The sequence below is a fragment of the Nothobranchius furzeri genome, chromosome 6 (assembly GCF_043380555.1).
Source record: "Nothobranchius furzeri strain GRZ-AD chromosome 6, NfurGRZ-RIMD1, whole genome shotgun sequence".
Lineage (NCBI taxonomy): Eukaryota > Metazoa > Chordata > Actinopteri > Cyprinodontiformes > Nothobranchiidae > Nothobranchius > Nothobranchius furzeri.
Genome location: NC_091746.1, coordinates 49,228,234 through 49,431,401, shown reverse-complemented (window position 1 = coordinate 49,431,401; position 203,168 = coordinate 49,228,234). Strand labels below are relative to the sequence as shown.

General features: G+C 41.5%; 6 protein-coding genes across 10 annotated transcripts; 5 read left to right on the top strand and 1 right to left on the bottom strand.

Moving 5' to 3' along the window:
- The first annotated feature begins 11,290 nt into the window (after positions 1-11,290).
- On the top strand, positions 11,291-27,196 carry cercam (cerebral endothelial cell adhesion molecule). The gene is made up of 12 exons (XM_015940662.3): positions 11,291-11,647; positions 12,834-12,944; positions 15,157-15,274; positions 15,374-15,508; positions 15,619-15,823; positions 21,103-21,222; positions 21,296-21,372; positions 21,478-21,584; positions 22,404-22,536; positions 23,799-23,926; positions 24,309-24,512; positions 26,774-27,196. Exons 1-12 carry the CDS (start codon positions 11,445-11,447, stop codon positions 27,000-27,002), a joined length of 1,770 nt encoding a protein of 589 aa, XP_015796148.3. The 5' UTR covers positions 11,291-11,444; the 3' UTR covers positions 27,003-27,196.
- A 13,927-nt stretch (positions 27,197-41,123) lies between these two features.
- On the top strand, positions 41,124-93,502 carry sardh (sarcosine dehydrogenase). The gene is made up of 22 exons (XM_015940649.3): positions 41,124-41,355; positions 45,380-45,569; positions 48,590-48,726; positions 48,795-48,973; positions 49,928-50,107; positions 51,239-51,362; positions 51,507-51,607; positions 59,280-59,384; positions 62,514-62,643; positions 64,366-64,452; positions 70,061-70,151; positions 70,236-70,377; positions 73,908-73,991; positions 74,083-74,196; positions 76,428-76,566; positions 80,933-81,046; positions 84,023-84,170; positions 87,080-87,173; positions 91,925-92,087; positions 92,262-92,430; positions 92,546-92,681; positions 93,120-93,502. Exons 2-22 carry the CDS (start codon positions 45,385-45,387, stop codon positions 93,246-93,248), a joined length of 2,751 nt encoding a protein of 916 aa, XP_015796135.3. The 5' UTR covers positions 41,124-41,355; positions 45,380-45,384; the 3' UTR covers positions 93,249-93,502.
- Positions 93,503-95,400: 1,898 nt separating this feature from the next.
- On the bottom strand, positions 95,401-125,568 carry dbh (dopamine beta-hydroxylase (dopamine beta-monooxygenase)). 3 transcript variants are annotated; one of them, XM_015940638.3, is made up of 12 exons: positions 125,117-125,568; positions 122,384-122,530; positions 119,354-119,611; positions 119,093-119,269; positions 106,567-106,669; positions 105,741-105,907; positions 105,476-105,619; positions 103,104-103,142; positions 100,715-100,774; positions 99,805-99,932; positions 99,524-99,683; positions 95,401-95,861 (listed from the first exon to the last, which is right to left on the bottom strand). In XM_015940638.3, the coding sequence occupies exons 1-12, from the start codon at positions 125,483-125,485 to the stop codon at positions 95,769-95,771; spliced, it is 1,845 nt and encodes a 614-aa protein (XP_015796124.1). In that variant the 5' UTR covers positions 125,486-125,568; the 3' UTR covers positions 95,401-95,768. The 3 variants fall into 3 exon arrangements, with proteins under 3 accessions (XP_015796124.1, XP_070408374.1, XP_070408375.1); XM_070552273.1 differs by having other exon boundaries at positions 119,093-119,611; XM_070552274.1 differs by lacking the exons at positions 95,401-95,861; positions 99,524-99,683 and having other exon boundaries at positions 99,798-99,932; positions 100,704-100,774; positions 119,093-119,611.
- A 9,509-nt stretch (positions 125,569-135,077) lies between these two features.
- Positions 135,078-161,660, top strand: fam163ba (family with sequence similarity 163 member B, genome duplicate a). Its single transcript, XM_015940618.3, has 3 exons — positions 135,078-135,216; positions 154,778-154,893; positions 161,085-161,660. Exons 2-3 carry the CDS (start codon positions 154,801-154,803, stop codon positions 161,520-161,522), a joined length of 531 nt encoding a protein of 176 aa, XP_015796104.1. The 5' UTR covers positions 135,078-135,216; positions 154,778-154,800; the 3' UTR covers positions 161,523-161,660.
- Positions 161,661-174,319: 12,659 nt separating this feature from the next.
- swi5 (SWI5 homologous recombination repair protein) lies at positions 174,320-182,430 on the top strand. Of its 2 annotated transcripts, none has more exons than XM_015940608.3 (5): positions 174,320-174,538; positions 175,051-175,099; positions 175,202-175,305; positions 175,552-175,637; positions 181,930-182,430. In XM_015940608.3, the coding sequence occupies exons 1-5, from the start codon at positions 174,426-174,428 to the stop codon at positions 181,992-181,994; spliced, it is 417 nt and encodes a 138-aa protein (XP_015796094.1). In that variant the 5' UTR covers positions 174,320-174,425; the 3' UTR covers positions 181,995-182,430. The 2 variants fall into 2 exon arrangements, with proteins under 2 accessions (XP_015796094.1, XP_015796085.1); XM_015940599.3 differs by having other exon boundaries at positions 175,543-175,637; positions 181,930-182,028.
- Positions 182,431-183,808: 1,378 nt separating this feature from the next.
- slc27a4 (solute carrier family 27 member 4) lies at positions 183,809-197,805 on the top strand. 2 transcript variants are annotated; one of them, XM_015940586.3, is made up of 14 exons: positions 183,809-184,010; positions 185,085-185,246; positions 188,459-188,669; positions 188,755-188,938; positions 191,191-191,349; positions 194,286-194,355; positions 194,493-194,584; positions 194,907-195,016; positions 195,313-195,522; positions 195,610-195,736; positions 195,886-196,023; positions 196,103-196,267; positions 196,871-197,017; positions 197,409-197,805. In XM_015940586.3, exons 2-14 carry the CDS (start codon positions 185,086-185,088, stop codon positions 197,564-197,566), a joined length of 1,932 nt encoding a protein of 643 aa, XP_015796072.1. In that variant the 5' UTR covers positions 183,809-184,010; position 185,085; the 3' UTR covers positions 197,567-197,805. The 2 variants fall into 2 exon arrangements, with proteins under 2 accessions (XP_015796072.1, XP_054600229.1); XM_054744254.2 differs by having other exon boundaries at positions 183,897-184,014.
- Positions 197,806-203,168: the final 5,363 nt, after the last annotated feature.

Genomic DNA, 203,168 nt, shown 5'->3' with positions numbered 1-203,168 from the left:
CCAATGTATGATGGTGTAACGTCCAGAAAGGGTCAATTTTCACTTACATATTGACCTACACAATGTCCGGTCATCCACAGACATAATTCCACTATCTGAGTGGAGTTTCTATTCTGTCTTCTAAATCCCAGAAGATTCTGCAGTGCGTGTTGACATTTCAGGGGGACAAGATGTCAGCCTATGTTCCCAAACAATGCTTTCTTTTGATAAGACTGCAGGATTGCACACTCTCATGAAAGGATGAACTTTCATAATTAAATCATATAGTGAAATGGACAACATGGTTAAATGAAATGTTTTGATTAATCTGTGCTTAGAATTAATAAGGATGAAATGAAATATATGACCCATATATTTAATCAGCGTACTGACTGGACAAGCACACACTCACCATATCTCCATGATGCAAGTTAAAGTAATTGCATGCACCTAGATATTTTCTTATCCACAAATCAGAGCATCTTTTGAATCTGGAAAAGGCGTGTGTTCTGAGGTTTGTTTGTTAACACCTCTTAATCTCTTTTGTCCTGATTGGCCATGTAATCATAATATGGGAGTATTAAAACAGAATCACTTGCTGAGTGATTCAGTTAGTTTTTGAGCAGAACTCCGGACTGGCCACCGGAGGAAACTCTAACCACCACATCTCTTGACAAGCTGTCAAAACCTGTTGAACGCTGAAGCTGACACAGCAAACGGTTCCTGCAGAACAAAGCTGACACAGTTCCGACTCTTTAAGAGTCCTTTATAGATGCAAACAACTACCTGTTGTGACCTGGAGACAACTCGAAGACTGGTCTAGTGGTGCTGCAGTTTCTCCTACGACCCTCGGTGCCTTGGAGTCCACGGACTTCGACACATTCCGGATCTACCCCGGGGGCCTTCGAAAGGGTACGTAGGCACGACAGACTGCGTCTGATGCCATTTTCTAAACCATCACTTATAGTTTAATGTAGACCAAATTCTTTTCACACCCAGAACTCAGTTTCTTCTAGATACGAGGTTCTGATAAACACACACTATCCAATATTCTTACATCACATTCCATCCACTTATATTCATCCATCACATTGGTCTCATTTAACCTGTCTTGTTTTTAATTTGGTTAGAAAATAAATGTCTTACTTTTTATAAACCTGACTTTGTCTGAATTAATACAAATGTGGCAAGGTGGATAAACGAGGGCCCGGGCGGGATTCGATCTCCAGACTCCCAGGTGAGAGTCATACGCTCTAACCAGTCAGCCAAAGGGACATCCCCTTGGCAAAGTAGCCAGGGCGCATCATCAATCGGGACATTGTGACAGGACGCTCACACTGTCACACAAAGTGTGTTATGATCACTGAAAAAGCAAAGAATCCTAATTCTTCTGATTAAACATTCAAAGATCAATCAGAGTGATGCTCTATATTTATATAGAATATCATATCTTATTGGTCATAAGTAAAGGTAATATATTAAGCTTAAAAGCAACAATATTTACCCCTTCTACAATGGTGCATGGTCCATGTAAGGCCCTAAAAACCAGGGGCCTCATTTGTCAAGCTTGCTTACATACAAAACGGGGTTGAAAAACTGCATAAACAACTTTCCACGCAAACTTTGGGGTTTATGAAAGAAAACATAGTGGAAAAATGTGCACAACTTTAAGTTGACTAAGGATCTTGCTTACGCACATTTTGGACATGGAGAGCACCTGCAGTGCTGCTACTGAGAAGGATAAAATGATGAAATCCTGCAGCATTATCACTTGTACTGCTTCGTTTTCTCACAGAACAAGACCCCCCCCCACACACACACACACAAACACACATGCGTGCCTGCACACACAGCCTGAAGCGCAGAATATGGAATGCAGAATATCAGCTGGGGGACAGATTGAGACAGAATGTCATGCGTCTGTGACAGTGTGTGTGTCCTGTCCCTGTGACCCGATTGATCATGCGCCCTGGCTACTTGGACAGGGGAGACAACGGAGCGCTGCAACAGCCAGCTAATGTATATGCATGAGATCCCAGGGGTCGCACACTCACACACACACAGCCTGAAACGCAGGCTGTGACCCCAGGGGTCTCATTTTTCAAACATTGTGTAGAATCCTTACTAAAACCGTACTTAAGCTCAACAAAAAAATATGTACTTACGCCAAGTAGGTTTGTGATCTATCAAACATGGAGTACGCATAGCTGCACGCAATCTCCGCTTCATAAATCGGAGACTAACGAGAATGTTTCTCAGCTGCATTTTAGTCACATCCCGCCCTCACCACGCCCACTTACTGCCATAAATAGTCAATGCAAAGTGTCTTGTGGATCTCATGCACATACAAAAGCCAGCTGTTGCAGCGCTCCGCCAATGACATGGCGACCGTAGATCAAGGCAGATCAAGGAAGCTCTATTTCAAAGAAGCAGAACTTCAGGTACTTGTGGGTGAAGTGGAGAAATGAAAGGAAGTGCTTTTGCAAAACAAATAAGATAAAATCCACGGAGTGGCACAGCGTTGCTGAAGCCGTCAATGTTGTGAATTCTTCAGAGAGATCTGTGGCGGATATTAAAAAAAAATGGTCCAATTGGGATTCAACTCCCAGACTCCCGGGTGAAAGTCACGCGCGCTAACCCATCACCCAAACAGAGATCTCCCTTGTCCAAGTAGCCAGGGTGCATGATCAATCGGGTCACAGTGACAGGACACACACTGTCACAGACGCATGACATTTTGTCTCAATCTGTCCCCCTGCTGATATTCTGCATTCCATATTCTGCGCTTCAGGCTGTGTGCGTGTGTGTGTGTGTGTGTGTGTGTGTGTGTGTGTGTGTGTGCGTGCGTGCGCGCGCGCGCGCGCTCGTGTGCGCATGTGGGGGGTCTTGTTCTGTGTGAAAACAAAGCAGTACAAGTGATAATGCTGCAGGATTTCATCATTTTATCCTTCTCAGCAGCAGCACTGCAGGTGCTCTCCATGTCCAAAATGTGTGTAAGCAAGATCCTTAGTCAACTAAAAGTTGCGCACATTTTTCCGCTAAGTTTTCTTTCATAAATCCCAAAGTTTAAACAGAAAGTTGCTTACGCAGTTTTCCGACCCCGTTTTGTGCGTAAGCAAGCTTGATAAATGAGGCCCCAGAACCAGGATCTTAAAATTAACCCTGAAGTTAACTGGCAGCCAGTGAAGCTAGAGGAGAAGCGGGGTGATGTGGGTGTGTTCGGAGGACTTGATCAGAAGCTGAGCACAGGCATTCTGAACCACCTGTGATTTTGAAGCATAAAACCTGAGTCAAAAGATATCCCAAGGTCTCTAACAGTAGATTTTTCTAAAATGCCCACAGACGGAAGGATCTCTTTTATTTTTACAGTTATCTCTTTCTGCACAAACATAGTGATTTCAGTATTTGTTTGTTCTTTAAAGAAAACTACCAGTCATCCAACACTTAATTGAAGCCAGGTGATTTAGTCAAATTTGCAATCTTGAAAGGTGATTTGGAAGAAAAGAAACATAGCATTGGACATTATCTGCATAACAAAGTTAGATGTCCTCAAAAGATGGCCTTATTGGGCCAAGAGGGAGCTGATGGAGCAAAAACAGCAAAGGCCCCAAAATAAAACATTGAGGAACACCCAACTGGATGGGAAGGGGATCTGAAAAATAATGAAACCAAGAAGACAGATCTATCTGACAGAAGAGCGGATAACCACTGCAAAACAGAACATTTTTGGCACCAGCCCATTTTAAAAGTGGTTGGATGGCAGGCATTCTGGTCAGGTACCTGAACAGAAGCTACTGAAGCATTAACTATGGCCAGTCTGGACCTAACACAGCATACCTAAAGGGATGAGCCAGGAAGTTCCGATCCGATTTAATTTAAACTTTATTTTTAATGTGAGGCGCTTTGAGAGGCTGGTACGACTAGAAAAGCTCTATATAAATGTGATCCAATTACCATTTACCATTGGATTTTTTTTATGAGAGCATAAAAAGTATAACTCTCAGTTATCTCAGAGGTACACATTCTTCTACACACCCAATGTGGTAAAAATGTTCCAAAAGTCCTTAAATTGTAGGGAAAAAAAACTAAAACTGGAAAGATGATTGCAGCATGGCATGGAAGACGATGAGCAGGCTGCTGTAGCTGCTGAGTAAGAGGGTGTGTGCCACCACTCAGACCCTGATTGACAGGCATTGACCTGCCCAGCCAAGAGACATCTCTGTGGGAACGCTATTGATTATTGCCACAGCAATAAAGGTCCCCGAAGCCTGTGAGAATGTCACAACTGGATGCTGCACATGAGCCCCTTCTCATCACATAGGCACACAAAAACAGCATCCAGACCAACAACCAATTACCCCCTCTCACTAACGAAAAGATTCTGATTGAATAAACATGAAGAATAGATTGGTTCTGATCGCTGATGGTGGCTGTTTTCTCAACAAACCACCTCAAATATGAAGTCATCTGGACAAAAGTTGTATTATTTAGCTAAACGGCTTTTTGATCTGATTCAGATGATGCTGTCTTTAGCTCTGCAGTCTGCTCACAATGCAGATTTTCTTTTGTCTTGCTATGCCTCTTCTTGTCCCTCTCTCCTTTGTTCACACCCCCCTTTCACACAAATGTCGTCTCCACCCTTGACCTCACAGTGAAAAGTTAGTGCACCCAAGGTTGAACTCTCCCAGCTGCAGCCACAAACGCTGGGAAAGTTGCCCCGGACATATATGTGTGCATCTATGTGTGTGTGTTAGTGTGGAAACACTGGGGGTGTCATGAATAGGAGGGATTTGACCCCCAACCCTTTTGACCTGTTCAAACAAACGACCCCTTTAACCCCAAGTCTGCTTTTGTCACCCTTCACTGACTTTGTTTATGCACAGAAGAAAACTCAAAATTCATTATTGGTCCTTTTGTTTATTGTTGTCCACTCATAATTTTGCAACGCTTTTTTTTTCTTGCACATTTTGCCCTGTTCCCAACCCTCCTCCTAAACGTAGGATGCAGTTGTGTGCTGGGAAGAACTTCCCACATGACCTCAACACAAGTTCTCCTCGTGGTTTAAGTGAATGCAGGTGATACTAGAGCATGCATGTCAGCAGCAGGATGACACTTCCTGTTTTCCTAAACTCATTGCACCTGTTTGCTTCTGCATCTTCCTCCCATCCCATGGCCTTAAAACTCACTATTGTTTGTATTCCATTCATTTTCCCTGAACAATGAGGTGAATAAGACTCCAGTTCCAGCTGAATACAGAAGAAATTGGCATGAAAACATTCAAGTTGACTCCATTGGCATATGAGCTACACTTGATGGAAATGTTTCATTTAATAGATAAAACCAATAGAATGAAGATGCTTGAGCTGCTCCTTCACTTGGATCAAAGTCTCCCCCTGCTGGCAGATCTTTGAACCCCCCCCCCCCCCCAACACTAACCTCTTACCTTACAAATGAAGAAGGGTTTTCATTGATTCTGCTTAAGCATGCATGTTTGTCTGTCAAGTCTACATCTATGGCCTAAAACACATCCCATACTTGTATTCTTATAACTGAGGAACTATTTTACCCATAAGCTTAGTTTCAAAATACACTTTAACCTCCAACTCTCTCAGAAGTTATTTTTTATTTGTTTGTGTTGTAAATAACTGTTTGTGTTTTTGACAATAATTGTTATTAACTGGTACATAATGTGTTGGCTATTATTTAATTCTATGAATTAGACAGTCAGGGAGGGACAAAAGGAACTATTTTACTCTTTTTTAAACGTAATAAAAAACTTGTCAGTGTGTTGATTTGTTGGTCATAAAAATTAGCATTGACACAAACCAGTCATTACTTTTACATCATATAAAGTATTTCACCTTGACCCACATCCAACACACCCCATTCAAAATGAATGTACAAATAAATATTAAGTTGAAAAACAAATAAATGCAAATTTAAAGTTGCAAGGAGAGCAAAACTTGTAAGTAAATAAAACCAAGCAAAGTGTACAGGCTGGTACGATATACATACAAAGTACTTAAAGAGGTACATCACTACCACTGATTACATACATACTCTTCCTACCTCCTTAAGTACATAGTACTTACAATTAATACTCTGCAGTTACCCCTTTAATTACCTAAGTATCCTGTTTTCAACCTCATTATTAAACTTTATTTACCCTGTACACACCACTGTAAGTGCCCTGTACATACCCACATTATTCAGCACATACCCCGGTCCTATCCCCATAAGTATTCAGTACTTTACATCAAAATTGAAAACTTTTATGTTGTTGTTAGCCTTTGAGTGATTGTTTCTTATGCTGCACCTACTGCATTGTAACTGCTCAGTTTGTAACGTTGTTTCTTCTTTTTGCAAATTTAAGTTTATTTGTGCATTTCACATTTAAGTTTAAAATTTACTGTTTTAAGTTGTCACAGTGATTTTGAAATGTGATTACTGTTTTATGATTATACTGTTTTCTTGGTAAATGGCCGTTGTTTGTATTGGTATAGGTGCTATAGGCACTTCACAACACAATCAGTCCCATTCACACACACACACACACATCCACATGTGGGTGGGTATGAGCTATGATGTAGCCACAGCTGCCCTGGCGCACACTGACAGAGGCAAAGCGGGTCCACCGACCACCGGTCCCTCTGATCACCATCAGCAGGCAAGGTGGGTTAAGTGTTTTGCCCAAGGACACAACAGCAGCATTCTCTGGTTGGAGCCGGAATCAAATCTGCAACCTTATGATTACTGGACATCCTGCTCTACCTCCTGAGCTGCTTCTGCTATGGTCGTCGTCTTCCTCCGCTTATCCGGGTCCGGGTCGCGGGGGCAGCATCTCATCTAGGGAGCTCCAGACCGTCCTCTCCCCGGCCACCACCACCAGCTCCTCCGGCAGGACCCCAAGGCGTTCCCAGACCAGATTGGAGATGTAACCTCTCCAACATGTCCTGGGTCGACCCGGGGGCCTCCTGCCGGCAGGACATGCCTGAAACACCTCCCCAGGGAGGCGTCCAGGAGGCATCCTGACCAGATGCCCAAACCACCTCAACTGACTCCTTTCGATCCGGAGGAGCAGCGGTTCTACTCCGAGTCCCTCCCGAATGTCCGAGCTCCTCACCCTATCTCTAACCCCCAAATTCCACTACCTCCGCTCCGCTCCGACACGAACGCCGGAGCACAATCGGTCCCGTTGTAGTCAATCAGAGCAATTCCACTACTGCGGCCGTGCTCCGGCAGTGCGGCGCCGTGCGCCGCCCTCTGTTCCGGCGTCCGGCAAAAATAGAATCGATCCTATTTTCGCCGGACGCCGGAGCACCTCCGCAGTAAATGGACAGAAATCACAACGGCCCAACAGGAAACGGAGCAAGCACAACTTCCGTTTTTCACAATAAATCGATAAACAAAAGGCGTTTTTTGTTTCATATGCACAGGTTTAACAACTTTTAACAACTATCAATGGCGGCTGAACTTTAAATGCACAAAAGTAAGCCATAAATACAGTTTCCACTATCAAAGTAGTCACACTTTGTTGATCCAAACACTGCTGATCTCTCAACACAAATGATGGGCAGATTAAACAGTTCATGCCGATGCTTCTCCACACAACGGGTGTTTGGATCTAACTTCCGCGTTTATTGCTCGGACTGTATCGCAAGATCTCAAAAATCCAGCGCATGCTTGTTTGCCCACCTCAGGTCTCCGCACCGGAGCGGAGCCGTTGTAGAGCGGGTATAATATAATTTGAGTTCGGAAGCGAGAGGCTGCGGAAGGCGGGGGCGGGTCGGAGCAGAGCGGAGCGGAGGTAGTGGAATTTGGGGGTAAGGCTGCGCCCGGCCACCCTACGGAGGAAACTCATTTCGGCCGCTTGTATCCGCAATCTCGTTATTTCGGTCATTACCCAAAGCTCATAACCAGAGGTGAGGATTGGGACGTAGATCGACCAGTAAATCGAGAGCCTGACTTTCTGGCTCAGCTCCCTCTTCACCACGACAGATCGGCTCAGCGTCCGCATCACTGCAGACGCCGAACCAATCCGCCTGTCGATCTCCCGATCCCTCCTACCCTCACTCGTGAACAAGATCCCGAGATGCTTAAACTCCTCCACTTGAGGTAGGACCTCTCTCCCGACCCGGAGTTGGCAAGCCACCCTTTTCCGGTCCAGAACCATGGTCTCAGATTTGGAGGTGCTGATCCTCATCCCAGCTGCTTCACACTCGGCCGCGAACCTACCCAGCAAGAGCTGAAGGTCAGAGCTGGATGAAGCTAGGAGGACCACATCATCCACAAAAAGCAGAGACGAGATTCTCCTGCCACCAAAATCGACACACTCCACACCACGGCTGGGCGTAGAAATTCTGTCCATAAAGGTAATGAACAGAACCGGTGACAAAGGGCAGCCCTGGCAGAGTCCAACCCTCACCGGGAACAGGTTCGACTTACTACCGGCTATGTGGACCAAACTCACGTTCCTCTGGTAAAGGGACTGAATGGCCCTTAACAGAAAGCCACCCATCCCATACTCCTGGAGCGTCCCCCACAGGGTGCCCCTGGGAACACGGTCATAAGCCTTCTCCAAATCCACAAAACACATGTGGATTGGTTGGGCAAACTCCCATGCCCCCTCCATCACCCTTGCAAGGGTATAGAGCTGGTCCACAGTTCCACGGCCAGGACGAAAACCACATTGCTCCTCCTCAATCTGAGATTCAACTATCGATCGGACCTTCCTCTCCAGTTCCTTGGAGTAAACCTTTCCAGGGAGGTTGAGGAGTGTGATCCCCTATAGTTGGAACACACCCTCAGGTCATCCTTCTTAAAGATAGGGACCACCACCCCAGTCTGCTTCTCCACAGCAACTGCCCCAATGACCACACAATGTTGCAGAGACGTGTCATCCATGACAGCCCTACAACATCCATAGCCTTGAGATACCCAGGATGAACCTCATCCACCCCCGGGGCTCCGCTGCTGTGTAGTTGTTTGACTACCTCAGCAACTTCTGCCCCAGAGATTGGACAGTCCATCCCAGGTCTCCCGGCTCTGGTTCCTCCTCGGAATGCGCATTGGTGGGATTGAGGAGCTCCTCAAAGTATTCCTTCCACCGTCCGACCATAGCCTCAGTTGACGTCAGCAGCTCCCCATCCCCACTGTAAACAGTGTGAGCGGTTCACAATGTCATGTTCTGTGGTATTCTTTTGACCCACGACATGCAGAATCAGAGACGGGAAGAGGGAGGTAAGAAAATAAATAATTTATTTTAGACTGGAGAACTCAAAGCGCTGCTCAAACTGATGCAGGATGTGCCAGGATGTTCTAAAAGAGAGACAAAGGTTAATATCCATGAGAGATGATGGGATGGATAACTGAAGGTTTAGGCTTATTGTCAGGAGGTGGCTAGAGGGCATGCGAAGGAGCACTGGTTGGTCTATGAAGATGGGTTGCAAAGGGGTCCTGATGAAGACGAGGTTCAGGGTTCCTGTGTGGTGAGCTTGAAAGGGTAGGCGGTAGGGGCGTAGTGGAGAGCTTACAGCCAGGGGTTGGAGCTGAATGAAGTGGAGCTGATGAAAAGTTCTTGGAAATGGCTGGAGGAGATGGTTCCTTGAAGGGATGAGAGGAAGGATTAATCTTGGTCCTAGTCTGGTAGAAATCTGCTTCACAAAAACATTTCTTAGTCTAAGTTTTAATCTTTAGCTTAACAATAGATTTTTATTCTGGCTCGAACTACCCAGGTTGAGTAGTCATCCGGCAAGAGTGTTGAGGAAGTCAGCTCCTTAAATACACCCTGGAGGATGATTGGAGATGAGCTGCAGCTGGCTGTTGCTCCTGCTCTCCAGACTTGCCCACCTGCAGACGCTTAGACCTAAAAACATGGTGAGAATAAAAACAGCCCGTGACATGCTGCCTTCCTCTCCTGAGGCGCCAGACAGTTTGCCAGAACCTCTTTGGAGCCAATCGATAGTCTTTCTCCATGGCCTCACCAAACTCCTCCCACGCCTGATATTTTGCCTCGGCAACTGCCACTGCTGCACCCCGCTTGGCTATCCAGTCTGCTGCCTCCGGAGACCCACAGACCAGCCACGCCCTGGAGGCCTCCTTCTTCAGCCTGACGGCTCCCCGAACGTCTGGTGTCCACCAGCGGGTACGGGGGTGGCCACCACGACTGGCACCGGCCACCTTGCGACCACAGCTAGCAACAGCCACCTCAACAATCGCAGAGTGGAACAAGGCCCACTTGGAGTCAATGTCCCCAACTGCTCTCGGGACGCGGACAAAGCTCTGCCGGAGGTGGGAGTTGAAGACCGTCTTGACAGGTTCTTCTGCCAGGCATTCCAACCAGACCCTCACTATGCGTTTGGGTCTGCCAGGTCTACGCGGCATCTTCCCCTGCCATCTGATCCAACTCACCACCAGGTGGTGATCAGTTGACAGCTCTGCTCCTCTCTTCACTCAGGTGTCCAAAACATACGGCCACAGGTCAGATGATACAACTACAAAGTCTATCATCGACCTGCTTCTGCTATTGTATACAGATATATGTATGTGTGTGTGTGTGTGTATGCGTATGTATGTATGTATGTATGTATGTGTGTGTGTGCGTGTGCATGTATGTGTGTGTGTGTGCGTGCGCGTGCATACGTGTGTCTGTTTGTGTGTGTGTGTGTGTGTGTGTGTGTGTGTGTGTGTGTGTGTGTGTGTGTGTGTGTGTGTGTGTGTGTGTGTGTGTATGTATGTATGTATGTATGTATGTATATATGTAAATAAAACTGTTGCTTTGTCTAATTATCTCCAAAATCACTATAACTGGACTTTCTCTGTCAGACTAATCAGACCTTATCCTCTCCGCAATGCCCCCTCTGTATATGGCTAATCCTCCCTCTTTACAAGTAAACAAATTAACATCACTCCAAGTTAGCAACCCTGATATGTACTCAGTATTTACCCTGTAGTAACAGTCTGCATTAGTAGGCATCGTGACCAAAACGTCTAATGGATTGCTTTGATTCTTTGAATCCCAAAGATTCCAGCTCATCACCACAATAACTCGGGTTCATTGTCACCATGTGTTATTTTTTCATGTATTATCCAAACTTCTCTTTTTAATTCATTCTACAGAGACATGTTCATTTGTGAGAGTGGTAAAGCCAAATGAAGCCAGCAGCAGGTTTCATCTCACTTTTTAGGACGGGGTCATCTCCAGTAGGGGGCACTCTTTTGGAATGAGGATCAAGTTTGACAGCCTCTGTACAAATATACCCTCATTTCCTCAAGTAGGTGTAGTGGCTGCCGTGCATGAAAGGGTTAAAGCTGAGCTCTAGGAGCTCTGGGGAGAAGTAGGAGGTGAAACATTTGGGAAAGCCCTCTTTCTTCCTCCTCTTTTTTTTCCCTGGGACTGCTGACGCGTCCAGCGTCTACGTGCAGCTCAGAGGCGCCGTGGATTACTTTAAACTACAGCCACCATCATGATACTTCCTCTTCTAGTTTTAGCAGCACTGCTTTTCCGGGCTGAATGTTACTTTTCGGAGGAGAAGTATCCGGAGGAGTCTAAAATGCAGCCTCCCACCGTGGTAATCGCGCTCCTGGCCAGGAACGCTGCGCACTCGCTGCCCTACTACCTCGGAGCTCTGGAGAGACTCAACTATCCCAAAGAGCGCATCTCAGTCTGGTGGGTCCTTTAGCAGGATAGAACAGGCTTCTTCTCTGGTTCATCTGAAAGGTCCACGGTATCTACATGACCTGAAGCTGTCCCTGCTCGCTGTCCCCGTTTCTGTCCAGACTGGACTTAAATGTTCGGTTCTGGTTAACAGTTTTCTAGTTTCTTTGGATTCAAACAAGATGTATTTTTTTAAACTGATCGGAGGCTGAAGTCAGCTTCCGATTTGTTAAAGGAAAATTCCACAAAAAATTCAGCATCTGGGCAATTTATTGTAGTTTTAAAACTATGAAATACATTATACTTGTTAACTTTGGTTTTAAATTTCCCCTTATGAAGTTTATTAATGCAATCAAAAGATCAAGGTTGGTTCTAATGTTGTCTAGCTCTAGAGAAAAACACCAAAACTCCTCTTAACTGCTTAGACATCAGTAGGGTCACAGTGAGCTGGTACCTGTCTCCAGTGGCCATTGGGGCGAGAGGCAGGGGACATCCTGGATAGGTATTCAGTCCATGATAGGCAGCCATAACATCGACATAAATATATGAGCCACACACACACACACACACACACACACACACACACACACACACACACACACACACACAAACACACCACCTGGACAATTCAGAGTCACAGATTAACCTAGCATACATGTTTTTGGTCTGTGGGATGAAACCAGAGCAAATGGAGAAATCCCATCCATGCATGGGATGAAAATACCAGCTCTACATATAAAAGCTGCAGGAACTGGGATTAAAACCTGCAACCTTTTTGCTGAAAGGGAAAAATGCCACCATGCAGCTCTGATTGAGGGTTTCACAACATACACACTGATTTAAAGATTCTTCTTTCATTATTGAATAACAATTATGTAGTTTTTGAGCTGGGGTTGCATTCATTAAGTTCTTATTTGAAGAGTTTAAATATTGTAGTCTTTTCTATTAGAGGTGTTAAAAACTCATCCTGATGGCAGAGCTTCTGTTGGAACTAGCTAAGAAATGTTCCTCTCTGAATTGAGACTTTGGTTTTTGATCATCGCTTCTTCCCTGGTTTAAATATTCTTGAATTTTTCCTGCTGAGGATGAAACAGGAACAACTTTAGTGCTTATATCCTCTCCTCTGCTCAATGGTTGGCTCTTAGATTTGTGTTTATCTGATCTGGAGATCTTCAGCTGATTTCTCTGTTCTTCTCAGGGCAGCCACAGATCACAACTCTGACAACACCACAGCCATCCTGAAGGAGTGGCTGACTGTCATGCAGAAATATTACCATTATGTTGAGTGGAGACCGATGGACAAGCCCACGTAAGTCCACTTCTGCAACCCGAGTTTGTTGATATTTACCCGATTCTGTCAGTTAGCCTTCATAGGATGAAAAGGCAGAAGCACCTATGATGGTGTTGCTTCTCAAAAAGCAACTTCAGATTGGGTTTTGGCAAAAATCTGAATTGTTTGCTCTTTGCATGAATTTAAAATATGACACGTTTCTGCTTGTTGATGAATCTACAACACTATACAGATGTCTGCAGGCGCGGCCCATTTATTTCTAAAATGAGTCTGTTTTCTCAAAGTATTTAACATGTTTTTTAGCAGATTAATATTAAAAAGCAGGTTCACTGAGAAACAGTTTTATAATTATTATTCTTGATTATAATCACCCTGAGTTTTTCATGCAGGTCTACACCTATCTCCCACATTAGCTTCTGATGGGAAATAGATGGTGAGACTTTAGGATCTGAAAAGCTTGACAGATGTATGTCACACTGTCACTTAGCGTTCATGGACTCTCCCATCTTGAATCACAACAAGGAAGGCTGTTGTTGGATTAGTTTCCAGGAATCAGCAGAGAACGTCTCAACTAGTAGAAGCTAACCATTAGCTTTAGCAATTCCACAACACAGCAGAACTCCATCAGGCTTGTGTTATTTGTGGATATAAAACATCAACGTTGCAAAGCAAACTGAGTCAATTGAGTCACGTTGCTGTTAGCCAATCAGAGGCGAGATGTCCAAATGTCAGGAAACGAGACCAAATCCTGTTGTCTTAAGCTACTCCCTCATCCTCAAACAGGCGCACTGGAGTATTTTTTCGTCTGAGAACAACTTACAAGGTATTCGTTTCTACTAGAGACTGCTGAAAATGTATTACAATATGAGTAAAGTTGACCTTTAAACAGATGTTAATCTCTGGCATCAGCCTTCAAAGGGTTGTTAAAATGAATTGAATAATGCCTAGTTGTTGAAAAATATTGGCAGCTTTGTAACATATAACCATAAAAATTGGGTGTAAAATACATGGGGCTGGGTCCAACGGGTGTTTCTCATTGTCAAAGTCCTTGATTACGAGCACACTGTCCTTCTTTGGTCAAAGAAAACGGTTAAATGGAACAGTCTTGCATCACGTGACATGGGAGGTAACATTATATTTTATATGTATAAGTTTCAATATAAATGTATAACAAGTCTTTTACTTTTTAATTGTGTATATATTGGTTAAATTAAATATGAAAGTGAGTTACTACCTGCTAGCCACCGAAGCTACAACTACTAAGCAACTAACCAAACAAAGCTAACTGCTTTGGATATTAAAAAAAAAAAAACATTTTAGATATCAGCTACATTTAGTTGACTTACATTTAATCTTTAAAATTTGCCCCCGAAGTAGCTGCCGGCTTCTGATCCGCCATCTTTTTGAGAAAACCGCAGTGTATTCTGGGAAATTTTTGACCAAGGCCAGGCTACAAGGCACCTCCAATGTATCCTTGCTCAGCTAGCTAAACGGCTAACAAACAGAGAACACACACCTCGGTAGAACATGAACATTGGAACATTCCTTGGTGGCTCCTGATGACGTATCTCCTAGGCAACCGGGGCGGGACCAAGACATCAAGGCAAGGTTCCATGGCATTGAGAAACTCCCTGCATCTCTGGGCGACGCCATATTAGACACCATGTTTCCTTCTATGGGAACCCATGAGGACAAAATGCATTTACTGATTTGTTAGAAATGGTTACAAAACGTTCACCATTCATAAATGTTGTTTTACCGCTTCACTAGTTGCCAGTGATGAAAGGGAGTCTGATGTACTTGTCATTTTGCTGGAGGTTGTGCTCCCGGGTATTTTTGACCCTAATGGGCATCAGTCAGGTCTTGCTCGAGCACAAATATTCTGCCTGCTTGCAATGATTTAGGTATGTACTGCCCCTTATAGCCAGGGAAAACACACATCGTCAATTTAAGATGATATTTGTTTTAAAAGCCTGTCAAACGTAAGGCTTTAAGGAACATATAATTTAAAATATGGCTGAAAAAGGTTATTTCTTCCTTTTTTCCCCCTTCTGTTTGTAATTGTTGCATTTAGAATCAGAATCTAACTTGTTTATTTTGATTTTCCAGATGTGTCTGCTCTTCTAATTTGAAGGATTAATGAGATCTTACTTGTGCATCACCACATTTAAGGAATTAAAGGAAATAACTGATGAAACTAATGCAACTGTGATCATGACTTTTTCCACAGGTCTTACGCAGGAGAACTGGGGCCTAAACACTGGCCCAACAGCAGATATGAGTATGTGATGAAGCTAAAACAAGCGGCGCTCAATTTTGCTAGAAAACGCTGGGCTGACTACATCCTGGTACGTTCTAAAGTCATCTTTTAATGAACTCTAGTCAGTTTTTCTGCACTAAGCTGGATTTGTTCTTTCAGCACCTGTAGTCCTGTCTCTCTGTTCCAGTATGCAGACACAGACAACATCCTGACCAACCCGGACACCCTCAACCTGCTGATAGCAGAGAACAAGTCGGTGGTCGCCCCCATGCTGGACTCCCAGGGAGCATACTCCAACTTCTGGTGTGGGATCACGCCACAGGTGATCAGCTGATCTCCAAAACATCTGATAGTTTCTTTGTTACTCATCAGTGCTTTTAATTAACACTTGTCTCGCACTTCTTTTTTTTTTTACATTTTATTACATTTTAGGGTTATTATCGTCGAACAGCAGAGTACTTCCCCACACGTTACCGCCACAGAGTGGGCTGCTTCCCGGTACCGATGGTCCACAGCACGTTGCTGCTGGATCTGAGGAAGGAGGGCATGAAGAAGCTGGCGTTCTACCCGCCTCATGAGGACTACTCATGGCCCTACGATGACATCATCGTGTTTGCCTTCTCCTGCCGCGCCGCAGGTTTGTCATCTTTATTTATTAGGTTTTACAGAAAAGGCTTGTTGAGATTTTTCCACCTGTTTACAGAAACAAAGGTGGATTCTGTGTGCTAAAGACAGAAGATGTTGCACACGCTCCTCTAAATTGAAAGCAGGGTTTTGAAATTAGAAATTAAATATTAATCAAGCAGGAGTCTAATGAAAGAGAAATTTTGAATTATTTGTCACTGGAAGCTGTTGCAAGTCTGTGGGATCTCTTAGTGAAACTGAGGCAGCATGGAATAAAACCATGAGAGCTAACCTGGGAAGAATATTAACAGATTACTGGATAAACAAGATGGTATTAATGAGTTTGGTGATGTAAAAAGCTCAGAAGACCCACTAAACTGTTGGTTAGACCTTTGATTAATTTCACTTAAAACGGCCACCTATGTGAGGAACAACCTGCACAAGTTCTGCAGTCATGATTCAAATTTCCATTCAAGATGAACCATAAAAACAAGATTTTTCTAGAGTATCCCTGTGATCTTATAGAATAAACTGGCCTCCATTTGCTGAGGGCGATTAGAAATTGTTAGCGAATCAAATTTGCATTAAAAAAACTAATAAAAAGGCATTTATGATGGTCTAATACTTCTAATCCGAGTCTTGAGTCGGAAAAGAGTGAAATGCTTTCTCCGGGTTCTTCTTTCTGCCTTAAATGGAGGAGTTTAAGTATCTCAGGGTCTTGTACGCGAGTGAGGGAAAGATGGAGCAGGAGATCGATAAGAGGATTGATGCTGCGTCTGCAGTGATGCTGGCGTTGTACCGGCCTGTCATGGTGAAGAGAGAGCTGAGCCAGAAGGCGATAACCAATCTACGTTCCTACCCTCAGCACTGGTAAGGAGCTTTGGGTAGTGTCCAAAAGAACATGATCATGTATACAAGCGGCTGAAATAACTTATAGCTAAACATGTAACGGTGGCATTACTATTACGTACTGGTTGGCAATAGGGCTGCAACAACGAATCGATAAATTCGATGAAAATCGATTACTAAAAGCGTTGGCAACGAATTGCGTCATCGATTCGTTGTGTCGCACAACTCTTCCAAAAGCGCCCCCCCTTCCCGCCCGCCATTGCGCGCAGACCAGAGCAAGTCAGATCAGCGCGAGGGAGAGCCGCAGATCAGCGCGAGGGAGAGCCGGCAGATCAGCGCGAGGGAGAGCCGCAGATCAGCGCGAGGGAGAGCCGCAGGTCAGCGCGAGGGAGAGCCTGCAGACTTGCGCTGCTGCGAACCGGTTCCGCATTGTTGCACAGCGATCCAGGCAGCTGCTTCCAGCGCACGGTCCATTCTCAAAGTGGCGCAACCAAAAAACTATAATTAGCACACGATCGTTCATGTCCGCACATGTTCTCTATTTTCTGTCTTATTTGTGCCTGAAGCTCGCTACTGCGGAGCTCATCACCTGTGCTGTGGTGATGTCACCTCACGCAGCATCGAAAACGCGCTCTGCGCTTTTCGGTCAGGAGATCCCTTTGACCTGCTCAAAAGTAACTGATGAGGTGAAAAGGTAAGAATCCAGGCAACAGATTTTCTGGAGAATTAAGAGGAGATGCAGGAAGATGAGAGACAGACAGGACAGGAAAATAGTTCAATAAAAACAAGAAAACAAGACAAAGTGTTGAAAAGTAAAATGTAGGTAGATTTATCTCCACGACACGTTTTTACCAGTAAAAAACAATAAGTTATACACATGTTATATTTATACATCTGATACAATTCAGATCACCTTCAAAACTCAGTCACACACCCAGGGCCGTTTCAAGACATTTTGGGGGCCAAGGCAAAATGCCCCCCCCCCCCCCCCCCCCCCATTACTGACATGTTCTAATATTATCAGATGAAAAACTAAATTATCAGAAGCGCTGTCTCATCTGCTTCTTTTTTAAACTTGCAAAAAGTAACAAAACCATTTGAAAGCTACTATTTGTGGATTCTCTGAAAGTTTCCATGGAGTGTGTGACAACTTATTTTTTCATTGATCCTATCGTCTAATCTCCCAGCTGAAACAAGCATCCTTAATAATCTGTGCACAGGAAGCTTACCGATGCTGTAGTAAAACAAAAGGTATAATAATTTATTATTAATAAAACCTTGTTGCAGCACTAAAGCAGAAAAATTAGATTTTGCATTAAATATGCAAAATATTTACATATGAATTGTTTTAGAGCCCTTTAATTGGCAGAATCTGATATTAATTTAGTTCTTACAAAAAATGGGTCCCAACATGGTTTGTGTGGCGTTGCCATAGTGTGACGTCATAGGCACAGATCCCCTGTCCTCTTGTTTGGAAATGGAAATATGATCACCCTACATTAAACAAACTGTTCACCCGGGCTTTTGCACTGCACAGAGACGCTTCGCTGCCTATGACTGAACGTCAGTTGAGAGTCAGTCTCATGCAGACTGACCAATGAAGAGAGGGCCTCAAGTTAAGACCCTCTCCTCATTGGTCAGTCCACACGAGGTGGGTCAAAGGTTACTCTGGGCGGGTTACGTGTTGTCAGGCATTCAAGTATTGAGTATATTTACTGCATATTACAGTAAAATATTCTGTATGTGACCACAATATGGTGATCCTCGGGTCGTGATGATGGAGCCCTTGAATATTGTTGCCCAGGGTACAACAAAGTGTTAATCTGGCCCTGGTTCCGCCGTCACATTCCCGCAGAAACTGGTTGATCACACCGGGGCCAGACTACTAGCATGTGGTTTTACAACCACAATGTCCTCAGAAGCAAAAACGCTTTTCAAAGGGAGGGAGGAGTCCTAACTGTTGCTGCAGGCGTGTTGTGTGAGAGTGCAGTTATATACTGGTTAATATATTTTTGGGTTCAGTTGCTTTCATGTGGCCTAATGTGAGTCTATTTTGGATCATTGGAATGATCAGCAGCATTTCTTGATGTGACTTTATGGCAGTTGCCCAGGGCATCATCGCAAGGAGGATGGCATTCATTTACTTTTGTTTTATTTGGTATTTTTTCAGTCATTTTTGGAAATAGTGATCAATTTTGATTAATTCACAGCCTATGTTTAATTACATTTAAAATAAATGTCAACAGATGAGATCAAACAAAACAGATGAGAATTGCCCTTAAGCTGTTTAACTTGGACCAAGCATTTTAGGTCACAGATAGATGTAGCTTAGGGTCTCTGTCTATACACCTTATAAGACAATTTAGGTGATGGCATGTTGTTTTTCTGCTATTGAACTGTTTTCTAATAATGTTGTGTTAAATAAAGTGAAGGAAGGAGAGAAATAACGTTTCCCTAGCAGTTTTAAAAAATTTCCCCATGTAATCCGATTAATCGATTAATCGTGTCGAGACCCCATCCGATTAATCGATTATCCAAATAATCGTTTGTTGCAGCCCTAGTTGGCAATAATCCAGTTTAAATTATGTTCACAGATCGACTGTTTGGGAATTACATGCTACAGCGGCTTGCCATACTCCTGCAGCGTTGTTGACCAGAGCAGACTCGAAGCAGCAAACTGACTGCTGCGGTTCTGCTCCATAGTGCTGCAAACAGCTAATAGACGGGATGATAGGGACTTTCCTTCCACTTTCAAGTTTAGATATTCTTAGTTTCACAACCATCGTGTTTATTCGGAACCCACTTGATCATGTGCCTGCTACCCGCTAGCATTAGCTAATCTGCCCATAGTTACACTGTTGATCCCAAACTTTAAAGTTGAAGTAAAAGTTCCATTAGTTGTCACACTTACACTAATGTGTGTGCGAAATTTGTTTTCTGCATTTGACCCATCCCCTGGGGCAGCAGTGAGCTGCAGACACAGCCGCGCTCGGGAACCATTTGGTGGTTTAACCACTTAATGCTGAGTGTCAAGCAGGGATGCATTGCGTCCCATTTTTTCAAAGTCTTTGGTATGATACGACCAGGAATTGAACCCTGATCTCCCAGTCTCAGGGCGGACACTCTCCCACTAGGCCACTGAGCTGGAACTTTGGACTTTTTCTGCCTTTGCGTCCTTTCTGGTTTCTGTGTTTTCCTCCGCAGCACCTAGATTAGCACATTGTGCGCCAGTAAAAAGCAACTCACCTTTGTTCAATAAAGTTCTGGGGGGAAAAAAATACTTGAAAATATGTCACACTAGTGCTGCATCTTTTAAACAATTTATTGCACACATGAGTTTTTTTTTTTCCATCGCCAGTCTGGCAACTTATGTCTCTCTTCGTTCTGACCTGCCTCGGTCTGCTCTGCTGCCGCATACAGATGAGCTGCGTGCATTGACTGTTACATGAAGGTTGCACGACACAAAAAAGTTGTACAACACAATGAGTCAATGACGAAATGCATTACCAACGCATTTCCTCATCGATTTGTATCGATTTATCGATTTGTTGTTTCAGCCCTACTATCCACAACAGCTGAGATTAATAGTGCATAACTTCCCATGTTTATATTAAAGTCTCTCCTTTAAACTCATTATTGAGATTTTAGTTCAAGTTTTGGTAAAATTACCTAAATTGTCATGTTTGGGTGTAGCTTTTTGACCCACGACATGTAGAATCACCACGGGAACTGAAAGTAAGTAAAAAAAAAATGTTATTTATTATTCTTGGTTGAGGTGAATGTGGCGATCCGACGTCTGGAGGCTCCAATAGATTCTGAAGTGGAAACAGGAATGAGTATCTTGAAGTTAACGTGTAAACAAAACCAAGTGAGAGGGGGCTTATGGTTTCCTGGATGTTTTAAGACCTCAAGAGGAGGGCAAGTCAGGTCTGGCTGAGCGGGATGGTTGAGAGACAGAGACAATGGCTGGGAGCTGAGCACTGGAGAACAGGAGTCCAAATGTGTCCAGACGGGCAGGTGAGCGGTGGAGAGCAGGCGGTCAGAGGTGAGCGACGTGGCTGGCAGGCAGTGTTGATCCAAAGGAGTACTGAAGAAGAGTGAGGTTTGGTTAGGAAGCAAACAAGTCTTTAAACAGGCAAGAGCACAGGCTAGACACTACCCAATACAGAGTAATCATCCTGCACCGGTGAGTTATCACGCTGCTCCTTAAATCCCCTGACCACTGATGGGACGATCTGCAGCAGCTGCTCTCCGGGACACGCCCACCTGCAACAGAAAGACTCAGATCCCAGACAGAGGTGAACTCAGCACAGGCCATGACAGTAATGATGGAATCATTCTGATCATGGAGGTGTTTACCAAAGAAGAAAAATAAATAATAAAATAAAATAAATCCCAGCATGTTTATTCATCAGCTTGACTGATATTTTTCTTGCTGCTCAGCGATCCAGATGTACGTGTGCAATAAGGAGCGCTATGGTTACCTGAACGTTCCAGCCAAACCTCACTTCAGCCTGGAGGACGATCGCCTCAACTTCGTCCATGTCCATCTGGAGTCCATGAGTGAGAAAACAGTTTCACTAGTGTCGAAGGGACAAAATCAGCTTCTAAATCATGTCTCCTCTTTCTTTTGCAGTCGATGGTCCACCCATGTATCCATCTCGATTCGTTCACATGTTCCCAAAACAGAGGGACTTGATGGGATTTGACGAGGTGAGATTGGTCACTGTAGATGTAAGACATGTCTAAAACTAACCATCACAGAACCAAGCTCTGGGTATCGGGAATCAGTTGTACCCATTGTCCTTTCATCTTCAGATCTATCTGATTAATCTGCGGCGCCGGACCGACCGAAGGGACAGGATGCTGTTCTCCTTAAACGAGCTGGAGATTGATGTCAAGGTGGTGGACGCAGTGGATGGAAAGTGAGCAACTCTCAGACGTGCATGGAAGAAGTTCTTCTAGAGAACTAAATGAAGCAGACACTAAAATGTTGATAATTGGTACACACATCCTCGCTTATTTGTTCCTAAGTTTCAGAAAGCAGAAAAATCTGCAGCTGTTGTGATTTAGCATTGTTGTTTTGGTCCCATGCCACTGAGTGATTTATAAACTAGTAGGAGCACTTTGAAATATATTCAGTAGTTTACTGGTAACCAGTGTAGAGATCTAAGAACAGGAGTGATGTGCTCCGTTCTCTTAGTTCTTGTTAAGACTCTAGAAGCAGCATTCTGAACAAGCTGCAGTTGCTTCACAGCTTTTATAGAAAGACCAGTTAGGAGACCATTGCAGTAGTCCAGCCAACTAGAAATAAAACCATGAATACGTTTCTCTAAGTCTGGTCTGGAGATGAGACCTCGGACTCTTTATATTTGGTGAAGGTGATTAAATGCTGATTTAGTTGTAGCCTTATAGCCTCATAGTGTTTTTTTCTCAAGAGATTCAGCAGTTCATCATATAAGACTGTTTTTCTGTTTGTCAAAACATGATTTATAATAACTTAGATCAAAGTACGAATGGAAGCACCAAAGCTGAAGAAAAAAAACATCCATATTATTAAAATATAATAGCACCCACAAGAAATGCTCTTAAAATAAGAGGATGATAAAAACTGAAGCAACATTCATTGCAGGAACAAAAATACACAACTCTCCTGCAGTAAGAAAGTAAAGCACTTTTTTAAAGTGTGTGTGTGTGTGTGTGTGTGTGTGTGTGTGTGTGTGTGTGTGTGTGTGTGTGTGTAGTGCTCTCAACAGCAGTGACATTAAAATCTTGGGTGTGGACTTGCTGCCGGGCTACTACGACCCATTCTCCGGGCGCACCCTGACTAAAGGGGAGGTGGGCTGCTTCCTCAGTCACTACCACATCTGGAAGGAGGTGAGAGAAAACCGTCCCAATCATCCAATCCGAACTGATAATTGTTGCCCTACAGGAAGGTTTCTCTCCCTCAGATTATAAAATAGGCAAGGCAGGCCTCTTGAATGTTATTGTTTACCTCCAGGTAACTGCGCGCGCGCGCGCACACACACGCGCACACACACACACAGGCAGGAGGGCAAGATCCCCATCTCCAATCATCCAGAGCTGTATCTCCGTGATTTAAGCTGACTAAATAATACTACTTTAGATCATCTAAGACATCTTTGTGCAGATTAATAAAAAATAGATACATCTCAAAGCTAACATTGTTTAGCTCAAAGCTTCCAGATCTGTTTGAAATAGCTAACGAGCTGTGGACGTCACACAGTTTTGCAGATCAATGCTGAAGAATCGCCGTGACACGTTCATCTTTGGAGATTGACGAATACTCCGTTTATTCTGAGGAGCAGCGTAAACAGAAACGTGAAACCAACGACATTAGCACAATTTGTGTCATTGTTATAACAAGACCGTTACCATGGTCACACACACCACACCGGCGCTCTGATTTTCACACAGGTTTATTTCTCAGGACTGATCAGCAGCACAGCTCCTTCCGTGCTGCTGCTTTTGTAAAAGGGTGCATTTGTTTGTTCTTCTTTGACAGTGAATGGTGGACTGCCTCATTGATTGATTTCAATAGCAGTGAATACATCACATTGTTCATGGCTCTGATTGGTCCTAGCGCTGTCCAATTACAGAGACTATTTGAGAGACAACCGTAGATTTCGCTCCACGACTGGGTGGTTTCAAAGCCCATCTCAAGAGAGCTTTGATCAGCTGTCCTGATGTGTTTCTGCAGCAGTTTTCAAAATGCTGTTAGCTTAGCGGCATGCTACAATGGTGCTGGATTGATGGTATAGGAGTACTTTTACTAATACGAGTACACAAGCATAGTGTTGGACTTTCTACATACAACTTTATTTTGCATCAATTACCCAGCTGTTCATGTGTTCAAACACATTTTCTCAGAACCAGTGAAGTCATGCATCTGTTTTTTATTTATTTAGTCTTGTATTAAATCTAAGTAACTATAAGAATTCTTAGTGTCATTACTCCAAAAACGTACGTTTCATTATTCATGAAAACATGTATGCAACACTATGTGACGAGCCATTTTGTGTTTAAACAGTTTTAAGCAAATCTAAAACTTTATGAGAGAATCTAGATCTTGGTGTCCAGCCTGATGGATGGTCTTCCATATTTATATTCATATTTAGATTGTGGACACACAAATGGACAAAGCGCTGATCTTCGAGGACGACGTTCGCTTTGAGGCCAACTTCAAGCGGCGAGTGCTCATGCTGATGGAGGAAGTAGAGCTGGTGGAGCTGGATTGGGACATCATGTGAGGAGTTCCTCAGTTCTTTGGTTTCTTGAGATGTCAATCTCAAATTAAAGCAGCTTGGCTTATAAATTATTGTCTTGAAGAATCAGTTTAGTACCAGTTTTAAAACAAGTCGAATGTCCTCAAGATGTAAATTCCTTCCTGTTTTTCTGTGTCCAGTGAGTTATTTATTTATTTATTTTTGTCTTTATGGAACAAAAACCACATGTTTCTATTCAAAACAAACCACAAGATCAAAGTTTGGACACAAACTCAAAATATCCTTTTTGCCAAAAGGTTTCGTTTTCCTGGATTTAGACACATTCTAAAAATGAAAAGAACCAAACAAAACAGCAACAGATGTTAGAAATCACGTCCTGGCTGGTTTCTCCACTCTCCACAGATACTTGGGCAGGAAGCAGGTGAATCCTGGAAAGGAGGCGGCGGTGGAGAACGTTCAGAACCTGGTGGTGGCCGACTACTCCTACTGGACCCTGTCGTACATCATCTCCCAGCAGGGAGCCCAGAAACTGCTCAACGCCGAGCCGCTTTCCAAGATGCTGCCCGTCGATGAGTTCCTCCCCATCATGTACAACAAACACCCCAAGTAAGAACACTTTAGGGTTTATTACGATTCATTATTAATCAACATTTTGGTCAAAGAAAACAACTGTTCCATACAATCTCTTAAATAAGAAAGCCGTTTGGGTTAATCCTTCTCTGTTCTGGCTCTTAATCTAAAAGCAGACGTTTAACATTCTTTACTATAGTCGTCTGAACTTTATATTTAACTGGGCTCGAGATTAAAGAGTGAATGCTGTGGCTTTTCTGAAAATAACTGGCTATAATACGTGGTGGTTGTCGAGCTAAAATTGAAAATGTCAAAATAAAAAAGAGATTTTCTTTTTCCTGCTGCACACACGTCTTTGCAGCAAGTGTTAACTTAGACTGACCTGGCTGTTTTTGGTCAATACAGACTGTTGATGACCTAAAACGTGGGAGGGATTTAGATCCTTTGGTCCAGTTTGGTTAGACAGCAAATGCAACGTTTCTGGTTGGTTTCTGAAATGTTCTGAAAATGATCTGATGATTTAAGCTAGGTACATTTATCAGTTACTTTCAGCTCAAGGTTTGTTTGTGCTACTGGCAAAGTAAACATTTGACCTTATTGAGGCTGATCTTTACAGAAGCATGTTGCTGCAAAGCTCTCAAAATAAAATCCAGCCATATCAGTTTATAACGAAAAAAGTACGGTTTAATATCTTCACTCCATCAACAAATAATGCATCCTAAATGGTGAGTATAGTGAGTATTTAAATTGTAATACCATAAAAACATTTTGTACATAAATGAAAATATAAATATGTAAAAACCACATTTTGGTCTGAAAAAGACAACAAGTTGTTTAATCTATGAATATTTCACATAAATGGATTTTATTTTGAAATGGTTGCTACTAGCCTAGCAAGGCATCCTATAAATGTGAATATAAAATCTGGCATTGACCCACAGAGAGAGAACTCAGTCGTGGGTCAGAATCTACGGTTGTGAACTGTCTCTGTATGCTATTGGACAACACTCACTGCTGCGGATGTCGGTCAGCGGGGGAGTCCGCATTACACTGATGAAGAAGACTCAAATACATCCTTTGTAGAAATAAAGAACTTGAGTACATCTATCTGCATTTGACTCAAAGAAAAACCCAAGTTTAACTAGTCCAAAGTTAATGCCAAAGTCTTTTCAAATGAGCCGTCACCATCTTTGTTGTTCCACTTCGTTGCAGCAACATCCCGCCCACCAAAGTGCTGTGATTGGTCCACCAAACCAACAGAATGCTGTGATTGGCAAGGCACAAGACTATTTGGGCCTGCTGAGGTGCTAATGGAGCATGGCTGTCTGGCTTGATTTCTAGGCTAAAGGGTTGCAGCCATGCTGTTTTCATGCATTATGCTAATTGCTAGCATGTTAGCATCATTTTTGTGAACAATTTTGCATTTCCAATCCAATTTTATTTATAAAGCGCATTCACAAGGCATTACAACCAAACAAGGCGCTGTACACTAAACCAACTTTGTTGGATGCATTTAGCTGTAAAGTATGCTACAGAGCTGGTAGCTTTGCAAGACAAAGAAAAATCTATGCTTTTTTTTTAAAACTACATCAACTTCCTTATTTCCTGAAAGGTTTTTTCAGGGGTGGCTGAGATGGCTAAATATACTACTACTACTACTACTACTACTACTACTACTACTACTACTACTACTAATCTGTATCATTATAGTTGTTGCTAATAAGTAAGAAAATTGCAAACATCACCACTTTGTTTTATCAGACTCACAGGATCGAGAAGAGAGAGCAGACACACACACACACACACACACACACACCTCCACACATATAGACAGACCCCCCTCCCTTTCACCACCACCCCCCACCACCACCACACACACACACACACACACACTGTAATTGAATCTTGTTGTATTCCCCACCCTTACTTTGTCAGATGTGTCTTGATTTACAGGAACTGTTACTAATTTTCTAAATGTTTTAGCTTCATCCATCTGGCTGAATTTCACTCAAATACCTTTTCCATCTGTGTTTGACTATAAAAATCAAAATGCATTTTTTCCCTTAAAGTTCTGTAAACCAGAGCTTTTAGAAGAGTGTGGGAACCAGCTCAGGGCCAGCTCACGTTCTCTGCTTTTCATCTCTGACTTCTGCGATTTGCTTCAGCCCCACTCTTTCCATCTCCTGTTGAGCCAGATCTATTTAAAATAAATCACAACAAAATCCCTTTAGCAAAAAACGGCTTAAAAGACTAAAATATTTAGATTTGTGATCTCTAATTCTGGTATCCTTCTCTAGTGAGGACTACATGTCCCACTTCCTCAACAGAAACCTGCAAGCCTTCAGTACACGCCCCCTGCTGGTGCAGCCGTGTCACTACGCCGGTGATGCTCAGTGGGTGAGCGACACAGAGACGTCCACTCTGTGGGACAACGACTCGGTCAGGACCGATTGGAGGGGTTCCCACAAGATGCTGAAAGGATCTGCGCCCGAGTTTCTGTCTGCTGCCTACAGGGACGAGCTTTAGCACGGAGCAGACAAAGGGGTCAAAAGGTCAGGGAGAGACAGATGCCGAAAGGAGAGAACGACATGTTCTGAGCCTTTATTTTTGTCTCAGATGTGCTCAGTGCCTTATAAACTGGACTTTGAGTTTTTCAGAGCATATCAGGAGGTTTCTGGTTTGGCAGAAAAACAATGTACAGGGCAGTTATTTATCAAAACAGTCTGTAAAGATGGTGTTTTAGCATTTATGCATAAACTTGCACAAAAATCATCCTGAATCCAATCTTTCAAATGTGTTTTTATGAGGGGTTTTTTAGCTTTTTGGGGGTGTTTGAAGCCTCTTTGCGGCTTATGTGTAGATAATCTTAGGTAGCTTGTATGTATGTGATGATTGCATCATGTTTAATGCTGATTAAAAATGTTCTGTTAATTAACTGCTAATCAGCTGATCAGACTGTGAGTCCCATGTCAAGTTTGAGTTTGTAACTGAATTATTTTTTATATATTTACATTTTCATAATGACTAAGTCTGTCTTCTACTGAGATGTTGTGAGATTCATTTGTATTTGAACCAAGCCAGTGGTCCGATATTACAATCAAGTGTTGAGTGAATGATTCTAACAGATCGAACATTTACAGGCGAACAATTGAAGCACCTTTTATTTGATCTTGTTTTCAGTTATTGATTTTTAAATTTTGAAACCTTAAAATGTTTATTTCTTAAAATCATCTAACTTTCTTCCATAAGAAGAGAACCGTGCAGGTAAATAGTAGAATACAAATGCAGTTCTATTTATTATTTCCAAAAGTAGATCATTTACATATTTTATGTTTTATTATATTAATTTTACATCAAACAAAAGGGTTATGTGTAATTTCAGGCTGCCTTACATATCAGTAAGTTATGTTGTTAAAAGGATGCATAAGGTTCATGAATCTATTCAAAAATGTACTTTATTCATTGTTTTGTTACCAGTTTGGTTACTGGGATTTATGTCATTTAATAATCATCACCGATCATATCATTTATGTTAAGTTTTTGATGTTTTACTATTTTCTATCTTTTGCATGTGCTTTTATTTATTCAGTCTTATGAGGAAACTTCCTAACAAAATAAGGTTCAACGTGCCTTTAAGGTGCAATGGCCTCCCTGACCTGAGTAATTATGTTTTAAGCTGAAATTTAAAAGATGTTGTTTTTTCATGTATTTTTTATTTTTATTATTTTTTTGATAAAATTTCATTGAGATGTTAGTAGATTGTTCTAAACTATCTGGAAACAGATTTTCTGTTATTACAATGACGGAAACACACCACAAGAGGGCGAACTTTCAGCAAAACCAGACAACATGAATTCCCTGGAACCGAAGGAAAACTTTTCTTTTTTATTTTAATATAACATGATACATATAAAATCAGAGTTTATTGTTTTAAATGTATCTGCATCTGTTGCTAGTGATAAACTAAACGTTCTTACCTTATGCCCAGTTTGTTTCTCTATACAACCTCTAATCCAGTGACTTATTGAACAGGGTAAACTTCACTTTGAGACTAAACTCTGTTTGCACAAGCTGTCTGTTCTGGGTCAATATCTTGTTGCAGAATAAAGATTTAGCCTGTAAAATAAGATCAATCTAGTCTGTCTGCTGCCGTCGTGAAAAAAAAGGGCGACTGAGTCCATGCACGCCACCCTTCTGGTTTGTCTAGGTAGATTCCCAGTTTCTCACATTCAGTTGCTGATTGGTTTGCATATGCCTGAATTGTCTAATTACATCAGCATGATTGGACTCCTCCACAGCTTCAAGGTGAAAATAAAAAAGTAGAAATGGTGCGAAAGTTCATTAAAGTCAGTAATTCTACTTAAAAGGATGAAACTAATATATAAGGTAGACTCGTTACATGCTAAGCCGGATATTTCAAGCCTTCATTTGTTATAATTGTGATGATTATGGTTTACAGCTTATGAAAACCCCACATTCAAAATATCAGACAATTAGAATATTGGGAAAAGGTTTAATATTAAAGTGTCACACTCCAATCAGCTAATGAATCCAGAACACCTGAGCCTTTACATCAGGAGTCTTCAACGGAATTTGTTCAAGGGCCGGAGTTTTTCTCCTGCATAAACTGTGAGGGCCAGATACTCTTCTGAAATAAAGTTCAAGTATTATTATATCTTAATTTATTAATATTTAAAATAGCTTTGTTTTCCATCTAAACTGTTGATTTGTAGTTTTAGTTGTGCTTGGAGAATGTAAACAATATTTGATATTTGGGACCTGAATTTTGCTGCTAAGCTTCAAAGTTCCCCTGTTGGGGGGCATTAGGGCTCAAAGAATTAGAGGGCCAGGTGGAAAGGTCTAGCGGGCTAGATGTGGCCTGTTGAGGTCCACTGCTTTAGATGGTCTCTCAGTATAAGGTGGATTACTGAAATAAATGATTGCAGAATATTCCAATTTTTCCTGTTTCACCTGTACCACACACACACACACACACACACACACACACACACACACACACACACACACGCACAGTTACATCCTGTTCTGAAAGGTCACAAGCAAACCCCCACAATGCGGCTTAGAAATTGGTCTCAACCCGGACGTACCAAAAATTGCAGTTCCACCCACATCACTCTTCTGTTTAAGTGTATTAAAAGCCTAAAATTCTGTATAATTAATGAGCATCCCACGTGACCACAGAGCTAGCTCCGTGGAAAGGCCTCAGTAGAGCCTCAGTCTGGCCTGGAAACTTTCGGGATTTTGGGTCTCTGTGCTTGTGTATTCTGTTTTGGATATTATTGGTGCAATTGTTGGACAAAATGACTTGCTGTGGTATTAATTGCACTAATAGAGCGTCCAAGGAGTTTCCACTTCATTTTTTTCGGTAAGTTAAATTATATTTATGTATTTTAGGTCACTGCCGCCTTTTTACTAGCTGAGTTTATCGAAGTAGCTAGCTAACTATCATTTTAACATGTACTGTTTAACCATGATATTTAGATGTAAAATACGGTAAAATTATTAAAAGGGCATATGTCGATGGGTAAAAGGGTAAAACCCAGTGCATTTAACATAAAAATGGGTTGAAATATGATGGAGCTCTTGGAGGGACACTTCTGTGTTCCATTCTTCCACCCGGTTCTCCCCAGCGGTCAGCCCGGTGCATGTCTGATCGATGCGGCGCCTACTAGCTGCTGCGCAGGCTGACCGCTCGTGGAGCTCTCGGACTCGGAGAGAGACCTGACCGCAGAAATACTGCAGCTCAATACCCTACCTAAATGCAAAGTTCGAGAGACGTGGTTCACTTCATTTAGCTAATATCAGTCTGCACTGCCTTCGGGCTGATTTGTCAAGTTCACAGAATGTGGAACGGGATGTAAGGTTAGAATCAGCGGCGAATCGGAACATATCTCGAAGCCCTGGCCGACGAAACGGTCCACATGACTATTACTGTACGGCTCGGAGAAAATTTGTGTTGTTTTTGTGTCAGTCGGTAATTCTGCTAACAGTGACTTTAACTAACGCAGCACTAGTAGACAGACAGCATTACAGCGTGAAATCCAGCTTTACACCACAGCGTGACCCGGTTCTGTGAGGAATTCTGTTCAGGAGGTTGCATTTCAGGCTCTCTCCACATCATATGTGTCTGACTTTTATGTTATAATAACGATCACACACTAGGAATGTTATAAAGCGCCTATATCTGACAGTTTCTTTTGTATATTATCTGACTTTATAAACTCCAACAACAATGTGCTTCTATTTTTTTTTTCAGGCTAAATCTACCCAAGACATTGGCTGTCAGACTGATTTAGTAGTCTGCAAGAATGCACTTGTCCAGCCTGACGTGGAGCCTTACCGGCGTAGCAAAGGTGAATTATTTTTAATAATCGTCTATGTAAACATTTTTATTATTACCTTCTAGTTTTAATTTGTTTTGCAGATTATTGTTACACGTGGTTTTATGCTCTTTTAAACTTTTATAAATGTGCTGTTTCTTTGTTTTTTATATAGCCACCCAGTTTAGAGCTCACAGCTGCTGTGTGTCTTGTGATACAGGGACCATGATGGAAATTCATCTTCCAGAAAGTCTGGCTCATCATTTAGCCAGATTTCTAAGGTATAGGCCAAAAATGTTTAGGTTAGTTTTAAAAAGGTCTGTGCATCTCTCATTTCATGACGTAACTTTTCATATTTTAGTTCCTGGGTGCCTTCAATGTGCAGGGACTGTCCAAGCAGACATTCTATCGACATCAGGCAAAGCTGTTAATTCCAACAGTGAGCTGGCAGTGGCAGCTAGAGCAAGCTGATTTCATCCAGGAGGCTACTGAATCTGGACCTGTGACACTTGGTGGTGACGTTCACCTGGTGAATACGTTTAAATTTATTAATTTTATTCCTTTGCTATCAAATGTAAATTAAGTAATAACTTGCATTTCTGAAGGACACTCAGCCAAACATGGCAGCCACACCATGATGGATCTCAAAAGAAACAAAGTTATTGAGATCCAACTCATACAGGTACAACATTACCCGATGATTCCAATACATTTCATGGTTAATTATTCACAGATCAATGGAGAATTATGTTTATTTTCAGAGCAATGAAGTTGGAAATAGTGTGCGAATGGAGAAGGAGGGATTTGTGCGAAGTCTGAGCACACTTTTGGAGAGGGGGGGTCGATGTGCAGCAAGTTGTGACTGACCTCCACACATGGGTGCAGAAGTATTTGCGGGAGGAATAAAAGGAAATCAGTCACTACTTTGACCCCTGGCACATGGGAAAAGGTAATCTTTGGGGATGTATATAGTGAATATTACAGGATTTTTTTTTCTATTTTAAATGTGGGTCTGTTTGGCTCTCCATGAATTGGTAAGAAAATCGAAGAGCTGGGGAAGAGAAAGACGACCCAGGATGTGAGACTGTGGAAGCAAAGTGTGGTGAACCACCTCTACTGGTCAGCATCCCTCTTTATTCCAGATTGGTTCAGCATTTACATGCTAATGTGGCGATACATAACCCAAACCAATATTACAGTAACATAAACTCACACAAAACGCTCCTCCTGATAGAGCAAATCTGTTCAGCACATTCTGACAGACAGACCACCTTTCTTCTGTCATGTTGCTGTACAGGACATTTTTAGAGTTTTTCTTTTTAAAGATAAATAATATTACATTTAAAGAGCAATACTTTCACATTATCAATTTTCCCACACTTTCTGTATACCTGTATTTTGTTGTTTTTCAATAAAGAATGACAAATTATTTAAGTTTGTTTTTTTAGCACACAAATATCTATCTGTAAAAAATATCTACAAAGCTAATATTTACATAACAAGTATGATTGGGTTTTGCAATACAGCACTCTGTTTATTTTAGTAAGATTTTTAAACCAAGTAAAGTTAGTAAAGAACACATTTCTATTGGCTGCTAAGCAGTGTTGGGAGTAACGTGGTACAAAAGTAATTAATTACTGTAATGCATTGTTTTTTGCTGTAATGTGGTAATGTAAGGCATTACAGGGAAAGAAAATGATAATATTTACTCGGTACAATTGTCAGTAACGCGGTTATTACAACGCATTTTTAAACCCAGAATCAAGATGTGGGTTTCTTAACAATTAAAATTGCGGAAAGCTCAAAATAAAGATCCGGTATATACATATATGACGTCATTTATGGACTCCGCTTTGCGGGCATTCTATGAGCAGAGAGGACGCAGCGGTGACGGCTCAAATACTCCAGCTGCGTCCTGCGCGCGGCCGCTGTTATATTCACAAAATCGCTCCACCAAAACAAAATAATTCACTTACGATCGTTTATATCAGCCCATATTCTCTGTACTTTCTGTACTTTTCTGACGTGCTTTGCCTCAGATGAGTTCATAATCTGTGCCCTCGCCCGCCGCCGGTGATTTCAACTCATTGCTGCTGGAGCGCAGCGCATATTAAGCTTTTTTTGCGTTCGGTAGATCCCTTTGGCTGATTGGTTAGAAAGTAGGACATCTAGGAAACAGTTTTTCTGGAAGACGGTGAAAACATGTGGCATGCAGGAAGGTTGGGGAGAGAAAGGGCAGGAAATTATTCACATAAAATCAAGAAAGCAAAACAAAGTGCTTGAAAAGAAAATATAAGTAGGTAGATTTATCCACAATACACATTTTTACCAGTGAAAAGCAATAATCTATAAGCATTTAATATTTATACATGTGATAGAATCAGATCACCCCAGAAGTCAGTCCCACATCCAGGGCCGTATCAAGGAATTTGGGGACCAAGGCAAAATAGGCTTGGAGCCCCCACCACCTCACATCCTTCTCAGTTAATATAAGATGGCAGCGTGCTGAGAGTACAGTTTGTTGTTGCTTTCATTTAATAAAGAACTGTTATTATATCTGACTGTTTTAAACAGCAATGCTCAGACACCACATCACCTTCCTCTGGATGTGTCATGAGTTCACTGAGCATCACATGACCTAATTCAAATTGAAATTGTTTTGGTAAAAGTAACTTAAAGTAATGCAAAAGTAGTGTAATGCCTTACATTTTAAAATCAGTAATATTATAATGTAATCAATTACATTAAAATGAGGGTAACAAGTAATAAATAATGCATGACAGTTTGGAAGTAACTTGCCCAACACTGCTGCTAAGAAACTGTTACAGGCCTGTTGTAGAAACAACTTGGCATAAATGATTCTTCCTTCCTTTTTTGTCTTAACCAAAGAAATTCCAGTAATTGAGCAAAAACATTTATTTTTTTTACATCACATTTTATAAAATAACAGGACACAAAGTGTCTGTACATTTAAAAAAATACTTAAAATAATAAAAGGGGCCCAGAGAGCTGCAGAGTGAGTGGAACATTGGGTTGTGAAGGAAGAACAGTTCTCAACAGTGTGATATGAGGGTGGAGAAGGTGAAGCCGGTGCAGGTCCTCCTCCATCATGTTCACCAGCTTCACACTGCTGACCACCCCCATGTCATTGCCGCCACAGTGGATGAGAAGGACATCAGGAGCTGCTATTCCATGCATGGAGTTGAAAAAGAAGGGGAGAAGGTCTTTCCACCTGAGGCGTAGTCCACACGTAACCGTTTTTTTTAAACGAACATCCGCCCCTCCAAAAGCTTGCATCCACACCACCTCGTTTTAAAAAAAAAACTCTGTCCACACGTACCTGGATAAATACGTTGTTAAGGACATGCCAGACCTGTAGGCGGCAGTACTTCCCCCGTTCTTAACCTCGTCCTTCGTCTGTGGTCTTCCGCAAGGAGCAGTAATTCCGCTTGCAAAAACAAACAAGCAAAAAGCGCTTGGGCAATTGATAAAGCGAGCGCAGCTCTGAGGGCATCCATGCTGTCGGCTAGTGTAAACACAGGTCGCACACGTGATGTAAGCATTTTTTGTCGTGGAAAGTGACGTTGCGGACGTTAAAACTCCGGTTTTATCTGTCCACACGCAGACACCCAAAACGGAGAAAACGCAGATCTTCACTTTGGCCGGAGTTTTTAAAAAGATCCGTTTTCGTGTGAAAAAACTTTGTTTTCGTGTGGATGACAGGCCAAAATGTAGAAAAATATCTACGTTTTGGCAGATCCCCGGCTACGTGTGGACAGGGCCTCAGTCTGCCCCAACCGAACCAGGAGACACAGACGTCAGGGAGGCCAAGGTTGTCTCAGAGGGACTCTGCAGCTCTCTGGGCACCACACCTCACTCAGCTGTCACCAATGATCCAAATGGCTATGGAGAAAAAAATAACAGGTTTGGTCTAGCTGTTTAAAGTACAAAACCATACATGAAGTGGTCAAGACAGGTATTTGGAACTTACACTTGCTGCGTTGTGTAGCTGATGTTGGAGACACAGGCTGCCATGGTCACCTTTTAACAGATCTCAGAAAAGAATGTAATAACTTAAAAACTCCCAGACCTCATTTCATGATTGCTAATCAGCTATGGCTAATTTATTGTTTGGATCACAGTGAGCTACACTAATTCTAATATATTTATGTTTCTATTATACATTCATACTTTTTAACTGTTATTTTCACATGACTGTTATCAGGCTCTCTTGTTCTGGTTCTCATGATAATAATTTTGTTTCTTCCAGTAAGTGATCTTGTGCTTACGTCATCTGTATAATGTCTCTTTACTTTTGGTTAATTGTACTGAGTCCAGAATAAAGGCTACTTGGCTGTACAAGATACAAACAAGCATTACGTTTTGGAAATATATGAAATGTATTTAACCTGCTAATTTATCTCAAATACTAATAACTACTGTATTTTCCAGACTACAAGTCGCACTTTTTTCATAGTCTGGCCGGTCCTGCTACTCCGGAGTGACTTGTATAACAAAATATGTAGGCTACACCGCGCTGCTGCGGGCCGATTCCGACCCAAGAATGAGTTCCCCTGTCCCGCTTGGAGGGTTTCAAACACCGCCTTCCTCTGCTGGAGACCGTGGCATGCTCCTGCAGCGCATTATTCGGTTATTGTTACCGGTACTTGTCTTGCAATGTGAAACGCTTGGTCTCAGATTGTATAAGAAAAATAAAATTTCCCCCCAAAATACGACTTATATATGTTTTTTTCTTATTCATTATACATTTAATGGCTGGTGCAACTCAGGAGCGACTTAATAGTCCTGAAAATACGGTACGTTAAAAATAGTGAAAACTTGCTCAAAGCAAAATATATTTTCAATCAATCAATCAATCAAAGCTTTATTTTTAAAGCGCCTTCCGCAACCCTGTCAGGAAGCCCAAGGCGCTGAACATGGTACAGTAGATTACAATTTTCATTACGGAAATAACTTATAAACTTACCGATTTAATATTTTTTATTCACAGAAAGGTACTTCTCATGAAAAAGCGCCGCAAACCTCCACCTGAACTCCATGCAGTCAATGGGTGATCCACAGAGTTAGCTCCGGTTGTAGCTAGGTGGCTACATCCGTTAGCGCGGCTCCCACCTCCGCGTTAGCTTTGGGTTAGCTTCAGGTTAGCTTGTAGCTAGTTCGACCGGTTGCCGTCAGTTGATCCCAGCCTTACAGCCCCACCCTCAGCTCCACCTCTCTTCCCTTTTATGGAATTGTCTGGGCTTGACGGAACCTGTGACACGGTCAAAATGGCGGTGGTGGCCACCTTTCATTTTAGTACAAAAACGTGGTATTGGAGCCTATGGAAAGGAGATGTCCAGTATATTTATGTTGATGGTCACAAACTTTAAACCAGGATTCTGGAGCGCAGAAACATGCACTCGTGTGCACACGGCACCTTGCTGTGCTTGAAAAAAGTCAACCACATGAAAGGTGCAACAAGGTTCAAAGGTCACTGAAATGCACCTTCTTAGATTTAGACACAAAACAGATTATGTCAGATAAAGTTAAGAACAACAGTTCCTACATTCAGCTAGTGCTGCTGGAAGCTGTATGAACTAGACAGAACCTCCCATCATAAGGAGAAACTTGAACTCAGCTGCTTATTGGCTGCTGGCTGGGAGGTGTGGACTCAGATGGGCAGGCAGAGCAGCTGCATTCAAGAGGTTTCATAATGTGGAATTATGTTTCTCCTCTTCTTACCCTGTGCTGCTCACCTCAAGATTACAGCTTTGGATTTAAAAGCACACAGAAATGTCACAGGCATAATTTGCTGCTCCTGCTGATCTACTTCTGCATGATTTGGTATCTGAACCTTAAGGGATTTCATCTGCAGCTGCTCCTCCTGCAAAAACACATTATGAATCAAACTGAGTGAAAACATTAGCCTGACTGTCATGTTTTTGTGCAGATCTTGTTAAATATTGATGTCTGTTTCAAAATGTAGCTTTACCTTTTTATATTTATATTCCATTTGAAATTTTTGTGTCTGATTGTCTCTGTTTAGATTTTTAACCTTTATTTATAAAATATAGAATTATCGCAAAGCATTCAAGTGTAGCATTGCATATTTATATTTGATTCTTCAGAAATGGGCTTTACTGTAAAACACTTAAAGGTCACCTCTACTCCTTCTTTCATTACATTTGCAGTGGTCTCTAGTAGGAATGGATGTCTTGTAAGTCGTACTTTGAGGAAAAAAGCTCTGGTGCACCTGTTTGAGGATGAAGAATTCAAGGAGAAAGTAGCTTCAGACAACAAGCTTTGAAGTATTATTTCCTGATCTTTGGACATCTCGCCACTGATTGGCTAACAGCAAAGTGACCTTTTCACTGACTCTGCTTTGCAACATTGATGTTTGATCTCCAGATATACCACAAGCCTGGAGGAGTTCTACCATGTGGTGGAGTTGGTAATTCTAACAATTAGCTTCTACTAGCCGAGACGTTCTCTACTGTTTGTGCACTAAGACAGCCTTCCTGGTCGAGAGTCAAGATGGATAAGTCCATAAATGTTAAGTGAAAGTGTGATGTAGATCTGTCAGGCTTTTCAAATCATAGAGTCTAATTCTATCAGAAGCTAATGCAGAGAGTAGAGGTGAAAGACTCCCGTTCCCGTTCAACTCTGAGTGACAGATTATAATTAGAAATAATAATTTAAAACTTTTTTTCTGTGAAGTTGAGCTTTAAACTCCATCCTGATAATGTAGGTTTAACTTTATTCTACAATGTCTTTTAAGTGTTTAGCTTCAATATCATGTAGAGCCCTGCACTGAAGCCCTAGGCCCTCGGGTCGGGCTTCGGGCCAACGACTGTGTAATTACCTTGGACACGGGCCGGACCGGGCCGGGCGCCTTTATTTTTAATCAAATTCATTAAAAAAAAATTTGAAACACTTAAACCAGAGGTCGGCAACCTGTTCCCATCAAAGAGCCATTATTACCCGTTTCCCACAGTAAAGAAAACACTGGGAGCCACAGCAGCTGCGGCGTTGTGGGCGGGGCCTACCCTCAGACAGCAGAGAGCTGCTCACAACAGGTGCCAGCAGCCAGTACCGGTCGCTCGTGTACGTCAAAGTTATCTTTCATGAGACGATAATCAATAAAACGATTTATATAAAGTGGATCCAGAAGTTGTAGCCCGTCTCTGCCTACAATATTTTGATATTTTTCACCCTGTTGGTGGTTTTACTGAGCAGGTGCCACTTTTGTCATACATTTCTTTTTAAAACATGTTTAGACTGTTCAGAATACAAATCCAGGCTCTGTCACGTTTGATTGTTGTAATTAAACTTTGTAGGTGGGGAAGGTCAGAAAAGGATCCGATCATTTTGTTTTTCCTTCATTTACAGTGATGGAGATAACGGTGCAGTGCGCCCGGCTCTGGTGTTAATCAAGTTTAATTTAATCTATTTTCACAAGAAAACAGAACAGTTAAAAGCAGGGCTTGTGTTGACCGGATAGTTCCCGTATTTGGCCGTTTATTTTGACGGAGAAAGAATAGAAAGAATTACCCCGGCACATGCAGACGAACTGACATTTTATTCTACACAAATCGCAGATGTAGCTAAATCGCTCAAGAAAAGATTCCCATCTGAACATCTGAGCTGGACACTGCTCAGCGCAGCTCGCTGTCAGCATGTACTACATAAGGTACACAGTGAGCTGAAGATGTGGAGAGGAGCTTGGAGCGCGTCGCAGAACCAGAGTGCATGCGGGAAGATTCCTCCGACTGAATTCAGTCTGATCTGAATCTGATGCGGCTCTCTGTGCTTGTAAAATAATGAATGGATATTTAAATTAAAAGCTTTATATTTTACTGCATTAATTTTACATCTGTATGCCAATTCTAAATGTAAAGATTGTCTGAGTAAACCTGAACAGTTCCAACCCAGTCTTACTGTGAGACCGGGTTGATGGGCCACGCTTGTGCGTAATCATATGCGCTTTCTGAGCTGAAGAGGATATGAGATTCTGGGATTCTCCTCAGACGGCTCCTGGATGTGTCGCCACATTGGAGACAGGAACATGCACTATTCAGCCAAAGTTTCATAATCAGGGAACATTTTCTAAGTGACAAGTCTCTCTGAGAGACAGGGTTTGGAAAACACTCGCTTCAGTGGGAGGAACCTTCCGCATGCGCTCCGGTTCTGCGACGCGCTCCAAGCCCCTCTCCACAACTTCAGCTCGCTGTGCACACATGCGCTGACAGCGAGCTGCGCTGAGCAGTGTCCAGCTCAGATGTTCAGATGGGAATCTTTTCTTTGGTGATTTAGCTACATCTGCGGTGTGCGTAGAATAAAATGTCAGTTCGTTTGCATGCATGGTAATTCTTTCTATTCTTTCTCCGTCAAAATAAACGGTCAAATACGGGAACTATCCGGTCAACACAACACAAGCCCTGCTTTTGACTGTTTTATTTTCTTGTGAAAATTGTTGGAAAGAGATAAAATTTAACTTGATTACCACCAGAGCCAGTGTGCCGTTATCTCCGTGACGGTAAATGAGGGGAAAACAAATTGATTGGATCCTGCACGTCGTTTGACACATTGGTCAGGATTGACGCACTTTGTTTTCATTTAGTTGGTAAAAAAAAAGTCGGGCTCGGGCCGGGCCGGGCCAGAGAATCCTGAAAACCTTTTCGGACCGGGTCGGGCTGCGGCTCCACCTCCTCAGGCCGGGCCGGAGACGGGCTCAGATTTTAGGCCCGTGCAGGGCTCTAATATAATGTATTTAGACTTCATTCAAAATACTTAAATTTAAATATTTGGCTTAACCTTTTTAATATTCATATTTTCTTTGAAACATTTAGGTCTATATTAATATGTTGAGCAGATGATAGAAGTGATACAAAAAGAGATGAAAAAAATTAAACAATGGTTTGATGGAAACAAACTATCATTAAACAGTGATAAATCCTGTTTTATGATATTTAGTAATACAAATTCAAATGATGAAATTTTATTAAATATAGATGAGATTAATATTAAAAGAGTTCAAGAAGTAAAGTATCTGGGAGTCATCATTGATGAAAAACTGTCATGGAAACTACATATAAACAGTGTCAAAACTAAAATATCTAAAACAATTGCACTGTTACATAGAGCAAAAGGGTTGCTTGATAATAATTCATTATATTTGTTATATAACTCACTGATCGTACAAATACCTGAACTACTGCATTGAAATCTGGGGAACAACATATAAAACTTACACAAATTCCATTTACATCTTACAGAAAAAAGCAATAAGAATAATCACAAGGAGCAACTACAGAGATCCGTCCAATCCATTATTTATTAAATTAAAAACACAAAAATTCTATGATCTGGTGGACTACAATATTTTAAAATTTATGTATAATGCAAACAAAAGGAACGTACCTGCAGGATTAATTAAACGATTTTCAAAAAGACATAGCAAATATGATTTAAAGGGACATGAATTATTTAACATACCTAGACATCGGATACTCGTAAAGGAATATTGTGTCTCCATATATGGAGTTAAATTGCGGAATAAATTGAATACTGAACTCAAGAATGCAAAAACAATATTGACTTTAAAAAAAGAGATAAAAATAAAACGATTAACTTATATAGATCTGTTACATAAATATGTGAGGGGAGGGAGGTGGGGGGGATTAAAGGAACAAAATATTAACCTAGTATGTGCTTGTATGTGTATATATGTATGTATATACAGTAAATCTATAACTTAATGCTTCTTTCTGTGTAAATTGTTTTCTTTTTCTATTTTTTTCTCAAATTCATGGGTTGAGATTTTGTCGGCCAACAAGTCCAGGAACTATATTGTTCAATTTCCTTAAGAATCATATGATTATTTCATTTGTATTAATGCTATTTTAGTTAAAAGGGGCAGACAACATAAGTTTTTCTTCTTTCTGTCCCCTTTTTCATTTTGGCTTGCAGCAATTTAGTTCTGATTGTATTTTTATTTTAATGTCAATAAATGGAAATAAAAGATTTAATATATATATATATATATATATATATATATATATATATATATATATATATATATATATATTTGGATAGCATTTGGAATTTTTGGCCTTTAATGTGTACATTTAGAAATATATATTCATATTTAGAAATTTAATTTCTATATTTATTTCTAAAAATATAGTTTCTACATTGTTATTTAAAGCTAAATGTGGTCAAATATGTCCTTTTAGTTCTATTTTTTTTATGTTTTCATTTATTTATAACGCATAGTTTTTCAATCGGAGCCCCATAGCTTTGAGCCGCAGAATTGGCTGACCTGAAGTCAGATCAGCGTGAGGAGGGCGAAAGGCTCGGGCCACAGCTGCTGATATCTGACAGCTGGATTTCTGGGCCTTGCTAGCAAATCCGGATCTTTTCTGCTCGGAACTGTTCGGTTGTTTTTCAGTCACCACCCTTCCTTCTCCGGGGTCCCGTCTCTCCGCTGACTTTCTCCTTTTCCGAGGAGTGTTTCCGGGGCTGTCCTTCCGAACCGAGTAAGTCTTTACACGTGGAAACCGAACTAACTCAGCAGTCAAACCGGCGCGTTTTACAGCTGATTTATAGATAAAAACAGCAGCAGGTTGTGCAACGTTGTTGACATTCTGGTGCCTTTCCCTCCTACACTTTGCTGTTTCGCGATGTGTTTAAAGATTAACCCAAGACCGAGGCGCACAGACCAAACACTAAAGTTGCACAAGTTTGATCTATTTTTTACATGTTTCCACTCTCTGCATGTTATTTTAAGTGTCTTTCCTTACCTGTCCGTACCAGATTATGTTTCTGTATATGTCATTCGAACCGATATTCTACAACCTGATCTAAAAAGTAACTAATCCTTATATTTAGCTATTATCTTGGTGTTACACTCTTGGTGACACATTGGTAGTATTTTGTTTTTACCATTTGGGGTCAAATGGTCATGATTTTCTGCTACAGAGCAGAACTTGTGGTTCCATCAGCTACAGTGAGTGTTCCAGGTCCTGAAGCAGCAAAGCGGCCCCAGACCATCACACTACCACCATGTTTGACTGTTGGTATGGTGTTTTGTTTGAAATGCAGTGTTTTAAACCAGATCTAATGAGAGAGAAAGAAAAGTTTAACTTTGGTCACAGACCACAGAATATTTTCACACAATTTTGAGGATACTATTTATGGTAAATGTGAGACAGATCTTTCTGTTGTTTTGGGTCAGCAGAGGTTTTGGTGTTGTTTCCTTTTTTTGCACCTTGTGTCTCTTTAATATTGTTGAATCATGACCTCTGACTTCATAATAGCCACATGAGACCTGCAGGGTTTTAAATGCTAATCTGGGTTACTTTGTTGTTGAATTTCTTTAGAACACGAATTGTTATGTTGCTTTTTGAGATATCTCAACCCACTTCATACTTCAGGACACATTCAACTGAAGTGATTTAGTAATTCTACAGGTCTGGTAGTTATCAGCTTCCTTAATAATGATATTATTAAAGAGCAAGTCACCCCCAAATCAACAATTTTTTTCTGATAAACTATATAAATGTGTGTCTAATTGTGCTGCAGACACGTGTAGTCAATAGTTTTGCACTTTAGTGCATTTTAGTTAAAATGTAAATGTTCTGCCTAAAACTGGCAGTGTTGTGCTGTTGTCAGGTAAAAACTCTTCACTGCATTTGAATTTAAATCTGCCACCGCTATTGGCTAAGAGGTATGCTATGATGTAAACTGGTACATTATGATGTCACAATGTCGTGAGTGTGTGTATTTGTTAGTGGCTCCACCCTCTCGGTCTGCTAGGCAACAGCATTTGTTGCATTTTTCAAACATGAAATGGGAGTGAAGTACGCTTCTTGTAAGGGGTGACTTGCTCTTTAATTATTGATCATTCATAGTTTAATGCGTGGTCAATTACAAGTTCTCATAGAACCAGGCTGGTTTGGATAGCTGTTGGTTCCTTAATAAATTGCCGTAATTTCCGGATTATAGAGCATACCTCAATATAAGCCGCACCAACAAAAAAAAAAGGTTTTCTACACACACACGCCGCACTCAAATACAAGCCGCGGCGCAATAGCCACATGCAGGTCTCCGGTGCACAGCGCATGTATGGTCATAACATACGATAATTAGACAGAAAGACGCTACGCGGAGGTTTTTCGTTGTTGTTTTAATTCAACAAAACGAATTTTAAACACGGGTGAATGTGCCTGCAAGTTTGGAAATGAAAACAGCACTGATAGCATTCATATTTCTGGATGGTTATAAAATAAAAACAGAACTGACACGTTATTACCGGTAATTTGCATGCATGTTTAGAAGAAAAGAACAGCGCTGACACAGCATTAATAAGCCCTGGATGATTAGAAAATAAAAACTGCACACAAAACATGCCTGGTTAGTAAATAAAACACACTTGCCTACCAGAAAGAGTCATTCGCTCTCATCTTCCTCTTGCGCACTAAAGCCATTAAAGTCCTCTTCTTCAGTGTCGGAGTTGAGCAGCCTCAGAAGAGCTTCGTCACATACCTTTTCTGTGGCGATGTCAGTGTCGCTGTCCGTATTGCTGTCATCATCCCGGGTGAAGCTGGCTTGAATGAGTTCTTCCCGCTGCCGTCTCCAGCGCCGAACCATGGATTCATTCATGCCAAGCTTACGTGCGGCAGCACTGTTTCCCTCCTTCACTGCCAAATCGATGGCCTTCAACTTAAATGCGGCAACGTATGAACTCATACATGTAGTTACTATGATAAGGGGGTATGGATTTGAAAAAAATGTTTCGTCGTGCCGGCTGCTTGCATGTGCTAAATTAAAATGAGCACTTTCTTCGATTTCCACTTTTTACTTCCACCTGTTTCACTTTCTGCTAAAGCGCCCCCTGGCAGGTGAAGGAAAATCTTCAGTAAAGCTGCACCTCATTATAAGCCGCATGGTTCAAAGCGTGGGAAAAAAAGTAGCAGCTTATAGTCCGGAAAATACTGTAAACGACATATCTGTGTCTGATATTGAAACCTATCTGAATTATTAGGGTAAGTCTAGATAAGTTACGCGAAAAACTAATCTACGTAAAAGCAAGTATTTTTTCATAGCACTGTAGAGTCTGACTGTTATGGTTTTTCAAGACCTATCTTGATACCAACTTTTGGAAATCAGCTCAGCCAGTGGCCGGTGTTTCATGCTGATTTGGTCTTTGTTTCTGCTTTCATGCTGAGTTCATTCTTGCTGAATCATAACAAACATAATGTAACATTGGTCGGTGTCATGTGGCATTTCATAGCAGTGGTGGCTGATGAAATTTTTTATGGCGAGGCACATTTTAACTGATGTCGAGTCGATAAGAACATGCCTGCTGAGAGGTTTGCATGCCCTATGCTCATTAATAACGAACCAACTTTTTAATATTAACACATTACCGGCTGCTATGCCTATGCGATAGGTGGAGCAAATTGCTAACAGCTACCACCCAGCAAGAGCAAGGGCACTGGAACTAGCAATTACAGTGAACTTCTTCACTAAATAACCGCACGGCACAGTGATCCCATTCCACGAGCTGGAACTGTTGTTACTCACGATGCAAAATTAACACCAACCAATAATATCACCATCAGAACATTAAACAAGAGACCAACAACAACCAACACATCCCTAGTAATACACTCCAACAAAACACTCGAAAACACACCAAAATAGAACAAAAAACTGAAAACAGACTACCCACAATGCACCTCGCCCACTGCCTGTTCCACAGTGGGCGGGGTCACTACACAACGGACTAAAAGTGACAAAGTTGTTCTAAAGACAGGCTTAATATTCATCAATATATGCAAAGTCAGAAGCAAAGTAAATAAAGTTAATTTTATTAATTTAAAAGTGTAAATTCAGTCTTGCCTTTGTAGGTTCATGGTCTTAATATAACATGTTATAGTACAAAAATCCACTTCTTCACTTGCTGGAGAGTGTTTATAGTCTCCGATGCCACATTCCTTCAGTTTTTGGTTCTTCCTAATAAAAAAACTCCATGAGGCGTACTCGGCTGCTCTACAACAACAAAAGATGGGGAGAATTCCAGTTCTGTCCTGACCTGAGCTCAGACCGCCCTGCCGATCTTCCGCACATGTTTTCGCAGTTGCAATACTTCTGCACCCTAAGGCTTTCCTTTAGCTTTGCTAAATACAGCATAGGTCTATGGTAAATATTGCTGCGCCCAAAAGGAACAGGAACTACATCACAGGTTGATTCATTCATGGCAAAAGAGTGAAATAACATTTTTAAACTACACTTAAATACTGATTATATGCAGCACTTATAGTATTCTTTCTGTGAGCTGGTGGAGCGGCTCCCTAAGGCCCCTATAGACGAGCCGCCACCGTTTCTTCGGCTGAACGAGCTGCTACACAAGCTCCACTCTTACTGGTTCTTTAATCATAACATAGCACAACTTTTGCAAATGAAACAGCATTATTAGATATATTTTACTTTTTTTGCCCCCTTTGTGGTAAGTTTTTCTTATCTATATTGCATTGGCCCGGCTCTGTGTGTCTGTAGCAATAATGGCTTTCCTTGGGAGTGTGGTTCGACGGGTGGCATCAGCGCTGCGGTCTCCTATTCCTCTGCTGTGTCGAACAAACCCTCGGACCTACAGCTCAGAGCACACCAAGGAAAAAAGTGTGCCCTATGAGAAGACACTCAGACAAGAGGATGGAGCCATCTTTGGACCCACCAAACCTTTACCAAGGTCAGATTTATGTGTGTTAATTTAAAGGGGACAAATTATGCAAAACACAACCTTGTGCGTCATTGTGTGCTGTCATGTGAGTCTACTGCCTCTGTAAACACTCCAAGCTTGAAAAAAAAAACATCCATCCATTTTCTGTCTGTTTGGTTTTTGGAATTATGTGCCTAAAACAGTCAATTTCAAAAAGTCCCCGTTTGTGATGTCATAATCAGGGAAACTAGAATATAACCATCTCTAAGAGAGAGCTGCAGCTTGACAAGTGGATATCAGAGCATCTCAGCTTATAACAGGTGGATTTAGAATAGTTCATCTGAATATTATTATTTACAAATATGAGCCAGGCACGTTCAAACAGTTTCATTCCCGGTAGGCTGCAGTGATCATAATTTATAATTAGAAGGATAACAAAGGTACCTAAATCAGGCCAAAGATTTATGGTGAAAAGGACCTTTAGAATTGTTTAAGAAAATGAATTTTTAGAGGACATGAAAAATGTGGATTAGAAAAGAGTAAATCAGGAGCGTGACCCAAATAGTGCTGTGGAGGTTTTCAATCAGTTAATAAAAAACGTGGGCGACGGTGGCACAGGAGTTAAGTGCTCGCCCCGTAATTGGAAGGTTGCAGGTTCGAGTCCCGCTCAGTCTGTCGTTGTCGTTGTGTCCTTGGGCAAGACAATTAACCCACGTTGCCTGCTGGTGGTGGTCGGAGGGACCGGTGGCGCCAGTGCTCGGCAGCCTCGCCTCTGTCAGTGTGCTCCAGGGCAGCTGTGGCTACATTGTAGCTCATCCCCACCAGTGTGTGAATGTGTGTGTGAATGGGTGAATGAACGATTGTGTTGTAAAGCACCTTGGGGGGTTCCAGGACTCTAGAAGGCGCTATATCAAATACAGGCCATTTACCAATAGAAAAGCTTTTAGATAAACATGCTCCAGTAAGGAAGCTAGCTGTAAGAAGTACCTCGACCCCCTGGCTAGACCAAGGGTTGAAGGAGTTTATGACTCAAAGAAACACAATTAAAGTGAACACAATTAAATATGATGATACAGCATTATGGAATAAATATCGCAAATTGAGAAATTATGTTACCAAACTAAATAAACGTAAGAAGATAATTTATTATCAAAATAAAATTAAAGAGGCAAAAATGGATAATGCATGTATATGGGGTACATTAAATTAACTATCGGGAAAGAAAGCTAAAACAATTCCACTTTTTTTTAGAAGTCAGTGGGGTCTTTGTTACAAAACCCAAACATATCGCCACACATTTAAGCAAAATCTTTAAGGACAAAATTCAAAACTGGAAATCTTCTATGAACCAACAACAAGATAATGACATTTCATGTAGAATAATAAAAAGAATGATGGGGAGTAAAGGATGTACATTTAAATTTGAAAATATTACTGATCAGACTGTTAAGAAAATTTTGCTAATAAGTAAAGATACACAATCAGGCATTGATAATATTGAGGTAAGGCTCTTGAAGTTAGCTGCAGACTTTATTGTTTCCCCGGTTTTGTATATAATTAATTTAAGTTTGGAGCAAAGTGTATTTCCTTCACAATAGAAAAAAGCAAAAATTATTCCGCTGATTAAAAACAATAAAGAGCCTTTTTCAGGTCAAAATAGTAGACCAATCAGTTTATTACCTGCCTTGCGTAAAATCATGGAGAAGGTAGTTTATGAACAAATACAGAATTATTTCTTGGTGAATGGGTTAAATACAAAATATCCACATGCATATTAAAGGGAGCACTCTACCACCACAGCATTAACTCAGATCACAGATGATTGGTTGCAAGAAATTGACAATAAAAACCTAGTTGGTAATGTGCTGCTTGATTTTAGTGCAGCTTTTGATGTTTTAGACCATAATATGCTTCTTAAAAAATTAAGGTGTTGTGGATTGGAATCTTCTTCTGTAAAATTGATTGACAGTTATCTCTGTGATTGAGAGTATACAGTTTATTTTAATGGCAGCTACTCTGAGGCAGAAAGGGTGTGTTGTGGAGTGCCCCAAGGTAGTTGTTTAGGACCTTTGTTGTTTTCCATTTTTTATGAATGGCTTGCCTGTGGTGTTGGACCATGCCACCATGGCAATTTATGCAGATCTAAGGTGTGTTCATGCTGTGTCGTGGTTCTAATTCCATGCTGTCGTTCTTTTTAAAACACAGAAACGGTTTCGTTACCTGTTTTGTCGCTACGTTTCGTCTGCGGCTGCAGACTTCCTCAGGCTGACGCTGATGGTGGCGTCACTTCCTTCTCCGTTTATTCGCGGGCAGCACAGGACGTTGTTGCCCTCTGCTGCCCGCTCTCCCCTCTCCGACAATGCAGTCCCATGTGCGGTTCAACGTGTAAACTCCATGTTCATGGTCCCACATCCACGTCTCCTTATCTCGATTGCTTCTTTAATCCATCTTTTGTATTTTTGTTGTTCGGTGTTTATGATCCGTGTGTTGTCCCAGTCCATTATATGGTTTTCTCTTATGCAGTGATCTGTTACGGCTGACTACTTTATTGTGCTTTCTGCTTCTTCTTTTGCTGTTCTTGTGTGTTTTCGACTTGTTTCTTTCTCGCACTCCTTTCTCTGTTCTATTGTTCGTGTGTTGAGTTGGCGTCCGGTTTCTCCTATGTATGTTTTATTGCAAAGTTTGCATGGGATTTCGTAAATGACTCCGTATTTAAGTCCAGCTGATATTTTGTCTTTTGGGTGCACTAGTCTGTTTCTAACTGTTGTGTATGGTTTCGTTGGTGTGTTTATGTTGTGTTTTTTCATTGTTGCTCTTATTTTTTCTGTTATGCCTTTGATGTATGGTAGGGTTATCACTGGTTTTGGTTCTTGTCTTTCTGGGTTTCTGGTTCTTTGCTTAGGTTGTTCTTTTCTTTCTGTTTTTGTTTGCCGTTTTCCTTTGTTTATTGCCCATGTCGGGTATCCGCAGGTCTTTAAAGCGTGTTGTATGTGTTTGTCCTCTTGTTTACGGTCTCTTTCTTCTGTTATTATGTTTGTTCGGTGATATAGGTCAGCTGATGTGGTTGTGATCGGAGGAGGCAGTCTTGGCTGTCAGACCATCTACCACCTGGCTAAAATGGGGATTTCCAACGCCGTTCTGCTGGAGAGAGACCGGCTGACTGCTGGCACCACCTGGCACACTGCAGGTTACCAACCGTTACCTGACAGGAGAAGTCAGCCATCCCAAACAAACCCTGCTTCCTCATTCTCCCAGGTCTGCTGTGGCAGCTCCGTCCAAGTGATGTCGAGGTGGAGCTCCTGGCGCACACCAGGAATGTGATCAGCAAAGATCTGGAGGAGGAGACAGGTCTCCACACTGGCTGGATCCAGAATGGAGGACTCTTCATTGCGTCCAACAAGCAGAGACTGGATGAGTACAAGCGCCTCATGTCGGTGAGAGGACGGATAACAATCCCATTTGTTTAAATGTCAGTGAAAACGTCAGAAAACTTGTGAGCCATGCATTTAACAGGCCCAACGTCAGAGCTTTGTGGCCCCTAAAGCCGTTTCCATAGTAATAGGTGTCAGCCAATAAAATTAGGTGTCAGTTTGAGATTTCTTCCTGAACAACAAAAAGAGATTTCAGCGTTAGGAAGCTGTGAGGCTCGATGAATGGAAAGGTTTTTATTTTAGTTTTAAATATAGTTTAGGATCTAAATCAACCATAGATGCTATTTTTATTAGTCACAATGTAAAATATTATTAAATTACTTTAGTGTGTGACGTGTGCCCCCGTGTAAACAACAGCAATTCAGTGTTTTAGAGATAAAACCTATGAAACCATAAACTAAGACATGTCAAGTTTTGTTTGTTGCTTTTTTGAAGATTCTTTTTTTAATAGTGTAATGCTTTTAAGGAGCATTTCCCAATCAAAATGTATTTAAAACTGTACTAAATCTTTCAAGTAATTGTTATGCTGTGTTATAATTAATTTGGATGGCTAGCAAACACCTGAGTTAGCTTCGTTCTGCTCAGGTTCCACTGATTGCCTTTTCCTGTTCATTTTCTTTTTCCCTGTCCTCACATCTTTTGATCACAATTTTTGCTTTTCCTATTTTTTATGATATTTTTAGTATTTTTTTGTTCTTAGGTAAGGATTTGTTTATTTATTCGCCATCACAATATTAGTCTCTGTTATCGTGCATCGCGGGTTTTCCTACTATTGTGCAGCCTTAATACAAATACAATATATTTATTTATTTATTTATTTTTACTTGATGACAAAGCCTAAAATACTATGTAGAATTTCATCATTAGAACTGGTCTCTCACAAAGAGAAAGACATCCAGATACTCACTAATGAAATAACCTTCTCAAAACTTGTCTCAACTTCTCTTTCTGTTTTAGTTGGGTAAAGTTTATGGGATCGAGTCTCACGTCCTTTCACCAGCCGAGACAAAGGACCTGTATCCCCTGATGAATGTTGATGATCTGTATGGAACGCTTTATGTTCCTAAAGATGGCACCATGGACCCTGCAGGCACCTGTACCACCCTCAGCAGAGCTGCCACCACCAGGGGTGCCATGGTACTGAGCACTGATCCACTAAGCTTGTTTTACTTACTGAACCAGCCTGCCTCGTTCTGGCTGCAGACATGTTGTAATTGAAACAAACAATGCTTGTACACAGTATGTTCTTGTAATCCTGATAGTTCAGATGTTGGAACCCCTCTTATTTGAACACATCAAATTGCTTTGATTGTCTTCTCTTTGCTGCTGTCTGATTTAGTGCTGAACAGTAATTCAGTAACATATCGCTATCGATAGATGTGACTGGTGAGATAGAAAAACGGGGTAATAAAAACTTCAATATTATTTCATTATAGCCTATCAGAGAGCTTAATGCTGGAGTCATTACTTACTCCCAACCAATCAAAAACACAGAGCCAGGCACGCTCCGTCACCAAGCCCTCTCATCCCAAACCATAACAGAAAGCATGTGACTTGAACGAGATATGTCACAGCAAGAAGAGGCAGAGAAAAATATGTCCCATAGAAAGGTTACAGTAGTTCACCATCATGGCATATTTTGATTTTTACAAATCTGATTAAAAAATAAAATAAAAAACATGTTTGTTTCAGAAATTTTGAAGCAATAAAAACCAAGTCTGGTAACTCAACCAACTTGTTTCATCATAAAGTAATGACATATACAGTTTCTACATTTTTTAAAATAGTTATCGCTAATTATTTTTAGTGATAAATATTTGTTATTTTTTAATGATGTACTTTATTCTATATCGTCCAGCCCTAGTCTGGTTAATGTTTGTGAATGAGGGATGATGGTAGAAATAGCCCTTTATCTGAATAAGATTACACAGAGCAGAGCGCCACAGAGTAAACCACAGCAAAACAGAATAATAAACCAGCAGCTGCTTCGTAACTGGTCTTTTATTCTAGAAATTAAAGGAACTTAGAACACATTTCTTTTTATTCTGTACCTATAATGCGAACTATGCTTCGGTAAAATGACCATGGTAACCATACTTTACAGCTGCTAGAGTGAGAACACTTAGAGAATTTATAAAACATTCTCAAATAGAAATAAGGAAAGGGAAGTACCAATGTGAGTTCTTTATGCACTAATGTGACAAGCCCAATATTAACAAGCTGATTTTCTTGTGTCTTTGTGATTATTTCCCCTCTGGATGGAATCAGGTGATTGAGAACTGCCCTGTGACCGGTATTCAAGTGAAAACAGATGACTTTGGGGTCAAGAGGGTTAAGGCAGTAGAGACTCCCCATGGGACCATTGAGACTCCTTGTGTGGTGAACTGTGCAGGTGAGATTCAGGTGAAACTCTTTTTGGTCAAAAGCATCTTGTTGCTTCAGGGGTAATAATATTCCAATCAGGGGACATATTTTCTCACTTTTTTAAAGAAAGATGACAATATTTTGTATAATAGCTGTCTCTTGTTACATGTAGGCGTGTGGGCCACTAAGCTGGGGGAAATGGCTGGAGTCAAAGTTCCTCTTATAGCAATGCATCACGCCTACGTAGTGACAGAGAGGATAGAAGGCATCCAGGTAGGACCGTCTTCCATGTGGGATCTCAAGGCACTTCACAAAGTAAACATTCCAGTACAGTTCAGTTCATTATTACAATCAGTAAAATGTTCACTATATAAGTCACGTGACTGACAGGTGTCAGTGACTTTACAGCAATCCTCATACTAAGCAAAGCATTTTGCGACATTGAAGAGGAAAACTCCCTTTTAACAGGAAGAAACCTCCAGAGGATACTGGCTCAGTATAAGCAGCCATTCTCCACGACTCGCTGGGGATCGAGAAGAGAGAGCAGACACACACACACACACACGCACACACGCACGCACACACACACACACACACACACACACACACACACACACACACACACACACAGACCCCCCTCCCTTACACACACACAGACAGACAGACCCCCCTCCCTTCCGTACACACACACACACACTTACCAAGTACTGTTTCTATGGCTCCATTGTGATTTCTTAGTAAATATTCCATTTACTAAGAAATAAATTGTCTTTATCTTAGTGAGTCTATAATTAATTCAACAGGTAAACTAGTATTGGCACATTCCATGTCAGTGAGAGTAAAGTGTTATTATCAAGAGAGGAAGAATGTTTAAGTGGTTAGCAGCAGTGTCAGCTGATGGCTCCCTCCATGAGGCCACCACAGCTCAGCACAACACCACTGTAGCTTCTTATGGGGAGAAAAACACTTGGAGAGAAAATAAACATATCCGAAAATACTTTGAGAGCTGCTACTCCGCTTGGTTGACAGCTTCTGTACATCTCCACTTTCTGTCTCCATCAAAGGTTATTTGATAAAAAGACAAGCAGGGTTTGTTAGTGCAGCCCCTATTCCACATGGTTTAGTTTTTTCCCTGCTCCATCACACCTGATTCTACCATTGAACAGCTCGTGAAGCTCAGCAGAAGAATCTTAATCACCTGCTGGTGTGTCGAGCAGAGAAACCTCTATATTTTAGAAGCACGGGTATACGTGTTCGAATGAAAGGATCTTTGTTGAGCCCTAGGCTATTTATTTATTTTTTATTTTTATTTTTTTAATTTATTTATCTTTTGAGAAATCTGCTCAAAAATGACATGCCCACAGATGAGTATCTTTCTGTAACCACAAGGCCTGTTTGATTGCTTTTGGTCATTTTAAAGTAAAATCTTGTGGGATTTGTTCAGATGTGTAATTATTAGTAAAAGTGTCACTGAATGAATGAAAAATAGTGCATGAAAAATATTTGATTTCAGGAGGAAAACATCTTTAGAAAAATGCAGCAGTAGCTTCAAACTTCAACAACTTCATAGCCCTACATCTTGACATCAGCTGTACAAAGTTTGAGTTTGATAAAGTGAAGAGCAACAATTTAACAGAGGTTTATATACAAACTCTTCAGCGCTCTCTCAAATGGCACATCTGTGCCAAATGTATTTGGAATTCAATAACATTTCTTCCATGGACTTGTTTCGGTTATCGGACCTTCTAGACTTCTTCGTTAACATTTTAAAGTCATTCAGTGGCAAAGTTTTTTGAATGTTTTTGTCACCGGCATTGGCTGAAGCTCCATTATGCGCGTGAATTTCTCAGGAACTCATTGGATTATTTTGGTGGCTCCACCTTCGAGTGAAACCTTTGAGCCAGTAGAATCCCATGCTGTTTAGTTTTTTTTCCGGCTGGCTTTTGTAAACCAATCACAGGAGGAGAATCAATGTAAACCAGGAAATGATGGAACTTGGCGTCGGAGAGTTGTAAAGTTTCTCCAGCTGGTGAAAACAGCTCAAAACTGTCAGAAACAGCTCAGTTTGACGATTGAGACAAAGAATTACACAAAATGAGTGGATTTTTAAAATTATAACACAGATTATGACTGTAAACCAGCAAAGGTAAGACTGAATTTATGCTTTTGACGTCATGCAATTGGCTTTGTTTGGATTCTGTGTTAGCAGTTAGCTTTATAGGCTTTGCATGTAGAGTAATGGTATTTTTATTGTTGGAAAGAGAGTCTGGGCTTTATTTAACCCTCCCACTGTCTTCATGGGTGGCCCCGCCAGGAAAGTTGACCATTGAGCAGGGTTTATCCTTTGAGGTCCACGTGGCAGGGGTGAGGTGGTGCTCACTCCTCATTCCTGCCACATGGACCTCAAGGGATAAACCATCAATCCTACTCAATGGTCAACTTTCCTGGCGGGGTCACGCATGAAGACAGTGGGAGGGTTAAACAACTGCTGCTATGGATAGGATCATATTGCATTGTTGCTATTGTGTGTCTTTCTTGATCGGTGTAGTTAGCGATTTTTTTTATGGGCTTTTCAATTAGTGGCTTATTGTTTGCATTTTGTGTTGTTGAGATAGAAAACGTGGATTGTATTGTTTAGATTAGCCTCTTCCAGTTATGCGCGTGTGCAGTTTGCATATATTGGTGAACATTAAGCATGTTTTTAGTATGATTTTGTTACAACTTTGTTACCGGAACAGCGCTTGGACCCGGTACCAGGATCCGTTGGGTTCAAGTTCCATTCCACCAAACATGTATGTCTGTGTCCAGATGCAGATGGAAAAAGTGTGTTAAAGAAGAGAAATCTCGAAATGAGACATTCACTAGAGCAAATGCAGAACTAAGGACATAACATTAGACCCTACCCATCCAGCCCATTAAACGTTCACTCTCCTTTCCTCAGGATTGAAATGGAGCAGCCTCACAGCCTGGAGAACAATGCCTTGGTTATTTATTTACTGCGGCTGAGCTGAGAAACACGTTTTGCTCTCCCTTATCTCAAATATGAATGACAATAAATGAATCTAAAAATCTAATCTCTCAGAAAGACCACAAGCAACATGAAGTTGATTAATTATTCTCTGTGTCATGTCACTTCTGATTATTGGCAGAATTTGCACAAACAAAATCACATCCAGAATTAAGTCATACATTAAGCTGAAGTGGCCAACAGGGGGCACTGTGACCCAACATGTCATCTTTTATTTGTTTAGACCGCCGTTGATGTTTGTGTGGGTGAAGAAAATGGAGATTAATTTGTCCCTATTAATACCTTTGCTTGCACTGGACGACCCTCTGACAGCTAAACAACATGTACCAGAGATGTGTTGGAACACAGTTTTATTGTGTTTCTCTGCACTTGTCAGTTTTGTGTTTGTCTCACGGCCGACTGTCCTCATTCCCCTGAGGCTGGTGGTGTTAGGATGGGATGTCAGAGCTTTGCTGTAGTTTAGGAGAAGCTTAAGCAGCATTACAGCTACAGCATGTACACAGACATCAGCACACACACAAAACCACACACTCCAACTCTCGGATGTCATCGGGAAATCTGTTCCCAGCTGAGTGTGCAACTTGTCAGGTCAAACACTTCTAGCTGACCGTGTGTTTGCGTGTGACGAGCAGCATTTATATTCCAGCACACGAGGAATGCACTGCTCAGTATTGATCACATGGAGCTGCTGCTCGGTGGAGAGGAGGACCACGGAGGAGCAGTTTAGCTTTTAGCATTTAACTGCTTGGTTTTTTGTTTTTGTTTTAAATGTCAGCATGTTCACTGGTATTTTACAGGTGCTGGCCAGTAAATTAGAATATCATCAAAAGGTTGAAAATATTTCAGTAATTCCATTCAAAACGTGAAACTTGTACATTATATTCATGCAATGCACACAGACCAATGTATTTCCGATGTTTATTACGTTTAATTTTGATATTTATAGGTGACAACCAATGAAAACATCAAATCTGGTATCTCAGAAAATTAGAATATTCTAAAGGCCAATGAAAAAATGTTTGTTTCTCTAATGTTGGCCAACTGAAAAGAATGAACATGAAAAGAATGTGCATGTATAGCACTCAATACTTAGTCGGGGCTCCTTTTGCCTCAATAACTGCAGTAATGCGGCGTGGCATGGACTCGATCAGTCTGTGGCACTGCTCAGGTGTTATGAGAGCCCAGGTTGCTCTGATAGTCGTCTTCAGCTCCTCTGCATTGTTGGGTCTAGCGTATTGCATCCTCCGCTTCACAATACCCCATAGATTTTCTATGGGGTTAAGGTCAGGCGAGTTTGCTGGCCAATCAAGGACAGGGATACCATGGTCCTTGAACCAGGTGCTGGTGGTTTTGGCACTGTGTGCAGGTGCCAAGTCCTGTTGAAAGGTGAAGTCTGCATCCCCATAAAGTTGGTCAGCAGCAGGAAGCATGAAGTGCTCTAAAACTTCCTGGTAGACGGCTGCATTGACCCTGGACCTCAGGAAACAGAGTGGGCCAACACCGGCAGATGACATGGCACCCCACACCATCACTGACGGTGGAAACTTTACACTGGACCTCATGCAACGTGGATTCTGTGCTTCTCCGCTCTTCCTCCAGACTCTGGGTCCTTGATTTCCAAAGGAAATGCAGAACTTGCTTTCATCAGAAAACATAACTTTGGACCACTCAGCATCAGTCCAGTCCTTTTTGTCCTTGGCCCAGGCGAGACGCTTCTTGCGCTGTTTCATGTTCAAGAGTGGCTTGACACACGGAATGCGACACCTGAATCCCATGTCTTTCATGAGTCTCCTCGTGGTGGTTCTTGAAGCGCTGACTCCAGCTGCAGTCCACTCTTTGTGGATCTCCCCCACATTTTTGAATGGGTTTGTCGTCACAATTCTCTGCAGGGTGCGGTTATCCCTAGAGCTTGTACACTTTTTTCTACCACATTTTTTCCGTCCCTTCGCCTGTCTGTTAATGTGCTTGGACACAGAGCTCTGCGAACAGCCAGCTTCTTTAGCAATCACCTTTTGTGTCTTGCCCTCCTTGTGCAAGGTGTCAATGATTGTCTTTTGGACAGCTGTTAAGTCAGAAGTCTTCCCCATGATTGTGGTGCCTTCAAAACAAGACTGAGGGACCTTTTAAAGGCCTTTGCAGGTGTTTTGAGTAAATCAGCTGATTAGAGTGGCAGCAGGTGTCTTCTATATTCAGCCTTTTCAGAATATTCTAATTTTTTGAGATACCAAATTTGGAGTTTTCATTAGTTGTCACTTATGAATATCAAATTTAAATGTAATGAACATTGGAAATACATTGGTCTGTGTGCATTGCATGAATATAATGTACAAGTTTCACGTTTTGAATGGAATTACTGAAATATTTTCAACCTTTTGATGATATTCTAATTTACTGGCCAGCACCTGTAGTTTTGTAGCCAGAAACCCCCCAAAACTCCAAAATCCTGTGACAGAAAGCATAAAGAACAGACAACACAGTCAGTCTTTCCTTCTGTTTATACATGTCTATGTTTCCACATACAAGATAAATTATAGAACAAATCATTTTAAAAGTATAAATTAGTATTATTAGTATTAAAATATTTGTAAGTACAAAATATTTCTAATAGTTTTCATGGTAAGGTTCTTTTTCCAAACAACGCAACACTATTGTCAACAATATTGTAAATGAATAAAGATGAAGATGTATTAAATTAAATATAAGCTACATGTTATGAAAATGGTTTGAACTAAAGTGAAAAATGTAGAAAACACAAATAACATTTCTTTCTGCTTTTCTGATTCACTTTTATATATTTATGTTTATTCATTTAGCAGACGCTTTTATCCAAAGCGACTTACAATTCATAAACTACAGGGCATGTTGTGATCTGTGGGGGAAACCGGAGGACCCGGAGGAAACCCACGCATGCATGGGGAGAACATGCAACTCCACGCAGAAAGGCCGCAGCCGAGTTTCGAACCTGCGACCTTCGTGCTGCGAGGCAACAGTGCTAACCGCTGCGCCACCATGCAGCCCATATATTTGCTCATAGAAGTTAAGTTTTACATCAGGAGTGAATACCTGCAGGTAAAATGATGCTCTGCTGCATTTTTTGTTAATAAAATTACAAAAATGTTGGAGGTTCATCCAATTTCCTTCACTTTTGTTGAGCTGTGCTTAGATCAGCTGATCCGTGACGATCTGACCCACTGCTGCGCACACCAGCAGCACAGAGCTCGAGCTCGAGAGAGAGAGGGAAGGAGGAGCTGGTTTCAGACTAGATCTTCTTTTTCAACTGGAGAAACAGCTGAAACTGGGGAGGACTGTGAGGGAAAATTGTTCTAAATCACAGCAAATGTCCAAAAAGTCTGAGAGCCTTGTGTGTTAAAAAAAAGAACTGCATTTAAGGAATTTGGCATTTATGAGCTGTTAACACTTACAAGCATGTCTTTCTCCGCACACTTTGCTCAGCAGCAGCTGCTGCGTTTTGTCCAGAGCTGATGCAGATTGACAACATTCATGCAAAAGCAGGAGGAGTGTATGCTCAGCCATGTTGATGAATGAACTGACGATGACATCGTCAGCAAGCACAACCGTTTAGCTGATAGTAAATAATTCTATATAACAAAATCCTACCGATTATATCTTAAACCGTTTACTGTGCATTACTAGTTTACACCCTTGTCTGTTAGTGCAGCAAATTGTACAGCAAGCTATAACCATTATACGGTGAAAGCAACAACATAAAGGTGATATAAGGCTACAAATTAGCTTGTTTTGGACTGTAAATGAATGTAAATAGTTCCTTTCATGTCCTTCACGGCAAAATAGGGGTTCCCATGATCTCATGTGCAAAGGGTCAAAGTTCAAATATTCCACCTGATTAAACTGCATAAATCCAAGCCACATTAAAGGAGACTTAGAATGTAAACTAACATCTTCCTTGTTGTTGTTGAATAAAGACAGCTCGGGTGGTCAAAATTATCATGCCAAAAAATTCAAAGTTGTGCGTGACCTACTCTTTTTGTAAATTAGAAAGTTGAAAAAGGCTACAGGAAAAACTCCTTTTCTGAGCAAACATTCCTAGTCACGTCACAAGGTAACCACTCCTGCTACAGCTACATGTTCCAACCCACTTCAGCATCAGCATTATTAAAAGCTGGTCGCAGCAACGCTACCGCAAAGCCACAGTAAGCCGGGCCTCTGTTAGCACCAAGCTGTTAGCTTTAGCTAGCAACAGTCTCGGTGAAAGAAGAGTACAAGCACTCGTCGCTCAGGTTCCAGCATATACTGGTAAAATTCAGACTGTAAATTAATGTCCGATAGATCCACAGCTTGCGGTTTGGTCTGGTACTTTTCTTCATAGTTTGTCTACAACCCTCATACAGGCAACCTGTCTTTGCCACACGCTCATTCTTGACTCACCCCTTCAGTGGGGACTTTTTCTTTTCAGAACGTTATTCAACAAACATATACAAAAATCAAAAAATGTATACAAAATTGAACACAGAACATGTGCGGGGGTGCAAAAATATCAAATAATTTATATGTTGTGCAAATATAAGTTTTTTAAAGCCTTTTTGTTCAAATATTAATTAATCAATGTTATAGGCTTGAGTGGGAACTTACTGAGAAACCCTGACTGTAGTTTAGTTTCTGCTTTCACTTGTCTCTCTTCAAATCCTCCAACACACACACACACACACACACACACACACACACACACATGCGCGCACACACATTTGACGTTTCAATTTTTCTGTTATTTCAAGAATTATTCAGTATTAATTGTCAAAATCCTGATTTAAAGGCCAAACAAGTATGTGGGAAATGAAAAAAATGAAACACTTTGAATAAAGCTGACAGCAGACTATTATCTGACTAATCACTGCTCTTATCACTGAATGCTTTTATGTCACTGTTCACTTTTTGCAGAACATGCCAAATGTCAGGGACCACGATGCGTCGGTGTACCTGCGCCTCCAAGGTGACGCGCTGTCGGTGGGTGGCTATGAACAGAATCCCATCTTCTGGGAGGAGGTGAGGCTGAATATTTCTGGTTATTCATCACTCTCTGGAGTTTTGTATATCAGCCGTCTGTGTGGCTAAAAGCTGCAACTTGTGTCTTTTACCCCCCCCCCCCCCCCCCCCCCCCCAAAAGGACACTGAACTAACTTTTGCAGTCTTTTTTACACAATAGAGATCAAATTCATCCAGTATGGCTACTCTAAATTTCACAATAAAACATTAGTCAGTTTTAGGCGATTTATTCTTATCTTTACCTCAGGTGAACTTTAAGTGCTGATGGGAATTTGCTGCTGATAGAAATTCAGAAATGAAAAAGTCAAACTTGGGAACACTTGAGGAAGTTATGTTTATAAATGATGTGATTCTGAGTTCTGACATCCTGCTGTTGATGTACAACTAATGCAGTGGGATGTCAAGCTGTGGATGGAGATAAAGATGGAGAGGGGAGAATTTTAATCTGAGCAGTGGCTTTCACATCAGAGCCAGCTGTTGATGTGAGTGCTTTAATCAGAAATGTTAAAAAAAGACAGAAATCTTTATGTGTCTGAAAATATGCAGTCAAGCACAGGTTTTTTTTAATAGTTCCCTAAAGTAGTTGTTATTCAGAAGTTAGCTCACACAGCTAATTGTACATTTTCCTAAAAACATTGTTTATTTAAAAAGCTGTCCGTAGCATATAGGACATTAAATGTTCATATTTATTTTTTCACAGAAATACATCAGAAGTAACTGTTTCAGTCCTTTTATAATAAAAAATATATAACCTTATATCTTAGCCTTAATCAAACAGAAAAGCACTCAGAAGGGAAAACCATTAAAAAGTTTATTTATTTATACTTTTTACATGTTTCATTATTTCAGCTAAATATATTTTACAGGCATTTTGAAAAGCAACAACTCATTCCTAATATAATCAAATTCATTTGGTTTTAACATCCATGCAGCAAAGTCCATGTCAGACCTCGTCCTCTTGGCTTTTCTACTTGTAAAAGCTTTTTAGTCGATCATTATGAAGTTCTACCGAAGATTAAAACCGCAATCACTCAAATGAACTTTGGCATCAGTAAACATTAATTGTTTCTTGCAGAGATTTACTCCTGAGAGGAGGAATGGGGGATAATGCTCCTGTTTGAACTAACCAATGTTCCTTGTCTTAATGGATTTGTACTTTTCACATGGACGGTTTTTTGTAAGAGTAGTGCGAGTGGGTTGTCTGATTCTGCTGCTCTTCTTTTGTCTTGGTGCCACTTACTCCTGAAAGTCTTTAGTATTACAACAAAACTGCACCAGCCCCATTCACCAGGAAATTAAAGCCATTAGAATAACAATTCTTTTTCAGGACACTCATGATATCTTCCTTGCTTCTTTCCCTGACCTCATGAATTCCTGTTTTTTCACCCTGCCAGTCTACAGATTCCTCAGAGGATTCACGTTTTAGAGGATTTCTTTGTGCAGAGGCTGCTCCTTTTGTTCTCGCCCTGTAGCTGAGCGTTGCTTTGATGTTTTGAGGGGGATGGAGGAGAAGAAAGGTGATACAGAAAGGAGAATTAGTGGAGAATAGATGCAGGGTGAGCGATGATGAGCAGGGATGATAGCTTGGAAGGGATTGGGGTTTGTGGCAAAGAGGTGCTCCTCCTCAGATACTAAAGTACAGCGTGTGTGTCGGTCGGGTACTGGGTCCTGACATGACAGCAGATTGGGTCGACGTTCAAGTCCCAATAAAAGATGTAAATGTTGTCTTGAAGAGCAAAATCAGGCTTATTGGACTTCTTCTGAGCGCCCTGAGTCATCTGTGTGGGATGGAGCGCATGGCTGGGCATGATCTGTGGGGGCTAAAGGCTGCTGCTTTGGTTCAGCTGACAAAAGGGGAGTTATAGAAGTCCTCATGGAGAAAATTAGTTTGCATCCAGATCTGAGAGGGAAAGGTCAAATTGGACAGAAGATTTCTGGTGAGAAACATCTGTGCGCGTGCTGCTGGACTCCAGTCACATGACCAAAATCAATAAAGTGTTTCTAACAAGAATAAATACATTGAGTATTTTAGATTTTCATGATTTAAAATATTTATTTTTGTTTCTTTTTATGAAGTAAAAAGAAATAAAAACTGCAAAAATTGCATGTGTGAGATTTTATCATTTAAATTATTTAGGAAGCTTTAGAAATGCATGCCAGTTTGTATAGAAAATATCTAGGATGTATGTACAGTCTATGGGATCAAATCAAAATGAAAATCCTGACAGATCTACCCCACTGTGCAAAGATCCAGTTGGACGTCCTACAGACGTGGTCTGGACCAACAGACTCAATATAGACACGATCTGCATGTCCATGCCACGTTGACTGTTTGCAGGCACGTCGTCACACAGAACATTTATGGCTCTTGGCTCACGACGAGGAAGGCTGTTGTTGTTTTAGCGTCCAGGAAACCGCAGCGAATGTAACCACTAGCACTAGCAACTCCACCACACGGCAAAACTCCTTCAGGCTTGTGTTATTTACGGAGATAAAATATCCATTTTGCAGAGCAAACAAGTGGTAGCTGTGTTGCTGTTATCCAGTCAGAGGCGAGTTGGCCAAATGTCAGGAAATAAAGACTCCAAATCCTGTTGTCTGAAGCTACTTTCTTCTCTAGCTGAATTCTCCATGCTGATTCAGACATTTTTGCTTAATTGTCTTTATTAACTACATAACTCTGTTTTAAAGGTGTATTGTGCAGAAATGACGTAAATATGACATCCTGTGGTAAGATTTGGTTACTGCAATCACTTTAAGCAACTCTGGAGGTTTTTACCAGCCGTCCTCAAATTCCAGTTGTCGGTGCTGCAGTGTTAGCTTGCAGGAGACACGGAAACCCCACACTCGCTAATGGTAAACATGAAATATGTCTCGGTATAACCTTCCTTCCAACATTACTGAAACATTTAACTCTTTTGGGATTTTCTCACTGTAAAATTCTCACTATATTCTTACATACTGCACCTTTAAGGCTCATTTCTGGAGGTTTTCATATATCCATTTAGTTGGGAGTTCAGAAAACACATTTTGGTTTATGGCAGACGAACAGCTAAACCACTCAGAAATGCGCATTGATCCATATTTCTGTGTATACTTATTGTAATTCTTACACTTCCTTATTTCCAGGTGTCTGATAAGTTTGCCTTCAGCCTGTTTGATCTGGACTGGGATGTATTTATGCAGCATATAGAGGGCGCTATCAACAGAGTTCCTGTTCTGGAGCAGACTGGAATCAAGTCCACTGTGTGTGGTCCAGGTATGAACACACATTTTGTTAATGTATTCTCCAGGGAGATGTTGTGAGGATGATCATTAGCTATTTAACAGAAAACCATCAGGAATTTATTGCTGGATAATTAATCATAAGCAATCCGTCTCCTGCTCATTTCAAACTGCTCATTACTACTTTTTATCTAAGCATTAGCTATTAAACTAAATACAATCAGGAGCTCATCATTAGCTGTTGGTTCATCAGCAGTCAGGCACTGGTTTGTTTACCTTCTATGTGACCGAGCACATTTCAGGCCCTTATCAGTATTAGAAAGGATTCACTGATTCACCCTCGCTAGTGGGCAGGAGGTTCTGTGTAGCAAGGCAGTCTTTGTTTCCAGTCAAGAACGCAAACACTGTCCAGCTGGACACAGGTCAAACAGAAAATCTGATACATTCCACAAAGAATTGCTCTCAGATTAAAGGCACAATGTGTGACATTCTGACTTGTTTAACATATGTGTATTCATAATCTGTGGTCGACACTCTGTAGTCATGTGCCATCTTTAAATACTGTAGCTGTTTAGGGACATACAAGATATAATGCTCCACATTTGTTCTCTGCCCTTCTCCCTTGTGCGGGGATGGTGCCGGCTTTCTCCGTGGCAGCCTTGCTGGTTCCTTGCAGGAGTGCACCGATTGCAGATTTTGGCCATTCACCGATCTTGAGAAAAACATGACTTGCCAATACCGATTTTTGCCAATACCGATTTTGTCTTAACCAAAAGCAGATTACGTCAATGTTTCAGTTTTCTTTTGTCGAGAAAACCATGAAACAATACTGGTTTCAACTGGACATGAGGTAATGTTCTCAAATATAAATTAACATATTTAGCATTGCTGTTTGAACTACAAAATCAAATTTGGTCCTTTAAACTTTCATTTTTCTAATTTTGAAAACAAAACTTTTGTACCTGTTTTGACACACTTGTCTAAAAAAACTGTTCTATAGCATTGAATTGCTTTAACATTAACTAGGGGTGCACCAATTTATCAGTCCCGATCTCGGTGCACCCCTAGTTCCTTGCCCTTCTTTAATCACATGTGATCACTGGATTGAAAGCTAGAATTCATGATACCTTTTTAATCCATGTGGGCTACCGTAGATGCAGGACTGAACTGTGTGGCGCTAAAGAGTAGACATTTTTTACACACTTGGGCATCAAATATTACAAATTTAACAATGTTTAAAGGTGTGTTTGGTTCAGTTTTTAGATTTAGACTTCATGCCAAATTTTATGAAAGCATCACAAAACTTTGAAACATCTAATGTGAAAATACTCCATAATCCATATACTCCTCGCTGCTGTAGTGGATCGATCATCTGGAAACCAGCTTCTGTTCATGCTGTTGGTGTTGATGGAGTTGACACTTATTTTTTATATGCTTTATTTTCAATCAGCAGGATTTTCTTATAATATCTTGAAAGGATCTGGTTCAGTAGTTCTTAAGTTGTTTTTTTTTTCCTAAATTTGTCTTGTTTGCTTCTTTTTTCTGTCCAGTTATTAGCCACGCCAATCACTTCACCTGTAAAAAGGCTTCTTAAGCCAGTTTTGTGTCGACACATAACACTATACCAAAGAGCCTTTTAAATCAGGTGTATTGTTAGAAAACCAGGCTGCTACAAATGCTCAGTCAGAGAACAGACCTTCACTGATAAGTCAGCATCTTTCTTTTCACCTACAGATTTCTCTCTTCCTGTTTTCAGAGTCGTTCACTGCGGACCATAAGCCGTTAATGGGAGAAGCCCCAGAGGTCCGAGGGTTCTTCCTGGGCTGTGGCTTTAACAGCGCAGGTATGTATAGCAATAGATTAGAAGAATCTAGCAGAAAAAGGTGAGATAAAACACAAAAGATAAAAGACATTTCCAGTTCGAACAAAACAAGGAATTTATGCCAATAAATGTCACACAGTAGTGATGGGAATTACGGCTCTTTTTAGGCTCAGCTCACCAAAAACATCCGGCTCTTTCGGCTCCCAAGTGGCTCCTCAGATTTTCTGTTGCGTAAAGTATATTTATCACCAAAAATAATGCAAAACTATATGTAAAATGATTTACTAATGTAAAAATATGCTATTATATCAAATATTTATCATTTATATGGATTTATTTACTGAACACTTTAAGAAATCTCAACTTTCCTACTACTATCGCTCATTTTCTCACCACACTTTCCTCTCTCTCACTCACCTTTTTCCTCCTCATTCCCTCTCGTCTCCCTCCGCCCGCATGTGCTCTGCTGTGTGTCTGAGCATGATCCTCCCTCTTACCTGCCTCTACTGCTCTGTGTGTGGATCGTCTGGACACGCAGTTACACATGTTGACCAGTCGCCTGTGTTTTTCACCAAAGCAAGAGGGAGAGGGGAGGGAGGGTGACGGCTCCCAATGACGAGCCGGCTCCCGTCGTTAACTTCAATTAGAGCCGGTTCGTTCGCGACTGACACATCACTATCACACAGGTTCTAAACATTTAGGACAAACAACTTCCCGTTGAATTAAAGTAGTGAAACAAACAGAGATTCTCCAAGAAGAAACAGGAAGGAGGAATTTTGACCTAGACTTCACTCTGCATACATTTTTCTGAAAGCTGTGATGAATAATGGAGTTGGCTTCATTTTCCAGAGTCCTCAGAACACGTACACAAACAAGTTGGTGTACAAACAACACTCCAGAGCCTACCTTTGACACTAGAGAGAGAAAAACACTAGTTTCAAAGCACTCTAAGAGAGGGGGGGAGGCGTAAAGGCTAAAGCAATCAACATCAGCATTCATAGAGAACTGAGAGAGAGACTTTCTCTACCTAAGAGAAGAGGACCATCAGGTTTAGATAGAAACTTTGGTGAAGTGGAGTTCTGAGTTGTGCAGGAGTTGGATCTTTGAGTCGTGATGAAGCGTTAGCACAGGTTCCTATTCAAACTCTTCAGTTTCATCTCTGGGGGGTGGGATTATACGGGTGCACCATTTCTCTCACTTAAAAGTTGCCCACGTCACAGCAGAGTTTCAGGCAGCAGGTTCTGGAGTCTTATTTCCTCATATCTGGACATCTGGGCCCGGATTGGATTACAGTATGCAAAGTGGATGTTTCATCTCTACAAATAACTCAAGCCTGGAGTAGACATGAATGGCTCTCCCTTAGAGATAGGGTGAGAAGCTCGGTCATCCAGGAGGGGCTCGGAGTAGATTCGCTGCTCCTCCACATCGAGAGGAGCCAGTTGAGCTGGCTCGGGCAACTGGTCAGGATGCCTCCTGGGTGCCTCCCTGGTGAGGTTTTCCGGGCACGACCAACCAGGAGGAGGCCTAAAGTTAGACCCAGGACACGTTGGAGGGACTGTCTCTCACCTGGCCAGGGATAACCTTGGGATTTCCCTGGAGGAGCTGGCCCAAGTGGCTGGGGAGAGGGAAGTCTGGGCCTCTCGCCTTAGGCTACTGCCCCTGCGACCCGACTCCGGATAAGGGGATGAAAATGGATGGATTGATTATTTTGTTTATAGTTGTATTTTAACTACCACTTGTCTGATTTCGTGAAAAAGCATAATAAATGTGTATTTTTGTTGGGCAAGCACCTTTCTCACTAGAAATAAATCCACTGGGGCAAACGGAGACCTATCCAAGATGGCAGATGGCCACAGCTTCAGGTCCAATCAGCAACGCCGATCCAAGGGGCGTCTACGTAAATGTGTCTGTTGATAATGTTGCTAATGCTAACACTTAGCTTAAACTAGCACAGATGTTCTCTGCTGATTCTCGGACATCAAAGCAACAACAGTCTTCTTCACAGTGAGTGTTGTAATCAATGAAGAAGCAATGTATTTTACTTTGAAGCTGTCACTTGCAGCTTGCTTGGCTCCACCCTCTAAAGAAAAGGGGGATAAATTCAGAAATGACCTGCTAAAAGTTAATAGACTCAGTTTAAAAATAAAATATGTCTCTGAGTTCTTGGATCTAACTTTGTGAGTCTGCTCATTTAGTGGTGTTAATTTTAGTTTGTGAGTCATCAGTGACTGTGATTGCTTGGTAGACTGAAGGAAGTTGGATTTGTTGCTTGGCAACCACAATATTGCTCTCTCTCAGAGTCGAAGCCATCATGTTGAGCACTTACGAAATTTACCTGCAGTGCATTTGTTTTCTCTAGTGCATGTAATGGTAATTTCATAATTGAGTTTAAATGCTGCAGCTCTTTCAGGGGTGCTACACAATAAAGCTCAGATTTGAATTCATGGCATCTAATTTAGTTGTAAAACCTCAAATTAAAGTATGTTTTTTTAACAGTCTGAACAAGTGGAAACAAGTAGTGCAAACTGTGGATTTCTCAAGGTTTTATTTGATGGATTTCTATCTTTGACTTCAAGTCGACACACAGAATCCGCTGTGGCTGATAGACGACAGCTGTAGAAAGTCAACTGGTAGAAAAAGCTTTCAGATGGATCTGTTGAGGGTTTTGACAGTTTGTTAACCTTGCCTCACCTTCAGGGTTCAAAAGCAGGTCACAAATCTTAAAATGCTTTAAAGCCAATTTTCCTTTTCCTGACAGTTTTACCAGGATTAATTTATATTTGTATCACCCTTTTAAAAATGCATTAAGATCAAAAGTGACACTCATTCAAAGGCATGGTGACATTGTTCCTGTGATTTAGAGATCTGTTTCTCCAGGCCGATACTCATTTTTCTTTCTTGTACAACTCTGATCTGCTGATATCAATTTTGTCCAATTCTATCTTGAGTTAATACATTTTCCTTTTGTTTATTTCATATTTCTTCATAAGATTTCATAAGATTAGGATTTCTGATGCAAACCAAATCACATATATGTATGTGTGTGTGTGTGTGTGTATATATATATATATATATATATATATATATATATATATATATATATATATATATATTTCTTTTGTTTGTTTTTGTTTTATTATTATTATTATTTCATATTTCTTCATAAGATTAGGATTTCTGATGCAAATTGTTGACATTAAAAACCTGTAATAAGTAGCATGAATTATAAATGCAAGTCCTCAGACTGGAGAAAGTGTTACATGCTTTGTGTGGAAAAAAGATCAGATTCTTAAGGCTAAGTATAGCCTATATATATATATATATGTATATATATATATATATATATATATATATATATATATATATATATATACATAGTACACACAACATAATGGAACATCAGCAGAACAAGACTGAGACTACAGGCCTGCTGATGCTCACACATCAGTGTGGTTGTCTCAGGTGACATTTATCAGTGGCACCTTGTCTCGCAGGTTGTCTCTGCTTTGTCTTTGGAGAACTCCATCATCCTCCTTTCACCCACCTCCCTTTTACCTCTCAAACCATGCACCCATTTATCCATTCTCCCATCCAGCCAACCTGCCTGCCATTTAAATCAGAGTCGAAACTGACTGCAGCAGAGTGAAGAGATGGGAAATAAAGCTGCAGCACAAGGATGCAGAGTATACAGCTGATGCAGACACACACACACACATTACAGACAGAGGGTTGCTGAAAGGGCTCAGCTCATTAACCCAGCAGCTTTAAACTCGATGGATTACAGCATTTAGATGTTTGCTTGTTGGCTTGCTGGTTGGATGGAACAAACTGAAGGCTGCAGCTAGTGCAAGGGGACGATGAGGTCAGATTGCTCAGGGCTCCTTTAGACAAGGGTCAAATAATATAACAGAGGTCAACACAATCCTCTGAGGCTCATTCTTATGACGCATAGCAACTGTGGCAGAAGACAAAATGCCAACTTTCTTTTCTTCTTGTTTCAAAATTAATGAGACTTGATCGCCGTCCTCCCAAAGCCGCACTGTAGGAGTGAAGGGTTCCTTGTTCAGATGTTTCTCTAATTTGTTGTTTGCTTCATGGGCTGGAAAAGCTTTATTTGATTTATGATAAAATGTGTTTAAGGCTTCCTAAACTCATTGACGACTTAATTTTTTAGGTTTTTTGACAGAAATTTGTGATACTTTTTCTAATATTTTCAACTTTTAACTTTTTTTTTAATAAAATGCATGTTTAGTGAATGTTTCTTTTTCGTTTGTAAAGTTTGGCATACTATCCTTTGTGCTGCATAAATAAATCTTGAAATTAGTTTTGGACATTCTGATGAATCAAATCAGATTTAAATTGCTTTTTAGTCCAGATGAATTTCGCATAGAAACAGCGCAGCTCTGTAAACTAGTTGTAATATCTGTAATCACCGGATTGGTTTCAGTTCTAGATGGATTTTGGTCTAGAACCAGCTTTGCACCTATCAAATCACCTGGTGGTGATGCCATTTCTCCATGACTCCTGCAGATATGCAGAACGTGCATGTTGGTGTTCCACAGCAGATCACATACAGCAGCTAAATGAAATTTTATTGTAGTGTTTGAAAAAAATAACAAAAACAGGCCTTTCTCAAAAATTGCACATGCAGATGTCTAACATCTACAGCTGGGTTGTTGCATTTTTCTTCCACAGGACAGCGACGACTGCACATAATCACATGTATAACTGAATGCTGCAAAGGCAAAACACTTGTAAAACCAATCCCAGTACCACATGACTCACCGCCCAGCTGCTGTAGATGATGGTTTGATAATTGTTAAAAAATGTTTTTTTCTGATTATAATTAATCGCTCTGAGTTTTTCATTAAGGCTGAACATGAAAGCAGTCTCTTACACCTATCTCCTGCATTAGCTTCTGATAGAAAATAGACAGTGAAACGCCAGGATTTGAAATTCCTCACAGATCTACATCACGCTGAGAATTAGCATTCATAAACTCACCCATCATGACTCACGACGGAGAAGGCTGTTTTTGGTTTAACGTCCAGTAATCAGCAGGGGACGTCTCTGCTAGTTTTTGCTAACCGTTAGCAATAGCTACTTCACAACAGAAGTCCTTCGAGCTTGTTTTATTTTTGCAAGTCAGTGGTGGAGTCATGTTGCTGTTATCCGGTGCGGGACGAGATGTCCTAATATCAGGAAATAAGAGTCCAAATTCTGCCGTCTGAAGCTCAACTGTGATGTCGCAGACTTTGTCTGCTGAGCTAGGCGAATTGTGGGCTTGTCTGCGCCCTGAGTTGTGCCTGCAAGGCATTAATTCTGTCTAGACATCACTGCAAATGTATTGATTAAATGAGTAATCCACTCTTTTAAAGCTAGCCTAAAGCTACTTCGAAACATATCGAGTTAGACTTTACCACATTTCAAACTCTGGTTATTATCTTCGTGCTGCCTTTAGACTTACTATCATGTAATGTTTAAAAGGGGCATAAACACAAACATTGCTATTATTGCTATTATTCTACATCACTATGGTGTGGTTTTGTAGTTGTGATCCAAGGTTAATGGTCTCTGACAGAAACCATTATGACAGTGAATGTGGATTAAAGCTGTTTTTGTTTTTCAGGTATGATGCTGGGAGGTGGATGCGGTAGAGAGCTGGCTCACTGGATTATACACGGCCGCCCTGAAAAGGACATGTATGGATATGACATCAGGTACACCAGGAGGAAACATGCAAATCGACTTCTAATTGAAGTCTGTGTGACTTTTAATGAGCGCTCATCTCTCTGGTGTCTCAGACGTTTTCATAGTTCGCTGACGGACAACAAACGCTGGATCAGAGAGAGGAGCCATGAGTCATACGCTAAGAACTACTCTGTGGTGTTCCCCTTTGATGAGCCGCTGGCCAGCAGGAACATGAGGAAGGACCCGTTCCATCAGGTTCAGTGTCCACTACAGATACCTAATCACAGCATTTCATCAGGAGTTCTAGGAAATTGGTTGTCTTTCTGCTGGAAGCACCAATAAATGTGTTTTTTATTAGGAGGTTTTACCTGATGAACAGGATCAACCAGCTGATCTGTGGAATTGCTATAGAAAACACGGAGTTAGCTTTATGATTAAACATATGATTTTGAATTTGGAAACTTCCCAAGATGTTTTAGACATTGCCAGGCCATTTGGGGTTGATGACATAATCGTCAGCAAATTGTAATGTTTGCATGTCTGTTGGTCACAAAGTGTGTGAATTTATCTGCTATTTACTCTCCTTTTCTGCAGTTTGGTTCATTTCTATTGGCTCTACACTTTCACTCAACTCCTTAACTATTTTAGAAGGAAACTTTTTACATTTTGCATTTTGGAAATTGCTTCGTTTATTACCATCCATAGTCCATCCCCAACACTCTCAGCCTAATACGACACAAGTTTAACATCATGCATCATCTACTCTTAGCTAGAGAGATATAAATGTATTTAAAGGTATTTATTATTTTGTTTGCAAAATAAAAAAAAAGATGCAATAAAAAGTATAAAACCATTCAAATTACAGTGCTGTGGAGGAGGCAAAAGCCAATGATGCTTATCTGAAGCCTTCAACAAAAACATTGACAAAAATCATAGATTACTAATTATTAAGACAATAATCAAAGAGAGTTTAGAAATTTGCTAAATAATGAGTAATGTATGCCCTCTTTTAATCTAATTAAATCTATTTTTTCAAAGTATCAACTGTAGAACATTGGCTTGCCAAATAGGAAAACCGATTCCATACTATTGCACCCCTGAAACCGATAGAGAACTGTTATGGGAATTAGGGGTAATTTTAATTCTGTAAAGCACTTTGAGTCACACTTTGCTTGAAAAGTGCTTTATAAATTAAATCTGATTGATTGATTGATTGATTGATTGATTGAGGATTGAAGTTATCGCACTTCTCCTGCATAACCATTCCATTTTGGAAGGAATAGGATGTGAGAAGAGGTTGCAGACAGAGCAACAAGATGTGGATCAATTGAAAATGTATCGTTATTGAAATTTCCGACTCAGATCGATATAATTTTTCCCATGTCAATAAATTCGATATTAAAAAAAATGAAAAGATAAGTGAGGGTTAGCAACTGTACCACCTCAAGTCCCATTACAACTTGATTCAATGTAATACATGTGACAGCCCCATCCACTGGACAACTTTTGTTTCTGCGCATAGTTGTCGTCCATTTATTGTTATCGAGGTGAAATCCTCAATATATCGTGATATTGATTTTCGGCCATTGATTTTTGTGCCCCGCCCTCGTGGAAAGTCAGCGCTTTGTGCTGTCATCCTTCCTGTGATTGACATGAATTGATCAATGATTCATCTATTCACATGTCAAATGCCTAAAACTATCTGGTGTTCCAACTTAGAGATGGGAACCCGGTCAACATTTTAAGTCACTTGGGGGATCTTTGATTATTCTCAGTTCTTTATAGCTAGCATGACTCCTTTTTGTATCCTTTTTGCTTGTCAGTGTAGGGCTGTCCCTCTGTTACTCTCATACATGTTTCTGTCATTTCTGGTTTTGTCCCTCTGATGGAAACCTGGAGGGATGTCTGATTCAGGGAGACAGTGGGAAGCCATGTAGCTTTCTCTGACATCCCGTAGGACTATAAATGCCCGTTTTTGTAGCTCATTCTTGGATGTCTTTCAGCTTCGTTTTCATTCCTTAGCACCGTACAAACTCCTAATGGACCTCTCTGCCATGCTTTACACATTAATGATCCACTTATACCTCATTTCACTTTATCCATTGCGATTTTTTCCCCCTGGTCTCACACGTAGGCACATTTCAGAATGGATTAACATCACACAAACTGCATTAGCAGTGTTGTCATTGTATTTTGTACCTCACATGTTGTGCTTTCTTATAGCTTGTTTTATTTAGCATCGTTGACACTTTCCATGCGTATTTTGAAGTTCCCTGTAGGACATTTTGAAAATTGGCTTTTTATAACAGTAAAAAATACAATCAGTTGGTAAACTTTTAATTTAATCAAGCCTTTTTGTTAAAAACACAAGAAAGCAGCTTCATAGCAGCCCTAAATGTTTGACCAGCTGAGCAAGTTGCCTCTGAGCAAAGAAAAATGACACTTTCTACTTTTAGGAGACAATACAGATTCATCTCAGACCCCAAGCAAGTCATCTCTGACACTGCTGCTCACACGTTTTCTCCACCTTGGTAGCACAGGTGGTAAATATAGCTTGGTGTGGGACATTTTGGCAACAGACAGACAGCTTGATGCCTGCTTGGAGGAGAGCATAGCACAACATACCTACCAACTGTGGGCGACTGCCAATTTTAACAAGGAGGATGGAGAGCCTTGCAAAATCGTATCTAAACACTGCTCAAGGATTTAGCAGCAGACTGTTTCAGCAGCTGCTTGCACTAAACAAACTGTACTCAGTTATTTCTTGGCTGTCGGGTAAAGTTTTAGATGTTTATTTCAGGTCAATTATCCCCTTTTGTGTAATTTTCTTCAGGGTAAAAACTGTAAAAAGGATTTTTTTTTTCATGCCAGTAAAAATTTAAATGACGTAACTGTGATTGAAGGGTTTCACAGTGATTGCTTTACACGTTTTAAGCTTTTGAACTCATTTTTCTGCAGCAGCTTCTGTTAAACACAGTGTCTCAAGCCTCCTGGTAAACAATGTAATGGTGTAGTTCTGTTTGTATTTCAAGGCTTTGAATCTAGTTGAATTTGTCTATTAATGGTTACAATCTTCGTTTGGCTCATGCTAACAATAATTTAAATTATGATCAATTTCCATCTTTTCAAATTAAGGCTGATTTATGTGAGGTGCTGTGAATTTGGGAGATTATGCATGTAAGCAATGCAGGTCAACATCCAGGAGCGTCGTAAGACAGATGGGCGGGGGGGCTTTACACTTATGCACCTGCAAATGAGAAGAAACGACAACAGCTCTCACCTCTGATTAATCCAAATTACTTTTCTAACAGACAACTGGCCAAAATGTTCTCGAAAACAAACCTTGTTTCATGAAAGTTGCCCGTTTGACTAAAGGTGCACAATGGCATCAACGTCGGTAACAGCTGATAAGTCATACTGGGCAAATATAGACGATCACTATCTATTTACATCTAACTGCCATTTGTGCATCTGTTTCAGGAGGGGAGGGGGTAGACATGTGGTAATTGTTTGGTCATGTGATAGTGATAAACTCAGAAGCATTAGTGTGTGTGTGTGTGTGTGTGTGTGTGCGTGTGTGTGTGTGTGTGTGATTTTAATATTGGTAAAAGTTGGTTATTGCAATAACAGCAATACTAAAATCTGCTATCAATACCAGCCAGAATCTTCATATTGGTGCATCACTTCTGAGATTTAGACGTAAGTAAAGATTTAGATGTAAGTAAATATTTAACTTTACTAATGCACATGCACTGTCTGTATTTGTGTGTGTGTGAAAATTTCAGATTCTGACCGAGGAGGGCTGTGTGTTTCAAGAGCGCCATGGTTGGGAGCGACCCGGCTGGTTCAACAAAGATGGACCAGCTCCAGTGAGAAGAACACACACTAATATAACTATGAATAATAGACTATTCCTCTTGTGCTTTAGCCTTTAAAGGTTCATCTTTATGTTACATAAAGGTTAAAGACTACGATTATTATGGAGCTTATGGCATCAGAACAAACATAAACTACAAATACAACGAACTCCTGGGCAAAGAGTACACCTTCAACTTTCCTCCGCATCATGATGTGGTAAGATACACAAGAAACAGCTACATCATAAAAATGCATGGTATATATGGTATACCAGTATACGGTTAACATGTTATATATTTTGCCACTGGTAAAGACTTTGACTCTGCCGTCCAATGGCGACTGCACATGAATGTCATCAAGCTGCGTCTATGGACCAATCCTAATACTCGCCCTGCGGTCTTCAGCAAAGTGCACTTGGAGAAAGTGTAAGGCTTTGAGTTTGTAGTACACAAGTGTGGAAATAATTGTCGAATTGAGACGGGGAGCATTATGTCATCGATCGCAAAGCATGCCAGGATACTGGTCGCTGTGGTACTTTTTTCTAAAACATTTATTAACAACTTTCAAACAAACAACCAAACAGTTATTTAAAATAAAATTAAATTCATTGCTGCTTTGTCTAAAACATTCAGAGCATCAATTAATCATCCTAAAATGAAATGAATATTTTCAGAAAGGGAACTTGAGCCTTTTCTCTCGCAGCAATGGATTGTGGGTAATACACTCCACCCAAGTCTGCATCGATGCAGACTTGGGTGGAGTGCAGATTAAGAGTGAAAAGGGGGTTTGATCAACTCCCGCACTTGAGAATCGGGACACCCTACACACTCGCACCCCTGGTCAGGACCGCACAGATGAAGGGTGCAAGGGTGAAAGTGCGAGTATTGGGATTGGGCCAAAATCTGGATGAGAGCAGCTGCAGCGCAGTGGGCGCTGACGAAGGCGTGCCCATAAAGAAGACAGGGTAAGGTTGGATATATGAACCTGGTTTGGGTTTAAGGAGTCTGATGCTGAGCAGAAAATCATCTTCAGTAAAATATTCTGGGCGACAGTAAAGTCACATCTGCGTTAATGGCTTGTTAACGCGAATTCCCTTGAATGGCATTTTTGTTGTTTTTAACACAATCAACACAGGCTTTCAAACTTTTGGGTCATCACCTGTGATTTAGTTTGAATAAACTTCCCTCTGCAGTTTCAGTTTGTTTCCCATTTAGTAATAAAACACAAGTCTGAAAGTCTCTCTCTCGCTCTCTCGCTCTCTCTCTCTCTCTCTCTCTCTCTCTCTCTCTCGCTCTCTCGCTCTCTCTCTCTCTCTCTCTCTCTCTCGCTCTCTCGCTCTCTCGCTCTCTCTCTCTCTCTCTCTCTCTCTCTCTCGCTCTTTCGCTCTCTCGCTCTCTCTCTCTCTCTCTCTCTCTCTCTCTCGCTCTCTCGCTCTCTCTCTCTCTCGCTCTCTCTCTCTCTCGCTCTCGTTCCGTGCTGTGTACTGATCTGATCAGAGCATCTCTTAACAAAAGGGAGAGAAATTGGATAAATCTCCTACCTTGTCTCACTGTTGTCGACAAAACGCCGCAAAGCATCGTTTTACCTGCAGTTATTCACCACTGAAGCTAAATTTCTATGAGCAAAAGCAAAACCTGAAAAAAGATAAAAATGATCAGGAAAACAGGAAGAAATGTTATTTCTGGTTTTAATTTTTAACTCCAGTTCTAATAATTTAGAATTTTGTTTTTATCGCATTTAGCTTGTATTTTATTCAAATTGTCTTCATCTTTACTTATTTTATGAGGATTTTTGTGTCGGAGTAAGAATCACAACAACTTAAAAATTATTTTAGATGTTTTGTATTTTCTTAAGTACGTTTTGAACATTAAATGTTCTTTAAACGGCATTCTTTACTTTGTAGAAGTATTCTTTTGCTGCGATTCATCTGACGTGTGCAAATGTTTAATGTTATTTTGGCATGAATCAACAGAATATATTGCAAGATATAACTTTACTACATGTGCTTTAAAATATATTGTAATGTAGATTTTAGGCCCATATTGCCCATTCCTACTATTTTCTGTTTTGCCGTTGATTAAATAAACCGTGTGAAGTCTCCTTTCTGAAGGATCTCTAAAGGAAACAGAAATGTAATGTAGTGGGAACTTCAGTTATGAATGAGTGACAGTGACGAGTACAGGCTGTGAGTTTAATGGTGCATGAAGAGTTTGGAGGCACCAAACTAATTGTGCAGCTTGTCAGACATCGGGGAGACTGATGGCCTTGGTGTGAAAATCTGTTAGCCTGCCTTTTATTGTACTTCTGTGCCGAGTTCTGCCCTCGAGGATGTGGCTGTGATCCATGGGCTTAGAAAAGTTATGTTTTTTAATGATGAGGCAACATTCTTCTCCTTAAGGAGCCTGTTGAACACGTGTGTACTTTATTTATTTATTTTTTTAATGCAGATCAAGAGCGAGTGTCTTTCCTGCAGACATGGCGTGGTCGTGTTCAACATGTCCTACTTTGGGAAGTTCTATCTCACTGGACCAGATGCCAAGAAGGCTGCTGATTGGCTGTTCACAGCTGATGTCAACAAGAAGCCAGGCTTGTTGGGAGTGATGCTTGAACAAAATACACACACACACGCACGCACGCACGCACGCACGCACACACACACACACACACACACACACACACACACGGTGGAAAAGACTGACAATGAAGAGACCTGGGTAGAGGGACTAAAGGGATTACAGCCCACTCTAACTCATGTTAGCATGAGTCTGAGAGCTTTTGCCTGAAGTGCTGACAACATCAATATGTAAGGTTTCTGCAATGACAAGTGTGTAAAGCAGCAAGCCACCTCTCCATTTACCTTTTCTCTCTCAGCCTCTGGGTTGACAGCAATGTTTTTTCTGGAAATTAGATTGTTTTAACTTGTTTGCAGAAAATCAACCTTTACATGGAAAGTGGCAGGTTTGAGAACAACGGATCATAAGAGAAGAGAAAATGTTTCCTGAGGCCTCGTGTATAAAACTTTGTGTAGAATTATTACTAAAACTATTAAAGCTCAACAAAAATATTTACTCACACAAACTAGCTTTTCAACTTGCTTGCACACAGCCGCGTGCAATTCCTGCATTATAAATCGCACCTTACCTAAAAATGCACTCAGGTGTTTTTTGATCGTATCCTGCCTCCTACACGCCCCCTTTCTATCATAAATAGTCAATGCAAAGCACTTAATGAATACTCTGCACATAAATAAGCGGGCTGATTTGGGGCATTTCATGGGCAACCATGACAACTGAGACTGAAGTGAAGGTGATTTAGCATGACGTAGATATGGAAAAGTACAATGTTGTTGCAGCTGTGGGTTGTTGAGCCGTGAAGCAATCACGGCAGACATAAAACAATATAATTTACATAAAAACAAAGTGGTCTGTTGGAGGTAAAGAGGAAGATGGCAATAACCATTGATACCACCCAAAACGGCTGGATTGTGGTGCTCAGGAAATGCTGAGAGATTCCACATCGAAGTATTCCATCCATCCATCCATTTTCTTCTGCTCATCCGGAGTCGGGTCGCGGGGGCAGTAGCCTAAGTCGAGAGGCCCAGACTTCCCTCTCCCCAGCCACTTGGCCCAGCTCCTCGGGGGAAATCCCAATGTGTTCCCTGGCCAGGTAAGGGACATAGTCCCTCCAACATGTCCTGGTTCTCCCTTTAGGCCTCCTCCCGGTTGGACGTGCCTGGAAAACCTCACCAGGGAGGCGTCCAGGAGGCATCCTAATCAGATGCCTGAGCCACCTCAACTGACTTCTCTCGATGTGGAGGAGCAGCTAATCTACTCTGAGCCACTCCTGGATGACAGAGCTTCTCACCCTATCTCTAAGGGAGAGCCCAGCCACTCTGTGGAGAAAACTCATTTCAGCCGCTTATATCTGCAATCTCGTTCTTTTGGTCACTACCCAAAGCTCATGACCATAGGTGAGGGTAGGAACGTAGATCGACCGGTAAATCGAGAGCTTCACCTTCTGACTCAGCTCTCTCTTCACCACAACAGACCGGTTAAACGCCCGCATCACTGCAGATGCAGCACCAATCCGCCTATCGATCTCACGCTCCAGTTTTCCCTCACTCGTGAACAAGACCCCGAGATACTTCAACTCCTCCACTTGGGGCAGGACCTCATCCCTGACCTGGAGAAGGCATTCTACACTTTTCCGAATCAAGACCATGGTCTCAGGTTTAGAGGAGCTGATTCTCATCCCAGCTGCTTCACACTCGGCTGCGAACCGCTCCAGCGAAAGCTGAAGATCACGTTCTGATGAAGCCAACAGGACCACATCAACTGCAAAAAGCAGAGACCTGATCCTCAGGCCACCAAAACAGATCCCCTCCACACCTTGGCTGCACCTAGAAATCCTGTCCATAAAGGTGATGAACAGAATCGGTGACAAAGGGCAGCCTTGGCGGAGTCCAACTCTCTCTGGGAACGAGCCCGACTTACTGCCGGCAATGCGGACCAAGCTTTGACACCGGTCATACAGAGACCTTACAGCCCGTATCAGAGGGACTGGTACCCCATACTCCCGGAGTATCCCCCACAGGGCCCTCCGAGGGACGCGGTCAAACGCCTTCTCCAAATCCACAAAACACATGTAGACTGGTTGGGTAAATTCCCACGCACCCTCAAGGACCCTCCTAAGGGTATAGAGCTGGTCCAGTGTTCCATGGCCAGGACAAAAACCACATTGCTCCTCCTGAATCTGAGGTTTGACAATCCGACGGCTCCTCCTCTCCAGAACCCCTGAAAAGACCTTACCAGGAAGACTCAGGAGTGTGATCCCCCTGTAGTTGGAACACACCCTGCGGCCCCCCTTTTTAAATAAAGGAACCACCACCCCGGTCTGCCAGTCCAGTGGGACTGTCCCCGATGTCCACGCGATATTGCAGAGCCGTGTCAGTCAACACAGCCCCACGTGATCCAGAGCCTTAAGAAACTCCGGGTGGATCTCATCCACCCCTGGAGCTTTGCCACAGAGGAGATTTTTAACCACCTCAGTGACCTCAGCACCAGAGATTTGAGAGCCCAACTCAAAGTCCCCAGACTGCTTCTTCACTGGAAGATGTGTCTGTGGGATTGAGGAGGTCTTCGAAGTATTCTGCCCACCGATCCACAACATCCTGAGTAGAGGTCAGCAGCACACCGTCCCCACTATAAATAGTGTTGTTAATGCACTGCTTTCCCCCATGAGGCGCCGGATGGTGGACCAGAATCTCCTCGAGGCAGCTGATGGGTATCGGCAGTCCAAGCGGAATGCGGCTCGGGTGGTCGCCGAGGCAAAAACCCAGGCGTGGAAGGAGTTCGGTGAGACCATGGAGCAAGACTTCCATACGGCTTCAAGGAGATCGAAGTATTCCATAAAATGAAAACATTTAATTCAACCCAATTGGGCTTTTGGCAGAAAATTACGTTTTTTTTTAATCGTACCGAACAAATATCAGTCTGCTTGTTGGCAAATTCCTGCTGTAACAAGCTGATTAAAGGAAACATGACAGGTGCACCTCTGCCCATTTTCCTGGAGTGCAGAGTTTTAGTTTATAGTTTGATGTGCTGTCATGAGTCAGACTATTAAATGTACCTATAAGTAATGGCCTACATTTAACATAGTGTGGTATCTTAAAACCAGCATATCTTTATTTAGGTTCTTGTTTTTATTCTCAGTCTAGAGATGTGGGATGGGGTGTGTGTGTGCGTGTGTGTGTGTGTGTGTGTGTGTGTGTGTGTGTGTGTGTGTGTCTGCTCTGTCTTCTCGATCCTCAGTGAGTCGTAGTGAATGGCTGCTTACACTGAGCAAGGATCCTCTGGAGGTTTCTTCCTGTTAAAAGGGAGTTTTCCTCTCCACTGTCGCTAAATGCTTGCTTAGTATGAGGATTGCGGTAAAGTCACTGACACCAGTCAAGTGACTCGTTGCAATCTGCTGAGTTCCTTATATAGGAAACTTTATACTGATTGGCTTAATGAACTGAACTGTAATGGAATGTTTACTGTGTGAAGTGCCTTGAGACAACTCTTGTCGTGATTTGCCTCTGTATAAATAAACTTGAATTGATTTGAATTTAATTGAATGTGGTGGAACATGCGATTCACATCATGGATGTAACTGTTTGATGCCGTCACGTCAACATGGACCTGAAATGAAGACATGAGGAATTACAGCAGGTGGGAAGGGAACATTAGATTTAACCTGGTATAGGGAGATGTACCTAATAAAGTGGCATCATCAGAACAAGGTCTCCCTCAGATGATCTCATATTGGGATTAGCTCTTTCTAAAACAATTCTGATAACTGTAATGAAACTCTATCTTTCATCTCACCCCATTTATTTAGGCCGTGCAGCTAGAAATCGACCAGTAAATATAATTATTCTACTTTAATCATCCTCGCCTAACTTCATTCTAACTGCATTCATCTTTTAAACAGTTATGCTGAGAATATTCCTGCTCTTGCAGACTCTAACGTTGTAGATAAGCAAAGCTGTGACAGCCAGTGAATTACTTTTTAAATGAGAGATGATGGATATGCTGCTATATATTAGTGTCACTGCGGCTCTTTTGGCAAATGGTCAATGAACATATGAATTTGTGTCCTGTGTGATTAGGCAGATATGCAGTTCATTAGAAAGTCACTAAGATTTTCTTAATAATCATTGCACTTGTGCTGTGTCTCGTGCCAGGGTTAATTTCTTCCTGTCTGCCATGCTAAAGTACTCGAAATTAATTAGTCTTCGTGCATGGATTCAGAAAACACACTGCCCTGCATTTTAGTGGGCCTGATAGACAATAATCTATTAGAAAGGACTAACCTGAGTTAATGCTCACCTTTAGCAATTTTCCTCCTGTAAAGTCTCCGCACTAGTTCATGTGTAAACTGTGTTTGTGTGTGTGTGTTCTGGGTGTTTCAGGGTCCACTGTGTACACTTGTATGTTGAACAGAAGAGGGGGGGCTGAGGCTGATCTGACCGTGAGCAGATTGGAGCCTGGTGCTGCCAACCTGCCCCTGGCACCAGAGTCTGATGGTGAGACACACACTGGGATTCTTCATGTGAGAGGACTTTAACTACAGGAACAAAACAAACAAACGGAGGCCACACGGCGCAGGAATCCTTCCTTCTTATTACCCTCTTGAATAAATTAAGACATGATTAAAACCTTATGGTCTTGTGAAGGCATAGGACACTCGATGTTCAAATTATAAGTAATCCCATGCTGTTACACAATCTAGTGTAATCTGTAAGGATTGTGTGTGATGGTGGGGACTCGGCTGCTACTACAAACAACTGGGACTCAGTATCTGTGAAATAAAATGTAACAATGTTTGTGTTTGCCACTGTACATTAGCTGTTGTGGCCATCTTCTGTGGAGCCGAGTTCTGGAGCCAGTGATTCATTTGTTAGAGTTGCATGAAGCACAGACCACACTGCATCCAAACGAATCCCTCGTCGTGAACAGAATTATGACAACAAACTGAACATGAGGGTGATTTGCAAGTCGTCCAGTGTGACCGACTCTGCAACAGCGTATTGAGTACTCTCACAACCAAAGTCAGCCTCCAACAGTCTTCAAGGACTGTTTGAAAACCTACGACTCCCGTCTGCAACCCACCAGCGAAATTACGTCCAGGGATTAACGTGAACAACTAGTGACAGGAGTAAAACACAAGAGTAGAATTAGTGAAGCTACATGCAGAAACATGTGGACCACTTCTTTTGGAGTTCAGTTAGAAAAAATAGTTTTAACAGTGGTGCTTTTTTTCCCTATTTTCACCTTTGTTTTGGTTAGCTGTCTTCTATTAGTGACGTTTGCTTTTTTGGGTGGGGGGGTGGGGGGGTGGGGGGGGGGTCCTGCTAGAGCCAGACGTCGTGCATTTTGGCTCACTGAAGTCTTGCACCGTACAGTGTGCCACCTCTCTAGAGTGCTCACAGTGTGACATCATGACCAGTCCTGTGCGACAGCCGACAAACTTACAGTGTGGTACGGGCTTTAAGTAAGTTGCACATGACTCACTTTTTATCATCAGGCAAAAATCAAGTGGTTGATTGAAACCTGAGGTGATTTAAAGAGCGAGGAACACCTAAATAAGCTTTTCTTTGCTGATAGCCTGTATAGATGTCCGATAGTTCTGTTGCACGTGCAATCATTATTTTTGCAGTTTAGTACCTAAAATAGGCTCCACCTGTACTGGCTGCACCTCCACCTGGCTCAACCACTCACCTGCTGATATGACCCGTTGGCGCTCGGAGCCGCTCGCCTCCTTAAAAATACATCCTCCTCCCCTTTCTCCTAGTGGTTGCAGCGAAGAGGAAATCCTCCTTTCTTCAGACAGTTTCGGTCTCTGATCTTTTCCTGAGGGGTGAATTTGCTCTTTGTGTGTGCGAGTGTTTATGTGCATGTTAACGACTCATTTTTCCAACTGAGAAACTCATAGGGGGGCATGGGAGTTTACCCAACCAATCCACATGTGCTTTGTGGATTTGGAGAAGGCTTATGACCGTGTCCCCAGGGGCACCCTGTGGGGGACGCTCCAGGAGTATGGGGTGGGTGGCTTTCTGTTAAGGGCCATTCAGTCCCTTTACCAGAGGAGCGTGAGTTTGGTCCGCATAGCCGGTAGTAAGTCGGACCTGTTCCCAGTGAGGGTTGGACTCCGCCAGGGCTGCCCTTTGTCACCGGTTCTGTTCATCACTTTTATGGACAGAATTTCTAGACGCAGCCGTGGTGTTGAGTGTGTCGAGTTTGGTGGCAGGAGAATCTCGTCTCTGCTTTTTGCGGATGATGTGGTCCTCCTAGCTTCATCCAGCTCTGACCTTCAGCTCTTGCTGGGTAGGTTCGCGGCCGAATGTGAAGCGGCTGGGATGAGGATCAGCACCTCCAAATCTGAGACCATGGTTCTCGACCGGAAAAGGGTGGCTTGCCACCTCCGGGTCGGGGGAGAGGTCCTACCTCAAGTGGAGGAGTTTAAGTATCTCGGGGTCTTGTTCACGAGTGAGGGTAGGAGGGATCGGGAGATCGACAGGCGGATTGGTTCGGCGTCTGCAGTGATGCAGACGCTGAGCCGATCTGTCGTGGGGAAGAGGGAGCTGAGCCAGAAAGCCAGGCTCTCGATTTACCGGTCGATCTACGTCCCAATCCTCACCTATGGTCATGAGCTTTGGGTAATGACCGAAAGAACGAGATCGCGGATACAAGCGGCCGAAATGAGTTTCCTCCGTAGGGTGGCCGGGCTCAGCCTTAGAGATAGGGTGAGGAGCTCGGACATTCGGGAGGGACTCGGAGTAGAACCGTTGCTCCTCCGGATCGAAAGGAGCCAGTTGAGGTGGTTTGGGCATCTGGTCAGGATGCCTCCTGGACGCCTCCCCGGGGAGGTGTTTCGGGCATGTCCTGCCGGCAGAAGGCCCCCGGGTCGACCCAGGACACGTTGGAGAGGTTACATCTCCAATCTGGTCCGGGAACGCCTTGGGGTCCTGCCGGAGGAGCTGGTGGACAAGGCCGGGGAGAGGACGGCCTGGAGCTCCCTAATTGGGATGCTGCCCCCGCGACCCAGACCCGGATAAGCGGAGGAAGACGACGACGACGACGAGAAACTCATAGGTGGGGCTTGAGGTCAATCATTGCCTCAGTGCCATTCTCTCCGTCTTCCAGGCGACGCTTTTTCACAGGCATTTTTCTAACAGGAAGTCTGGTTGAAATAGGTCTCCACCCATGGTGTTACTCCCGCTTTAACCTCAACCTAACGCTGCCGTGTATTTATCTCCCGTATAATTTGAAGTTACAGTTTTTATTAAATTAGTTAAGTTTATATCTATAGCACATTTTTTACAGTGCACACTGCCCCAAAGTGCTGTAAAATAAAACACAAACAATAAAAACACCCACTAAAATAAATATAATGAATGTGTGTATCCAGTGACATGAGAATGGTGGATAAAGTGTGTTTTTTATGCTTTTGAAGTGTGTTATTTTTGTATTTGTATCATCACCGCCTGCCTGTCCTCCAGGTGATGCATACTACCTGGCTGTTGGAGGTGGTGTTGCAGAACACAACTGGAACCACATCAGATCCGTCATCCAGGACCGAGGCTTCCGATGCCAGCTGACTGACCACTCCGAGGACATGGGAATGATCAGCATCCAGGGACCCAAAAGGTGTGGAAAATGAGGAGAAAGTTAAATGGAATATTTAGATTTTGGGTGTTTTTATGTGATTTGTGTGCTATGTGGGTAAGGAAAGTAAAAAAAAAATGTTTTTTCAGGTATTTATTTATTATTAAGTAGAATGTATTCCAAGTTTGTGACTTTGTTCTTGCTTCCTACACCATTGCTTTGTTTTCCTAACCACAGAGCGAGCCAGGCCAACTTCACTTCTTCTTGATCTCATTCTCTGCTCACCTCCATCCCCCCACCCCACCCCACCCCTCCTCGATGCCATCCGTCTTTGTTCTTCTCTCTCAGAAGCAGCTGCAGGGTTTGTCCACCCCGTTCTCTGTGTGGGCTTCTGTCGATTTCTTTCCCCCGAGGCTTTTCTCATCTTCTGTTTTCCTAACTTTCTTTTTCTCTTCCTTGGTTGAGATCGTATCAATCTCCTTATCTGTCTTCTCCCCCTTTTGTTCCCTCCTCACTCCCTGTTCTCAGGGTTCTTTCTCCATTCCGCTCAGGTCCAACTAGGTGTAAATGTGTCACTTTGTGTGTGTGTGTGTGTGTGTGTGTGTGTGTGTGTGTGTGTGTGTGTGTGTGTGTGTTCGTTCATAGGTCTCTTACACAAAAGTTGGCATCTTGTGTTGTTTCTGGCGACGCACTTGTATAATTATGTAAAACATGTTTGAGGATCTACGGGAAATTACTCATGTAGTTTTGGGCTTTTATTTCCTCAAGGATCAAATCGATCCATGCAGAGCAGGAGTAGATTACGGGTGTTTACAGAAAACCTCTGGAGTTTTTCTCTCTAAGATGATTCAGTCAAATCTTCAGCTGACAGAAGTCTTAAAACTTGCAGATTTTCTTCCATGCTGCTCCAAAATATGCTTGTTATGGAAAAAAAATTCCGAGCCGATGAGACACAATAAAAGAGAGAACATTCTGTCTCTTGTATTATTTATGTCCATAGGCATAGAGTCTCACTCTGTGAGCAGATCACAGAAATGAGCCCAGAAAGCAAGAATACGTACAGCTATATAGTCCAGAGTCACACACACACACACACACACACACACACACACACACTGACAAAACAGCCCCCCCGCTCCTCTTTCTCCCAGGACCTGGCAGACATAATTCACGTCTCTAGCCAGGCATCAAGGCTATCTGAGAAGCAGGATGCATCTGTTCTGGACAGCTAAGTAAACAAAATCTAGTGTGGAAGGGTTCTGTCTGGACTACGGAGACATAAACTGCAAAAAGCACAACAAGTCACATGTATGACTTAAAAATTTCTATCAGATGCTGCATCAATCTGTTTTGTAACCAGATGTAAAACTGCATCCCAGAATCCACAGCTGATGAGTCTGAGAATGTGCACGCTCACTCATCGGCTGATTATAATAAAGCTACTTTGCTTTTGGGTTCAGTCAAGAATATGGATAAACTGAACAGCCTGTGCATCAGTGCTCACATGCTTACGCGCAAAATTTAAAAAGGGCTTCATAAAAATAAATATGTGCTTCCATTCCCACACATTTTCTACATTTATTACACATCGGTTGCTTTCTAGAAGAAAGGATTTGCAGAAAGATGCACACAACCCCAACCGTTCCACAAATATCTGCAGTCCTGGCTTCATGTCACACCATTTCAAAAATATCCCCTTTAAAAAAAATACTTCCCACTCACAAACACACCAGTCCACACGTAGAAATAAAATCTAAACTTTTTTTTTATACTTGACTCATCTTTATGTAACAGTGCGGTTTTGGGATAGGTTTGTACTTGTTCTTAGAATTACAGTCTTACCATTTGGGAGACATGTTGGTGAAATGGGAACAAAAACAAAACTGTTCAGTTGCATTTAGCTTATTTATATGGCGCAAAATCAAGACGAGTCATCTCAAGGCATTTCCCAAAGAAATGCATTCCATTGAGTTCAGCTCATTAAGCCAGTTAGCTAAGTGTACTTTGTAAGGAAACCCAGCAGATTGCATCAAGTCACTAGCTACGTTTACATGCTCCAAATGTCTCCTATCTGATTCTTGGAAATCCCAAATCTCTGTTTATATGGACACTAACTGAAATGATCTGATCATGCCGTGAGTACACACATACGAAGCATTTAGTCAGATTTAATAGGTTCAGTCGCCTTTCCCCGGAAAAAAAAATGTAAACAAAGGTCATCTTGGCCACACATCTTTCCCCTTGCTTTTTATTTTCTTATTCTCCAGCTTTGTCCATTGACTTACGTTTTTTCCCCTCATTCTGGACCTTCTTCGCATTTTTACCTGTATGCTTTTGTATTTACTGTTCGCTTTAACTAAGCTAACGTACGTGACGCTACTGCTCCTCCGCCACAGGACAGGAGAGCAGAATGCCGTACTAATGATCACCCGCTCACACCGTACTCCAGCTCCAGACTTGCCCTGAGCATCTGCAACAGTGGAAAGACGTCATGCTGAAGTTGTACACATGCACAGTGGACATTATTTTACTCTGAGAATACGAAGGAATGTGTACATAGATGTCAATAGGAATGATGATCGGCCAAAACCACCTCTCCGAATGGGAATGGAATTTCATTCCGACTGGGCCGTATCGGATCAGAATATTCCGATTGACGTGTTCACATAAAAAAAATTTTGATCTGATAGGGCATTCATTCCCATTACTTGTACCCATGTGAAGGTAGCTGTTTACCGGTGTGTCAGTCTTTACAGCAATCCTCATACTAAGCAAGCATGTAGCGACAGTGGAGAGGAAAACCCCCTTTTAACAGGAAGAAACCTCCAGAGGATCCTGGCTCAGTATAAGCAGCCATCCGCCATGACTCACTGGGGGCTTGAGAAGACGGAACGCGTGCGCACACACACACACACACTTTTCTGATACTTGTACTTGTTTTATTTTTACAGTCGAGAGGTATTGCAGGAGGTTTTGGACTCAGACCTCAGCAACAACGCTTTCCCCTTCTCCACACACAAGGTCGTCAGTGCTGCAGGACATCAGGTGATGACACCAACACACACACACACGCACGCACGCACGCACGCACACGCACACACACACACACACACACACACACACACACACAGTGTCTAAACTCAATAACCAGATGCAAATCTGTGCAGGGGAAGTTGTTCATTGTTTCAGATGTTTATCATAACAAACATGATATTGCGTGCGTGAGTGTTGAGGGAGGCTAGACGGCACGTCTCAAGGTGTCTTTGCGACTTGCTTACGATCGTTTCTCCCACTTACACCTTTCTGTCTAGTGACTTGAAAGAGTTCATAAATTATGCTAATGAAAACATAGAAGGTTGCATACTTTCATGATGTTTTCCAGTAATATTCTGTACAGTGATTTGACCTTGTGCTTGTGACCCATAAAAAAACAACATGTTGTACAGATTCATGCAGCGACACATATGTTCACTCTGCTTCAGTCTGTTATAGTTGCTCGTGTGTGAATTATGCAACGTCTCGGTGATTGCATTCTGCATCTTCACACCACTCTGCAGGCCTGTGTGTGTGTGTGTGTGTGTGTGTGTGTGTGTGTGTGTGTGTGTGTGTGTGTGTGTGTGTGTGTGTGTGTGTGTGTGTGAGGCTTTTGCTGCTTTCCAGCTGGTTGTTGTTGGCCTCGTCTGGGCGACGATTCGGTGGCTGCAGTGCTGCGTGTGTTCCGAGCAGAGCTCCTCCTGCCCCTCTGCACCCCTCACAGCTCATTACTCTGTTTCCGTTTTCCCAAACTTGTCATCTGAAGCGGGTGCGCTGCTGGTGTGCTGGTTTGTTCATATGAATCTATGTTAGTATGTCTGATTTAGGCTGGTGAGAGCATGAGTGTTGTTGTGTAAGGGGCATGTGTCTACTCCAGCACATGCCATGATGTACCATCCTTCTCAAAGCTTCATGACGTCCATATGGGGCCCAGCATGACCCCTGAACCATGACTTGCTTTCATTGCACAGAATCAGACCTTGTGTGCATGGCAACGAAGCTTTTTTCTTTTCCGTTTCTGAATTCATCTTTGTAAACATTGGGCAGTTTCTAGAAGTTTCTCCATCCACACAAAACCAAAACTCTGACTTGTTCTGAGCAGGAAGGGTAATTTTACACAGAGCCCCAATTTGTAGTGAAGCTTTTCTCCCATAGTGCTGACCCTTTACAGGTCCATCTGGTGATTCATGTCATAGTTCAGCAGAAACAGAGTAACAAGTGGGAAAACACAGAAATACAAACTAAGCTGAAATAAAATTAAAATGTAGTTCAGGGGAATTTCAGGCCAGCATTTTTTTTATGACTTGGAAGTTTGGTTCTTCATATAAATGGAAATGCTGGAGATTCAGAAACAAGCTACGTTTTTGGCAATATTTCCTTTAGGATGTAAACATTTCTATAGTAATTTAAATCAGCTGAAAACGAAAGTCTTTACGAAGTGTTTAGGATTTTAAAGGGGCCATATCATGGATGTAATGTAGCAAGTCCATTACACAGGCTTTGGCTATGGTTGTAGGATAAATGAAACCAGGCTCAATAACAATTGTTTTAATGTTCATTTAAAAAGGGTGAAGCGTTTGGACCTGTAAGAAGAAGAGTTGGTATGAATATTGAGGATTTAAAGTGGTAAATGATGAAGTGTTTTTGTGCTTCTGGAGGTGTTCCAGCTAAAAGAGTCCCAGGGGAGCTGGAGCACCTAAAGAAGGTTTCAGAACATTCCATTCAGGAGGAATGGGAGGGGTGACCTGTGAAATTGCTCTAAGAAAGCAGATTAGTTTCATTGGATGTTTTTAGGATTAATTAAAGATGATTCTATTTTTGTATTGTAATTATTCAAAGAGATCTTAGAGATGAGGATGTATGGATAATTTAAGAATATGGAAGGATTGGATTTGTATTTACCTGTGTCTGGTTTTAGGATTGGACAGTTAGTCACACCTGTTATAAATACAGCTCTGTGTTTGTTGGAAGGGTGATGGATGGAGCGGCAGGCATGGATTTGTGCAGCCTAGATTTTAATTTTGTAAAAGGTAAATAAAATACACTTGGGTCTGCACGGCCTCCTCGGTTTTCAGAATTACTTTTTCCTCCGGAGCGCATGAGGGTCTTCCTGACAAGTGCCCTTGGCGCCACAATGGAAAATCCACTTTTTGGAGCTTTTTACCGTTTTATTGTTATGTAAAGAAAAATTTGGCTGGCTCAGCCATATTGTAAGGAGAAACTGTCTTTACTTAGTTATATTGTTAAGAAGACTCAAAGGTTGTTTTCATCGATAAACTGACGATAATATCTGTGTGTCTGTGTTTCAGCTCAATGAGGAAACCAGTTTGACAATTAAAAGTTTTAATTCTACAAATTAAACTAATGATTTTGAAATTGACAAACAGGAAATAACAATCAACATTGGCAACTTTGTGGGACAATCTTTAACAGTTGATATGCTGTTCTTGCTCAAATAGACCTTCTGTCGGTGAATGAAGATTGAGAGTGATATGATGTGATTATGGATGCGTGTGTGTGCAAAGTGTAGTGAGAATTGAACATGAGGTGAGATGGATGCGTGTGTGTACCTGATTTTGCTTCAGGAAGAAACAGGTGTCTGAGTGAAGTGATGGTTTGGATAAACTTAGGTCTTATCAGAGAACTGCATCAAACGCTAAACACCGTGCTCTGTCTCACCGAACTCTTGTGGACCCTCTTTTGGATCCGGGCCGTGGAGGATGTTGTGGTTCATCCAGATGACACCGGCGGCTGACAGGGGAGACGTAGGTGTCGAACGGAACCGGTCCAAAGTTGCCCTCGGTACACGTGGATGGTAGAGTGTTTTGTCGATGCGCTTTCTTAAGTTAATTCACTCAGAAATCAAAAGACTCGGTAATGAGTCTGCGTTAGAAGTCGCGATTCAGCTATTCTGCCTGGCTTGGCAGGAACAGCGTGAGAGAGGGGGGGGGGGGAGAAACGAGCCAACCGGCTCCCCCCTTTCAGCGGTTGTTCACACGTCCTCTCTCTTTCGTTGTCAAGCACGAACTGAAATCATAAGACTGAAACTTACCAAAAACCTTTCTCCTCTCAAAGCAAACGTGTGCGTCATCAAATGTGTTTTGGAGTTTACTGTGAGAATCTGTGTGTGGGTGTGTGTGAGTGTTTGTGTGCTTGAGTGTGTGAAGGTCGATAACAAACATTATTTAAGTATGGATTCATTAAGCCATTATAATTACCCAAAGCATAAGAACCATTCATTTGATTAAACACATTTATAATGAGCAAAATGATAATGGTTACTTTAACATTAAAATCAAGAAACAAAGTTTTAAGACTTGTTATGTTATGACTACTTTTATGGGAACAACATCTTCTGTGGGAACAACATCTTCTGGCACGAAGCTGCAGGTGGCAGATGTTATGGTTTCCTCCCAGACTCGCTGGCGTTCAGGTCTTAATCTGTGGGTGAAAGTTCTCAACGACCCAGCTTTGACCCAGCTGAGTCCAACACCACCATTGTGACAGAAAACCCATATTTCCTCACGTTACAGTTATTTCCTCATGAAAAAAACCCACACTCATATTTTGCAGCATTTATGTCTTTTCCTGTTTCAGTTTGAGTTTTACTTTGAAAATCCTGTCTCGTCATCAGCCCTGCTCCTCTCCCAGAAGATAGTCTCTGGTTTGAAACCTATCTACTCTGGCTAATGCAGAATGGCTTAGGCGACTGGCTTTATGTAACAGACTTGGTAGTCCAGTGGTTAAAGTGCTAGACAGGACACCTTTACCACTGGACTACCATAGCCAATATAACAACTGACTCACCTAGCACGCTGTTGTAGACGTGTTTTGTAGGAGCGGAAATGGGCGGAGCTTCACTGAAACAGACCGTTTCCTTTCTAAGTATAAATTCAGGCTGACGAAAATAACTCGTATTTATAGTAAATGACATCTCGGTAGTGCCAACGTTAATATTTTATCATAAACTTTGCCTACCTTTGCTCTCAAATATTTAAAATGGCAGGATGTGGAACTTTTAATTCATCCTTTGCATTGTTTAATAGTGTTTTTGTCTTTTGAAACTTTTGAGAAAGTTGTTTGTTTTTCCAGATCTTCAGAGAGCAACATGAGTAAAGACTTATGCTTCGGTCATGGGATTAATACATGAATGGTCTTAGTTGGCGTTATTTCACTCACTCACCAGCAGGGCCGCTGCTGAGTGTTTGAAACCCGAAGAGGTGGACGACTTTCCCTTCAAAGCTTCAAAAAATTCTCCAAGCCCGAAACAAACTTTTCCCCTGTGGGTGGGGCCTCTTTTAAAAAAAAAAATCCTCATCTTTTCTTGACTTCCTCTTTCAGATTTGAATTAATTAATTTTATTTTAGAATTTCAAATCTTAACTGCCATTTTACTGTTGATTGTATTTGTGTAAATTATTCATGAATTGATTTTTTTTTGTATATATTTTTTATTTTGTAACCATAACTACACTAAAAAGTTAGTATTACCACTCCTGAAAGAGCAACATTTAAACTCGATTTTTCTTTCTGAATGAAAACATGGAGCCACTTCACCTCTCACTCTTCCCTATTACAGTTTGTTCTCATCTCATCCTTGCCTCTCCTTGATCCTCATTCCTTTATGCTGATTCTTGTTTTTGCTGTGTGCAATATTTTTCCTAAACTGCACACAAGCACTAGACGAAGTGTGTCAGCTCCGCTCTTCTCTACATCCATCTCTCCTCCTCTCTAAAGCTCCTCTCTGCTCTGGCTGTCATCCAGGTTCGAGCGATGCGTCTGTCATTTGTCGGGGAGCTCGGATGGGAGCTGCACATTCCCAGAGACGCTTGTATTCCCGTCTACAGAGCTGTCATGGCTGCTGGTGCAAAGCACGGCATCATCAATTCAGGCTACAGAGCCATAGACTCCCTCAGCATAGAGAAGGGTAATGTAGCCTGCACATCATCCATTACAGATATTTAGAAGGTCTGATTTTTTATGTGTACTCTTCTTCTGCTGCCGTTCTCTAGTTAGTTATCACCTGAAATTTGCAGCAACTTAACATAAGGCACGGTTCTCGGTATCTCCACATTCACTTTGTTGCTCTCATCCTCATCAGGCTACAGACACTGGCATGCTGACCTTCGCCCTGATGACACACCCTTGGAGGCGGGGCTCGGATTCACCTGCAAACTGAGGAGCTCCATCCCGTTTCAGGGGCGTGAGAGGCTGGAGAAGCAGAAGGAGGAGGGGCTGAAGAGGCACATCGTTTGCTTCACTATTGATGAGTCAGTAAACTCTGTAGGATGGCTGTGATTGGGTCATCACTGAAACATTAGCAAAATATGTCTAAATGGAGCTCAACTTTAATTCATTTTCTCTCCTTTCTTTCCTCTAAATCAGGAAAATACCAATGTTTGGTTTGGAGGCAGTTTTCCGCAACGGCGTTCCCGTTGGTCACCTTCGACGGGCTGATTATGGTTTTTTTATAGACAAAACAATCAGCTACGGATACATCCGCCACCCTGATGGAGGAGTGGTGAGAGCTTTACACACACACACACACACACACACACACACACACACACACACACACACACACACACACACACACACACACACACACACACACACACACACAAGATCACAACTTTTATTTATCTGTGACATTCATGTCTCGAAGGGTTTCTGCACTCTGCTGGTATTTTGTTCTTGTTTGTGTGAATGTGTTTTATATGACGATGTCTTTTAAAAATAACCTTGAAGCTATTTTTATTCTTTCTGCTTAAATTTATACGGTAAGTATTGGTAAGACAAATATAGCAGAGACTGAGTGGCAGATCAGTGGGAGAGCAAAAGGGAGAGAAAATGAGCTTCCTGTGTTTGTAACGTTCAACCTGTTCTGAGTCCAGCTGAGAGCACTTTGGAGCTTAGTCCTCCTAGTTTTACTTACAGCTTCTTTATTTCCCTCCATTAGGTGAGCTCTGATTTCATTAAAACTGGCGATTTCACCCTAGAGAGGATGGGAGTGACGTACAAGGCCACGGCCCACCTCAAGTCTCCGTTCGACCCTGAGAATAAACGTGTGAAAGGAATCTACAGCTGAACAAACTCGTGTAAAACACTCAGGTTAGGAAGTAATGTGAAAGGTAGAGATTTGCTGCTTTTTTCTCTACATTTGGTTTCATTTACACATCTCTGTCAGATACCAGGACTCTCTGATGTTTACTTTTCATAAAGGTGGATGTGGTAAAACAACTTGTTTTAAATCAAGTCTGATTAAAAGTTAACTGATTTTCTCATGAGATTATTAGCATTCAGATCAAAGGCAATAATAATAAATGAAACTGAAAAAAGCCATATAATGTTTCTTATTTTAGTGATAAACATAGTTTATGACCATCTGATTATAGATGTTTATTATTCTGACCAAATAACTCCTAAAAGGGTTTTTAAAAAGTGAATATCAGGCCACAGTTGCCCCAACGTTAAGATTTATTGCGTGTTTTAGCCAAGGAAAAGGCTCTCATAAAATAATTAAGCTTTTAATCATAAGTAAAGCTGTGTTCTGCCTTTACTTTGCCATTTATAATCAGATGATAAAAGTCCCATTAGTCGTCACAGACTAGTGAAATTTCAATCAATCAATCAAATTTATTTATGAAGTGCTTTTCATACAAGTGCAGCTCAAAGCACTTTACAATATTAAAAACAACCAGACAGCCCCTCCCACCCAGACTCACATACAAGATCCCCTGTGTATCTCCCTCCTCCCACCCTCACTCCCATCCCAAGTAGATGCAAACACACGCACACACACACACACACACACACACACACACACACGCACGCACGCACGCATGCACGCACACACACACACACACACACACTCACACACACACACACACACACACACACACACACACACACATACACAAGGACTATTTAGAGAGACCAGTCAACCCGACAGCCATATTTTAGAACTGTGGGAGGAAGCCGGAATACCCGGAGAGAACCCACTCATGCACAGGGAGAACATGCAAACTCCAAGCAGAAAAACGTCTGGCTGGGATTCTAACTTTCTTTCTTGCTGCAAGGCAACAGTGCTAAGTACTGCGCCACTGTGCAGCCTACCGTTCAGGTCTCATGAATAAATGTGATTTTAAATCATACTATAGTTATTTTCTGTCTTGCTAGAAATGCATTTATGCAGATGACAAACCAATGTTCATGTATTGTTTTTCTAACAGCTTTTCTCTTCTTTCTTTCTGATTAGCTTCAACTCAGTCAAAACAACAAGTAATGCAACAAAAGACTAAAATTTGCTCATTAGCATAAAGATTTTATACAATTCTTACTTACAGTATTAATAATACTAATAAAAACTTGCACTTTACAATAAGGGTTCCTTTATTAAGTTTACTTTAGCAACTGCTTAGCATTAATGAAGGAACCCTTATTGTAAAGTATTACATGCTTGTTTTATATGAAGTATTAACATCTAAATGACCTTTAAAAAGCAGCAATTGATAGATTTATAGATTATTATAGATTTTATTCTATTGTCCTCAATCAGCTTTAAGCATCAGTAAAAATATCAACAAAACACCTAAAGTGTCTTAATAGTTGAATCTGTGTAGACAGCTTTATAGAAGTCACATGATCAATGTAGAATAAAGACAACAGGTTTTTATTACAGGTGCTCAGATGTTCAGTTTTTCCTCTTGTTTACACGAGTATCAGCCATCAGTTATGTTCTCCATAACTGTTTACACTAATCTACACAAACACACCTAAAGACTAAAAGCAGAGCTCATTTTGCACTTAAATCCTACAGCTGTAAAATGTTGTTTTTCCAACACAAAGCGTTTGCTAATTTAGAAGGATTCATCGACTCTGCACAGAATCCACTAATCATTCAAACTGCGGCTCTCAGGAGTGATTTATCTAGATTTATGCAGGAAATGTGGAACGCGCTGATGGAACTCGGCGGCATAAATGCACCCAGAGGTTTGTGTGTTTTTACATGAACTGTGTTTGTATAATTACCAGATTTACATTGGGGGATTATTGCAAATGATTAAATAGTTTCTCTGATGGACAAATAAATAGAATTTCTTCATAATGGTTTTTTAAAAATATGTTTCTCAAAAGTGATTCAATAATAAATTAACAGCTAATTATTTTAATGAATTTCTTATTGACGCGGACTAGATGTTTCTGTCTGAAATGACTTGTGCTTGAATAAAAAGCTGTTATAACTTAGTTATTTGTTTTTATTGTTCAACAGAAAACAAAAGTTCAGTGTGACATTACTTTCTTTTATAACACAGCATATGTAATATAAACTTAGTTGCTTCATGTAGAGATACTTGTTAGTAATTTTGAATGAAAACAGACGATCTCCATTTTCATTTCTTTAAAATGTGACCTGAATAGGACTGTTATTAGCCTAATGGGTATGCACTAATAATAAACACAGAGAGTGGGTGTGTGTACAGCCATGTAATTACAGCAAGAAGTGATGGAGACACTAAGACAAGCTGACTGACTTCACAGAAACTTCTGTTAAAAAGGGTTGCCACTTGTTTTCTTGGCTGAAACGAGCTGAAGCAGCTGCACAGCTTCAGCTGGCCGGTGTGGCTCCTCCCTCACATGGGAAACGAGGCTTTGCAAGGGTGGAGGTCACCTCGGGTACAGGCTGCTTTTCCCATTCACCCTGGAGAAACATATTATTTTGTTACCTTTTTGTTGTTGTAGTCAAGTGCAGAAAAATGTTAATGAAGATGCAAAAGGTCAATGTTCCAACCCTCCACTACAGCCAGGAGCTGTAGCTACAGACCACAAAAATGAATACAAGCAGCTAAGTGGCTGGGGAAGGAGCTCGGGTGTCTTGGACGAGCCCAGAGTAGCAGAACTGCTTTTCCACATCGATAGATATTTGAGCACTGGACTGCAGTGGGAGGACTGGGAGTTCCCGGGGATGACCTTAGATTTACCACAGCAGCTCTCTTCTGTAAGAGGTAGTTGTATTCTAATTTCTCCATTTGTGATGTCACAAAAGGGAGCTTTGTGAATCTGCTTGTTATGAGGCATATAGTTCCTGAAACCAAACTCTGACAGAAAATGGATGAACTGTTTTTTATTTTAATTTAATTTTATTTTTTTTACTTTTGGAGTGTTTATACGAAGCCTAAAGGCTGAGGCACACTGGAGGCGGAGATTTTGAGAAGTCAAGTCGTCACACAGGATGTGCCGCTGAGCGCTTCTTCAAAAATGGCGCGCAATAGTCAGAACATCATGCAGCACTTGAGAACAGAAAGTGGGAAGAGATTCTTTTGCTTATACATGATCAGACTTGCCATCGTGTTTTGTGAGACTCTTAATTCATAAAAAATGGGCAAGTACGCTATTTATTTGAATATTTTAAGATTCATAGTACTTAAAAGTTATCAAAACTGCAGTTGAGTTTATGTCGTAAAGCCGTTCCGTGTCGTAATGTCTGTTGTAAAGTACTCCACAACGTCGTAAACAGCCGTCACGCCGCAACACTTGAGATAAAACTGGCGCCTATCTTCAGAGCCTAGGCGCGGCACTTCTAGAACGTGGTGCGGTGCCCCCGTGTGCCCACTCGTCAACTATAATTGCTTCCATTTAAAATGACGGCGTGTCCACCTCCGGTGTGCCCCAGGCTTACATCACACCCATCTACCATGGGTCTCCAGAAGAAAGATAAAATAAACAGTGGTCAATGGGCAATAAATGTTATTTTCCCGTCTGTCATGTGCCATGGATTTCACATATGATGTCTGTGAATTCTAAAGACACATTCTGATGCAAAGAAAGCGCTTATTTTTCAATGGGGGCAAAGGTTACTTTAGTTTTTGTGTGAAAATACGTCCAGGTCTACAAATGTGCATCACTAAGTTGACGTCATTGCATCAGAAACGGAGAAAAGCAGAGGAATGGCTGTAAGTTCAGCAAGCTTCGAGTCCTTCCATCTGGAGGAAAGGACCACCATAAATCTGGCCATTTGGTAAGTAGCAGCAATGCTAGATGAGAGGAGATCTTGTGGTGAAGTCATACATGCGACAGCAGCAATGCTAGATGAGAGGAGATCTTGTGGTGAAGTCATACATGCGACGTGCCGATGTCTGATTTGTAGTCATGCTGATTATGAATTTTTACAAGCTGATAAATCTCAGAGTACGTAACTGGCGTGGTCGAAACATCCATCGTTACTTTTCATTTAGATTACCATACCATACCATACCATTTTATTTATAAAGCGCATTCAACATGGCATTACAACCAGACAAGGCGCTGTACATTAAAAGATTACAGTTAATTAACACGTTCAGAATGACATTTAAAGCATAGTTTATAAGAAAAAATGAAAACAAGAAAATACTCGAACTAACAGTCGTAAAACACTAAAAACACAAAGGAATGTGAAACAACAGATAAAAACATATGAAAGAACCACAGTAATACAGATGTTAATTATTGTGCATTCTATTGTAGAAAGAATGCAGATGTCGAAAGTGGTCCATGATTATGTATTATATGCAAGGTTGAAGTAGTGAGTTTTCATGCGAGATTTAAAAATGCTAATTGTTGGTGCTTGCCTCACTAGTAGTGGTAATGCATTCCACAGCTTGGGAGCACAGACAGAGAAAGCCCTTTCTCCACGGCTTTTCAGACGTGCGTTAGGAAGAGCTAGGAGGAGCTTATCCTCAGACCTGAGAGCACGAGGCGGATTGTAGTAATGGACGAGTTGAGTAGATTGAAATATAACACGTGTGATTCAGGGCGTAAAGCTTAGTTTATGCTTCTGCGTCAGCTCCACAAGCGAGACACATGCACTGACAGAGTTGTTTTGCTCTTGGAACTTCTCCGTTTTCTGGGGAGTGTTGCAAAGCAATTCCCCACCAGAACAACAGAGGGCGTAGCGCTGTTCTGGGGTATCCTGTCATCTATCCATCCAAGATGGTGCATATAATTGTGCTTATATTGTGTTTTTTGTATTTCAGATGCTTGTGGACAGGGATAAATTTGTCCCTCGTTCTCCTCCACCTCTTCATGCTCCACTACCTCTAAACCCACATTTCCTGTCATTTCCATCCACGAATAAAACTCTTGCTGTGTATCTTTTTACTCTTCCGGTCACAGGTGAATAAAACATTCACATTTTTAGTTTATCCACAAGGTATTCTTCAAGCTGCTCCGTGTCTGCCACTAGATATTTTTGGCTTTCTTTATGTCTTTGAAGGTGCAATGGCGGCACTGTTGACAAAAGCACCGTCCTGACCAATCACAAGTTTGTGCTCTCCATTTCGTTTGACCGATTAGTGACCCCAAAAGTGGGCTCAACTCCGTCCGTCCTTGTGAGCCTCCTGGAGAGCCCTCACAAGAATGGCTAATGGTATAAACTAGGCTTTAGGCAAAGCGGATTAGAAAATAGCTCTTTTAGCCCCGTTGACTTGCATTCATTTTTTTTTTGTTCTTCCGTGAGCCAACCGGAAAGGGAGGAGACTTAAGGTTGGTTTATGCTTGACGCGTCTGCGAGGTCCGCACGGCTCCGCGCGGAAAAGTAGCGTCATTTTGCATCATTTTAACAACCACGCCCCTCCACCGCGCCTCCGCACGGCCCAGAATTTCCGCAACGCGCACCTCGGAAAATTTCTAACCACGCGGACGGACGGACGCGAAAAAACATGGCAGATCGGCAAGAACTAGTACGGCAGAGGTTCGTAATTACAGACATTTGTATGATTCAGCTCTCAGAGATCACCGTGATCAACATGTTGTTAATAATTCTTGGAGAGAAATCGCTCGCACTGTCGGAAACGACGAGAACGCTGTTAAAAATGCTGAAATGCCATGTTGTAAACAGTAATTTCTACTTCTACTATGGTGTAGTGTTGGATGCATGCCGTAGAGCTCCATGCTGCCCCCTACAGTTTGGGAGAATATTGGCTCACCGCAGAGACGAGCCGCACGAACCATAAACACTGCGAGTTGTGAAGCGCGTTCCATCCGCGAGCCGCATCACCGCGCGGAAAGTGAATGCGTCAAGCATAAACCAAGCTTAAGGCTCCCTATATATGCAGTAGAGGCACATGACAGCGCAAAAGGATGCAGATGGTGAGTTTTGCATAATAAGTTTCCTTTTAACTGTAACCAAAGAAACCGTTTTTCAAATAAGTGGCATAATATAGAAGTGTAAATGACTGAATGGACCGAATATGACATCTGGTTAGGTTTGAAACAGTGAACCCTGATCAAAGCCTTCATGTTTGTAAGTGGATAATTTTTTCGAGGGATTTATAAAAGTTTGCATCTGCTGTTGAAAGGGTAACTGGCTGAGTTTTGACTCACTGGGAAGAGGCGAGCGATCGACTGGTTGCAGTGCATGGAGATGGGAGCTGTATTGTAAAGAGAATCCAGCACTTCTACAGTAAATCCATCCCAGTGGAGCTGAGAGAACTGCTCAGTCACACCGACTTCCCCACACACACACTGATCGTTCCCATTGAACCTGATGAGAGGAAGGAAGGTCAATAGAAGATGGTGACCGTGTGAGGTGCAGAAAACTAAACCTGCTGAGTAATGTGACGTTCAGAGGAAGCTGCAAAATGGGGAAAAACAGAAACAGGGACCTGTTGATGAAGTTGAAGTATTTCTGCAGGAATCCGGGGTCAACGTGGCTCTTGCAGAGCTCCAGCTGAGTCCGAGGGTAATAGTGAATGTAGTTAACACACATCTCCTCCATAATGCCGAAACCTCCCTGAGAACACAATAGAGTTAAAGGAATATTCTACTCTTAAGTGAACTTTAGTCTGTTGCTATATTACCCAGAGTTCGATAAGTGGGAAAAAGCATTTTGCAACCAGCCTAGTCATTCTAATCTGGCAATATTCTGTTAGCTTTAGCTTAGCATAAACAATGTAAGTGAATGGTAACAACTAGCACCACTGTAAGTCACTGCTGCAAGGCACAAGGGCATGACACAGTAACAATTATTAAAAGTAACCACCTGTACATTGTTACAATGAAGTGGCTTGATGTCTGGCAGACATGGTCACTTCCAATTTTACAACATTTATCAGATTTTACCCTAATGGTGGTAAATGAGTTTTGGAGCTGCTGCGTCGCGTCCTTGTGCCTTGCAGCGACACCTTGCAGCGGTGCTTTGTCCTTGTGAAGTACCAAGTTATTTAAGCCTCCTGTAATTCCTCCTTGTTACTTATTATTTTAATTTGCAGTTCATATGATTATCAAGGTCACCAAGAAAATTTAGGATCATTATTTTGTCATTTATTTTGACTTTTTTATATGAGATGCTAGTTGTTACCATTCATTTACATTGTTTATGCTAAGCTAAAGCTAATGGAAAACTGCTCGATCAGGAGAATGCTATTTTCCTCACATATCTAAGTCTGGGGGAAATGGTAGTAACACACTGAATTTCATTCGGGTGGAATATCCCTTTGAGATAAAACAACGAGTATGCAGAAAATTAGATGCATGCCATTTAATTTGAAATGAAAAAACATACTATTGTCTCACCACTGTTGGCTTGCTCCTGTCCTCGGTGTTATAAGTACACTTGGTGATAAGGACGTCACCCTGCAGGTTCACACAGACACCCGCATCTATTTACTTTTAACAGGCATATTTTTTGATGATTCATGAAACATTTTTTCAGTAACACCACCGGTGCCCAGGTTGCTCTGGGAGGTGTTCAGCTGGGTTTTGCCTGTTTGTGGGGAATTCCCAATCTAGTTTCAGATTTTACTGCCTCCCCCTGTTTGTGCTCAAATTAGGCCCCTTAGAGCAGCAGCAAGGTATTTGTTACAGCGGTTGCTGTTTGTCCCAGAAATCTGAAGCTGCAGATGACAATAAGTGATTTTCCTCCTCCTCCTACCTGCACAGCTGCACTCACTTGGACTGATCACCTCCTGAGCAACATAATCCGGTTTTACAGGACCATAGCGTTTGCAAAACGGGATTTGCCGTGGCTCCCTGCGGAGGATTAAGGTCGTTTATAAGATCAAACCGTAGCGGTAATGTGGCGCAATCGTGGCAATTTTATAAAAGTTTAGGTGATGGCGGCATAAAGTGGGTATGGGGGCGGTCTCTGGGCTGCCGCAGACTTCCATTTATCTTGGACATAACTTGCTTTTTATTGCGATTGAAGGCGTGATCGTTAACTTTTTTTAACAAGCAGCTCCTAAAGGTGTCTGTCCTCGTCAGTCCCTGTGCAGTCTCTGGTGATCTGAGCTTCAGCTCTAACAGAGAGGCTCATGGAGCGCTGCGGCGCTCCAGTTTGCCATCTTAGCTGAGTTTGTTCAAAAAGCAAACCTTTTTGCCTGTGTTTACTTTCATTTTCAATACATTTGCCAGCCGGAGCTCAGCAATAACTCCCCACGCCATCATGACATCTGCCTCTGTTGCACCAGGGCACATACGACAGACCATTACCGCAATATTACTACCAAGCGAGGCGGAGCGAATGCCGCAAAATTCGAGCAACGGCATGCCGGCGTGGCGCGTTTATAGACATACCATTACGGTAATATTATGCCGATTTGCTGGCATGGTGTGTCTTATAAAAAAGGCTAAATGGAGAGCTGCCAGGAGGAAGGGAGAGAGGAGGGCTCCCGATGTGGGGTTGCGGTTGGAGGGGCAGGACTTGGAATGGGTGTCAGTGTATAGGTACTTCGGCATGTGGTTGGATGAGAGACTGATGTGGAAGGTGCATGCGCGGGGCTTGGTAACCAGGTGTTGCCACATTCTGAATGTTATGAGGTGTCTGGCCGGGTCAGACTGGGGGGTGGACAGAGCCACCTTGATGTTGGTTTATGAGGGTATGTTCAGGTCGGCCTTATATTATGGGGGTTTCCTGTATGGCTCGGCTGCGCCTTCGACCCTGAAGCAGCAGGATGTGTTGCAGGCAGCGGCTGTGAGGGTGTGTACTGGGGCGTTTCAGTCGTCCTTGGGGGAAGCCCTTCTTGTTGAAGCTGGGGACATCTCTTTGGAGTTTCGGGGGGGTTCGCGTGGGAGGGGGTTATTTCTGGTTGGTAGGTCACCCAAATGGTAGGTGTGAGTGTGGAGATCTGGAGACGGTTGGGCACATTCTTCTGAGCTGTGGCCGATACGCGGTGGAGTGGCAGACTTTGTTTGGGGTTTTGGGTGCGTTGGGGGAGACTGTGTTCAGTGTGAGGACTTTACTGAAAGTAGTGGAGAGGCGCAGAGTGGAGGAGTTGTTACGTTTTCTACAGGCAGTAGGAGTCGATGAAAGGCTGTAACCAGGTATGGCTGTAGGCTGTTGCTGCGGCAGCAATACGCCACAAGGCATCCAGCCCACCTTACCCAAAGAAGAAGAAAGAAGGGAGAGACTGGATCTGTGCCAGTTCTTTCACCTGCTCCATTTGTTTGTGTTTCAATGGCTTTTAAAAGGGTTTTAGTTGTTTGAGCTTGGTGACGCTTAAGGGCTTTTAGAGGGTTTTAACAGACGAGGGACCAGAGAGCTGGTTTCCTCTTTGGCTCCCAAACTTGGGAATAGCTAGTGGACTTTGTGAGTGTTTGGGAGCATTTCGATGTCGGTTTTAAACATAAACCCATGGCCGTTTTAACAATGTGATTTAAATACTGTTAGATTTGGAGCTTTGCATCTTTTTAAAATCATAAAATAAAAGCATTGTTTACAATTTTAACACCTGAAGCACATGCCTCTGTGTTACTCCCGGTCCTTCCTTTTTCCACCTTTTAGAGGACATAACATGTTCTAATGCAATACTCTAAATGCAAACAGGGAGGAGAATAAATCTGGGGCAGCACCGTCCAGAAGCCATCAGCTGAGTTTGCAAAGGTATAAAATTCCCATTCTTGTCAAGAAAATCTACACAGTGAAATGTTTCAATTGCAAACTCCCACATAAATGTTATATACTTACTTGTAAAGCATTCACCATTTTCCTTAGAACTCTGATTGGCTGTGAGAAAACAGAAAGAAAATCTGTAAAATAAAAAAACTACAGAAATCATCCAACTCATTAGAGATTCATGATTAGAATTTAGAATTCTGATCTATTTAATCCATCCATCTATGGATATTTAATATGAACAGAAAATATTCGTTCAATCATCAAAATCCATGTCTCCAAGTAGCATGTTCATTTTAACCCTTATTTAAAAAATGGCCATAAAACTGTATTCTTGAGACGTCTATGTGGATAAAACCATTTAGACATTTCTGTTAAAATAAAAACAACGGTCACTAAAGTTACTTGAAATTGACAACAGAATTTTTCTCTTGACTGCGTGAAACTCAGCTATTGAAAATCAGACAATACTTTTGAATTCTAGGTCAGAACAATAATACAATAAAAATGTGATTGGCAGTCCCCCTTCTAGGGTGTGTCGTGTAATTCTCAGGCATCTAATCAGTCAGTTTGCCTTTTTATTATTGGTGAATGGTAGTCACAGTGCTGTTTGGTGTGATGGTGTACCACACTAAACAAGGACAACCCCTGAGTTGTCTCAGGAGGTTAGAAAGACAATTACTGACAAAGGTGTCCAAGGTAAAGTTCAGAAGACCATTTGTTCTGACCCTGTAGGTCGTTTTGTGTCTGATCACGTTTAATCTGATGCGTCTGGTTGATAAGAAAAATATGGAACACCTTTCCCCACAGGCACTTCAGGGTTTCTCAGTAAATCAGATTTGATTAACTTTTGCATGTTTGTTAAAGCAGATAATAAAAAAGGACACATTCATTTGCTTAAATGCATTTAGACAAACAAAGTTTCAAGTGGGTAAATGGATCAGCTCTCCGTTTTTCAGACGCATCCATTTGGAAACGAGCCCTAGGACATGGAAGACCTTTGGTTATGTTCTGGGTCTGCTTCTGTGCAGGTTCAATGAAATCTCCAAGCATTCTGGAGTGAAATGTGCTGCCCAGTTTCAGAAAGTTCTTTTCTCAGGTAGCAGATAGAGGTCCAGCAACAATATAATGAACCAAAACATGAATAAAAGCAACCATGACAAATGTTTAGTGACCTATGAGCCCTAACCTGTTAAACCTTCATGGAAGGAGATGAAACAGTCTGGAAAAGTTTTCTCTTGTCAGTTTGTCAAAATATCTGCGGACAGGTGCAGAAGTCTCACAGGTTCAGCAATCAAGCTTTAAAATGTTATGGGTAGCATCTTTTTCATTCAGTTCAGTTTGATCAATTAGCTATTTTTATTATTATTATTATATAATAATAAAAATAATGAAATTATTCAGTCATTTTTTATTTATTCCTTTCTTCTGCTTCCTGTTACTTCTTTGACCATTGTGGGTTTTTCTTTCTTGGCAGTAACATCCACCTCTACAGATCTGACAAGGTAAAAGGTCTATTTGATCCGCAGAGGTCAGCCTGATAAATCCATCATTTGTCTGAAGAAGCTACAGACTTTGAATCATTGACTGCTGCTGGGGGTCCAGACAGATGACAGATCTCCTCTGAACCATCATGTACCTGCTTGCCTCTGATATTTGATATGAATAAAGCACAGCCGATGCCAGCTGTCGTCTGTCAAAAAAGTTGTTTGTTTGGACGAGGAGAAGACATACTTGTCTTTGCATTTGTGGCTCTGGAGATTGCAGAGCTGAGCCTGATGAGGTCTAAAAATTCAAATTCAATTCTAAAATACTTTATTAATCCCAGAGGGAAATTGATTGCTGTAATAGCTCAGAATAAAAAGAATAATCAAGTCATCAAAGAGTTATTGTATATTACAATGGCTGTTGGCAGGAAGGATCTCCAGTAGCGGTCAGTGTTGCAGCGAAACTGAAGAAGCCTCTGACTGAAGACACTCTTCCGTTGTCGGACAGTCTTGTGAAGAGAATGCTCAGGGTTGTCCATCATTTTCTTGATTCTCTGGAGAATCCTTCTTTGCATTATCTCCTCCAGTGGTTCCACAGTCGTCCCCAGAACAGATCCAGCCCTTTTTATTAGGCTGTTGAGCCTTTTCAGGTCTCTGCTTCTGATGCTACTACCCCAACAGACGATGGATGAAGAGATTACACTCTCAACAACAGACTTGTAGAAGATCTGCAGCATCTTTCTACAGACATTGAAGGACCTAAGCATCCTCAAGAAGTGCAGTCTGCTGTGTCCCTTCTTGTAAACTGCTTCGCTGTTCTTTCTCCAGTCCAGTCTGTTGTCCAGGTGAACACCAAGGTATTTGTATTCCTCAACCATCTCCACTTCTTCTCCCATGATGGATCAGTGTTTGACTCCACCCTGTTTCTTCTGAAGTCTAAAATCATGACTTACTCACCTGATATTCTGCACTGAAGTGCTGGTCATCCTGCACCACCTCCAGCTCAACCCCCTCTCTCACCAGGACTGTCCTCACTCCACGGCCTGCCAGGTGTGTGTGCAGCTGGGACGCAAATATATAGATCCCCCCTGGAGGCAACGCCTAACGACACAATCCAAGTGAGATTTTCTGTAATCTTGGACTAAGTAAAAAAACTTTTACATAATTTACCAAGAGCTTTTTGTGTTGTAATCATACATGTACAGATATTTTCTACACTTACGGCCTGGGTGCACTTGGATGTGCAGTACCCAGTGAGGTAGAAGATGGGTTGTTTTGGAGGGATGGCCATGATGGGGGTGTAAACGAGGCCCAGCTCCATGATTCCTGCGTCATATCGCCTCAGGCTGGGGGTGTAATGCAGCCGAATTCCAGATGAATCACGCCGGCCTGCATGAAAAACACCCAGATATGAACGTTTCACATGCAGCAACTTTAATGTGTGTTGAAAATGTAAAAAAAAAAAAAAAACAAAAGTTCAATTGCCAGAATAATCTAACATCTTTGAAAGGAATATAGACTTCAGAGGCTCTTTGCATCCCGCAGGAGCAGATTTCTGAAGTGGATTACTCAACTAGTCCTGCAGTAAATATGTTTGGAAATTTCTGTGATTTAGAACTAACTAAAAAACAAGTTAAAGGGGACAAAAAAGACCTAAGAACACAAAATGATGACTTTCCTGCGACAAATATTCTAACCAAAAGGGTTCTTGCTTGGCTGAATCATTTACTTTACATTAGAAGAAGCTAACTTTGACCAATTTCCTCAGTTTTGTTTTAGGTATAACTGTAGTTTCTCTTATGCTGCATAATAAACGCATCTAAGCATTCAGTGGTATTTAAAGAATAAAAATTACAGAAATGAAATGGTGATGCTAAGGTATTTTAATGCACCACAGGTAAAAAGGAAGAAGAGAACAAGACAAAACTGATGAAGCAGTGTCTCTGAGGAAAGTTGCTAACATAGCCTGCTACTGTTACAGCTGCTGTAAGAGAAAAGCCTTGCATGTGGTGCAGCAGGTTAAGTATTCATGTGTGTACTTTATGTACCAGATATGAGGAGAGGGTTGTGGTAATGGACTTCAAGACGAAGAAACCTTGAAGAACCAGGTCCGCCCATCGCCAGTCCTGCATCAGGGGGATAGTAAAAAGCCTACACACACACAGGAAAGTATGCATGAAAAATAAGACTACCATATGATTTATATAGGAGCATTCACATGGAATTTTTGTTTGTTTTAACGTGTTTTAGTAGCCGAAGGAGTACATTTCACAGTAAAGGAGTATTTTATGATAAATTAAACTACAATCTCTTCAGGCTGTTAAAGTTGTCTAAAATATTTCAATAATATAAATGTTTCTCTCTTTTTAATTTTTTGCTATAAAAGATTAATTTAACTTGTTAGAAGTTGATGCCTTCACAGATGACCCCAAGAGCCTTGCAAAATCTAAAGCTGCAACAGATTATGAAACATTTTCAATATTTATCACAGAAAACCACCTTCAATGAACGCTTCCAAGTGATTTAGGACAGAAACCTTTGCAGGCAACAAATTAAAGGTCCGACCAAAAAAAAATTTCTAATAAATTCTTCTCTCATTTATGAAATAATCACATTTTCAAATGATTCATACACTCGTTTTTAGTAAATGTGCAGTCTAATATAAATGAATGCCTGGTAAGTCATTTCCTTTGGATAAAAATCTGTGGCGCTCACGTTTCAGGAAGTGGAAATTAGGCCTGGAATACTTGCTTTTTAACGATGCGTACACAATTTTAAAATGGCTGCCTTGCGTAACTTGCCTTGATTTGAAGCCTTGATTTGAAGCGTTGTTTCTCCGCGATCCCCAAAATTAATGCCACGCATCTGCACGCTGCAATACGCAGGCTGAGTTGACAAAACAAGCGTGACACACTTACCATGCAGTTGTCTCAAATAAACCAGTTGCTGATCTCTAGTACTGCCGTTTGTTTTGGTTGCACCCACAAACCCGGTACTCTAGTCTGTGTACTGGGCCTCTAGTGGAACGTGCAGTGTAGCAGCAAGAATGTGAACAAAGCTGCTGTCTGCAAGCTTAGTCTGAGGTTGAGGAACATAAAACATCAGGAATTGGAGTCTTGTTTTCATGATATTTGGACATCTTGCCTCTGACAGCACAACTCTTCCACTGCCTCCTTTCATCCTGCAATGTTGATGCATTATTATGGTATAGATTTCATTTATGCTATCCATTTGTCACGGTCTGGGGTTTTTTCACACACTAATTGGTGTAGAGTCTCATCTCTCCTCTGCAGGTGGGCGTGCCTGGAAGTGGGGAGGCTGCAGGTAATCTGCTGATTAGCTGGCCAGGGATATTTAAGCTCCTGAGAGACGCCTTCACTTCGCTGGATGATTAACTCAACTTGGATATCACCTATCAGTTCACCTCGTTTGCTGCTACCAACCTGGTTTCTTCACTGTCCACTCGTCTCTCAGCGTCCTCCTCTGGTCTTCCCACTCCAGGCTGCCCACCCTCCCTCCTGGATCACCATTACCCTTCATGCTCAGCTCCCTCCTCATTTGGACTCCAAGCTCATCAGCCTCCAGTAAGCCTCCTGCCCTCCCCAGACCGGTCACTCCTCCCTCTCTCACGAGGTCTCACCTCCAACCTGTAAGTTCCATCAGATCCAACATTCAGATTTCCGAGTGCCAGACCTAACTCTCCCTGTTCCTCCAGGATCCTCCACACCCGAACCTCGCTTCTCTGCCGAATACTGCTAGACTTCCTAGCAGCTCCTTCTGTTCTCCTTTACTAATAAATTATTGTTTGCGATCTTCTTTGACTCTGTGGACTGATTCTGTATGTCGTGGGTTAGGCATCTACCACACAACATGACAGAATCATCCAGCCAGAATCCTAACCTCAGTACCGAATCTGTTCCACCTGTTATCACCGAAACCTTATCACAACACAGTTTAGCCCTTCATTCCCTCACCAAACAACTGTCAGACGCTAACCAGACTCTGTTTCAGTTGGGTGTGATGGTTAAACAATTAAGTGAACAGCTCACCAATCCGGAACCCTCTGCTCCTCCAGCTCCGAGTCCGCCCGGACCCGTTACCTCGGCACCATCCATCCCGCCCAACTTACGGGTTGCCTTGTCACCTCCCCCCGAGACGTTCGACGGGGATCGAAACGTTTGTAGAGGTTTCCTCCTCCAGTGTAACTTGGCTTTCCAACGCTCCCCGGAGTCTTTTGCAACCGACGCAGCCAAGATTTCCTACATTGTCGGATTACTGCGCGGCAAGGCCCTCAGGTGGGCAGAAGCCAAGAGCCGCTCTCCGAACTTCCTTGCGGGCCCATTTACTGAGTTTTTATCCGAGTTTAACTTGACATTTGACAAATCCGAGCCCGCCTCAGAGCTAGCTAAACGGCTCTGGAACCTCCGCCAAGGCAAGCAATCAGTGGCTGACTTCGCCGTCGAGTTTAGGACCCTGGCATCGGCTTCCACTCTCGACGAGGATTCATTAAAAGGGGCGTTTTCACAAGCCTTAAACGAGCGCCTCCAAGACCAGCTGGCTTTCTGCCAGGAACCCACAAACCTGGAGAACTTGATAATGCTCTGCAACCGGATCGAGAGGAGACTGAATGACCGTCATAAAGGTAACAATTCGTTTTTTCATCTTCAGACCCATACTCAGTCCAGGGCGGCCCAACCAGCACCATCCTCTCTCCCCAGCGAACCCATGCAGTTGGGCCGGGCTAGACTAAGCCAGGAGGAACGAGATAAAAGAATGAGATCTGGTCTTTGTTTGTACTGTGGCCTAGCTGGCCATTTCGTGTCTGACTGTCCCAAGACTTTAAACTCCAGAGCCCACCAGTAGAACCTAGGATACTGGTGGGCGGTTCATCTGCACTCATGAAGTCTCGGTGTGCTTTAGACTGTTCTTTAACCTTCAGTAAAACCTCAATATCCACCCGAGCCCTGATTGACTCTGGATGTGAACAGAACCTATTAGACCAACTACTAGTTGATCGGCTCGGCATAACCACTATTCCACTCGAGGCCCCAACGAGGGTTGTTTCTTTAGATGGCAGTTTCCTTACCTCTATAACCCATAAAACTGTTCCGGTTAACCTCTCGATCTCTGGCAATCATCATGAATCACTGACCTTTTTTGTTTTTCCATGTCACCAGTCAGAAATCGTCTTGGGGCATCCCTGGTTAAGTCTCCACAATCCCCGCATCAACTTGGTGTCTATCAGGGTGGAGGAAGGGAGCAATCAATGTCACGTTACCTGTCTGGGCACAGCTCGAATCCGCTCTGAGTGCAGAACCCCTGAACAACCACCTCCCGATCTCACTGGTGTCCCCAAGGAATATTTCGACCTACTGCAGGTATTTTCAAAGGATAAAGCTTCCTCCTTACCCCCCATAGGCCTTTTGATTGTGCTATAGACTTGTTTCCTGGAGCTCCTCTTCCATCTAGCCGTCTCTACAACATCTCAAGACCAGAACGTGAGTGTATGGAAAAATACATCTCAGAATCACTCTCAGCTGGCATAATCCGACCATCTACATCCCCTCTGGGAGCGGGGTTCTTCTTTGTTACAAAGAAGGATGGCACTCTCCGACCATGTATCGACTATCGAGGACTCAACCAGATAACAGTAAGAAACAAATATCCATTACCTTTGTTATCGTCAACCTTTGAGCCTGTACAAGATGCCTCCATCTTCACCAAACTCGACCTGAGGAACGCATACCACCTCGTCCGAATAAAGGAGGGTGATGAATGGAAGACGGCATTTAAGACACCAGTGGGACATTTCGGTGAGAAAATGGCGGACGTAGCAGGCAGCGAGGCATCAGCTCCTGGTCCAGTTCCTAAACTATCTCGACTAAAACCAGAGGTGTATAGGACGACAGATGGCAAGGTGATTGTGGAGGATGAACTTCTTAATTTCCTTGCTGTTAAAATTAAAACCTTGAGCCAGGATGAAATTGTGTTGTTGGCCACGAACACATTTGAATCTGAGGGGATTGAAGCTTCAAAAAAAGTTCTGTTTGAGCTCTGCCCGAGTACTTCACAGCGGTGCGTCGGATATAAAGGGCAGCACAAAGACGCCAATAATATCAAGCTCTGCCTTAAAGTGCTGAATGAGTGTGGGGAAAATATCCCTAGATTTGTATCCCATCACTTGGAGGATTTACCACCTGTTACATTCTCCAGCCTGGATGTATGCTGTTTGCTGCGGCGGATGGAGCAATTGTGTACGGAGGTTAGTGCTTTGAAACACGTAGCCAAACTTCAGGCAGATGTCTGTGAGCAAGTTCGGGCTGAAGCTGGAGAAATTAACCAGCGAGTGGCCGCACTGGAGCGTCAGTCAGGCGACCTGGCTGGTTCTGCTATTCTAAAAGGGCAGGGACCAAGGACGGGTCCTTTTCTGCATCCGAGTAATAACTCAGAGGAGCGGCTGGAGAGTAATGGCGGCCTGGCCGAGAGGCAGGGAGTTGGCGTTTTGGCTGACCAGAGGATCGGGATGGGCCCTGTGGAGGCATGCGCCTCTGTGACTTCACGGAGTGGTGAAGATCGGACTTTGTTAGCGGCCTCTGGTTCTGCGTTTACAATGAATATGGTGGAACCGGAGCCTCTCACACGCTCCCCACAGTGGAGTACAGTCGTGAAGAAGGGCAGGCCTCGTCAGAAGCCGGAGAAGGTTGCTGCAGGGATGCATGTTCCTTCCGCGACTAGACATAACAAGAGGCGTGGAGCCGGATCTATTATTGGCACTGGAACTGTGAGTACTATAAAAACTGTAAAGACAAAAGTAGTGACTGTGTTCGCCACTAAATTTGTCCCAGAAGTTGATGCAGAAACGCTCTCATTGTATCTTAAAGAGAAACTTAACAGATACGTCACCTGTCTGAAAATTGTTAATTTACGGAGCAGATTTGGCTCCTTTAAGGTTACGGCTGAGTGTGATGACATTGGTGAAATGTATAACCCTGAGCTTTGGCCTGAAGGGGCTCTGGTCAGACGGTATTATGAACCACGGAACCCCCGCTCTCTCCGCTCTGCTAATGTGTCTCCAGCAGGGGATGTTCCCCCTGGCCCAAGCACCTCAGCATAAGCATGTCTCTTCGGGTGCTATCCTATAATTGTCGTGGCCTGCGTCTGGGCCCTGATGCAGGGGATAGAGCTCGACGTATTGTTGTGGACAGCTTGCTTGAAGAATGTGAAATATTGTGTTTGCAAGAGACTTTTTTACCTAAACAAGATCTGGACAAACTTAACTGCCTTAACTCTAAATTTTTCGGAGTGGGGGAATCAACTACTGATCTCAGCACAGCTATAGTCAGGGGTAGAATATCAGGAGGAGTGGCTGTGCTTTGGAACAAAAGAATTGATGCTGTAATTAAGCCACTTAGACTGGATGTAGATTGGTGTATTGGCATACAATATATCCAGAATAACATTAGTTTTGTTATCCTTAATATTCATACTCCATACGAAATTGCTGGAAATGAAGGGGAATATATTAGTAGGTTGGCTTTTATTAATGCATTTATTCAAAGTCACAGTACTTATAGTATATATGTTGTGGGCGACTTTAATGCTGATCTTTCAGATAAAAAATCTCAGTTTGCTAAACACTTAATACAGTTGTGTGAAGACAATGATCTTGTTCTATCTAGCAAAGTGCTGTTGCCAAAAGACAGTTACACATATATTAGTGAGAGTTGGCATACTACATCATGGCTGGATCATTGTATTAGTACAGCTGATGGTCATGCAGCTTTGGATAGCATGTCTATAAAATATGGGGTAACTGTGTCAGACCATATACCTCTTGCTTTCTCTATAAATGTGGAACAACTGCCTAGTACAATGGGAGTTAATTATGTCAATAATTATGATAATATAAAATTAGAATGGGCAGCATTAAGTGACAAAGACATATCGGGTTATAGTTATAATACAGATCAATACCTGAACAATATCTCTGTGGCTAAAGAGGCTATCCTGTGTGAAGATGTCAACTGTAAGATTCTTAAACACAAAAGTGATCTATGCTCTATGTATGAGGATATAGTGGACGCTTTGTATGAAAGTGGTAGACCTTTTCATGTCAAAGGTAAGAATAAGCAGAAACCTCATATCAGGCCTGGCTGGAAAGAACATGTTGCCATGTATCAGGATGAAGCGCGGGTAGCTTTTAAATGTTGGGATATGGTTGGGAGACCTAGGCAGGGTGTGGAATTTGAACAGAAAAAACGTGCAAATGCCAGATATAAGTATGCTGTTCGTTTTATATCAAAAAATGAGCAGATCATGAGGGCAGATTCAATGGCCAGGAAATTTATGAGTCATGATGTCAAAGGTTTTTGGAAAGATGTGAAAATAGTTAATAATTGCAAATCATCTCTACCAGGTGCTGTTGAAGGTGTTTCTGGGGAAGATAATATTGCAGCATTATGGAGACATCATTATTATGCATTGTTTAATTGTTTGAAAGGTGACCAGCATGAGGATGGCTCTGTAATTAATGATGAATCTATATGTGTAACGACCCATGAGGTGCATGATGCTATTCACAAACTAGCTGATAATAAGGCTTCTGGTCTGGATCACATTAGTGCAGAACATTTGAAATATGCTAGCCAAAGACTAGCTCCCCTTTTAGCTCTATGTTTTACAGGGTTCATGATTCATGGCATACTACCAGACTCAATGATGGCAATTCTGCTTGTTCCAGTCATTAAGAACAAATCTGGGAAGGTGACCAGTATGGATAATTATAGGCCGATTGCACTAGCCAGTGTTTTATCTAAAGTTCTTGAAAGAATCATATTTGATAGAGTCACTGTGTACCTCAGTTCCTTGGATAATCAGTTTGGCTTTAAGCCAAAACATGGTACTGACATGTGTATATACGCACTTAAAGAAATGGTCAATTGGTACAGAAATAGAAATTCTTCTGTCCTTATGTGTTTTATTGATGCTTCTAAGGCTTTTGATCGTGTAAACCACAGAAAACTTTTTATTAAGTTAAAGCTACGGGGGGGTCCCTGGGTTTATTGTGAGAATCCTGTCTTACTGGTATGCTCATCAGAAGATACAGGTTAAATGGGGTGCCAGCATCTCTGCACCATTTGGCGTTAGTAATGGTGTTAGGCAGGGTGGAATTCTGTCTCCTATCTTATTTAATCTGTATGTTGACGATCTGTCTGTGCAGCTCAGAACCTGTAACACAGGATGTTTGATGGGTACAACTTTGATCAACCATCTGATGTATGCTGATGATCTGGTGGTCTTTAGTCCAAGTAGTGCTGGTTTACAGCAGCTCCTAAATATCTGCTCTGAATATGGTGTGCAGTACGATATTCAGTATAATGCTGTTAAAAGTGCTATCTTGATATGTAGAACCAAGCAGGATAAAAAGCTAAACTTTCCTGTGTTCAAACTGTCTAATAGTGATCTTAATGTGTGTGAGAAGGTGAAATACCCTGGTCACTTTATAACTGATCAAATGCATGATGACGCTGACATCCACAGACAGTGCTGTAAGCTGTATGCACAAGCTAACACTATAGCTCGTAAGTTTGGTTTTTGCTCACCTCCAGTTAAGGTGGCTTTATTTAAAGCATATTGTACTCCGCTTTACACAACCCAACTGTGGTCATCCTACAATCAAAGCAGCATGAACAAGCTGCAAGTTGCATACAACGATGCCTTAAGGATCATACTTAAAATACACAGAGGGGGCAGTGCCAGTCAGATGTTTGTAACAGCAGGTGTTTGTACTTTTAAAGCTCTTTTAAGAAAACTCATATTCACTTTTATAGGCCGACTGGATAGCTCTGCCAACAGTATAATTTTAGCAATCACTGATCCTACTGTGAGCAGTTGTCGCTATTTCTCCAGTATAAGGAAATACTGGTTGAAGTGTTTGTGTGGTTAACCTTGTGTGGAACAGTTTATAGTAAAGCTTTTAATTACATTTAAATTTTTATTCAATTTTATGCTGTTATCTTTTTATTCTATTTATCTATTTTGTTTCATTGATCTGTTGTTTTATATGTATTTTATCTGGACCTAAGAGTCTGTCAATAAAGATTATCTATCTATCTATTTCGAGTATTTGGTAATGCCGTTTGGGCTCACCAATGCCCCAGCTGTTTTTCAGTCTTTGGTGAACTCGGTTTTGGCTGATTTTGTGAACAAGTTTGTTACTGTGTATCTTGATGATATCTTGATTTTTTCGAGGACACCTGAAGAGCATTCCAAACATGTCCGTGCTGTTCTCCACCGCCTTTTGGAAAATCGCCTCTACGTGAAAGCGGAGAAGTGTGAATTCCATGTCCCGAGTGTGAAGTTCCTGGGTTTTGTTCTGGAGAGTGGGAGACTGGGACCAGATCCTGAGAAGGTCCAAGCGGTACAGAGCTGGCCAACACCCGCAACACGTAAGGAGCTGCAAAGATTTCTGGGTTTTGCAAATTTCTACAGATGTTTCATTAAGGGCTACAGCCAGATTGCCAGTCCGCTGACTCAGTTAACCTCCATCAAGAGACCTTTTGTTTGGGATTCCACAGCCGAGAGTGCCTTCTCTGCCCTCAAAGACAAGTTTACTCAAGCACCGGTATTTACCCGACCAGATCCCTCTCGGCAATTCACACTCGAGTTGGATGCATCGGATACAGGTGTGGGTGCCGTCCTATCCCAGGTTTCTCCCTCAGACCACCGTCTCCACCCCTGTGCTTTTTTTTCCCGGCGCCTCTCCCCAGCCGAGAGAAACTATGATGTGGGGGACCGGGAGCTCCTGGCCATGAAACTCGCCCTGGAGGAGTGGAGGCACTGGTTGGAGGGAGCTGAGCACCCCATCATCATATGGACAGACCACAAAAACCTCGCCTATTTGAAGGAGGCAAAGAGGTTGAATCCCAGACAGTCTAGGTGGTCCTTGTTCTTTTCACGGTTCCATTTTGTCCTCTCTTACAGACCAGGCACTAAGAACATCAAACCGGACGCCCTATCCCGACAGTTTTCGGCTGACTCCAATCCAGAACCAGCATCCATTCTCCCTCCTGACTGTGTCATTGGGTCCGTAACCTGGGAGGTCCGAGACCAAGTACTTGAGGCCCTCAAGACCACTCCGGGCCCAAGCAAGGTACCCCCAAACACATTATTTGTTCCCCCTTCGGTCAGAAGCAAGGTAATCCACTGGGGGCATACAGCTAGGTTTTCTGTCCATCCTGGGGTTAGTCGTACGGTAGCATTGATCAGACGGACCTTTTGGTGGCCAACTATGTTTAAGGACACTAAGGAGTACATTGCCGCCTGCCAGAACTGTGCCCGCAATAAGACCAGTAATCAATCACCCTCTGGCTTACTCAACCCATTACACGTTCCGTCTAGACCATGGTCCCACATCGCCATGGATTTTGTAACTGGCCTACCTCCTTCTCGTGGCTTCTCAGTAATCATGACAGTAGTTGACCGTTTTTCTAAGGCTTGCCATCTCATCCCCTTAAAGGCCCTCCCTTCAGCTGCAGAATCAGCTGCACTTTTGGTGAAACACGTTTTTAGGTTACATGGCATCCCGTTCGAAATACTCTCTGATCGAGGTCCCCAGTTCATTTCTCGAGTCTGGAGGGATTTTGCCACCTGTCTCGGGGCCAAGGTCGCCCTCACCTCCGGATTTCATCCTCAATCTAATGGCCAGTGTGAGAGGATGAATCAGGAACTAGGTGCCATGCTCCGTTGTTTATGTTCCTCCAACCCCTCCCGCTGGAGTTTAGAACTACCCTGGATCGAATACGCCCATAACTCACATGTCTCCTCTTCTACCGGGTTGTCTCCTTTCGAGGTCTCCCTTGGTTTTCAGCCCTGCCTGTTTCCTTCTGAGTTTCCCTCCTCAGTCATCTCCATTCCCCAGTTCCTCAGGAGTGCAAAGCGTGCCTGGTCAGCCACGCAGAAGGCCCTGCAAAGGACTGCTGACCGTAACCGGCGTTTAGCCGACCGTCACCGGAGGCCGGCTCCAGACTATGTGCCTGGTCAGCGCGTCTGGCTGTCGACCCGGGATATTGCGTTGAAGGGCCACTGCAAGAAACTGTCCCCCAAGTTCATCGGCCCCTTCACCATCTCCTCAATCATCAATCCCTCGTCTGTCCGTTTGGAGCTTCCCCCTCATATGAAGGTACATCAGGTTTTTCATGTTTCCCTCCTGAAGCCTGTCTCCTCCAGTCCCCTTTGCCCTCCTCCTGCTCCTCCTCCTCCGGTTCGGTTGGCTGATGGGGGTCTCGGTTTTCGGGTCTGGCGCCTCCTGGACGTTAGGCGTCATGGCCGAGGTCTCCAGTATCTGGTGGAATGGGAGGGCTATGGGCCCGAGCACAGGCAATGGGTCCCGGGGTCCTGGATTGACGACCCCTCCCTCATTAGGGATTTTGAGGCTGCCTGGTCTGCCTCCTCCTCCGCCTCCTCCTCCTCTGCCTGGACGCCCGGTGGCGTCCCTTGAGGGGGGGGTACTGTCACGGTCTGGGGTTTTTTCACACACTAATTGGTGTAGAGTCTCATCTCTCCTCTGCAGGTGGGCGTGCCTGGAAGTGGGGAGGCTGCAGGTAATCTGCTGATTAGCTGGCCAGGGATATTTAAGCTCCTGAGAGACGCCTTCACTTCGCTGGATGATTAACTCAACTTGGATATCACCTATCAGTTCACCTCGTTTGCTGCTACCAACCTGGTTTCTTCACTGTCCACTCGTCTCTAAGCGTCCTCCTCTGGTCTTCCCACTCCAGGCTGCCCACCCTCCCTCCTGGATCACCATTACCCTTCATGCTCAGCTCCCTCCTCATTTGGACTCCAAGCTCATCAGCCTCCAGTAAGCCTCCTGCCCTCCCCAGACCGGTCACTCCTCCCTCTCTCACGAGGTCTCACCTCCAACCTGTAAGTTCCATCAGATCCAACATTCAGATTTCCGAGTGCCAGACCTAACTCTCCCTGTTCCTTCAGGATCCTCCACACCCGAACCTCGCTTCTCTGCCGAATACTGCTAGACTTCCTAGCAGCTCCTTCTGTTCTCCTTTACTAATAAATTATTGTTTGCGATCTTCTTTGACTCTGTGGACTGATTCTGTATGTCGTGGGTTAGGCATCTACCACACAACATGACACCATTATATCCATTCCAGATAGAAAGTATGGATTTGTGGAAAAGAGGAGCTGCAAACCAATTACACACGAATGGGAATATATATATATATATATTAGTTTCTCTTGCTCTCCCTTTCAGCCTTGTGGCCGTGTCACAGAGGAATGTTTTATCTACTTTTATGCCTTTTAACAGGTTTTCTTTTCCTTCTGCAAGGCTTCAGCTCCCTTCTTGTGCAGCGCCACAGAGAATAAAACAACACTATTAGGAGGTGATGAAAGAGGCCTGAATATTTCCAACCTAATCTCGTCTTCACAGCTCACAGAAGGCATCCTGCTTGTTTTTGTTTAGCTGGCAGATAATCCGGTCGGAGACGAGCCAGGACTGCTTGTGATACAGCAGGAAGCGGAGCAGAGAGATGCTCTGACAGCCTCACCGTCCGCTGTTCTTTTGGTTTCACACGGCTCAGGCATCTTAACGGTTTGGTGAGCTCGTTTTCTGAAGTCTTGAGTTGGTCTTCGGGGTGTTTGAGAGGAATTTTATATTCAGGAAGACATGGAAAGAAAGGGAATGGTGGAAAACCACAACCGCTGGGTTCTGATTGTCACCACTCAAATGGTACAAATCTTCTAATTTTCTGAATTGTTTTAGAGTGTGAATGGGTGAATGATTGTTGTGTTGTAAAGTGCCTTGAGGGGTTCTAGGACTCTAGAAGGTGCTAAATGAATTGTGCATTAACATATTTATTTACTGAATGAATGGATTAAATCAAAATTTACCCCCATTGGTTAGTGTGATTGATTAAATAAAACCTAACAATAGAAATCAGATGTGCTCCTTTACAATGTTCATTATGTCCTCTTCTTAAATATTTAATGAGGTTTTTTTTTTTATTTGGGCATATAAGGTTGTGTTGTGAGTTTACCTCACAAAAAAATTAATAAAAGAACCTCATAAAATATTAGATGTGCTATTTTGTTAAAAGCAGCAGAATATCAGTAGAACTATTTAAAAAAAACACCTAACTTTGAGCGGCCATATTTAAACCTTTAAATTTGACTTACAAAACACAGCCTGACCTTTTCTAAACCTGCGCAGTGTTCCTTTTCATGTAAGCATGTTATAAATATTCACATGCATGAGTGTGCATCCCACACATAGACCATCTTTTAATAGATGGGCTGCGTGTGGGATCATCTTTACAAAATTTTAAAGCTTCCACTTCCAGACTTGGACGTTTCTTGTGTGGGAGCTTTTTTTTGTCTCCTATATTAAGAGCAAAGTCTGGATCAAAATCAAGCTTTTTCCCAGTGCTGTCCTTCAATTAAGTTCATGCTATTTTTTTATCTGAACACCATTTGATCTTCCAGCGTGGGAGCTCCTGTGTTTCTCCTACAGACGGTCAGAATGAGAAGCAGTGGAAGGTTTGTTTCCCATCGTACCTCAGCCCCCATAGCCCATGCAGCCAGCACATGGCGGCAGGAGTTGAGCTTTTTCGGCTTCATCTTGTCATCACAGGAGCCGCTGTACCGCGGCACGTCTCGCATTTCTGGTGAACATTCAAACACCTCGATGTGGTGCACGATGGCCTCATTACCTGGAGTTATTACAGACTCATACTGGCAGAAACAGAGAAAAAACCAACAGGTTATGCTCTTTTTATCCATGTAAGCTGCGTTAACATCAATACCTGGTCTTGTTACCATGATGATGTGGTTCTTGGGGATGTTTTCAGGCAGCTGGTGGATGAAGCACCAGTAGGTGGTTTCTTGTGTTGGTATGATGACATTTGGCGCCAAGACATCTAACGTCTGCACATCTGGAGGTAGCGTGGGCGACGGCGTGTCAGGACGGAGCATCAGCACTCTCTGTACTCCTGTTTGGATCTTGGAGAGATCTAGTTCTTCCAGAGAGGAGAGAGGTCGGTCCAACAACCCGTAGATGACGTGCACAGTTCCCTCCTGATGAATCAGAACCAAAAAAGGTTATTTATTGACAGCAACGTGCAAAAGCAGAATTATGGAGGACAGTTTATGCTCATATAAGGCTTCTGAGTAAACAGGCAACCTTGTGTAATGTTGTCATAGTAATAAGTGTTGATTTTAGTCTCTGCAACTTAGAAATGTAATGTGGTGCTGCCATGGAAACGGTGTTTATCATGATGAATGTTTCATTGAAAATTGAGATTATCATTTCATGTTTTTATTTCAGCATCAGAAACCAAAAGCTGCTTGTATAAATGTGCTTTTTGTTTTTTCACATGAATTCTTCTCAAAAGAGTATAACGTAAAAAAAATAGAAGTTATTTCTTTTACACAAAAACTATATGTTTTGGCTAATATTAGCAATGATTATGTAATTATATTTCATTGTGTAAATCCAAAACAATCATTTAAAAAGAAATTCAAACAGATAAAATTGGCACTTGCCATCTACAGTATTATCCGTTATGGGGCAGAGGACGTGCATGGGATTAGATGTAGATGGTTTTTGGGGAACATAATAACCCTGTGGAAATGGTAGAAGTTTTCATCAAATAATGTATGTCAAATGATTTATTGGTGTATGTCTGTTAAAGTTGTGCCTCAATAAATACCCATTTTTAATGATTGTTTCTGATTATAATCAGTCACTCTGAACTCAGAGTTTTGAACATAAAAATTATCTTCTACACCTATCTACCTTAGCTACTGATGGTGAAGCTATGGGATTTGGAAAGCCTGACAGATCTACGTCGCACCCACTCAGCATTCATGGACTCACCCATCTTGACTCACTACAGGGAGAACTGTTGTTGGTTTAGCATCCAGGAAACAAGGGAGGACATGTAAGCTAGCAGAAGCTAACTGTCAGCATTAGCAGCTACATAGCAGGAGATCCTCCAGGCTTGTGTTGCAAGTCAGTTGTGGAGTTGCGTGGCTGTTAACCAATCTGAGGTAAGATGTCCCAATATCAGGAAATAAGACTCCAAAAACTGCTGTCTGAAGCTCAGCTGATGTGGCTCACCTCTAGCTCCTAGAAATGGTGCACACCTTTTACCCACAGTAAAACATGGTGGTGGTTCCATCATGCTGTGGGGCTGTGTGGCCAGAAGGGACTGGGACTATTGTTATAGTTGGCAAAGCTGAAGCTGCACTGGGGCTGGACCTTTCAACAAGACAACACCCTAAACACTGCTCCACCTCTACTAAGGCCTTCATGCAGAGAAACAACTAGAACTTTCTGGAACAGCCACCTCAGTCCCTAGACCTGAATATTATTGAAAGTCTGGGGTGTGAGTTAAAGAGATCCATGCTCAGTAACCATCAAACCTGAATGAACTAGAGATGTTTTTTAGCACCTTGGGCTTCCGTAAAGGCAGTGGAAGGCGATATACAAATAAATGTTTATTGGTTGATGTTTTGTAAAGAATAATGGTCCAAAAACTTCAACCAGAATCCAGACTCTCATTGGAAGCTATAGGAAGCATTTAGATGCTGTTATTTCTGCAAAAGGAGGATCTACTAAATACTGAGTTAATTTCTTTTTTGTGGTGCCCACATTTGTGCAACTGCCTAATTTTGTTTAAACATTTGTTGCAAACTTTCTATAAATTCTATGAACTTCACTTCACTTCTCAAATATCACAGTGTGTGTCTCCTATATGATATATTTAGCTGAAATTCTTTATCGTAACAACCAACAATTTATAGAGGAAAAACATGTAGACTAACAAGGCTACCAAAGAATCCTTCAGCCTCACAGTGGGATGCAAAAGTTTGGGCAGATGTTTTGTTAATTGCTTTTCAGGCAACAGACAAAATTAGCTTTATTAGTGCTTTAGAGTGTGGTGGGGTGGAGGTGTGTGGGAGTCTGCTTAACTCCATCTTTAATCTATTTACTGTCAATAATTCTACCAGGAAAATTAAAGCTTCCAACTGAGGGTTTTTTACTCACAACACAACCATGACAGTTTAGTATTTTATGAGTATGGTTAAAATAAAATTAAATAAAACTGAACCAGATACAACTGACTGCCAAATGACAAAATTATTTCTACAGCACAATTGAACAAAAATGGTCAAATGCAACAAGAAAAAAGCCACAAAACTTAAAATAAACGGTTTGATACTGAGGTATTGCATCACAGAAATCTCGGTTCTTTTTCAAAGACTTCAAATGATGTAAGACGTAAATTTATTACATTAAATTAAATTAAAAAAAATATTTTTGTTGGGTCATGTCAGAGCCGAAACAACTAATGGATTTAATTGATTATTAAAATAGTTGACAACTTATTTTGACTCTGATTAGTTGTGCTATAATCACGTTTTACCATAAGTGGTCTAATTTTTACACTATCTGTTATATCCCTAATCTTTCTTTCCAGATTTCTCTTGCTGTAGGTTTTTTTGTAGATTATTAGCAAAAAACGATTAATCATAAAAATAATTGACAGATTAATCGATTATGAATCAGCCCAGAAATAAATCTTGGGTAAAGATTTAAAAGTGGCTCAGCTTCTTATGTATACGAAAAGCCAGTCTTTTGAATTGTTTTCTTTCATATTGATATTCTGATGAAACATTTTGCAGAACTACAATAACTAAGAATGTGGTTTGCTGTGCATCACAGACAGCTGATGGACAACCAACCTAAAGTATAAATAAACGAAGGTCTGGAGCTCATGGATCAGCCAGAAACTTTAAGCTACTGCATTTATTTTTTAATTCTGACCCAATAACCTGTCCCACCTGGATGAGGTAGTCTCTGGGATCACAGGTACTAAACGGTCTTTTGAAGGTCAGGTAAAATCCATCAGCTTTCTGTTTGGCTTCAATCAGCTCATAGTCTTGTTGGCGGTCCAGCGATATGCGGCCTTTTCCATCGCTCCACGCATCCTGAGGGAGAAGACAAGCATGGAGAAAACTTTACTCAGAAAAATAATCTTTTGTATCACTTAGAAGCATCAGATGCCATCATCAGTGGGGCTAGATCAGAACCCAACTCAAGGTGTCTGCAACAGAAACTTTCCACAAATTAAATTATGATGTTTGATTTATATTCCACCCAAAATTTAATTTTTGTCTTCTTTTGGTTAGGGTTAGGGTTGCACCTTTCAGCGGAGGCTTGCAGCTTTGCTTTGCCATAAAGTAGTCCCAAGTTTAAAATGGTGCCTGTGATTTCTTTACGTTACTAATTATTTTCACTTGCAGTCAGTCTGATTATTTAGTTCACCAAGCAGTATTTGGGATCACTTCTGAGTGATTTTAAAGACTTGTTTACTCTCAATTCTAGTTGGATCCATTCACTTACTTTGCTTTATGCTAAGCTAAGCTAAAGGAATACAGCCGGATCAGGAGAATGACCGGGCTGGTTAAAAATAGTTTCTTCCCACTTATCTAATGCTGGGAAACATGTCAACAGAAAACATTTCAATTTTGGGTGAAATATCTCTGAAAACTGAGATCACATCATATAAAATGCCTAAAGAACAATAAAAAAATTAAAAGAAAAACCTGGCTGGTTGTTCATTTTCAAACCCACGCAAAGGACATGTTTGACAGTGATATAGGATTCACAAGTTCAGTAAAAATTGTGGCAGCTGGTGTTGTGAAACCTTCCCAACCTGGTGAACAACATGTCCTTTATCTCTGCCAGAGTTTGCAGCAAACAGCTCAGCTTCTCCATCTTGGCTCTGTTTCTCACTATCATACCTTTTCCAGATACCATCAGAGATCCTTGTTTCCACCACTCCTACACAACTGTTCCACCAAGACCACACCGAGTTTTAGGAATTGTCCTTCCCAAGATTCATGCAGAACACACACATCAGATAATAATGGTTTATATTTGCATTTGACCTATAAAGCAATTTCTCTCTTTCTCTCTCTCTCTCTCTCTCTCTCTCTCTCTCTCTCTCTCTCTCTCTCTCTCTCTCTCTCTCTCTCTCTCTCTCTCTCTCTCTCTCTCTCTCTCTCTCTCTCTCTCTCTCTCTCTCTCTCTCTCTCTCTCTCTCTCTCTCTCTCTCTCTCTCTCTCTCTCTCTCTCTCTCTCTCTCTCTCTCTCTCTCTCTCTCTCTCTCTCTCTCTCTCTCTCTCTCTCTCTCTCTCTCTCTCTCTCTCTCTCTCTCTCTGTAATTTAACAAGAAATGACAGTAGTCTGACATGATGAGGCTGGATTTTTAGTTGAAAGGACATATTTTGAATCAAAATTCAAGAAAATACTCATTTAGTTACATGGATTGAGGAAAATCTTCATTTTAAATGCCAAATGATTCTCATGGAAACCCTTCTGAAATGCTGTGGCGTAGCATCACTGCATTTAATTAGCTAAAAAAACAATTTTATGCCAATTCAATGCAAAATGTAATGTAAGGTGGGTAAGTGTCTTTCCCAAGGACACAACAGCAGCATTTTCGGGTGGGAGCAGGGCTTGAACATGCAACCTTCTGTGGGATCTTTCACACATCAACTACATTTAGTCAAATCATCAAAATTGTTAGTGACTAATGGAGCAGGTAACGACGGATAGCATAACAATACTTAGGTTGTTGTTTATTTCCCCAACTTCCCCATAATTAGATATCATTGGGTGATGGCGGTAGGAGTTAAGCTCCTGCCCCGTAACCAGAGGGTTGCAGGTTTGAGCCCCCATCACTCTGACACAGTTGTGTCCTTGGGCAAGACATTTAACCCTCCATCCCTCCTGGTGGAGTTCAGAGGTGGTGCCTGCTTGCTGCAGCCTTGCCTCTGTCAGTGAGCCCCAGGGCAGCTGTAGTTACAATGTAGCTTATCACTATCAGTGTGTGATTGGGTAAATGGCTGATATGTTGTAAAGCACCTTGGGGGGGGGGGGGGTTATAGGACTCTGGAAGGCACTATAAAAACACACATCATTTACCAAACTGACCGAGATGCTGAAAATGACGTTCAGGAATAAAAAGTCCAACATGACTCACTTTCAGCTCTTGCTGATGTTTCCATACAAACACAAATAGAATGAATAACCACTGAACAGAGGTCAGTATAAAAAGGTATTGATTATTTTGCAGAGGGAAACTGGTGTTGGGTTTCTAAAACCAGCTTGTGTGTGGCTAAGTGAAAATGAATCATTTTACACATCTGAATTAGCGCACAGTTCAGCTTTGATAAGCAAATATCGGCTGATGAGTCCCAACAGAGCCTCAGCTATTAGTGCAATTTGACTGATTTCCAATTAGCAAGACCTGATAACATCTTTAGTGACTCTGTGATCACGGAGCAAAAAGCTCCCCCAGGCTGCTCGTGCAAAAATCCAACACCCCAACAAACGCAGACGGATGAAGAATTGTGACAACGCCCCGCTCCTTTGAGGTCTCTGTGAAATCCCTGCACTGATCTGGCTTTGAAAAGCTAACTTTGAAAGAACAGCTAGAATAAAGTGAATGATTTTCAAACATTTGATCTTATGTCTGGTGTCTTAAAAGTTAGAGAAGACTTTCTTACCCCAAAGTAGCTCCTTGATCCAGTATCCCACAGCACAACCAGATCAGCATTAGTCAGTTCTCCACGGTCAGACATCCCCAGGACCACGCCATGTTTGAGCTCCGCAACTCTCAGCTGCATGTAAACCTCCTGCTGGGCAAAGCTGACATTCCAGGCCAGCTGGAGCTCCCCGCGGGGGTCAAGGGGAACACGGAAAGGCATGGGGAGAGGTGGCAAGGGGCTGGAGGGGCTCGGTTTGAGGCCGGACACGCCGACAGCATTGGATGGAGCCTGATATGAAGCCACCAAGATGACCGTCAGAGCGGCCAGGGCAGTGAAATACAAGATGGTGATGTCCTGAAGGCGGAGGTCTTTCTTAAAGATCCTCATGATGGATCCGTTTTTTTTAGAGATCCCTTCAGATTTTCCTTTTTTCTTCTGGTTGTTGGTTCCTCTTTCCCTTCAGGCAAAGATGATTGAAAGTTCAAGCCAAAACTTTTCCTGCAGTGCTGCAGCTCCGAGCAAACTGTAACCTAAAACAATGGTTTCAACAGTGGTCCCAGCCTTTCCAGTGACCTGCTGTTAAGAACTTGTTGGTGTCACCCCTTTCCTCTGAACCGCTGCTGTAAATCTGTGGATGTCATCCACCTCTCTGGGATTTAAAAGACTCCTCCCTGTGAGTTGTCTGTTTTTATCCAGCCTAATGGCATTACATTTGTTGAGGAAAATTGGATTGTATTCTTTAAGCCCTGGGGGTCAGCCATGATTCTGCACATCTGCCAGACCCTAATTGATCCAAATTCAACCATGGACATTATCAACGGCAATCAGCTTTGACTAACGTAACTTTATTGCTCCCCGTCTCTCCTATGTTGTTTGTACAAATATCACACATGTTTAAAAATCCTTTAAATGTCTGCTAAAAATCTCATCCCAGAGCTTTGTTTAGGTTTGATTTGAACAAGCAGAGCAACAGGTACCGAGGAAGGTGTAAACAAGGCATTAAGACATTAAGGTCCTCCTTAAGCCAAGGCCTCGGGCAGCAGAAGACCTAATCAAAGTGTCAATTACAGGATTCAAAAGTTAAAGCAACCTGCTCTAAAAGGTTAGAAGAGTCCAGCTGGAAAAGAAAAGAAAGAGTAGATCAGAGTGTCACGCTGAGCAGGAGGAGGTAGGGCCCAAAACACAGAAGCCAGAATGACTCGAGGCAAGAGCAGTTGAAAAAGGTAAAATACTTTTATTAGGTGGCAACACAAAATAACTTAGAGATGCAGGAGTCAAATCCAGAAAACTGGAAATCAGGAAGACAAAAAACAAAAGCTAAATTATGAGCACAAAGACCAGAACATGACAAGGGAACACAACAACGCTGACTCACATCAATGGGCCGACAAACACTGAGGGACAAGACAGGGCTTTGAGGCCTAGTCCACACGTAGCTGGGTTTTTTAAAAACGAATATCCGCCCCTCCAAAAATTTGCATCCACACCACCTCGTTTTGAAAAAAAACTCTGTCCACACGTACCCGAATAAATACGTTGTTAAGGACATGCCAGAACTGTAGGCGGCAGTACTTCCCCCGTTCTTAACATCGTCCTTCATCTGTGGTCTTCCCCAAGGAGCAGTAATTCCGCTTGCAAAAACAAACAAGCAAAAAGCGCTTGGACAACTGATAAAGCGAGCGCAGCTCTGAGGGCACCCATGCTGTCGGCTAGTGTAAACACAGGTCGCACACGTGATGTCAGCATTGTTTTGTCGCGGAAAGTGACGTTGCGGATCTTAAAACTCCGGTTTTGTCCGTCCACACGCAGACACCCAAAACGGAGAAAATGCAGATCTTCACTTTGGCTGGAATTTTTAAAAAGATCCGTTTTTGCGTGAAAAAACTCCGTTTTCGTGTGGATGACAGGCCAAAACGTAGAAAAATATCTAGGTTTTGGCAGATCCCCGGCTACGTGTGGACAGGACCTCAAACACAGAGGGAGGTGATCAGAGGAACAGGTGACAGGTGTGAGTGATCTGGAAGGAAGGCAGGTGCATTCAATAAACTAAATGGGGAAAGAACTAAGCAGGAGAACCTGGAGGAGAACAGGAGGAGGCTGGGGACAGAGGGACACAGAACATGACACAGATAGTATCACAGATCTTTGGTGTGTTCTTACTGTGTTTAGTTTCTAATTCCATTTTTGGTTCTTTTTAAAACACAGGAAAAGTTTTTCTTTACCTTGCTGACGTTTCGTTTGCCAACTGCAAAACATCCTCAGAGCTGACGCTGATGGTGGCGTCACTTCCTACTCCGTTTATCCGCGGGCAGCAGAGGGCGACACATTGTCTTGACTGATAATGTCTGTAAAATTGTTATTTGTGAGGTCAGACAGCTGAGGAAGCTGTCTTGCACTTGGTTGACTCTAAAAGTGAATCAGCTGATGGACATTCAATAAAGATTTAATAAAACTTTCATTGAAACAGTGGTTGACAAGATATTTTACAAATAAATACACACGCAAAGGTCAAGGTTTTGCACATAAAACCAAAAAGCTATTAAAAAATAATATTTCTAAACCGTTGAAATAATCTCGTTGGAATGGTTTAAGTCAGTAGAAGTGTTCTTTTTGAATTAAATTAAATGAAATTACTTTTATTGTCATTGTAGCTTCTGTGAATTCGGTCAGTGTAATTTGGGTTTGTTCAAAAGGGACAACAAATTATTAAAAATATACAAAACATATAAAAATGTATATATATACAAAAATCACACACTGATGTGCACTTGAACAATTATTGCAGCAAGCTGAAGTGGTTTGCAGCGAATGTGAAGCAGCTGGGATGAGAATCAGCTTCTCTAAATCCGAGACCATGCTCTTGAGTTGGAAAAGGGTAGAGTGCCTTCTCTAGGTCAGGGACGAGGTGCTGCCTCAAGTGGAGGAGTTTTAGTATCTCAGGGTCTTGTTCACAAGTGAGGGAAAGCTGGAGCGTGAGATTGACAAGCAGATTGGTGCTGCGTCTGCGGTGATGCGGGCGTTGTACCGATCTGTCGTGGTGAAGAGAGAGCTGAGCCAGAAGAAAAAGCTGTCGATTTACCGGTAGATCTACGTTCCCACTCTCACCTATGATCACGAGCTTTGGGTAGTGACTGAAGGAATGAGATTGCGGATACAAGCGGCCGAAATGAGTTTCCTCCACAGGGTGTCTAGGTTCTCCCTTAGAGATAGGGTGAGAAGCTCGGTCATCCAGGAGGGGCTAAGAGTAGCTCTACATCGAGAGTAGCCAGTTGAGATGGCGTGGGCATCTGGTTAGGATGCCTCCTGGATGCCTCCCTGGTGAGGTTTTCCCAGGACACTCTGGAGGGACTATATCTCTCAGCTGGCCAGGGAACACCTTGGAATTTCCCTGGAAGAGCTGGCCCAAGTGAGGAGAGGGAAATCTTGGCCTCGTTGCTTAGGCTGCTGCCCCCGCAACCCGACCCCGGATAAGTGACTGAAAATGGATGGGTGTATGCTGTGGGATAAAAGCTGTTGTTCAGTTAAGTAGTCTTTGTTTTTAATGTTCTTTAACATCACTCTGCAGGAGCAGTTGGATGAGCGGGTGTCCAGCATGATGTGTCTTTTATGATGTTCAGTGCCTTTTTGAGGTACGTGCAGCTCATCCAGGGTGGACTTGTGGTAGAAGGTGTCACTACGGGCCAACAGCTCAAGCATCTTCTGTTCCATGACATGAAGTGCTCCAGAATGACTCAGTTTCCTTTAGTTTTTGGTTTATTTTGGTTCCTGTAGGAAACCCCACTTATCACAAAATTTCTGAAAAGAAAAAAAAATAAGTCCAGTAAAATTGAGAAATTCATATGATTTTATCATTCTGAAAACCTTTAATGTATTAAATAAATTTTTGCTGAGTAACATCTTGAGAAGATGTTGAGGTTCCTTTTATTCTAGGAAGAACTGAGCGTTACATCTGCTGCCAGCTCTAGATGTAATAGATCTAATTCTGTACAGGATCTCAAACCATTGAGTTTGTCTTCCAGGAGAGGATCATCCAGGGAACGCTCAGGATCAGAGCAGACAGCAGAGCGGCTGGTGTTGTGTGAGTTAATGTAATAAAAGCTGCTGGTCCCTGAGGCAAAAACAGAGATCGGTGAGTCCTGCTCTCACGTGGGCCTCACTAATTATCTCTGTTTTCTCTCTGTGTGTCTCACAATAAATGTTTTGTTTTTATCTTTTACACAACTTTTTGTCAGGCCTGCCCTGCTCACGCCCCTCTAGCGGGGAGGGGCCTCCTTCACTCGCTTCCTGCCTTCTCATCATCTCTTACATGCACACTTGTCTTTTCTGCTGCCACTACTGATGCGTCAGCAAACAGAGCTGAGATGCCGTGAACTCAGCTGGAGAGGAGGAGGACAGAGGGGGAGAGAGGGAAGCAACACACACACACACACACACACACACACACACACATATAAATGTATATATACATATATTTATATATATATATATATATATATATATATATATATATATATATATATATATATATATATATATACGTGTGTGTGTGTGTGTGTGTGTGTGTGTGTGTGTGTCACTGTATTTTCTAGTGATAAACTAGTATAAATTATCAGTAAATTCTTTACATCTTTACATTTTTAGCACGAATGTCAATTTAATCAGCATGTGGTGAGCTGAACAGCCACTCAGGCTCACATCAGCCTGAGTGTGCACACTACACACACTAAGTGAAAGGGTATGAAAAATAAAAGCATACGAACAGATTTCACCTCTTCATGACCAAATCCAGCCATCTCATTCTCTGTTAATATAAATATTTCAACACTGCAGACTCTCAAAGTGCACTAATCCCCACTTCTGTGAGTTTAAATAATGAATGCAAAAAGAAAGAAAGAAAGAAAGAAAATCACACACTTCTGCTCTTTATGTTGCCTCAAACTGCCCCTTGTCTGATCTGAAAATGAGAGCAGGGTGGTTGTAGGCTGGATTTAGATAATTAGAAGAGGTGACTTAAGGTTTTGGGAGAGAGAGAGAGAGAGAGAGAGAGAGAGAGAGAGAGAGAGAGAGAGAGAGAGAGAGAGAGGGAGGGAGGCGAGGTTCTGTCATTCAGAGATAAACTCTTTCTGCTGGAACATCCTGTAGTCTGAAGACCGAGAGGACATGTGACATCCTTCCAGGGACAGCAGCGTCCATCATTCAAATGGAGCTTGATGAAGGTTTAGTTCCAGACGAGCCACACGAAAGAGTCAAATTGTTCTTCCAACTTGGCTGAATCTTGTACAGAAGATAAGTGTAATGGCTCTTTTAAATTAGGAGCACAGATTTGTCTGTCCCAAACTCACACCCAGGATGAATGGCCCTGGTCACTCAGGGGGAAGCTAATGATGCATCAGCTTCTGGATTTATGATTTAGGAGGAAAACGTTTAGATTTGCGACACTGTTTAGATAGTGGTGAGAAACATAGTTGTGAATAGTTTTATCATCTAAAATATCCGACCTGTTGTAGAGATACCATTCTAAAGTTTTGAAAATGTTTGTTGAAATGCTTTTCATGCATACTCATAAAATAAGTCTAGACGGGAAATCAACGTGCAGACATTTCAGTTATTTCTAAATGATGAAAGCTTTCTTCATGCTTTGCTGTTACAAGAAAAAAAATCTTTTTACAGCTATTAAATCCTAACTGGATAGTGTTGCTATAAAATGTTCAAGGCAATCTGGTGACCCCATCTTTCCTGCAGCTTCTCCAGAGATTTGGCTGGCTGAACGTAATTTAAATATTACACACATTTTGGCAGTGTGTTATAGGTCAATGTCCTTCTATAGGTTGGTTTTGCACACATCCTTTACCTGCACACAACAGGGGAAAACCAGACAGGCTTCATTAGATTTGAGAGACTGGCAACTTGAGAAGGAAAAAGGACTATTCTGCACCTATGAAAACACAGAATAATGCTGCACTTTCTATATAGGCAAAACATGGTAATGAAAACTGTAATATTTGCCAGATATTTCCTGAAAGGGGAAACATTATGCTAAACTCGTCTTTTGCATACTTTGTGTTGCCATAAGGGTCTAAACACTCCAAACAGTAAAAAACAAAACATTCTTCTGTTTTATGTCAGTGTTTGGATTTAGAAATAATGTGCCTAAAACAAGCTGTGTTAAAAGTCTCCATTTGTGACATCACAAATTTGAATAAAACCACCTCTCATGTGCAAGAGAGAGATCAGGGGCTCTACTCTGAGCACCTCCCGGATATCGGAGCATGTCAGCATACAGCAGCCCAGCAGGGGTGGGCGTGAACAGCTCCAGCTTGTTTCCTTTAACTCCTTCACTGCCAATGACGACTAAAGTCGTCATTTGCATATTTTTACTGCGTGGGCGTCGGAACGAGCCCCCACCGTGAGAACAAACATCCCAGCTCTAAAGCTGATCTTCATCCGAGTACATCACACGTCACGTGCTCAGGAAACAGAGAATCCATTTGTTAGGACAGGGGTGTCAAACTCAAATTCACACGGGGCCGAAATGAAACTCTGGGACAGAGTCGAGGGCCAAACTTAATATTTTTTGAAAAAGTGACGGCAAATTTGCACATTTTCTTTATCAACATATATGCAATTTTGAACCTTTTAATTTGGAAACAAACTTATTTTTGCATTAACACTGAATGTGGAACAACCAGATTACACACGAGCAAGTCAATTTTAAATAAAACGCATCAGTGGTATTCATTACTTGTGGTATAATCAGCATTTTTAAAATCCATTCAGGATTTATGTTTTCTTGTTGATTATTCATTTTTCTTATTTTTTATTCTCCTTTTTTTCTCCTGTAATAAGTGTCATCGCTGCTTTGACATTTAGCTTTCCCCACTGAGGAACAATAAAGGGATTTTCTTTTCTATTCATCTATCTGCAGCCTTTCCACTTCCTGTTTACTGTAGGTTAAATCTTTTCTCACGGAACAACAACAAAATAAAAATATCATTTTATCTTAAATGAAAATGCAACATCTCACCTGTTAGCTTTCATGTTTTGGAGCAGAAAAAGAGCAGAAAACCAACATATTTAAAGCTCAGTTTGCTCCACTGGTTTACTGTGATGCTCACCTGTTCCAGCCAGATACCTGCATCATGGGGTTGATCTGAGCTGAGGAGGAGACTCCTGTTGTTTTGTTCATCTTCATCATAATAATGACAACATTAGATGACAACAGGTGCTAGATTTGTGCTGGTGAACATGGCAAGCGTCTGAGCAGCTTGACCACGTTGTTGTGTGTCGGGGAGGAAAAATAAAAACGACAGCAGCCACAGAGTCGTGCTGGTTTGAGCGTGTCGCTGCTCGCTGGAGTTATATCAGCTCTGTCTGGAAGTTAGTTGGAAAACTTTCTCTTTCAGTCGTGAACACATTACTGAGCAGTTAAAATCTCCGTTTCTGGGCTTCAACGTCGGCAAATACCTGAGTAAACTCCGCGCTGAGTGAGAGGAGTGTTTAGTTTGTCCGAGACAGCGGAGCTGCAGACACCGGCAGCAGACGCTGGAAAAAACACAAAGCAAGGGGCGCTTCGGCTCCGTGCTAACGTCGCTAAGCATCTTGGGAGTTGTAGTCTTTGCGGTAAAATAGGCCAGCGGGTCAGTTTTAATATATTTTTTATATTTATCTCGCGGGCCACATAAAAATGCTCCACGGGCCTTGTGTTTGACACGTGTGTTAGGAGATCTTTTTGGGCCGCTGCTGTGAAAAACGTGAGGCGCGAACCAGAAAAGCTTCTGCTGATCACAATTTAACAACAGAATATGAGAGAACTGATAATGCTTGAAACGTGTGGATTCTTCCTGATGTAAGAGAGGAGTCTAGTCTTTGTTTTGATTGTTTTGGCATCGACATCTTCCTAACGCACAATGTACTGTGATTCTTAAAAAACAGTAAAAACGCTGAAAACCCCTGGCAGCAAAGGGCTTTACTGATCAGGACTGCTTGACTGGCAGCGAATGATTTAAGAGCAAGTCTCCCCAAATCAACTTTTTTTTACTGATAAATTGTATAATTGAGTGGCTAAAGGTGATGTAGATGTGTGTAGTCATTATTTTGGTCTGTTTGTGCATCTTATTGGAAATAAAAAAATTCTAATTGCTACAATATTGAATTTGAATAAGCCAGAGTTGCTCAGTGGCATTGCTGATACCCCACGTGGCTGCACTGGACTGCAGCCCAGTCTCAGCCACACGTCCAGCTGCCTTGGCCACTCACAAAGTGACAGGAATTGATACTGCTCAGAGCCGCTCCCCTCTTTTAAAAAAAAAGTCACCCTCCTCCCTTTCATCTAGTGAATGAGGTGAAGAGAAAATCCTTAAGTGCGCTGCTGTTTTTCTGCTTGCTCTTATGACTGAGCAGTGTGTCGGTGTGTCAGTCACTGCCTCAATGCCAATCTCTGTCCACCAGGCGACACCTCCTTTAGGTGCATGTTTCAAGCAGGAAGTGTGGGAAAAGTACGAGTCCTGAAGTGGGGGGACTGACTCTTTAAAGTGACAGAGCCTTGAAATGGCTCATTCTGGAAGGTACTGAAAATGTCAAAAATAAAACTGGTGAAATTGCTTTATGTGAGAGGTTTGGAGTAAAGAACTTCATGAACATGTTTAGTAATGACAATAGAACTATTATAACTTAATAAGAAAGGTCATTACATGTCTCCTTTAAAGTCTCAATCAACTAGTAATTTGTAAAAACCCACACTGGAAATGGTGGCGTCTCCATCAGGGGAAGTGAAAATGACAGCCAGGCTGGCTTCTTCAAATGACCAAAAACAAAATGAAACAAATTTGTTCTAATGTGAAACTCATGGTAATCTAAAGACTCATGACAAAGCATCAACCACTCAGCATGTTTTTTCCCGAAGTTGTTTTAAGATACAGTCATTCAAGCTTGTCAGTCTGGCCAGAAAAAAAAGAATAAACAACTCCAAAATCTTCCAAACTGAGTTTGAGTGAAAAAAAGTATAACGTTGAAGATATTTTTTATCTCCAAAAATTGAAAAATGTAAAGCTTTAATCTAAACTTCGCAACACTTTCTTTCTACTAAAATGTTGTTCAAGGTCATATAGTCTCTAAACTGAGAAGCATCAGTATATTGTCCTCCACCTACACACGCGCGCGCGCGCACATACACACACGCACGTCTTGTTGAAGAATACCACCTCACTGTTTGTTTGACTTTCTGAACATCATTCAGACGAGATGTAACAGGGAATTCGGCATCTCTCTCTCTCTCTCTCTCTCTCTCTCTCTCTCTCTCTCTCTCTCTCTCTCTCACTCTCTCTCTCTCTCTCTCTCTGTCTCTCTCTCTCTCTCTCTCTTCACGACCGCTCCACTTGCTTTTCGACAAAACATCGAACAGCAAGCCAGCTCACATGTAGCGAGATGAGCTGAGCATGCGGGAGGAGGAGATGCTTCAATAACCGGACTGAGAAAGAAGAGAGGGAGAGAGGAGACCTGGAGATTCATCCCATCTAACACCTGACCTCCACCTTCCAGGACGCAGGTCGAGTTTTGGGGAAGAATTGGAAAGAAATGGCGAGGTTTTGCCCTCCAGCACACATGTTGCCGAGGCTGCTGGTCATCCTTAGGATGTTTGCGTAGGAGTGTTTGATTTTTGCGGACAGCGACAGTTCAGTAGTCTGTCTGAACAACTCCAAGGACGTGTGCGTCTTCTCCAAGCACATTTGTTAGAGATAACATCATCATTACTGGAGTCCGCCTCGCTTTATTTACATTTGGAGTGTTTCATTTTATTTTTATTTTTTGGGGGGTGGGTGGGGTGTTTTTCCATTTTCTCCCCTCCGACGCTGCAAAACATGTTTTGCATTTAGTTAAGAGCACGTGAGGAAAGACAATAACCAAGGTCCCAGTGGGAGGTTTCTGCCCTTCACTCGTATTTGATCACTTCAGCATTTAGTTTTTTTTTTGTTTTGTTTTTCTTTCTTTTTTTTACTGGCACTGGATTTTTTTTCTTTTCATTGACCTCAGCATTAAGTGACTGATTAGGTAAACTGCAAGATGGAATTTGAGCTCCAAGGAGTGAGATGTGACCCAGAGAGTTCCTCTTATATCTGAAGGTAATGCTTGCTGCATTTTCATAGATAGATAGATAGATAGATAGATAGATAGATAGATAGATAGATAGATAGATAGATAGATAGATAGATAGATAGATAGAGATAGATAGATAGATAGATAGATAGATAGATAGATAGATAGATAGATAGATAGATAGATAGATAGATATTTTCAGCACCATGGACAGAGACTCTCTAGGTCACACAGCAGAGGATCCTACTTTTTCACACAACAAATGCATGAATATGTGTAGTTAAACCATTATTAATTTCATCACACACACACACACACACACACACACACACACACACACACACACACACACACACACTGAGTCTCCACAGAAACAGATGGGAGGAGGAATATGATGGACAGGTTCAGCACTTTGCATTGCCGCCTGGGCCGGTTCGCCACATGCTGACAAAACAGCATAGCTTGTGAGCCAGAACTTCTGTCACCAACTGTTAGCCATGGTCGCGTCCAAACTGTTCGCTGCAGATATTTTTAGGCAGAATGGAAATGCATCTCAGGCGGCATTAAAGCTCCGCAACATTAAAGTACTGTGTGAAGGAGAGCATATTATTTTTGTGATCAGTGAAATGGAGCGCAAGATGCAATCCACCACCCACTGAGTGTTGTGGAAACACTGTGCAGGATGAGGTACTAACCAACCAGTTGAAATGTCATCCCACTAGCCATTTAAAAAAAGCTGGAATGAATTTTGCATGGAACTCAGACTTTCTCCTTAAAGAGAGAATAATTGATCTCTTTAATATTGTAGTAAGATGGACTTAGAGTTTGTGCGTGTTTGTGTGTGGATGTGTTTGCAGCTACTGAACTAGCCATAATTAATTTCCCAGTTCAGCCAACAGATGTAAACATACCATGATTTAATAGTTGGAAATTTCACTGATGCATAAGATTAATGGTTGAGCAGATTAATACCTGGCTCCTATACGCCACAGTTTTTATTTATTAGGTTAACTGGACCAGTATTCTCCTATTATACAATAAGACTCACAGAGTTTGGACACTTTGTTGCTGTTAGATCTCTTATGGCAGGAAAAGTTAAGGTGGGGCTTGTGTTCCCATGGCGACTCCGTTGATGACCCTCGGATCAACCTTGGCCTCAGGGGAGATCAGTTATACACACACACACACACACACACACACACACACACACACACACACACACACACACACACACACACACACACACACACACAGACAGATAAGAAAGACACAGTCCTGTCCTTCCTGGTGCTTGAATGTGCGTCTGCCTGCTGCTGTTCCATCCGTCCACTCTGTCTCTACAGCAGAACAGTGACATGTGAGGGGAAAGGAAAGGACAAAAAACACATTTCTAAAACAGATGAGTGCAGCAGGCCTATAAACTGAGATGGCTTCATAGCAGAAGGGGTTAAACTAAAGTGCTTTTAATCTGATTACCCATAAAATATTCTCCTGGGAAGGTGAATCCATGTGAATCAGCTTTTGTTCCTAGATTGTGTGGAGAGTGGGGTGGATGGATTGAAGCTGGGGGGGGAAGGGAACATGGCTGCTCACTGATCATGTTAAACAGTCACCATCCGCTTATCCCTTCCTCCACCCATCTCTTGTCTCCTCCCCCTCGACTCAGCTCCCCCTGCAGCTACACCCTGACATGCTCGCACATCACTCATGCAGCAGATGATGCGCTCAAACCCCAGAGTGACCAGCATTCCAGCCTGAATGTGTTTGTGTGGGGAAATCATTGATCAGCTGACCTCATCCAACTGAGTGATTGTAAAAAAAATATTACAAGATTCATTCTAAAGAGTGGAGGATAGGTCAGGGAGAGTCACAGCGGGAATTAAATCTGTTTTCCTGTGTTTCTCCATGGCCATTTATCAAGTGCCAAACATATTTCCTAATTTGTTATCATGTTTTAAGGATTTTGCTGATTATTTGTATATTTTTGGCCAAGATGAGCAATATTTTTAAAAAGTATACCATGAGCCTTTAAAATGCTGAAAATGCTACTTCTGCATTTATTTTGTGGAAGAAACACAACGGACTCAAACAGGATTTAAATAAAAACAATAAAGCATGACTATGTAAACATTTTTATAAAACAAATGCTCATTGTTCTTTGTGCCAACCAGTTAGATCTTTACTCAAAGACATAAAACGCTCTCTCCTTTAAACTTACAGTTTTGTGCATGCATTACACTTTAAGACTATTGCATTCCTGCATAAATGCGCAGCACTCATTTCAAGTAAGCCTAAAGGCATCTCATTACTTGTTTCATGGTCCAAAGCAGTACTTCCTCCCGCTTGCCTCTGTGGATATCATCAGAGAATGGGGTCTAGCTGTGTAATTTTCAGTCTACCACAAAAAAGTTGCAAATGTCAGCAAAGCCCCTTTCTAGACAGTGATGTAATGAAGATGAAAGTGAGAAAATAAGACGAGTAAGAGTCAGTATGCAATTAAAGATTCTCAGAAAATGCTTCTAATGCACACGTTTCATTTGCTCTGTTGTCCTGCTGGGAGAAGCACAGACCAGTCTGGGGAAAGTTGGTGCAAATAAAACTACTTTTTAAGTGTAAACCACCCACTCAAAAACATCTGAAATGGTAAAATGTCAGACTGCAATAGAGCTGTCGTCATAGTAACTGAAGGCCAGTTCATGCTGTTGCACACACACACACACATGCTGCCTTCTTGAGCACTGACCATTAGCAGTAACAGCCAAGCAATCACCAGCTCCGAGCTCTCAACACACTCCCCTCAAACATCTTCACTTTTCATCTCATGCATCTTTTCTTCTGATTAATAATTATTTCTCCCCACATTTTGCTTTTGCTTCTTGCTTTTCTCGCTTTTTTCCCACCATAACACTATTTCTCCTCGAACACCATTTTAAGTCTGAGTGCTTGTTTTTGTTTCTCTTGTTTTGATGACACCTTTATTTACTGGAGACCTTTACATCCCAATTCAATCTACATTTGGAGGAATAATATCACACATTACGCAAAATACTATCAATCCATTTCTCATGCAGATTATATGTTCTTTGATGAAATAGTCTCAAAGCTGCATAAACAATGGAGCCAGTATTAAACATAGACATAGCTCTGTTTCACATTTTTTCAACAAAACTAGTTAATTTCATCTCCAAATAACCCCAAAATTAAGGTAATCAACAAAATAAATGTTATTTAAATATTTGTCACATTCTGTTTTGCCATTCACGCTTTTATTTAGTCATGTTTTAAAAATGACACACTTTTGCACCTTCAGGCAAATCTCCTTTAAAGAGTCAACACAAGGTGGCAGAACAAAGGCAAAACACACTGGTGACATGTGGTATTCATCAATCAATATGCCTGCAGTGTTTTTTTCGGTATGACCCCATTTCCTTTTTGCACAACATAGTGAAATATTACTATACGATTTAATCATCAAGCATTAAAGTTGCTGAAGAACATACATAGAAATCCTTAGTTTGGAAATCCGGACTTCCGTCGTGGCTCTTTGCTACTTTTATAGCAGCGCCGTTGTGTTCATGTGACTGATTGACTACATAGAAGATTAGGCTTAAAGCTGCAATGACATTTTTGGAAAACAAACATTTTTTCATGCCCTTTAACAACATTCTAACATAGTTTTGCTATAGAAATATTGTGGATATTTAAAATAATGAAAACCATTAATTAAATAAAGGCAATAACACGTTTCGGACCAAAACCAACAATTGAACCATCTGGTGTGAGATGTGCGCTCAATAACGTCAGAGAAGGAGAACCACCTGGCTGCTACCACTTCAACTTTAGGACAAACTACCACAGTCCCAAAAAGAAAAACACAATTTGAAGTCACAACAAAACACATTTGGACCTAGGAAGCAGCGGATGGTGTTTAGCACTATCTCATTTCCTCTTTAAATGCGGGTTTCTGGTTCTGGCAGAAGCGTCTCAGTATACCTGATGGAAGGGGTGGGTGTTCTGTGACCATGTTAAAAACCTAGCTTGTTCTGTAAATTTGCTAAAGCAGCATTAATTAGTTGATGTCTACATTTGAAACTGATCTTTACAAGGATAGATATATTTCTTTAAATATTTTAATTTCCTAAAAGGTCCTGTGCATATTTTATAATAAGCAGTTTTTATCATCACTAAACTGCTCAACTCTTCCACCTGCTGATGTGAATTGATACCTGCAGCCTCCCTAAGATATGAACTCTAAGTCTCTCAAATCAGGTTCTGAATATGTATGTCGCAAAAACTCCTATTTGAAATCCTCTTAGAAAGCTCTAGATGTATTTCTCTGTTTCTGCATTCATCATCTAAGTATGGTTTATCTTACATGAAGATGGTGTGAAGTCCTATCTCCCAACTGTTATCCATTTAGTTGACTCACAGTCAGGTTCAGTTGAAGGACCAGTATCTCATCTAGGCTATAAATTTGGATATTGGCAGTTTTAGTGTTTATTTCTTCTGCTACATCCTACTGAGACAAAAGCATCTGCATCCTCTTCTCCTCAGGCTGTCCTTGTCCCTTTAACAACCTCTATCAGATGCATGTTGTAGCATCATCCAGACGGTTCCTGTTCCTGTGAGGTTTCAGTTAATCTAGTCCAGCTCGTGTAACCTCAGATGCTTCTGTATGGGAGGACTTCTTTTCTCTCACAGTTGGAGTTAGGTCTTGTTCAGTAGTCTGACAGTGATTTTAAGATGCTGATATGATGTGACCTTCACTGCTTTTCCTCTGCTTTTAGTCAGGCACCTGGCCAGGTGTAGATGTCTGTTTCGTTTACTGAATGATGCATTTTAATGCACAACTTTAGACTAAATATCAAATGAAATATCCGTTATCCACTATGAGGATGTTATGATCAGGTTACATGTCCTTGAGTTCAGAAGGAACTGAGGACTGCATCTGCAGCATCATCCTGCTTTACTTCCAGCCTCGTCTCGTCTTGCACACGATGACCAAACAGATGGATCTAGTTTTATTTCCTTATGATTTTAAATACCTACTTTTATTGAAAAGTGAGCAGAAGTGCATACTTTCAGTGTCATAAACCATAAGAACTGTGTGGGTAGATGGGGATTTTTGAAGGTGCTAAATTTAAATTTTGAGAAATGAACAGAGCTGCACATTACTCCTAGTGCAGCACATATAAAGCGCAGCAACGCCACAAAAAATGATATATTCATATTAAAGTTCTTGTTTTACCCACGCTCTCAGGCACAAGATGGTAGATGTGGGTGTTTTCTTTCTTTTCACCACAAACTTCTGTTGCAAACTTGATAACCTCACATGCAGAGGTTGGGCTGTGTGAGTCGTAGCAAACCAGCTCAACAACCAAATCTGACATTACCTTTGCTGCTGCAAGAATATTGTGAAACATTTTATTTTTTTAGCATCCATTAGCTAGTTCATTATGATCTGAATATTAGTGACCATACCTTAAACCCCTTCCATCAATCCAGCCTGAGTAAAGTTGATTATTAGATCTATGGGTAGTATGGCGGTGTTACACTCAACCCTGTGCCGTTAATGCACTTCCTGTCCGTCCACCTGTCTCACTTTTCTCACAGAAAACAAAATTTGACTCTTTAAAAAAGAAATCTGTTGCACAGATGTCCTCAATGTTTTCAAACGTTTATCAAAACAAGCCATGCCAAGGTGAGAATCCTCATGAACATTACAGGACATTGTAAAAACAGCGATTGGCTGGTGTTATTTTATTTTTCAAACTGGCATCAGAATAATCCTTTAAAAACCCGAGTCGGTCATAGCTGAAAGATTTAGGTCAAGCTTGCAGGAAAAAGCACATTAAAAAGACAAGTTAAGCACAAGTTAAAAGAGCAGCTGTGATATTTATGTATTTCCTCACCAAGGAAGAGTTATAGAAATCATCCTATTTAAAGACTTTAGAACTGAAGTGTTCTTCTGTAGTTGAAGTTGTCACAGTAATCAGTTTCTTCTGTCTGCAGTATCCCATCAGGAGAAGGTCTGACTTGTTTTTCAGGAGGAAACCAGCAACACACTGAGAGTTAAAGAAGTCCTTCACTGAGAAACCATTCATCATTATTATTTTTGAAAACGATCGGTCACTCTGAGTTTAACATGCCAATCAGAGGTGAGATATTTAAATATCAGGAAATAAGACCCCGTATCCTGTTCTGCCACTCTCTCTTCGAGCTGTCTTCTCCGTGCTGATTCAAGTGCTTCTGCCCCCCACCCCCCCACCCCCCCCCCCCCACCCCCCCCACACACACACACACACACGCCATCCCCACCCCGAGTACGACTCACAAGGCACTCGTTTCTACTAGAGACCACTGCAGATGTACAGGTGCTGGCCAGTAAATTAGAATATCATCAAAAGGTTGAAAATATTTCAGTAATTCCATTCAAAACGTGAAACATGTACATTATATTCATGCAATGCACACAGACCAATGTATTTCCAATGTTCATTACATTTAAATTTGATATTCATAAGTGACAACTAATGAAAACTCCAAATTTGGTATCTCAAAAAATTAGAATATTCTGAAAAGGCTGAATATAGAAGACACCTGCTGCCACTCTAATCAGCTGATTTACTCAAAACACCTGCAAAGGCCTTTAAAAGGTCCCTCAGTCTTGTTTTGAAGGCACCACAATCATGGGGAAGACTTCTGACTTAACAGCTGTCCAAAAGACAATCATTGACACCTTGCACAAGGAGGGCAAGACACAAAAGGTGATTGCTAAAGAAGCTGGCTGTTCGCAGAGCTCTGTGTCCAAGCACATTAACAGACAGGCGAAGGGATGGAAAAAATGTGGTAGAAAAAAGTGTACAAGCTCTAGGGATAACCGCACCCTGCAGAGAATTGTGATGACAAACCCATTCAAAAATGTGGGGGAGATCCACAAAGAGTGGACTGCAGCTGGAGTCAGCGCTTCAAGAACCACCACGAGGAGACTCATGAAAGACATGGGATTCAGGTGTCGCATTCCGTGTGTCAAGCCACTCCTGAACAAGAAACAGCGCAAGAAGCGTCTCGCCTGGGCCAAGGACAAAAAGGACTGGACTGATGCTGAGTGGTCCAAAGTTTTGTTTTCTGATGAAAGCAAGTTCTGCATTTCCTTTGGAAATCAAGGACCCAGAGTCTGGAGGAAGAGCGGAGAAGCACAGAATCCACGTTGCATGAGGTCCAGTGTAAAGTTTCCACCGTCAGTGATGGTGTGGGGTGCCATGTCATCTGCCGGTGTTGGCCCACTCTGTTTCCTGAGGTCCAGGGTCAATGCAGCCGTCTACCAGGAAGTTTTAGAGCACTTCATGCTTCCTGCTGCTGACCAACTTTATGGGGATGCAGACTTCACCTTTCAACAGGACTTGGCACCTGCACACAGTGCCAAAACCACCAGCACCTGGTTCAAGGACCATGGTATCCCTGTCCTTGATTGGCCAGCAAACTCGCCTGACCTTAACCCCATAGAAAATCTATGGGGTATTGTGAAGCGGAGGATGCAATACGCTAGACCCAACAATGCAGAGGAGCTGAAGACGACTATCAGAGCAACCTGGGCTCTCATAACACCTGAGCAGTGCCACAGACTGATCGAGTCCATGCCACGCCGCATTACTGCAGTTATTGAGGCAAAAGGAGCCCCGACTAAGTATTGAGTGCTATACATGCACATTCTTTTCATGTTCATTCTTTTCAGTTGGCCAACATTAGAGAAACAAACATTTTTTCATTGGCCTTTAGAATATTCTAATTTTCTGAGATACCAGATTTGATGTTTTCATTGGTTGTCACCTATAAATATCAAAATTAAACGTAATAAACATCGGAAATACATTGGTCTGTGTGCATTGCATGAATATAATGTACAAGTTTCACGTTTTGAATGGAATTACTGAAATATTTTCAACCTTTTGATGATATTCTAATTTACTGGCCAGCACCTGTATTAGAAGATGAATGTATGGGTAAGGGTTAGAATAGAATATGAAAGACCCTTTTAAATATATTCCACACATTCAGTTTATCTAGAGCTGATGCTAAAAATAAAATATAAATTTAGGACAGTAATATGCATCAAGATAAAGAACTGTATGAGATTATTTGCTCAAGTTGTTTATTACGAAATATTTCAAACTCATAAAGATTGTGCATAAAAGTCTAGACTTGTTTAGCAAAATCTGCTTCTTTTTTCTGAACTGAACGCTGCCTAATTTGTTTCAAAGTTAATATTAAATATTCTCTTTTGTCAAATGTCCAGATATGTGTTTGCACATAATCTCACACAAGTCTCCTTCTACATGTGTTATGCTGTTATTGAACGATGCATATTTCACCCAAACTAACTGGAACCTTCCCTGAAGCTTGTGGCTAAAACAGCAGAGCTGAACACTCTTGCTTTGATTTTTATTTTATTTTTTTTGTGGGAATAGTGAAGGCGGGCTCTCTAAGTTTCTAGGCTTTGAAAAACTTGAGCTCAATTCATCAACTATGAAGTTGAAAGAACTGGAATGTCTGATCCTGCAGCCCCTGGTGGTGCTGAGATTACAGCCTGTCGTGTGCAGACCGGCGGTATTATTTGCACAGCAGAGGGTAAAGCATTGTACAGCGGAGGGGAGGAGCAGGAAGTGTGGTGGCAGACTGACAAAATGTGATTACATGCAATTATTCTGAGCTGATTTTAAAGTGAAAGCTTTCCTTTTTCTTGTCCTTTAACCATTTAGGGTAGCCAAACAATAAGTGTCAGTCTTACAAATAGGTAACAAACATTGTTTAGATTGAGATTGTTTTTATTTTCAGACTTACTGTGTTTTGTGTAGAAAAGGGAAAACATAAAGAGGCTTTTACAACATTTAAATGACATTAATAGTTGTTTTTGTTGTGCATATGCAAATGTTTATGTTTATGTTTATGTATTTAGCAGACGCTTTTGTCCAAAGCGACTTACAAGTGATAATCGGCATTTTGCCCTTGAGGCTAACAACAATAGTAACAAGAACAAATTGACATCAGTCATGGAGAGGAGGGAACAAGGAGTGGACAGTAGAGAGGGGGGACGGGTGCAGGCAAGGTGCTAGTTAAGAAGATGCTCTCTGAAGAGCAGGGTCTTCAGGAGTTTCTTGAAAATAGAAAAGGAAGCCGCAGTTCTGGTAGTGTTTGGAAGGTCATTCCACATTTGTGGAACGATGGATGAGAAAAGTCTGGATTGTCCTGAGCGTGGTGTAGGCACTGCTAGCCGACAATCCTGTGATGACCGGAGCGGCCGGGCCGAGACGTAAGCCTTTGCAAGAGGATTCAGGTAGATGGGGGCCGTACCATCTCGGACTTTGTATGCTAGTGTTATCAATTTGAATTTGATGCGTGCTGCTAGCGGTAGCCAGTGGAGCTCAATGAACAGAGGGGTGACGTGTGCTGTTTTTGGCTGATTGAAGACCAGATGCGCCGCTGCGTTCTGGACCATTTGAAGAGGTCTCACAGTACAGCCTGGAAGACCAGTTAGAAGGGCATTGCAGTAGTCGAGGCGGGAGATGACAGTAGATTGCACCAGGAGCTGGGTGGCATGTTGTGTTAGGTATGGTCTGATCTTTCGTATGTTGTGCAGCGCAAAGCGGCATGAACGGGCAACAGAGGCAACATGATCTTTAAAGGTCAGGTGTTCATCAATCACAACACCCAGATTTCGAACTGCCTTTGAAGGAGCCAGAGATAGGAAGTCATTCTGGATTGAGATATTGTGCTGTATGGATGGTTTTGCTGGGATGACAAATGCATATCTTGTTCTTGACAGAAAGTATGCTTCATTTGATTTACTTTAACACAGACACACATAGAGCTAATGCTTGAGAGGATCATAAAAATGCAAGGTATCTGCCCCTTAAAAGTTTCTTCAGGTTTAGATGTTTTGTCACAACTAGTAAGTTCAGACAACCTGACTTCATAAAAATGCAGTTTTAAGATTTATTATTTATTAAAAGAGGAAAAAAGCAACAAAAAATGGAGCTCATTCCTCTGATAATGAAAATAGTGTGATGATCCTAATTTTTAAGTAACAAAAAATAATTTAATATTATATATTTCAGTAAGATGTCAGTCAGTGATTATGTCATGTCAGTAATGCTGTCGTTACTAAAATCCAGCCCAATGTCATGTTCTGGAGGTGGAGGAAGATTTCCAATCTTTAATTTAACTGTGGGCCTTGGATTAAAATGTCAAGAAGTGAAAACACGAGACACAAGTTCTTACAAAGTTTAAATATATCCCCCCAAAAAATCTATTTCATAAAGTTTAAATCATTTCCTCTAAAAATCGATGTCACTCGTTAGTTACTGTCACCCTTTTTTTAATTCCTTAATCTGTTTTAAATTATTCTAAAAATAATTTATGCTTTTCACTGCTCTGCAGCTTCAAAATAACTTTTTCTTGCACTTTCTGTTCTGTCATATTTTTTGTGATTTATGATTGCCCCAGCTTTAATGGCTGGGTATAATGATGTAAATAAATCAACACATAAATAAATGTAAATTAATTTAACATAATAATTATGGCTCATTTGTAAATATAGACAAGGTAAATGATTTTTGTTTGCCCTGTTTACTGGATTTGTAACGAAAAAGACTAAAACAAATAATAAAACATCTAAATATTTTAATATTAAAAGAGATATTTGATGGCTTTTTCTTAAAGTATATTAGTTCTATGATTGATCCTAAACGTGTTCATGAGGTCCTTCGCACTAAATCCCTCTAAAATGAAATGATTTAAACAATTTTATCCTTGACAGTTTCAGGACCTTCCAGAATCTGCTGTTTCAGGGCTCTGTCACTTTAAGAAAACAAGCTGGAACTGGCCACACCTACCCATCCCTGATTGGCTGCTATGAGGTGAGGAGCTCAGATTTAGGGAGGGGCTCAGAGTAGAGCTGCTGCTCCTCCACCAGCTGCTCTCTCTTGCACATGAAAAGAAGTGGATCTATTCAAAATGTTACCGTGTGACATCACAAATAAGGACATTTTGAAACGACTTGTTTTAGATACACAATTCCTAAAACCAAACGCTGGAAACTGGCTGGATGTTTTTATTTACATTTGGAGTGTTTATAGAGGCAGTAGAGACAAATAAGGCAGCACAAAAGGGTGCAAAAGGTGAATTTTACATCAAACGTGCCCTTTAAATAAACTTTTTTAGGTATAAAAGACATTTTAAAATAATTAATCCAGACTCAAATGTTTATATATCCAGAAATTGAGACAAAACCATAAGTGGCAGAACTATTGCCGCTGATGTCGATCCTTTAATGCTTAATAAGCTTGATGTGATTTGTGTTGTCTTCTGCCGACAGGGTTTGTGCCCTTTTTTATTCACACAAAGACTTGGCACCAAACCCAAAAGTCTAAAGCAACATTTGTCTCAAACTAAAGCATCCTGTGTGGACATTTAAGGATCCTTGTTTCTTCGGTGAATGCACAGCGTAAATGCAGTGCTTCCTAAATCAGTCTGCAATTTGTAATGAAGAACCACAAGGTCATTCAGATGGATGGGAGACATTTAGTGAGCTGGATAATTAAATGAAAAACCCCTCAAGTCTCCTTTTAGTGCTATATTCATACAAGCCAAGAGCCATTTTTATGATATATCATTCACAGAGGAGCACTAATTACAGAAATGTTCACAAGGCAATGCAGAGACATAGAAGGATGAAAACAATTGTATTCATGGCTACCAGGAAATACGTTGTTCCTACTTTTATTTTTATCAACTACCCAAAATCCCGCTTTTCTTTATTTCTGACCGGTACCTGATTCAAGGTCAGGGTTAGGAGTGTGCTAAACTGGTCTGCAGAGGGATGAGGCAGAGATTTACCTCAGGCTACTCCACATTCATGTTGTCATTATTCTTGGAGATGGGTTCAGGGGCAGCAGAGGAATGATGAAACAATATGCTGGAACAGGGTGAGTCAGAAAGTGAGAGATGAGTAATAGAGTCAGGGTGGGTGAAGCCAGACGTTGTAATGTGGGCACAGCTAACATGAAAAGGCTTAAAGATGAACAGTTCAAGCTTTTTAAAACAGTTGGTTAGTTTAGTCAGAACAGATAACTGGAGTCTTCAGAATGTTGCAGTTTAGAACTAACGAAGCTCAGACTGACTATTTAAGGGCACATTGTGTAATCGTTTTACTTGATAACTATCAAAATCTGGGGGGAAGTCCTTATTACTTATTCATTATTACTTCTCACCAAAGTCTGTACTGAATATTCCTATTAGCTTGAAATTTTACATTTTATGTACACTCACTGGCCATTATTTGGGTATGAATGAATGAATGAGAAGTTTAATGAGAAATTAAAATCAATAGTACAATATAATATAACAAAGAAACATTTGCAGGTTTACAAGCAAACACACAACTTACACAGTGCTAAGAATGGGCGCAGGCAGAAGCATAAGCTTATAAGCCCAGCCCCCCAAACCCTTTGAACTTAAACAAAATTTTAGAATAGCATACCGATTCCATAATTTTTACATCATGTTTGAAATGTATGGGAATATATTCAAATCCCCATTCTAGCTTTATAAAAAAAAACACCTGTCCAACTGCTTGTTAATGCAAATTACTAATCAGCCAATCACATGGTGGCAACTCATTGCATTTAGGCATGTTGGCATGATTAAGATGATCTGCGGCAGTTCAAACCGAGCTTCAGAATGGGGAAGAAAGGTGATTTAAGTGACTTTGAACGTGACAGGGTTGTTGGTGCCAGACGGGCTGGCCTGAGTATTTCAGAAACTGCTGATATTCTGGGATTGTCATGCACAACCATCTCTAGGGTTTACAGAGAATGGTCCGAAATAAGAAAACATCCAGTGAGCAACAGTTTTGTGGGCAAAGATGCCGTGTTGATGCCAGAGATCTGAGGAGAATGGCCAGAATGGTACGAGCTGATAGAAAAGCAACAGTAGCTCAAATAACCACTCGTTACAACCAAGGTATGCAGAAGAGCATCTCTGAAGGTACGACACGTCAAACCTTGAGGCAGATGGGCTACAGCAGCGGAAGACCTGGAAAAATGTTGCCTGGTCTGATGAATCTCGATTTCTGCTGCAGCATTCAGGTGGTTGGGCCCGAATTTGGCATCAACAACATGAAAGCATGGATCCATCCTGCTTTGTATTATCGGTTCAGGCTGGTGGTGGAGGTGTAATGGTGTGGGGGACATGCCCTTGGCACACTTTGTGCCCCTTAGTACTAATTGATTATTGTTGCAATGCCACAGCCTTCCTGAGCATTGTTGCTGACCATGTACATCCCTTTATGACCACAGTGTACCCATCTTCTGATGGCTACTACAGCAGGATAATGCTCCATGTCATAAAGCTCGAATCATCTCAGACTGGTTTATTAATAAACAATCATTTTAAAGCACTGTTATTATATCTGACTGTTTTTAACAGCAACCCTAGCTCAGACACCACATCACTTTCCACATATATGTCATGAGCTCACTGAGCGTCACATTACCACATTCATACTGAAAATGTTTTGGAGAAAGTAACTTAAAGTAATGCAAAAGTAGTGTAATGCCTTACATTTTAAAATCAGTAATATTGTAATGTAATGAATTACTTTAAAATGAGGGTAACAAGTAATAAATAATGCATCGCAGTTTTGAAGTAACTTGCCCAACACTGGGATACAGCCGGCAAACTGATGAAACAAATGGAATAATAAAAGATTATTCATTGCAAGGAGAGTAAACTTGGCTTAACTGACTTTATTTAACACAGCAAACATGATGAAGCTCAACTTGGCTCAAAAGACTTGACACAACACAGGATAGTTGACTTGGTATGGCTTGAATGACTCAGCTTGATCCAATAAAACAAACTTGACTTAACTAGACCTGACTTGCTTGACTTGGGTATGACTGGAACTGGCTGTCTGGTCTGGAGGAAGGTTGTAGATGAGCTGACGCTGTTTAGTGATGGACGTTTGAAGCCGATGCTTTGAAGCATGGACTGAGTGTAAAAGAGGCGGGTTGTTAAAGCTTGTTGATTCAAAGCTTGCTTCGTTTCACAGAAATCGTGACCGGTGAATGATGAGGCACTGTTAATTTGGGTCACGTAACCAGTTCATTTACTGTAACTTTTCAAAATAAAAGCAGACAATGCCCATAGTGCTTTGTGGGTGGTTTTAATTTGGTTTGTGTGTCTTGCAGGGTTTGGAAGATTGAGCTTGTAAAAAAAATTGCTTTATAATTAGTGTTGGTAATTAGTGTTAGTTGCATTCCTGGCTTGACTTGTATTAAGAGTGTTAGTTGTAGTGTGTGAGTGGGTGCCGGTCGTTCGAGACACACACCTCCACCCCCCAACCTCACCTGTCAGCGCACCTTTTGTGACAGATAAATGGGTGGTCAGTAGGCTTGTAAACATTAGGTGAACTGTTTCTCTGAATCAAAGAATCAATGAGAATCCGTGTTTGCAGTCAGGTCTCTGGCTGGAAATTAATGAACAGAAAAAACCTGCTGCCGGTGTGTCGGTCTGGAGGAACAGACAGAAGAAACAACTCTTTGAACTGTTTCGTATCAATCTGTGAATCCCGAGGTGAGAAGTTGTGTTGCAACAGCATCGGATTCTTCACATCAGTACGCTGCAAGTGGCAGGAGGTCTGAGAGAAATATTAAAGATAAAATTACGCACCCTGATGGGAGAACATTAGGTAACTCAAATAGTTTGATTGTTTTGGCAATTTGTAGTTGAATGATTGATGTTTGCCTGCTTTGTGAGAAAGAATGACCTCTTCTGTGGTTAGACACAGTTTGTTGAGCCACTAACGAAGCAGTTTTGCATTCATTCTCATATCGTTTGTGCAGACAGAAGTTTCAACTTTTTAACTTCCTGAAATACGGTTCTGACCTTTTAAAGGAGCAACTTTCCAAACTGTGTTGTTTACCGTCTGAAAGTTCTCTACATGGACATGTAATGTGCTGGAGTGTGCCTCTGCTGAGCAGATCCGCTCTCTGACGTCTACCATTGTAACAAAGCTCTTCCCATTGTCATGGGTGCATGTTTTTGTGTGTTGTGTGCAACTCAGATCCACCACCTACTGCGTACTTCTCTCCCATTGAACTGAAAGCCTGTCAACGGCCATTATTCCGAGCAAGACCTCTGCTGTGATCCCTGCCATGTTTCATAAAAGCGTGGCAATTTATTCTAAAGCTCACTGTCTGAGCATGTTAGCTACTACTAAAATTACCGTGTGTGGGTGTGTGTGTGTGTGTGTGTGTGTGTGTGTGCGTGTGTGCGTGTGTGTGTGTGTGTGTGTGTGTGTGTGTGTGCGTGTGTGTGTGTGTGTGTGTGTGTGTGTGTGTGTGTGTGTGTGTGTGTGTGTGTGTGTGTGTGTGTGTGTGTGTGTGTGTGTGTGTGTGTGTGTGTGTGTGTGCAGACCCATTGCTTTCCTCCTTTTTTGCTCCTAACTCTGTCATTCCCGTGGACGAATCCTGCCAAAAGGAGCTGAGTAGACAAGTTAGCCTTTCTCAGGTGCTTTTTCGCAAAGAAGTCTGAACTCTGTGTGTGTGTGTGTGTGTGTGTGTGTGTGTGTGTGTGTGTGTGTGTGTGTGTGTGTGTGTGTGTGTGTGTGTGTGTGTGTGTGTGTGTGTGTGTGTGTGTGTGTGGCTGAATATTTAGCACTGTTCGTCACCTTGCTGCAACACATCCCTCACACACTGATCAGATTAATGGAGCCCTAGGGGATGTGGGTTGCCTCCCAAGCTTGCACGGTGAAACAGGCCTTGCATGCATGTGTGTGTGACTTTTCTTCAGACCTGGTTTAACATCCAAAGTTTGTGTAGAGCAGCTACTAAAAAAAAAATTCTTTCGGCTGCTGGTTTGTAGATGAAGGTCAGATCAAATCCTTTTAAAAGTATTCATGCTCAGTGTCATGAAAACAGGTTTAGAGTGAACTGTGCACATGAGGGTCAGACACAAGGTTACATTCAAACACCCGTGCATTCTCAGAGCAAAAGAATTGTTTTGTCTTTGTATCTCTGTTGACAATGTGAGTGTAAGGAGCAAAGCTGGCTGTGTGACATTAGGATGTGAATTTATGCCCAAACAGCTTAAAACATTTAAGTATAATGTCACAGAGCCACAGCACTGCAGTATAATTGTTTAGCTAATTTGCACATCATTAAAATGGTTTTGCTTGAATTTTATTCTATAATTTGTACATTAGTGTTTATACTCTATTTTAATTTTTATAATTGAACTGTACAGACACTCTTATTCAGATTATTTTTAATCCAGCGCATTTTTCTGTTTCTTCTTGCTTTGTTTCAGACGTGCTTCACACCTTTTCCTACAAACATCATCCACCAGAACACACTCACAGCCTTTTGTAGTTTATTTAATTAAATTCCTATTATTTGAGTTATTTTTAGTTTTATCAGTTACAAAAGTGTTCAACTCTATCAACAGTGGTCGTGTTGTTTAAGTATTTTAGACTTGAAATTTTATTTAACCACTCAGACATAATGTTAGTTACTATTTTTATGCATTTTTTTCTGCAATGGCTCCTTAAACTAGAAAAGTTGCAGAAGAAAGCTAAATGTAATTTTATCATTTTAGGTTTCAGGGTCTAATGACCTTAACTTCCAGGTGAGATTTAATAGGTTTAACTTTCAATTTCAGTTCACACTCAAGAGATTCAGACTGCCAAAGTGTGTAAAAGCACCATCAATCATACCGAGATAGAGGGCATGTGTTGCTCACTCATGCAGCTCCAGAATTCAGCTCATTCGTTTGTTTTGCTCACCTGCTTTTCCACGAATCTCATCATGTTTCAGATCAGAAAAAGGCTCAGAATTGTTTTTACAGTATCTGTTAAGCGTATTCATGCCTGCAGACCTGCAGTGTGTCATAAACTTTCACAATTAGTTCAATATTTCTTTTGTGTTTTGGTTTTCTTTTCAGTTTTTCTGCTAAATGTAAGTTTTTTTCTTTTAGTTGAACTCCAGTGCTGAATCCTTGCATTCCAGTTTGGTTGACACAATATTTATGATATTTTAGAGCTGCTTCAGGAATGCCAAAGAGTTCACAGAATAGAAAATAGTTTCTCATGCACTTTAGAACAAGTTCAAGGTAAGGATGAAAGATGCTGACAAGTGCTTGCATCAGGATGTGAGTGCATGCTGCTTTTGTTCAAAAATTTTCATATTCTTTTGTGCTTTTTTACAGAGCATCTAAGTAACTTTGCTGGCATATGTCCATGTTGCAGGGTTCTTGCTTGTTCATAATGACTTCCTCTATTGAGTCATTGTTTAGCAACAAGCCCGCTGGCCTATTTTTGGGGTTTCAGGCAATTATCCGCAATGCCGAGTGTCGGTGTGGTCCTGTGACACTTCCAGATAGCTGACGTGATGAAGAGAAAATGTCTCTGCCCACGTCTGTCAAGTTCCAGATATAATAGAGTTATTCAACATGCAGACTGAACGACTCGTCTCATTATCTGCTTCCACACTGATTTTTGGTGAAAGCAGTCCAAAACTGCCATCCTAGGTTTCTGTTCACCTGTGTATATCTGTGGAGTGATGAGAGGCTGGTGGAAAAGGGCCCCCAAAGATGCACATGACTCAGTAAGAAAAAGTTTAAAGTTTTTAGTTTGTTTATTATTTTTGAGTTTTTGTTTTTGGCCTGTAGGGGAATATGTGCGTGTGACACACAGCACTAGTCAGAATAAAGGGTATAACGAGGGTATGGGGCAGTCCCTGCGCTGCTGCGGGCTTGCATTTATCTTGGATATAACTTTCTTTTATCGCAATCAAAGCCACGCTCATTAAGTTTTTTTTTAACAAGCTGCTTCTAAAGGTGCCTGTCCTCCACAGTTGCTGTGTAGTCTCTGGTGGTCTGAGCTCCAGCTCTAACGGAGAGAAGCTTCAGGAGCACTGTACTCCAGTTTATCATCTCCGCTGATTCTGTTTACGAAAGCAAAACTTACAGCCTGTGTTTACTTTCATTTTACCGGAGCTTGGCAGTAGCTCTCCACATGATCATGACACCGCCCTCTGTTGCACCAAGGTGCGATCAGCATTTATAAGACAGGTAATTACTGCAATATCACTACCAAGCGGGGCGGAACGAATACTGCAAAATGTGCGAATTGCCATGCCGGCATGGCACAATTATAAGACTCACCATTGCAGTAATATTACCCTGATTTGCCAGCACAATGTGTCTTGTAAAAAGGGCTAGTGTGATGTAGATCTGTCAGGATTTTCAAATCCCAGAGTTTTACCATCTATTTTCTATCAGAAGTTACTGCAGGAGATAGGTGTAGGAGACTATTTTCATGTTTGCCTGCCTGTTAAATATATACTGGGCAGTTCTGGTTTGCTTTTAGCACCCCCTAGTGTCCATTAAAGAAACCAAATGTGAATCCTATCTGTTCACTGTGCGTTCATCTTTTAACCAACACAATCTCACACCAGAAGCAGCTGAAACACGGGTGTTGGAAAGCGACACTCTGGCACAGCGCGTCACCTCTCAACGCACGTCGGAAACAAACGCTTGGGTCACCCTTCTTCAGTTTCAGCCACTCAGAGTGTGAGAATGTGTTGTTTCAACACCTTAATCTAACAGCTGAAATGTCTCCTTAACCTTCATTAGTTTCTACAGGAACAGTTAATCACCAAATCAATCAAATCAGCTATGTTTACGAACTAAAACATGCAGGAAATCTACTGAAAGCAGATTTCATCACCAGGCATGTCAGCTCCGCTTTTACCAAGTCCAACAAGGACCTGACTGGCACTCCAAAGTTGCAAGTGCGATATTCTGGCCACAGGGGGCGGTAGAGATCTAAGTGACAATTCATTAACCCTATAAAGGTTAATTTTTAGCACATATTGGCTCAAGAAAATTATTTTAAAATATGAAAAAGTTGCATAGTATGCCTTTGAACTAAGTGACTGATTATTTTCTACTATAATAAGTAAAAGAAACTCTTTCTCAGTGAAGGACATCTTTAAAATCGTCCCCATTTCATGAGGAGATGTTGATTTTCATTTTGACCTTTGAACTCCTACTACAGAAATATGTATTTACTTGATTAATTGACACTGTTAGAAAATCATCCAGGCAACATTTACATTTATTTAATAGGTTTAATTTCCTCTTTTAGCGTTTCTTGCATCAAAAGCTATTTCCTCCCTTCACCGACTCATCTGCTCCGCTTGACTCCAGTCTTCTCTTGTTTCAGCCACTTGTTTCCATCCATCTTTTTTACCCCGTCTTCACTGCCATCCTGTATTAGGTTGCTGACCTCCCCTCCTCCATTGTGAGACCCTGTCTGCGTCATGAGCAGCACTTTTAGGATGATTCTATAACATGTCTCTGAGCTGCTGGACAACTCAATCAGCAGCACCGAGATGACACACGGTTATAATCCACTTAATGAAGCAAGTGTACTAATTAAGTGTGGACCTTTTCTTCCTCTGTTTCTCCTTTCCCCCGCCGTTCCCTTCACCACTCCTCCTGATTCCCTCCTCTTCCTCCTCACAGGGTGTTGATGGAGAGCCATTCGAATGACAGCCGGGACCGTGGTCATCACTGGTGGAATTCTTGCTACGGTCATATTACTCCTCATCATCGCAGTGTTATGCTACTGTAGGCTGCAGGTGAGGACGAGCTCTGTGTTTTATTCATGTTACTATCACACTGATCTGCCAGACAGTGGAAACAAACTAGTTCAGTCTGTAAAAACGTAAAAGTAGAAACTTAATGATGCACTGAAGAAAAGTCAGTTTGTGTAGTTTTGCAATAAATGGCTCCTATAAAACTAAACTACACATTCCTTGCTTTGGCAGATTGTCCACATGTTCTAATCTTTTAGCTTTAATATCATCGTGGTGCTCACCTCTAATCACAAATCACATTTCTGAGCATATGTGCGCAAACGTTGAACTTAGTATGCTGACGTTAAGCAGATATGACACATTTGGACCAATAATTTGCCTAAAATTTGTGAAAGATTTCCATTAATCTAAACACTAAAATCTAAAACAAATCTATAAAAATGATTTGTTTCCATTTTTTTAACCCTCTGGAGGCAGGCGTTGCAGATTTGCAACGTTAAAACCTACCTGGTTACTCCACATACGTACTTCATGAGCATTTTAAACTCAGAAGTACCCCTGAAGGACTTAGTTGTTCGTCCTTTTGTCAAAACTTATTTTGAGCCTGAGAGGGTTAAAAACAAGCCTCGTGCAGCCTTTTTATTTATTTATTTTAATGAAGAATGACTTCATGTCTTGGACTAAAAACGGGTCTTGGAGATGCATCAAAAAATTTGCAGGTGATCAAAAAGTGGTCAGTATTTAGCACGTTCAGCTTAATCGATTAGTCTGAAACCCAGACGTCTGATTTTATTTTACTTTTCTTGGTTCTTGGTGAAATAATTGCTAAGCAGTAATACAAATGTGATATTTTCCAGGTTCATTAGCTCACGTAATTCATGCTAGCAGTAACAGCTCTTTTATCATTACTTCCATAATCAGGATTTTAAAGCTTTTTTTTCATTCTGTTAAATATATTTCTGTGAGACAAATTAGAATTACAAATAATTGGTAACAGCAGGACAGTGTGGCGCAAGAATCAGAAATCGGTATTGGCCGTCAAACCCAGAAAATCGGTGAATCTGTAGTCAGGTCATGGATTGTAGTAGATCCAGTTTCAAGAGGCTTGCACGGCAAGCATGACTCACAGAAGGCTCTGAAGCATGTTAGAGTAATGCATGGACCATGCGTAGCTACCAGAGTAGCATGGAGCTTGTAACTGCAAATCCTGGATGAACACTTGTGCAGTTAATTAGAACTTCAACCTGCTCCCTAACCCTCTCAGGCTCAAAATAAGTGTTGATAAAAGGACGAACAACTAAGTCCTTCAGGGGTTCTTCTGAGTAAAAAAAAAATGCTCATGAAGTACGTATGTGGAGTAACCAGGTAGGTAGGTTTTAACATTGCAAATCTGCAACGCCTGCATCCAGAGGGTTAATGGCCCAGGTTCATCTTACTGCTTATTTCCTCTCAAAAGTGTGAATGTGTGTTTCCTTTTATAATCATGGATGTAGTTGTGTGTGTGTGTGTGGTGGGGGGAGGGTACATGACCCCCCACCACCACTTTTTCCAAAGTAAATTTTTGTCCCCTGCACTTTTCCAAAAACAATGTTCTGCTATATTAAATAGACACTGGTTGAGCACTAGGATCAAGCAGAAAACAACCGCTTGTGTTGAAGCCTGTTTCACATTAGAACCGTCCATAAGCTCATCTATTGGCTCTGCTGATACTTGCTAACATGTGATAGGCCGTTCCTGCAACCTGTGTAACTGGCAGTTCTGCATTTTTGACATTGGATAAAAGAGCCTCTAGGCCAGGGGTGTCCAATCCTGGTCCTGGAGGGCCGGTAACCAGCAGGTTTTGTGGTTTTTCTGCTTCAACACGCTTGATTAGCTGGTTGAATCACCTGTGCAGCAGCTCATCAGGCTCTGCAGAAGCCTGTTAATCACCTGCTGATTGAAATCAGGTGTGTTGAAGCAGGTTAACACGAAAACGTGCTGGATACTGGCCCTCGAGGACCAGGATTGGACACCTCTGTCCTAGGCTGTAGCTTTATACATACTTTTTGTATACTCACTGTAAACACCCCCCCACCCCCACCCCCCCCCGCGAGGTCCTCATGCCAGTTGTGTCCCACCCACTTCTAAAGTCAAAACTACATCCATGTTTGTAATCATTTGTGCATTTTTAATTTTAAACCCAACTATTCTGGATAGGCTTGCCAAATAATTGTCCATTCATGGTTTTGAAAACTCTGCCTATTTTGCTCCAACTTCGTGACAATCTGTTGAAGAATTCGAGGCTTTCTGCAGAGTTCAACTGGGAATTGAGAGCATCCCAGTGTCAGTGTGTAAGCTGAGGCTGAATGCTTCAAAAAAGAGGAAAATAATAAGGCAGTGTGTGTCAGTTTACATGCAAAGCATGCTAGCTATGCTACAGACTTGTCATCGTGGCTATTTGATTTCACAAAGCCGTCAAGCACCAACAAATCAGCAATAATAGCTCACTGTAAGCTGCCATGGAAACACAACAGAACCAGGCAACCTTTTCTTGATCTGTGTGTCTGAAAGCTAATACAATTTTCATGATGACACATGGGAATAGTGTACTATCATCATGTTTTAATTTGATGTGTGGTTCTTAAGATTTCTTTGACTGGGTCAAAATGGCTTCTAGACAGAAATCTTCTCCAGCTGTGAGGTCTACATTTGGCATGTTCACTGTCCTGTGGTGTCAGAACACATTCAATAATCTCTAATTCTAACTCTAAGCATTTTAACTTCTAATCCAAAGCAAAAAGTTAAGCAGTCAAAGTAAAGAACCAAGAAAGCAATGTTAAAAAAAAGAAAAGATCTGCAGAAAACGTACAAAAATGGTTAAATTAGCAGTTTCGTGCACAAATGTTTAACAATTATAGCTTTGGAGCATCTCCTGCAACCACTCTGAGGTTTGTTTTCATGCAGGTCATCAGCGTGGATGGCTGACATTTTCACTAAGTGATCATCAGTGTCATCATGTATCGAGTTTTTAAATGTCACGTTTCAAATAGCAAGAAGAAGGCGGCTTTCTTTTATTGATGACAAGAAAGCTGTTGTCAGTTCAGGAGTTTTGTTGTGAAATATCTGACGCTGATATTTGTTTTGCACATGTTTACGTTGATTTTGTTTCTGTTGGGGAAATCTTGTCCAAACTGGTTTCCAACACGAACTGTTGTGGTAAACTTGACTCAAATAATTGACACGTTCACATTTTCTCAAGTTTTTCTCGTGTTTAACATGAAAACAAAACACAAGTTCAATTCATGGAAGTGAAATGACCTGCTTCGTGTTTCCACGCTTGACAAACTCCACTTAGGTTACACTAATACCAACACGCAGCACCACTTCTGCAGCTGGGTTTAATCTGCAGGAATCCGCTGACAGCACTTCACTTCTTGAGGGTTGCAGAGGAGCCTTTCAAACATGATTGGCAAACAAATGGAGCTAATTAATTCAGAAATAACACCTTCTATTTTTAGGCTTCCTAAAGAAGTAGCTTAATAATCTGACTGCATTCTTGGGGAGAAGATTACCGTACCGACATTATCCGTGACTTATAATGTAATTGTAATTGACTAACATAGCACAAGCAATAGGACACTCATCTTTCTGTACCAACATGAGCTACAAAATAAACTAAATTCATTTTATTTCTTTAGATTTTCAGTGTTTGAGTTCTTCAGCAACAAAAGGCAAACCTGCAACAGGCTCAGACGCATCATTTAAAACGAGTTCTTGCACAGAAAGTGTTATTTCCTTGTTGTAAATCACTGCAAAATGTGTTAGTTACTCACAACCACAACAGAGTAGATTGACAAACATCTGGTGCCAAAACTTTCATGAATGAAGCAGCGGAGGATGCTTCTCACCTCCTCCTGACTGACTTCAAAACCACCCTTTGTCCTGCCACCTTATGCAATCACCTCGTTTTATGCAACAGCATCCATTCCTGCATGATAGTATATATGGTGAATGTGAAAATGTGAAGTAATCAGATTTATATGTTTAAGGAATCAAAGTTTAGATCGTCTTTAAAGTAAAATTGGGATTTGATTCATTTGTCTGGTTTTGGCTGCGTCCCAACTCCCCTGTCAGAAAAGGAACCGAATAGAGTTACATCACTTCAAGGAGAATGTTATTCAGATGAGTTCTTGGTGACTTTGTTTCTTGGAACTAAACCAAATATGTGAGCCATTAGACCTGAGACGTGTCTTCCTGACTCTTTCCGTCTCCATTTTATAAACTGGAATGAGGAATAATGGTTTATTTGACTCAAACAGAAATAATAAATGTGCAGGTTAAACTGGAAAAATGAGTATCTGGTGTAAAAATCCATTTATTTCAGTACTTCATCATAAACTGAGAGACCATCTAAAATCTTGGGAGCCCTTTCCAGGTGTTTTGGATTTGCATCAGCTGTAAGCCATAATCATCACAATTATATTAAATGAAGGCTTGAAATATCTGGCTTTGCATAGAATGAGTCTATTTTATATATTAGTTTTGCCTTTTTAATTGAATTATTTAAATAAATGAACTTTTGCACCATGTTCTAATTGTTCAAGTTTCACCATACGAAACAGATGTTCCTTAAGGAGGTTCTCCCAGATTTTACAAAGAGCCTGTAGTTCTGTTGAGCCAGTCCCTGACTGGGTTATTTGTTAGTGACTAGAGTCATGAAAAATGTGAGAAAACATGTACATTTTTTAGTTGGAGTCGCTCTGAATTGTTTGCAGTTTATCCTGATTTTATTTAATCAGCAACCCCTCTCAAAGCTGTCTCACACTAAACTGAAAAGAAGTGATCCAGATGCAGAGAGGGTCAGTCATCATTTTGCAGTATTTTTCATGCAACACACAGTATGCATGAAGAAGCTGAGATATTTTGAAAACTCCTCTGTGAGGGCTGTTCTGAAGTCATCACCTAAAGTTGCAGCCCAGCGAGATGCTGGCTTAAGACAGACCTCCTGCTTCTGAGTCCTTCATGCTTGGTTGCTCGGTTCGCTCAGAATGGACAGCTGCTGCTCAGGAGGCGGAGTGAAAATCTGATGCTTGATGACCAACTTCTCCCTGCTGACATGTAGTTGTCATGTGTGTGTGTGTGTGTGTGTGTGTGTGTGTGTGTGTGTGTGTGTGTGTGTGTGTGTGTGTGTGTGTGTGTGTGTGTGTGTGTGTGTGTGTGTGTGTGTGTGTGTGTGTGTGTGTGTGTGTGTGTGTGTGTGTGTGTGTGTGTGTGTGTGTGTGTGTGCGTGGCACAGCTCCATGAGCCGCTCAAGTCACCGCGTCTCGTTATTGGCGCTATTTAAACCCATGTTGTAAAATGACTTCTGCCCAGCCCAGATGTGCTCACTTGTGCACCCGTGAGCCGTGGTTCCGCTGGAACGCGTCTGACCTCTGACAGACGCACTCTGAACTTCAGACCTTCAGCGCGCTGTTAATAGCCTGAATGGGAATCATTTCTTGATTTATTTTGTTCCATCCACAATGTTCTGTGTGTGAGGTTTACAATGTCAGAACACCTCATGAGACAGGGTGTTAATTACAATCTGCCAGAATGACTCGCCACCTTCAGATTCCTCCAACCCCGTTAAAAATGATCAAATACGGAACCTATTGGTGTGCACAGGCCAGAGTGCTGAAGCTCGGCGCATTGTTATTATGAAGCTAGGGCACACGTGGAGGACACATGCGCAAAAATATACTTGTTTTCAATTACATTTATTGGGCCCACTTACTTTTTCTTAGGCCCACCCACAAATGAGTTTCTGGCTACGCTAATGGTGACATATGACAGACTTCTCTGAGCTCCGCAGCCATTACACTTTTCACCTCGCGCACCCCCTAGCGGCAGCTCGCGCACCTCCCGGGGGTGCGCGCACCACACTTTAGGTGTGTTGGAGCAGAGAAACAAGATAAACCCTGGTCTAGAGCATCAACTGGTGTTTGTAATTAACCGTTTAATGGCTAAACATGGATTTATATACCAGCAAACTTCAATACAACAGTGATAAAATGATTAATAACATTTTATTATGTTAATGCATGCCCATATGTTTTCATCCAAAACAACATGTACCAAACATTAGGTACATTATTAGGTAAATGCAAAAAGGAATGATTACGTGAGAAATTATGAGTCCATTAAACATGGTTTCATGTGTTACATCTCTTCCTGTCTCTCACTCTCTCTCTCTTGCTCCCCTCTCTCACCGCCAGTACTATTGCTGTAAGAAGGAGGAGTCTGAGTCGGAGGAGGAGGAGCCGGACTTTGCTGTGACGTCCCGCCTTCCGCCAGTGCACTCCAATCACAACATCGTGGCGGCGACGGCGGCCGCCTCCTCCATCCCCAATGGCCCTGCCATCTTCCCCACCCCCCCACTGGCAAGGAAACTGACGCGTTCGCAGACCTTCTGTCCATCCTGCACGCACTATGACCTGCCTTTCTACCTTCAGCCCCCCCCACCGCAGGTCCACCACCAGCCGGACGGACTGAGGAATGGAGGGGAGCGAATCAGCTACCGCAGCGTCCAGCAGCAGGAGCTGGACCTGCCGGTGCCGGTGAACATTTCTAACTACCGTAAACCCAACCTGGCCCGGTCAGTGACCATGAGGGAGATGTTCACACGCAGCTGCAGCATCAGCACCGATGTTTAGCTGCTTCTTAGGACAGTGTCATCACAGTTAACACGCTCAAGTCAACGACTTCCTACCTGAGATCACTTTGTCCTGCTTCCTCTGGACTCCTCGCTGATAGACTGGCAGATGATGTCAGAAGGGCACAACCAGGAGCGATCTTCTCTTCACAGCTGCAACGAATAATACAGGATTAGGAGAAGTCTTATGTTACGACCAGGTGATCTGCTTGTTCCTCCATCAGCAGATTTCACAGATTATGAAATGTCACTCATGAAGAGTGGAGAAGAAGAAGAGGAGGAGGGCTTTTGCATTTTAGCTGCCATCCACAGACATTTTTCATAGTTTTATCTTAGGCCATACTATTTTAAGATATCAAGGGCTCATGGAAGATTTAAAGTCCTTATTTTCCATGTCTGACAGGGAGAGTATCTGCACACAGTGTTGGTACAGTTCTCTGTTCTAAAAGAGAAAAACACATCCTTGTTGATGCAGGCAGGCTGGTTTAAGTGCTGAAACGGGCCGGGTTCTTGCATCTGTGTGCATAAACTGTACGTGAGTGCATGCATGTGAGCGTGTAACGTGGTGATCTGTTATGCCAAACTTTTATTTCGTTTTCACTTCTGAGTGACCCATGTGCTATTTCAGAGAATTGCAAAGACAACCAATGGAATTACTTATTATTGTTTCACAACTGTTTACCAGTCAGACTTAAAGCAGTCAAAGGTGACAAACGGTGTTAGAGCAGCTTATTCAAACTTTCACCTTTGTTATGGTTCTTCACTGAATTCTGTATTTCCTGTGTTGTATCTGACTGGTCTGGCTAAAGACTCACCCTTAAAGACACGTGTATAAATATTTAACTGGCCATAACGTCTCTTTCCTCTATATCAACTCGGTGGACTGAGGAAAATGTGTCCACCCTCAGAGGTATTCCGAGAGATCCAGCTCGGGATTGATTTTATTTTCTGCACACTGGCTGACCAGCCTGACTGGAGGAGCGGTGGCTGGGCTTTTATGGGAAAACAGTCAATGAGTGAAATTATGTACTGCTGATATCTAGAGACAGCGCTGGTAGTTGTGTGGAGAGGGGGTTGAAGCTGATTAAAATGTCCCTTTTTTAAGCCCCACCCCCATCATCTCCCTTGGACATGCTCTTGTACCCTGCTCTGTTTTTGTCTCTTTGTAGATTTGACCAACAACAGCCACGTTCATTTGTTTTCCTGAAAGGTGAACAAGTACTTTGTTTTGTTCTGAGATGAACCAGTAATCCAAAACAACACACACAGTTCTGTAAAGAGAACATCATGACAATCCCAGCTCTGTATTGTTATATTAAAGTGACTTTTCTGTCATTTTGAAGTTTGTTTTTGTAAACGTTATAATTATTGTCAAGCATTACCTCCCTGAGCAGCCTCTGTTTGAAGAAACAGCATTTACATCACATGGACGAACTAGCTAATGCTTAGCCCATATGCAGCCAACTGTATACGGACCGCTTCCTTTTTAAAGCACCTCCAATGTCAAGTGTATTTTACCTTTGCAGTTTTCCATTAGATTACCTGAAACTAGCATGATATGCTATAATATCATAGTTTGGTAGCATAATATATTTTTGCTAGCAACATTTTTTAATTAAGTTACAGTTTCCTAGCATAGCAAAGGAAGAATTACAGAGTCCTGTCATCTATAAATAAATCTACAACGACTCTTGTAAAGCAAAGTGTGTTTGTTTTTAATATAAGAAAGGATGTTAAATGGATACTTAGTACATTTTTAATATTTTTAAATCATTTTCTTGAGCCAGTATGTGCTAAAATGACCCTTTACATGGTTAATGAAAGTCCACCCAGCCCCTATCACCACCTGTGGTCAGAAAATGCCCCTTTTTCCACTCTGCTGGGACATAGAAAATATTGAGCTGACATGCCTGGCACTGCAGTGTGTTTCCAGCACATTTCCTGCATGTTTTAGATCTGATGAGTTTAATTTAGTGATGAATCACTCCCGTAGACACTAATGAAGGCCGGGGAGATGTTTCAGCTGTTAAACCAACACATTCTCACTCCCAGCATGTCAAAAACAAACGCTTGGTCAGCCACACTCCACGCCAGACCCTTGACGCCAAAAGTGCCCTTTTTCGTCACTTATGTGCGAAAAAGGTTTTTTCCCTTTTCTGACTGCAGATTCCAATGCAGCGTTACACTGACGCAATGGGACGTCTGCAGCCAGGGCACCAAACCAGCTCATTGTACCTCACCCTAACCTTATCCTCTTATTTAACCTTCCCCTCACCCCTATCCTAACCTTAACCATCTTGCTAGCTAACACGTTAGTGATGTGTCGGTCTCTCTAAAAGCCGGCTCTTTGAAGTGAACGGCGGGATCCGCCTCATCACTAGTCGGGTTTGGACCGAGGCAACGCAAGGGGGAGGTTTCAACCACCAAGGTGGAGGTTAAAAGTAAAGGGTATTTGTAACCTCCCCTCGCCAGATGGTATGTTCTAATGTTCCCCTTGGGTGGCAAATACGAAAATTCACAGTCAGAATGCATGGGAAACAAACGCTTGATTACAGTGAGAGTAACGTTTTAGGTAGCAAGAGGGTTAAGGTTAGGATGAGGGAGAGGGGAAGGTTATAAATAGTGAAACGTTAAGGTTTAGGTGCGGTTAAATGAGCTGGTTCGGTGCTGCATCAGGGGATATCCCATCGCGTCAGTTTTACGCTGCATTGGGATCTGCAGTCAGAAAAGGGAAAAAACCCTTTTCGCACATAAGTGACGAAAAAGGGCACTTTTGGCGTCAGGAGTCTGACGCAGAGGGTGGCTGACCAAGCGTTTGTTTTTGACGCGCTGGGAGTGAAAATGTGTTGTAGTTATGACTCGCAGTGAGGAACTAGGTTTTGCTTTCTGTTCTACAAACGAACACTAGGGGGTGCTAAAAATGCCTACATTGCCTAGTTCCCCTTACTTGTTGATTTCAAATACAGGATGATTGCTTGTTTTAAGATAATTTGAAACACATTTTGTAAATAACTTAATATAATGATGGTGTAAAAAATGTTACGTGATAATGGGGAAATCCAGCAAATAGAAGCTACTTTATTACAGAAGAAATCATCTTTCCTGTGCTCGGACTAGCCATTAACTTATCACTCCATAAAGTACGACTGTTACTTCTACAGAGGCCAAAGCTGTCAGCAATGAGAAACACCAGGATTACTCATGAAACTTTTACACAGAAGCACACTTCAAAAAACACAAAAGTCCCTTTATCCACCACCTTAGCTTGATACAAAATCCGACTATTTTTATTTTAAGCCTAAAATAATTTTTGCAACCATCAAACTGCCCTTTAGAAATTCAAACTTACATTTTTCTCTACTTTTTTCTCAATGCAGAGCATCTCACAAGAGCTAAGTCCACATTGTCACACACAGAAACACACAAAGCCACATATAATCATTTTTAATGTTCTTTTTTTGGAAACTGAAGCTATTTGATGGCTGCACAGTAACTGTAGTGCCATAAATAATTATAAGAGAAATGTATTATTAAGATTATTATTACTATTGTAAGTGTTTATTCAAATAAGATGTGGTTTTCTGTTCAGGTATTTGAATTACTTGTTTTATTTTATGATCCAGCTGTTTTTCAGACTCAGTCCAGTACAGCAGAGATGTTTCTGTTCCTGTTTCAAATATAATATTTAACCAACAGACACATTGTTGATAATAAAATAGTGTTAAAGCTCTTCTGGCCTTGGTTGTTGATTTTCTTCTTCAGTGTTGTTATATTCTGATCTGGAGTCAGATAATGAATGAGTAGACTTTGTTATCCCTGCACAGACAGCACGAGCACTAATACGTGAATACTCAAATTCACTGGGGTCAGCATAAGACAGGAGGGTTGTTATCTGAGCCTTAAAAATATTTTTCAAACACAAATTTAATATTAATACAACTCAGAATGCTGCATTAGCTGATCAGAAATGATGGTGTGTGCTGAAATCAACCCTAAAACAAGACCATAAACACCATTCAAACAGCAGATTATCAGTTTAGTTACTCGTTTATTTCATTGCATCAGACACTTGTTTTTGAATTACTGCATGTTGTCATGTTCTGTGTCCCTTTGTTCCCCAGCCCCTCCAGTTCCCACTCCAGGTTCTCCTTTTGTGTTTCATAGCGCCCTCATGTGCCCTTTGGCTGCGTCTCATTTATGTGTCTCCTGTGTTCCTTTAGTCTTCTCCAGTCACCCCTCTGCAGCCAGTCATCCTCTGCAGTGTTTATTATTTCAGCTTTTCATGTTATTAGTCTCTTTAATATGTTTTGTCCCACCGGTCTTTGTATTTCTCCTTCCCTTTAGAATTTTTGTTATATGGTTGCTTTTCTGTTTTTAGGTTCACTCTTAGGTCATGTTAGTTTCTTCCCTAATTAGTCATTGCTTTCACCTGGTCCAAACCCCCCCCCCCACCCCCCCGCACTCCACACACCTGCAGATCATCTGCCTCCCATTATGCCCCAGTGTATTTAAGCCCTGTCTTGTCTCTGTGTCTTGTCGGTTCATTGTCGTTGTCAGTGTTGGTTTTGTCCATCTCAAGTGTTCTCCTGAGCTTGCTCATGAAAGAGCTTCTGTTTGCCCTTTTTTGCCAGCGTTTGCTTTTGGATTTATGCCCAGCCTCCTAAATAAAAGGATTTTTACTTCATATCCACTTCTCCCTCGTGTCATCCTGGGTTACTGCATTTTGGGTCCAAACCATCCTCCCAACGTGACACATGTAAATTCACATTTTATGTTTTTTAAAACTATATAACAGCGTTGCTTACATTTTCAATCTTTACGTCATGTTTGCGCATTTGCATTAAATGTGGGGAAGTTGCTGCACATCTGTGCATGGTGAATTAGTTTGGAAGATCACATGTTAACTTTACATATTTAGAAAAATGTTCCTATTGTGCTCATTTGTTCTGTTATTTTGTTTGTCAAAGGAGTTCACACATATTTTCTGAACAGGACTCCGCTCAGCCAAATATCTTCTGGATGCTTAATGTGAGCATATGGATTCAACCAGAATAAATCTTCATAGGTTACTGGGTATTATTTGATGAATTGCTAAGATGCTTTTTATTTTTGAGCGTTAAAAATAAATTTGACCAGATTTGTTGGAGTCTCTGAAAGGAAATGTGGAAAAGTCCTGCATTTGGATGAAAACAGCTTATATTAGACATGTAACAGGTTTAATTAATAACTGTTTGCTTATTTTAACCCATAAGGGAAAATTATGAGAACCTGAAAGAAAAGTATGAGGGGAAATCTTAGGCAATTGATCCATTTCTTTTACTTTTAAATTTTTGACTTTGAGAAAAAAAACAATAATTTTCTCAATCCTTAAAGAACCTATTGTATTTGTTTTAATTGTCATTTTTTATTTCTTTTGTAATTTTTCTCATCTGATCTAGTTTTGTTTTATCAGAGCTTGAAATGCCAACAATTCTGTTTTTTACGAGTTAAAGTCAGGGGCACCGCTTTTATTTCAGTGCCCAAAACAAATTCCTTCAGAAATAAGAAAGCCTTTTCATCTGCTCATACGTCATTAACTAAAGAGGGAATAAATGTGTGACTGTTTTAAATGAAACAAAACAAACAAACATGTTATTGTCTCTCTGGGCTTCTGAAGGAAGCTATTTTCTCTAAATATTTCAGTTGTCACTGTGAGAATAAATCATGATTTCAAATTCCATAAAAAATATCTTATTAGTATAAAGAAAAACAACAGAAATGACATCTGACGCAAGGCAACAAGGTGAGCGTTGTGAGGACCCGTTTGTCTGGATGGGACGCCTGAGAACAAGAACATGAGCCTGAGAGGTAAAGGTGAAAACTTTATTGTGACATTAAACCAGAAACTAAATGAGTCAAAGGGGCTGTAGTGTTAATTAATAAAACAATTTCAGAGAGGAAATTATAAGAAGTATGAGTCAGAGCTAATGAATAAGAAACAGAACAGATGGAGGTAGAGCAACAAAGACTTTTTTGTTGCAGACACACACAGACATTTATGCAATAACACTGCTACACACACACACACACACACACATGTGTATATATAACAAAAACTTTGAGATTATCATAAATCCCCTCTTATGTGAAAATATCTGGGTTTTTATTTCTGGATGACTTGAAAGTGCTGCAGAAGGAAGCGTTGTGCCACAAACAGCAGCTATTCTTATATCAGTCACATGTAATGGTCCATAGAGGAGGACAGATGGATGATAATCAATTGTTTTAGATTTAGAGTCGTTCTTTTCAGGTCCAGAACATAAATTCAGCATGTTGGGTCAGAAAATCAGAGAACTGAAAAACCACTTTTCAAGTGATCAAAGATGCCGCTCTGCTGTTGACTTTACTGTAAAACCATGGTTGACCACATGATCAACCAAAGTGGCTGATCTCATCAGAGATTATGGTCCTTGGTCTTCCTCGTCCTCCCCGTCCTCCTCCTCTTACTCTCACTCTCACTCCTCAGGCTCTGTCTCTGTTTCCAAAGTTGGCATCCATTGCTCCAACACAGGAGAGCTCACCTGTTGCCCTTTTATGCTAAAGCTCTGATTGCTGATTGTAAACCTGTGTGACGGGTGTTTGGCCTTGTAATGAGTCAGTGTGCATATTTGAATAGCAGTGTGTTTCCCTTGAAAACAAGATATTTTCTGAATGAAAATTGTACCAACAGCAGAGAATTGTGTGTAGTGTTTTGAGAAAAGTGTGTTTTAGATTTGCAATTTGAGTGCAAAGCAGGAATTGTGCTTGTAGTTTAGCAGAATTGGGTAAGGGGGTTGGTGAATTGGTAACATGTTGTGGTCATTGTGTCTCAAGTACCAGAAAATAATGTGTGTAAACAATTGAGAAAAACTGTAAATGATAAATGACCCGTACTTGTATAGCGCCTCTCAGAGTAAGGACTCCAAAGCGCTTTACATCTACAGTGTAATATGTATACTACATCTACACTGAACTACACAATTTTGCCAGACACTGTTCTTCAGGTAGTTTTACGAATGGATGGAGAGGAGATCCAGCATGAGTTCATTTATGTAGATGAGGCTGGGTTCAACCTGACGAGAACACGAAGGAGGGGAAGAAACATCATTGGCCACAGGGCTATAGTCAATGTCCCAGGGCAACGTGGGGGAAATATAACACTGTGCAGCCGTTACACAGAATGGGGTCCTCCACCGCCATGCCCATATGGGCCCTTACAACACAGCACTCTTACTTACATTCATGGACCAACGTAGCAGCAGCAAATCAAATCGATCATATGCAATACATTGTTGTCTGGGACAATGTGTCTTTCCATCGCTGTGCTCTGGTTCAGAACTGGTTTCAGCAACATCCACATTTCACCGTCCTATATCTTCCACCATACTCTCCATTCCTCAACCCTATAGAAGAGTTTTTCTCTGCATGGCGGTGGAAGGTATATGATCTCCGTCTCCAGGCTGAGGTACCCCTCATCCAAGCCATGGAGGAGACCTGTGACCAGATGGAGGTAGCAGCAATACAAGGATGGATTTGACATTCACGACGTTTCTCTCCAAGGTGTCTTGCTAATGTAAACGTTGCCTGCAATGTTGATGAAATTCTCTGGCCAGACCCAGCTAGGCGAAGAGAAAACGTCAAGTGTTTGTTTGTTTTTTGGTAACAGTAAACTTACAGTACAATACGTAAAGTGACATGTTGTTACAGTACTGTGAATCTCCATGTCAACATTTTGGGCAAGTTGAGAAATAAATGAGTTTCTTCAGTGTGCAACATTGGTCTTGTGTAGTGTTTGGTGGATTTACTTTATATTTGTACTTTGTTGATGGTAGCCTGCTCTAATCACAGGGAAGTAGAAGTGCTAAAAGTGTTTTAGGTTTCTCACAGCAGAGTGTAACTCGTGCAAGCAGAGTATGGTAAAAGTGAAACGTGTGTTTCCTATGGTAAAAAAGTGTGGTTTTTAAACACAAGTGTATAGTTTTTACAGGAGTGTTTAATTATGCAAAGGATCTGTAGTGTTTTGCTAATTGGGTGTGTGGTTGTGATAATTGTGTGTACTGTTTAGAAAACGCTGGCCCTGTTTTGAAAATTGTGCTTATCAATCCAAAAAAAACTGTAATGAACACATTTTAGGGTTTCTTGTAACTATTTGCATTAGTTCCAGGAAAAGAGCCTAAATTAGAGCTGCTAGAACAAGAAAGCCTCCAACTGCACGTCCCCTAGATGTAAAGCGGACGTGTTGGTCACCACGCTCCTCACCTCACCTCCACTTCACCAACCAGCAGCAGCATGCTAACGCTTTCTCACTCTTACCTCTTATTTTTTTATGATCCATAGATGCAGTTCACCAGCAGCGTTGGTGAAGAAATGGCCAGCTGGGATCTCATGAATTATAAAGATGAAGTACAGTGGGAGGCTTTCTAGCTAGGACAAGTGATGCTGCTGAGCTGATCCCATGCACCTGTAGCTGCATGCTCTGCAGTATGTAGACTTTCATCTTCATTTCACCCCTCATGTTAGCGTGGTAGATGGACTCTAAGATCCTGGTTTCACTCTCTAACCTCAAGCTTCTTTCAGTCTGATTGGTTTTGGAAACGACAACGTAATGCCCAAGTGTTTAAACCAGGGGTGTCAAACTCATTTTAGCTCAGGGGCCACATTGAGGGAAATCTAGTCCCAAGTGGGCCGGACAGATTGTTTTCTTTGTTTTAATACAATCAATATAAAACAAGGCTGGAGCCTGAGGACAATGTATCCAAAATAGTACAAGTACAACACCTGAAGTGTACTTCAAAATTTGAATAAAATAAAAAATAAAATAAAAAAGACATTCTTTAGTGATTCAAAGAGCTTACAGATCACATGGCTAGATCAGTTTCATGCGGCACTTAAAGTATATTTGACTCATTTTACTTCACATCTTTTAGCTTTCACCAACACATCAATATCAGAAGTCACATCCTGAGTGGCAGCCAACTTCAGGATGTGATTCAAGTTCTTGTGTGAGCCTTGAGCGCAGCTTTGTTTTATTTATACTCATTACAGAGAAAACTTGCTCACAAAGATAAGTTTATTTTCACTCTACATTGTAAAGTATGAAAATAAAGTTTACACAACCATCCAGCGGGCCGGATTTAACCCATTTGTGGGCCGGATCCGGCCCGCGGGCCGTATGTATATTTGACACCCCTGGTTTAAACGGAAATAAAAATATTAGTGTAGAATTCAAGGTGACTTTTTTATCTATGGTTGATAAAACATGTTTATGAAGTTCTTTGCACAAAACCCTTCTCACATAAAGTGATTTCAGCAGTTTTTTTTTTGATGTTTTGAGTACCTTGAAAAATGAGCTGTTTCAGGGCTCTGTCGCTTTAAAGTGCAAGTCACCCCCTGACCAGAGTCTTCCTCCACTCACACTTCCTGTTTGATAAATGCACCTAGAGGAGGCGTTGCCTAGTGGACCAAGAGAACAGCACTAAGGCAGTGACTGAAAGCATCTTCTAACCCCCCACCCAACCCCATGCACTCTCTGAGTTCCTCAATTGGAGAAATGAGCAATTAACAAGCAAACACACATGCACACACACACACACACACACACACACACACACACACACAGACATTCTGCTCAGTCGGAGGAGCAGAGAAACAGCAGTACGCTTGAGGATTTTCTTTCCACCTCATTCACAAGAAGAAGAAGGAGGATGTTGTTTGAAAGAGGCAAGCCCCTCTTAGCCACATTGTTTCATAGGCTCATGATTGCCCGAGCAGTTGGAGGTGTGGTTGAATCTCTGCAGCGCTCTAGTGCAGTGCAGTACCATAACACGGTACCAGCAATGTTACTGTAGGTACCTCTTAGTCATTAGCAACGGCTGATTCAAATTCAGTTCAATGTAGCACAGAGTTTTAACCTGAAGAGAGCTCAATAATGATGGTTTTAGGTTACTTTTTAAAATTTTAAATAAGATTTACTAAAATGCCTAAAAAATTACTACACATGTCTACATCACTATTAGACACTCATTTATACAATTCATCAGCAAAAAAAGATTGATTCAGAGGTGACTTGCTCTTTATTGGTCCTCCAGCTTCATTGGCTGCCAGTCAACTTCAGGGTTCATTTCAAGATCTTGGTTCTGGTCTTTAGGGCCTTACATGGACAAGCACCACCATACATTGGTGATCTTCTCAGTCCTTACACCCCCAGCAGGTTCCTGAGGTCCAGTGATCAAAGCCTGCTGGTTGTACTAAGCTAAAGACCAAGGGTGGCCTCCAGACTCTGGAACTCTCCCCACTGAGCGTGAGATCAGTGGTCTTAAAAAAGTAGCTGAAAACTCAGTTGTTGCAGGCTTGCGTGACCTTCATCACTGCTCTCTCCTTATTCAGCACTTTCTACCAATTCCACCTTTTGATTACCACTTTCCTACTCATTTTCTCATTCCCTTTCCTCACATTTTTTATCTCAATTTTGAATTTTTCTAATTTTTACTATATTTTCAATCATTTTTAATCATTTTAGTTTTTCTTTTATTTATTAGTTTTTTGTTCTTGTGATGTGCCTCATGAGTTTTATTTTGAGAGGCGCTATATAAAACATTGTTTCTTCTCGTTGTTCTTCTTCCCACCTGGGTCAGCACAGACCTGGGGCCTTATTTATCAAGCTTGCTTACGCACAAAACGGGGTCGGAAAACTGCATAAGCAACTTTCCGCGCAAACTTTGGGATTCGTCAAAGAAAACTTAGCGGAAAAATGTGCGCAACTTTAAGTTGACTAAGGATCTTGCTTACGCACATTTTCGATATGGAGAGCACCTTCAGTGCTGCTGCTGAGAAGGATAAAATTATGAAATCCTGCAGCATTATCACTTGTACTGCTTCATTTTCACACAGAACAAGACCCCCCACATGCACACACACGCGCACACACACATATGCGCAGACTCTCACACACACACACACACACACAGGCGCACACACACACACACACACACACACAGCCTGAAACGCAGAATACGGAATGCAGAATATCAGCAGGGGGTTCAGATTGAGACAGAATGGCATGCGTCTGTGACAGTGTGTGTCCTGTCACTGTGACCCAATTGATCATGCGCCCTGGCTAGTTTAACAGGGGAGATCTCCGTTGGGCTGACTGGTTAGCGCACGTGACTTTCACCTGGGAGTCTGGGAGTTGAATCCCGATTGGACCATTTTTTTCCTGTATCCGCCACAGATCTCTCTGAAGAATTCACAACATTGACGGCTTCAGCAACGCTGTGCCACTCCGTGGATTTTCTCTTATTTGTTTTGCAAAAGCACTTCCTTTCATTTCTCCACCTCACCCACAGGTACCTCAATTTCTGCTTCTGTGAAATTGAGCTTCCTTGATCTGCCTTTGATCTACGGTTGCCATGTCATTGGTGGCGCGCTGCAACAGCCGGCTTATCTATATGCATGGGATCTGCAAGGCACTTTGTATTGACTATTTATGGCAGTAAGAGAAAACTGACCCAGGAGCGAGCACATACGACGGACTCACGCTAAGGCTTCGCCAGAATGATTGAGTTATGCGGACCAATGGTTGACGTGATCCACCCGGAAGTAAAAGATCGATTGCTATACCTTTAATTTACAAATAATTTATTACATGTCCACCTCAGTGGACAGCGTGCATTCTGAACATGAAATATGTTGGCTTGACTTACAGAAGTCCAAATGGAGGGGCTCACATGCAATGAAGTCTTCAACAGCTGTGCTTAATAGCAAAAATAAATAAATAACAATTTTGAGTACCTGTCCACTGTAGTGACCATTACGCATCAAAGGGTTAAGTCTCCCACACATGACTGCATGCAGGAGCCATTACCGCTCCATGTGTGTAACAGTGCGATTTCTTCGAGGGGTAAAAGCTGTGCCTCTTGTCTGAATTTTTCATCCACCACACTTTCTGTTGCTGCATAACAACTAATAAATAAACAATGAATCCAGAGGACATAAGGATGGACTAGATTTTATGCCCTCTGTACCACAGCATCATTTTCTGGCTTCACCGCATCTTTTCATCTCTATCAAGTCTTTTTTTTTGTTAGCATTTTTGAGGCCAGTAAATGAACCTAGATTGTTTTTAGCTGCAGTGTTTAGTCAGAAAAAGGCTATTTCTTATTCATTTGTGAAATGACTGACCTTTTATCCTTGCCCACGGATCACTGATCAAACTTTTGAAGCACTTTAAGAATTTTAATGATGGCCCATCCAGAGAACATATATTAGCAATTGAATAAATACCACATGATTACTGAGATTAGATTGTGTAATATTCTTCTCAGTCGAAAGTGCGTGGGATAATTGAGTGTGGAAAATCTGTTTTTAGGATCTTTGTCGCCATCTGGTGGAAATTGTGCAAAACGATTTATTTATTTATGTTGGTTGGTTCGTTTATATAGTTTTTTCATTAAGTTAAAAACCACTGCTTTTTTGCCTTATTATTGAAAAATAGATTATAAATATTCATATGTTATAGCCAATAGCCAATAAAAGTAAAGTAGCCAATAAAACGAAACAATTTGACAACACCGCTCGATTTAACTGTGAGGGGTTTATGTTTATTTGTGTATATTGTTCATGGATATAGGATTCGTGGGGAGGGCGGGGGACAGACATAATATACGTAACTATATTATATCGGAGGAACATCTATGGAAAAACTGGAAATATGAGGAGACTAAGCGACTGTTTGTTGCCATGGTAACTTCTTTCATTAAACCCCGCCTCTTGGTTCCAACATCCAATCAAATCTCTGTTTACTGCTAGCCGCGAGCTGCAAATGTGTTGTGTTCATCTTTTCGTGTTGTTGTAGCTCAACGAATGTAGAAGCAACAGCGAAGGCAACATGAGCACGGAGCGGTGTGTCGAAACCAGGTGTGGTGTAAATGGTTGTGGTGTAAGTAGTTCAAATCATTTACCACCGGAGAAAAGCGACACGACGAACGAAACACTGAAGAGGTAACTAGCTGTTAGCTTAGCTTCTGAAGAGGCTAACTTTACTAACGTCAAGCACCGCGGTCAAGTGAGCCGCGCCTCTACTAACAAAACTGCAATAAGTTTTATTTTAAAGCCAAGCTTTAATAGTTTGTGTGACAAAAGTCGTGAAATAAATACTATTTAGTACAGACGTCGTTACACATTTTGTTTTGTTTTTTGCATGAGCTGTTTGCAGATCAATCTTTTTTGATTGATGAGACCAAATGCAAAAGAGTGGATTACTTTATTATAGCTGTAGTTTTTAGCAAGGCAAACTACTATTTGAGGTTTTCTGGTTTCTGCTGATTAAGACTACTTTAAAACATTTAAAGAAAGTTCAAATAAAGGTACTATGTTTATCAAATCTGTCTCACAAATTTTAGGCTTGATCTGTGTTTTGAGTTTCGTTGTAAACCCATTTAAATCAGCATTTCTGTATAAAACCTGTCCAGACTCTAACTAATAGCCTATTTTCTTTTTTTTTTTTTCCCTAGAACTCCATTTACCAAATTTAAGAAGGTTCACTCACACTTCAAATCACCAGTGAGTACCTTACTGTCTGCAACTCACACACATGCCACAAGCCTGTGTGGGTTATTTTCATGCCGTGCACTTTTGTATTGATTTTACTTTTGTATGTAACAGGTTCAGGTCACCGAAACTGCTAAAGTTGGCCCTGAGGAAGAGGTGGCAGAGCTTCAACTAAAAAAAGAACAACTGGATTTAGAGATTGCACAGCTGGAAGCAGAGTCAGTACAGCTGTGTTTGTCTTTTTTAATTGTTAACCTTGAGTTTCAGCCTTCGCTGTACAGAGATAAAGTGTCTTTAAAAAGTTATGGAACATAGAATCAGTAGATGCATTCCTTAAAAAAAGATTTATATTTTTCCTCTGTAATCTTTTTTTAGAAGTTTGTTTCTGTGCTTATGTAGACAAATCTGTATAAAGTTGTCTTTTGTATGACTACAGCATTACCTCTGTTTTTCAGAGGCTATAGAGTTGAAGAGCTAGAGCACCACATTGATAAACTGCATGAATACAACGACATCAAAGACATTGGACAGTCACTCCTAGGTCGTATTGGTAAGAGATAGACAAACTTTTATTTCATAATTTTAAAGTTTGTATGTTTTGGTTATAGCGTCCCAGTTGTATCTGGTAAGCAGTCAAACATGGCGTTAAATTAAATTTTTAAAAAGTTGGCTTTAGTTGAGCAGTGATTTAAGACGTGATGCTAACAAAACATACGTCTTCATCAGTATTCGTATCGCCTCAGAATTTTGTTTTGAGGGTCGTTACAACTCAATTCTGTTTTGAATTTGTTTCAACATCACAAATTATCCACATGAAAGCACAAATGCAGCAGGTGACACGTTATCACCTCTTTTTCATTTAATGGGAAACTATACAAACAATTAAAATTGGTTTAAATAAGATTTTACAATACTGTGGAAACATTTATTGAATTTAATCTCTTACATTTCTAGATGGGTGCCATTAAAACACATTAAGATACATGATAGTGGACAAAAGTGATGGGAGTGTACTCATGAAACCTGACACAAAGCTGCTGATCACAGGGGAAAAAAATGCAAATTACGCATGATAGGCAGGCGTTGCTTACTCAGACTTGGTTAGAGGTTCTATGTGTGACCAGTAGAGAGCAACAAAGAGGCATCTTCGCTTTCTGTTGGCCTCATATATATATATATATATATATATATATATATATATATATATATATATATATATATATATATATATATATATATATATATATATATATATATATATATATATATATTAGGGATGAACAATTTATCGGTATCAGCCGATGTTAGTCATTTTTTAACATATCGGTATCGGTCCGATAAATAAAACCGGGCTGATATTAACAACCGATATTTTTTCCATCTTGTCTCTGTTTGTTTGTCTGTTTCAGAGGTTGAGGGGGTGATGTGTAATTGTCAAGTCATGTGACAGTGATTGTAATCGTCTCAGAAGCGTAAATGTGTGTACATAATAATGTTTATGTATTTAGCAGACGCCTTTGTCCAAAGCGACTTCTAAGTGATAATCGGCATATTGCCCAACAATAACAACAACAACTTGACATCAATCATGGAGAGTAGGGAACAAGAAGTGGACAGTAGAGAGGGGGGACGGGTGCAGGGAGGGTGCTAGTTTAAAAGATGCTCTCTGAAGAGCAGGGTCTTCAGGAGTTTCTTGAAAATTGAAAAGGAAGCCCCTGTTCTGGTAGTGTTTGGTAGGTCATTCCACATTTGTGGAACGATGCATGAGAAGAGTCTGGATTGTCCTGAGCGTGGTGTAGGCACTGCTAGCCGACGATCCTGTGATGACCGGAGCAGCCGGGCCGAGACGTAAGCCTTTGCAAGAGTATTCAGGTAGATGGGAGCCGTAAATAATGTTAATTTGGCTATAATAATTTTCATTTTATACAAAATTGCTGATTTTAGAAGTATTAATGTCAGTATGTCGGTATCAGCTAATATCGGTTATTGGCCATAACGGTGATCTTTATATCAGATATCGGTATCAGCCCAAAAATTTCATATCGGTGCATCAGTAGTGGTTTAGCTATTTAAATGATAACTGAGTTGAAGAAGCAACCTGTTATTGTAATGGTTGCAGGGATATTTTGTTTTGGTCTAATTTACTCAAATGATGGGTTAAAATTATGTTTGTACAATAAGTAAAGCACAACACAGCCCAACAGTAATTTATATTGTGTGTTGCAACTCAACTTTATTTGAGGAAGAACAGAAATTTTTAACTTTCACTCTATTAGGAAAGTCATGGTGAATCATGACCAAGTTAATTTAACTCATGACACCCCCTCCCCCTTGTCTGCTTATATTTTGTAGGTTTGTGATTATTTTACTGTTTAATTTGAATCCTATTATTATTTTGCTGAAGTGATGTGTGTATGTGTGTATTTATGTTTTTTTTTCTTTTAAGATTGCAATCTTTGGTTTCTCAGTACAATGAAAAGTAGAGATGATAGTGAACAGAGGTGGCATTTCCCCTCTTGCACAATGAGTCTTTCACATCACTCACACTCAGACAATAACAGTCTCTGTCCACGCCTAAGGATATATTCATACAATCACACATGCAGTCAAATGCAAACACGCCATCTTCTTCTCTCCCCCTCTATGTCCCTTTGCCTTGCACAAACACACACTCTCACAAAGAGTTTGCACTTGGACACTAAGGACTGTTGTACTGTTGGGGGGGGGGGGGCATTGGTGGGCGGATTGTGCTGTGATGGCCTTTATTACCCCCTAAAGACAACTGTCCATTTGTCCCTGATCATGCCTGTCTGCAAGAAATAAATCCAGTATATTTGAGTATGCTCTTCAACTCAGATTTTCTAACGATTTTACTTGTAATTAGTTTTCTACTAAGAAACAAGACAATCACAAACACAATTCCTCATTTCTCGTAAAAGGTCCAACACACTTGCTCATAATTTAAGTAAAATGGTGTACTATAAGCTGAAGTTTACCTGATTTTAGCCTACCCAATACATTCCCAATTTGATAAAACAAATACTGACAACAGAAGAGAGCTATACAGTGCAAACATTTTTAAAATTCCTATTCACATCAGATAGTTTAACCTGGTATCGTGGCAAAGGCTGCATTCCATTTCTGGAGGTTTGCATGTAAAAGAAAACTTTCAAGCTGAAATTCCCTTAATGGAATGCAGCCTATTAGAGCTCCGCGAGTTGACGTCACTTCTCCCGGCATGCAGCAGTTCAAATCGAATGGCGCCATCTTGGCAGGCAGTTGCCCGCAGTTAGACAATTGTTCTTTGCAGAAAACCCAAACTAGAGATGGGAAATATGGTAAATAACTGTTGTGCCCCAGGATGCCATAACAGGCACGGATGAGATAAGGGAAGAGCCAAAATCCCCAAGATCCGGAACACGGCAAACATTGGATCGTCACAATAAAATGCACTAGTGACCAGGCTACAATGAGACTGTGGGATTCCAGGCAGGGTATCCGCGGAGTCTTGAAAAGTATTAAAAGGTGATAAATCAATTTTGGAAAAATTAAGACCCTTAAAAAGTATTAAAAAGTCTTATCACGGCTTTATGAAGTCTTAAATTTAGAGATTTTTTTCTGAATTAGATAGCCAACAGTTTGTTTTAGTTTTTTTTAACGAACCGAGGGAGGGAGCATAAAAAGATAAAAAAATATATATACTACGCTGTTGTGGGTGCATTAGTAATTTTTCTCTCAGAGCACCAGGGCGGACGGGGTGGAAGCTCAAAAGTGCAAAGAACGCTCTGGTGTTCCCGGTGCATATTACGAACGCACCTAAATGTTAAGACGGAAGAGAATGTTGGTGAACGTGAACGCACAATGAGAATGGGAAAGTGCAAGTTTGCAGCGTCCTGGCTGGATATCCCGGATTTCAAAGAATGGCTGCAGCCAGTCGAAGGGAACGTGAGGGAGGCATACTGTACGATATGCAAGAAGAAAATAAGTATCGTGTCAATGGGCATAAACTCCTTAACTTATTCACTGCCAGCCGTTTCCTGATCACTAACGGCCTTCGCTGCCAGCGTTTCTCACCATTTTTACTGTTTTTTTAAGAGTCACAGAACGTTGCGCGCTAGCATGATGTCGATGCCAAAACAACCAAAACAAAGAGGAGACTCACCTCTTACATCAGGAAGAGTCCGCGTGTTTCAAGCGTTATCCGTTCTTTCATAATCCGTTGTCGAATTGTGATCGGCAGACGCTTTTCCGGTTCGCGCCTCACTTTTTTTACAGGAACGGCCCAAAACGATCTCCAAACACATGGATGTGTTGCTTCCTGATCATGTGATCTGTGATGTATATGGATGAAGATCGGCTTCAGGGCTGAGATGTTTGTTCTCTCAGCGCGGGGGCTCGTTCTGATGCTCAAACAGTAAAAAAATGCAAATGACGACTTTAGTCGTCAATGGCAGTGAATGAGTTAAAGTCGCACGTGTTGTGCTAGCCACAAGGCTGCTGCTAGCCGCAGAAAGCGGCAGCTATCTATCGCTAGCTTCTGTGGAAATCGGGTTGAACCACCACAACATAGTCCCAACGTCGCTCCACCATCGACAGTCGCACTTAAAGCCACAGCTACGAGCCGGGCTGTCTCTACTTCCTCATCGTCTGCAGCCGATATCAGAGTGGCTCTGGGCAGCACAGCGATGCTGCATGCTGAGGTGTTATGGTACCTCCACACAGCGGAAAAACACCATTCCCTGAACTCAAATGAAAACTTGGCTGAAGTTTTCAAGGCTATGTTTCCAGATTTGGACATAGCGAAGTCGTTCACTTGTGGAAAGGACAAAACTGGATACATCATGCGATTCGGGTTAGCACCACACTTCAAGCAGGAGCTCGTCGACACCATCAACAAGGCTGGCCAGTTTGTGTTAATGTTTGACGAGTCGCTCAACCAGTCAACAAAAACCAAACAGCTGGATGTCCACATTCGATTCTGGGAGGATGACTGTGTCCAATCCAGGTACCTCCTGTTGTGGAAAGTCAGCACAAATATTCAGTGAAAACTTTAAAAAGCTATTTAAACCTTCATTATTTTACAGTGGGCCTGTCTATATTTATAAAATCAGTTGATGGTTTAAAGTAACTGTAGCTAAAGTTACTCAGAGTCACGGTAGAAGGTCCAGCCTGAGTTGAGCTGTGGTAACTGGAGAGGAACTGAGAAACAGCATTAAACTTTTTGCTGTTTGCTTGTTCAAGTTTAATTCAAATAGAATAAATAAGACATCAATTATATAATAAGTGTATGTATATTTAACAGTCATGTTAGAGATAAAAGGCAGAATAGATAAAAAAAACATTTTAACTTTATCTGGTTACATTGAAGCTTCACGTCCTACAGTGAGTAGACTCTGTCCCACATTTGGTGAGTTTGGATCTGGTCATCCATGATTACAGTCTTTTGGAATATTTGCAGATGTTTTTATGTTTGGTGTTTTGTGAATTAGTTTCATAATAATAGTTTATTATATGATGATCCCTAGTCATTATCTGATTAGTTATTTCGGTTTATTATATTAAGCTCTCTTGAACAGTAGGACTGGTAGAAAATTGCTTGCATTTTGCAAAAACATCACAAAGAATTTTTTTTAATATTCTCAATAAAATAAAAGTATATAAATGCCAGAGGTCACTACAAAACCCACTGTAGAATAGATGCACATCTGCAGCACGTAAGGACCTTGTTTGGGGGGGAGTTATTTTAGTTGTCACTTTTTTCACAGCCTCGGAGTTCGTGGGTATGAAAAATAGATGTATGTAAACTAAAAATATATATATTTTGTTCTTCTATGCGCACGGTTTGCATTTTTAACCACGTGGCTTTACGTATTATTGCTACAGCCTCGCTGTCCCGGATGTGACGTAACCCAACATGAAGTGGAAAACGAAGCGATGCAGTATTTAAAAACAATATATGAGTGTTTAACAGTTGATTAGTTCTTTGCGATAGTCTTAATTTTATTTTTACAAGGTCTTAAAAAGTCTTGAAAAAGTCTTGAATTTAATTTTGAGTTTCCTGCATATACCCTGCCGGGAGAAAACGTTTTTGCTTACGCAGCGACCACTTCATGTAGGTAGTTAAACCAACTGTATATGGTGTTTATTTTAAATGCTTTTATTACAATTCTTATTGGGCTTCCTAAACTTATTTTGATGTAACTTTTTCTGTCTTGTTGCTCATAGCAATAAGTAAGTATCACATAAAAAACTTTGCCTAATCATTCATGACTTCTGCATGCTGCTGTTTACGTAACCCTAATTGAGTCCATTTGTATTCCTCCTGGCTTTTGTATGCTCTTAGCAATGCTCCGGTGTAGTACGAGGGAAAATTAATAAGGAAATTGTAAATTTTAGGGTATCTCAAAACCGGTGAAAGGTCTGCTCCGACAACTACTTAAAAAGTATCCCAGGGTCATGGTAAGGGTCTAAGATGTTAAGTCTATTTAATTTCTGAGAACATAAAACCATATCTTCAGTTTTATAATGTGAAGTAAACTCAGTCGGAGTAAAATCCATGCTGGTCCCGTTCATTTTGTTTACATTGATGTCTGCCAGCATGGCGCCTGAGAATCACGTGACGCCCGGAGCTCTATTGGCTCATTGATGCTTCTTTTACTTTTTAAAGTCAGAATCTCCAGTGATCTGGGTCTATTTCACTTTTTCACCAATTAGAAACTCCATTCTGTTTTGAGTGACTGTTCTTTTTTTCATGCTGTGATCGTGGTCTGTTCAGTGTTTGGAGGGTTGTTTGAAAAGTGGACCAGAGGGAGTTGACCCTGGAATCTTTGTTTGTCTTCCAGCTGCTCTGAGGGGGACCACCACACGAGATCTCTACTCACACTTTGGTCTTGAACTGGATGACTGAACAACAGCAAAAAAAAAAAAAAAAAAAGACAAAAGTTCAATGCTGTGAATTATGTTAAACCTATGAGAGAGGTATACCGGAATGTGGACTGAGTGGCTGTCTCTTTAGAAAAAATGTTTGACCTTTTTTCCAAACATTTTAAGTTCAATAGCTTCTCACAGAGATTGTTTGGAGGCAGAGATAACAGGAAAAGAACAAGCTTATTCCAGTATGCAGACGTGCTTTTGAAACATTCTTTAGCTCATTGCAAGGGACATAAAAGTAGGCTGAAGAAAAAGACAAATCATTTAAGTCTGGGTTGTGCAGAAATGTAAATGATCTAGTTGTGTAACTTTGAAAGAATGTTTGGATAGTATTTGGGATTGCACAAGTAATTTAAGGTGTGTAAAACAACTCTGACTCATTGATTTATTAAAAAAAACTTGTTAAAAAATAACATGGAAAAAGACTGTTCTTTGTTCTGAGCACATTGAGCAAGGACCATTATGTCCTAGATATGTCAATCTTGTCAACTGATAAATAACTTCTTTAACTGATTCTGTAGAAGTTTTACAACCATAATGTTGCATTTTTTCCCCACTGTACCCATTTTTGAGTCGGCATTTATCAAATGAAGGGTGAAATTTTGAAGTTTTAGATTTAATTTGCAGGTCAAAGTTCACATTATTCATATTCTGAAAATTGCATTTATTCAGATTTTTTTTCTCAAAGTTGAGTACTAGTGTGTTCTTGTACTGAATGTGCAGGAATGCAGACCGTTTAAAACAGATTGGATTTCGGTGTGTAACTGTATTTTATAATTGGTTTATCCTATTGAGGGTGCATCAAACCAGTCAGAAATGTTTAGTTATCCGAGTCTGTATAAATAAACATCTTAGGTGTGTTCTTGCTGTGCGTTATTTCTAATTCCATGTTGTCGTTCTTTTTTAAAACACAGAAACGGGTAACAAAACTGTTTCTGTGTTTTAAAAAAGAACGACAACATGGAATTATGTATAAACAATTTTTTCAGATGCGAGGAAGTAACTCCTGCTGTTTGTAGAGATTTTATGAGAAATCTCCTGGTTGTGCATTATTGAGCCTTAAATTCCTTATTGTTGGGAAGAAAGAAGGCAAAATACATAAATCGTCCCAAGTGTGCACTATGTCAGAGGGCTGTTTTAGTTTTTGTGACAAAAGGCAATTACTTAAAAGAATTTCAACTAAACCAGCCTGCTGCCACCAGATATATCTTTAGTTTAATTAAGACTATGCGTTTTAAAAGTAAACATGTTCCAGTAAAGCCAGTTATCCCAGTTTGAAAACTATCGTTGCTCCATATTCTCTTTCCTCATTCCTCGAGCCTCTTCTGATGACAGTAGTGGAACAGTAATGGCTGAGCGGAGCAGACGGGCTGATGAATGGGCGAGGTGAGGCCGACTCTGCAGGCCTCTTACGCCACAACGGCCGTGTCATTACCGGGTGGAGACTGGTTCGCCCTACTCAGCAAACAGCCAAGAGCCAGCTGAGCCGCGCCGCATTTCCTCTGTTGAAGCCGCACGCCCCACCGGATGTGATGTCACCCTTTCCTCATTTGCTGATTGGCCGCGAACCCCGTCTCTCAGCGCTTGGACCCAATTCACTGATTTGACGCTGACGGCAAGTGGGCGGGCTCAACTTAGAAAATTATAAGGTCATTTGAATTACGCCTGTCCGTCAGCTCGCCGGTTAAAATGTTCCTAAGGATGGTGTGAAATGATTATGAAAATGAAGCGATGATGATCTCGGGGTCAAAGTCGACGCGAACTGTCGCTGGAGCCGCAGCAGCCGGAGGAGGTCGTTGTGGGATTTGAACCCAGTGCGTGTGTCTGCCGCCGCCTGTGCGCATTTCTCCGACGAGCCAAGCTAGCGGCGGAGAGGAGCGGGGGGGCTACCAGGCTGGCCTGTAAGCCGATCAAGGTGGAATCTCACGCAGCGAGTTTCACATTTGGGATTTCTACGCTCCTATATGCTGTAACGGAGTGAACGAAGGGAAAGGTAGGTAAGCTAACGCTGTCCATCCCCGGAACAAACCAACCATCGCCCCCGCTTTCAACCCTGGTGGTGGTCAGGTTATTATTATCTCCTGACAGAAAGGAGGACGACCTCACGAGCGATTAAAACTCAAGTGGCTGTTCGAATATGTAATTCAAGACACCATTCGGTCTTTTAAAGGCAAATTATGCAGACGGAATGCCTCTATCCGGGGGAGATGTACGCTTGTCCATCCGCTTCCTTAAGAGCTGCGCATCCTGTCCCTTGCACGCGCCTGTTACCATGATAACCCGCATCGTGCTAGCACGATGAATGCTGCTCTACCGGGTCACACGCGGAGGCCGTGCCCACTTTCACACATGGCATATGGTGACCGAGGTCCACGTCCCACTGCCTCATACCTGCCCACCGCAATATGATGCTCCGCGCCTTCCGGGTACAGCACCGGCGAAAGGACGGTGGAGCTTCAGTCTCCAGCAGTGAAGCGGCAGCTGCCGTCCTTTAACGTCGCTTTCTTTTGATTCGTGACTTTATTATTAACATCCGCTAGTCATGGTGATTTAATGGCTCACCCGAATCAGCTGCGCGCGTTTTAAATAAATATGAAGTCACGTGGAAAAGGAATAGTGACCCTACATAGCTATGTGTGCTTTATTTCTCTGCATGATTATTAGAAATTGAACAAAGCTGATGAATATATTATGAGGAAAGCTATCATTTACTGACTAGGGTCAGCTTTCTAACGATCAGGTGGCTCTGTTCACTCATATCTCTTTATGGAGTTGCAGACCTGTGGAAGCAGGTTGCTGAACCTCATTCAGCTGCAAGTAAAACAGGAAAGTTGAAGTCCTAGTTTGTATTTGTCAATCTTCTAACTGTTGTTACATGATAGTACAAGATGAAGTGAGTGATTTTACTATGTACAACTACTCGCTCAGCCAGGACTGAGTTGGTGTATTAAGATGTAAATTGAACAAAATCATTGTATATGAGGTTCTCTCTGCAGCCTGACTGATTTTCAGCTTGAAGTGACTATGCGTCTGTGTCTACCTACCTAACGTGTGTGCATTCTTACAGGATGATGCGACTAGCATGTTGCACAGCTCTGCTGTTCGTGTTCAGGCTGCTGGCAGGCTTGCCGTGGTACCAGGTTCTTCCAGGAGTCCTGATCTTCTACCTCGGAAGTGGAGGATGGAGGTTCCTGGAGATTTTTGCCATGACGATTGGCAGGGACTTACAGTAAGCTTTTAGGACCATCCAATACATGAAAATCATGAAATTGGGCATCCCTTCTTTTCAAGTTCACTTCCAAACAAACACAAATGACGTTTTTCGTTTGGTTTGTTTCTTTATTCTCACATCATCAGCTGTGTTCCGTTTCTTGGGTGGCTGGTGGTAATGCAGCTTGTGGGGATTTTGACATGAACAGGTTTTTGCAGATGTTTTTGTTTTCCATTGGAGAACTTTGCACCTTGAGCAAAACGGTCTGCGTGAGAGTAAAGTGCTGAGCTTGAGCCTAAAACTGATCAAGTCTATAGTGAATATTTGGATGACTGTGCCATAATAGTTTGACTACGACCTGGGGGCTTTGTTTGACCTTTATTATTATTATTTAAATTACTTTAACTCTCACAGGGAGACATCTTCTGCTTTTCTTTGTCTCGTCTCTCGTCTTCCTCCGCTTATCCGGGTCCGGGTCGCGGGGGCAGCATCCCAACTTTTCTTTGTTTTAAATAAAATTTCCACTCCATCAATTGCGTTTCAGAAATCACAATGTCAGATGTTTGGATGAGCCGTAACTTTCTGAAAAACATCAACTGATTTCCTCAGGTCATTGATTAGTCCTCTGAGAAAGACATTATATTAAATCAATAAAGTTCTGAGCTTTGCCTCCAGCAACAAGTGATAATGACATAAACGGCTGCACCAGCTCCGTGTTTGCATTCAGAACTGTCTCAGTAAAAGAAATATATGATTTCAGGATTTAAAAGCAACAATGAATTTGCATCACCTGAATAATTAATTCACAATCTGTAAAAATGTGGACGGGCAGCTTTGAAACGGTTTTCGGTTTTAGAGCAAATAAACTGGAATATTTCTACAAAGGAAAATTAAAAGAATGTGTTTAGATCCTATTGTTTACATGTCAGAGGTTGCCACGGTAATGGGGTTTGGTTAACCTGTCTCAAAGCTTTTCTACTGCTACTGGTTTAACAGGAAATGCAAGCATCCACTTTTTAAGATGAAGCGGTTTAACTAGTCATACAGAAAACAGCTTTTGGAACAAATAAAAGATTAAACATTAGAGAATTAATTATCGTGGGTGAAGTGTTGGGCCATCTGGGTCCTGATCATCATCCTGATTTTTGACCCAGACAACTATGATTTCTCATAGGATGTTAATGTGTTTGGTATTTATGCTGTAGAACTGCCACGGCCCATAGATACGTTTCTGTACACTTGGGTAACCATTACTAGGAAGTCTTGCTCCTACAGGTGAGGCTCAGGTTGGTTTAGTTGGTGTGTGAAATGCTGCAGTACTTAGACATGTTTTCTGACAAGTATTTCTAATAGCAAGTTAAAAGGAAATGGTTCTAAAATAAGTCTTAAGGAAAAAGTTTCAGATTTAATTTTCAGTCGAAATATGACGTTTTAGCAGGTAAGAATGTTTTATTTGATCCAGACATACAGGTGAAACTGGAAAAATGAGAATATGGTGCAAAACTCCAATTTTTTCAGTAATTTGTTATAGACCAAGAGACCATCTAAAGGCTCAGGAACCCATTGCAGGTGCTCTGGATTCATTAGCTGATTAGAGTGTGACACTATGAGTCTAGAATATTAAATCTTTTCACAATATTCTAATTGTCTGATATTCTGGGCTTTCATAAGCTCTAAGCAACAATCATCACAACTATAACAATTAAAGGCTTGAAACATCTGGCTTTGTATGAGGGATGTAAGAAAATGTCTATGGTAATATATCATGATTTTTTTTCCTGTGATATTATATTGATATTCAATATCAAATTTTTGGAAGAATTTACATGCAGAGATTTTCTTTTCATTTGGTGTAATTCAAATGTCGACCGCTAATTGGCAGCAGTGTACAATGGGTTTTGTTTCCACCATTGAAATGTAAGTCCATCTATCATGGTTCAGATGATGTTAAACGTGTTGCGTATCCGTTTGGACTGTTTATTTAATTTTCCTAAAATAAATTTGGTCTAAATAAATTGCTAATATCGTCTGGCTGAATGTATTGCATTAAATCGTGATGTATCGTATCGTCTCCCCTGTATCGTATCACCAGAATTTCACTAATACACATACCTACTTTGTATGAATTGAGTCTTTTATGTACTAGTTTCACTTTTAAAAGCTGTTATAACAAATCTACAGAACAGGCTAGCTTTTTTAACGTGAACGCGGTCACAGAACACTCACCCCTCCCCTTGGGTATCTTCCCCGAGATGCTTCTGCCAGAACTGGAAACTTGTGTTGCTGGAGGATACGAGATAATGCTAAACACCAGTCGCCTTTTTCTACTTCCGAACGCCTTTTGTTGTCCGTAACTCAAATGGCGTTTTTCTTTTTGGGACTCTGGTAGTTTGTCCTAAAGTCGAAGTGGTAGCAGCCGGCTGTTTCCCCTATCTGATATTATTGAGCGGAGAACCTCTCACACCAGTGATGTTCTGTTGCTTAGTATGCGAGTGTGAGAATGGGAGGACACAGGGAAGTGTGGTGGTTCGGCGAGACCGATAACCGGATGCTCCCAATAGTTGCTTTCAGTCCGATACGTCTTGGCTGAGGTTTTTAGACAGATGCGAGAGAGCCTCTTTATTATTTTATTTTCACTTTTTTTATTTCCACAATATATTTTTAGCCATTAATGTTAGAACAATATTGAGAGGCATGAAAATAATAATTTGTTTTAGAAATTTGCTTGAATTACTGACATAAATGAACTTTTGCAGCACATTCTAATTTTTCCAGTTTCACATGTAAAATGAGTCTCTTGTATAATAATGAACAACTGATCGTGGTCAGAGTACAGCTATAAAATTACTTTTTATTGTGTTTATTTCATTATTCACCATAACAAAAAGCCTGCTGTCTGTACCTCTGAGCAATAAATGCAAAAGTACCGAGCGTTGCTATTTATTCAGACTTTGTCCCATCGGCCCGTGCAGCTGAAATGTTTTATGATCTGCATACATGTAGGCAAAGGACATCCTCCGATGGCTGACTATCAGAATATTTGCTTTGAAGGATTTTATTTATAGAAATTATAAAAAAAAAATGATTACAGCTTGTTTGTTGCAAGAGCTAAACATTTTAAGACCTATTTATGTGTTTAAATAAACCAACAAAAATCTAAAGGTAACTAATGAAGTTGTTAGATTGACTCATTCTTGTTTTGCTTTGTTTTCTGTCTCTTGCTCCTTTAGTGCAGCATATGTGTTGTTGCGGGTGAAAATGAACGTCAAGAGACACGTCAGGGAGAAGAACACGATTCCAAAGATCTTCGCAGAAACAGTTCAGCGTCATGGGGACAAAACGGCGCTCATATTCGAGGGAACGGGAGAGAGGTGGACGTTCCATCAGTTGGACGAATACTCCAACAGGGTGGCTAACCTGCTGCTGGATCGTGGCTTTAAGGTAACTTTATGCCTTAGAGGACTTCACTGTAGTTGATGGGATATTGGCAGAAAACTGAACAGTTTTTATTGCTTCTACTTTGAAGGAGGGTGATGTGGTGGCCATTTTCATGGAGAACAGGTCTGAGTACGTGGGCCTCTGGTTGGGCATGGCCAAAATTGGAGTAGAAGCTGCTCTGATCAACTTCAATCTGAGGCTGGAGTCACTGGTCCACTGTGTCACCATCTCCAATTCCAAGGCGGTGATCTTCGGTTCGGAGCTGATTGATGGTAAGATGATGGAAAGGTTCACGTTAGACATCTCTCCCCTCTACAGGACTGACTTATGCTGATGGATGCTGTTCTACTTCCATTGTAATGAGAGAGGCGAGTGCAGCATGAGCCATAAAAGATAAATGGCTATTTGAGTAGGTGTCTCCTCGGTATCAGTCGGCGGAGCTCGCAGTAATGAAGAGGGAGAGATCGGGAAATGTCTTTATCACCAACGTGGAGTGTTAAAGGTCTGAAGAGCAACATACGTCACAAACCAGAGCCGATAAAAGGCAGGAACACAGAGATAAAAGCAGATCAGCATTAAAAAGTTGCATAATTGTTGCATCAATATTCTAAAATAAAGCAGCCCCACTTTTTCCTCCCACTTCACTTTTATTTTGATGTTGTGTCTAAAATGCTGAATAAAAAAACGGGTGGCATTAAAAGTTCTATTCATTGAACATCACTTCGCCTGCATGTGACGTGAACCTGCGGTACCAGTGAACCAAAAGTGCAGCTTCAGAGTTTTATTCTGCTTTTCTCTCTTGGATTCCCTCCCAATCAGAAAAGCTTTAAATGTGGTTGTTTTGGGGTTTGTTTTTTTCTCAGATTGATGGAGCCATCTCTGCATCCGTTCATCAGCCTGTAGTGTGTTGTACAGTGTTGGGAGTAAAGCGGTACAAAAGTAATTAATTACTGTAATGCATTGCTTTTCGCTGTAATGTGGTAATGTAAGGCATTACAGGGAAAGAAAAGGATAATATTTACTTGGTACAACTGTCAGTAACGCGGTAATTACAACGCATTTTTAAACCCAGAATCAAGATGTGGGGTTCCTAAAAATTCAAATTGCGGGAAGCCTGAAAAAAGATCCAGTATCCACATATATTACGTCATTTATGGACTCAGCTTTGCGGCATTCTATGAGCAGAGAGGGTGCAGAGGTAATGGCTCAAATACTCTAGCTCCGTCCTGCGCGCTGCCGCTGTTATATTCACAAAATCGCTCCACCAAAACAAAGTCATTTGTTTGCGATAATTTATATCAGCCTTCTCTGGTACTTCTTGTACTTTTTAGCTGAGTTCATAATAATAATAATAATAATAATAATAATAATAATCTGTGCCCCGGTGATTTCAAGTCATTGCTGCTGGAGCGCAGCGCATATTAAGCTTTTTGTTTGTTGCGTTCGGTAGATGCCTTTGGCTGATTAGTTAGAAAGAAGGAAATCTAGGAAACAGTTTTTCTGGAAGACGGAGAAAAGATGCAGCATGCAGGAAGGTTAGAGAGAGAAAGGGCCGGAAATTATTCAAATAAATTCAAGAAAACAAAACAAAGTGCTTGAAAAGAAAAAAAGTAGGTAGATTTATTCCCAATACACATTTTTACCAGTAAAAAGCAATAATATATAAGCATTTAGTATTTATACATGTGATAGAATCAGATCACCCCAGAAGTCAGTCCCACATCCAGGGCCGTATCAAGGCATTTGGGGACCAAGGCAAATATAGGCTTGGAGCCCCCACCACCTCACTCTCTGCTCAGATGGCCCTATAAGATGGCAGCGTGCTGAGAGTACAGATTGTTGTTGCTTTTATGTAATAAACAATCATTTTAAAGCACTGTTGTGATAGCTGACTGTTTTTAACAGCAATCCTAGCTCAGACACCACATCACTTTCCACATATATGTCATGAGCTCACTGAGCGTCAGATTACCAGATTCATATTGAAGTTGTTTTGGTGAAAGTTACTTAAAGTAATGCAAAAGTAGTGTAATGTCTTACATTTTATAATCAGTAATATTGTAATGTAATGAATTACTTTAAAATGAGGGTAACAAGTAATAAATAATGCATTACAGTTTTGAATTAACTTGCCCAACACTGGTGTTATAATGTATTTAAGTAATTACAAGCGTGGCCTGGTTTATGGTGTAGGATCAAATCATGCCGTAAGTGCTGAGCCAGGATGGGCTGTTATGTTTAGATACTCCGTCTCGTTTTCTAGGTTGAAGCTTTATGTGTCATCTTAGCTTTTTTCTATCTGCCTGTTATGTCTTGTATTTCGTATTTACCAGAACTGTTCCTCTTTATCACCTCACGCGTTCCCTCTTTGGGTCAGTGCAGTTGCCCACTTGTTTTAATCGTCCTTGACCTATTTCAGTTTCTCTCACTATTCTGAAGTTGCTGAAAGCTGTGCTGCTGAATGCATCTGTGGAATGAAGCCTGCATACTTCAGCGTGTTTTTTTTTTTTTTTACTCTTCACAGCGGTATCTGAGGTCCACAGTTCAATGGGAAAGGCGGTGCAGATGTTTTGCTCCGGAGACTGGGACCCCAAACGAGTCCCACAGGGAACCGAGTGCCTGGAGCCCCTGCTGGCCAGTGCCTCGTCCCGCCTGCCTCGCCCGCCGCAGCGCTGCTTCACAGGTGAAATGCCACGCCCTCTGCAGCTCTACTAATAGGGCATGTGTTCCTTGAGAGAGTTGAAAAATATGCTAGCATCTCTCCATCAAGAAAAGCTTTTTTTTTTTTCTTTTATCAGAGTCTAGCTTCAGGTCAGTTAAATTTCTGGGGTATTGATCTGATTGCTTAAGAAGCAAAAGGGGTTGGAAATCAGCATCCTGTACCCTACAGAGGTTTCACAGACACAACTCCACCAGAATGTCACATGAGTATGGGCCGATGCCAGATGGTCTGCTGTGTCTCCCACAACGGTCTCAAGACCATCAAACAGGGTATCCGCGGGTCCTTAAAAAGTCTTAAATTTGCTTTTCCAAGTTTAAGGCCTTAAAAATCCTTAAAAATGACAAATAATCCTTAAATAGAGTTTCCGAAGGTCTTAAATAACCAAAGACCCAATAAACAAGATTCTTTTATTTCTATAAAAATTTTGTGAATTTCTAGTTACTGTTCAGCATTTTTTGTGTATGATGTTGGCGTAAGCGGAACCGTACACATTCAGTTGGTTGTGAAAGGGGGCTGTTTTTAGATTAGCACATTAGCTGGTTAAGCTAGCGGGAACTTGCGCCATGGGGAAGTGCAAGTCTAATGGTAGCTGGAAGGTTAATCCCATGTTCGCGACGTGGTTAGCACTGGTTCCAGGCAATAGCTGGAAATTATAGCTTAAATGTAATGTTAAAAAATTGCTTAAATTTGGTCAAAGTGGCCTTAAAAAAGGTCTTAAGTCTTAAATTTGGCTCCCTTAAACCTGCTGATACCCTGAGCAAAGGTCCTGAACCCATCAGCAGGGCTGGTATCTGCTCCTTTGTGGAAAGAGGAACAGGAAGAGTGCTGCCAGAGCCTCACAAAGTTACTGGTGTGAAAGTTTCTGACCAAATTATTAGAAACAAACTTCACGAGGGGGCCTAAGAGTCCAATGTCCTCAAGTGGACACCGGCTGTCATCAACAGGCATTTGTTAGGCTCCCGATTCTGGTGTTCTCGAAGTCACGCCCATCTACTTCCAGACCATAGGCCCCCTACTGTCAACCAAAGAATGACTGGGAGTCAATGAGTTGGTAAAATTATTACTGTTTAGTAAGTACTATGGATTTCACATTTGTTTTCCATGAAGTTTAAAGACGCAATCTGATGTCAAGAAAGCGCGGCAAAAGTTGCTTTAGGTTTTGTGTGAAAAGGCGTAGTGGACTACGGGGTTCAGGGGCCACAAAGAGGGGGCCCGCGGGCCGCCTATTGAGCACCTCTGGTTTAGACTATTCAAAGCTGTTAGCAACTGATGTTAACCAGCCAGAGGAGAGATGTCCAAATATCAGGAAATAAGACTCTAATCCTGCAGTCTGAAGCTACTTTCTCTTCCAGCTGAATTCCACACCTTCAAATAGGCGCACCAGAGCTTTGTTTCCCACGAGAATGACTTGCAAAGCATTCATTCCTACTGGAGACAACATGTGTGTGATTCAGGGCGTAAGGTAGAGCAGATTAAAAAAATTGGTTTTATAGCCCCGTTTGCTTGCATTTGTTTTTTTTCTTTGTTCCGGGACCCTTGAGCTGACCAGAAGGGGAGGAGACTAGGCTCCTTATTAACTGGTCCCGCACTGGTTTCCTGTGCTTTCCTCAGATGATGGCAGGTTCGCTCTGAGCTCATGTGACCAACATGAAAGGGTTTAGGATGGTTCCTCATGATGGGTTTGGTGGTGGCTCTGTGTTAGTCTATATAGACATCCATGGAGGGACACAGACCTGTCCAGGGTAGATGACGATACCTGGCTGTCAATAAGTACCAGAATGAAATCTTCAGAGCTACTGTTAGACCCTTCACTGGGTTCCTCCTGGTGCATGATGATGACGTCCCACCTCATGTGGGAAGAGCATGCAGGTGGTTCCTGATTCCAGTCACTAGCCTAAATCCAGTAGAGCATCTCTGAATTTGTCTGAGGCCACCAGGCTGCACCTCAAACAATCCAGAAGATGAGTGATGCTCATTTCAGGATTTGGGTGGACTTCATCTGTTAGCTCATAAGGGCCATTAAGCCTGTTCCACACTGTGCAAACATGTAGGGACAGCACAAACATCTGAGAACCATCATGAGCTTCAGCAGACTGGACCTGGCCTGCTGCATCAGGTCTTCAGATTCATGGTGACTTTGAATTAAGACCTCTATAAGACTGGTGGTGTTCATTTTAGTCATGATGATGTCATCCTAACACATTACCCATCTGTTGTGCTTTCAAGGTCTTCCTTTACATTTGTTGTATTTTTAGACACTATCTCAGAATATCTGTTAGGACTGTGTGTGTCGTCATCTGAGCCAGTTGTTGTGGCCATCTTTAATCCGCCAACTCTAAAAGATGACCACTAGTAGATGTGCCTGTAATGATTACTATCCAGGAGTCTCAGTAAGCTGTTTCCTGTGGTTCATGAGAATGTTGCTGAAAGACAAACACGGGCACAACTAGTTCCCACTGCTGAATGGTGGGCGATAATAATGATTATTAAAGATTTGAATTTACTAAAATTACAAACACGTTTATTTATATATATGTGAGCAGCTAATGATGATCAGTCTAATGAACATGTTTTTTTCCTAATGAGTCATTTAAATGGTTCTGCATAATTGTTGACTTTAGTATAAAGTCAAACCTTAAAACCCTAATCTGCCTGTTGTCATTTTTTGAGTTTTCAGAACACTTTACTAGTAATTCTTATTTGTATCAGATTTGTAATTGAATCCAACTAATGCGTCTCTCCACTGCTGAGTTTGCACACTACCTGGTAGTCTTGTTGCATCCTTCCAGGATCCTGGTGAAGGTGATTCTTGCGTCACTCACCTGGAAAACAGCACGCCCGATGATGCAGCATCATTAGAAAAGAGCACCTTTCTTATTTGTGTTTTACTGTTGCAGATCGCCTGTTCTACATCTACACATCAGGAACCACGGGGATGCCCAAAGCTGCTATTGTCGTGCACAGCAGGTAGGAAGCACGAGTGCAGCCGACAAGCGGCCAAACAGGGACTTCTGCTGTTCCCTTCTCTCGTGTCGCTCAAATAGGAAAGAATGCGGCTTTGGCTCGGCTTAATGTCAACTTTTAGGTTGTCTCCTGGTTTTCAGATACTACCGCATGGCAGCTCTGGTGTATTACGGCTTTAGGATGACATCAGATGACACGCTGTATGATTGCCTCCCACTTTACCACTCTGCAGGTGAGTGTGATTGATGGGAACCTTTGTTTTTTTCCAGGTCAAGTAGGCTCTTGTTCCCTCTTTGATTTATTAAAGATTTAAACCATGGCTATTAAAGGTTTTGAGATCAGTATAAATAAAACTTTGTTCCTCGTGTTTGTGGTTCTAGTCAGATCAGATCAGTGTTGACTCACAATAGACTCACCTGTGACTAACAAAGCTGTAGTCGGATTGTTGACTTCCTCTGGAAAGATTTTTTATCATTTTAGTTTATCAAAGAGCACGTCCTTATTTTTATTTATTTATTTTTTTACACGTGACCTCTTCGTTTCTTTGTGTTCAGGCAACATCGTGGGAGTGGGTCAGTGCATCATACACGGGATGACTGTAGTCATCAGGAAGAAGTTCTCTGCCTCGCGGTTCTGGGACGACTGTGCCAAATACAACTGCACCGTAAGCATGATCTCATCCACAAGTCTCCGACACACACCGCTCAGATACTTCCTCACAGCTCCCACAACAGTTTCTTCTCCTTTCATGTGTTTTTTTATCACTTAAAATAATCAATATGCAAGAATTTCACCGTGAAATAAATCCAAATCAGTTTAATGTCTTCTTCATGTTGGATCCGTAACTATCGAGGGCCATGAAACTTACGCACAGATGGGTGGCATTTAACTGCAGTACCCTAATCTGACTACAAGATGTCCTCCCTGCATCCGCCTTTTTGGTTCTTGTATATGCTCCAGATCGTGCAGTACATCGGGGAGATCTGTCGATATCTGCTGAACCAGCCGGTCCGTGACGCTGAGCAGCAGCACCAGGTGCGCATGGCGCTGGGGAATGGCCTGCGCCAGTCCATTTGGGAGGAGTTCATGAACCGCTTCAACATCCCACAAATAGCAGAGTTCTACGGAGCTACGGAGTGCAACTGCAGCTTGGGCAACTTTGGCAACAAGGTGAGGGAATTTCCTGCGAAAACCGGGAGACGTTGGTGTGATTAAACTGAATCAGGTTCTTACTTCGCTGACATTTTTGTGTTTCAGGTTGGAGCGTGCGGCTTCAACAGTCAGATTCTGCCCTTCGTCTACCCCATCAGACTGGTGAGGGTCGATGAAGAGACCCTGGAGCTCATTAGGGGACCTGATGGAGTCTGCATCCCTTGTAAACCAGGTGGGTTTTGTCTTTAGTCATTTTAAATGTCAGTGGTAAACATCCCACGAGGATATTTAGCTGCTGTTAATTCTGCTTCACTAACAAGCAAAGTCTGAATATAAAGGTTTTAAATATACGGTTCACTGATGATGATCTAATATTTCTAGGTGAGCCTGGTCAGCTGGTCGGTAAGATTATTCAGAACGACCCTCTTCGGAGGTTTGATGGCTACGTCAACCAATCGGCTACGACCAAGAAGATTGCTCACAGTGTGTTTAAGAAGGGAGACAGCGCTTATCTGTCTGGTCAGTGCTCACGCGTTCACCAACAGTCGTGCTTTTGTTTAAACAAACTCCAGCCATCTAAATGGACTCCCGTCTCCAGGCGATGTTCTCATCATGGATAAGTACGGACACATGTACTTCAAGGACAGAACGGGAGACACTTTCCGATGGAAAGGGGAAAACGTCTCGACAACTGAGGTGGAAGGAACCCTGAGCCGGCTGCTGGACATGAAGGATGTGGTTGTTTATGGCGTAGAAGTACCAGGTACGGTCAGAATCCCACCCTAAAAGTGACGGTGTGCATGTTTCCTGGCGATAGGGGGCAGTAGATACCTACATCGTTGCAAGCAAGCAGTATTTTTGTTTTGGAGTAAGACTTTACCAATGGATGCCCATTAGGGTCAAAAAGCCCTGGGGAGTGCACATTTTAGCAGAATAACAAAGACACCAGACTCCATTCATCACTGGCAACAAGAGAAGAGGTAAATGTGTAAAATAACATTTAAGAATGACGAACGTTTTGTAACCGTTTGTTACAAATTAGTAAATGCATTTTGTCCTCATGGGCTCCCGTAGAAGGAATCATGGCATCCAATATGGTGTCGTCCAGAGACTTGGACCTGCTCCCATGTTTTTAGACCTGATTTTTATGGTACTTATGTTACGACGCACCAATAATATTTTTCAACAACTGGACATCATTTCATTCCTTTTCAACATTGATGGTAAAAACTACACATTGTCTCTTTAAAATGAAGGAATATTACTTTTAGCCTCATCTACTGAGGAGTAAAATAAATAAAAATCGCCTCACTGACCTTAAATCTCTGATTCCTGATGATAGCTGAAACTGTTTCTGTGAGCGCAGGAGCAGAGGGGAAGGCCGGGATGGCAGCCATCGCTGATCCGTCTCGATCCACCAACCTGGAGAAGTTTGTGAAGGATATGGAGAAAGTTCTCCCTCCGTACGCCAGACCAGTCTTTCTCCGCTGCCTTCCAGAAGTCGACAAAACGGGTAAAATGTTCCTCCTTTTGTAGTTGGTTTTTACATTTTTTTTTGTATTGGCAGGAATTAGGTAATCAGTTCTTTGGTGTTTTATCTCGTTTCTGTAAACTGTTTATCACTGAGAATTTGAGACAAGTTCATTTCATTTCTTTGTTGTTGTCTAAAGTCACGAGGTGTAATAAGTTTTCTGTTTGCGTTAGAGAAAAACAAGAAGTACATTTTTAAGTCTATTTTCCAAGCTAAAAGCCATTTAACATATTACATGTTCTTTATTTTTCTGTTTGTTTTTGTGAATTTAAAGATGGGGTTGCAGATTTTAGTTTAGAACAAAATAAATGAGTCTGGTAAAAACAGTCAAGTCTGAGCTAAAACATGACATAAAAGCCCCTTTCTCTTTCAGGAACGTTTAAATTCCAGAAGACGGAGCTGCGCCGGGATGGTTTTAATCCCACTGCTGTGTCGGACAGGCTCTTCTTCCTGGATACCAGCAGAGGGCGCTATGTGCCGCTGGATGAAGAACTTTACCGCTCCATACTGTCAGGCAAACACAAATTGTGACGACCAGGCTGACCATTACATCAGTGTGACACACACAGCTGCAGGAAAGAGGACGATAGTGTGTGTCCAGGTTAGCAGAACAAGTACCCCCCACACACTGTTACACACACACACACACACAAAGGCAAATTCACACCCAAGGATATTTTACTCCCAAACGGACTCTGTTCTTTTAAATCTATTTGTTTTAAATTTGCACGTTGCTCTAGTCCATCCACCCCCACCCTCGCTACCTCAGTCAAGACAAGAGGCACAAACCCCTTAAAGCCAGATCTGTTTGGTAACTTCACTCCCCTGAAACACAGCCCTCCTGACACTCCATCACTAGTCCATCCCATCAAAGGTTTTCCTAGAAGGAAAAGGGATGAGGAATAGGCAGCCTGGCATCCAAAACACAAACTTGAGGGGTCATAAAGAGAACCGGTTCTGCACAAGAACACTGCAGGAGGAAAACCAAGTTATGTCGTTTAACGGAGAGATTTTGTTAAAAAATGGCGATTCAACTCGAGACTCAACCTGCACAACAAGCCCGACGCGACAGACCTCCACCACCAGGGACACGGTTAATCCGGGGTGTCTGAAGCTCTTCTGCTAAAAGGGAACAACACAACGATGTGAGGAGAGCGTCTGCACAGAGGCGTTTAACTCGACCAGCGGCTGAAGCTTTAATGTGCAATAGATCTCCAGCGTTTGCAGCGTGCAGTAACGTGCTGCAGGAAGCACGACAACTGCTGTGGTGTTTTAAATTTTTTATTTAAATATGTCTGCAACATACCAAACGTGTTTTTATTAAGTCGTTTACATATTTTAGTTGATGTGAATGTTTAAAAGGATACACTTGTACAATGGAAGGTTTTTTCTGCTGTATTTGTAACCAAATCCATCCTTTATAAGCTTGGAGCTCTTTAAAACAAAGCTGCTGGGTAAGCTTTAAATCAGCCGCTGGGACACAAGGGAAGCCACCTGACAGACTCAACCCTGGGATAAAAAAAAACCTTGAGGTCCTTTCTGTAGAGTGAAGTTTTTCACTATGACAATGTGGCCATATTGTGCAGGTTTTGTCTAAAAAATGTAGACGTATCTATCACAGTGTTTGCGTGTGTGTGTGTGAGGACTTAACTGAAGGGAGGGGAACTACTTGATCGAGGAATCTGCAGAATTCAGGAGACCTGAAGGATCCAAAACACGAGGAGTGTTGAGCTGTAAAACTAGAGCAGTAGATGAAGAGCACATTTACTTTGTGCTTCATCATTATTGTCTGTTGTTTGCACTCATCATCAAAGGTCGTAGCAGCATGAAGAAGCATCGCCAACCACAAGCAGAGCACTGTGCCTTAGTGTGAGTTCAGGTCCTGGTGATCCCAAACTTTCTATTTCTAAAGGATTTTCCGCATGTCAAATTCCTCCATGAGTCATGTTGGTGAAGATCATCCGTGTTTTGCATTAAAGCATCTTGGTGGGAGGATTGTTCACTAAAGACGGGGTAAATGTCTAAATCTTGCAGAGCTACTGTTTGCTGTTTTTGTTCACATTAAGGTTGATTTCCTTTCACTTCTTTTTGTTTCTTCACAGTTTTTTTTTTTTTGGTTGTTAAACATCCAGCGCTGCGGGCTCATGTTTCCATCTCAGCTGCTATCAGATGACTATAAATGTTCATATTAAGTCACTGCTGAATTTTCAGCTGAAAATTAATTTCAAACATCTGTAAATTAAACTGACCCCCCTTCACATGGCCACTAAACTATAATGCAAACCTTTATTTTAAGCATTGCACTGACTGACTCGGTTGTTCTTGATGACTGCAGTCAGCTGATGGCGTTCTTGAGTGTTTGTTTTGGGGAGAAGGGCACTGAATTAGTCCCTGCGCCTCTTCCTGTCACCTATTTTTATTTATTCTTTAATGATGAGTGTAATGTGTTCCCATGAATGTGTGGGGGAAATGAACAATTGACTGATGACGTGATGTGATTTGTGTCTACGGGAGCTAGGTCCGGCTGTTCTATGATGCTTCTGACTGAGGGTTGCATTAGTCAGCTCTCACCACCAGGGGGCGGGTGATTAAACAGCCCCAACGCAAAGCACTCTGAGGAAGATGTTTCCATATTTTTTAAATGTGCTTAAATTATTATATTAGAATAATTGTTAATGATGCTTTGATTCTTTTTTTCTGCTTTTGATCTGCTTTGTTTGTTTTTTGTTTGTGTTGTGTGGAATCATAGCTTTGCAGTTTTTGTGTAAAGAAAAAAGTGGATTCAAGCATGAATGGATGACAATCGAATGGCTGTTTGTTTCACAAAGTCTTTCCATTGAGATGCACTAGAAAACAGCTAGAGGTAATCCTCCTGCGGCAGGGGAAATTAGGGTTAAAGAAGTTACTCTGCCTGTCTGCCATTTCTGACACGATAAAGAAGAAGAGGAACAAGAAACATCCACCACTATTCATGCAATTTCTTTAGACACTGCAGCTAATGTGCATTTAATGAATTAAAATTAAATCTTACCTGATAAATGTTGCTGTTGGGGTTTTATTTAAGTTTTAAGTCATGTTTTAATTTGGTTTTCTGCAAACCAAATTTCACACCTCTAGATCATTCTGCTGGTTTTTACATCACTTTGGGTGTTACACCAATAACATCCAAACTTTGCTTTTGGTGCAACTTTAATGGCTTTTTTTTATTCAAAACTGAAATTGCTAAAGCTAAAAAGAATAACATTGGCAGAAAAAAACTCAAAGGCATCAGATCAAAGTTAATCCCAGCCTACAGTCTGATTTAGAAATGACATCCTGCGTTAAAACATTTTTACCCTTCATGTTCCTCGTTCTTTAACACGTCCCATTCTGCTTTTTGCACATTTTGTTGTTTCTTTTTGTGTGTGATTATTATTTACTTTTGATTGTTTCATTGACTGCAGTGGCAGCATCTCAGCCTGTGCTTAGAAGAGGTCAGTGATGAGTGTGTGAGAGACAAACGCATACACTTGTTCCTCTTGTTCATCCGTTGTGAACAGATTGTATTTAAGGGAAGTGGGATTAAAGAAGCAACAGATTGAGAATCAGTAATTAAACTATTTACACTGAGCAAGTCAACTCTGGTCGAGTTCATTTCTTAAATTTACTTTTTTTATTGATCCCAACATTTTATGAACTCTTTAAATTCTATACTTAGAAAAAAGTAATGAATTTGTATTCAATTGTTAAGTGAGCGCTGTAACATGATGTAAATGATACATTTTTCATATTAATTTAAATAGAATGAGAGATGTGACAGAAGGACAGTCTGTCACACCAACAGCCTAACCTACTTTAATTCGGATCTAAATGAAATTTTTTATTTGACATTTCAGCTTATGTAGGGTTTTACTACATACTAGAATCAGCACTGTTTGCTATCAGTTGTAGATTCTGAGAATGACCAAGCAAATCAGCCTATGAAGCTTACATCATGTATAAATATCCAGGATACTTGTATAATCGATGTAAGTTCGTACACCAACCTGTTTGGTCTATTTTTAATCCAAAGATTAATGTTTAAGGTAATTAAATTTAGTAGCAAAAGTTTGTTTTTGAATCAGAAGTTAGGAATCTTTGCTTTTTCAATAACCAGAAATAATTATACCTTTCTGTGTTTCATTTAAAAGAATGAGACAAGTTTAAAAATGAAGAATTTATTACTAACAATTTTTAAACTTTACGATTTGAATGACAATTAGAAATGACAATTCATGGATGACAATTTAATGACAGTTTTTAACAGCTTTGATATTAAACTTGTTTTAAAAGGCAAACCTGTGACTGAATGAAAGCTAAATTGGAAATACGAGTTTGGATGCGTGAATGGATTTCTCAGAAGGTTTCTTTCAGAGAGAGGAACGCATTCTGGGTTGGGAATGATGGTTTGCAGCTAACTGAGTTGTTTACTTAGAGAACAGCATCAAACACAATCTGTCGAAGTCTGCCTCACCCAGTATCAGAAGACCCCTTTTGGATCCGAAGTGTCCAGGTAGAGATGGTTTCCTCCAGGCACGAGGTTGGTAGAAAAACCTCTGGCACGACCAAATCGGTCCTGAGATGTCTCATTGGGTCACTCGACTGGTGGAACTATTTGCGTCTCCAAGTCAATACTCTGAAGGAGTTTTTGCGTCAGCTGGCTACAGTTACGTTTATTCAAAGCTATTCTATCAGTGTGACAGAACAGCAGGTGAAGGTTAGGGACAGCCGCTGAACTGACGTGAAAGCTACTGGAAGTTAGTTTTACAAAGTCCTCAGAACACGCCCACTCTCAGCAAGAAAGCTTTGGTCACATGTGATGGCAGTTACCCTTTACTCTGGATAAACTCACTGTGTTAGATGGATAAGTGGAAGCTGACCTTCTGATTTGCTGAACACACATTACTGATCATCAACCATAATCATATTTAAACCCAAAGCATAATAATTCATTTCATGTAATTAAAATACATTTATACTGAACCAAGTGATTATTTATGATGATTATAATAAACAGTAATAAAGTCAAAGAGTTTATTAATATTATTATTTAGATTATTATCGTGAACTTGAAGTGTCCTTCTGGGACGGAACAGCAGCAGATAAGGATAATTCTTTAGCAGACATCAGGGCTCCTGGGTTAATCTGTGGACTTAAAAATTACAGTCTGACCCAGCTGGGTAAATGTGACCTTTGCCACAAATTAGAGAACCTTCATGATGCTACAGATCCCATTTGTTAATCATCTGAAGTTTATTTGTTCTGTTTTGTGACCCAACAGCCGTTCTCCCCCCAACCAGAAAAGGAAGTTGCTTAGTCAATCACCTGACCTGAATGGCATTACATTAGTCTCCGAGAACAAAGTAAGGAACCTTGGTGTTATCTTGGACCGAGACAGGTCATTCAAATCCCAGGTTAAACAGGTTTGTAGGATTTCCTTTTTCCACCTTTGGAATATTGCTAAGATTAGAAGCATACTTTCCAGGAGTGATGCTGAAAAACTAGTTCATGCATTAATTACATCAAGACTGGATTACTGTAATTCATTACTCTCAGGAAGTCCACAGAATGTGGTTAAAAGTCTTCAGCTTGTCCAAAATGCTGCAGCTAGAGTTCTGATGAGAATTAAAAAGAGAGATCATATCTCTCCTGTCTTAGCTTCCCTACATTGGCTACCTGTTAAATTCAGAATAGATTTTAAGATCCTTCTTCTCACATATAAAGCTCTTAATAATCAAGGTCCATCATACATCAGTGATCTGATTGTTCCATATGTTCCTAACCAAGCACTTCACTCTCAGACTGCAGGTTTACTGGTGGTTCCCAGAATATCTAAAATTAGGATGGGAGGCAGATCTTTTAGTTATCAGGCTCCTCTCCTGTGGAACCAGCTCCCAGCCTTAGTCCGTGAGGCAGACACTTTGTCTACTTTTAAGAATAGGCTTCAAACGTTTTTATTTGATAGGGCCTATGGTTAAAATCTGATGTTAGCCTAGATCTGGACAAGTGGGGGAGTAGAGGGAGGTGGAGTGTACAGTCGGTAAAGATGGCTCTCCCTTGCCCTGCCTCCAACATGCCTCCATCTAAAAAGGCTAGGTTATCCAGCGTTATCTCT

Excerpts from the sequence above, each read along its gene's own strand:
- cercam (XM_015940662.3), top strand. The coding sequence starts at position 11,445 with ATGATACTTCCTCTTCTAGTTTTAGCAGCACTGCTTTTCCGGGCTGAA. Across the intron at positions 12,945-15,156 it reads AGACCGATGGACAAGCCCAC|GTCTTACGCAGGAGAACTGG; the intron begins GTAAGTCCACTT and ends CTTTTTCCACAG. Across the intron at positions 21,585-22,403 it reads GTGGACGCAGTGGATGGAAA|TGCTCTCAACAGCAGTGACA; the intron begins GTGAGCAACTCT and ends GTGTGTGTGTAG.
- sardh (XM_015940649.3), top strand. The coding sequence starts at position 45,385 with ATGGCTTTCCTTGGGAGTGTGGTTCGACGGGTGGCATCAGCGCTGCGG. Across the intron at positions 50,108-51,238 it reads CCACCACCAGGGGTGCCATG|GTGATTGAGAACTGCCCTGT; the intron begins GTACTGAGCACT and ends GGATGGAATCAG. Across the intron at positions 92,682-93,119 it reads GCCACCCTGATGGAGGAGTG|GTGAGCTCTGATTTCATTAA; the intron begins GTGAGAGCTTTA and ends TCCCTCCATTAG.
- dbh (XM_070552273.1), bottom strand. The coding sequence starts at position 125,485 with ATGAGGATCTTTAAGAAAGACCTCCGCCTTCAGGACATCACCATCTTG. Across the intron at positions 119,612-122,383 it reads CCAGAGACTACCTCATCCAG|GAGGGAACTGTGCACGTCAT; the intron begins GTGGGACAGGTT and ends CTGATTCATCAG. Across the intron at positions 103,143-105,475 it reads ACTTCAGTGCAGAATATCAG|CCAATCAGAGTTCTAAGGAA; the intron begins GTGAGTAAGTCA and ends GTTTTCTCACAG.
- fam163ba (XM_015940618.3), top strand. The coding sequence starts at position 154,801 with ATGACAGCCGGGACCGTGGTCATCACTGGTGGAATTCTTGCTACGGTC. Across the intron at positions 154,894-161,084 it reads TATGCTACTGTAGGCTGCAG|TACTATTGCTGTAAGAAGGA; the intron begins GTGAGGACGAGC and ends TCTCACCGCCAG.
- swi5 (XM_015940599.3), top strand. The coding sequence starts at position 174,426 with ATGAGCACGGAGCGGTGTGTCGAAACCAGGTGTGGTGTAAATGGTTGT. Across the intron at positions 175,100-175,201 it reads ACTCACACTTCAAATCACCA|GTTCAGGTCACCGAAACTGC; the intron begins GTGAGTACCTTA and ends TGTATGTAACAG. Across the intron at positions 175,638-181,929 it reads GTCACTCCTAGGTCGTATTG|CTGCTCTGAGGGGGACCACC; the intron begins GTAAGAGATAGA and ends TTTGTCTTCCAG.
- slc27a4 (XM_015940586.3), top strand. The coding sequence starts at position 185,086 with ATGATGCGACTAGCATGTTGCACAGCTCTGCTGTTCGTGTTCAGGCTG. Across the intron at positions 194,356-194,492 it reads GCTATTGTCGTGCACAGCAG|ATACTACCGCATGGCAGCTC; the intron begins GTAGGAAGCACG and ends CCTGGTTTTCAG. Across the intron at positions 195,737-195,885 it reads CTGCATCCCTTGTAAACCAG|GTGAGCCTGGTCAGCTGGTC; the intron begins GTGGGTTTTGTC and ends TAATATTTCTAG.